Genomic DNA, 288,358 nt, shown 5'->3' with positions numbered 1-288,358 from the left:
GATATACAATAGTGGGATCAGAAGACAGTGTACAATAGCTGATGGGATCTTGAAGTAAGCGGTGAGATTCCTTGATATAGTCCTCTCTATTGAGTAAGACTATTCCTCCTCCCTTATCTGCGGGTTTGATGACCAAGTTTGTATTGTTTTTAAGGTTATTGAGGGCAATTTTTTCAGATTGTGTCAAGTTGGAGGGGAATTTTAAGTTATCCTGACTTAATTTTTGTAGGTCCTCCAGTGCCAATGCATAAAATGTTTCTATAAAATTCCCCTTGGAGGCTGTGGGATAAAACCTGGAGCGGCCTTTTAGAGAGGTTACTATACATTTTTCCAATTGTATTTCCTGTTCATTTACCGTGATTGTTGGTGTAGTGTTATCTTGAGTCAAGATTGGCATTGTGGTTTTGTCTATTTTCTTTAATGCAAAATGTCTTTTCAAAGTGAGTTTTCGGACAAAAGTGTTAAGATCTGTATATAGTTCACTCAGTTGGGCCATGTTGGTAGGACAAAAAGACAGTCCCTTGCTCAGCAATTTTGTCTCATTTTCTTTGAGTATATAGCTGGATAAATTAAAGATGGATTTGGTGCTACTACCCGTGGATATAGCTAGGTTCTGTTCCTTTTTTCTTCCGCCCCTACCCCTTGACCCTCGTTTCCTGCGTCCTGGTATGAGCGTTTGCGCATGCTTTTGGGTTGAAGGAACATACGTATTGGTTTCGGACTGGGGAGTTGTTTGTGTAATGAGTCTGGCGGGTGGGTGGTGAGGGTGGGTGGAAGATCTAAAAAAGATTCTGAGTGTTCATTTGGGCTTTCTGGTGCTAGATTGTTGGGATTGGGTGATGATGGCTCTTGTGTGGGTGTGTTGTGGATGTTATCTTGGAATGATGAAGAGGTGCTATCCTGAGTGCTGTAGGTGCTAAATTGTGTAAGGTTCTCTTCCACTATTGCTTGATTAATATTGGTGAAGGAGTTTTGGGTTATTGTGATTAAGGTATTCCCTGCATCATGGTTTGGATCTGGTAGGCTAGCCTCTACGTTAATATTAATATTGTCCGATGAGGTCGATTCTGTTTTGGTGATGGCCTCCGCTCTAGGTTCCGAAGGATCGCCTGATGGGCCCGAGGTGTGAGTAAATTCAATATCATAATGGCCAACTACTTTGACTGGTGGGTTGGCTGTGTGTCTAAACAGAGTGGGGGGTGGTGGTCCTTTTGTGAAAGTAAATTTAGGTGAGTTCAGAAGTTCCACAATAGACTGCGTTTTTTGTTTATCCAGTGAGTTGTGAGTCACCGTTTTCTTTATTTTCCTTATTTTTGGACCATTTAGGCTGGGTCGTGATCCCACCGAACCACTAAAGAGTGGAAGGTTTTATTTAGCACCTACAGCACTCAGGATAGCACCTCTTCATCATTCCAAGATAACATCCACAACACACCCACACAAGAGCCATCATCACCCAATCCCAACAATCTAGCACCAGAAAGCCCAAATGAACACTCAGAATCTTTTTTAGATCTTCCACCCACCCTCACCACCCACCCGCCAGACTCATTACACAAACAACTCCCCGGTCCGAAACCAATACGTATGTTCCTTCAACCCAAAAGCATGCGCAAACGCTCATACCAGGACGCAGGAAACGAGGGTCAAGGGGTAGGGGCGGAAGAAAAAAGGAACAGAACCTAGCTATATCCACGGGTAGTAGCACCAAATCCATCTTTAATTTATCCAGCTATATACTCAAAGAAAATGAGACAAAATTGCTGAGCAAGGGACTGTCTTTTTGTCCTACCAACATGGCCCAACTGAGTGAACTATATACAGATCTTAACACTTTTGTCCGAAAACTCACTTTGAAAAGACATTTTGCATTAAAGAAAATAGACAAAACCACAATGCCAATCTTGACTCAAGATAACACTACACCAACAATCACGGTAAATGAACAGGAAATACAATTGGAAAAATGTATAGTAACCTCTCTAAAAGGCCGCTCCAGGTTTTATCCCACAGCCTCCAAGGGGAATTTTATAGAAACATTTTATGCATTGGCACTGGAGGACCTACAAAAATTAAGTCAGGATAACTTAAAATTCCCCTCCAACTTGACACAATCTGAAAAAATTGCCCTCAATAACCTTAAAAACAATACAAACTTGGTCATCAAACCCGCAGATAAGGGAGGAGGAATAGTCTTACTCAATAGAGAGGACTATATCAAGGAATCTCACCGCTTACTTCAAGATCCCATCAGCTATTGTACACTGTCTTCTGATCCCACTATTGTATATCATACGGCACTGAAAACCTTCATTAACACGGCTATGATGGATGGCTTGATCACTAAAAATGAGAAGAATTTCATTATGATTGAGAACCCCACTACCCCCTTCTTTTACCAATTACCAAAAATACATAAGAATTTGCAAAACCCCCCAGGAAGACCCATAATATCCGGCATTAATTCTATCACCAGTAATTTATCAAAGTATGTTGATCAGCACCTACAGAAATATGTGCGCAAACTAGACTCCTACACAAGAGATTCTCAACACCTTATAGACCTACTTAAGGATCACGACTGGAAATCCGACTATACATGGCTGACATGTGACGTAACAGCCCTGTACACCAACATCACGCATGAGTTTGGGACTGAAGCCACACAATACTTTTTGCAGTCAGACCCAGACATGCCACAGAAACAAAAAAGCTTCTTGTTACAATGTGTTGAATTCATATTAACACATAATTATTTCTCCTTTATGGACACCATCTACCAGCAAATAGGGGGTACAGCTATGGGCAGCAGCTTTGCGCCCAGTTATGCTAACCTGGCCATGGGATTACTTGAAATCATCTATATCCATAATAACAACCCATTTCGTGATCACATTGTACTATACAAACGGTACATTGATGATCTAGTGTTCATCTGGCAGGGCGACACAACATTGATTCCGCAATTTCTCAATTACCTTAATTCAAACAGAGCCAAGCTTTCTTTCACCTCCCAGCATAGCAACATAGCTCTGGAGTTTTTGGATCTAGTCTTGTTCCATAACGAGGGGAAAATCAAAACCAAAACTTTTTTTAAACAGGTTGATTCAAATAGCTATATTCACTTTGACAGTTTCCACTACAAACCATGGACCACCAACACCCCGTATAACCAATTCAAACGCATCTATAAAAACTGTACGGATATACAAGATTATGAAACCCAATCCAAAACTCTGGTTAATAAATTTAAGGAAAGAAAATACCCGAAAAAACTCATACAAAATGCCAAATTCAAAGCTAGGTATCCCCACACATCCTCGAAAACCGACAGTAACACATCATATAATAATTCAGAAACCACACTACGATTTATCACCAAATATAATGCACAACATACAAACATAAAAAATATTTTAACCCATAGGTGGGAAATCCTGCAACAGGACCCATACTTACGAGACTGTATCCCAAAAAAACCAATAATGACATTCCGCAGAGCACCCAACCTTCGCAACCTACTGGCACCAAGCAAAATCAGGACATTTTTAAAAACACCTTCCCGACCAGTAGGGTCCTTTCCATGTAACAAGACACGTTGTTTAGCGTGTTCCTTCATAACGAATGTAGATCATCTGGTAGCAACAGTCAACGAGATCTCCTACCCCATCAAAAAACATATAGACTGTGACTCAAAAATGGTCATTTACGTGGCGACCTGTCCCTGTGATGTACAATATGTGGGACGCACCAGCCAACAACTACGGGACAGAATTGGACAACACAGGCGTAACATCCTTAAAGGCCTGGCCACGCACAGTCTATCCAGACATTTTGACCAAATTCATAGTAGAAATGTATCATTGCTTTCATTCGTAGCCCTAGAACAAATTAATCCGCTGATACCAAATGCGATCCAGACCCTAAAAAATAGGGAGATGTTCTGGATCCAAACCCTAAAAACTCTAGTGCCCTTGGGGCTGAATGAACAATTGGAGAAAACCTTTTAGAAGTACCATACAACAACACAATATACAACAACATAATAGCTAGGCGGGTTTAGTGCAACAGATAGGGACCCCTAGCTATACGTCATATTTTATACTTTATAATTTTTTATGATCATCATTGTGACTGTGTGCTATCATTGAAACAAATATACAACAAATACTCTTAGAGGCACGGATGGGTATATATATGACTAACACATAGTATCAGTATACTATGGTTGTTGGTATCTATCTTATATGGCCCGACGCTATAGGGTTTTATTTTATTTTATTTTATTTCCCTTTTCCCCCTTTTTATATATATATAGTTTTTAAAAAAATTTTTTATATATTTTTACAATTTACCATTTATTTTTAATTTTTATCCCAGAACAGTCGCTCTCCTCTTTCATTTTTATATAAAATTCATAGTTATATTATGTTTTAAATTCACAATCTATAATTGTATACATCACATTTCATGTGATCATTGTATTCTTCCTTATGATTAACCTTTTACTTGGTCTTATTATTATGTTTATTATCATTATTATCATCGTCATGACTATTACTTCTACTCCCAATAAGGTGGGCAATATTATCTTGTTCAGCGCTCTATCTAGAGAAATCACCATACCATACCCCTGGGTCCAGTATAACACATAGCATATTGGCTACTATGCTCCCAGTCTAATAAGCTATAGACACCTCCCAATATGTCCCAATTACTGCAATCTGCGTTTTAACCACTAGATGGGGCAAGGGTACAATATACAATATTTACTACTATGAGACAGCTCCGTTCTCGTAATTCTCGTAATTCTTCTACTTTTCAATACCTCAAAGATTTTGTTACTTACTTTATTATACAGATGGGCACTATTATCTTTAGGTACCCCTTATTAAAGCTTGGCCCTTTGTCGGCCCCTATATATTGGAAGCACCAGAGGCGCTCATCCTCCAGCACCTAACATGGCGTCTATGGCTTCTAGCCCACACATGACGCACTTCCGCCCCCTGAAGATCCAGCATCAGCCTAAGCAAACATGGCCATACTGAACTCATGCCCTCATCTGACGCAATTCCGCCGGGGACGTGTAACCAAATGTGGTGTGACGGTTAGCGTCCACTTCCGCGCACGGCTGACCCTGAGCCACGCCCACTACAAGCTAGTATCGAGCGTGGGGTATATAGCAGCAGCCATGGCACCCAGCGAGCACAGAGGTGCCAAGCCAGTTCAGACCATTGCTGGGGTAAGTTCGCTGAACCTATGTTTATGTTTCTATCACTGCTTATTACCTCATCTACTACTCTCACCACGGGCTGTATACACTAGGGTTCAAACACCTACAGCCGTACATTTAGTCCAGATAGACTGACGCAAGACCATTTAGTATGCATAAGGGAACGTTTTTAGAGCTCCTGTTTAGTTCAGATGTTTTTTTGTCTGTTAGTTAGTTTATTTATTAATCAGGGGACATGTGCAATACTGACCTACCAACTCTAAAGCTTTATGTCAGGTTCTCCCTATATATTTGTGTATTAAGGAACATGCGCTACATTTACCTATCAACTCTAAAATGTTATGTCACTTTATGTCGTTTTTTTTCCCCTATATCTGGGTGTATATACATTTCACCCAATGAAAACAGAGACATATGATGACATTATATTGTTCTTGTCGTGTATATACCGTATTTCGCGCCGTATAAGACGCTCCGGAATATAAGACGCACCCAGGTTTAGAGGGCAAAAACCAGGGAAAAAAAAAATATAAACTAAACCTGGTGCATCCATGTTCCAGGAGCGTCTTGTACATGACCTCCCCCAAATGGTGCCCTCCTGTGTCCCCATGTCTCTCCCAGGTGTCCCTCTGTCACCCCCAGGTGTCCCTCTGTCACCCCCAGGTGTCCCTCTGTCACCCCCAAGTGTCAGCAGCCTGTCAGCCCCCCAAGTGTCAGCAGCCTGTCAGCCCCCCAAGTGTCAGCAGCCTGTCAGCCCCCTAAGTGTCAGCAGCCTGTCAGCCCCCTAAGTGTCAGCAGCCTGTCAGCCCTCTAAGTGTCAGCAGCCTGTCAGCCCCCTAAGTGTCAGCAGCCTGTCAGCCCCCTAAGTGTCAGCAGCCTGTCAGCCCCCTAAGTGTCAGCAGCCTGTCAGCCCCCCAAGTGTCAGCAGCCTGTCAGCCCCCTAAGTGTCAGCAGCCTGTCAGCCCCCTAAGTGTCAGCAGCCTGTCAGCCCTATGTGTCCTCCTCCATTCTGTGTCCCGCTGTGAGGTGTCCTGCTGTGAGGTGTCCCGCTGTGAGGTGTCCCGCTGTGAGGTGTCCCCACGCCCCCCCGTCTATCCTGCCCTCCTGTGTCGCCGGGTCCCCCCCATGTAAGAAGCGGCAGAAGCTTACCTCCTCCATCTTGCCCGCGGCGATTGAAGACATCCGGTTCCTGTGTGCGGCTTCCTCTAGTGCCGGCTTGTAATGACGCGTCATCAATGACGCGTCATTACAAGCCGGCACTAGAGGAAACCGAACACAGCCGGATGTCTTCAATCGCCGCGGGCAAGATGGAGGAGGTAAGCTTCTGCCGCTTCTTACATGGGGGGGACCCGGCGACACAGGAGGGGGGAATAGACAAGCGGGGGCAAGGGGGAACGCAGACACAGGCAAGGCAGGGAATCCCCGATGACGGCGGGTCGGCGGTTCGTATCGGCGGGCGTCCATAAGTCGGGGATTCCCTGCCTTTGCCGTATAAGACGCAGGGACTTTTTCTCCCCATTTTTTGGGGAGAAAAAGTGCGTCTTATACGGCGGAAAATACGGTAGATATCATCAATTGTGGAAACTTATAAATTATAAATTTAAGTTTATTTTTCTGGCCCAGAGAGATATATGAATCACTTTTTGAGAGCCATAATTATGATGAATTACAGTTTTAATGAGGCGCTTTTCATGTATATTATAATTATGAACATATAAATTAAAGTTAAGGTTTTATATTGCTGACAGGGACTACAAGATAATTGTCTTTAGGACAAAAATTACAATCATCTTTGTGCAGTTAATTTTTCATGTGGGCGTAATCATGCACAATCAGTTTATTCATGACCAATTTTATAATCAATTTTTGATCAGAGTTGTATTATTGGCTTTTTATGGCTTTTGTTTGTCCTTTTATTGATTGTTTCGTGTATATATGTCTTTTTTATTTTGCAGTTGCTCCTGCTTGTAATTGCTTTTGCCTGAGGAAGCGGGCTTGTGTCCCGTGAAACGCGTTGCAAACTGTTTTGTTATTAGGAGTACTAAATTGATTAAAATTGTTTTACCATACAAATTGGTCTTCATTGTTTGTAGGGTGGGCAACTCCACCATTGCCACCCACAAATTTTATGGTTTTAATATTGGCACTATTTTTTATCCTATTGGCGCCTCTGGATCTGCTTTTAAGTTTATTTAAAACATTTTTTTTTTTTTTCTCACCCCGATGTTCCTTGAGAGGCGCTATCTACGGCACGCACTGTGGACTTTGGTCTACTGGAGCCTGATCCAGCATCATCCTTATGTGCTCTGTGAGATACAAGCAATAATTTAATTGCTTCCAATAGATTTGATATATACATATATATACATATATTAAATTTTTTTTTTTTTTTTATAAGGCCCCTTTAAAACATTAAAACCTTACCCTGATGGACCAGGATCAATATTGTCGGCGGGATTCACTGTGGGGAATATTAGAAACACCTAATTACTTCCAGTCCAACAAGGCAACTATTACTATAACATGCAGAAAGTTTTGTGTATGCTGCAATCTGAGTAGTGTAAGAAAACTTTGGATGCTCACTTACTGATTCATACAAGCTGCAGCCTCTTTCCACCAAAAAAAGAATGTAGTTGGAGAACTCTCAGAGCAGCAGTAACCCACTCCTCTCTCTCTGAGGAGCGGGTCTTACTGCCCTTAAATACACCGCCTAGCGCGCTTATTGTGCGTGCAGCCGTAGCCGCAAGAAGAGGGCACGTTTGCCCACACGCAACATGTCCGCCGCTAGACTCTCCCGAGTCTCTACCATGCGCGGCATGACGCACACGCGCAGATGCGTACTTCCGGACGCCTAGGACGCGCACCCGGAAGTGAAGAAGCGCCGCCGCCATAGCAATCTCCTAAGTCAGCGCGACCCAAGAGCCCGACCAAGGAGCCATATTAAAAGATACACGCACAGGAGCCCACAGGTAGGCTAAAGCGCACCCAAAACGGGCACACAGGAATCCCCACAAGCCTTTAGCCTGTATAAACGCCTTCTATGATCCTTAAGAGGTCCTATACAGGCACATTTAGTAGCCAAAGGCCCTCTTATTTACCAGGAAAAAACATTTGAAAAAAAAAACCTGGCATGGGGTAAGGTGCTCAATGAGCAATAGGTAAACAATCGTTAAAGAGTAATGAAAGTATAGCAGATAGAAAATTGTACAACATATCTACCAAACCACGGATCCTATAGTGTCTGAGGACAAAAAAGAGAATGAGGGTAGTGGGATCATATCCTTTATTTATAGCTTTGTACGGGTCCTATAGGGGTTAGAGGGGAGGAGCTAACCCAGGAAGTATGGAGACGTGGAGGTATCAGGAAAGCAGTTTCAGGACTGGAGCCATTTTTAAAAGGGTGGAGCCGGTTTTCTAAGGCAGACAGCGGACGAATCGGACCAGGGCGGAACAAGACAGGATACGGGAATGATTCTACTGCAGGTAAGGATTTAGAAAACGTTTATTTCACAGTTTTTTGTTTTTTAATTCAGGCGCTTTAAGGTAGCCATCATTGATACAGTCTTACCTAAACTTGCCTAAACTATGCATACCTTCCAAGTTTTTGAGATAAGAAAGAGGGACACATAAGCCACACCCCTGATCACGCCCCTGACACACCCCTAGTCATGCATACCATAAAGATTTCATAAGAAAAATATGTTGTTTTAGAATTCAAACCACACTGGTCCTTTTTTATCTTGGTTCATTTTCCTTCATATTAACATTTGAAAATTAAAAAATATATCAATGTTAAGGAAGAGAATAAAGTTTAGAGTCAATTAAACACATTTTTCAGTTAAAAAAAACCCATATATTAATAAAGATCTAAACATGAGTCCTGGAAGAGGGACAAATGAGGAGGAAAGAGGGACAGAGGGACAGGGCTCCCAAAGAGGGACTGTCCCTCCAAAAGAAGCACAGTTGGGAGCTATGACTTGGTAGCAGAAGGGTAACTGAGTTAAAATACTTTGGGTAGTCCTTATATTACACAGAGGATATTCTGTAAGGCTGCTTTCACAGTGGGACGTTACAGGCGCACGTTAGTGCAGCCTGTAACGCTCCCCCAACGCACAGCAATGTAACACAAGTGGGCTGTTCACAGTGCCCACATTGCGTTACATGTAACGCTGCACGTTGCAGTGAAAGTGCAGCATGCTGTGCGTTCTATGCAGCTTTAGCCGCGTTAGACTGTTTGCACATGCTCAGTGGGAGGCGGGGAGATGCCGCTTCAGTAGCCGCGCACATGGCTACTTAATATGCACTGCACTGGCGGCCGCTGATTGGCCGGCAGGACCACGTGATACGGAGTGTCTCGCTCCGCATCACGTGGTCCCGCCGGCCAATCAGCACCACTCTGGGAGACCTTATGCGGATAGAGCCGCCTGACGCGGCTCACTTTAACGTCCTAACCCGTACCAGCAGGCGTTGCGTTAGGGGCACGTTATGCGACCATAACGTCCTCTAAAACGCAACGTCTTAGTGTGTAAGTAGCCTAAAAGCACATTTAAAGCAAACCTGTAACATTAGGAAAACAGAAAATTTTTATTCAGCGCCAGTGGGGATCGTCTGATGTCAGATACATGTGCTTGCCGGTTGTTTGAGCAACTGGCCGAACAAACACAAACCTCCTAGTCGGGAGGTCTCAGAATGGCGGTCCCAGAGCTGGATTGAAGTGACAGGGACAGAAAAGCCTCTGGATTATTCCTCTACTGAGGTATCTAAATGTTGTTTTCCCTACAGGTACACTTTAACCACTTCACCACTAAGGGTTTTCCCCCCTTATGGACTACAGCAATTTTCACCTGTTAGCGCTCCACCCTTTCAATTGCCAATCACTTTATCATCACTTATCAGACCTAGGGGGCTCAGACACACTATAAGCGCTTTTCTGAGTGCTTTTTGGCCTCCAGAGCTTTCTGAGAGCTTTTTAAAAAATGCTCCCATTGACTTTCATTAAAATCACTGTAAAATTGCGGTAAAATCACGATTAAAATCACGCAATTTTACCGTGATCAAAATTTTACCTCGATTTTCCGGTAATTTTAATGAAAGTCAATGGGAGCGGTTTTAAAAAAAAGCTCTCAGAAACCTCTGGAGGCCAAAAAGCGCTCAGAAAAGCGCTTATAGTGTGTCTGAGCCCTATCTTGTTTTTTTCTGCCACAAATTGAGCTTTTTGTCGGTGATATTTGTTTCAGTAATTACTTTATTTTCTAGGCATTTTAAAGGAAAGAACAAGAAAAAAATGGAAAAAAAAGAAATACACCATTTCTAATTATATCTCCTATAGTTAAAACATATAGTTAATAAACAATGCTACTATAGACAAAACCCACACATTGTATTTGCCTATTTGTCCCGGTTATCACAACTTTAAATTTAAATCATGTTCCTAATACAGGGTTTGGCACCAATATATTATTTGGAAATAAAAGTGTATGTTTTTTGTTTTCTCATCATACTTTATCAATAATTACAATCCCTTATTTGCTAAAATAACAGTAATATACCCTCATGACATACATATGAAGAAAAACTAAGCCCCTAAGGTAACCGTTCATGTATTTTTTAAAATGCTCTCATTTTTTGTATTATATTATGGTAACTATGGGGGGAGGAGGGATTAATGTATTTTAATTTAATATATGTAGTGTAAATTGTGTATTTTTATGTAATTGTTGTTTTTTTTTTACCTCTAGATGTCCCCATATTCTATATTCTGTGTACTCTGAACTTTTTTTTGTGTTCAGAGCACACAGGCAGTGTTTGTTTACTTTGTTACAGTAAAGACAATTAGCTTCTCATTGAAGCCACGATCTTTCCCTTACGGGCACTTTGATTGACCCAAGGAACCAATCACAGATATGTCAACCTCGGCTGGTGCGAGTGGCGGTGTTGCCATTGAGAGGGGCAAACAGGACATTTAAATGCGTCCACTTTACATTAAGTGGTTAAAGTGCACCTGTAGGGAATGTAAGTGCCCCTATAGGGCAGTGGCGTAGCTAGGGTGCTAAATACCCAGTGCGGATAATTTACGACCCCCCCCCCAAAAAAAGCGGCAAAAAAATGGGTGTGGACATGACATCACATGGGTGGAGGGAACTGTAATAGTAAGGCAGTGGGCTAATATAGGTAGCTAGAATAGTTGCCCCCAGCATAGGTTAGATAGGTAGGTGCCCCCAGTATAGGTTAGTTAGGTAGGTGCCTCCAATATAGGTAGCCAGTATAGTTGCCACCAGTATAGGCTAGCTAGGTAGGTGCCTCCAATACAGGTTAGATAGGTAGGTGCCCCAGTATCGATTATATAGGTAGTTGCCCCCAGTATAGGTTAGATTGGTAGGTGCCTCCAGTGTAGGTTAGATAGGTAGCTGCCCCCCAGTATAGGTTAGATAGGTAGCTGCCCCCTAGTATAGGTTAGATAGGTAGCTGCCCCCCAGTATAGGTTAGATAGGTAGGTGCCCCCCAGTGTAGGTTAGATAGGTAGCTGTCCCCTAGTATAGGTTAGATAGGTAGCTGCCCCCCAGTATAGGTTAGATAGGTAGCTGCCCTCCAGTATAGGTTAGATAGGTAGCTGCCCCCTAGTATAGGTTAGATAGGTAGCTGCCCCCCTAGTATAGGTTAGATAGGTAGCTGCCCCCCAGTATAGGTTAGATAGGTAGCTGCCCCCCAGTATAGGTTAGATAGGTAGCTGCCCCCCAGTATAGGTTAGATAGGTAGCTGCATAGCTGCTGCCCAGTATAGGTTAGATTAGGTAGGTGCCCTCAGTATAGGTTAGATTAGGTAGGTCCCCCCAGTATAGGTTAGATTAGGTAGGTCCCCCCAGTATAGGTTAGATTAGGTAGGTGCCCCCCATTATAGGTTAGATTAGGTAGGTGCCCCCCATTATAGGTTAGATTAGGTAGTTCCCCTCTCTGCATACGCTGATATATATGCTGCTTCCTATTTAGCCTAAACAGGAAGCAGCATGTATATCAGCGTATGCAGAGAGGAGACCGGCTAAACAGGAAGCAGCATGTATATCAGCGTATGCAGAGAGGAGACCGGCTAAACAGGAAGCAGCATGTATATCAGCGTATGCAGAGAGGAGACCGGCTAAACAGGAAGCAGCATGTATATCAGCGTATGCAGAGAGGAGACCGGCGGCTAGTGAGCAGCGATTGGAACCAGGTAGGTGAATAGCTTAGTACAGGCTTCTCTGCACATTGCTGTCTGCAGTCTGGAGGGGGGAGCACGGAGGGTAGTCCTGGGAGAGGAAGGAAGAGAGAGGTCGGGCTGCCCTCCGTGCGGCTGCGGCTCCCCCCTCAATTACAGAGCATACCCCCTCTAGGGCGGCTGGGGGCAACCCACCTGGTGCGGGTCGCACCCCCCGCACCCCCGTCACGACGCTAGTGCTATAGGGTACACACACCTCATGAGGGAATAGCCTCTGTATCCTGAATCTTTTTCTACCAGCACAGGGGCCACCGAAAATGCTACTTGCTGCTTGTCGATGGCTCGTGCATGCGCACTAACACGGACCTGCTCCGGATCTGCTTTTTCTGCCAGAGCCCGAGCGAGTCCGTGCTACAGCGGCCGCACCTCAGGGGTGAAGAGCCAGATGCCGGTAAGCGTGGATGGACGGTAAGATGACGCTCCTCTCCGCTGCGCACACTGTACTCTGCAAACAGGGGTGGCACATTCCAAAGGAGGGAGGGAGAAATGTGATGCCAGGCATCCTGTATCCCACATCGGCCTGGCTGGCGCCTCGATCATTATTTTTTCCTTTCTCTCCAGTGGCACCCACCTCCCCAACCACGGGCACCATCATCCTGCCCCCCCCCCCCCCACGGGAAGGGTATATGAGGGAATAATAATTAAAAAACATGGGATATTAATAAAAAAAAAAATCTTCAAAAATCATTATGGTAGGCGTGATTAGGGTGTGTGTTGGGGGTGTGGTTAGGGGTGTGACCTAAGTGTCCTGATTTCTAATTTAAAAATGTTGGGGAGGTATGGAATGATAGCTGAGTGAGTTGTGCGCCCCCTCCTACACTGCGCCCTGAGGCTGGAGCCTCTCTCGCCTCTGCCTTGGCCCAGCTGTGCCCCCTCCTACACTGCGCCCTGAGGCTGGAGCCTCTCTCCCCTCTGCCTCGGCCTGGCCCTGGGTGATGGTCACCTAGCTTTTTCCCTAAGGTTTGGTGGGGCCTAGCATCCACTAGGCCCCTTTCTCCAGGCCCTAGGCAACTGCTTAGGTTTGCCTTGGTGGATAATCCGGCTCTGCCTGAACGTAGACTTGGTTGATGTTCCGCAGGCTAAAAGAGTTGGGCACCAGTAGCGTCACTAGGGGGGTGCAGTAGGTGCGGACCGCACCAGGTGTCACCAGCAGAGGGGGTGACACCAAGCTCCAGGCTAAGGGAGAATGGAGAAGGCTATGTAAATACTGACCAGGCTACTGTCTGATAGACTTCTCTCTCCTGCTCTACTCCCTTTTGGCTGCTCCTTGTTGAGCTTATAACAGAGTTCAGAGGCTAACAGGGCCACATGGTGATCATTTTAACACCCCTCTATAATAAGCAACGTTACTACCTGGTGAAGTTTGGAGGTTCATGGGGTAGTAGGGGGTGACACCATGAGTTTCCGCACCGGGTGACAACAACCCTAGTGACGCCTCTGTTGGGCACTCTGAACTTTCCTTCACTTTCTAAACCTACTGTTCTGTTACTGTTTGAAATGATCGATACTTTGAAGCCATGTTTACTTGTCAGCTCTGGTTGTCGTGGAAACGATGATGACATCATCATTCGTCTTTTTTAGCTCTGGTCACGATCCCCCCTCGATGGTCGCACTTGAAAGCAGTTCTGTGTTTCATCTGGAAGGATAGAAAGCAATAGCAGCTGTTGGAATATATTATTTGTGGTATTAGATGTCTGGCGTGGCAGAGGCGCCGCTGGGGAGCCAATCGCAGATCACCGGAGCGCGCCGAGGACGCCGCGAACCAGCACAGACAATGGGATGAGGACGTATAATTACCTTTATCTCGTCGCAGGCGGCCCAGCTTTGCTTTGTGGAGATCTGTCACCTGTGAGGGGTTTATATCAGGACAAGCTGCGTCAGGGGGAAATAAAATATTAATAAAGCTTCAAGATTTTAGATTTAAAGGGGAAATCTGTTTTCTTTATAAAATGAACCTAAACATGTCTGTAGAGATGGGTAGTGACATGCAAATTATTATGGCTTCCATGCAAATCTAATGTGGAGCATGGCCCCCTGTATTGCAGGAAGGGTAGTTTCACACATAAATCTGTACATTTCTGGTCCAGTTCTGTCCTGTCAATTTTGCATCAGTCTTATATGAGTTTTACCTGACTGGATTGGAACTCAGGGCCGGTTCTAGCTACAATAAGGGCCCTGGGGCAAAAGTAACTTGGAGGGGTCCCCTGGCGCCCCCTTCCAACCATATTACCCCAAGGGGGCCCTGAGCCCACTGCCAGACCTGATATAATCCCCCCCTCCCCCACAAAATCATTAGGCGTCCATCATATGTCCCCCCCCCCCCAAAAAAAGAATTTTTGGGGTCCCCATCAGGGCCGGCCCTAGACTTTTTGATGCCTGAGGCAAATTTAGAAAAAATTGCCGCCGAGCCGGAGGGGTAGCGGGCAGGACGGGGGTATTGGGCCTAGCGGTGGGGAGGGGGGTCAGACCCCCCTTGCCTGGGTCCCCCGATCTGCGCTCCCCTCCAGCTGTAAATAGTTAGGAAGCAGCCGATAGTAAGAGGCACGGGCGGGGAGGACTCACCTCTTCCGCGTTCCAGCGTGCGCTCCACTGACGTCACTTCCTGCAACGCCGCCCACTGTATTGTAAGTGGACGGCGTTACAGGAAGTGACGTCAGTGGAGCGCACGCTGGAACGCGGAAAAGGTGATTCCTCCCCGCCCGTGCCTCTTACTATCGGCTGCTTCCTAACTATTTACAGCTGGAGGGGAGCGCAGATCGGGGGACCCAGGCGAGGGAGGAGGGGGGGTCCGACCCCCCTCCCCACCGCTATGCCCAATACCCCCGTCCTGCCCGCTACCCCTCTGGCTTGGCGGCCGGCCCCCCGCACCCACGGACGGGCGGGTGCCGCCCCTAGAAGTTTGTCGCCTGAGGCAAAAGTTTCACCCTGCCTCATGAGCGGGCCGGCCCTGGTCTTCACCTCCTCCTTTTTCTGTACAGAGTAAACACACAGCATCCCCGCTCTCATGGGTCACCATAGCTGGAGGGGAAGAGGGGCACCTTGGGGGGCCCACAGGCTCAATTGCCCCCTTTGCCTCTATGGAAGAGCCGGGCCTGCTGGAACTGAATACTTTGAGTATAGAACTGTATAGTATGGAACTGTGTACTTATAGTCCACCAGGAGAAAATGGCAATTTAAATGTTATTTGTCCTGTCTTATCTTGTCTACCTTTTATGTGTGAACACGCCCATAAAAAAACTGATACAAAACTGACTGGACCGGAAATGTACACCTTTTATGTGTGAACCAAGCTATAGAAAATGCCAAAACTGATGCAAAGCTGACAGAACTGGAAATGTACAGATTTATATGTAAACCAAGCCATAGAAACGCATAGAAAACTGATGCCAACTGGTAAAGGAGCACTACCGCCAAAAAAGTAGCGAGTTAAAATGTGACAGAACAGACAGGTTTTGGTTTTCCATCTCCTCACGGGGGATTCTCCGGGTTTTCTTTGTTTTCAACAGCATTTCCTGAAAAGCAGTTTAACTGCCAAAATAGTAGGACACCAGCCGGCCTCCCTAATGACTTGCACACTATTTTGTCAGTTAGACTTTGCAACTGCTGTTCAGGAGATGCTGTTGAAAACCCTGAGGCCCCGTTTACACTTAATCAGTTGGTACGCGTTTTTTTTTCTTCTCCATAGCAGTGCATTGTGAAAAAGATTTAAGTTAAAACGCGTGAAGTGTGAAAGATGCCATAGGAAAACATGGGACTTACTTTGAAAATTAGTTGTCCTTTCAGTTATAACAGAGCAACTGATTAAAGGATACCCGAAGTGACATGTGACATAATGAGATAGACATGTGTATGTACAGTGCCTAGCACACAAGTAACTATGCTGTGTTCCTTTTTTTATTTCTCTGCCTGAAAGAGTTAAATATCAGGTATGTAAGTGGCTGATTAAGTCCTGACTCAGACAGGAAGTGACTACAGTGTGACCCTCACTGATAAGAAATTCCCCTTTTTACCTCTTTCTTGCTCTCAGAAGCCATTTTCTGCTTGGAAAGTGTTTTATAGTTGGAATTTCTCATCAGTGAGGGTCACACTGTAGTCACTTCCTGTCTGAGTCATGACTGAGCCAGCCACTTACATACCTGATATTTAACTCTTTCCGACAGAGAAAGAAAAAAAGGGACACAGCATAGGTATTTGTGTGCTAGGCACTGTACATACACATGTCTATCTCATCATGTCACATGTCAATTCGGGTATCCTTTAAGTGTAAATGGGGCCTGAGAATCCCCCATGAAGAGATGGACTTGCTCAAAACTTGTCAGTTCTGTCAGATTTTAACTGCTGACTTCTTTCACGATAGTGGTCCTTTAAGCGTTGGCGATTTTAAAAATCGCCCTAGAAGCGATTGTGCAATATTTTCCTATGACAGTGCTCACATGATAGCGTTTTGATTTTCTTTGAAATCGCAAACGCGCTACATGTACCATGTACCAGCACTTTGGCTCAATGGAAGGTATAGGGAAATCGCAAAGCGCTTGAAAAAGCGCTTTGTATAGCAATTTCCTGAACACTTTTATGAAAAAATACATTGTATTTATTCATTTCTGGGTCAAAGAGTCCCCTTCCTGACTGACGTCATGAAGTGAAAAAACTAATCTCTCAGTAAAAAAATTGATAAGAAATTCCAAATATAAAACACTTTCCTAGCAGAAAATGGCTTCTGAGAGCAAGAAAGAAAAAGGGGAATTTCTTATCAGTGAGGGTCACACTGTAGTCACTTCCTGTCAGGAGTGAGTCAGCCACTTACATACCTGATATTTAACTATTTCAGGCAGAGAAAGAAAAAAAAGGAACACAGCCTAGTTATTTGTGTGCTAGGCACTGTACATACCCATGTCTATCTCATCATGTCACTTCGGGTATCCTTTAAAGCAGAGGTCAGGAACCTTTTTGGCTGAGAGAGCCATAAACCCCACATATTTTACAATGTAATTCTGTGAGAGCTATACTATATGTTTCAAACTGGGACAGTAGGGCTCACGTCCCTGTTGCCATGGTGATGTGTATACAGTTGATCATGCGGGCAGCGGAAGTGTCAGACACGTCTTCAGCTTCTCTTGGGATTCAGAAACATCAGCAATTTCCCCGAGAGCCAGACAGGAGAAATACCGACTAACAGCTTGTACAATTAGCTAGCTGACTTGGGGGTTGATTCACTTTGTAGGATGATATGCCCGCACCTTGGCCCAATAGGCTGCCTGCACAGGCAGCCTATTTGGCCAAAGTGCGGGGATATTGTCCTACAAAGTCACAAGACCTGATATGGTCCAGAGTGGGACAACTGGAACAGCCGTTCATTTTGGGGTAGTGTGAGTAAGTTAGTAGTGCGTGCTACAGCAGTAGCGTGCCTTCTTTGAAAATGTTACTTGTGCTGCCACACTAAGCTGTGCTGCTTGAGCAGTGTAGCTTAGTGAAACAACCCCTAGTGATTTGTATGTGAGCCAGATGCAGCTATCAAAAGAGCTACATCTGGCTCCCAAGCCATAGGTTCCCTACCCCTGCTTTAAAGTATACCTGACAAGAGGGGAAAAAGTTATATTTTCCCTCCATTTCAGGTATATGTTAAAGGACAACTGAAGTGAGAGGGATATGTAGGCTGCCATATTTATTTCCTTTTAATCAATACCAGTTGCTGGGCTGTCCTGCTAATCCTCTGCCTCTAATACTTTTAGCCACAGACCCTGAACAAGCATGCAGCAGATCAGGTGTTTCTGACATTATTGTCAGATCTGACAAGATTAGCTGCATGCTTGTTTCTGGTGTAATTGAGACACTACTGCAGCCAAATAAATCTGTAGCACAGCCAGGCAACTGGTATCGTTTAACAGGAAATAAATATGGCAGCCTCCGTATTCTTCTCACTTTAGATGGCTTTTAAAGTTGACTTGAACTCTTATACATGATTGAAGGAGAACAGAGAGAAATGTACCCTGTATGTATTTAGAGAATTTAGCCTGTCTAATTCCACCTCATCTGTGACTAATCACAACTGTAATTTGATCTCTCAGCTGTGTCAGTTGACTGCCTTGGCAGAGCTGCTAATTTTAAACACAGGATGCTAATCCTATGTCTGCTTCTATGAAAGTAGGAAGTAGACACACTGCAGATTTATTGCAGGATTTGTATCAGCTGTAACAAAGACATGTTTTTCCTTTAAGGCCCCATTCACACTTAGAAGCGCAAAACGCTGGCGATCTTTGCCGGCATTTTGCGGGAGTGATTTTTCCGCAATTTCACCCAGAAAAAAAAAATCACTGGACAGTGCAGCGATTTCTCCGCGATCGCGTTTAGCGCTTCTATAGCACTGAAACGCAATTGCCGGGAAATCGCCTGAAAATGGTGCAGGCTACACGTTTGTGTTTCGCGATTTTGGGCGATTTGCAGTGATTAGCGCAAATCGCCCAAGTAAGAACGGCCCATAGGGATTTATTACACTAGCGTTTGAGCGTTTTGCCGAAATCGCCGGCAAAACGCTCAAGTGTGAATGGGGCCTAAGGGCTGGAACCCACAATAGCGGTTTTGTGAGCATTTCTGGAGCGATTCAAAACGCAAGCGTTTTGCCAAAACGCTCAGCTAATGTTAATGGATGGGGCAACTTCCACTGGAGCGATTGCGCTTCCTGAAATCGCAAGCGCAGGACATGCAGCATTTTGAGAGCGTTAGAGCTTCAATGTTAAGTATATCATCGCTGGCGTAATCGCGCATCAAAACCTGCAGGAGCGATTTTGCTAGCGTTTTAAAGTTACTGCACACTGTAACAAAATTAAAATGAATTGAACGGACCAATCAGACTTTAAAACGCTAATCGCTACACAACCGCTGGCAAATTGATACACTTTTTAAAAACGGTCCCTAAAATGCTCATGAAATCACTTACAAACTGCTCATACAAAACGCTAGCGCTTGCGATTAGCGATTGCGTTTTGCAGTGGGTTCCAGGCCTAATGCTACGTACACACATGCGACAACGATCGTTCGTTGAGGACGACGAACGAACTTTTAATTGATAAAAGAACGACCTAAGTAAAGTTAGTTTTAAAAGGTGTGTAACGATCTGATCGTTAGAACGAACGTTACATCACGTAAAGCAACTATTGCGCCTGCGCATAAAAATGAGAAGTTTCACGGAGAAATTGGGAAATGCGCATGTCAAGCCTAGTACGAACGACCGTTTCCAACGATGTACTACTTTTGCAAACGATCGTCGTTGGTTAAAATCCGCCGAGACAGAACTTTTTTTTTGTAGCGATTTGGCTCGTTCGTCGTTTGCCTTAATAGTCGGTGGTTCGTTTTTTGTAACGATCGTCGTTGGTAAAGATCGGGGAACGATCGTTACAAACGACTATAGTCGCATGTGTGTACGCACCTTAAGGCTGCTTTCACACTGCAAACTGGCAGAAGCAATCAGGTTCAGGTGTTGCTTCTCACAGTGAAGACTTGCTGCAGGTCTCTATTAGTAATGATAACACAGGGTTTCTGCTGCTTGGCCAGCAGGTGGATTTCCTCAGTTTTTCCACCTCCCAGTCTGACACTGGCTGTATGAACGCATTGCACCAGTGTGAAAGGGCCTTAAAGGTTATTATGCTGTTGCTTATCTTTTTGGCCCAGTGCACACCAAAAACCGCTAGCAGATCCGCAATACGCTAGCGGTTTTTGAAGCAGATTTCAGAGCGATTCTAGGCATGTTTAGAGTGATTTTCTAAACATGCCTAGTGGTTTTGGCTGTATTTCTGTGTAGCAGATTACTAATATTGTTACAGTAAAGCTGTTACTGAACAGCTACTGTAACAAAAACGCCTGGAAAACCGCTCTGATCTAATGTTTTCCACAGCGGTTTGAGCTTTTCCTATACTTTACATTGAGGACGAAACGCTTCTGAAAACCTCAAACATGCAGCAGGAGGCACGTTTGCGGTTTGCTAAAAACCTCAAACCGCTGGTGTGCACCATCCCATTGAAATACATTAGCCAAGCGTTTTCACTGGCAGATGCGGCTGGCGGATCGCTGCTAAAACCGCTCGGTGTACACTGGGCCTCAGAGTGGTTTTGAACATTCCTATACTTTAAGATTGAGGCAGAAACGCCTCAGAAATCTAAAAAATGCTGCAGCCCCCGAGTTTGCGTTTGTGGAAAAAACGACCCGCTCTGGTGTTCACCATCCCATTCACTTTCATTAGCCAAGCGGTTTTCCCCCTGCAAACATTTTAAAAAACGCTCCAGAACCGCTCTGGTGTGCACCAGCCCTTAGAGCAGAGAGGGAATTCAGCTCTGCTTTAACCTCCTGAGCGATAATCCCGAGCTGAGCTCGGGGTATATCGCGCAGGAGGATTTCTCAGGCCCTGGTGGGCCGATTTGCATAATTTTTTTTTTTGTTACACGCAGCTAGCACTTTGCTAGCTGCGTGTAACTTCCGATCGCCGCCGCTCGCCGCCGATCCGCCACCGCTCGCTGTGCCGTGCAGTCCCCCCCCTCCCCGACCCCTTGCGCAGCCTGGCCAATCAGTGCCAGGCAGCGCTGAGGGGTTTATCTGGACTCCCTCCGACGTCACGACGTCCATGACGTCGGTGATGTCATCCCGCCCCGTCGCCATGGCGACCGGGGAAGCCCAGCAGGAAATCCCGTTCTGAACGGGATTTCCTGCTTACTCTGATCGCCGAAGGCGATCGGAGTGGGTGGGGGGATGGAGCTGCGCTGCGGCTATCATGTAGCGAGCCCTGGGCTCGCTACATGATTTAAAAAATAAAAAAAAATTAAAAAAATAGTGCTGCGCCACCTCCTGGGCGATATAATTGTATCGCCCAGAGGGTTAAAGGACAACTGCAGTGAGAGGTATACAGATGCTGCCATATTTATTTCTTTTTAAACAATACCAGTTGCCTGTCTGTGTCCTGCTGATCCTCTGTCTCTAATACTTTTAGGCACAGACCCTCAACAAGCAAGCAGATCAGGTGTCTCTGACATTATTGTCAGAGATTAGCTGCATGCTTGTTTCTGGTGTGATTCAGACCCCACTGCAGGCAAAAAGATCAGCAGGGCTGCCAGGCAACTGGTATTGTTTAAAAGAAAATAAATATGGCAGCCTCCATTTACCGTTCGCTGCTGTTTCGTAAAACAAACTGCTATTAGAAAAAGAACCAGCAGAGGTCGCTGTTGTACAGCTTGCCTGCAGCAGGTCCCTAGCTGTGCTGGAGAATGGTGGGAGAATTCTGTGGGTTTTGAAGAAAACACATAAGGTTGTGTATGCTGCTATTTATGGACTGCTTTTGCTAGGCGCTATAACTATATTTAACTTTCACTTGGAAAAAAAAAAAACACAGAAAAAAGGTTTCTTCGGAAATAATTAAGCCCTTGCCTGGCTGGGCCTGATTCCAAATTAAAAATTCTGTGTTATATATAGCAGACAGAGCTCACAGTGTCAGTTCAGTGAGGGCATTGTGCTGCAGTCATGTCACATGCGTTTCCTCCTCGGAAAATTTAAAGTGAGAAAAAAAGTTTCCCAAATAAACATGGCGGCATACTACTGGGTTAGGCTCCACCCCCTGACCCCATAGGACAGACCACTCTATAAGACCTCTGGTCCCGCCCCCCCCCCCGCCTTTCTCCTTTTTTCTGTCCTCGATGGACAGTCACTCTTTTTCTTTTTCATTTTTTCTTTTTTGTTACGGGTTCAGTCTCTCCCGTGTAGCCGCGGCATAGTCGTCCTAAATCGGACTTCAGCCACCGCACTGCCTCCCGCATATGTCTCCGGCAAATCCCCTCTGGCAACCTCCGAACACGGAGCAAGTCTCGCGAGATCGGTGACGTCATTGATGGCGTATAAGGAAGTAGCCTTGCGGAGGACGCTGCTGCTCTGCTCAGGAAGCGTGGGGACACTCTATTGAGGGGAGACGGTGTACGCTGCTTCTTCGCCACTCCGGGGACCTGGATGTCGGATACACTGGTCGCCTACACGTCGTCTGACTCAGGTCTGATAAAATATCTTTTCCTTGCTTGCCATTGTTTTGTGGAAACTGCAAAACGTCCAGCTCACTTATCGAAGTTAAATACTTCTTTTTAAGGTGAAATGGATGATGCTGGACAGGGGGATTCTGCTGGGAGACCCAGGTAAAGGATGCTAAAAGCATCCAGAAAACACTGATATTTCACAGGGTGCACCTTTTTAATACTATTCACGGGTGCTGGGCAGTCTTATAAAAGAGCATGCTCTCTCTCTTATCTTTTTATATACGGACATTATTAAGTGAAAACGCTATTTTTTCTCTCTTTTGTGTATTCACAGTCCGTATGAGAGAGAAGCGGGGCAAAAGGTTCCTAAAAGCAACCAGCCACAGTCATCTAGGGATGTGCAACATCCTAGGGAAGATTTCCAGAAATCCAAAAGATCTAATTCAGCAAGAGGGAGTTCCCCACAAAGATTCTATGAAGATAGGCCTAATACTTCATGGAGACCTTATGACTATAGGAGGAGATCACCTGATCATACTTCAGGAAATCCTCAGTTCCGTTATTTTGATTATAGATCTCCTAGGAGACAAAGACCGGAGGATTATCAATATAGAAGAGCCTCAAGGAGGACCTCTCCAGATTATTATTATGACTCAGACAGATTCTCTCCTATGAGACATTATTCTGATAGATCTCCAAAAAGAAACTATAGATCTAGGTCACACTCATCAGAACATGGGGAGTTTACGCACCAGGGGCAACCGGGCTTAAACACATGCTGGTCCTGCTCGGAGCCATCCCTGCCTAATAAGAAGTTATGCCAATCATGTCTATCTGAAGTTGCTAGAGATAAGGAAGCCGACAATCAGCAGGTTCTGTCATATATACAGCAGGCGGTGCAAGATACTTTTCAGAAAATGAATTCCAGTCAAATAAATCCATCACAGGGTGCACAGCCTCAGATGGAAGAATCGGGTTCCCAAAGTGACTTGCCTCCTCTAGGGTTCGACTTTGCGCTAGTCCCAGCGTTTCTGTCAGCTATCAAGTCGGCAATTGACTGGCAGGAGGAAGAAGGTCCATCCCAAGAGCCAGATAAATACTACCCTCCTTTACAAGCACAGCAGAAGGCCTTTCCTTTTATGAGAGTTATCAAAGAAATTATGTTTAAGGAATGGAGTAAGGTTGATCATAAGCCCTCTCTGACCAATAGATTTAACAAATTGTATCCGCTTAAAGAGGAAGATGCAAAGTTGCTAGATGTGGCTCCTATCATAGACGCATCCATAACAAGATTGGCAAAACACGTCACCCTACCAATGGATGACGCAGTATTATTTAAAGATCCATTAGATAGAAAAATCGATATGGACATTAGGAAAGCTTTCTTAGCAGCAGGGGCGGCCTGCAGGCCCGCTGTGGCCCTTACCTCCCTGGCAAAGGCGATAAAAGTTTGGGTGGATAATGTGGAGACAGCCATAAATAATGACACAGATAAACAAGACATCATAAAGGCGCTTGATGAACTCAAGCTAGCCGGTGATTACGTTGGAGAGGCGGCGATAGACACAATTCGCTCATCGGCAAGGTCGATGCTACATTCTGTTACGGCTAAGAGAGCTCTTTGGCTCAAGCCATGGTCGGCCAACCAAGCCTCACGCAACAACTGGTGTAAAATTCCATTCGACGGAACCCATTTGTTTGGTCCAGTAATGGATAAAGCCATCTCAGTAGTTACTGGAGGCAAGACAGGTCTAATTCCGCAGGACTTCAAACGGAAAGAATTTAGACAACAAAGTTCTAAACGTTTCTATACAAACAGATTCCAGCAGGCTAGGTCTTACAGACCAGGTAGGCAGTTCAGCAGGAACTGGAAAGGTACACAATCCTCATTTTTGAAGAATAAAGGGAAATCAACCACTTCTTCTCAGCAAAACCAGAAGTCCTTTTGAGGAAACGCCCATCCAGGATTATCCAGTAGGGGCCAGACTTCGCCTCTTCTGGGAATCCTGGATGGAAAAGATAAAGGATCCTTGGGTATTGAATACCATAAAGAACGGGCACAGATGGAGATTGCTGAAGAGCCCTCCAAGGTCGCATTACGTTGTCACAAAAATTCCGGAAAACAAGCAGAAGTTCAAAACTCTAATGGACTATGTAAATACCTTATTGCAGGGGAAAGCTATAACCGAAGTGCCAATACATCAACATTACGCAGGAATTTATTCTCAGCTATTCTTGGTTCCAAAATCAACAGGAGGATGGAGGCCGGTGTTAGACTTAAAATTTTTAAATCGTCACATAAAAGTATCCCATTTCAGAATGGAGTCACTTCAATCCATAATCCCTATGATACAAATAGGAGACTGGATGACTTCGGTGGACCTGGCAGACGCTTACCTGCATGTACCCATACACAAGGATTTCCAAAAGTTTCTACGTTTCTCAATTCAAGGTCGACACTTTCAGTTCCGGGCTCTACCATTTGGGATTTCAACAGCCCCAAGAACTTTTACAAAAATTATTCTTCCAGTAATAGCGTTGCTAAGAACTTTGGGGCTAAGAACGTACCACTATCTGGACGATATATTGATCCTACACCAGAACAAAGACAGTCTGTTGCTCCATCAGGGCCAACTCCTGAGCACATTGAGAGAGTTAGGTTGGTTAATAAATCACAAAAAAAGCCAATTATTACCATCACAGGATGTAATATTCCTGGGAGCCAGATTCCTCACAACAGTAAACAAAGTGTGTCTTCCAGAGCAGAAAGTTTCGATGATTCAGGAGAAAGTTTCTCAAGTCCTGTGGTCTCGACAAATAAGGGCAAGGAGTTGCATGAGCCTTCTAGGCTCCATGTCATCAACCATTCCTATGGTAAAGTGGGCCCACTGGCACCTTCGTCCTCTACAGTATGTGTTTCTGAAGGTTTGGAACAGGCGGAGTCTGAGTCAAGTAATACCTCTACCGCAGGAGGTGAAGGAATCCTTACAATGGTGGCTGTGCAGGAAAAACCTACTCAACTGTCATCAGTTTCAACCATCCATTCCGATTGTCATAACTACGGATGCGAGCATATCCGGTTGGGGCGCCCATTGCAACGGAATATGTATGCAGGGGAAATGGAATACTCCACAGAGATATGTTCCGTCAAACGTATTGGAGCTGAGAGCAGCGTTCATGGCATTAAAGACGTTTCACTTTCTGATATACGGCAAGTCAGTCCTCCTGAAAATAGACAATGTTACGGCAGTAACGTACATAAAGAGACAGGGCGGATCGAGAAGTTTAAACCTTCTTCAAGAGACTGGCCAAATAATGAATTGGGCACAGAAGAATCTGAGCAACATAACAGCGACCTATCTTCCGGGAAGCGAAAATGTATTAGCGGATCGTTTAAGCAGATCGTTTGGGGACCCCCACGAGTGGCAACTGAACCACAAGGTATACGAGGATATAACTCGGAAATGGGGGCTTCCTCAGATAGACTTATGGGCGTCTCCTCAGAATACCAAGGTACGAAACTTCTTTGCTCGCAGGCCTCATCCTCTGTCAGCAGGGACGGACTGTCTAACCCAGAAATGGGTCTTCAAATTGGGGTACGCTTTTCCCCCATTTCCGATGATCTCCAGATTCCTACAGAGGCTTGCAAAAGAATCTTGCACGATCATAACTATTCTGCCCTTTTGGCCAAGAAGGCCCTGGTTTGCCCTGGCAATGGACCTCAGCCTGGAAATGCCGATAGCACTGCCACAAAGACACGATTTGTTATTTCAGGGACATCTGCTATACCCGAATGTGAAAGCATTACACTTAGCGGCTTGGAAGTTGAAAGGGAAAATTACCTAAAGCAGGGGTGCTCTCTGTCTGTAGTAGAGACTCTTCTAAAGGCTAGGAAAGCTTCAACAAATACAACTTATAGGAAAATAGGGGAAAAATGTACGTCCTTTGCAAAAATACTAGGAAAATTTGTACTTACCTTCGGTAATTTTCCTTTCCTGATACAACTCCATGTCGGCATACTCTGGGTTAGGCTCCGCCCCCTTAACCCCTATAGGACCCAATAAAATTATAAAAGGGGCTGAACACCCCCTCCCTGCATTCTAGTATAGTACTCAGACCTATGGACCCTTGATGGGTGGGTCGCATGCCGACATGGAGTTGTATCAGGAAAGGAAAATTACCGAAGGTAAGTACAAATTTTCCTAGTTTCCTGATACCTCCATGTCGGCATACTCTGGGATTTAACTAGTAGAATAAAAGACAAGACGGGTGGGATATAATGCAATAATTACTTATTTATCAACCGCCGATAACACTTTTCTCCCAAAGTTTACAGTCGACAGTGCACCCGGATCCACTCGGTAGTGATTAATGAAGGTATTCGTGGAAGTCCAATTCGCCGCCTTGCAAATGGTGGTCAATGAAACTCCTGAATACGCTGCCCAAGAAGAGGCTATGCTTCTTGTAGAATGTGCCGAAGTAGAAGGAGACTCAGTCCCCCTGGCTCTATATGCTGCTTTAATAAGTCTGACGATCCATGTGGCAATTGTCCTTGACGTCACCTCCTTTCCTTTCCGCGGACCTGAGGGACAGATGAACAAATGCTCCGTCGTCCTAAAGGATTCTGTGTCCAGCAGATACTTCCGTACAATCCTGGCCACGTCCAAAGGATGATCCTGTTCCGGAAACGTTGGCAAGTTCCACTCTTGATTTAGATGCCTTTCTGACACCACTTTCGGCAGGAAGTGTAGCAGTGGTCTTAGTACTATCCTATCTGGGAAGAACATCAGATAAGGATCCTTATAGCCCAAAGCCTGAATCTCTGAGACCCGCCTTCCTGAAGAGATTGCAATGAGAAAGGTTGCTTTCAGAGTTAGATTCCAAATTGTGCATTGCTCCAAAGGCTCGAATGGCGGACCTGACAGATATGACAGGACCAATGGTAAGTCCCAACTTGGCATCGTTTTGCGGATAGGAGGCCTAATTTTTAACAAGGCTTGGAAAAACTGTTGCATAGCCCTTTCTGAAGCTAGTCTGTATCCAGTTAATGCCGAGATAGCTGACACGTGTCCCCTTAATGTGCTGACACTTAATCCTAGCTCTACTCCCGACTGGATAAAATCCAGTACTTCCGGAATAGACGGATTCAGATAGTCTATGTTATTTTGCATTGCAAAGTCAATAAACTTTCTCCAAATCCTGTGATAGGTTTTGTTTGTAGATTTTTTCCTTGCCTTTAGCAAGGTTTCAATTACTGGCTCTGAGAATCCAGATCTCCTTAAGATCCCCCTCTCAACCTCCACGCAGTCAGCTCTAGTCTCTGCGGGTTCTTGTGAAGGCACAAATTCTGGGATATGATGTCCGGAATCTTCGGTAATCTCATCGGTGGACATAAGGACATATGTAACAACAGAGGGAACCACGGCCTCTTGGGCCAGTATGGGGCAATTACAATTGCCTCTATCTTTTCTGATAACAGTCTCTTTAGAAACCTCAGGAGGAGCGGAACCGGCGGATAAGCATACACTAGAGCCGCTTTCCACGGGAGAGTTAACGCATCTGTCCCCATTGCCTTCGGACAAGCTGTCCTGGAGAAGAAACTGGGTAGTTGACTGTTTGTTGATGACGCGAAGAGGTCGATTTGTGGCAACCCCCACTGGTGCACCAGGCTCATAAACACTGACCTCTTTAGTTGCCACTCGTTGTTCTTCATGGTTCGTCTGGACAACAAGTCTGCTTGGATGTTCTGCACTCCTGGAATATATATAGCTCTCATTGCCATCCAATTCTTCTCTGCCCATTCCATCAGCGGAGCCATTTCCTTCATCAGATTGGCACTTCTGGTTCCCCCTTGCTTCTGTATGTAGGCTACCGCTGCCTTGTTGTCCAACTGGAAGCATACCGCCTTGTTCTGTAGAAGGTGGGCAAATCTTTGAGAGGCCTTTACTGCTGCTCTCAACTCTAGTACATTCGACACTACCCCAAGTTGGGGAGGAACCCATATATCCTGGACCCATTGATCTTGACAGTGTGCTCCCCAACCCAATTGGCTGGCATCCGACGTAAGGATGGTCCAGGTATATGGAATTAATGAGTGTCCCAGTAGTAAATTGGAATCCTCCATCCACCACTGCATCAACTTCTTTGTCCCTTCCGACAACCAGATTTTCTGATGCATTGATATTTGATTCCACTGTTCCAGGAATTCCCACTGCAATCTTCTCATATGCCACCGACTCCATCTGATCATCGGTATGCAGGAGGACATTACTCCTAGTAATTGTAGACACCTCCTTGCACTGCTCCATGGCCTCTGTATTGCCTGTGAGCACATATTCTTGATTTTGTCGGTCTTCTCTACCGGAAGTGATACTGTGTTCTCCCTGGTGTCGAAGAGAGCCCCTAGGTAAACTAGGTGTCTTGATGGGCACAACTGGCTCTTCTGTATATTTATTACCCAGCCTAATTGAGTCAGAAAACTCATAGTTAGATCTCGATGACAAATCAACTTCTCCTCCGTCTCTGCCAGTATCAGGATGTCGTCCAGGTAGTGATGTATTCTTATCCCCTGGACTCTCAGCATCGCAATTACTGCAATTAAGACTTTTGAGAATGTCCTTGGTGACGTTGATAGTCCGAAAGGAAGAGAAGTGAACTGGAAGTGCAGATCCAGTAGTGCAAACCTCAAGAACCTTTGGAAGTCGTGATGAATCGGTATGTGTAGATAGGCGTCCTGCAGATCTATTGACACCATCCAATCGTTTGGGCCTATTGACAGTATGATCGACTGAAGTGATTCCATCTTGAATTTTGCCAGGGCGACTGATTTGTTCAGATACTTCAAGTCTATAACTGGTCTGAAGGTGCCGTTTTTTTTCTGTACCAGGAAGATAGGCGAGTAAACCCCCTGAAATCTTTCCTGCTGAGGCACTGGAATCACTGCCTTTTGTTGAACCAAGGATTGCACATAATCTTTTAATGTTGATCTTTTCTGCACCCCCCTTGGCAGGCGGGTAGGCACAAATCTGTCCTGTGGCTTTGACTTGAATTTCCATTTGTGCCCTTTTGAAATTGTAGATATCACCCAAGGATCCTGAATCTTTCCCACCCAGACTTCCCTGAAGGTTCTGAGCCTGGAACCTATCGGGAATGACTGGGTGGGCGCACCTTCAAAAGGACTGCTTAGAAGTCCCTGGATTCTGTGCTGCCTTGAGATTCCTAGCCAGCGATGCTTGCGAGCTCCTCCAGTTCTTTCTGAATTGTCTTGCTGGCTTGTAACTCTTGCTGTCCTTAAATCTATTGTAGGTTTGTCTTTTTCCCGTCGCTGCTGGTTTTGATTGTGGCCTATCCTGCGGTATCAATCCAGACTTTCCGCCTGTGACCCTTGAAATAGCTTTATCCATTTCACTACCAAACAGGGTTTGACCATCAAAGGGAATCTTAATCCAGTTCTGCTTCGAACTCTGGTCGGCCTTCCATGGCTTCAGCCATAACGCCCTCTTCGCAGTCACTGCACTCAACATAATGCGTGATGACGATCTCAGCAAGTCTAATGAAGCTTCTGCGATAAAATCCGCCGTAATCTTCAAATCCTCCAGAGCAGTTAGAATTTCCGTTTTTTCCATATCCATTAGGATGGCCTCTTCTACATTAGATACCCACACCTTCATGGCCTTTGCCACTGATGTTAGTGCAATGGATGGTTTGCACGCCGTACCTGCTGCCAGGTAAATCTTCTTTAGATCATTATCAATACGCCTATCCAAGACGTCAATAAACATCACTGAATTTTCCATTGGTAATGTCACATTCTTAATCAGTCTTGATAGTGACGCGTCCACTGTTGGTGGGTTTAGTAGAAATGGTACTTCTTCATCCTTCAGTGGGTACAACTTTTGAAATCTGTTTTGTATGGAGGGTTTGTTTTCCACCTTCTTCCACTCCTCCAAAATCACATTCCTTATTTCCTTCATTAATGGAAAAGTTGAGGCCTTTTTCACTAAATGGGTATAGTATTCCTTGTTCTGCTCTGGCTCTTCCTCCTGCTCTGTCCAATCCAGTGCTTCCTTCACTGCGGCTATAAATGGAGCCGTTAGACTGAAGCTGAATAAACCTGGTATATCTTCTTCTCCAGTGTTTTCTGTGGAGTTGTCATTGTCTTCTCCCAATACCTGAGACGACGTAGAGGCGTGAGCGGAAACCTCCTCCCTTACCACTCTCCTGATGACGTCCACTATTTCTTCTGACTTATCCTCATTACCTTTTGACAATTGTCCAAAACATGATCCACAGACTGTTTTATCCTGCAGAGCTGGATTTGGGCAAGCCCAACACTGCCCTTTATCTGGAATGCGCCTGGAAGGTGGCGATCTTGACCTTTCTCTAAAGTGATAATTATCATAGCTATGATGGTGACGGTATCTGTAATATGAATCACTCCTCCGTCTTGGTGACCTTGACCTGGACCTTGAACGTCTTGAATCCTTATGACTTTTTTTGGATTTATGTTTTTTCGGCTTTGACGGTGACCGAGATCTTACTGGCACCACACTCGATCTTCTTTCTTCTTCTTTAGAGCTGGAAGACACAAACAACAATTTATGTTGTTTAGCGATGTCCCCACAAAACTCTTTTTTCCTTTTTTTTTTTTTTTTTTTTTTAAACACTGTCCCTTTAAATTCAGAATGGACCTTACCCAGAGGGACTATCATGCTCTGATTCATCGGCACCTGCAGGATCCACTGTGAGAATAACCAGAAACAAAAGGAACCAATTAGACCTCATAAAAAACCAAAGACTTTTTTTTTTTTTTTTTTTAAAACTGAATCCACTTACTTCTAGCAATCTAAAACACATGAGCCACCAGAACACAGCAAGCGTTGAGTCCTGCAGCAGCAGCGCTAGCTCCAACCTCCTTCCAGGATGACAGCCAGCCTGCTACTGCCTCTTATGCTCTTTAAATAGAGCGCTGTCGGAACGTGCCCAGCGCAACTCCGCCGAATTGGCACGTTCCCTGAACCAAAATGGCCGCCGCCGCTGCCCAGAGCCTCCCACCACATGCCGCGCATGCGCAGAAGCAATTTCCGGACGCCGCCGACGGCTCTCGCCCGCCTCCATGACCAGCATGGCTCCTCATACTCCATCCAGCACCAGGGACGCACGGAACAGACCACCCAACGGGTACACAGTGGATCCTGTCATTTAGACGGCAGGCACCGCAGAGCATGATAAGCTCACACCCAGGACGCACATTTAGAAGCAGTGGTGTGTGAGCCAGGCAGGAAAAGAAGTTTTATAAAGAAAAACCTGCCTCAGGTAAGGCGCTCAATGAGCTTTATTTTCCTCTTCTTTCTGAGTATCCAGAAATATCAAAAACATACCTGCAATGCTTCTACCTACAGCCAATACCTAATGGGTCCCATAGAGGCTGAGGACAAAAAAAAGAATGCAGGGAGGGGGTGTTCAGCCCCTTTTATAATTTTATTGGGTCCTATAGGGGTTAAGGGGGCGGAGCCTAACCCAGAGTATGCCGACATGGAGGTATCAGGAAACATACGTTTGACTATCTTAACCCTTCCTTGTCTCAGATATTAGATTTTCTGCAAACCGGGGTGGAAAAAGGGCTAAGTTTGTCCGCAATCAAGGTCCAAATATCTGCTTTATCAGCGCTAACTAACGTAAGATGGGCACAGCATCCTTTGATGATACAGTTTGTGAATGCAGTGTTAAAAATGAGACCGCCTAGAAAACCATTTTTTCCTAAATGGGACTTGTGCATAGTGCTTGATGTTCTCGCCTCTCCTCCCTTTCATCCGGTGGAGACAGCATCATTACTAGACGTCACTCTTAAAACAGTATTTCTAACGGCAATTTCTTCAGGGAAAAGAGTTTCCGACTTACAGTCCTTAGGCTGTACGGATAATTTATTGGAATTCTTTCCAGACAGAGTGGTAATCAGGCCAGTCTTGAGCTACATTCCAAAGGTGGCCTCAAGTTTTCATATTAATCAGGAACTCACTTTACCTACCTTTTCCTTGGACGACGATACACACCCTTTGGATGTCGGAAGGAGCATTAGGGCCTACTTGTCCAAAACATCTTCCTTCAGACAGTCCGAGCATTTGTTCGTCAACTCACAAGGTCCCAATAAAGGGAAGAAAGTCTGAACTAGGACTTTGTCAGCTTGGTTAGTAAAGGTTATTCAGAAAAGTTACCAGTCAAAAGGGTTGTCAGTACCAAAGGAAATAAGAGCCCATACAACCAGGGGCATGGCAGCCTCATGGGCCTCCTTTTCAAAAGTTCCATTAGAAACAGTGTGTAGAGCAGCCTCCTGGTCTTCTGTACATACCTTTATATCTCATTATTGTGTTGATCCTGCTGCTTTGTCAACGTTGGAATTTGGGAAAGCAATAATGTCTATCAGTTATAAATAAAGTGTGTGATATTTCTGCATTATACCCTCCCTCGTTGGTGATTTGTTACATCCCAGTAGTATGCCGCCATGTTTATTTGGGAAAGCTGAAAATTGAATACTTACCTTCCGTAATTTTCCTTTCCCGAATAAACAATGGCGGCATACGTCTCCCTCCCTCCTGTCCATTCAAGGACTAATTTTTACCGAGAATGGCGGGGGGGGCGGGACCAGAGGTCTTATAGAGTGGTCTGTCCTATGGGGTCAGGGGGTGGAGCCTAACCCAGTAGTATGCCGCCATTGTTTATTCGGGAAAGGAAAATTACGGAAGGTAAGTATTCAATTTTCAGCTTTGATACTTGCCTTAGCCATCACTCCAATGCAGGACACAAACGCACTGGGCATGTGTAAATAGTCCGCGCATGCCCAGTAGACATACCTCCCAACTTTTTGAGATAAGAAAGAGGGACACTTAAGCCACGCCTCTGCCTCACCCTTAATCAAGCCCCCGTCACACCCCTAGTCATGCATACCATAAAGATTTCATAACAAAAACATGTTGTTTTATAATTCAAACCACACTGGTCCTTTCTATACTGGTCCATTTTTCTTCAAGTTAATAATTTAAAATGAGTAATATATCAATTTAAAGGATGGGAATAAAGTTTAAAGTCAATCAAACACATTTTTTAGTAGAGAAATATATATATCTACATAGAAAGAGAGACAAAGTCCTGAAAGAGGGACAAATGAGGAAGAAAGACGGACAGAGGGACAGGGCTCCCAAAGAGGGACTGTCCCTCCGAAAGAGGGACAGTTGGGAGCTATGCCAGTAGAACAAAGCACTTCACTTGTGTACTTCACTAGAGATGTTGCAAACATCAAATTTTCGAACTTCCGCAAATGTTTGCGAACAGGCGAATCTGGCGAATCTCCATAGACTTCAATGGGCATTCGAATTTAGAATCCTACAAAGACTGTTTCTGGCCACAAAAGTGATGGGAAGCTTGTTTTAAAGGGGTCTAACACCTGGACAAGGTCATGGCGGAGGAGGATCCACGCCAAACGTCCTACCAAAAATTACCGACAAATAACTAGCCTGTGTTCTTTTTTTTCTTTCTCTGCCTAAAAAGGTTAACATCAGGTATGCAAGTGACAGTCTCTGTCCGGGTCAGGACCGGGTCAGACTATAGCATAACCCTCACTTATAAGTAATTACAGCTATAAAACACTTTCCTGTCAGTAAATGGATTCTGAGAACAGGAAAGAGATAAAAAGGGTAAAAAAATTCATAGAGTTGAGCTCTGGCATACTTCAATGAAGGAGTCATTGAGCAGAGACAACGAAACAGTTAAAACCTAAAAACTGGATTCAAATATAAAATAAAACCGTGGGATATCTAAAAAAAAAGGTCATTTTTAGGAGAAGGAGGATAGATACAATTGCTTTTCTCATCGGTTTATTTTCACCTCGGACTTCCTTTAAAGGGAACCTAAACTGAGAGGGATATGGATGTTTCCTTTTAAACAATACCAGTTGCCTGGCGGTCCTGCTGATCTCTTTGCTGCAGTAGTGGCTGAATCACACACCTGAAACAAGCATGCAGCTAATCCAGTCTGACTTCAGTCAGAGCACCTGATCTGCATGCTTGTTCAGGGGCTGTGGCTGAAAGTATTAGAGACACAGGATCAGTAGGAGAGTCAGGCAACTGGTATTATTTTAAAAGGAAAAATTCATTTCCTTCTCAGTTTAGGTTCCCTTTAAAGCTAAGAGTCGAGGCTGCCATACTATGGCGCCACCAATGTGTGTGTTTCAGGTGTGTGATTCAGACCCTACTGACCAGAAAGCTCAGCAAGGCTGCCAGGCAACTGGTAATGTTTAAAAGGAAATAAATATGGCAGCTGCCATAGGTCTCACAACTCAGCCTACTTTTAAATGCGCTATACATTATGCAGGAAGGAAGGGGTGGGTAGAGATGGGCCGAACCTACAATTGTAGGTTCGCGAACCGGGTTCGCGAACTTCCGCAGAAGGTTCGGTTCGCGTTAAAGTTCGCGAACCGCAATAGACTTCAATGGGGATGCGAACTTTGAAAAAAAAAAAATAATTATGCTGGCCACAAAAGTGATGGAAAAGATGTTTCAAGGGGTCTAACACCTGGGCATGGCGGAGTGGGATACACGCCAAAAATCCCCAGGAAAAATTTAAATTTGACGCAAAGCAGCGTTTTAAGGGCAGAAATCATATTGAATGCTAAATGACAGGCCTAAAGTGCTTTAAAACATCTTGCATGTGTATACATCAAACAGGGAGTGTAATTAAGGTACTGCTTCACACTGACACACCAAACTGTTCACTGAACAGAACAGGTATGCAGTGGCGGGTTCACTGAACAGAACAGGTATACAGTGGCGGGTTCACTGAACAGAACAGGTATGCAGTGGCGGGTTCACTGAACAGAACAGGTATGTAGTGGCGGGTTCACTAAACAGGTATACAGTGGCGGGTCCACTGAACAGAACAGGTATGCAGTGGCGGGTTCACTGAACAGAACAGGTATGCAGTGGTGGGTTCACAGAACAGGTATGCAGTGGTGGGTTCACAGAACAGGTATGCAGTGGCAGGATCACTGAACAGGTATGCAGTGGTGAGTGGGTTCACAGAACAGGTATGCAGTGGCAGGATCACTGAACAGGTATGCAGTGGTGGGTGGGTTCACAGAACAGGTATGCAGTGGCAGGATCACTGAACAGGTATGCAGTGGCAGGATCACTGAACAGGTATGCAGTGGTGGGTGGGTTCACAGAACAGGTATGCAGTGGCAGGATCACTGAACAGGTATGCAGTGGTGGGTGGGTTCACAGAACAGGTATGCAGTGGCAGGATCACTGAACAGGTATGCAGTGGTGGGTGGGTTCACAGAACAGGTATGCAGTGGCAGGATCACTGAACAGGTATGCAGTGGTGGGTGGGTTCACAGAACAGGTATGCAGTGGCAGGATCACTGAACAGGTATGCAGTGGTAGGTGGGTTCACAGAACAGGTATGCAGTGGCAGGATCACTGAACAGGTATGCAGTGGTGGGTGGGTTCACAGAACAGGTATGCAGTGGCAGGATCACTGAACAGGTATGCAGTGGCAGGATCACTGAACAGGTATGCAGTGGTGGGTGGGTTCACAGAACAGGTATGCAGTGGCAGGATCACTGAACAGGTATGCAGTGGTGGGTGGGTTCACAGAACAGGTATGCAGTGGCAGGATCACTGAACAGGTATGCAGTGGTGGGTGGGTTCACAGAACAGGTATGCAGTGGCAGGATCACTGAACAGGTATGCAGTGGTGGGTGGGTTCACAGAACAGGTATGCATTGGCAGGATCACTAAGCCTAACTAATCTTTCCCTATGAGAGACAGACAGGCTGTCTGTCAGCAGCTCGCCCTACTCTCTGTAATGCAGGCACACGAGTGGCCGTAATGGCCGCCGCTGCCTGCCTTATATAAAGGGGGTGGGGCTCCAGGGGCTAGTGTAGCCTAATTGGCTACACTGGGCCTGCTGACTGTGATGTAGAGGGTCAAAGTTGACCCTCATAGTGCATTGTGGGGCGAACCGAACTTCCGGAAACGTTCGCCTGCGGGAGGCGAACGCGAACCACCGAAGTTCGCCGGGAACCGTTCCCCGGCGAACCGTTCGGCCCATCTCTAGGGGTGGGATCAGTCCTCTATATACTTGATGAGATCGGTCCTCTATATATCTTCCCCCCCCCCCCCCTGCCTCCATCGAGCAAGGCTGCAAATCACAAGCACGTGTCCGCAGCGGCAGGACGACAGTGAGCGTCTCAGAACACATTGCTTTCTGGATGATTATAAGACTGTGGAGTGCCAGGCCTCAGAAACAAAGAATCAGATACACAAGGCTAATTTTTGGCATTCTGCGGTAAACAAAACAGCTCGCTGCCTCCAAACCTCCAGGCGACCAGGATCTGCTCAGCGTTGCCTTCTCAAGGCCCTCTCCACGGTCACCCATTACAATGTGAGAAACAAACACAAGACAGACTGACGGCTGCAGCGGAGAGCGGTCCTGGGAGGATATCTGTGATGTGAGCGCTCAAGGATGGAACTTCTGATAGACAACAGGTGGAAGCAGAGCTAGAGGCACAGCGCCGGATCTGTAATGCAGAAGGGTGGCCTGCAGGGGGCAGCAGGTCAATGAGGATAACACTCAACTCCCTGGGGCTTATTAGCATGGTGATCTGTGCACAGATATTTATTTATTTTCTGAACTGTTAAAGCGGATCTGAACTCAGAACTTCCTCTCTGCTCTAAAAGATAAGCAACAGCATAATAACCTTTATAGACAAAAACATTTCGGTACTATTCCGTTAGCCGGGCACAACCTCTAGGTGGCGTTAATTACTATTCCCCCTCCAGGCCGCCATGGATAGTAGGGAAAGATGTAACTCTGCTGGAGTTTTATCGCCACCTAGTGGTTGCGCCCGGCTAATGGAAAGGAACCAACATTTATTTGTTACAGCTGATACAAATCATGCAAAAAATCTGCAGTGTGTTTACTTCCTGCTTTCATGGAAGCAGACGTATTGTTAACATCCTGTGTTTACAAATTAGCTGCTCTGCCATGGCAGCCATCTGACACAGCTGAGAGATCAAATTACAACTTGTGATCAGTCACAGATGAGGGGGAATTAGACAGGCTAAACTCTCTAAATACATATAGGGGGCATTTCTCTATGTTTTCCTTCTGTCCTGTGCAAGAGTTCAGGTCCACTTTAAATTAATCGCATTTTAAAGTTACTCCCAGAGAATAGTCAGACAATTATCCTAAAGGTGCCCGTTAACTGTACAATTTTTTTCATCAGATTTAATTTTTCAATGTGATTTTTATCATCAAATTGTACAGAAAACTGTGCAGTGTGCGGCAAAAATCGATGTAAAAATATTCTATGGTGGATTGGGACAGAAACTTGAATCGATGGATTGGAGTTTACCATTGAATTGGAAGAGAGAAAATGACCTAAATGACCCTTTTATGGGAACAATCAATAATTACCTTCCGATTACTTTTGCATCTGGTGAGAAATGTTTACCTTTAAAGTGTAACTGGCAGGCATAAAATCAAAAATCAATTCTTTATTTTTATCTGGTAAACAAGTAATAAGGATGCTAACCAGGCAATCCAAACGTTAAAATCACTATTACTTTTCTTGTTGATAAATGATCATTCCCCAGTTTGCCTGACTCTTATTTGGTGCACACATAATTTGGTACACAAAAAGGAAGTTGCAGGGAATGCTGGGTTGTCCTTTTTTGCTTCTCTACTTCCCCTCAGCCTCAACTAATGCAGGCTGATTGGCTGAAGCCTCTTTCCCTCCTGTTTTCCCCTCCCACACTTCTGTTCCTCTCTGATTGGCCAATATTTCTCATGCTGAGACAATGCACTTTCTATAGTGAAGGGCAGGCAAATCAGGCAAAGGAGAGCTTGGCTTCAAAATAGCCACACTTAAAATGGGAAATGCTTTTCTCTTTTTTTTACTGTAGCAAAAATCACTAAAATCAAAACGTGGACAGTGCAAGACATATGTTATGTAAGTAGAGCAAGCATTTATCTACTTATATATGTGTTTTTTTCTGAGATAATATGGCTGATAGCAGCTTTATAGTGTTAGTGTAGGAAGTTCTGAGCAGGGCAGCTCTTAGTCATGTGATTCAGGCTGAGGGGGAGGGGTGGTGTGACGTCATGTGTGCGCTGCCTTATCTCTTCCCCTCTTTGTCATATGGAATCACAAGGAACCATTAAGAGGCCATTTCACCCTTCATTAGCTAAATACAGAGATAACAATAAATAGCTTTCGCAGTGATCGGCCAGCGGAGCTGCAGTGAGGGAGAGACAGACTTCTGCCACTGAGACTGTGTATGAAGGAGATGGGAGAACAGGAAGCGTGCTATGCATTTCCTGAATGTATAGATAAGCACATGGCTCTGCTCCTCCTCCTCACATACAGATAGCAGCTGTAGCCTTACATACACTACTTTTTTCAAGGGTATGCTAAAGTGAGAGGAAAATGGAGACTGCCATTACTGATATCCATGTAAAGAACAGCTATCGTGAAAAATGTAAAATACATACATATAAAATTTAGATTCCTACAGAGTGAAATGCACCATAAATTACTTTATCCTGTGTTGCTGTTAACAGTAGGTAGTGAAAATCTGACAGGTTTCGGACTAGTTCATGTCCTCATGGAGAATTTTCTCTATTTCCTTTACTTTGCAAAAGCACTTAAAGAGTACCCATGTTATAAATTACAGTTTGCCTTAAATCTAATAAGTTGCCAAAATATATACCGTATTTTTCAGACTATAAGATGCTCCTGACCATAAGACGCACCTAGGTTTAGAGGAGAAAGCCCAGGGGGAATATATATATATATTATACCTGGTGCATCCATGGTGAAAGGGCATCTTGTGGATTATGCCCCTTTGTACCTCTTGTGTCTCCCTGTGTCCTCCTCTATGCCCCTTTGTGTCCTCCTCTATGCCCCTTGTGTCGTCCTCTATGCCCCTTTGTGTCCGCCTTGTGTCCTCTATGCCCCTTTGTGTCCTCCGTTTGTCCCCCTGTGTCCTCCTCTGCATGGGCACAGTACAGGGAGTCCCCGACATTGCGGCGGGTTGGAGGTACGTATTGGCGGCGTTCACAAGTCAGGAACTCCCTGCATTTGGACTATAAGACGCAGTGACTTGAAATCCATGCCCCTAGTGTGAAATTGGGCCCAGGTATTTTTTTTTCCTTTCCAAACCATAGGTGCAAAGCATGCTGGGGGATTGATGTCATAACTCCACCCCCACGTCCTTCTCCTTGCCTACAACCACTGTGAATAGAGATGTTATTTAATCCAGGCAGACAGACAGACATCTGAAATAAGAATTATAGCAAACAGACATGATAAGACAGGCTGCAGCAGCTCTCCTGTCTCTCCTCTCTCTTACACACTGAGAAAAGAGATGTAATTTGAGGCAGGCAGGCAGAGAGCAGGGGAGGGAGGGGCAGGGGAGGGAACCAGGCTGGAGGGGAGGACACAGTGCTGCTTGCAAGACTTCAGCATGAGGAGAAAGAAAGAAGTGCTACTAAAGATATAAATGTAAGTCTGTTTTATCCACTATGATGTACCAGATGTAAACTTTATATATTTATTTAGCTGTACACAGTGCAAAGACTACAAATATGTATTGCCATTCAAACCTCATGGAGGTGCTCTAATGAATGGCAGTGGCTCAGCCCAATTGCCAAAATAGTGTACATATGAGAAGGTGGGCTTGCTGTCATCTCTGTATAGATCCATTTCAGGGGTGCTTTTGTAAAGAATAAAGGAAATATTGAGAATCCTCCGTGAGTAGATAGCCTAGTCCAAAACAGATTTGCACTACCTACTGTAAATGTCGGCAACATAGGGAAAAAGTTATTTATAGTGCATTTTACTTTTTAGGGTAAATGTACCTTTTATATCTACCTCTGTTACAGTAAGTTTTGGGATTTAACAAATGATTATTCACACACAGTATAAATAATGCTTGATGAATATATTTTATTAATTAATTAAAAACATACACCAATGTTTGAAAAGCAGTGATACAGATATTGAATGCTCCTAACACATTTATAGGTGTCAGGGGGGACTTGCGACCAAGGCAGTTTTTAGGCATAGGCAAACCAGGCAGATGCCTGGGGTGACACCTGCAGAAGGAGGCACCACAAAGCTATTCTTGGCACACTGCACTTTATGGAATTCTTACACAAAACTCCTTGTTATGGAGGGTAATTTTAAAGTCTAAAAGCAGTCTGATAGACCTGTTATGAGATAACACAACCACTTCTGTATATAGTCTATCAATCTGTCAGTGGTGTTCGCAAAACTAATTAATGTAGGCTTCCTACTCACAGTTTTTTTCCTTTTTTTTTGGGGGGGGGGGGGGGGGTGCAGGGGATCTAAAACAAAGCTAAACATACATATATACAAAAAGAGAAATGCTCCAAGTGAATGCATCAATTGAACAACATTAAATTGTATATTTATCTTAGCGAGTACCCTTAAAAACTTCATGAAAAATGTGGTCACATGATTCTTAACGCACAGATGACTTGAGTCAAGGCTACCTAACCACATAGGTATGTTCATGCTGTTTCTGTTCCTCCTTCTTCCCTCCACTCCCCATAATCACTCCATGAAAAATGTGACTTTTGGTTAAAGCAAATTTTCAAACAGGAAGAGGCGGTCTTGCTGTGATGTTCCCTCCCATCAACTTCCCATTTCCGCCTCTTCCACACTCTCATTAAGATGACGGATTGTAAGGGGCAGAAAATGTCTGGCCATATGCTCATGTGAAAGAGTGATCTCTGCAAACAGTAAGGGCTCTTTTCCACTATGAAATGCGATCGCAATCGCGTTTCAATTTCCACCATGCGATTGCAATTGAGCTACTATACTCATTATAGTACAGCTCAATCGCATACAAAACGCAGCAGGACGACGATTGCGCTTTGACCAAAATCGCATCGCAATCTGATCGCAATAATGGAAATTGCTGCTGCAGTTTCCGTTAGTTTAGGGCTTTTTTCCACTAGCCTGCGGTTTGCGATTTGATTCTGATCGCAAATCGCAAGGTACATTAAACTAATGGAAACTGCAGCAGCAATTTCCATTAGTGCGATCCGATTGCGATGCGATTTTGGTCAAAGCGCAATTGTCTTCCTGCCGCGTTTTGTATGCGATTGAGCTGTACTATAATGAGTATAGTAGCTCAATCGCAATCGCATGGTGGAAATTGAAACGCGATTGCGATCGCGATCGGAATCGCGATCCCAATCGCGATCGCATTTCATAGTGGAAAAGAGCCCTGAATATACCTTGCGATTTGCGATCAGAATCAAATCGCAAATCGCAGGGTAGTGGAAAAAGGCCCGAAGCCATACTTTACTTTCTACTGGTCTGTGCAGTTTAGGGTTAATATGTCGGCTCCGTGACCAATGGGAAGGCTGAACATCTGCCCACGGACCCGCCTATTGCTTTCTCAGCCAACATTTAGTGCTATTTTAAACCCTTCACTTCATGCGAATCTGGTCATTTGAGGTGAAAAATTAGACAGCGTTCTTGCCCATCACTGGCGCAGCTGCTCATTAACAAGAAACAGGACTAAAAAAAGGCACTCGGACACGCCACCAATAGCGGGGGGTGGGCCGATGCGTTTCCGCTCTCCTTTCACGCAATGGTCGGGTTGTGGCAGGGAAATATTTATAACAGAGGACGAGCTAAAAATACCCAGTGCTGGTGGCAAGAGGTGGCGGCACTGATGGTGGGCATCTCAAGGTGGCATTAAATGAGGTGACGCAGGACATGTGACTTGTAGGGCGGCCACATGCCACAATTTTCAGTTTGTCTATTAATTTATTTAGGCTGATGCTCAGATATATGCAATGGTTAAAGGAGGGAAAAAAATCCACAAAATCGGATGTACAGTATGTGTATATGTGTGTAACTCAAATCCGCATAGAAAATCCACTTGCGAATTTGCATGTGTATGCGAATTCACATGCGTTTTTTTCATGCATTTTTTTCCATTCATCAGTATTGACATCCGCATGCAAAAACGTGTACGTGTGCCCGCCAAAACGCGTAAACCACATGGAAAATTGTTACAAAATTGTTACAGAGGCAGCCGGTTTTTTTTGCCTGCGGGGGAAGCAAATTTCGCCTGTTGCTAATGCACGCAAATAGTGGACACGGGCACTTACTACCTGGAATGATTTATTCTGGGGGTCTCGCGGCCCCCCTGCACACGTGGGCGGAACCACAAACAGCCAATCAGATTTCACCTATTCACGTCAATCGAAAAAATGTAAAAGACTGCAATTCTCACAGTTATCAGGCCAGAATCCCCAAACTTGGCACAGTTGGACACTTGGTGACCGAAGTGGAAAATTCTGGGAAAGTGGGCGGAGCATAAGACAGCCAATAAAATGTCAGTAATTCATTTTCAATGGGAAAATGTAAATTGCAGCGATTCTTACACTGTTAATGGCAGGGTTGTCAAACTTGCCACAGTTGGTCACTGGGTGACTGGGATTAATATTCAGGGAAGTGGGTGGAGCCTACAACAGCTAAGCAAAATTCACCTATTGATTTTCAAGAGGAATATTTAAACTGATGCCATTCTTACACTGTTAATGGCAGAGGCCTCAAACCTGCTACAGTCGGTCATGTGGTTACTGGGGTTCAAATTCTGAAAAAGGGGTGGGCCACAAAGAGGCAAGCAGATTTGTTTCATTTCAATGGTAAAATGCAAATTATTGATGCCAAGGACTCCAAAGCTCATAAACATGGTCATTGAGTAACTGTATGTCAAGGTTAGAAATAGTGGGCGGAGCCAAAAACAACTAACTTTTTACATGGGAAAATATAAACTGCAGCCATTCTTACACTGTTAATGGCAGGGTTCTCAAACTTGACACAGTTGGCCACTGGATGACTAGGATTAATATTCAGAAAAGCCAATCAAAATTCACCTATTGATTTTCAATGGGAATTTTTAAATTGCTGGCATTCTTACACTGTTAATGGCAGAGGCCTCAAACCTGGTACAGTTGGTCATTGGGTCACTGGGGATCAAATTCAGAAAAGGGGGTGGAGTCACAAACAGTCAATCAAATTTCTTTATTTTCAAAGGGAAAATTTAAATTATTGATGCCAAGGACCACGAAGCTCACAAACTTGATTATTGAGTGACTGTGTGCCAAGGTTAGAAAAAGTGGGTGGAGCCAACAACAACCAAATGCATACCCGGGCAACGCCAGGTCATCAGCTAGTTGGTAATAAAGTATAGCTGAAACTTTTGAAAATAAAAGCTTTGAGAGCTCGTTCACACTAGGGGCGTTTTTGAGATTTTTTAAGCGCTGAAAATGTTCAAAATCGCCCTGTAAGTGCTTGTGCAATAGTTATCTATGACAAAGTTCACATCTGAGCGATTCCTTTCCAATCTGCTTAGCAAAGCGCTGCCTGTACCATTTTTGAGGAAGGTATAGGTAAAACGCAAAATGCTCACAAAATCGCTTTGTGCAGCGATTGTGTTTGCATTTGTAAGAATGAATACATTGTATTTATTCTTTTCCGGGTCAAAGAGTTCACTTCCTGACTTGCATCTAAAAAGACCCTCGGGAAAAGCAAATTGCCTCTAAAAAAGCCCAACGCGGATAGACACGCAAGCGAAACGAAGCCTGAGTGAGTTTCTGTCAAAAAGACAATTCCATGCCTTCCTTTTGTATGCCCATTTCATACGGTTTCCAGGAGATAATTACTTTTATTGCTGTCATTACAGTGTACCTGCAGTCATATAGTATAAATAATAGATACCTCAGTAGAGGGAAGCTTTTGGATAGTCCAGAGACTTCCCCAGTCTTCTTGTATCCCTGTTCCAGTGCTGGGTCCCTCTAAACATATTGGAAAATGTGTTGCTTGTGGCTGTACTCCTCTCCATGTACGAGTGTGACCGTACTGCACATGTGCGAGTACCGGCCATGTGTGCACAGTATCAGGAAGCCGCCGGTGCATGGAAAGCACGGCCGCAAAAAAGAGGTCCTGGCCAGAGGCTTGCCCCGCCCTCCTCACCTCCACTGATCCAGCACTGGGACTCCCAAACCTCCCCTACAAGTGCATGAAAAGCAAGCATGCGCACCCCTCCATGAGCGCGGCCGCAATGCGCAGTAACAAGGACCGGCTCAGGCCCGGGCAGGCATGGAATCAGGTAAAGTATATACCCTCCTGTCTGTCACTTACCTCTGGGAACAGTTTGGAGGGAGCTGGGGACAAACCTTTGTGGGGAGGGGGCTCCCCATCTTAAAGGAAACATCCAAGCTAATTAAATAAAAAAAGATCCACTTACCTGGGGCTTCCTCCAGCCCGTGGCAGCCATCCTGTGCCCTCGCCGCAGCTCCGGTGGCTCCCAGTCCTCTCCGCTGGTGCAGCCGACCTCGCCAGGTCGGGTTCCGGGTCGGCTTCTTCTGTGTTCCACCGCACGGGTCACGTGGTCCATCCGACGTCATCAGGACGGTACTGCACCAGCAGCAGAGAAGACCGGGAGCCTCTGGAGCTGCGGCAAGGGCACAGGACGGCTGCCATGGGCTGGAGGAAGCCCCAGGTAAGTGGAACTTGTTTTTTTTATTAGCTTGGACCATTACTTTAGGTTTAAAGCGGATCCGAGATGAAAAACTAACTAGAACAAGTAACTTGTCTATATATCTTATCTAAAGTTTAGATAGTTTACACAGCAAATCTAGCTGCAAACAGCTTTAATAGAAAATGATTATGTCTTCCTGTGATACAATGACAGCAGCCATGTTGTTTGTAAACATTACACAGAGGCAAGCTTATCTGCATCCTAATCCCCCCTCCTCCTCCCCTCTGCTTCTGAAATCAATGGCTAGTAACACCTCCCCCTCCTCCTGCCCAGACTGAGCTCCCATGGGCCCTTGCTACTGCCAAGGCTCTCTGGAGAAGCAGTGGGTGCGGCTTGTTTAGTTTATAGGGAATTAGAGTATTAAAACAAATACAAAAAAGTATTTGGCTTGAGGAATGCCCTATAAACAATAGGAAAGGAACACAATTATGCAATGAGTAAAAGTTCACCTCTGATCCACTAACTTTAAGGGCCTATTAAACCGGCCCTGCACACCACTCTAATGCTAGGTACACACGTTACGTTTTTTCGTTCGATAGATATGTTCGATTGATAATTTCCGTCATTTCCGATATTACTCTTGTTTTACCGCTTGATTTCTCATGAATGGAAATTGATAAGAAAAGATAAGAGAATTGAGCGGAAAAAACGAATCGTAAATCGTTCGAACGGGAAATCGACTGAAAAAATGCATCGTGTGTACCCAGCATAAGGTTAATAAGTTGGGGGTAGGATAGTGTTATTTTAACTCTGGTTGCTTGACTTCTCAATCTTCCAATACGGCACCAGTCAATCCCCACCTGTGCCAGATAAATGAGACTCTACTGCAGGGGTCCCCAAACATTTTGGGTCGAGGGCCGGGTCAACATACTTTAGAATGCTGGGGGGCGGAGTATACATAGAAGTCTTTGCGGGCCAGCCAGTGATGCATACTAAGGTGACAACCTTCAGTACAATTGGACAGCAGTGTCACCTGATGTGGAATTTGATTGGAAACCAGCAAATGACTGCTTTCTGGCTTCATTATATATGCAGACCACCAATATTTAAAGATGTAGCATCTATAATACATATTGTTTGTGGGGGGGGGGGTCGGTAAAAAAGCCTTAGGGGGCCACATTCGGCCCACGGGCCTTAGTTTGAGGACCACTCACTGCTCTACTGTATATACAATGCATAAGTGTGTGTATATATAGTATATCTCCCAGTACAGTTTATCTCTGGCAGCCTCCTCTTCCCTTGCCTGCCTGCTTTGCATTGCAAATTCTGGGCTTACTCGTTCTCTCCTACCGATAGTCAGACTGCAGTCTGTGCTGCTGGGAGACAGATTGGAGCTTCTCCAGGCTGCTCTGAGCGAAAGGAAGGTTACAAAAATCCTACGGACTCCTCTCGCTTCTGCACATGTCAGTTTTAAAGCACCCTTGAAGTGAGAGGGATATGGAGGCTGACATATTTATTTCCTTTTAAACTATGCACATTGCCTGGCTGTTCTGCTGATCCTCTGCCCCTAATGTTTTTAGGTTGGTTTCCCATTTGTGTGGTGCAACCTCCTGGGACATTAGAGCCTGGGGGTAGGGCGATTGTGCTGCACTAGTACTACTTCCCCATGTACATTACTCTGCGGCCAGCAGCGTATTTAGGGTATTTGACACCCAGTGCGGGTCATTTACAGACACCCCCCCCAAAAAAAGGAAAGGAGTGAGTGCAATGCATAAAGCACACCACAGCGAAAAATGGGAATGGCATACTCATCAAACAGCACCTCTGACACATGCAATGCACGTACTTACCCCACTTATATGAAATGCAGTAAATTTTACCTCAGACAAAAAATCCATCAAATCCCCCCCCCCCCCCCCAACTGGATGCTGGTGGGTGGAATTGAGTTGCTGGGTGGGAGGGGGACACTGGGTGGGAGGAGGGTGACATTGAGTGGGAAGGGTGGCACTGGGTGGGAGGTGGGTGACACTTGGTGAGAGGAGGGTGACACTTAGTGAGAGGAAGGTGACACTAGGTGGGAGGTGGGTGACACCGAGTGGGTGGAAGGTGACACTGAGTGTGGAAGGTGACACTAGATGGGAGGAGGGTGACACTGGCTGGTAGGTGGGTGACAATGAGTGGGAGGAGGGTGATACTGGGTGGGAAGGATGACACTGGGTGGGAGGTTGGTGACACTGAGTGGGGAAAGGGACACTGGGTGGGGAGGGTGACACTAGGTGGGAGGAGGGTGACACTGGGTGGGGAGGGATGTTGAGTGGGAGAAGGGTGACACTGAGTGGGAGGAGGGTGACACTGCATGGGGAGGGTGACACTGTGTGAGGAAGGTGGCACTGGGTGGGGAGGGTGACATTGGGTGTCAGTATAGGTAGCTTGATGACCTCCCATTACAGTTAGCCAGATGACCCCTCCTCCAGTCCCAGTATAGGTAATCAGACGGCCCCTCCCCCCAGTATAGCTAGCCAGGTGACCCCCACCAAGTATAGAAGGTGCCCCCAACCCAAGAGTTTGCATCAGAGGGAGAATTCATCTCTCCAGGCTCTCCTATACCATCTGCATCATCCACAGGAAGTAGATCCTGGAGAAGTGACTTCCCCCTAAGATGTGCACGCTGCACAAAGACCCTCCCTGCCATTGCTCTGCCTCTTTGTCGGCTGGCCATTGCACCCACCTGTGGCTCCGCCCCCTCTCCCTCCGCTCCGCATCTTTCCCCGCGGCTCCGACCCCTGTCACTCTGCTGGTTGAGGTTAATGTATGACGCGGATGCTGCTCTGCTCTCCACCTTCTTGTTACCAGACCAAGCTCGCTTAGCCCCTCCCATCCACTCTGGCGGGGTCTTGGTGGGGGGCATGGGAAGACACTCATGCACTGCGATCTTGGGAGGGAGGGGGGTAAATCAGAGTTTTGCTGCGGGGTCCGCCAAGATAATGGTACGCTCCTGTCCTATGTGTACCAGGCCTAAGTGTGGACAGAAGACCTGATCTGCACAATGGTTCTAGGCGATTCAAATGCGTTTTCGGGTCATATTGTGTGGTATGGCAGATATATAGATGACCTGCTGGTCGTCTGGGACGGCACGCGCGACGAGGCTCTACACTTTGTGGAGTTTTTGAACGCAAATTCTCTTAATTTAGTGTTTACCTCCCAGTGGACCCCCTCGGAGGTCAATTACCTTGATCTCACACTGAGAGGTGACCCCTCTTCTGCCTCTGTGGTTTCTGGCACCTACCGCAAGCCCTGCAGTGGCAACTCCACCCTGAGGGCTAACAGTTGCCATCCGTCTCACACTATCCGTGCGGTTCCCGTGGGCGAGTCGATCCGGGTACGCCGCAACTGTTCAGATGGCTCGGCCCTTGGTTCAGAGTTGGATGCTGTGGGTTCTCGTCTTGCGGAGCGTGGCTATCCTAGTTGGATGATAGAGAGAGGGAGGAGGCGGGCCCTGATGAAAACTAGAGAGGAACTATTAACTTCTAGTCCCTGCCGTACATTGTCACGATCCAATACAGATACGACTTTTGTGACTACCTACAATCAAGAATACAAACAAATCACGCAGATTGTGAGGAAGTCCTTGCCCGTGTTGCAGGCGGACGAAACTCTTAACCAGATAATCAAACAAGGAGTTAGATTTGCGAGTAGAAGGGCTCCCACACTTGGGAGCATTCTATCACCCAGTCTCTTTCCCTCCAGTACGCAACGGCCGTGCTGGCTGACCACCCTTGGTTCCTACCAATGTAATTTCTCCACCTGCCATTACTGCACTGTACATAAGTCCACTCGCTCTGTTATTTCCCTGTTTAATGGCAAAACTTTTCCCATAAAACAATATATAAATTGTGACACGAAGTACACGATTTATTTAATTTCGTGTTCTCTATGCCGTCTTCAATATATAGGGTGTACTACTAGGCATCTCAGACAACGTATAGCAGAACACTACAGGGGAGCTGGTTGGCTAACTTTGGAGGTGTCAAATGTAGCGAAGCATTTTAGATTGGTCCATTCAGGGAATATGTCCTCCTTTTCATTTCAAGGTATCGAGCGTGTCCTGAGACCTCCGAGAGGAGGTGACGTTTACAAACGTCTCCTCACCCGGGAGGCATATTGGATTTTCCAGTTAGGGACACGCTCGCCGGGAGGGCTTAATGCAAAATGGGACCTCAACGCAGTCACTTGATGTGACTGGTTGTGTATTTATTTTTGCCGGTTGTCATTATGTAGCTATTTGAATCTAATCTTGAATCTTTGATCTAATTGTAAACTTTTGATCACATTCATTGCTGTGTATTGCCATGGTGAGTGTAATCATATGCATTTACATTTTTACTTTTGCATCATGTTTTTATGTATTAGACTACACCAATTGAAGGATTTCTGCCCTTGTTTTTTTTTTATATGCACTTTTCTTTGTGGGTGGGGTCATTTGAGCATGTGATTTTGGGTGTAACCTTACTCTATATAAGAGTTACCCTTTGTTGCTTGTGCCTATGCTATGATTAAGGGCGTGTAACGCCCGAAACATGTCAGCATGTGGTGCTGGTTTTAGCCTGTCGTGTATAATGATTTAATAAAGACATACAGATCCTACCGACATCGTGCGGATTTCACTTTTGCACGGTTCTAGGCCTAGAGATGAGCGTAATGACTTAATTACAATTTCGCAAAATTTGCGCGTAATTAGTGTAATTATGATTATAGCCGTAAGTACAGAATCGTAATGAAGAAGGATTTCGCGAAATTCCGCGTAAGCGTAATTTTCGCATAATTTTCGCATTACAGTGGGTATCGCGAAATTACGTTTGCCTTGCATGCAACCGTTTGTAAGCGTAGTTACATAACGTAATTTCGCGATAGTTCATATTACTGTAAGCGTTAATTTTCGCGTCGTTTTCGCGTTACGGAATGCTATTTCGCATATAAAATTCGCCATGTAGTGATATTTCGCATATAAAATTCGCCATGCAGACTAAAATGCCTTTGTCGAAAATTCGCGAGCAACCTTGCTAACAAGCAATTACGAAATTCGCGAAATTACGAAGAAATGCGAAATTACGTTATGGTTTAACGCGAAATTACGTTATGGTTTAACGCGAAATTACGGTATGAACGAAACGCGAAATTACGCGTTGAAAATTACGCTTACGGTATTTTCAATTACGATTTTAATAGCAATTACGCTACCGTAATTTCGCATCGTAATAGCAAATTTCGCATGCGTAATTATAGTAACGTGAAATTTCGTAAATTTCGGCTCAACACTATCTAGGCCTTAACCTCCTTGCCGGTTCAATTCCTCCGGCAAGGAGGCAGCGCAGGAGTTTTTTTTTTTTTTTTTTTTAAATCATGTAGCGAGCCGAGGGCTCGCTACATGATAGCCGCTGAGCAGCGGCATCCCCCCACCCACTCCGATCGCCTTCGGCGATCAGAGTATGCAGGAAATCCCGTTGAGAACGGGATTTCCTGCAGGGCTTCCCCGGTCGCCATGGCGACGGGGCGGGATGACATCATCGACGTCATGGACGTCGGGACGTCATAGGGAATCCCGATCCGCCCCTCAACGCTGCCTGGCACTGATTGGCCAGGCAGCGCAGGGGTCTGGGGTGGGGGGGAGCGGCTCGGCGCGGCGGATTGCGGCGGATCGGCGGCGAGTAGCGGCGATCGGAAGTTACAAGCAGCTAGCAAAGTGCTAGCTGCTTGTAACAAAAAAAAAATTATGCAAATCGGCCCAGCGGGGCCTGAGCAATCCTCCTGCGCAGGTTACCCCGAACTGAACTCTTTCAGGCAGAGAAAGAAAAAAAGGAACACAGCATAGTTATTTGTGTGCTTGGCACTGTACATACCTATGTCTATCTCATGTCACATGTCACCTTGGGTATCCTGTTAATGGTTCTAGGCCTCAATGGTTCTCTGTCAGTGACTCAGAAGATCAGCATGATAAGCAGCCATAGGAAGTTTCTGGCATTTAACGGAAACACGCAGTGAAAATAAACTGATGAGATAAACAGTTGTATCTATCCTCCTTCTCCTAAAAATGACCTTTTTTTAGATATACATTGATATTTGGAACAGAGGTACCAATACAGAATAAAATGTGTTCAAAGCCATTTAAAAGAAGAGGTAGTGGTGGACTTACCTCCTCAAAGTATAAGTGTATTGCTAAGTCCACCCTTGGTGGAGGGGTGTTACCACTTTGTTTCCGATCTACAAAGAGCGACTTCTTAAAGAGAACCTGTAACAAAACAAAAAGTTCCCTGGGGGTACTCACCTCGGGAAGGGGAAGCCTCAGGGTCCCGATGAGGCTTCCTCCTCCCCTGTAGCTGCAGGCAGTCCAGCGCTGGCTCCCCCGAAGTGTCCCGGAATCCTCCCTCGACTGACAAGCGCTGATAAACGCTGATTTATTTACCTTCCCAGCTCCAGCGGGGGCGCTATTGCGGCTCTTCCCATGGAGATAGGCGGAAATAGCCGATCGCTGTCGGGCCGCTCTACTGCACAGCAGAGCGGGCCAACAGCGATCGGCTATTTCCGCCTATCTCCGAGCGGAGAGCCAATACTGCGCCTGCGCTGGAGCTGGGAAGGTAAATATTTACATCCCCGCTGTTCGGGGAGCTTTATCGCCCCCGCCGTGGGCCCGAGGAGGACGGGGGAAGCCTCAATAGGATCCGGAGGCTTCCCCCACCCGAGGTGAGTACCCCCCATCGGAGGTTTTTTTTGCTACAGGTTTTCTTTAACTTGAGTTGGGTCAGGTCTAATGTCCCCATGAATCTCAACATACTACACTATATTGGCTCTCGGGGTCCCCTTTTGTTTTGTTTTGTATACCCCAGTTTTATTTTATTTTCAAATCTACTTTTTAAGCTTTTGCTGTTTCATTGTCTCTGCTCAATGACACATGCATTGACGTACGCCAGAGCTGAAATCTATGAACTGTTAATTCTTTTTATCGCTTTCCTGCTCTCAGATGCCATTTTTTGGCTGGAAAGTGTTTTATGGCTGTAATTTCTTATCATTGAGGGTTACACAATAGTCCGACCCGGACAGAAACTGTCACTTGCATACCTAATTTTTAACTCTTTCAGACAGAGAAAGAAAAAAAAAAGGAACACAGCATAGTTATTTGTGTGCTTGGCACTGTACATACACATGTCTATTGTAAAGGTACTGTGTAGCGACTCAAATGTCCGATTATATGGTGATCTGCAGAATCACCAATAATGCAGACTCTATACCAGATTATGTGGTGACCTGCAGAATCACCAATAATACTAGTATAGCAGAGAGGTACAATAATGTAGTGCTTTGTGCAACAGTAGTACTGATAGGCTTGGCTGTACCTCTCCAGAGGAGCTGAAGGGCCCTAACAGTACAGAGCCCCTCACCAGAGACAAGGGCCCTCTGGTGAGAGTAGAGGGGTCAGACTAATCGAGTTGGCAACAGAGAGGTAAGTATTGGTACAAAATCATAAGGCAAGAGAGTAATCGGTAATCAGGCAAAAGGTTCAGCGACAGGTAAGGCAGATGAGCAGAAGTACAGCGTCAGAAAGCAGGATCAGTGTCAGGGTTTCAGCCAAGAGTCATACACAGGAAATCAAATACAATATAAGCAATGTCCTAGTCTTGGTGTGAAGTTCTTAGCATCAACACCAGGGATCTAGTCTAAGGTCTGAGCGCTAGCACACAAAGTATTCACGACAGCAGACAACCTGCAACTGACAGGCTGTCCGTATATGTAGCGAGAGTGCTGTGCAGCCCCGCCCCAGCCACTCAGCCAATCCAGAGACCCCCTGGAGTCAGCTGATCGGCGAGATCAGCTGACTCCCCTTCTATCAGCATAAAGATCCTGTCTCCTAGCGCGCGCGCGCGTGTAGCCCTCCACCTGTGCAAGGAGGAAGGACCAGACGAGACACCATGCTGCAGCCGCCGGCTGACACGTGGACACCGCCGCCATGCCGCTCGTCTCCGCGGCGGTGTCTCCGCGATTCCTTACATCTATCTTATCATGTCACATGTCACCTTGTGTATCCTTTAAAACAGAAGCAAAACTAAATACAAAATGGCCCCCATCACAGCGTTCTCTGTGGTAGAAACTGAAGCGTTCTCCGAAGATAGTTACAAATTCCTTTCCCGATTGGCCTCAATTACCCTGATTGGCACTTTCGTTAATCACAGCTTTTTCCCCCCTCGTTCCATTCTCGGCGGCCGCGGCGTTGCTCAGCGCTGTCACGTTCCCGCTGCTGGAGAGGATAATACCTGGCTATGCCATTTTCTCGGGCGTTATTTTAAGCAGGCTGTTATTTCTCCGAGGTGAGCCGTGTCAATAGACAGGCGGCAGAACAATGGGAATGTTTTGTGCTGGAACCACAGATTTAAATTAGTCACAAAGGAATTCGCTTTCTACACAAGTCCATCTGGAGATAGCGGCCGGCGTTGCAAAGATGTTTTCTCTTCTGCCGGGAAGAAAGGGACGCATTATGTGCGATTTTCATCTTGTCGCTTCTGTGTAATAATAGTAGCATGAATGTACAGACATAATAATAACTTAGCACGATGATATTCTGTGATTTACACACACAACACAAACACGCGCACACGCTGTATATACACACATGCACACACAATGTACATATATACACTCACAGCATAGTGTATGGGTACAGCATACCTGCCAACTTTTTGAGATAAGAAAAAGGGACACTTAACCACTTCCCTACTAAGGGGTTTTTCCCCTTCTGGACCAGAGCAATTTTCACCTTTCAGAGCTCCTCCCATTCATTCGTCAATAACTTTATCACTACTTATCACAATTAAATTATCTATAGCTAGATTTTTTTTCCCACCAATTAGGCTTTCCTTGGGGTGTGCATTTTTCTAAGAATTATTGTATTCTAAATGCGTTTTAATGGGAATAGTAAAAAAAAAAAAAAAAAAAAAAAAAATCATTATTTTTCAGTTTTCACCCATTATTGTTTTAACAAAACACATGCGTCTGCATTAAAACCCACATATTTTATTTGCCCCGTTTTTCCCGGTTATGAAAACTTTTAAATTATGTACCTAGCACAATGTATGGCGACAATATTTTATTTGGAAATTAGGTGTATTTTTTCAGCTTTGCATCCGTCACTAATTACAAGCCCTTAATTGCAAAAATAATATTAATATACCCCCATGACATACATGACAAGTTGAGTCCCTAAGGTAACAATTCATGTATTTTTTTAAATATGTTTTATATATATATAGATAGATAGATAGATAGATAGATAGATAGATAGATAGATAGATAGATAGATAGATATCGATATATCTATCTATCTATCTATATATACTATTTGTTTTTTTTGGGGGGGGGAGGGGGGTAACTATGGGAGAGTGGGGGAGGTAAGGGGTTAATTTTAATGGGAATTCAGGTATCATGTGCAATTTAATGTATATAGGGTGTATGTTTACTATATATATATGTTTACTATATATACCCACTAAATCATCCTGTGCGTACTGTTAGTATGCTAACAGGAAGTTGTGTGTGTGTATGTTTTTACTTTCTTTTTTGTCAGTGAGCACGACATCTCATTGATGCCGATGCTCATTGATCACAGGCACTTAGATCAGTAATTGTCATCCACTGATGTCCTGGCTAACGGGTGCTGGCGAGAAGGAGCACGGGTGCGCACGCGGGACAGTAAGCGGGAGCGTAAACAGCTGTAGTTGCGCAGGGAGGCGTATATCTATGCCCCTGTGTGGGAACTGAAGTTCTACTAGGCATAGATATACTGCCTGTACGATAAAAAATGACAAAACTGTGCCTGCCCTCCTATCACCATTCATTAGGGCGGAGCTAGGTGCGTCTGACGTCACCAGGTTGCGGAAGTGCTCGCCGGCTAGCCAGGATCTGTGAGGTGCAATAGCGGAGACGCCGCGGTGGAGGAGCGGGACGCCGACGCCACCAGAGGGGGTGCAACCGTTGGGCTAAACAGCCCGATAGGCGCTTTATTCACCAGAACTACGTAAGTGCGCTGGATAGCGCAGGCATTGTATCATTGTTCTTACTTTGTTACGCTATGAGTTTTATTGTTTTTACATGGCAATTGGATTAAACTTTTACCATTCATAACGGAAGTGGCTGCAGACTGGTCAGTGAGTGACAAACGCGCTAGACCCACCTGGATCTAAGGTGGTGTTGATCTGGTGAGCGGATAGTGTGGTGGGAGAGTCTGCTGTGCTTACACTCTAAGTTTAAATCACGTGTGCATCACCCTGTTCACCTGGGGAGTGTGACCTCTGACATTAGCTACAGTAACGCACTATGTGCAGTTTGTTTATCTCTATATTTTAGATGTAATGCAACGGAGGAAGAGGAGCGCTGTCTTCATTTGTGCATAGATATACTGCCGCGAATGGCAAAATTGTTTAAGCCACGCCCCATCCACACCCCTAGTCACTCATAGCATAACGATTTCATGAGAAAAATATGTTATTTTATAATTCAAATCACACTGGTCCTTTCTGTCCTGGTTCATTGTCCTTCATATTAACTTATGGAAATAAGAATATATATCTTTAAAGGATGGGAATAAAGTTTCAAGTCAGTTAAACACATTTCTCAGTAGAAAAATACATGAATTTACTCAGATCTGTACATCAGTCCTGAAAGAGGGGCAGATGAGGAAGAAAGAGGAACAGGGACAGAGGGACTGGGCTCCCTAAGAGGGACTGTCCCTCCAAAGTTGGGAGCTATGGTTTTGGCCTCCTCTGATGGCCACACGGCGCGGACGGCTTCAGTGTTCTCTGTAAAGAGCCGAAAGGTCAGACGTCTATAAATGATTAATATAAATACCGTGTCCCTCCTGTCGGAAGGCTGGGAGACGGTTTCTGCGGCGAGGGAGACGGGTTCTCAGGCATATGGTGTCTCCGCCATAAACAGAGTGTGTGTTTATATAAAAGGTTACATTAACATGACAATGGCGTGTTAAATTTCCGCTCTCAGTACGGTGGCGGAGTTCAACGAGGGACAAGGCGAGGTCTGAGCCGCTCACGGATCGGGTTTATCAACATTTCATCTCCACCTTATTTTTAGAGCGACCATGAAGTTCATTCACAACACTTATCCCATGAATTTCTGTGCATGAAATCTTACTGCTCAAATCTTAAAGTGAACCTCCAGGCTAAAAATCTACTCAGCAGCACTGAAAAGGCTTGGTGTTTCTTTAACAGATTCACAGCATCAGAGCTTTGTTTTTCTTACCCAAGCCTCAATTTTAGCTGCACAGAAGGAAACTGCCCGGGCACTTTTCCCCTGAGGCTGTGCAAAGCATGGTGGGATTTCTGATGTTGTTGTTCTCCTTCTGCTGTTTTGGTGCAAATTTGTTTTTTTAAATTTTGAATTTAAAATTTGAAGCCTAGCGTGTGCAGCTGGGAGGGGTGATCAGGACACATTTGTCTCATGATCCCTGTCTTCTCCTTTCAACCAAAAAGATGGCTGCCCCCATGAAAAAGATGGCTGCCCCCATGAAATCACAAACATTTTCTTTTAAAACAGGGTGGGTAAGAGATTATATTACCTATCTATTTTAATTAACATAACTAATGTAACTTAATGACAGTATGTTTGTTTAGGCTGAAGTTCCCCTTTAAAGAGTACCTAAGACGGGGTGGGATAAAAAATATATACATACTTGGGGCATGTACAAAGTGTTTATGGAACTGATGATATGTGACATCTAGCAGCAAGTTGGCCTGTTTTGTACATGCAGAGACTGTCTTTCACCACCCTTGGTGTACAGGCCCAGATTTACCTCAGGGAAGCCTATAGGCACAGATGTCCTGGCACCTTAGACTTTGCCCTCTAGGAATCTGCAAACCCCGCCAAACTGCACCACAATTGTGCTGGCTGTCCCAGCTGTAACTTCTCCCTTACTTCCCTTGCACATCATAGGTAGAAACAGGTTCCCTTTAGTATTAGGTAGCCAGACGTACCCGCAACTTTAAGTAGCTAGAGTGGCCCAGAGTATTAAGTAGCTAAAGAAACCTCAATATTAAGTAGCTTAAGGTGTCCCCAAGTACTAGTTAGCTAGAGGGGCCCCTGACTGAAGGGATAACTCATCAGTTGAAGGTCATCAGGACTCTGCATAGAGAGGGAGGCACTCAGGGAGGGGAGTGAGACGCCTTTCTCCATCATCAGGCGCCTGTAGGCACATGCCTGCAGTGCCTTATGGTAAATCCGGCCCTTTTGGTGTATAAACATTTGCTGAGATTTGATTGGATACTAAATTGCGTATTGTGATGGAATTATTGTTTGATGTGTGCTTAATCTATACTATATTGTTTGAGGTTTTCCATATCGAGTGATAGCACACCCAATCCTTATAATACTGTAGTGCCTTTTTCGTAAAAAAAAAAATTCTGTATTACAAAAATAATTTCTAATGGCATTTTTACTCGGAAGTCAACTTTTAATTTTTTTCCACAAAAATTAATTCAAAAAAGAATATCGGTATTTGTGGTCATCTTTGGCGGGATATTATACACTTAGGCCTGGAACCCACTGAAAACCGCAAAACGCAACCGCTAGCGTTTTGTCTGAGCGGTTTGCAAGCGGATTCATGCGCGTTTTTGGTCGTGTTTTGCAACATTGTATTTTTTTCCCCAGCGGGTGCCTAGCGTTTTGCGTTTTTATCCTGATTGGTCCTGTGAATTATTTTTCATTTTGTTACAGTGTGCTGAACCGCAAAACGCTAGCAAAACCGCTCAGTTTAGGTTTTGCTGAGCGTTTCTGCTAGCGTTTCAATACTTTACATTGAAGTGCTAACGCTCCCAAAATGCTGCAGGTCCTGCGTTTGCGTTTCTGGGAAACGCAAACGCTCCTGTGGAAGTTGCCCCATCCATTAACATTAGCCCAGCGTTTTGGCAAACTGCTAGCATATCGCAGTGCTGCCAAAACGCTGCCAAAAGCGCTCCTGTGGGTTCCAGCCCTTAAAGGGGAACTGAAGAGAGAGGGATATGGAGGCTGCCATATTTATTTCCTTTTAAGCAATACCAGTTGCCTGGCAGCCCTGCTCATCCGCTGCCTCTAATACTTTTAGCCATAGCCCCTGAACAAGCATGCAGCAGATCAGGTATTTCAGACTTTAACCACTTAAGCCCACAGGGTTGAAATTTTTTTGCATCTGAGCAACTTTCACCTCCCATTCATTTGCTAATAACTTTATCACTACTCGGCACAATGAATGGATCTATATCTTGTTTTTTTCGCCACCAATTAGGCTTTCTGAGGGTGATACATTTTGCTGAGAATTAATTTATTGTAAATCCATTTTAACAGGAATATTAAGAAAGAAATGGAAAAAAATCATTATTCCTCAGCTTTTGGCCATTATAGTTTGAAATTCATACATGCTACCATAATTAAAACCCATGTACTTTATTTACCAATTTGTCCCGCTTATTACACCATTTAAATTATGCCCCTATCACAATGTATGGCGCCGATATTCAATTTGGAAATAAAGGTGCATTTTTTCAATTTGCATCCATCACTATTTAGAAGCCCATAATTTAATAAATCATATTGATATACTCCTTTGACATGCATATTTAAAAAGTTCAGACCCTTAGGTAACTATTTATGTTTTTTTTTTTTATTTAAACTTGTATGTGGGTATTTTTTGGTGTGGGAGGTAAACAGGGGTTTTTTAATGTATTAAAATGTATTTATTTAACACAAAGTGTGATTTTGGTGTAATTTGCTATTTGGCCACAAGATGGCCAAAGTCAAAAAGTCCTGGGAGCGATCGATCTCGCTCCCAGGCAGAAGAAAGGAGACCAGAGCTCAGAAAAGCCGCAGCGTCTGAAGAGACGCTGTCGGCTTTTCTCCGGGGGGGTCCGATCAGCGAAAGGGATTTATAATCCCTTTCACTGATCGGTGGGCTACTGGCCAGCAGCTGGGGGCGCGCACGGAGGGGCCCGCGGGAGTGCGTGCGACCCGCGGGAGTGCGCGCAGCCTAACTGGACGAAAATTTTCGTCCAGTTAGGCTGAAGTGGTTAAAGTCAGATCTGACAAGATTAGCTGCATGCTTGTTTCTGGTGTTATTCAGATACTACTGCAGAGAAATAGACCAGCAGGGCTGCCAGGCAACTGGTATTGATTAAAGGAAATAAATATGGCAGCCTCCGTATACCTCGTACTTCAGTTCCCCTTTTAAGGGCTCTGCGTCTGACACAGGAGACCAGGGTTCAAATCCCGGCTCTTCCTGTTCAGTAAGCAAACACCTATTTAGTAAAGAATCCTTGGACTAGATTCCCTAACACTGTTACTGCCTATAGAGCTTCCCCTAGTGGCTGCAGCTCATCAAGTTCTTTGATTCCACCAGGAGAAAAAGCGCAATATAAAAGTTATTTGCCTTGTCTAGTGAATGTGACTGCAATGCTACAAACTGTCTTTTACAAGTTCTGATATTACTCAACCGAGGGTTGCAAACTCATCCCATATAACAGCAAAAAAGAAAAAAAGAATTCAACCCACGTTTGCTTGACTACTTGGGTAAATTAACCTCTTTTTTTTTTTAAAGAACACCCGAAGCGAAAATGAACGAATTAAATAAACTATTGTATCTATCTTCCTTTTCCTAAAAATGAATTTTTAAGATATACCACAGTTTTATTTTATGTTTAAATCTACTTTTTAAGTTTTGACTGTTTTATCATTTTTGCTCAATGACACATTCATTGAAGTATGTCAGAGCTAAAATCTATGAACTATTGACACCTTTTTATCTCTTTCCTGCTCTCAGATGCCATTTTTTGCTAGGAAAGTGTTTTATACTTGGAATTTCTTATCAGTGAGGTTCACACTGAAGTCAGGACTGAGTCAGCCACTTACAGTGGTTTGCAAAAGTATTCGGCCCCCTTGAAGTTTTCCACATTTTGTCATATTACTGCCACAAACATGAATCAATTTTATTGGAATTCCACGTGAAAGACCAATACAAAGTGGTGTACAAGTGAGAATACTTTTGCAAACCACTGTACATACCTACTATTTAACTCTTTCAGGCAGAGAAAGTAAAAAAGGAACATAGCATAGTTATTTGTGTGCTAGGCACTGTACATGCACATGTCTATCTCATCATGTCACATGTCACTTCCGGTATCCTTTAATCTGTAATTTTTTTTACTTTCATGTTTGAAATCACTGACCTCTGTGGCTGGTCGGAGGAAGTGTGCCTCTGCATCTGAGTTCCTCAGGAAACATGAGAATGGCTTTTAAAGTTCCCCTGGGTCTTCTGTCTGGAGTCCAACTGTTATTTGTATTATATTGCCGTTTTGAAAATGAAATTGACAGTAATGACTGCTGCTTGATACTTACCACAAGAACATATATTTTCCGCACAGAAAGTCCGAGTTGGAGGCGAAGAACAATTTTTTCTCTCTGTCAGCAACCGCTGCTGTATATCAGGTTAATGGAAAGCTATTCTAACCTGTTATTTTATGCACCATGTGCTGCATTCACCTCTCCGTAGGTCTTGGCCGCTAATGTAGTGTTTATTTGTTTAATGTCGCTGCTACACTGTTCCTGCTACACAAACATATAACAGCAGAATGTCAAGCATTCCAAAAATTCACTGGAAAGTTAACAGCTGTCCTCGCATAGAATGAGGCGCTCAGAACTTACAGGGGGACGCATGCCACCCCACTGCCCATGCAAAGTTACGCAGAAGAGGATTACCAAGAAATGGGGCCCGAAGGAAGGTACTAGACTCTGCTTCCTCCTACTGTGTTTTTGGTAAGTTGAGATGGAAGAGTTGTCAGAGAAAGTGGCAGCTGGGCCACAAACACATCTATCTATTGTGTTTCCCTGAAAATAAGACAGTGGCTTATATTTATTTTTGCTCCAAAAGATGTGCTAGGGCTTATTTTCAGGGGGTGTCTTATATTTCTATGAACACCTGTGCTGTGTGTCCTCCTGCCTTCCCCAGGCTATGGGGAAGACGGAAGGTAACTTATGTTTCTACTGGAGCTGATGGTTTTGCGGGTGGGACCACTGCTCTGTTACTGGGGCAATCACTGCGCTTGCTGAGTAGCAGCGAGTGCAGTGATTGGCCCAATGATGAAGCCATGGTCCCACCCGCGAGGTCATCGGCTCCAGTAATAACACAAGTTGCCATATTTTTTTTCCTTACTGCCACTAGGGCTTACTTTTGGGGTAGGGCTTATATTTGGAGGATGCTTGGAATTCCTGCTAGGGATTACTTTCGGGGATGTCTTAATTTTGGGGACATGGTATCTAATATCAGACGTGTGTACGGACCTTTAGCCATAAACCCTGAACAAGCATGCAGCAGATCAGGTGTTTCTGGCATTATTGTCAGATCTGAAAGATTAGCTTCATGCTTGTTTTGTTTCTGAAATTCAGACACTACTGCAGCCAAATAGACCAACAGGGCTGCCAGGCAACTGGTATTGTATAAAAAGAAATAAATATGACAGCCTCCATGGGCTTGATTCACAAAAGAAATTTTGCGTTTGCGCGCGAAAACAATAAAGAATTTGCGTGAAAATTCGCGTTTGCACGAGAAAGCGTTTAATTGCACGCAAAAATTCGCGATCGTGCACAAACGCGAAAATTCGCGTGAAAGCGGCCGTGCTAACAGTTAGCACTCTTTTGTGAATCAAGCCCCATATATTTCTTATTCAGATGTCCTTTAAGTGTAAATGCATAGGGGTTGATTCACTAAACCGTCCTATGACAAATAGCACGCCTTATCAGAGATAACACGCCTTAGCAAAGTTTACATGCCATCCAGAGTAGCATATCGAGCACTACAAACTTATGCTTGCTAATTGGCAATGGCACTTGTCCTGCCCTGAGCCCCTGCCGGTTCGTAGCGTTCGCTATACTACTCTGATAAGGCGTATTAACTTTGATAAGGCGTGCTTCCTCTGATTAGGCGTGCTATTTGTCATAGCACGGTTTAGTGAATCAACCCCATAGAGTGAGCTTGTATTTAGTGCTGCTCATATACTTGTCTATATACTTTTGTACACTTGTAATGTCTGTCACGTCTGCCTGTGTATCTGTTTGCCTGTCTTTGAACTTGCCTATGCCATGTGAACCACAAATAATTCCGAGTACGACTTCCGTCGCACTTGGCGAATAAAACTGATTCTGATTCTGATTCATAGCAAGTCCATAACAAATTTCAAGTGATATACTCTTGGCTTGTAGCATGTTTAGGAGGGATCTGTCTGTCTGTCTGTCTGTCTGTCTGTCTGTCTGTCTGTCTGTCTGTCTGTCTGTCTGTCTGTCTGTCTGCCTGCCTGCCTGCCTGTCTGTCTGTCTGTCTGTCTGTCTAGCTATCTATCTGTCTATCTTTATACTTAAGCTAAGTACACACTTGCAATAACTGTCGCCCGTTGGGAATCGGAAAAAGATCCATCAGGCGGCAATTTGGGGACCTAAGCTGTACAGACCTATCGCTAGTTTTCAGGCTAGTGATGCGTTCTGTTGCTATGGTGAGGGGCGATAATCAGCATATGATAGAGCGGATTACTGCGGGTGGGGGAGCAAATATAGCAATGCAATTAGTCCTGCTCTGGGGTCCTTAATGACTTCCGACACTTGAGCAGGATCGATTGGTGACCACTGTACACACAGAACAATTGTCGGCTGAAACAGTTGTTATCAGCCATTTCGGCTTGACAGTTATCACACGTACCCCCCATTTTATTCAACACACACTACTTTTTGAGATGAGAAAGAGGGACACTTTACGACATGCCCCATGCCACACCTCTAATCACACCCATGCCACGCCCCTAGCCATGCATACTGCTAAAAATTCGTAAGCAAAAGATGTAATTTTAGAATTCAAACCACGCTGGTGCTCTCTATCATCATTAGTTTTTCTTCATATTAACATTTGAGATTAGGAAACATCAATTTAAAGGGGAGGTCCAAGGAACAAAACAAAAAGAGATCCACTTACCTGGGGCTTCCTCCAGCCCCTGTCAGCTGTCCTGTTCCCTCGCCGCAGCTCCCGTGGTTCCCGGTCCCCTCCGGTGCAGATGCCAACCTCGCTAAGTTGGCATCGTCCTCCATCTTCTTGTGTTCCACTGTGCGGCTCATTGAGTCGCACTGACGTCATCCGAGCTGGTCTATGCAGGTGCAGAGCTACTGTGCATGTGCAGTACAGTCCGGGTGTTGTCAGCGCAACTCTGAGAGCCGCTCTCGCAGGCGCAGTTGGCATCTTGCGCCAGAGGGAACCCCAGACCACCAGCGTGGAAGGGCACAGAATGGCTGACAGGGGCTGGAGGAAGCCCCAGGTAAGTGCATTTTTTTTTTAATTTATTAACTCTTTGGATGTGTCCTTTAAAGGATGAGAATAAAGTTTAGATTCAATTAAACACATTTTTCAGTAGAAAAATATAACATTTTGTACAGGGTGTCCAATCAGAAGATCTCATTAATACCAAAGCAGGATCATCCACCAGGCAACCTAGGCAGTTGCTTGGGGTCCAGTGAGCCACCTGCCACCTTCTCTGACCCCTCTCCACTTCCGGTTACCAAAATGACCACAACGAGGCCCCAAATCTACGGCCTTGTCTAGGGCCGATTTACATCAGAATCCATCTCTGATCAGTACACCAGTAGCGGATTCTCTCCCTGCTGGGGGGTAGGGGGCCCCCGCATCCTTGACTTGTGAGTATATGTCTACAATCTCCGCCCCTCCTCCAAATATCTAAATCAGACCACGGCACTCAGTGGCTCCCAATGTCATGTTTGTCGTTTTTTCTTTTCTCTCCTTAGGTGACCACTTTATTTTCACAGTTTTAAAACCGGTGTAATGAAAAATATTTCAACATGTAATATTTTGCAACTTGAATGGACGATGCTTAACTGCACATGCCCCGCCTCCTTTCACATTTCCTGGCGGTCATTTGCATCTGCCGGTGTTTAGTTCCCTGTAGGGGGGTTATTAGTTGCCCACCGGGGGGGGAGGGGTTATTGTTTCCCTCCAGGAAGGGGGGGGGGGTTATTAGTTGCCCACCAGGGGGTTCTTATTCCCTCCAGGGGGGGGGGTTTATTAGTTGCCCAGTAGAGGAGGGTTCTGTCTGAGAATAGGGTTAGGTTGGGTTGCATTTTCTGATACAAATACATTGAAATCAATGGTTAGGTTGCACTTTCTGATAGCTATAAGTATAAATTATTGCAACCGGTTGCAAAATATTACAACGTTGCAAACATTTTCACCATACCATATTTTTTGCTAGAATACCCTCTTAAAAAATGTAAAATCTGTACGCTGTGCTGATTGAGCTGTCAGATGGTGCGTGCAGATCGTTGACTGGAACTGAGCTCTGCAGTGGAACTCCAGACGCGGGACTAAATCTACCATCTGACAGCCTAATAAACGCAGGACCCAAACGTTACCCTTCATTTGGACTTTGTGATGAGTCTTCAGCAGCTAAAAAAATAACTGTATAAATCTGATTTTACGTAATCTGAAGCAGCCCAACCAAAGGTGTTAATAACAGATTCAGTGCTCCTGACACGGCATCATCGCCCTGTCCAAGGCAGGGGATGTCTGAGCACTGTAGCCTGCATCCCATTAGGTCTCTACTGGGATTGGTGGAGAAACTTGTACACATAAAAAACGCAGACTATTCTGATGTGTGCTGCAAGAGAAGCATTTGTGCATGGAGTTAGAAGCTAATTTATTTAGAGGCATGGAAGTGCTTCAAGCCAATTAATTCTAGCACATTTTTTACTTCTTACTTGTTACATTTCCCTGCTTCTAATTAGTACTGCTGTAATGTGTGTTTTTGGACATTTGTCACTAGGGGGCAGTGTGAGGCAATAACAGAGAACTTCTGCTTTCAGATTCTATATTTTCTGCTAGTAGAGAGAGATCAAAGCATTCCAAGAATTTACAGCACAACGAGTTCTGTCGACTAAGGCCAAAAGCAGTGCACTTATCTTAAACGAGATAACTCTATTGAAGCTGCTAATGTGTTAAGTGTACCCGGGGTGACATGTGACTTAATGAGATAATCATGTGTACATACCATGCTAAGCACACAAATCACAGTGCTGAGTTCCTTTTTTTTTCCTGCCTGATAGAGTTAACATTCAGGTATACAAGTTACAGTTTCTCGCCAATTGTACATAGTCCAACTAATCCTCACTGATAAGGAATTGCAGCCATAAAATACTTTCCTGGCAGAGAACAGCTTCTGAGTGCAGGGTAAAGATAAAAAGGTCAATATTATTATTATTTTTTTTATTATTACTTAGTATTTATATAGCGCTGACATCTTCATCAGTCAGTGTCTTGTCACTAGCTGTCCTTCAGAGGGGCTCACAATCTAGTCCAGTGATGGCTAACTTTGGCACTGCAGTTGTGGTGGAACTACAAGTCCCATGAGGCATTGCAATACTCTGACAGATCTAAGCATAACTCGGGGAGGCAGAGGCATGATGGGAGTTGCAGTTTTGTCACAGCTGAAGTGCCAAGGTTAGCCATCACTGTCTGGTCAATTAACTTATCTGTATGTTTTTGGGATGTGGGAGGAAAGTAAAGTGCCCAGAGAAAACCCATGCAAACACAGAGAACATACAAACTCCATGCAGATAGTACCCTGGCTGGGATTCCAACCAGGGACTTAGTGCTGTGCTGCAAGGCAAGAATGATAACCACTAAACCACCATGCATGCTTGTTCAGGGCAGAGGATCAGCAGACCAGTCAGCAATCTACGACTGGAGTGCTGATGATCTGTGCGTGTATATCTCCATTATAAGAGATCTCCTTCCGAAGAGCTCAGAACCATCTCCGCTCGCTGTGACTGCTTCCTCCAGACCGCAGAATGTATCTCAGCGTCAGAACTGCATTTGGCATGTAGGCCCCAACAGATACGGGCAGATTTTCTATTCCCAGAGTCGCAGCCAGAGCTCGGCAGCCCCTTTCCTCGGACAGATTTTGTGGGGTGTCAGCATGGCAGCCTCCCAGACTGTACTTCTCCATACCGTTATTGAGCTACCCCGTCCAACACATTGCCGTAGCCATTCACTGCTCTTGCCATCCAATAGGAAAGCAGCTCAGACTCCGAATCTGTCCTTTGTCGTATTCTGAAGCTAAATAAAAGTGAGCAGGGAAACGGGATGTGTGTGTGCATTTATCTGGCCGTTGATCGATCCCCCCTTTTAAGTAATCAAATAAGTGAGCCATATCCTCAGAATATGAACTCCCTTTTTTTAACGGGAAACCTGAACTGGAGGCTGCCATATTTATTTCCTTTTAATATATACCAGTTGCCTGGCAGTCCTGCTGATCTCTTTGGCTGCAGTAGTGTCTTAATCACACCTGAAACAAGCATGCAGCTAATCCAGTCACAATTTAGACAGAAACACCTGATCTGCTGCATGCTGGTTCAGGGTCTATGACTAAGGGCATTAGTTGCAAAGGATCAGCAGGACAGCCAGGCAACTGGTATTGTTTAAAAGGAAATACATATGGCAGCCTCCACATCCCTCTCAGTTCAGGTGTAGTTTAATAGCACTTTTTGACTCAATGGGGCAGATTTATCAGAACCAGGGCAAGAAAATTGGAGCAAAAACTTGTAGAAAAGTGTAGTAGTTGGTCAGAGTGACCCCTTGCACTGGTTTTGCTAAATCTGCCCCATCGTGGCAAAAAGAGGACTTGTGAAAAAACCCCAAAACAAACAAACAAGCAGCATTCCCCCTTCCTGATCCCTATTTTACCCTGTATCCGCCAAGCAGGCTGATTGTGTTACTCAGGGCCGCCATCAGAAATTTTGGGGCCCCTCACACATCATCAGGCCTAGGCCCAGAGGCGGGACAAGGTCCTCCAGCACCCAAGGCTGAGACACCAAAGTGTGCCCCTCCATCCTTGCCAACCCAGCCGTCACGCACTGATTGCTATTAGACTAAGAGGCGCCACAGGGCCCACAACCTCCCCTTAAACACCTTAAAATCTAGTTATCTGGCTTGCAGTCACTGCTATGTATCCCCTTTTCTTATTTATTTCTGCTTCAAACACAATTAGGAATGACAGCTGAATGAATTGTGCTCCCCCTCCTACACTGCGCCCTGAGGCTGGAGCCTCTCCAGCCTCTGCCTCGGCCCGGGCCCTGCCTGGGCCCCCCTCCCTGGGCCACCCACTAGTTGCTGTGCCCACCCACTAGCAAGATACAGGTGCCTCAGTATAGGTATTCAACTATAGGTGGTACCCTGGTATAGGTAACCTGGTATAGTTGACCCCAGTATAGGTAGCCAGGTATGGGAGGTGCACCAGTATAGGTTACCCAGGTACAGGTTCCCCCAGAATAGGTAGCAAGCTATAGGCGCCCTAGTATAAGTAGCCAAGTATAGGTGGCGGCCCCAGTATAGTATTAAGGTTAATTTAGAATAATAAAGGACTTTTCTCGTTGTTGTGTTTTTATTTCATTTAACCCTTTGTGGAAATAATACTATATACCCCTATACTTATTTATGCTAGGGAGGGGGTAGACATCTAGGGATCATGTATGCTGGTATAGCTCAGAGTGCAAAGCCCCTGCCCCACATGGCTGGGGCACTGGATTCTGGCTATCCCCGCCTGCATGGGGAAAAAGGGGTTAAAGAGGCTTGTGAGGGGGGATCCCTCATCATTTTTTTTATATTTCCCACACTCTGAACATATATATATATAAAACAATTAATGATAGTGTAATGGTTAAGGGCTCTGCCTCTGACACAGGAGACCAGGGTTCGAATTTCAGCTCTGCCTGTTCAGTAAGCTAGCACCTATTCAGTAGGAGACCTTGGGCAAGACTCCCTAACACTGCTACTGCCTATAGAGCGCGTCCTAGTGGCTGCTGCTCTGGCGCTTTGAGTCCGCCAGGAGAAAAGCGAGATATAAATGTTCTGTGTTTGTTTGTTGTTTGTTTATATACATGTTAATACATTATCTGTCGTTTTAGCGCATTTACTTTGCTACTTTTTTCCACTAACTTTAATATTGACTCAAAAACTATAAGGTCTTTTTAAAAAAATGTTTTCCCCTTGTTCCCACTGTCCTTCTTAACATATCATGCAAATTTGCTGTTTCTAGCATGTACAGTGGTGTGAAAAACTATTTGCCCCCTTCCTGATTTCTTATTCTTTTGAATGTTTGTCACACTTAAATGTTTCTGCTCATCAAAAACCGTTAACTATTAGTCAAAGATAACATAATTGAACACAAAATGCAGTTTTAAATGATGGTTTTTATTATTTAGTGAGGAAAAAAAACTCAAAATCTACATGGCCCTGTGTGAAAAAGTGATTGCCCCCCTTGTTAAAAAATAACTTAACTGTGGTTTATCACACCTGAGTTCAATTTATGTAGCCACCCCCAGGCCTGATTACTGCCACACCTGTTTCAATCAAGACACAGAATAGGATCTATCTGACACAGAGAAGTAGACCAAAAGCACCTCAAAAGCTAGACATCATGCCAAGATCCAAAGAAATTCAGAAACAAATGAGAACAAAAGTACTGTAATTGAGATCTATCAGTCTGGTAAAGGTTATAAAGCCATTTCTAAAGCTTTGGGACTCCAGCGAACCACAGTGAGAGCCATTATCCACAAATGGCAAAAACATAGAACAGTGATGAACCTTCCCAGGAGTGGCTGGCCGACCAAAATTACCCCAAGAGCGCAGAGAAAACTCATCCGAGAGGCCACAAAAGACCCCAGGACAACATCTAAAGAACTGCAGGCCTCACTTGCCTCAATTAAGGTCAGTGTTCACAATTCCACCATAAGAAAGAGACTGGGCAAAAATGGCCTGCATGGCAGATATCCAAGGCGCAAACCACTTTTAAGCAAAAAGAACATTAAGGCTCGTCTCAATTTTGCTAAAAAAACATCTCAATGATTGCCAAGACTTGTGGGAAAACACCTTGTGGACCGCCGAGACAAAAGTTGAACTTTTTGGAAGGTGTGTGTCCTGTTAAATCTGTCGTAGAAGTAACCCAGCATTTCAGCAAAAGAACATCATACCAACAGTAAAATATGGTGGTGGTAGTGTGATGGTCTGGGGTTGTTTTGCTGCTTCAGGACCTGGAAGGCTTGCTGTGATAGATGGAACCATGAATTCTACTGTCTCTACCAAAAAAATCCTGAAGGAGAATGTCCGGCCATCTGTTCGTCAACTCAAGCTGAAGCGATCTTGGGTGCTGCAGCAGGACAATGACCCAAAAGACACCAGCAAATCCACCTCTGAATGGCTGAAGAAAAACAAAATGAAGACTTTGGAGTGGCCTAGTCAAAGCCCTGACCTGAATCCTATTGAGATGTTGTGGCATGACCTTAAAAAGGCAGTTCATGCTAGAAAACCCTCAAATAAAGCTGAATTACAACAATTCTGCAACAACGAGTGGGCCAAAATTCCTCCAGAGCGCTGTAAAAGACTTGTTGCAAGTTATCGCAAACGCTTGATTGCAGTTATTGCTGCTAAGGGTGGCCCAACCAGTTATTAGGTTCAGGGGGCAATTTCTTTTTCACACAGGGCCATGTAGATTGAGTTTTTTTTCTCACTAAATAATAAAAACCATCATTTAAAACTGCATTTTGTGTTCAATTATGTTATCTTTAACTAATGGTTAACGGTTTTTGATGAGCAGAAACATTTAAGTGTGAGAAACATGCAAAAGAATAAGAAATCAGGAAGGGGGCAAATAGTTTTTCACACCACTGTAAGTGGGCCTTGCTATTTACTGCTACAGTCGCCAGTCTTTAAAACATTTCCTACACTCAGCCCAAGAACTTTAAAATTGATTTTCTCAAAAACTATAGAGCCTTTTTGAAAAAAAAGTCCTCTTATTCCAACTGTCATCCATAACATACTATGCAAACTAAGTGTTTCTAGCACTTTCGGGGGCTTTTTCTATTAACCGGCGACCATTAAAACATTTCCCACACTCAGCCCAAATTTAAAATCAGATTTTCTCAAAAACTACAGTATAAGATCTTTCTGAATTTTTTGTTTCCTCTTGTTCCCACTGTCCTCCTTAAAGGAGAACTGTAGAGAGAGGTGTATGGAGGCTGCCATATTTATTTCCATTTAAGCAACACCAGTTACCTGGCTGTCCGGCTGCTCCTCTGCCTCTAATACTTTCAGCCATAGACCCTGAACAAGCATGCAGCAGATCAGGTGTTTCTGACAATTTTGACAGATATGACAAGATTAGCTGCATGCTTGTTTCTGGTGTGATTCAGCCACTACTTCAGCCAAACAGATCAGTAGGGCTGCCAGGCAACTGGTATTGCTTAAAAGGAAATAAATATGGCAGCCTCCGTATAACTCTCACTTCAGTTCTCCTTTAATATACTGTAACCTGCAAATTTGGTGTTTCTAGCATGTAGAAGTTTTTCTATTAACCGTTAAAGAGAAACTTTTTTAACAAAAAGTTTGCATTAAATGCAAATGCCAAACAGCCCAAGTTCGCCAGGAACTGTAAGCCGGTGAACAGTTTGGGTCATCTCTAGTTGTTACATTAGTAGGTACTGTGTAAGAAATGGCAGAAAATCCTCTTCCCCTGCAAAACATCCTTGATCCTTGTTTAGTGTAGAGGACAATGGCCTCAATCCCAATCCCAGTGTCCAGGAGGCGTGGATGTAATATGGGCTCCAGGGAGATTCGGGCACCAGAGATAGGGCTTGATTCACAAAAGGATGCTAATGTAGTTAGCACGCCTAAAAGCCCGCTTAGCACGCCTAAAGCCCTTTAGGTTTAGCTTGCTAACGTTTAGCTTGCTAAGTTAGCGCGTTGCAAAGTTTAGCGCTGTGAGGGGCGTGTGAAACGTTGCACCGGGTGCGATCAAACAGTCGCACCGATTGCGCCTAAAACGTTGCACCAGGTGCACCCAAAACGACGCACGATGTGACATTTCGGGCGCACGTTTTAGGCGCACCCGGTGCGGCGTTTCGCACGCACGGCACAGTGCTAAACTTTGCGCGCGGTCAATAAAAGTTTTGGGTGTGCTAACTGCTTAGTACCGTAGTTAGCTTTTAGGCGTGCTAACTGAGTTAGCACCCTTTTGTGAATTGAGCCCATAAAGACTAGTTGAATACTGGTAAAATGACTGATATTCTACTATTGTGTAATGCTAATTCCAATAGTAAATATGTTTTTTTACCAATATTTTACTATCCCTAAACCTTCCCCAATCTTATCTAGAACCCTCCCTCTACCGTTGCCTAACCAACCCCAGGCTGATAGTGTATTACAGACAGACAGATACCACAGGATCAGGGCCTGTTTAAGCAACAATGGGGCCCCAGGGCAAAATAAACCTGGGGGGGGCCCCCCAACATATACCCCGGAACAAAAATCGGCATTAGGGGACCTTTTTTGCAGCTGGTATAGTCAGGGTGTGAAGTCCCAATCTCTCGGAGCTCCACATTCTGGCTATCCCAGCCTGCATGGGGGACAAGGGGTTAAAAAGTTTCAGGATGGGGGACCCACATAATTTAAAAAAAATTTTTTTCCACACTCTAAACATAAAAAAAAATTGGGAAAATAGGAAAAAATGCCAGGGATCTTCATACAGCCATATTGCGGCTGTATAGCGATCCCTGGCCAAAGCGCTGCGGCTGCGTATAGACCCCCTGGAAACCCCGACAGGAAATTTATTGTGCTTTCGTTTGATGCATGTAAAATTACACTACCCTTAGGTTTGCTACTAAAAGTGACATTTACCACATTTAAAACTATACGTTTTTCCTTCTAAACTTTAAAATCGATTTTCTCAAAAACTATAAGGTCTTTTTGAAAAATTGTTTTTTCCTCTTATTCCTAATGATCTCCTTAACATATCCTGCAAATTTAGGGTTTCTAGCTTTTAAGGTGGATTTGCTATTAACCATTAAAGTCGGCAGGTTTTTAATTGTTTTTTTTTTTTTCCTTTGAAACTTTAAAATCGATTTTCTCAAAAACTATAAGGCCGATTTGAAATTTTTTTTTCCTCTTGTAGCCACTGGGGGCCCCTACAAGCTCTGGGGCCCTGAGGCAGCTGCCTCCTTTGCCTTAATGGTAGCACCGGCCCTGCACAGGATACCTTTACAGGGCTTGTGAAGTCCAGGCCTGACCACTAGGGGAGTTGTACTATATTATAGGTTGTGTGTTGTACAGTATGTATTATAGAAGAATACCTAAGCAGCTCATGGTGACCCAGAACTACACTAGTCCCCGGTTAAAGAACGAGATAGGGACTGTAGATTTGTTCTTAACTTGAATCCGTTCTTAAGCTCGATTATCGCAAATACCTTCTGTTTTAAGAAGGCAAATTACAAAGACCGTTGCTTTTTAGTAGGAGGGCTTTTTGGTCTTTTTAGTCCCCTATACATTCCTAGTTCAAGGAATCCCTCCGGTTTTTCAGACGCCCGACTTACAAACGACCCGCCAATATGAACGGGCCGATCCCATCGCGATGATGTCATTTCTGTGGGGGAAGTTTAAAGATGTTTGAAACCGCTTCTTTAAACTTCCCCCACAGAAATGACATCATCGCGATGGGATCGGCCCGTTCATATTGGCGGGTCGTTTGTAAGTCGGGTGTCTGTAAACCGGGGGGATTCCTTGAACTAGGAATGTATAGGGGACTAAAAAGACCAAAAAGCCCTCCTACTAAAAAAGCAACAGTCTTTGTAATTTACCTTCTTAAAACAGAAGGTATTTGCGCTAATCGAGCTTTAAGTGAGCAAATGTGGCGGGCGGGGGTGTAACTAGAGGGGAGCAGTACCTGCGATCGCCAGGGGGGCCCAGAGCTGTGGAGGGCCCCAACTACTAACCTTCCCTTCCTCTGATACTCCAGATCAGGCGTTTGTGGCTACACTTGTTATGGGTGTGGCTACACTTGTTATGGGTGTGGCTACACTTGTTATGGGTGTGGCTACACTTGTTATGGGTGTGGAGATCACGATGGCCACACTTGTTTTATGACTGTTTTGAGATGGGCCCAGGGCCGGTTCTCTCATGAAGCAAGGTGAAACACTTGCATCAGGCACAGAGATTACAGGGGCAGCATTTGTACTGTGTTTACACTAACAGCATGCAGTCAGAGTAGGAGGAGAGCGAGGTGAAGAGGTCATCATTGGGGAAAAGCAGCTTGTTGTGCTTTGTGAGGAGTCTGACAGTGAGTGAGGAGGGGGGAGGCAGGAGAGTATCATTGGGGAAAAGCAGCTTGTTGTGCTGTGTGAGGAGTCTGACAGTGAGTGAGGAGGGGGAGGCCGGAGAGCAGCATTGGGGAAAAGCAGCTTGTTGTGCTGTGTGAGGAGTCTGATGGTGAGTGAGGAGGGGGGTGGGGAGCCAGGAGAGTAGCATGTTTCATTTGACTTGCACAGCAGAAGGGAGGAGGGGGCACTGCTGTCCTGACTGAGGAGGAGTGGAGTGGCTGAGGGTGAGCAGTGTGTTTGTCACAGACTCCATCAGACAGTGTATTGTTGTGTTGAGCTGCAGCATGTCATGTGAGAACATTAAATGAAGCAGAGTAAATTGTCGGGTGCTGTGCGATCATTCCAAATCGGGAAGGGGGAGGGACATCCTCACAAGTTTGCCTCAGGCAGTAAGAAGTCTAGAACTGGCCCTGGTTGGGCCCCGTGGCTTTGAAGGGCACCAAGGGAAGGCAAGGGAAGGAGTGTGAATACCTGGGGCTCTATCAAAGTTTAGCTGGTGGACCCCATGAATTGTAATTACGCCGCCGTGTGGGGGCTGCAGTATGCGCACGCCCGGTTCGAGCACGTGCGAGGCCGTGGGCGCGCATGCGCGATGTGGCAGTGGCACATCTTGCGCTTGGTAAAGGAGCGGGCTTAATGACTGGTATATATTCATTTAGTACAGGGCACCTTCACAGTTCTTGCGGAGTCCAGGCGTCACCGGGGCACAGGCTAGGACTAGGACTGCACAATATTAGGCAGGGGGTTGTATTATTTTGGCCGATCAGTATGTTCTTCACAGTGACTCAGCCTTAGTAAATTGACCTCTGTGCTTCTCATTGAGCCTCATACTCCTCTAATCTCCCAGATACTCCTCTGGTCATGGTCTGTCTGATTGTAAGCAACGGACTCCGTGCTCTGCCTGCAGCGTCTACAGATGTGAAGCAATCTCCGCTCTCCTGCTAGCCGCGGAGGACGTGATTTTACCCAACTTACTGGAGGAATGGAAGAACCATTTATTTATTAGTTTTTAGCAGGAAAGAGGTCCTGTATTAATAATAACTACCCGACCCGCGGCATAGCATACGCCAAGCTGGAGGGGGTAGCGGGCAGGAAGGGGGTATTGGGCACAGCGGCAGGGAGGGGGGTCGGGCCCCCCCCCCTCCCTCACCTGGGTCCCCCATCTGCGTTCCCCCTCCAGCTTAAGCTCAGCAGCAGCCGCCGCTATTAGTAAGAGGCATGACTCCCCTCTTCCGCTTTCCTGCGTGCATTCCACTGTCGTCATTTTCTACAATGCTGCCTACTGTATTGTAAGTGGATGGCATTGCAGGAAGTGACAGTAAAAAGTGAGTCATCCCCGCCCACTGCCTCCTACTAATAGCGGCATCTGCTGCTGAACTTAAGCTAGAGGGGGAGTGCAGATACAGGACTCAGGTGAGGGGGGGTCTGACCCCCCTCCCCGCCGCTGTGCCCAATACCCCCTTCCTGCTCGCTACCCCCTCCAGCTCGGCGGCAAGTGTAGGACCGCCCCTGGGGGCAGGGCGCTACTTCTTCTTCTTGCTTGAACCGGCCCCTTCTTCTTGCTTGGACTGACCCTGGGGGCAGGGCGCTACTTTTTCTTCTTGGTTGGACTGGCCCTGGGGGCAAGGAGCTACTTCTTATTCTTGCTTGAACCGGCCCCTTCTTCTTGCTTGGACTGACCCTGGGGGCAGGACGCTACTTCTTCTTCTTGGTTGGACTGGCCCTGGGGGCAAGGAGCTACTTCTTATTCTTGCTTGAACCGGCCCCTTCTTCTTGCTTGGACTGGCCCTGGGGGCAGGGCGCTACTTCTTCTTCTTGCTTGGACCGGCCCTGGGGGCAGGGCGCTACTTCTTCTTCTTGCTTGGCCCGGCCCCTTCTTCTTGCTTGGACTGGCTGGCCCTGGGGGCAGGGCGCTACTTCTTCTTCTTGCTTGGCCCGGCCCCTTCTTCTTGCTTGGACCGGCCCTGGGGGCAGGGCGCTACTTCTTCTTCTTGCTTGAAGGTTGAGGCACTTACTCTATTATATATATACAGTGGAGGAAATAATTATTTGACCCCTCACTGATTTTGTAAGTTTGTCCAATGACAAAGAAATGAAAAGTCTCAGAACAGTATCATGTCAATGGTAGGTTTATTTTAACAGTGGCAGATAGCACATCAAAAGGAAAATCGAAAAAATAACCTTAAAGAGAACCCGAGGTGGGAATTACTAATACTATTGGGGCACAGAGGCTGGTTGCGCACACTAAGACCAGCCTCTGTTGCCCCATCGTGTGCCTCCATGTCCCCCCTGCTCGCCGCTATACCCCCCGCATTGCTGGCGACACGCAGCGTGTCGCCAGCACAATGTTTACCTTAGCGCTGTCTGTCAGCGCCGCTCCCCCGCCTCCTCCGCATCGGCGCACCCGCCCGTGTCCCTTCCCTCCCGCTGATAGGAGGGAAGTGACGCGGGCGGGTAGCGGCGATGCGGAGGAGGCGGGGGAGCGGCGCTGACTGACAGCGCAAGGTAAACATTGTGCTGGCGACACGCTGCGTGTCGCCAGCAATGCGGGGGGTATAGCGGCGAGCAGGGGGGACATGGAGGCACACGATGGGGCAACAGAGGCTGGTCTTAGTGTGCGCAACCAGCCTCTGTGCCCCAATAGTATTAGTAATTCCCACCTCGGGTTCTCTTTAAATAAAAGATAGCAACTGATTTGCATTTCATTGAGTGAAATAAATTTTTGAACCCTCTAACAATAAAAGACTTAATAATTAGTGGAAAAACCCTTGTTTGCAAGCACAGAGGTCAAACGTTTCTTGTAATTGATGACCAAGTTTGCACACATTTTAGGAGGAATGTTGGTCCACTCCTCTTTGCAGATCATCTCTAAATCCCTAAGGTTTCGAGGCTGTCTCTGTGCAACTCTGAACTTGAGCTCCCTCCATAGGTTTTCTATTGGATTAAGGTCCGGAGACTGACTGGGCCACTCCATGACCTTAATGTGCTTCTTCTTGAGCCACTCCTTTGTTGCCTTTGCTGTATGTTTTGGGTCATTGTCTTGCTGGAACACCCATCCACGACCCATTTTCAGTTTCCTGGCAGAGGGAAGGAGGTTGTCGTTCAGGATTTCACGATACATGGCTCCGTCCATTTTCCCGTTAATGCGATTAAGTTGTCCTGTGCCCTTAGCAGAAAAACACCCCCAAAGCAAAATGTTTCCACCCCCATGCTTGGCGGTGGGGACGGTGTTTTGGGGGTCATAGGCAGCATTTTTCTTCCTCCAAACACAGCGAGTTGAGTTAATGCCATAGAGCTCTATTTTGGTCTCATTAGACCACAGCATCTTCTCCCAGTCACTCACAGAATCATTCAGGTGTTCATTGGCAAACTTCAGACGGGCCTGCACATGTGCCTTCTTGAGCAGGGGGACCTTGCGAGCCCTGCAGGATTTTAATCCATTGCGGTGTAATGTGTTTCCAATGGTTTTCTTGGTGACTGTGGTCCCTGCTAATTTGAGGTCATTCACTAACTCCTCCCGTGTAGTTCTAGGATGCTTTTTCACCTTTCTCAGAACCATTGACACCCCACGAGGTGAGATCTTGCGTGAAGCCCCAGAGCGAGGTCGATTGATGGTCATTTTGTGCTCTTTCCATTTTCGAACAATCGCACCAACAGTTGTCACCTTCTCTCCCAGCTTCTTGCTAATGGTTTTGTAGCCCATTCCAGCCTTGTGCAGGTCTACAGTTTTGTCTCTGACATCCTTGGACAGCTCTTTGGTCTTTCCCATGTTGGAGAGTTTGGAGTCTGCTTGATTGATTCTGTGGACAGGTGTCTTTTATACAGGTGACTAGTTAAGACAGGTGTCCTTAATGAGGGTGACTAATTGAGTAGAAGTGTCTAACCACTCTGTTGGAGCCAGAACTCTTAATGGTTGGTAGGGGTTCAAAAACGTATTTCACTCAATGAAATGCAAATCAGTTGCTATCTTTTATTTAAGGTTATTTTTTCGATTTTCCTTTTGATGTGCTATCTGCAACTGGTAAAATAAACCTACCATTGAAATGATACTGTTCTGAGACTTTTCATTTCTTTGTCATTGGACAAACTTTCAAAATCAGTGAGGGGTCAAATAATTATTTCCTCCACTGTATATATAGAGATAATCATTAATAATATTGATTCATTGCATAAATCTTTAGTGGAGATGGTCGGAAAATTTCAGCAGTTTCCGAGTTTCTGATCAGGATTTTTTTTTCAACAGCTACAGACGGAAATCAGAATTCTGCTGAAATACTTTATTACCGAGACACTGAAATTTTAGACCAATCACAAGGCATGGAGTTTTTGAACCAATCAGAGAACGGCGTTGTTTACCTCGCAATTTGGAATACCACAGAAATGTTAGACCAATCATGAGAAAACTTTTTCCGAGTCCTGTGATTGGACTAAAATTTCCGGGGTATTCAGGACTTTTACATTTTCTGATTGGTCCAATACTACTGAGTATTTCTGAATTTTAAGTCTTGTGATTGGTGTAAATTTGGAAATTTTAGGGCAATCACAAGACTTGGAAAATACTCGGAAGTATTGAACCAATCAGAGGAGAGGATGCAAAAGTTTACTGCAAAAATCGGAACACAGTACAAAGTTCAGGCCAATCACAGAACTAGTATCCAAGTCTTGGGATTGGTCTAAAATTTCGGCGTTATTCTGATTTCTGCTGTAAACTTTTGCACTCTCTGATTGGTTCCGACTCAGAATTATTTGGCCAATCTGAGAATTTGGAAGTGTACTGCGGATGTCCGCATAATAGCTCACATCCGCAAAATAGAGAGGATTCTGCAAAAACAACCTTTTTTTTAATTACCTAACTTTATTTAAAAAAATTGCATAAAAAAACCCCCAAAAAACAAAACTTGGAAATTAGAATTGTAAATTCTGATTTTTTTTTCCGGAAATCTGCATAATCGGAAACCAGCATTTGCTGAAATCAGAAATCGGCAATTCCGACCATTACAATGCTACATACACACTTGAGATAAAAGTCTTTGCAAAAGGCAAGATTACAGACCAATGTTACCCCCTTCCATGTAGTATGAGAGCCATACCTACACAGTCTATTCTATGGAGCTGAACTCCCCATCAGATAGAAATCTTTGCAAGATGCTGCACACAAAGATGCTGTACACATGCAACAGATCAGTATCTGCAAAAGATCTGTTCCTGCAAAAGATCCATTCCCGTAAAATGCATTTATAATTTATGAAGTTTATGAATCCAACTGTTGGATTGACTTCTTATCAGTCTTATCAGCTCTTTGAGCAATAACAAAATACTTTTTTTTTAGGTGTTTCAACTTGTTTCACAACAAAAGTTGTGAAAGCAAAAAAGACCGCTGTTGAGTTTGTGTACGGGGCTTATGAATGCATTTTGCAGGAACAGATCTTTTGCAGATACTGATCTGTTGCATGTGTACAGCATCTTTGTGTGCAGCATCTTGCAAAGATTTTTATCTGATGGGGAGCTTAGCTCCATAGAACAGACTGTGTAGGTATGGCTCTCATACTACATGGAAGGGGGTAGAATTGGTCTGAGATCTTTCATTTTCCAAAGACTTTTATCTCAAGTGTGTATATAACATTAAGCCGCATCTACACGCGTAGATGCGGCGGCGATGTGGCTTATCAATCGAGCCGCTCATGCGGCTCGATTGATAAGATCCGACAGGACAAATCTCCCCAAAGCCGATTCCCTGCTCGTTCCCCGCGAAGGGACAATGGCAGGGAATCAAGCGGAAGATAAGCAGCGCCGGCGGGGACGAGCAGGGAATCGAATCCGGCGCACGCGCGGCAAGCGGGGACGCGGCGGGCACACGCGGGGACGCGGAAGAGGCGATCCGGCGGCTAATCGAGCCGCCGGATCGCAGCCTCATCTACCCGTGTAGATGAGGCTTCAGTCTTGACAGTCTGCTCTGATCAGTGTGGAGCAGCTTAACATTTGAATTCAAAAAGACAAGTTAAAAGTGGAACTGAACTCACAGGACACAAGGAAAGCATAGAGCAATGCACCCTGTATGCATTTAGAGAGTTTAGCCTGTCTAATTCCCCCTCACCTGTGACTAATCACAAGTGTGATTTGATCTCTCAGCTGTGTCTGGTCACGAATCACCTCTTCCACGACAGCAGCTAATTTGTAAACACACATTGCAGATTTATCGCAGGATTTGTATCAGGTGTAACAAGGAACAAGGATATGTTTTTCTTTAAAGGTTATTATGCTGTTGCTTATCTTTTAGTGCAGAGAGGAAGTTCTGAGTTCAGGTCCGCTTTAGGCACTTTGAAATCATGCCTAGTTAATTGAGGCGAATACTGTTTCCGAGTTAGCTCCTTGCATTTTCCTACAGAATTTCCTTGGCTGACATCGGTCTTTTAAACACGAAATGTTCCTATAGATTGACATGACTGTGAAGCCTTCGCCCCTACCCTATAATCATCGCCAGGAATCGCAGGTCTAGCGGCGGATCAATTTAACCTATATCTTAATTGCTCTGTATTTAAGTTCGAGTATAATGGGATCGTCTCCCCTCTGATGTTTGCATTATCCCCAGCCCCCGGCTAGTGCTGAAAGAACCCACGAATGGGGCCGACGTCATAAGAAAGGTGATGAAAAAACCCCCGGAATAACGATGGGATGAGAACACGCGGAGGGTCGTTCTGACATGCCTCACGCGTGTAATTATACCGCAATGCCATCCACATGATTTCGCACCCCGGAAATCATTTGTATCATTTCATCTTACAGAGTTCCACCTAAATGAACAAGGAGAGATGTTACTGTAAAAATAAACCATTGAAATGACTAATTATAACTGTATATAATACAGGAAGCCATGGGAATTTTAAGGGATAAGTGTAACTTGTAACATAAATGCACTTAATTCAAAATTGCCCCGCAAAAAGGGAAAAAAAATCAATTTAAAGGACCACTATCTCGAAAAATGTAAAATGTAACATACATAAAAAAACATACAACTAAGAAGTACATTTCTTCCTGAGTAAAATGAGCCATAAATTACTTTTCTTGTATCTTGCTGTCACTTACAGTAGGTAGTAGGAAATCTGACAGAACCAACAGATTTTGGAGTAGCCAATCTCCTCATGGGGGATTCTCGGGTAAAGCACCTAGCGAATGGCAGTTGCTCTGTCCAAGTGCCAAAAAAGTGAAGCGACCAGGGAAGCTGGCCAGCATCTTTGTATAAATTCTTCTCAGGGAATGTCTTTATAAAGAACTAGCTGATGACCCGGTGTTTTCCCAGGTATGTATTTTGCTGGTGTTAGCTCCACCCACTTTTTGTAACCCTACCACACAAACACTCAATGACCAAGTTTGTGAGCTTTGGGGTCTTTGGCATCAATAATTTGTATATTCCCATAGAAATTAAACAAATCAGATTGGCTGTTTGTGGCTCCGCCCCTTTCTGGCATATTAACTCCAGTCACCCAATGACCTACTGTAGCAGGTTTGAAGCATCTGCTATTAACAGTGTAAAAATGGCAGCAATTTAAATATTCCCCTTGAAAATCAACAGGTGAATTTTGATTGGCTGTTGTAGGTTCCTCCCAGTTTCCTGAATATTAATCCCAGTCACCCAGTGACCATCTGGGCAAAGTTTGAGAACCCTGCCATTAACAGTGTAAGAATGGCTGCAGTTTATATCAGCGCTGCGTAATATGTTGGCGCTTTATAAATACAATAAATAAATAAATTTTTTCCCAGTGAAATTTATTTTTGGCTCCACCCACTTTTTGAAACCTTGATGCACAGTCACTCAATGACCAAGTTTGTGAGCTTCCAGGTTCCTGGCATCAAAAATGTGTGAATGGAAGCAGTTTATCCACCAAAGTAAATCTGATTGGCTGTTTGTGGCCCCGCCCCTTTAATAATTTTGAACCCCAATCACCCAATGACCGACTGTAGCAAGTTTAAATTCTCTGACATTCACAGTATAAGAATGACAGCAGTTTAAATATTCCCGTTGAAAATCAATAGGTTAATTTTGATTGACTGTTGTAGGCTCCACCCACTGAATACTAATCCCAGTCACCCAGTGACCAAGTGTGGCAAGTTTGAGAACCCTGCGATTAACAGTCTAAGAATGGCTGCAGTTTACAGTTTTCCATTTAAAATAAACGGCTGAAATTTGATTAGCTGATTTATGATCCACCCACTTTTTCTGGATTTGTAACCTCGGCCACCAAGTGACCAACTGTGCCATGTGTGGAGACTCTGGCTTGATTACTGTGAGAATGGCAGCCTTTTACATTTTTTCCATTGATATGAATGGGTGGAATCTGATTTGCTGTTTGTAGCTCCGCCCAGGTGTGCAGGGGGGCCGCGAGACCCCCAGAATATATCATCCCAGGTAGTAAGGAATCTGTATACCAAGTTTCGTTCAAATCAAGGTGTTTTTGAGTGATCGTACATACACACATACACACATACATCCGATTTTATATATATAGATTACTAAGCTGATGACCCGGTGTTGCCTGGGAATGTATTTGGCTCCGCCCACTTTTTCTAACCCTAACACACAATTACTCAATGACCAAGTTTGTGAGCTTTGGCATCAATAATTTGTATATTCCTATAGAAATTAAACAAATCAGATTGGCTGTTTGTGACTCCACCCCTCTCCAGCATTTGAACCCCAATCACCCAATGACCAACTGTAGCAGGTTTGAAAAATCTGCTTTTAACAGTGTAAAAATGGCAGCAATTTAAATAATCCCCTCGAAAATCAACAGGTGAATTTTGATTGGCTATTATAGGCTCCATCCACTTCCCTGACTACTAATCTCAGTCACCCAGTGACCATCTGGGTAAAGTTTAGGAATTGGAGAAGAGAAGTACACAGGGTGGCACTAGATGCCCTGATCGGCAGCTCCAAGGGGGTAGCAAGGCTTGAAGGCTGTGCCACCAGATCGAGTGAGTGATGATTATGGTAACCAGAGAAGAGGCCTCTACAATCATTCTGTCAGGGATCTTGGGGGTGGAATAAAAGGTGTTTGCAGCATATCCTGCTGGCTGGTGCCCGGATTTCTATGTACTTCTCTGGTTACCGTAAAGTTTAGGAACCCTGCCATTAACAGTGTTAGAAGGCCTGCAGTTTATATTTTCCCAGTGAAATTTGTTTTTGGCTCTGCCCACTTTTTGTAACCTTGACACACAGTCACTCAATGACCAAGTTTGTGAGCTTTGCGTTTCTTAGCATTAATAATTTGTATTTTTGCAGTAAAAAACAAAACAAATCTGATTGGTTGTTTGTAGCTCCGCCCCATTTTCTGAATTTGAACCCCAGTGACCCAGTAACCAACTGTACCAAGTTTGAGGCTTGTGCCATTAACAGTGCAAGAATGGCAGCAAATTAAATATTCCCCTTGAAAATCAACAGGCGAATTTTGATTGACTTTTTTAGGCTCCACCCACTTTTCTGAATATTAATCCCAATCATCCAGTGACCAACTGTGTCAAGTTTGACACTTTGTGACAAAAAAACAATAAAAATCAATTTCCGCTAATTTGCGACAAAATATAAAATCTTCTATGAACTCAGAGTAGTCTGGAAACCAGATGCCTCAAAATGACCTGTGAAATCCTAAAGGTACTCATAGGACTTTGGGCCCCTCAGCAGTGGCGTAGCTAAGGAGCTCTGGGCCCCGATGCAAGTTTTACAATGGGGCCCCCCAAGCACTCTATACATAATAATTGATACGACGCACCAAACCCTGCCAATGGCAACTACAGTGTCAGAGGTGCAAGAAGGGGATGGGGAACAGTTTGTTAATGATTACCACTATTCAAAGTATCTATAGAAGTGATTATTATGAGCACAGGACCAATAGAGGGCAAACACTGTAGTTGAGGGAGGGCCCTGATGCGGTCGCTACCTCTGCACCCCCTATTGCTACTCCCCTTCCCCTTAGCGCACCTAGGCTGCAAAAAAGTGTCACACATGTGGTATTGCCGTACTCAGGAGAAGTAGTATAATGTGTTTTGTGGTGTATTTTTACACATACCCATGCTGGGTGGGAGAAATATCTTTGTAAATGGACAATTGTGTGTATAAAAAAAAATCAAAAAATTGTCATTTACAGAGATATTTCTCCCACCCAGCATGGGTATGTGTAAAAATACACCACAAAACACATTATACTACTTCTCCTGAGTACGGCAATACCACATGTGTGACACTTTTTTGCAGCCTAGGTGCGCTAAGGGGCCTAAAGTCCTATGAGCACCTTTAGGCTTTACAGGGGTGCTTACAATTTAGCATCCCTAAAATGCCAGGACAGTAAACACCCAACAAATGACCCCATTTTGGAAAGTAGACATCCCAAAGTATTCAGAGAGGGGCATAGTGAGTCCGTGGCAGATTTCATTTTTTGTCACAAGTTAGCAGAAATGGAAACTTGTCACAAAGTGTCATTTTCCGCTAACTTGTGACAAAAAATAAAACCTTCTATGAACTCACCATGATGTCTTCTTTCCAAAATGGGGTCATTTGGGGGATATTTATACTATCCTGGAATTCTAGCACCTCATGAAACCTGACAGGTGCTCAGAAAAGTCAGAGATGCTTCAAAATGGGAAAATTCACTTTTTGCACCATAGTTTGTAAACGCTATAACTTTTACCCAAACCAATATACACTTTGGATTTTTTTTAATCAAAGACATGTAGCACAATAAATTTGGACAAAATTTTATATCGAAATTTTACTGTATTTGAAAAATGTCAGCACAGAAAGTAAAAAAAAAAGAATCATTTTTTTGACAAAATTCATGTCTTTTTTGATGAATATAATTCATTTAGGTGGTAGGTTGTATGACTGAGCAATAAACCGTTAAAGCTGAAGTGGTGTGAATGGAAAAAAAAGTGTCTGGTCCTTAACCACTTCGCCACGCGGGTACAGTATATCTACGCTCCTTTGGACTTCACTTCCCCACCCGGAGCGTAGATATACGCACCCCCGCCGCTACCGTCGCTGCCGCCGCTGTCCGCGCTCCCGCTCGCACGTGCGCGCACTCCCGCGATTGTGCACGCCGCTCACCCGGAGATCAATGAACGGGAAAATCCATTCCCGTTCGTTGATCTCTGCCCCCGCAATGATCGGCATGCTTCTACGAGAAGCAGCGCGATCATTGTGAAAAAACTCAGTTTCCCAGTCTCCCTTCCTGCAAGCGTCCTTCCGACGCTTGCAGGACGCCTAAAAAATAATGTGGCCATCTTGTGGCCAAAAAGTAATACTACACCCAAACATTTTTTCACATACAAATACATTATTTTCACCATTCATTTTAACTAATTAACTCCCACACTCCCCAATTGTTACCAATATTTTTTTTTTTTAAATATTAAAATAAATTAAAAAAAAATTACAATAAAAAAAAAAAACTTAAATAGTTACCTTAGGGATTGAAATCTTTGAATATTTATATCAAGAGGGTATAACACTGTTACGTTATAAATTATGGGCTTCTAATTAGGGATAGACACAAAACTGAAAAAAAGGCACCTTTATTTGCAAATAAAATATTGGCGCCAAACATTGTGATAGGGACATAATTTAAACGGTGTAATAACTGGGACAAATGGGCATATAAGTTACATGGATTTTAATTATAGTAGCATGCATTATTTAAAAACTATAATGGCGGAAAACTGAAAAATAATGTTTTTTTTTCCAAATGTTTTCCTATTTTCCCATTAAAACACATTTAGAATAAAATAATTCTTGGCATAGTGTCCAACCTAAAGAAAGCCTAATTGGTGGTGAAAAAAACAAGATATAGTTCATTTTATTGTGATAAGTAATGATAAAGTTATAGGCGAATGAATGTAAGGAGCGCTGAAAGGAGAAAATTGCTCGGATGCTGAAGGGGTAAAACCTTAAGGCTGAATAAAAAAATGACTTTTACTCACCCGAGGCTCCTCTCAGCCTCCTGCAGCTGAACGGTGCCTTCGGCGTGTCCCTTCGATACATCTGGACTCGCCGGCGGCCACTTCCGGTTTGGCCGTCACCGGCCGACAGGCTGGGAACGCGGCTAATTAGCCACGTCCCCAGCCGCAATAGCGCCCTCTATAATGCTATTGCGGCCGGGGACGCGGATAATCAGCCGCGTTCCCAGCCTGTCGGCCGGTGACGGCCAAACCGGAAGTGGCCGCTGGCGAGTCCAGGTGTATTAGAGGGACACGCCGAGGGCACCGTTCAGCTGCAGGAGGCTGAGGGAAGCCTCGGGTGAGTAAAAGTCATTTTTTTTATCAGACTTAAAGAGAGTCTGAAGCGAGAGTAAATCTCGCTTCAGACCTCATAAATAGCAGGGGCATGTGTGCCCCTGCTAAACCGCCGCTATAGCGCGGCTTAACGGGGGTCCCTTCACCCCCAAATCCCCCTCGATACACCCGGGGAGCGCTTCCTGGTTGGGGCAGGGCTAGCCGCCGCATCCCTGCCCCACGCGCGTCTGTCAGCGCGTATCTCCGCCTCTCCCCCGCCCCTCTCAGTCTTCCTTCACTGAGAGGGGCGGGGGAGAGGCGGCGATGCGCCGCTGACAGAAGCGACTGGAGGCAGGGCTGCAGCTGTTAGAGCCCTGCCTCTAGGAAGCCATAAATCACGACCAAATCTGCGACGAAGTGTTGCAGTGGTCGCTTTGGGGGTGAAGGGACCCCCATTAAGCCGCGCTATAGCGGCGTTTTAGCAGGGGCACGCGTGCCCCTGCTATTTATGAGCTCTGAAGCGAGATTTATTCTCGCTTCAGAGTCTCTTTAAGTATCCCTTTAAAGGGTTTTAAGTCTGCAATCCTTAAGTGGTTAAAGTGGTGTTACTAGAGACTGTTAGTGTGCAAAAGCCTTCCACACACAATGACATCGTGCTAAGAGAAGCTACTGCTGATAAGACGTACATTGCAGGTTAAGGCCTAGCTGCTGCTGATAGACATTTGTGAGCTTCCCTAAAGTACCCACACAGCTGATGCAGCCCCCGCCAGCATTAGGGTCTGGTGTATCAAGAGACATTGTTCCTGTCAAGTCCGTTTCAAGTCAGAAGTTAAGTTACAAGTTACAAGTTCTTCAGTTGATGTGTTCTGCAGAATTAACCAGAGTTTGATACTTAAAGTGAACCTGTCAGCATTACAGTGGAAGAGTGGAGGAGGAGTCACATTGCATCTTGTGATATTAAAGTGTGCTGCAGGAGCAACCAGGAGATACCTGATCAAGCTACAGAGTAACAGATTTGGATTACAAGTTTTGCATCAACTCTAATTCAGAGTTCATTCAGCTTTAACAACAAAGTGCACTTAAACAAAGATCTATTGTAGTGGGAAGGTGTTGATGGTATAGAGGGGTGCGTCGGTCACTTTATATTTTGTTTTGTTTATCTTTGTTTTAAAGGAGAACTGTAGTGAAAGGTATATGGAGGCTACCATATTGATTTCCTTTTAAGCAATACCAGTTACCTGGCTATCCTGCAGATCCTCTGCCTCCAATACTTTTAGCCCTAGACCCTGAACAAGCATGCAGCAGATCAGATGTTTCTGACATTTTTGTAAGATCTGACAAGATTAGCTGCATGCTTGTTTCTGGGGTGATTCACACTACTGCAGCCAAATAGATCAGCAGGGCTGCCAGGCAACTGGTATAGCTTAAAAGGAAATCAATATGGCAGCCTCCTTATACCTCTCACTACAGTTCTCCTTTAACCCTTTTTGATTATTTGCTTTACCTTTTATTTTGTTTGTTGTTTTGGGAAGCCCAATGGAGAGGGGAGGTATTTAGAGTACAACCTAAAGAGTCTACAACATCTTGGAGCAAGGTGAATGTCCAGACTGGACCAACCAACGAACTGTCATCTATTTAATACCATGTTGCGAACTGTCACGGGTTTCCCCCAAGGTTTTGCTGAGCAATATAGCTTGGACTTGGTGGCAAGGGACTGAGAAGAACTTATTAGGTACTGGATTGAATTGCTCAGTAGACCAGTCCTATCCCCGGCTCACACCCAACATCGGTACTGTGATCTGTATATGCTGTAAAGTAATTGATTGTTGTACAAGAAGACCTTTTGTAGCTCACTATAATTTCTGTGTAACTAACCGTTTCCTTCCGCAGCTTTTACCGGTGCACCGGCAGAGAAGACCAGAAGATTGTGTTATTTGACCTTTGATGTGCAAGGAAAGTGTATTTTGACATTGAAGTGTACTTGATTGACTCTTTTCTACAGTGACCACTGTTAGGTCACGAATAAATCTTTGATCATTTCATCGGAGTCAGTGTCTGGTAGATTCCACTCAGCCGAGTGCCTGGTGCAAGCTGATAAAGCGGGGTACAGAGGGAGGAAAAGAAGGAAGAGAGAGGAGGGTGTGTGTGTGTGCAAAGGCATAACTACAGGGGGGGGGGGGGGGAGGGGGCAGAGCTGTAAGGGGGCCCCAACTACCACTGCACTTACTCTGATAAATGGGTCCATCCTTCAGATCAGGTGTTTTTGTGGCTAGGTTCAATGTAGAAGGACCTGATGATGTGCCACAGTCTTTGACGGCGCGATACGGCTGTAGACCGCTCTCATATGCCTGTACCTCTCTCCATCTTTTAATATGCATGATGTCGTTATGCCTTTTAATGGATTGAAATAAATGTAATGTTTTATCTGGAAGTGCACCACTGCTTGCTTCTTCTACATTGAACTGGTGACTGGGATTGGTGAGTTGCACTCCATGGTGCAGAGCCCGCTGCCTGTGCAGAAGCATTTTGCTCTACTGTCCACTGTTTTTGTGGCTATACTTGTTATTGGTGTGCAGACAATGATGGCCACACTTGTCTTTTGACCCTTGCGAGATGGGCCCCCGGGTGCAAGCGCCACAAGGGGAGGCAAGGGCAGGGCTGGGCAGAGGCAAGAGAGGCTCCAGCCTCAGGGTGCAGTGTAGGAGGGGGCACACAACTCACAGCTATCATTCCCCTATTGTGTTTGAAGCAGAGAGAAATAAAAAAAGGGGATACATGGCAGTGACTGCAAGCCAGATAACTAGAGATTAAGGTGTTAGGGGGGTTGGGGGCATTGGTGCACCTCTAAGTCTAATAGAAATCAGTGTGTGACGGCTGGGGTGGGAGGGATGGAGGGGCGCACTTTGGTGGCTCAGCCTTGGGTGCTGGAGGACCTTGTCCCGGCTCTGGGCAAGGGAAAGGGGTGTGAATATTGGGCGTGGCATCAAACATTTGCTGGGGGCCTTATAAGTTATAGCTATGCCGGTGGAGGGAACGGGGTGGAGATATGGTAAGACAAGAGGGGGGGGGGGGGGGGGGGGAGGGGGGAGTGAGAGAAGAAGAAAACAAGAAAGAAAGGAGGTTGGACATGCAGCAGGGGAGGGAAGGTAAGAAGGAAGGAAGATAGGGAGAGAAAGGAAGAGGGGTAGGGAAGGAAGGATGGAAGGGAGAGGGGCAAAGGCATGGGAAACAAGGGATGTAGGAAAGCAAGAGAGTGAGGTAAGGGGAGGAAAGGAGGGATGGTGATATAAAATAAAAGAGGGAAGGGTGACATAGAGGAAGGAAGGGAGGAAGGAGGAAAAGGAGGGAGAGAGGAAAAGAATAATGAAATAAAAGGTGAAGGAAGAGAAGAAAGAGGGAGGTATGCAGGGAGGAAATACATGAAGGAGGGAGAGAAAGAGGACAGCAGGTCAGGAGGAAGGAACTGAACTGGGAAAAGGAGGAAAAGGGGAAGGAGGAAAAGGGTGAAAGAAAGGAATGAAGAGAGCAAAGTGAAGAGGAATTGGAGGGGGATAAATACTAGAGGGGAAGAAAAGAGGAAGGAAGTACTCTTGCTGTGCAGTTTTGGGCTGTTTCTCTTCCTCTTGGTTCTGCACCCTTCACATGCTGGTTGGCTTCTTGTCTTCTTCTAAATATCCAATCCCTGCCCTGTGACTCCTCACAGCTCCAGAAGAGGGACAGTCAGTGACATGAGTCATGTTCACAGCATAAACTGTGTCAGCAGCAATATATAACCTATATACAGCAGCCACACACATAAGCTGTACACAGCTAGCAGCCTGAAACCCCCAGACACCCTCAGCTGTATTCTGGCTTATCCATACATGAGCTCCACCCAGGCAGTGTCTGCACATAGGCACAGTCTATAAATAAAGTGTTCCATTTAAGTGGTGACATAGATATACTGTATATATGCCATTGTATGGTACTATATAACTAAGGGGAGGGGCTTCACTGGGAACTATGAGGACCAGGTAATCAGAGAGAGGAGTGGGGAGATTGGGGTGAGGATAAATCGGGGGGCTGTCAGTCCCTCCCCCCCATCACTGACCCAGAATCACCCCCCAGAGCCCTGGGCTGTAGCACCTCCCCTGCTGGTGGTGGCAGGCAGGGGGCGCCCCGGTATGATGAGAATGCAGCAGCAGCTCCCTCTGTCTGTACAGATCGCACACAGGCTGCTCTCATAGCAGCAGCAGCTTCTCTCACTCCCTCCATCCATCCATTCAGCAGCTTCACTGCCTCTCCCGGAGCTACAGCAAGAGCAGCAGCCCGACAGCCACAGGAGCCTCAGCCAGGAAGCCCCCCTCCAGCCAGGTAAGAGCAACCCCCCCTCTGCATGCCCTCTCCCCCCAACATACTCTCACCCCTCTGCATGCCCTCTCCCCCAACATACTCTCACCCCTCTGCCCACAGCAAGCCCCCTTTCCCCCGGCAGAACTACAAGTCCCACCAGGGATGGAGACCCCCAGCCTGCAGGAGCAGCGCTTATTCACATTATTCTCAGCTTATCTCTCACTCTCAGCTCCTCTCTTACTCTCAGCTGACTCACAAGGAAGGAAATAAGAGTTACAAATGAGAAGTGATGTAGCGAGAGCTGCGGAGGGGTCAGGCTGGGGGGGGGGGGGGGGGGGAAAGGTTGGCTACACAGAGTAAAGCTAGGAGGTCAGAGGGATGAGGAACTGCGGGGCGCCCAACTTTACCTGCGCCCTACAGAGTGAGCTGTCATTCCTCCTTGCCTTGCATAAGCAGCAGTCAGACTAGTTAGTGACTAGTTAGTTACAGGTATTGGAACCTGGGGAACTAATAGTTAGTTATGGCTATAGTGTATTGGAACCAGGAACATTAGATGATGGCTGATATTAGTCTTTTAAACGCCAAGTCGTACTTTTATTAATCACAGTAGTTCGGTACAGTGACTTATACCCTACTGCAATATGCAATCTTACCTCTAGAGGGAGACATAGTCCTGATTGTGCTTGCATGAGCAGAGCCCTCTATAGGAATGTATTAAAAGAGGGTAATTGGGAAGGGGTATATTTTTTGTTGAGATGGTCCGCAAGATGCTAGTAGTCGCAGCTTGCATGCAAATTTTCTGCAGCATGGACTTTGGTCAATCAAACGCATTTCCGGCCAGTTCCAATTGGCGAAAGCGGCACATGTCGTGAATTACATTTACGTGATTTGCATCGCATTGACTATCCCTATCGGTAACAGCAGGGTTGCCATTTTACTTTTAAAGGGACACTTGAAGTGTGATCACTTCTATACAAAATTGATCGGACATCAGATCTACCTGCTGGAAATTAATTGATTTGACCTGTCTGTCTGATAGTAAATTGCATGGTGTGTACCAGGCATTAAGACAGAGGCGCTTGGTTCTTCTACTGACCCTATATGCTATTACTCTGTTGCTATTGCCCGATGAAGCGGGATTAAACCTGCGAAACGCGTTGCACTTTTGAAGTATTGTGAATAAATTGTTGTTTACTATAAACCAAAAATTTTTGGTGTCTTCTTGGAGGAGGTAAGTCCACCACTACCTCCTCTTTTTAAACTGTATAACAGAGAGGCGTTGGCGCCGCTGTTATACATCCTAGTATATTGTCTCGTCCACCCTTGATGGAGGGGTGTTGCCCCATCTTTCCGATCTACAGAGAGCGACTTCTTAACCTGGCTGGGTCAGGTCTAATCTCCCCACCTGCCATTGCAGTGGTTGCCTTTGTGATAACTGGTTTGTGAGAATTACTTCTTCGTAATTACCTATAATCTGGTGTCAAGACTTACTTCACTAAATTGGGCTCTCTGTGTCCTTTTCTTTATTTTGTCGTTTTCCATTTTGACAAAAGTTTTTTGAAACACCCGACAGACTATAGATTTTGCTGTATTGGTCGACAGTTGTGTGGAAAACTGTAAGCAAACAACAATTATGAACGTCCAATCTGGCGTATCAACTCAGATGACTGTTGGGCAGATATTGTGCAGTCAGCTGTATGTGTACAATATTGTTTAGCCTCCCTGTCGGTAATCCCGAGCTACCCTTGGGCTAGCCACCGGGAGTTCAATGCAGAGTATAGCGTGCAGCGGGCGTTTTTGCTCACCTCCTGGGGAATCCAAATGTCGGTAGCCGTTCTCCTTCCTGTCCTCTGAGACTCTGAATCACTCTGGGGAGATCGCCCTCATTGATCTCACCACAGAGTTACAGCGCCACCGGAGGATGGAGGGAAAATTGCAGCGCTGGAGACCAGGGAGGTTAGTGAGAGCAGGGGCTGCTGTAGAGACTCTGGCAGCATGATTATTTCCTGATTTAGGGTCTGAAACGTTTTTTAAAAATCCTAAAGTCCAGAAGTAATCATACCACCAGGTGTGTTAAACTACATTGTTCTACTGAATGCCCGTATGGTCGCTTCCACTTTTGCGCCAAATTATTATTTTATTATTTAGTATTTTATATAGCGCCGACATTTTCCACAGCGCTGTACATAGTATATTGTCTTGTCACTAACTATCCCTCAGAGGAGCTCACAATCTAATCCCTACCATGGTCATATGTCTATGCATGTATCATGTAGTGTATGTATCATAGTCTAGGGCCAATTTAGGGGGAAGCCAATTAACTTATCTGTATGTTTTTGGGATGTGGGAGGAAACCGGAGTACCCGGGGGAAACCGACACAGACACGGGGAGAACATACAAACTCCTTGCAGATGTTGACCTAACTGGGATATGAACCAGGGACCCAGCGCTGCAAGGCAAGAGCGCTAACCACTACACCACCGTGCTGCCCCTGCACATTGAAATGAGTTGGCCGCTTCCAATATTGGTGTGTGGAAAAAAATGTCGTCGGAAAGACTCATTGTTTGTTTCGGTCGCCAGTTAAAGCGGACCTGAACTCAGAACTTTCTCTCTGCGCTAAAAGATACGCAACAGCATAATTGTCTTTAAAGAAAAACATTTCTTTGTTACAGCTGATACAAATCCTGCAATAAATCTGCAGTGTGTCTACTTCCTGCTTTCATGGAAGCAGACATAGGGTTAACATCCCGTGTTTGCAAATTAGCTACTCTGCTGAGGCAGCCACCTGACACAGCTGAGAGATCAAATTACAACTTGTGCTTAGTCACAGATGAGGGGGAAGTAGACAGGCTAAACTCTCTAAATAAGAGTTCAGATCCTCTTTAAGTCATTTCTGCAACGTTGTTTTGTTTTATTGGGGCAACTTTTGTAGAGCGTGTGTAGGAACCTTTATAAACGTGCATCATGCATTTCTTTGTATATCTTCTGCCTCGTTTTACGTCTTAAAGGGGAACTGAAGTAAGAGGTATACGGAGGCTGCCCTATTTATTTTCTTTTAATCAATACCAGTTGCCTGGCAGCCCTGCTGGTCTATTTCTCTGCAGTAGTATCTGAATAACACCAGAAACAAGCATGCAGCTAGTCTTGTCAGATCTGACTTTAAAGTCTGAAACACCTGATCTGCTGCATGCTTGTTCAGGGGCTATGACTAATGGCATTAGAGGCAGAGGATCAGCAGGGCTGTCAGGCAACTGGTATTGCTTAAAAGGAAATAAACATGGCAGCCTCCATATACCTCTCTCTTCAGTTCCCCTTTAAGACTTGTATTATTATACTGATGTACTGTATTTATGATTGTGTTTAGAATATACTTCCTCATTCATCAGTGTACACTTTAGCAGCAGATAATTGCGGATGTCACATGGTCGTTTGCAGCATTTCATAATGGTTTTAGGCATTTTGCATTGAAGCACAATATGTAATCCTGCAGATTATGAAAGCGAAGCGATTGAGCTCTGGGAATGGGCAGAGATGGACGGCCAGATCTTGAATGGGGCAGCTGTAAGATTCTATGAGATGTGTCAAGTTAGGTTGAGGACCCTTTTTACACTTGCAGGATAAACCTGCGTTGCGTTACCCTAATTTACCACAAGGGGCAGCAAAAGCGATGAATGTTTACGGAGACTTTCACATCTATTGTGGTCCATTGCGGTGCGCCGGAAGTATCTGATCCGATGCAAGGGTGAAGCGCGTTACTGCAAGCACCGCGCTTAATGCACCTTGCTTAGGGTAATGGAAGTCAGGGGGCGATGTAGCTAGCGTAACCACCTGAGCGTGGTGCGTCGTGGCATGCATGCACGGACTGATGGGAATCCCAGTGACGTATTTCCTGTCCAGCAGGGAGTACGTCACTGAATGGGGGCGGCACTATGCAAATGACCCTGTCGACGCACTCTGCTGCAGGCTCGTAAGATTGTCGTTTTTTGCGTTGCGGTGGGATAAGGCAAAAGCAATGCATCGCACCGCATCACAAAAATCAAGTGTAAAACTGGCCTGAACATGTCAGAGTGCAACCACCCCACATGCACAGTAGAGGGCGAACTGATCTGCATAAACATGAACGCTTTGTTGAGCCCAGTGCTCAGGTTTATGCCTACAGAGAGGCATAAACCAGTCTAGCCCAGTTCCAAACCGCTTACTATCTGCATTATAGTTGCACGCAAGTCAGAATTGCTTGCATCTCATTCACCATTTCTGCAGGCCACACGTGTTAAAGAGAACCAGAGACGAAGCACCCCCATGTATTTTATTACATTTATCAGTGGGAACATGACAGTAAACACCTACCCTGCTTTTAGTTTTATTCTTATCTGCTTAATTAGTCTATTAGCAGCTGTGATAAGAATCCCCGACTGGCTCAGTCTAGGTTTGACCTGGAATCATTAGAGCTGAGTCACTCTTCTGTGGAGTCTTTTCAAGCCCAAGCCTGCCACCTCCTGGCTCAGATTTCCTGCTTTGCATACTGAGAGCTGTGATGACATGGGAGGGGCTGCTCCTGCTGAGAGAGAATCTCTGAAACTGACACGTGTGGCAATATGATCTGTGTGCTCTGTGTGCACTCTATCTGCATAGATACTGATGATGACTGCAGTTTTATTCCTATGAGAGACCCTTCCTACAGGCAGTTGCACATCATACCAAAATGAAAGCACACATATGAAAGGCTGCATCCTTTCTCATATAGCCTAGATAGCAGCCTAGTCTCATATAGCCTAGACAGCACATCCAGAACAACTCATAACCCGGAAGCAGAAGGGATTTGAGCCGGCGGCCATATTTGATTTTTCCTGGAGCAATAATGGATAAAAAACACTAAAAAAGGCACACCAGAGCGGCGAAATTATCAGGTAGAGCATTTATTCTTTACAAGCTATCGACTGATATGTTTATTTTGTGTGAAACGTTCATCTCTGGTTCCCTTTAAGCAATGTTCTCCCCAGAATTTTTTTCCAGCCGGGTGGCATGAAAAAACAGCCGGGTGGGTGACACAGGAGAATACAGGGCCAGTGCTTTTCTGCTTACTGCACAGGAGGAGGCAAGCTGATGACAGCCGGGTGCTCACCAAAACTAGCCAGGCGGAGCACCCGGCTAAAAAAGCCCGGGGAGAACACTTTGTTAAGATTTCGATCATAAGGACGGAAAGGCAATAAAACAATTTCATGTAGGCAAAATAAAAATTTGAAACTGTAAAGCTACAATGACAAAATTCATCAACTAACAACCAACTTCTGCCAACGTTGCTTTCATATATGAATTCCACAATGAGACCCCCAGGTTAATTTTACTCTGGCGCCCCAGTGTGAGTGGAACCGGCTCTGCCTACAAGATGGGTTGCAACGGCAGAGAGGTTTTGTAAGCAAATTTTGCTGTTTTTGGAAGTTTTGTTGGAGTGACTTTGAATTTAAAGCAAGTGATTTGTACAACGATGGTGATTTCCATTGCAGTTTGAGATTTCTGTATGTTTGGTTGTAAGAGAAAATTCGCTTTGTACATCAATTGAAAGCAATTTTGCAATGAAACTATACTTTTAATTGCAGAGCAAATACTTCAAAATACTGCAGGATCTGCAATAGCGACTTTGGGAAATACGCAAGCGCTACTGTGGGTTCAGGGCCAGTTCTAGACTTTTTGCTGCATGAGGAGGCAAACTTGTGAGGATGCCCCCCCCCCCCCGAATTGGAATGATTGCACAGCACCCCACAATTTTCACTGCACGTTATAGCTGTGGTGAGTCCCTCAAAAAACTCCCTCAGTATAGGTAGGTATCCAGGTATAGGTGCCCCCAGTATTGGTAGCTAGGTACAGTTGCCCCCAGTATAGGTTGGCCAAGTACAGTTGCCCCTAGTATAGGTTAGCCAGGTACGGTTGCCCCCAGTATAGGTTAGCCAGGTACAGTTGCCCCCAGTATAGGTTGGCCAGGTACAGTTGCCCCCAGTATAGGTTGGCCAGGTACAGTTGCCCCCAGTATAGGTTGGCCAGGTACAGTTGCCCCCAGTATAGGTTAGCAAGGTACAGTTGCCCCCAGTATAGGTTGGCCAGGTACACTTGCCCCCAGTATAGGTTGGCCAGGTACACTTGCCCCCAGTATATGTTAGCCAGGTACGGTTGCCCCCAGTATAGGTTAGCAAGGTACAGTTGCCCCCAGTATAGGATAGCCAGGTACATTTGCCCCCAGTATAGGTTGGCCAGGTACAGTTGCCCCCAGTATAGGTTGGCCAGGTACAGTTGCCCCCAGTATAGGTTGGCCAGGTACAGTTGCCCCCAGTATAGGTTGGCCAGGTACAGTTGCACCAGTATAGGTTAGCCAGCCAGGTACAGTTGCCCCAGTATAGATTAGCCAGCTAGGTGCCCCCAGTATAGGTTAGCCAGGTACAGTTGCAGCCAGTATAGGTTGGCTAGGCACTCTCTTCACTTCCTGTTCATGCCTAGTGCTGTCCCCCTCAGACTACCATCATTCGGAATCGCCAGAGAATCCAAAACATTGCTGAAAGCTCTTTATTGGGTCCCAGGCCTCAAAAACTAGGACCATCTTCATTGATTTTTGATTGGTATGTTGATCGAACATTAAAAAAGGACTGCTGGGTGGGGAGGAGAGGCCAGAGGCGGACCGACCATGAAGGCACCTGAATGATAGGGGGTGGAGTTTGGACAAACAGTTTGGGCCACCTGGCGCCTGCCTCCTCTCCGCTCTCCTGCCCACCTCCTTGGCACACATGCTACCCTCCTGATCCACACATCCTTGAATCCCCGTCCTCATTGGACCGCTGGCACCTGCTGCCCTTCCCTATGACATCATAAGCAGGTGAGGTGTGGATATATGCTGCTTATCGACGTATGCTACGGTAAAACTCCATCACCGGCAAGAGATCACTACGGCCAGTCAGAGGGGAAGCTTTGGGTTGCAACCAATCAAGCATGGGTGCTGGCACCAGACCGGCCAATCACAGCTACCCGCTGCTCCTTTTGCTGACTTGGTGCCGATGGTCTTGCGGGCAGGACCACACCACTGTCATTGGGCCAATCACTGCACTCGATCAGTAGCAGTGACATCTGACAGGTCACTGCTAATGATCTGGTGCGGTGATTAGCCCAGTTAAGGTGCCATGGTCCCGCCCGCGAGACAATCGACATCAATTAGCAAAACATGCAGCAGGCAGCTGTGATTGGCCAGTCTGGTGCCAGCAATTCTGCCTGATTGGTCACTAGCCAAAGCAGGGCCGTTTCTTGGGCAGTGCGGACAGGGCGACCGACCTGGGCGTAGACCGGCAAGAAGAAGAAGGTGGGCACAGGCAGAAGGACATAACCACTAGGGAGCGGATGACGTGCGGGGCAGCCAAATGGAAGAAGAAAAAGGTTTACTAGCGTGATCACCTTCCTTGACTCCTCCTGGTCTGCCTCAGACGTCAAGTCATCATCACGTCACCACCGCGTGATGACACCTGATGTCCTGTAGCGGTACTGCAGGCTGTCAGTGCGCGGCACCCATGGAGGAGTCGGCTTTCTGTGCTCTCTTCACCTGTGTGTTCTCCTGGTCCCTGCTTCCTCCTGGCTGAGCGGCTGGTCACTAGTAAGTAGGCAGATCTACTTGTGACCTGTGGCTGTGTGACTGTCCCTAAAGAGTAAGGGTTTGTGAGTCCACAGGGGTGGGGGGGAAGGGGACGCAATTTTTACACCCTCGCCCTGGGTGTAATTTAGCCTAGAAACTGCCCTGAGCCAAAGCTTCCCCTGGCCATGGTGTTCTCTTACAGGTGATGGGATTTATATGGGGGATATATATGATATGAGGTATATATGATGGGAGGAATATGTGTGTGTGTGTTGGGGGGGGGGGAGGGGGTGTTCCAACTGGATTTCCTTTAGAATTGTCCTGAAATTGGACCAGCATTGTGTGGGGATTGGCAGTAAAACTGGAAGCATTCCCTCAATCTGTCAGGCTTCATTTATAAACTGCATTCACTTTTTATCCAATGGCACAGTGTCACTTTAAACGTTCTTTTTTTGCATTCACGTTTTCTGGTGCTTACCTTGCACACTCCTACAGGTGAAAATGCACTAATGACACTTTCGAATGCAAAAATAAGCTCAGTGCGTGGAAAAAAGCATGCAGCTCCAGGTTTTTTCTTCTCCATCAGATGTGAATAAGTGAATCGATTAACGGAATACCCAGAACCACCTGGAAAGTATAAAGGGCTAAAAGAGACCAAAAAGCCCTCCTACTCAAAAGCAAAGCTTCAAAAGCAAAGCTGAATGTAATTTAACTTACTGAAGGAAACCTGAAGCGATTATGAAATAAAAAAGATACTTACCTAATGTTTCTCTCGTTCCAGTGCCATCTCCCCCATTCAAATCTGCGGCCGCGGGAGGCTTCGGAAGTCATCAGGAGTCCAAGTGCTCCTGAAAAAAGGCGGTTTGGCACTGAGTGAGAGAGAGCATGGTCGTGCATGTGGAGTATGGAGCCAACCATCTTCAGGAGCACTCAGGCTCCCGAAGACTTCCAAAGTCTTCTGTGGTGGCAGATTTTAATGGGGGAGATGGTGCTGGAACGAGAGGACCAGTGGCGTAGCTATGGAGCTATGGGCCCCGGTGCGAGTTTTACACTGCCCCCCCCCCCCCCCCCAAGCACTCTGTACGTAACACTTGATACGGCGCACCAAAACCTACCAAGGTCAACCACAGTGTTAGAGGTGCAAGAAGGGGATGGATTGTTAATGATTACCACCATTCAAAGCACCTATAGAAGTGATTACTTGCACCACAGGACCAATAAAAAAAGCTAATACTTTGGTTGAGGAAGGGCCCCATGGGGCCACTCTGGCCCAAAGTCCCCGATGCGGTCGCTACCTCTGCAATCCCTATTGCTACGCCACTGGAGAGGACTGTGAGAGGAACGGGAATGGTCAACCCATCGGTCGGAGACTACTAACGAGGGTGACAGCGTTGGAACAAGGGGTGCAGAGGTGGTACAAAGGGACACAGTGGAGGCAGAGGTGGCACAGAGGGGGGCACTGAGGGAACAGGGGACAGAGGTGACTCTGTGGGGGGGGGGCAGAGATGGCACTTGACCATTGTCGACCTCCGGAATATATCCGGCTAGAGCTCGTCACATATGTTATTGTGGCCCTGCTCTCCAACATGTATGTGTCGGTCATGCTCCTGTGCATGTATGACTGCGAATGCGCAGTATGCCGGAGCCGGTTGTCCACAAGGAAGAGGACAATGGACGCAAACTGTCAGAGGATCCCAGGCAGCAGCGGTGGTCTGGAGGGCCCAGGGGCTTTCCTCATACTGCACCTGCACAGGACGCCTTCGCTGACGTGAATGTGTACGAGGATGCGCATGGCAAGGGCCATGCAGGCGCAGTGGATTGAAACTCTTGCATTTTTTTCAGTTAAGGTTCACTTTAAAGGAACCCTGAACAGACCTCAAAAACAGTGGTGCTCATCCAGATTCCGGGTTTATCCGGGTAACCCGGATATCCGACCTTTTTTCAGCTATCCAATTCGGATTCGGATTCCGGATTTCTGTGCAAATCCAAATTGCACTATGCGGATATTTGGTCGCATACCCGGATATCCACGGATATACGGATCCGAATACTGTAACTAAGGAGATGACATAATTGAGCCAATCAGAGGGCTCCCAGCAGCAGCCCAAGCAGCCAATCACAGAAGGGAACCCTGGCCAGCCCCACCTGATCTCATTGAGCCAATCAGAGGGCTCCCAGCAGCAGCCCTAGCAGCCAATCACAGAAGGGAACCCTGGCCAGCCCCACCTGATCTCATTGAGCCAATCAGAGGGCTCCCAGCCTAAGCCCTGGCACCCAATCACAGAAAGGAACCCTGGCCAGGCCCCCTGTATAAAAAGGAGGGCTGTCATGATGAGAAATCTTGTCCTTGCTTGTAAATGCTCACTGAGAGACATGCTCCAGTGCTGCTGGCCTAGCAAGTGCTGTACACAGTGATAAACCTAAAGCTGTTCAGTGATTAACCCCTTCACTATCACTACACTATTGTTATATTATTAAATAAGGTAGCAGCTAGCTTGGTTTCATTCAGTGAGTGACAGTCAGAGTGTGTGCTGTAGGCTTGCAGCAGCTGCTATGTGTCTGTGTGTGTGCTGTGCACAGACCAGGCCAGCTGCTGGCCTGCTATTAGCCTTAGCTACAGTATAGGTTAGGGAATAGGATTACCGTGTTATTATGTAGTTAGTACTGTAGTACTGCAGTCAGTGCTAGTAGTTGTTAGAGTAGTAGTACTACTATGTTAGCTTACTACAGAACTGCTGTGCTGTGAGCAGTGCCAGTTTGACAGTTAGTGTGCACCAGTGTCTTCTCCTCTGCTGTCTGACTGTCACTTGGCACTTTGCATTTGGCACTTTGCACTTTGCACGTGGCACGTGGCACTTTGCACGTGGCACTTTGCACTTTACACTTGGCACTTTGTACGTGGCACTTGGCAGTGGTACGTGGCATTTTGCACTTGGCTGTGGCACGTGGCACTTTGCACATGGCACTTTGCACTTGGCATGTGGCACTTTGCACGTGACACGCGCCACGTGCAAAGTGCCATGTGCCAAGTGCCACGTGCCACTGCCAAGTGCCACGTCCGGCATGCTCCTGGCAGACTTTACACCTGCTGCTGCTGCATTGCCCTGCTCCTGCTGCCTGTGCTGCTGCTCACACCGCCGGGGTGCCACAGGCCACGGCTGCTGTGCTGATACTACCTATATTTAACCCAAAACACAATTGCTGCATAATTTTTTTTAGTGCAGCTAACAGAGCCACCAGCGGGAAAACAGAGGGGACCCAGAGGACGCCGAGGGCTACAAAGGGCTCGAGGAAGCCCCAGGTAAGTTCAGTTTTCCATTTTTGAGGTCTGTTCGGGGTCCCTTTAAGAACCCTGCAAACTGTATTTATAAATAAAGTGACTCCAGTCGGGGAGTATCGGGGGTGCAGGGAGATATAAGCGTGCTGCGCGGAGTGCATTACATGTTCCGTATGGCGCGGGATTGTTGCTACACCCGCTGTCACATGATGTCTGGGGTTTGACGCAGGAAGACGAGTGAAGAATGACAGCTGGAATGAGGCTCTATCTGTGATTTTCTATAGAGCATTCCTGACTTTATTGGGGGTGCGATTGCTGTGGAATCGCAGATGCGGCCGGTTAATAATAAGGCTTTGCATTCTATAGAATGGGAGAGGAAACTGTCGCTCACCAGCCAGTCAGATTCCAGCTGTCAATCCGCATTACTAAACAATGCTTTTATGCTTTCTAATGGCTCGCCTGCTCACTTGTCTAAATATAAGCTGTCGGAAAATACTTTACTGCCAAGTTTCTGAAAGCGGAGGGGAGGGGCTGCTAATATGCAAATTCGCTGATCTCCTACACCAGACGCCCAGAATAGTCTGCTGCTGAGGCTTAAAGCGTGGTTCCGCCCTCAGAAAGCTGAAAGTGACATAAATACTCACTGTATAGATGTGTGATGGATGCACCAGACATTTAATAGTTTGTTGTTATTAAGACCCATCTACACCTTACAATTTTTTGTCCGATTCGATTAATTGATTCCATTCAATTCAATCCGAAATGTCCAATCGGGATTCGATTCGAATTGAATCGAATCCCGATCAGACATGTCGGATTGAATCGAATCAATGAATCAAATCGGACAAAAAATTGTATAGTGGGCGCTGGGCTCGTCCTTTTGAGAATTAGAGTTTTGAAAAATATTGTTTTAAAATTAGTTTTACCATTTCAACTTTCCAGACATTGACTGGAGTATTGAGGCTACCCATTCTGGTAAAAGCAGCAGATTTCTGGCAGCACTACAGGACAATTACTTGACTCAAATGGTAACTGAACCAACTAGGGGGAATGCGTTACTGGATCTGATCATTTCTAATAGACCAGATAATGTATCAAATGTGCAGGTTCAAGAACATTTGGGAAATAGTGATCACAACATGATAACGTTTGAGCTGGTGACTGATAGGCCACGGGGCAGCGGGACCACTAAAACTATGAATTTTAGAAAAGCAAAGTTCAATCAAATTAGGCAGGCACTAAGTTTGGTGAACTGGGATAATGTACTACAAGGGGAAGACACTGAAGGGAAATGGAAAGCTTTTAAACTTATACTCAATCAATACTGTAGTATGTATATCCCATATGGAAACAAAATGTCTAGGAATAAAAAAAGGCCTCTATGGATGAATAGAAAGGTTAAAGATAAAATGAAGAGGAAAAAGAATGCCTATAAGGTCTTAAAACAGGAGGGGACCGAGGCTGCACTCAGCAATTATAAGGAGTGCAATAAAAATTGTAAAAAAAAAAATTAGGCAGGCAAAGATTGAAGCTGAAAAACAAATCGCTAAGGATATCAAATCTAACCCAAAAAAGTTTTACAAGTACATTAACTCTAAAAAAAGAAAGGTTGACTGTATAGGACTCCTAAAGGATGAGGATGGGAACTCAATGGTGGATGACCAAGGTAAGGCAGAGTTATTAAATGCTTTCTTTGCTTCTGTCTTCACAAAAGAAACAGCACTGTTGCAAACTACAGAGGCGGAAGAGTCTCAATCTTCTAACTGTAATATTAAATACTTAACGCAGGAAGAAGTGAAGGCAAGACTAAATAAATTAAAAATAGACAAGGCACCTGGCCCGGATGGCATGCATCCTCGGGTCCTAAGGGAATTAAGTTCAGTTATAGATAAACCCCTTTATCTTATCTTTTGTGACTCTCTTGCAACTGGCAGAGTCCCAGTGGATTGGCGTACAGCCCACGTTTTCCCATTATTTAAGAAGGGCAAAAAATCTGATCCAGGAAATTATAGACCTGTAAGTTTAACATCAGTTGTATGCAAACTATTTGAGGGGTTACTAAGAGATACTATACATGACTTCATAGTAGAAAATAATCTTATTTCTCAGCATCAACATGGGTTTACTAAAGACAGGTCCTGTTTGACTAACATGCTCAGCTTTTATGAGGTAGTGAATGCTAATATGGATATTGGGAATGCTGTAGATGTGATATACTTGGACTTTGCAAAGGCCTTCGACACTGTTCCCCACAAAAGTCTGGTGCAAAAGTTGAGGATGCAAGGACTGGGGAAGAGTCTGTGTTCATGGATAGGGAACTGGCTAATGGACAGAAAACAAAGAGTTGTGGTCAATGGATCGTACTCAAAATGGGAGACTGTTAGCAGTGGGGTCCCACAGGGGTCTGTTCTGGGTCCAGTGCTCTTCAATTTATTTATTAATGACCTAGTAGATGCAGTAGTGAGCAATGTTGCTATTTTTGCAGATGATACAAAATTGTGCAGAATCATCAACTCTCAGGAAGATAGTGTCATATTGCAACAGGATCTGGATAGGATGGCTATATGGGCACATACATGGCAGATGAAATTCAATGTTGACAAATGTAAGGTCATGCATTTTGGACGTACTAATGGTCTAGCACCATACAAAATAAATGGGATACAGTTGGGGACATCAAACTTGGAAAAGGACTTAGGAGTACTCATTGACAACAAGTTAAATAATCATACTCAATGCCAAGCAGCTGCAGCTAAAGCTAACAAAATTTTGGGATGCAATAAAAGGGAAATAAAAACTCGAGATGCTAGCATAATATTGCCCCTGTTTAACTCTCTAGTAAGGCCACATCTGGAATATGGAATTCAGTTCTGGGCACCACATTACAAAAAAGATATTGCAGTTTTAGAGCAGGTGCAGAGACGAGCAACAAAATTGATGCGTGGGATGGAAGGTCTCACTTATCGAGAAAGGTTAGATAAACTGGGTTTATTTAGTCTAGAGAAAAGACGCCTTAGAGGGGATCTAATTAACATGTATAAATACATCAGAGGGCAATATAATACCTTGGCGGATGAGCTTTTTGTCCCTAGGCCTTCTCAAAGGACTAGAGGACATGATCTGCGCATGGAGGAAAAACGTTTTAGCCATTTATTTAGGAAAGGGTTCTTTACAGTTAGAGTGATTAAGATGTGGAATGCATTGCCACAGGAAGTCGTTATGGCAAACTCTATACCTGCATTTAAAGGGGGCTTAGATGCTTTCCTTGCGTTGAAAGACATCCATGGCTACAATTGCTAGGTAATGCCTAATGATGTTGATCCAGGGATTTTATCTGATTGCCATCTGGAGTCGGGAAGGAATTTTTCCCTTTAGGGCCTAATTGGACCATGCCTTGTAAGGGTTTTTTCGCCTTCCTCTGGATCAACAGGGATATGTGAGGGAGCAGGCTGGTGTTGTACTTTATACTGGTTGAACTCGATGGACGTATGTCTTTTTTCAACCAAAATAACTATGTAACTATGTAACTAATTTATCATTTTTGTAAATTATTGTTTGAACTTTTTTTTTAATTGTTTTGAAATTCGTTTTGAGAGCTATAAATTCGTAAATTATCGTTTTGAAACCTATTATCTTAAAAATGTATCACTTTTCTGTATTAACGTTACTTGCAGTGGAGAAAGGGGGTCTTAGGGTTAGGCACCGCCAGGGGGAATTAGGCTCTTAAAGGACCTACCATTGCCCAAAATTGTAAAATACATGGAAACACATACAGTTGAGAAGTTTTTTTTCTTCCAGAGTAAAATGAGCTAAAAATTACTTTTCTCCTATGTTGCTGTCACTTACAGTCATTATAAATCTTATGGAACTGACAGGTTTTTGACTAGTTCATCTCTTCATGGGGGATAGTATATAATTTATTCTTTACAAAAGCACTCCCTGGAAACGATTTATACAAAAGATGCAGGCTGCCCCTCTTACCTTTTTGCACACTATTCTGGCAGTTGGACTGAGTGTGTTTGAAAATAAATAAAACCCTGAAAATCCCCCATGAGGAGATGGGCTGGTCCAAAACATGTCAGTTCTGTCAGATTTCTACTACCTACTGTAAGTGACCGCAACATAGGAGAAGTAATTTATAACTCATTTTAATTTGGGAGAGATTTACTTTTTATTTACGCGTATTTTAAATGTTAATATTTTTTGCAATAGTGGTCCTTTAATTGTTACGATAGAATCATTCCATGGTATGGGGGTGGGGTGGGAGGGGGATATTTGAGTAACCAATCAGGGAGGGGGCTGGTGTTTGGATGGGGATATTTGAATAACTAGTTATGCTGCACTATTTTTTTGTGTGTATTTTCTAATTGGATTTTGTTTTCTGCACTGGAGCTTGTCATATCTTAATCTGGGGCTCTGTGTACCCAGTCTGCTATCTTCCTTGAAAACCTTTGCTCTTCTTACCAACATCCATCCAGGGCGAGAAGGAAGGCAGAAGGGGGCGTGTCTGTGTAAATTCAGTCACTACCAGTCAGTAAAGGGTTAAACAATTTACAGTTAGGAGGACTATTTATAAAAGAGAGAAGTCACCAGCCCTCTGCTGTCACTTTCCTGTGAATTCACAGCTTCACACTCTCTGTTCATGAGACTTCCTCCTCCTTGTCATCCATTCTTCTGTGTCACTTTATGATTTAAAGGAATACTGTAAGGGGTCGGGGGAAAATGAGATGAACTTACCCGGGGCTTCTAATGGTCCCCCGCAGACATCCTGTGCTCCGGCCCCGCCTCCGGTTCACTTCTGGAATTTCAGACTTTAAAGTCTGAAAACCACTGCGCCTGTATTGTTGATACTGGTGATGTCAGCGGGAGCGAGGACACAACAATACAGGTACAGTGGTTTTCAGACTTTAAAGTCTGATATTCTAGAAGTGAACCGGAGGCGGGGCCGGAGCATTGGGGAGTGGCTGCGCGGGTACAGGATGCCTGCGGGGGACCATTAGAAGCCCCGGGTAAGTTAATCTCATTTTCCCCCGACCCCCTACAGTATCCCTTTAAGCTCTTTCACCATTTTATCTTAAAGGAAGCATCCGAGGTAGAAAAAAAATTAGATCTACTTACCCGGGTCATGGACAAGGCTGTTTTTGGGCATAGGCAAACCAGGCTAATGCCTAGTGTGACTCCTGCAGGCACCAGAGAGTTATTCTAAGCACACTGTGCTTTATGGAATTCTTATACACGACTGTTAGTTCCATTAAGAAAGGGTTGTATGGCAGTTTTAACACCTACAGTGAATGAGTAATACTGATTAACATCACAAAGGAGGCCTGTATAGCATAACAATCATATGACCGCTGCTTTTAATGTGCTACTGCTAACTAGTTTGTTATTATTTTAGATCTGATCTGTATTGATTGTTGCCACGCTTCTGGATTTTCAGACCCGTTGTTTAATGCGAGTATGTAAATATGTAAATGCTGGCTCTTCTAGGTGTTGAAGGAAACATGGAGGTGGCCAGAAGACCCATCCTCGTTGCCAGTTTGTTGTGTTCAGTAGTCACAGAGACAGGATAACTAAAACTAGGTTTATCAGCAATATTCACCAGCTCTCTATATGAAGCAGAATTTACACTCCATGTTCTTAGCTAGCCAAAGATAGGAACCAATGAACCACAACAGTACAGATAATCATATCAGTTTTACAAGTAGCACTATGCCATCTATAGGCCAGATGTTTGAACACCACAATTACACCCGCCAGAGGAGGCGACAAGGGCTGTTTTTTTGTGATGGGGAACCCAGGGCCAGTTCTGTCATTAAGCAAGGTGAAACATTTGCATCAGGCGGCAGAGATTACAGGGGCAGCATGTTTGTACTGTGTTTACACTAACAGCTTGCAGTAAAAGTAGGAGGAGAAGCGATAGGAGAGCAAGGAAGGTGAAGAGGTCATCATTGGGGAAAGCAGCTTGTTGGTCTGTGTGAGGAGTCTGACAGTGAGTGAGGAGGAAGGAGGCAGGAGAGCATCATTAGGGAAAAGCAGCTTGTTGTGCTGTGTGAGGAGTCTGACAGTAAGTGAGGAGGGGGGAGGCAGGGCAGCAGCATTGGGGAAAAGCAGCTTGTTGTGCTGTGTGAGGAGTCTGACAGTGAGTGAGGAGGGGGGAGGCAGGAGAGCATCATTGGGGGAAAGCAGCTTGTTGTGCTGTGTGAGGAGTCTGACAGTGAGTGAGGAGGGGGGAGGCAGGGGAGCAGCATTGGGTAAAAGCAGCTTGTTGTGCTGTGTGAGGAGTCTGACAGTGAGTGAGGAGGGGGAAGGCAGTAGAGCGTCATTGGGGGAAAGCAGCTTGTTGTGCTGTGTGAGGAGTCTGACAGTGAGTGAGGAGGAAGGAGGCAGGAGAACCAGCAGTGCTTCATTTGGCTACCTATACTGGGGACACCTATAACTGGCTTCCTTTACAGGGGGTACCTACACCTGGCCATCTACCTACCTATACTGTTTGTGTTTTTGTTTGGTTGCACTACAGCTATAACGTGTGGTGCAAATTGTCGGGTGCTGTGCGATCATTCCAAATCTGGGTGGTGTGTGTGTGTGTGTGTGTGGAGGGGGTCGCACCCTCACAAGTTTCCCTTAGGCAGCAAATAGTTTAGGGCCGGCCCTGGCTCAGGGCCCCATACATGCTTGCTATACTTCTGTCTCTTGAATTGGGTCTGTGCCCCCATGGCTGCACTCTGATGTGACATGAGGCATCAGCTGGTTTAAATTGCAGCTGGGAGGCGCTCAGTGGGCAGCAGATGGGAGATTGAACTGCCTGGAAGACGTGAGACTCAGCCCTTCGTGTGAAAGAGGCACTATGTAGCAAAGTAATAGAATGTCTGGCTGATAGGAAGTAGTTATCACTGTTGGGGGTATAAAAACACCTTCTGAAAATCATTTTGCAATTTACCTGCACATAGCTTCTCCATTGCTACCAAAACCTGTTTTATAGTTTCCCTTCCCCCCACATACCTAACGTCACACAAAACATCACAAGAAATCCCTCTGTTACCCTGCTGAGTGTTTTATAGAAGGTGATATCTCCACAGTCCGCTACAGACAGGTGCACTTTAACGAGATTGACTGCAATAACGTTTGTTGTCGTGGCATTTACTTCCAGTTTACAGACGCAGATTTGAGGGAGAATTGGACACAATAGCGTTTTCTCTAAGTGGCCGATGACAATGACACGCCAGTGAGTTCTGCATATGAATAGGGTCTCGCATTGATGTAAAATGCCATCTCTCGCGGCGAGCGTCACAGTTGGTGGCCGCATCACCTCCGCTCCGCTCCAACATTTATTCCCCAGGCGAACAGCTTTATGTGCAATTGCAGCTGGTTTCCCCACTCCTGACATGACTCTGCTGCCTTCCTATTAAACTTGCTGTCTGTTACCAACCGTTTCTTACCTCTAAAGGCCAAGCTATCCCCCCCCCCCCCTCACAGCACAGCACAGATTTAAAAGGCAAATATTCCTCTCTAGCGATGGAACGTGCTTCCCTCCTCTCTGCGCTCTGCCAGCTCTGACACTCGCCGGGGTGCTAGTTCTGTTCATTTTCCCGCGCTGTCTCCTTTTCTGCATACCCGATGATTCCCCAATCTGTCCACTTCCCTGTGTTCTGAGCAGGGCTTTTGGGTACCTGGAGTCGGAGTCTGTGGTTTCATCAGTGGCGTACCTACCACTTTTATGCTCACAGCACTGGGTGTGGCCATGACTAGGGGTGCCGCTGTGGTGCTCAGTCACTGTATTCTTCCACCTGGGACCTTTTCTCATAGTTTGGGCAACATTTGGGAAACTAGCAGCAGGCAGTGCAGGGGACTGTACTACTTCCTGCACTAGATGTAGCACCCCGCCCCCTTCCTGTCCCATGGGCAATGTGTCTCCTCGCTCGCTACACACAGCCTGCAGTGAGTGAATGTGCAGAGCAGCAGGGTCAGTAGAGAGAATGATTGCTGTGCTGCAGGTGGGACATTAGCAGGGAGATGTGGCAGCCTGGCTGTCTCTCTCTCTTCCCACCGCTCTCTGTCTCTCTCTTTCCATTGCTCTCTGTCTCTCTCTCCCTCTTTCGCTGTCTCTCTCTTCCTATCACTAAAGGTCTCTCTCTTTCCATCACTCTCTGTCTCTCTCGCTTCCAATCGCTCTCTGTCTCTCTTCCCATCACTCTCTGTCTTTTTCTTCCCATCGCTCTCTCTCTCTCTTACCATCACTCTCTGTCTCTCTCTTCCCATAGCTCTATCTCTCTTCCCATCCCTCTCTGTCTCTCCCTCTCTTCCCATCCCTCTCTGTCTCACTCTCTTCCCATCCCTCTCTGTCTCACTCTCTTCCTATCCCTCTCTGTTTCTCTCTCTTCCCATCGCTCTCTGTCTCTCTATTCCCATCGCTCTCTGTCTCTCTATTCCCATCGCTCTCTGTCTCTCTATTCCCATCGCTCTCTGTCTCTCTCTCTTCCCATCCCTCTCTGTCTCTCTCTCTTCCCATCCCTCTCTGTCTCACTCTCTTCCCATCGCTCTCTGTCTCACTCTCTTCCCATCCCTCTCTGTCTCACTCTCTTCCTATCCCTCTCTGTCTCTCTCTCTTCCCATCGCTCTCTGTCTCTCTATTCCCATCGCTCTCTGTCTCTCTCTTCCCATCACTCTCTGTCTCTCTCTTCCCATCACTCTCTGTCTCACTCTCTTCCCATCCCTCTCTGTCTCACTCTCTTCCCATCCCTCTTTGTCTCACTCTCTTCCCATCGCTCTCTGTCTCACTTTCTTCCCATCCCTCTCTGTCTCACTCTCTTCCCATTGTTCTCTGTCTCTCTTCCCATCACTCTCTGTCTCCCTCTCTTCCCATCACTCTCTGTCTCCCTCTCTTCCCATCCCTCTTTGTCTCTCTCTCTTCCCATCGCTCTCTGTCTCACTCTCTTCCCATAGCTCTCTGTCTTACTCTCTTCCCATCGCTCTCTGTCTCACTTTCTTCCCATCGCTCTCTGTCTCACTCTCTTCCCATCCCTCTCTGTCTCACTCTCTTCCCATCCCTCTCTGTCTCACTCTCTTCCCATCACTCTCTGTCTCTCTCTTCCGATCACTCTCTGTCTCACTCTCTTCCCATCACTCTCTGTCTCTCTCTCTCTTCCCAACACTCTCTGTCTCACTCTCTTCTCATCGATCTCTGTCTCTCCCCATCACTTTCTGTCTCTCTCTCTTCCCATCCATCTCTGTCTCACTCTCTTCCCATCGCTCTCTGTCTCACTCTCTTCCCATCTCTCTCTGTCTTACTCTCTTCCCATCCCTCTCTGTCTCACTCTCTTCCCATCCCTCTCTGTCTCACTCTCTTCCCATCACTCTCTGTCTCACTCTCTTCCCATCACTCTCTGTCTCTCTCTTCCCATCACTCTCTGTCTCACTCTCTTCCCATCACTCTCTGTCTCACTCTCTTCCCATCCCTCTCTGTCTCACTCTCTTCCCATCCCTCTTTGTCTCACTCTCTTCCCATCGCTCTCTGTCTCACTCTCTTCCCATCCCTCTCTGTCTCATTCTCTTCCCATCCCTCTCTGTCTCACTCTCTTCCCATCGCTCTCTGTCTCTCTCTCTTCCCATCGCTCTCTGTCTCTCTCTCCTCCCATCGCTCTCTGTCTCTCTCTCTCTCTCTTTTCCCATCCCTCTCTGTCTGTCTCTCTGTTTCCATCGCTCTCTGTCTCTCTCTCTTCCCATCACTGTCTGTCTCTCTCTCCCTCGTTCTCTGACTCTCTCCCCATTGCTTTCTGTCTCTCTCCCCATCTCTCTTTGTCTCTCTCCCCATCGCTCTCTGTCTTTCTCCCCATCGCTCTCTGTCTTTCTCCCCATCGCTCTCTGTCTCTCTATTCCCATCATTCTCTGTCTCTTTCTTCCCATCGCTCTCTGTCTCTCTCCCCATCGCTCTCTGTCTCACTCTCTTCCCATCCCTCTCTGTCTCACTCTCTTCCCATCCCTCTCTGTCTCACTCTCTTCCCATCGCTCTCTGTCTCACTCTCTTCCCATCGCTCTCTGTCTCACTCTCTTCCCATCGCTCTCTGTCTCACTCTCTTCCCATCACTCTCTGTCTCTCTCTCTTCCCATCCCTCTCTGTCTCACTCTCTTCCCATCCCTCTCTGTCTCACTCTCTTCCCATCGCTCTCTGTCTCACTCTCTTCCCATCGCTCTCTGTCTCACTCTCTTCCCATCGCTCTCTGTCTCACTCTCTTCCCATCGCTCTCTGTCTCACTTTCTTCCCATCCCTCTCTGTCTCACTCTCTTCCCATTGTTCTCTGTCTCTCTTCCCATCACTCTCTGTCTCCCTCTCTTCCCATCACTCTCTGTCTCCCTCTCTTCCCATCACTCTCTGTCTCCCTCTCTTCCCATCCCTCTCTGTCTCCCTCTCTTCCCATCCCTCTCTGTCTCTCTCTCTTCCCATCGCTCTCTGTCTCACTCTCTTCCCATCGCTCTCTGTCTCACTCTCTTCCCATCGCTCTCTGTCTCCCTCTCTTCCCATCACTCTCTGTCTCCCTCTCTTCCCATCCCTCTCTGTCTCTCTCTCTTCCCATCGCTCTCTGTCTCACTCTCTTCCCATCGCTCTCTGTCTCACTCTCTTCCCATTGCTCTCTGTCTCACTCTCTTCCCATCGCTCTCTGTCTCACTCTCTTCCCATCACTCTCTGTCTCACTCTCTTCCCATCCCTCTCTGTCTCACTCTCTTCCCATCCCTCTCTGTCTCACTCTCTTCCCATCACTCTCTGTCTCTCTCTTTCCATCACTCTCTGTCTCACTCTCTTCCCATCACTCTTTGTCTCTCTCTCTTCCCATCACTCTCTGTCTCACTCTCTTACCATCGATCTCTGTCTCTCCCCATCACTTTCTGTCTCTCTCTCTTCCCATCCATCTCTGTCTCACTCTCTTCCCATCGCTCTCTGTCTCACTCTCTTCCCATCGCTCTCTGTCTCACTCTCTTCCCATCGCTCTCTGTCTCACTCTCTTCCCATCCCTCTCTGTCTCACTCTCTTCCCATCCCTCTCTGTCTCACTCTCTTCCCATCGCTCTCTGTCTCACTCTCTTCCCATCGCTCTCTGTCTCACTCTCTTCCCATCGCTCTCTGTCTCACTCTCTTCCCATCCCTCTCTGTCTCACTCTCTTCCCATCCCTCTCTGTCTCACTCTCTTCCCTTCGCTCTCTGTCTCTCTCTCTTCCCATCACTCTCTGTCTCTCTCTCTTCCCATCACTCTCTGTCTCTCTCTCTTCCCATCGCTCTCTGTCTCTCTCTTCCCATCGCTCTCTGTCTCTCTCTCTTCCCATCGCTCTCTGTCTCTCTCTCTCTCTCTCTCTTTTCCCATCCCTCTCTGTCTCTCTCTCTTCCCATCACTGTCTGTCTCTCTCTCCCTCGTTTTGTGACTCTCTCCCCATTGCTCTCTGTCTCTCTCCCCATCTCTTTGTCTCTCTCCCCATCGCTCTCTGTCTTTCTCCCCATCGCTCTCTGTCTTTCTTCCCATCGCTCTCTGTCTCTCTATTCCCATCGCTCTCTGTCTCTTTCTTCCCATCGTTCTCTGTCTCTCTCCCCATCGCTCTCTGTCTCTCTCTCTCTTCCCATCGCTCTCTGTCTCTTTCTTTCCCCATCGCTCTCTGTCTCTCCCTCGTTCTCTGTCTCTCTTCCCATCGCTCTCTGTCTCTTTCTTTCCCCATCGCTCTCTGTCTCTCCCTCGTTCTCTGTCTCTCTTCCCATCACTCTCTCACTCTCTCTCTTCCCATCACTCTCTGTCTCTCTTCCCATCGCTTTCTGACTCTCTCTCTTCCTATCACTCTCTATCACTCTCTATCTGTCTCTCTTCCCATCACTCTCTCACTCTCTCTCTTCCCATCACTCTCTCACTCTCTCTCTCCCCCCATCACTCTCTGTCTCTCTCTGTTCCTCGCTCTCCCACTCCCCGGATCTGTGCCGCTATTTGCCATGTTCTCGCCTCATTCTGTACTGAAATGATAAATAAGGATACTCTGAACATGCAGCACAATCCATCCTGATCTTGCAGCCGTGTGGATGCAGAGAGGGGAGCGTGTGGGCGTTGGAATTTGAAGGGATTCACCTTTTGTGCTAATAAAATGTTGCCTTTCCCTCACGTGGCCGGCTCGGCGTCAGTTACCAATATAGAAAATAGGACAGGCTGGATCTAGGCTCACAGCGCAAATTTACCTGCTCGTCCTCCTGCCGCCTAGTCGCATGTTTCCAGAATCCAGAGTAGTCACCGTGAATCCTCTGACCGATCCCGCCTCTCGTAGATATAGGTTGGCTGTACTGAGCTGAACATGGAGTCGGAGGAAGCGTAGATTGCAGCATACCCAGAATTCCCAGAATCGTGTTACAGATGTGTCGTTATACAGAAATATTATTATTTCAGCGTTTAATTAATACAGAAGCCGAAATATGCTTTTTATACGAGGGAATAATCACTTCTGGTCTTAAAGGATACCTGAAGTGACATGTGACATGATGAGATAGACATGTGTACGTACAGTGCCAAGCTAACTAATAACTAGGCTGTGTTCCTTTTTTTCTTTCTTTGCCTGAAAGAGTTAAATATCAGGTATGTAAGTGGCTGACTCAGTCCTGACTCAGACAGGAAGTGACTACTGTGTGACGCTCACTGATAAGAAATTCCAACTATAAAACACTTTCCTAGCAGAAAATGGCTTCTGAAGGCAGGAAAGATAAAAAGGGTCAATAGTTCATACATTTTAGCTCTGGCATACTTCAACAAATGTGTCATTGAGCAAAAACAATAAAACAGTCAAAACTTAAAAAGTAGATTTAACCCTCTGGGCGATACAATTATATCGCCCAGGAGCGGGCACAGCACTATTTTTTAAACATTTTTTATTTTTTAAATCATGTAGCGAGCCCAGGGCTCGCTACATGATAGCCACATCGCAGCGGCATCCCCCCACCCACTCCGATCGCCTTCGGTGATCAGAGTAAGCAGCAAATCCCGTTCAGAACGGGATTTCCTGCTGGGCTTCCCCGGTCGCCATGGCGACGGGGCGGGATGACGTCACTACTGTCATGGACGTCATGACGTCAGAGGGAGTTCCGATCCACCCCTCAGCGCTGCCTGGCACTGATTGGCCAGGCTGCGCAAGGGGTCGGGGAGTGGGGGGGGGGGGCTGCGTGGCACGGCGGGTAGCGGCGGATTGGCGGCGATCGAAAGTTACACGCAGCTAGCAGCAAAGTGCTAGCTGCGTGTAACAAAAAAAAATTATGCAAATCGGCCCACCAGGGCCTGAGAACTCCTCCTGCGCAACATACCCCGAGCTCAGCTCGAGATTATCGCCCAGGAGGTTAAACAAAATAAAACTGTGGAATGTCGTAAAAAGTAATTTTTAGGAGAAGGAAGATAGGTACAATAATTTATTTAATTAGTTTATTTTTGCCTCGGGTGTCCTTTAAAGAATACCTGAGCTGAAACATACAGTGAAAAGAGGGGGGTAGGCATGTATATGAAGTAGTCCTCATGCCCACCGCACCCCCGTTCTCCTCCGCCCCCTCTTTTCTTGCGCAAATGCCTGCTACAGCTACTGCTTGGTTGGCCGGGTGTTAGTGTGCAGGCATTGGCCCGGCTGCATGTGTCCTGGTTCGTGCGCCTGCAGCCTGGATGGTGCTCTGCACACGCACACGACGTAGTTGTGACATCATGCACATGCACGTTCTGTTAACGGCCGCGCGCTCCTGTGCACGGGAGTGCTCTGCACTGCAGGATACCTTTCGGCTCTGGTATCCTTTAAGCTGGCCTGATAATTCTATCGAATCGGATGAAAATCTCTGCCACAACAAGCATGCCCAATTGACCATTCAACCGATTTTACACCAAAATGGGTCGAATGTATTAATCGTGCATGCTGGAAAATCTTGGGCCGATGTCAATTATGTGCATGGCAGTCACGGTGTGCAAAACTGGGATGAGCGACAATTGTGTCTGTACCCCCGCCTGCTCTTCCCCCAAATGTTATAGTGCCCCTCCCCGGTGCCTGTGCATTAAGATCTCCCACCTATCCGGCCGCCACGAGTGTCCAGCTCCTCCTTCTCCCTCCATTTGCATTCCACGTGACGTCACACACGTGCTACGAGCTATGCGGGCAAATGAGGAAGTAGCATCTGGAAGCTTGTGGCGGTCCGACACATGAGAGATCTTGATGCATGGGGGGCACATTACCATTTGGGGATGACAGTGGAGGCAGCGGATGCAACGTCTAAAGGGCGATTCCCTGAGAAATTTCATGCTGAAATCTACTTGGACTTGTATACTTGGGGCGACACCCACTGGGGGACCGTAGGGTCTTTCACACATGACGATAATGGCCACCATTACCGCCGTGCAGCTGATCAAGCCCTTGCGAGCAAGATTTTCCGCCCTTCCTGATCGATCCATTCGACTGATTTGGGGCAGAAATCACTTGTAAGATCCATTGGGTAGTCATGTTAAGGAACCAATTCTCTCTCAATTCGAAAACATTATCAAATCAGAAGGTACATCAGGCTGCAATATCGAATAATGTATAGGCAACATGAGAGTTTTGTGTTTGGATTTCTACTTGGATCTCGTTTTCTTATTCCATTTTTCGTGTTCTTTCCGTTCATTGGTTCACTACAATTTAAAAGGGAACTTTAGCGAAAAGGGGGGGAAAATGAATCAATACATTGCAAAGTGAGGAAAGAGATCAAGAAAGATTGATATTCATCATGTAATTCCTTTATGTTGTTTGATCCACAATGAGCATGCAAATCATCATCTTTACTACTGGCAGACATGAAAAAAAAAACAGACAGCAGCACCAACTGCTGTTATCTATGACCACACCCCCTAACAATGCAAATAGGCCAACATTTTTTTTGTTAAATACATATACATATGCACAGAGTGAGGCCTGGAACCCACTAGATCGATTTTTTGGAGTGTTTAGGGAGCGATTCAAAACGCTAACGATTTCCCTAAATGCTCAGCTAATGTTAATGAAGGGGCCAAATTCCACTGGAGCGATCGCGATTACCAAAATCCCAAACGCAGGACATGCAGCATTTTCGAGCGTTAGCGTTTTGCATTAGCGTTTCTGCAATGTAAAGTATATAAACGCTGGCATAATCGCTTATGAATCGCTATACAGAGCATTATGCTAGCGTTTTTAAATTACTGCACACTGTAAAAAAATTAAAATTAATTGAAAAGACCAATCAGAATTAAAAACGCTAATCGCAAATCGCTACACAATCGCTGGCAAAACTCTTACAATTTTTTAAATCGCTACCAAAATTGCCAGAAAACGCTAATGAAATCACTTACAAAAAGCTCATTAAAAACGCTTGCGATTAGTGATAGCGCTTTGTAGTGGGTTCCAGGCCGGATATACTGGTTGCTTGGCAGTTGGAAAAAGCTGTTATTTCCCACAATGCAATGAGGTTCACAGACAGGAAACTGTCAGGACCATGGTCATGACATCACACAGTGGTAGGGGTTTCACTTCAATATCAGCCACACAGTCCCCCCCAATTTGAAAAAAGGTAAAGATTTCTCATGGGAAAGGGATATCAGCTACTGATTGGAATGAAGTTCAATCCTTGGTTACAGATCCTCTTTAAAGTTTTCAGTGAAATGTAACCCGTGTGAAATATTCTGCAGATTGCCTTTAATTTTGGACTCGGGCAGCATGACTGGCATCTCCCTGCTCAGGGCCTTGCGTGCCAGCATTTTGTCAGAGTAATGTAATATTAATGGATCCCATCTTATCTCAGAAGTTACAGCTCCGAAAGCGTCTCATTTGCAGAGAGTGGTTACCGGCTGCTTGGGAAGTGCTGTGATAAGGCTGTATATATATCGAGGCGCGACGGCATCTATCGGTGAGAGCCAGGCGAGCGCGCGCTTCAAGGTGTGAAATAAATGCAGTAGGAAAAATATAATTCCTTATTTACCTCAATCCCATATAGGTTCCCATCACCTTCTCCTCGGCTCATTTTTAGATGTAAATCAGCCATTTTATTTTTACTACTCCATTTGAGATATAGGTTTTTCCTAGTCTCGATAAGGCACTTAGCTGAATAGTTGTTTGTGTATTTGGAAGCTCCTTGAATTGCTGATGTCAAATAAAGGGCTTGATTCACTAAGCCGTGATATAACTCAAATATCACACCTTATGAAAAGATATCACACTTTATAAAAGTTAACACACTTTATCAGAGTAGCATAGCAAGCGTTACGAACTTATGCCTGCTAATTGGCAATGGCACTCGTCCTGCCCTGACCCCCTGCAGGTTAGTAGTGCTCGCTATGCTACTCTGATAAGGCGTGTTAATTTTGATAAGGTGGGATATTTTTGATACGGTGTGATATTTGAGTTATCACGGTTTAGAGAATCAAGCCCCATGAGCGCTTTGAGATTTTTTTGAAATGCTGGTGATTTTGTAAAGTGCTTTAAGGGCGTTTTCGCTATTTTTTCAGTGCTGGCGATCGCCCTAAAAGCACTTGTGCAATGATTCCTTATGGAACTACTCATATCTGCTCATTTCATCTGCTTTCCGCTGACCAAAGTGCTGCCTGCACCATTTTTGGGGCAATATTGCTATAATGAAAGGTATGGGAAAAGCGCAAAACGCTTTCAAAATCGCTTTATGCAGCGATTGCGTTAGCGCTTTCGGGAATAAATACATTGTATTTATTCATTTCCGGGTGAAAGAGTTCACTTCCTGACTTGCGCCAGGAAGTGATAAACAAATCGCTCTGCAAAGCACTTAGAACAGCGCTTTATACAAAATAAAGTGCGCAGGTGAGCGCCGGGAGGGAACAAAATTGTGCAAAAAATAAAAAATTTATGGCGTCAGCGATTTCGATTTTAGATGTGAACAAAGTCTAAAAGCGATTGAACAATGATGTTCAACGTGAGTGATCTCACATGAGCGAAGAGCTTTCTTTCCAATCACAAACGCGGCTCATGCACCATTTACAAAGCGTTCGCACTTCAATGGAAAGTATAGGAAAATCGCCAGGCGCTTTAAAAAGCGCTTAGCTAAGCAATTTTGAAAGCGCTTTTCAACAAAAAGTGCATTAAAGAGATTCAGTTCCAGGTCAAATAGTTCACTTCCTGATTGTCTGTTGAAACATAGCGCTAAGCACCAAACAAAAGCGCTTACAACATCGCTTTGCAAAATTGCAAATCGTTTAAAAATAGCGGACAAAATAGCTTTTAAAAGCACTCACAAAAGCGCTCAGCGATTGCGATTTATAATGTGAACAAAGCCTGAACGGACCACTCTGCTGCCGTCATTCCATCGCTATTCAGCGATTGGTAAAGCTGTGTGTCGCTCGCTCGAGTGGACCCGCCCTCCCCGCTCATTAACCACAATACATATTCACTGCTTCTGGCGGCTCTGGCCAATCGGCGCACAGCGGTGCAGCCAGACAAGCGTGCAGGCAGCGGGCGGGCACTCAGTAAAAACCGAGGATACTGACGACCACCAGATCGTCTTGGCACGAACCACGGTTTCGGTTTTGAACCGAAAAACCGTGCAACCCTAATATGCGTATTTGATTACTTACTGCCAGCGTTCCGAGGGGCGAATCCCGGTCACCTTCATCACAGTCCCCCCATTCAGTGATCAGTGAATGGGAAACAACTCTTCCCAAAGCCAATCACAGTGCCTGTGAGTGAAAGCCAGTGTCAGCGAGATACCACCATTCATTTATAAAGTAAAAGTAAAGTAGTTACAAATAATACTTCCATGTATGAACAGTACACAAGAATTAAGTGTGGTGCCATCTTGTGCCCAAAACTAAAAATACCCCCACATACACTATTATGTATAAAAATAAATAAACGTTTCACCCCTACCCCATAGTTACCAAAATAAAACACTTGGGGAAAATATATATTCTTTTAAAAAACACAAATAGTTACCTTAGGCGGTTTTTTAATACGTATGTCATGATGGTATATTACTGTTATTTTTGTAAATAAAGGCTTGTAGTAATAGATATAGTACAGTATATAAAAAAACACTAAACAGAAAAAAAATGAACCTTTTCCAAATAAAATATTATCGCCATACAGTACATTGTACTATGGACATCATTTAAGGCTGCTTACACACCAAGACGTTACAGGCGCACGTTAGTGCGCCTGTAACGCTCCCCCAACGCACAGCAATGTAACACAAGTGGGCTGTTCACACAGCCCACGTTGCGTTACATGTAACGCTGCACGTTCTCCGCAAAGTGCAGCATGCTACGGCGTTGGAGCGGCTATAGCCGCGTTAGACTGTTTGCACATGCGCAGTGGGGGGCGGAGAGGAGGCGGGGAGAGCCAGCTACAGTAGCCGCGCACATGGCTACTTAACCAGCTGAGCGGTCTGGACGAGCTCAGCTCGTCCAACACCGCCAGCGGCTGCCGCTCAGGCCCTGCTGGGCCGATTTTAATGAAATAAAAAGCAGCACACGCAGCCGGCACTTTGCCAGCCGCGTGTGCTGCCTGATCGCCGCCGCTCTGCGGCGATTCGCCGCGAGCAGCGGCGAAAGAGGGTCCCCCCAGCCGCCTGAGCCCAGCGTAGCCGGAACAAAAAGTTCCGGCCAGCGCTAAGGGCTGGATCGGAGGCGGCTGACGTCAGGACGTCGGCTGACGTCGATGACGTCACTCCGCTCGTCGCTATGGCGACGATATAAGCAAAACAAGGAAGGCCGCTCATTGCGGCCTTCCTTGTTTATTCTGGGCGCCGGAGGCGATCAGAAGATCGCCTACGGAGCGCCCTCTAGTGGGCTTTCATGCAGCCAACTTTCAGTTGGCTGCATGAAATAGTTTTTTTTTTATTTAAAAAAAACCCTCCCGCAGCCACCCTGGCGATTTAATCAGAACGCCAGGGTGGTTAATATTCACTGCACTGGCGGGCGCTGATTGGCCAGCGGGACCACGTGATGCGGAGTGTCTCGCTCCGCATCACGTGGTCCCGCTGGCCAATCAGCGCCACTCTGGGAGACATTATAGGAATCGAGCCGCCTAACGCGGCTCACTCTACCGTCGGCTCTTGCAGCACCATACGTTAAACAAAAACATTTTTTCTTCTTCTTCCCTGTAAAATGCCTATAAAATAAAATAATTCTTAGCAAAAAAGTACTGCCCAAAGAAAGCCTAGTTTATCCCACAAAAAATAATATATAGATCATTTCAGTGTAATAAGTAGCGATGAAGTGATTGGTGAATGAATGGGAGGAGCGTGATGTAAAAATGCTGTGGTTTTTAAGGGGGAAAAAAACTGTGCTTGGGAAGTGATTAATGTAAAAGTGGATATCCTGAATAATATACAACATTCTATTATATGTTCTTAGAGTTCCTTTTCAGGCTATATAATATAAAATGATGCTGTAACAAATGCATATAAAAAGTTGTGACTGATCTGCATCCATATGTAATTCTATACATAAATAGCATCACATACGGACAACCCCAGAGAGCGCACGATGGGTTCTCTTTGTGTGAAGTCACCAGTGTATAATTCCTCTGTGCTGTACACATCAGATAGCTGTAGCCCATTGCTGAGATCAGTCCTATTATGTTCTTGGTTGGGTTAAGTTTGGCTTATTGTCCCAAGGCGGGTGGGGAGGAAGCGTCTTGATGCGCTCAGTCTGATAATACGTACTTTGAAAACGGAAGAATTTCTTTATACACAGCAGCGGGTGCAATCACGACTCACAGCTGAAGGAGGCACTTTAGGCCTCAGCTTATAGGAAATGTTTATCCTGGCTTCTCCGCGCTTCTCGACTTCTCGCTCGTTTGTACTTTACTTAATGTACAAGATGGCCGCCGTTCCGCTACTTCCTGTCTTACCACAGTACCCTGTGTGAAGAAGGGGTATAACTTGCATTCTTCCTTCTGTTGTCCTCCAGAGACCTCCACTTTAGAAGAATCTTTAAAAAAAATGTACGGTAGTCTTTATTCTACTATCTTTGATGGCTGTGTAACGATCTGCTAGTGTGTGTGGGCACTAGCAGTCAGACAGATAATAGACTTTCCCTGTACGGGTAAAGTCTTACATACAGTGATAGTAGAAGGCAGTACAAACTGATATATAGAATGGTTAGGCTAATCGAGTCGGCAACAGATCAGATTGGTCAGGTACAAAATCGACAGGCAATATCAAAGTGAGTAAACAGGCCGAGGTCGGCAACTGGTCAGATAGGCAGAGGTACAGAATCGGCAGGCTTAATGTAAGTGAGTAATCAGACAGAGGTCGGCAACAGATCAGATTGGCAAGGTACAAAATCAGCAGGCAGAGAGTAGTCAGAAAAACAGGCAGAAGTCAATACACAGGTAATACAATATAAATAGCTGAGCTAGTATGGAATCCCCGGGGTTCTGCCGGTTCAAGCCACACACGGAGCTGACTAAGGTCTGAAGCCTTCTCTGCGAAGTGTTAGCTAGAGCAGACAGTGAGCAAGTGTCAGAACAGAGCTTAAAGAGGAACTCCAGTGAAAATAATGTAGTAAAAAAAGTGCTTCATTTTTACCATAATTATGTATAAATGATTTAGTCAGTGTTTGCTCATTGTAAAATCTCTCCTCTCCCCGATTTACATTCTGACATTTATTACATGGTGACATTTTTACTGTGGGCAGGTTATGTAGCTGCTCCTAGCTGTTTTGGCTGTTAGAGACAGCTGTAAACAGCCATTTCGTGTCTGTGAACCTTGTTACATTGTAACCAACTGCCAAAAGTACCGGTCCCAGAGCTTCTTGTGGGAGGGGTTTCAGCACAAAATCAGTCATACAGCGCCCCCTGATGGTCTGTTTGTGAAAAGCATTATATTTCTCATGTAAAAGTGGGTATCAGCTACTGATTGGAATAAAGTTCAATTCTAGGTTGGAGTTTCTCTTTAAATAGCCCGGGTAAGCAGGAGAACACGCCCCCAGCCGCTTGGCCAATCAGAAACCAGAGGTGGACTCCTGCGTGTCAGCTGACAGCTGACACGCTTGCTTAGAGCATAAGAGGAGCGACGATGCCAGCGGATGCGTCCGCCCTCATTTACAGTCTGAGTATCATGTGGCCGGATCCCCGCAGGAACGTTGCTGACACCATCCCTGCCACTGCGGCCAGTCGCACCGGAAGTCCCAGATGCACCGTCAGTGGTGGCAGCCGCAACTGAGTTGGTAAGCACAGGATTTCTGACAGGCTGCAAGACAGAGGTGCCAAACCCGCTCCCTGACGAGACAAGTTACTCCCAGTTCTTTTTATGTGCCTGAGGAAGCGGGCGTTAGACCCGTGAAACGCGTTGCAAACATTGTTGTGGAGTAAGAATAAAGCTGGTTTTCTTTTATGTAAATCAGTGCGATTTGTCGTTACTGGGGAGGTGTATCATCCAGCACCACCCATTTTAAAAACATTCTAGAAAATAATATTTTAACCTTTGGGCGCCTCTGTATTTCTGCACGAATGAGATTGTATCCACCAGTTGGATGGGTGTGAACACCTTCTTTCTATGGAGAGCGACCTTTTAACCTGAGCGGAGACAGGTTTAAACTCCCCGCCTGCAACAATAGTGGTTGCCTAGTTCGGCAACCCACACTTGTGAGTATAATTCCTTTTTGTTCAATTTCCAATCAACAACAACAGTAATACACTATTGGGGCTCTCGTTTTTCCCATCTGTTTTACAGGCTGCATTATTTGTTCGCTGTGCGGGTTTCAGGTGACACTTCTTCAAACTTGGTCAATAAATAAGCAGATTGGATCGTAGACAGTGTAGAACATACACGTCAAACTCTATCTCGCAGACCAAATCTGGCCCTCAGAGCCATTAAATTTGGCCTTCAAGTGGTTTCCCCATTTTGCATTATGCTTGGCCCACTCTAGACCACCAGGCAGGGCCGGCCTTAGGTTTCACAGCGCCCTGAGCGAAACCTGATTTTTGTGCCCCCCCCCCCCCCCTTCGTCCTCTTCCCGCGTGAGTGCGCACACACACGCACACATACACAGGCCCATATGCAATTCACCATTTCTCCTGAGATATCTCCTAGGACAGCGGTTCCCAACCTTTTTTGATGTTGTGACACATCACGCAACACGCTCAGATCTCCGTGACACGTCACATATGTATAATATAAATACTATTAATAACCACGAATGGAAGGAAAGAGTGCATTATCCTGAATACTCTTAAATGAAGGCTAGAACCTTTCAGGAATATTAATAAAAACAATCAGTGGGACAGTTACCCGCCCCCCTCCCCCCATTTAGAATAATAGCACAGCACCGACAATTTGCACCACGCATTATAGCTGCAGTGCGCCCCTCCAAAAAAATTCCCTCAGACTCAGTATAGGTAGGTAGCCAGGTATAGGTGCCCCCAGTATAGGATCTCGTGGAGGTGCCCTCAATATAGGTTGCCAAGCATAGGTGCCCCCAGTATAGGAAGTCAGTTAAAGGTCTCCATCACCCCCATAGGTAGCCAGGCATAGGTGCCTCCAGTATAGGTAGCCAGATGTTGGTGCCCTCAGTAAAGGTAGCCAGCTATAGGTGCCCCTAGTATAGGAAATTAGGTGTAGGTGCCCTCAGTATAAGCAACCAGCTATTGGCGCGCCCTTGGAAGCCGGCGCTCCGGTTGCTCAGGTCAAAGGCTAGCTATGCCACCAGGGAAGCTATATTGGAGGTGAAGCTCTAAACACCAGGGAAGCCATATTGGGGAGGTAGGGAGAAAGCACTAGATAGAAGGGAACTGTATGGGGGGGCCTCTAGACATCAGGGAACTGTGTAGGGGAGGGGGGTCACCAGGGAACTGTATAGGGGTTGGAGTGGGGCCATTAGACACCTAGGAAATTAATAAGGGAGGAAGGTGGCCAGTAGACATTGAGGTCGGCCCGCGGCTGCGTCCCAGTGTACATTTTCAGCCCCCTTTGTATTTGTGTTTGACATCCCTGGTGTAGAAGGAGGATAAGGACCTCTTTCCGGTTTTTATTTTTGTCTGTGTCCGAGTCTGGGAGAATGAGAGCCCTTTCACACCTGCTGCGTTCCGATTTTCCAAACACAAGTACAGTCAAGTTACAATGGGAATCGTGGGAATGCATTCATACTGAGGCCTGGAACCCACTAGAGCGTTTTTTGAGCATTTAGGAAGCACTTTTCAAGCACTCCACAACTTTTTAAGAAGTCCTTAATGTATAAAGTATACCAGACCTTCCCCAGCTTACAGGGTATGTAGGGAAAGTTAAGACAAATATTTCAACTGCATAAATTAGGATTGTGACTCTCGTATGAGTATTTCTCAATTCACCAATCCAGAGTGCGGTATACAATCTCTGCTAAAATGCGAAACCCCGAGGGGGGTAAACGCACAAGAAACAATGAAAAATTTGTCGGAGTATGAGGTAGCAGGAAGAGAAATACTTAAGAAGCCATCAGTATTACCAATTATAGGAAGGATCGGAGCAGGGCTGGCTGTATTCAGGCATTTGAGGGGTTACTGCCAGCCAAATAACAACACCACCCGTGCCAGGAGAAGCTGGCATGACGGAGATCTTACAGCGGGCTCTGGGATCACCCGGCAGACCTCCCAACTGTCCAGCTATTGTATCCAAATCTCTCTTTCCTCTACGGTTGTGTCCAATCCATCTCTTCATCTTTTAAAGAGGAACTCTACACTTGACATCTCCTGTACATGTTCCAGGCCCTGCTTACTTTAAAGCAAACCTAATGGTGGCCATACATGGTACAATTTTTTCATACAATCTTACCATTTCTATGTAGTATAAGGGTAAATTAAGTGAATATTCTAAAGGCTAATGTAGGCAGTTCCCTTATATTACATAGAAATGGTAAGATTGAATGAAAAAATTGTACCATGTATGGCCACCATAAGGTGTATTAAATATAAAAAAAACAGATACCTAAGGAGGGTAATAATTAAACATGTCAGCCTCCATATCCCGCTCACTTCATATACATACATATATATATATATATATATATATATATATATATATATATATATATATATATATATATATATATATATATATATATATATATATATATATATATATATATATATAATGTGACTCAATAGTTCATTAAAAACATCAAGAAATGTTGGAATGCATTTAAGAACCATGATGTCCAAGAAATATGCATTCATTAAAGGGAACCAACACTGAGAAGGATATGGATTTTTCCTTTTAAAATAATACCAGTTGCCTGACTCTCCTGCTGATCCTGTGTCTCTAATACTTTTAGCCACAGCCCCGAACAAGCATGCAGATCAGGTGCTCTGACTGAAGACAGACTGGATTAGCTGCATGCTTGTTTCAGGTCTGTGATTCAGCCACTACTGCAACCAAAGAGATCAGCAGGACTGCCAGGCAACTGGTATTGTTTAAAAGGAAACATACATATCCCGCTCAGTTTAGGTTCACTTTAGGGAGGAGAAGTATTTGAGATCATGAAAGGGGGGGGGGGGAGGGGATTGTACTTGGCCAACGCAGTCAATAGTAACTGGATACCACATCTCCTTAATTTTTGCACAATCACAGAAATTGGAAGCATTGGACCAATCGGAGGATGCAAAAATTCGCCCCTATCGACCATCCCTATGGCCAGCCCTCCTCGCTCCTGCCACCGCTTGCTGAGACCCTCCTTAACATAGTGGCCACGCCCCTCTTCTGTCACTCCCATGAATAGGGTTTCAGATGAGCGACAAGCCCTTGTTGCAAATCTGAAAGGGTTAATGTAGTACTACAGTACTGTAGAGGGTAAAGGTTATAGGTTTGTACGTTGTGGAAATCCTAATTTAGTTATGGGGTATGCGGTGGGTGCATCAAGCAATGTTGGAGTGGGCGGTTTATTTATGGCCTTAAAGGGAATCTGAAGTGAAAATATACGTATGAAGTAATGAATTGTATGTTTAGTACAGCTATGAAATAGAACATTAGTTACTAAGGAAAAAGTCTCATATTGTTTCCAGTACAGGAAGCGTTAAGAAACCTCAGTTGTTATCCATGCTAAAGAGCTTCTCTGAGTTCTCTGACCCAATTTGGGTTGGAGACAGTCCTATTTTCTGAAGCACTTATACATCAAAGAAACAGTCAGAGACAGGTTGAGATAAGGTTTTGCTGCAGAGGAGTTCAAATCGTTATTAGCTCTGCTCTATGTCATAGTTTAAAATACAGAGTATGATTTGTAATGGCAAATATGAGAGAATGATGCAATGCTATAAAAAAAGCTATAGAACTGAAAATAAAAATATAAGCCCCTTTTCTTTGCTACTAATGTTCTATTAATTATCCGTACTACACATACAATTCATTATCTCATACGTTTTTTTCGCTTCAGTGTCACTTCAAAGGACAACTGATGTGAGAGCTGTATGGAGGCTGCCATATTTTTTTCCAGTTAAGAATAACAGTTGCCTGGCAGCCCTGCTGAACCTGTGCCTCTAATACTTTTAGTCACATACCCTGAACAAGCCGGAGCAGTGCTTTTCAGCGCTGCTAGATTTGGGCGCAGCCGGCGCTTCCATAGACTACAATGGGAATCATTCCTATTGCGGCGCTCAGTGAGTAACGTCGGCTCCGTCAGAAAACGGAGCCGAAGTTGCTTAAAAACATAATAATTCGGCCTCCAGCAATCGCTGGAAGCCAAATTATATCATTCCCCACCATCCATGGCGGCCTGGAGGGGGAATAGTAATTAAATCGGCCCGGACTTGTGCAGAAGCAGGATCAGCCATATAGCACTATGTCCTGCGCCCAAGTCTACCAGCGCCGATTTCAAATGTACTCGAACAAGCATGCAGCAGATCAGGTGACACTATTGTCAGATCTGACAAGATTAGCTGCATGCTTGTTTCTGGTGTGATTCAGACACTGCTGCAGCCAAATAGACCAGCAGGCCTGCCAGGCAACTGGTATTGCTTAACCACCTTGGCGGTATGGACGAGCTCAGCTCGTCCATGTGCGCCAAGGAGGATTGCTCAGCCCCTGGAGGGTCTTTTTACTTACTTTTTATTTCCAGAACATGTAGGTAGCACTTTGCTAGCTACATGTTCTGTCCGATCGCCGCCGCTACCCACTAATCCGCCGCGATGCACCGCTAAAGGGGCTGTCCCCCCCCCCCCCAGAAACGCCTAGCGCAGCCTGGCGAATCACCGCCAGGCTGCGCAATGGGAAGGATCGGAGCTCCCTATGATGTCATGATGTAGATGACGTCATGTCTGATCATCACCATGGCGACGGGAGAAGCGACGATAGGAAGTCACTCTTCTCGCAGGATCTCGGAAGCGTAAGTATGGCCGGCGGGGATTTGGGAGGGTGGATGCAGACGTGGACGGCGTGGCGTACTGCTGTAGCTAGCAATACGCTAGCTACAACAAGCGGAAAGTTTTTTTTTTTACAAAAAGGGTAATGCGTACTTATGTAAGAATTACCCAGAACGCCAGGGTGGTTAAAAGGAAATAGATATGGCAGCCTCCATATCCCTCTCACTTCAGTTGTCCTTTAAATACAAGAGACTGTACACAGGTCTGATATCCTGTCCTGAGACCCCAAAACCAGATCGCCCAGGTCCCATGTCTCACCCTGCGGTGCCCAAACAGTTAACAGTACCCAGCGACACATCCGCAGAGTTAGCAAACAGATTATAATTTCATGTTCGGAGAGAGAAGGGTTTGCCACATCCTATGAATAGATCGCTGTTTGTTCTGCGGGTGTGAGCTGAGCTTTTTCCCCTAAGGTTTCCGTGTGCCAAAAAGGAGTTTGCAAAAAATACAGACTTCATCTGTGACAAGGACGGCCGGCGAGATATTTTTTCTCTGTGCGGCGAAGGAAGGGGGCTGGTGGGGTTTATTTTAGTAAACTGGGAGGGTAAGAAAATCATCACCTCGAAAGGTTAATACAGCCAAAATCAGCAAAGATCTGAAACTGAGAGGACATTTATATAAAAAAAAAATGTATACTTTATGGCAGTGGCGTAGCTTTGGAGCTATAGGCCCCGGTGCGAGTTTTACATGGGGTCCCTCCCAGCACTCTATATATAACACTTGATACGGCGCAACAAAATCTGCCTTGGTCATCTTCTATCTTCTATATATATAATAGAGTAAGTGCCTCAACCTTCGAGCAAGAAGAAGAAGTAGCGCCCTGCCCCCAGGGCGTGCCTCAACCTTCAAGCAAGAAGAAGTACTTTGCATGAGAAAATTTATGCGTGCTCAAACACCAAGTTTAAGGCTTATTTTCCACGGACTGTTGAGCTGTGTGCTCAGCAAGCAGTTACCAGGCAGCAGCAAGCAGTTACCAGGCAGCAGCAAGCAGTTACCAGGCAGCAGCAAGCAGTTACCAGGCAGCAGCAAGCAGTTACCAGGCAGCAGCAAGCAGTTACCAGGCAGCAGCAAGCTGTTACCAGGCAGTAGTGAGCAGTTGTAAGAGTTTGAGAGGCATTTTACTGCCTATCAACTGTCTGTGGAAAAGAGGCCTACCCTAGCAAGTCTGGCTTTGCAAATCTGGCCTAATTGGCTATTCATGAGGCAATGCTCATGCAAATTTGCTTTTGCATGCCAAACTATGCAGGGTCAAAAAACCAATACCGCAAAGTGGTCGCCCTGCTACATGCCAGTGATGAGCGAAAAATGCAAACATTTGTTTTGACAAATTTTTACCGATTTTTCGCCTAATTTCGTTTTGGCAGGCAAATTTTCCATCTAATTTTTTCGCGTTAATTTTCGCCTAATGCCAGTCATTTTCGCGTTACTTGCGTATTATTGCGGACATTTTCCGCATAAGGGCATTAGCGTCCGCATTCAGAGAAGTTTCTTGCGCATTATTGCGGACATTTTTCCGTATAAACGTCCGCATAGACTGAATTTCCATTGCGTTCTGCTACATGTGCATTAACTTGGGGGCACCACATGAGAAAGGAGTGAAGCATGGGTCACCCCGAGCTTTAGAGCTCAGGGCTGGCTCACATACAACAATCCCGGGGGAGGGGGGGGGGGGGAAGGACAAGCGCAGACAACTAACTCCAGGGCTCACACCACCGTAGCAAGCCATCCATCACCTGCCTCCAAAGGATACAAACTGCGGGGGATGCCACTGTGGTTCCCAGGCAGTGAGAGAGCCTGGGACCCCGTGGTTCCCCCGGGTTGTATAAAAAGTGGATATTGGGAAGCCTCACCGTGGCGCTGTACACACATCAGATAAAAGTCTTTGGAAAATGAAAGATCACAGACCAATGTTACCCCCTTCCATGTAGTATGAGAGCCATACCTACACAGTCTATTCTATTGAGCTGAACTCCCCATCAGATAAAAAGATGCTGCACACAAAGATGCTGTACACATGCAACAGATCAGTATCTGCAAAAGATCTGTTCCTGCAAAAAAATCAGTTTCTGCAAAATGCATTCATAGTCTATGATATCTGCAGATCTCATGCTGGGCATTCACGGTATGTTTTCTACCATGTAATCGAGCCGCTGATGGCTCGATTGATAATTTCCGACGTGTCCGATACCCCGCCGGATCGAATTTGCGCTCGATACCGGCGGGCAGGACAAAAGAAGAAACGAGTGGAAAATAAGAAAGCGCTCGCGGGGACGAGCGGGAATCGATCCGGGCGCCAGCGGCTCGATTACACGGTAGAAAACGTACCATGTATGCCCAGCATTATACACACCTTGTTTGGCGGACATTCATCTGCAGATCAGGCAATCATCTGCAGATCCAAAAATCCATCCTGGTTGATCTGATCTGCAGATGATTGTCCGTTAAACAAGGTGTGTATGAGATCTGAAGATATAGACTATGAATGTATTTTGTAGGTACTGATCTTTTGAATGTGTGCAGCATCTGTGTGTGCAGTATCTTGCAAAGATTTCTGTCTGATGGGGAGTTCAGCTCCATAGAATAGACTGTGTAGGTATGGATCTCATACTTCATGGAAGGGGGTAAAATTGGTCTGTGATCTTTCATTTTCCAAAGACTTTTATCTGATGTGTGTACCCACCTTTATTCTTCTTGCTTCAAGGTTGAGGCACGTACTCTATTAGATAGATAGAAGATGCGGCGTATGCTACGACGCGGGTCGGCTAGTACATAGTATTAGAGGTGCAAGAATCGGATGGGGAACAGTTTGTTAATGATTACTACGATTCAAAGCATCTATAGAGGTGATTATTACCACCACAGAACCAATAAACAGCTAATGCTTTGGTTGAGGAAGGGCTCCATGGGGCCCCTCTGGCCCAAGGGCCCCGATGCGGTCGCTACCTCTGCAACCCCTATTGCTACGCCCCTGCTTTATGTTAATACCTTAAAGAAGAACTATAACCCAGGATTGAGCTGCATTCCAATCAGTAGCTGTGATAGCAATAGCTCCCTCTGTGCATAGAACTTTCAGTAACGAACATTCTGTACAGATCACCTGACAGGACAAAAGATGTCACCACCAGTGATACATTTCAGAATGTAAATCAGGGAGAGGAAAGGTTTTACATTGGGAAACCACTGACTAAATAATGTATAAATGAATATTGTACATCTGAGATGGGGACTTGTATAGTAAATATACATACCTGGGCCTTCCTCCAGCCCCTCCAGGCATATAGCTCTCATGCCACCCTCCTCTGCCTCCTCATTTGTCCGCAACTGGCCCGGAAAGTCCTCTGGTCCGGAGAAAACTGCGCATGCACGGCATGGCTGCGCACACTCCCCTGTCTCGCCCCTGTCGCCCACAGCATTCTGTACCTGAACAGAACTACTGCACAGGCGCAGAACGTTCCCAGAGGCGACAGCAAGACAGGGCTGGCCGAATTGCCCCGACTGGACCACTTACCGGGGTCAGTTTTGGGCAAAAGAGGAGGTAGAGGAGGGCAGCTAGGGAGCGATATGCCTGGAAGGGGCTGGAGGAAGGCCCAGATATGTATATTTTAGATATAAGTGCCCATCTCAGGTACACTTAAAGCAATTTTATTTATTATGTTATTTTCATTACAGTTATTTTCATCCCCAGTTTAGGTAGTGACAGGTGTCCGCTAGTTTAGGTATTGAATTTGACAAGTGCCCCCCCCCCCCCCCCCAGTTTAGGTAGTGACAGGTGCTCCACACGTTAGGTAGTGACAGGTGCACCCCCAGTTTAGGTAGTGACAGGTGCCCCCAGTGTAGGTAGTGACAGATGCTCCACACGTTAGGTAGTGACAGGTGCCCCTCCAGTTTAGGTAGTGACAGATGCTCCACACGTTAAGTAGTGACAGGTGCCCCCCCAGTTTAGGTAGTGACAGGTGCCCCCAGTTTAGGTAGTGACAGGTGCCCCGCCCCCCCAGTTTAGGTAGTGACAGGTGTGCACCAGTTTTGGTAGTGACAGGTGCCCCCCAGTTTAGGAAGTAACAGGTGCCCCCTAATTTAGGTAGTGACAGGTGCCCCCCAGTTTAGCTAGTATCAGGTGCCCCGCCCCTCCAGTTTAGGTAGGGACAGGTGCGCACCAGTTTAGGTAGTGACAGGTGCCCCCCAGCGAAGGTAGTGACAGGAGCTCCCCAGTGTAGGTAGTGACAGGTGTCCCCAGTTTAGGTAGTGACAGGTGCCCCCTAGTTTAGGTAGTGACAGGTGCCCCCTAATTTAGGTAGTGACAGGTGCCCCCTAGTTTAGGTAGTAACAGGTGCCCCCTAATTTAGGTAGTGACAGGTGCCCCCCCAGTTTAGGGAGTGACAGGTGCCCCCCCAGTTTAGGTAGTGACAGGTGCACACCAGTTTAGGTAGTGACCGGTGCCCCCCCCCCCCTCCCGTTTAGGTAGTGACCGGTGCCCCCCCCCCTCCCGTTTAGGTAGTGACCGGTGCCCCCCCAGTTTAGGTAGTGACAGGTTCCCCACAGTTTAGGTAGTGACCGGTGCCCCCCCAGTTTAGGTAGTGACAGGTTCCCCACAGTTTAGGTAGTGACAGGTGCCCCCCCGTTTAGGTAGTGACATGTGCTCCCCAGTGTACTTAATTACAGGTCCCCCACTCACAGTCAGTCGTCCCAGCAGCCAGCGTCAGACCTCTGAATCAGCCAATACCCCCGTGGACACCACGTTGCATATGCATGCTGCTTATATGCATAAGGGATGTCACTTACACATATTAGTACGGTGTCGGCCAGGGGTAGGGGGGAGGCGTCGGCCCCATTTTGCCCCATGTTCAGACGCCCATGATCTGTACTGCTATCCCACGACATTGTTTAGGCAATTGTCATTAGGGAGGAGCACAAAATTCATTTTCTGCCTTGCAGCAAATCGGTTCCAATCTTGCTTAGCGAGTTTCTCATGAGATTGGCAGCCAGTTTCACTTTGAAGCCCTGTTGGCCGAAAACAACGATTTTCCTTAAAATCAGAAGTAGAAGTAAATGTCAGCATGACCATCCGATCGATTTTTAGCCCTTAAAGTGGACCTGAACTTATGCACAGGACACAAGGAAAACACAGATTAATCCACCCTGTTTGGGTTTAGAGTAAAGAGCCTGTCTAATTCTTTCTCAGCTGTAACTAATCACAAGTGTAATTTGATCTCTCAGCTGTGTCAGCAAAGAAATTTGTCAGCCTCTGCTAATTTGTAAACACAGGATGTTAACATTTTCGTGAAAGCAGGAAGTAGACACACTGCATATTTATTGCAGGATTTGAATCAGCTGTAACAAATCATTTTTTTTCTTTAAAAGTTATTATGCTGTTGCTTATCTTTTAGAGCAGAAGGGAAGTTCTGAGTTCAGGTCCACTTTAACAGTGATCCAAGGATTTCTGGCGGATTTTGTAGTAAACTGCACACTTAATATTGAAGTCAATGGCGCCGACTTCTGCGGTTTAAAGCAAACCCCCCCCCCCCCATACATCAGTATTGCAGCTACGCATACAGTATAACTCCGGCAAAAAGTACGTTTGTCGCTGGGGTTTCCTTTCGCTTCAGTGACTGACAGGAAACCCCGGGCAAATGTCAATGCTTCTGCCAGGAATTACTTTACAGTATTACTTTTATTGCATACAAACATTTACAGCTCTCAGCTGGGTCCTATCAGAACATCATGGAGGTTGCCAGGGCCGGATTTGGACATTTTACCGCCCAAGGTCCACTGTCACTAACCCCGCCCCATCCTGTGCACTACCCGTCCTGCGTGCTCCCGCTGTCCTGTTAGTTCCCCTGGTTCTGTGCTCTTGTCTTGTGCTCCCCCATTCTGTGTACTCCCTTTGTCCTGTGGTCCCCCCATTATGTGCTGTGCTTGGTGGGGGGGAGGAGCACAGAATGGGGTGGAGCACAGGACCAGTGCTCCACTGCTCGCCCTTTTGGAAGCAGTACGCCCGCGGCCTGGGTTTGTGATTGCTGTAGTTTACATTTTTGACAGTTTAACTGCCTTTGCGCCCTTTTACACGTAATGCGTTCTAATGCGTTGCATTGCGTTTTGACATCCACTTTTTTTGCGGATGCTGCAAGAAGATAAAATGCATTAAGTGTAGAAGGGCCCTTAGTGTACCAGCCTGCCTCCCGCCCCTTGTTTCCTGGTACCCTAGGCCATGGCCTTTGTAGCCTTGCCTCAAATCCGGCCATGGGGGTTGCTGAAAGGTTAGTAAATGAGCAGCCGTAAGCTTCAGCCGATAGTATTTGGTAAATGGCTCCATCCGCCGGCCAGCCTGCTGTTGGTATTGTAAAGCTCTGGTTTGGGTCGGCTGACCCTTTAAAAACGGCCTCCTCCGACTCCTCCGTCTCCAGGATCTGAGCAATGAATAATGCAAGCTGTTGTGACTTCCCCTTCCCCTGCCCTGTGCAATTAGCCATGTTTTCTGTTGCTCAGAATAACGGCATCATCTGGTGGGACACAAATACAAGACGGATCTTTTACTGCTTTCATTGCCGAGCCCGGAACACCTACGTGTGATTTTTCCATCTCTCCGGACTCCTCTCCGCCTTTTATAGCATTCTTACAGAAGAGCTGAGATGGTGGCAAACAGTGACTCTACAGCCGCAAGACTGGGGTGGTCCAATATCTGTGCCTAGTTACCCCCATTGTGTGTATGAAGGGGCCAGTGAGGTCTGTTCCCCAAGGCCTAAATCCTACCTGTGTCTACAGTATAATACAGCATGATGGTGTAGTGGTTAGCACTATTACCTTGCAGTGCTGGGTCCCTGGTTTGAATCCCAGCCAGAGCACTATCTGCATGGAGTTTGAAGGTAAGCCTCTGCACCGGCAGGGAGCTGTGTCGTGGGATATGTTACCTGCAAGGGGCTGAAGGAAGCCCTGGGTAAGTAGATTTTTTTTTTCCGCTTGTCTGGACACTCCCTTTTAAAGGGAACCAGAGTTGAAGGAACCTGAAAAATGAAAAAAAGATTTTATACATACCTGGGGCTTCCTCCCATCCGCATGGATCGCTCCCACGCCGCCGTCCTCCGCTGCCTCTATCGCCGGTACTGGGTCCCGTCATATCCGGCGTACAAGGCCAGTTGTACACATCTACAGGGGCTCCCTCTGCATGCTTTACGCATGCGCCTGCGCAGTACGGAGGGAGTGCACTGTGCTTGCATCGACTGATGCAAGCTGACTGGTCGAAGAGACGGTACAGATAGAGGCAGCGGAGGATGGCGGCGTGGGAGCGATGGGGCTGGAGGAAGCCCCAGGTGTGTATAAAATCTTTTTTCATTTTTCAGGTTCCTTCGTCTCTGGTTCCCTTTAAAGGGAATGTCCAGGCAAGCGAAAAAGTAGGCCCATACAACTACCAATTTTATAGCACGATCGAGCATCTGATTTGATGACTTAATCGGTGCTGCAACATGCATGCCTGATCGATGTTTTGAACGATGTTGGGCCGAAATTGGTTGAATATAGTTGAGCATGCTGTAAAATCTCAGTCCAACGTGGTTGATTGGGTGCGTGGCGGTGAAGGTATTCGAGATCATGAAGACCGACAAATGGGACCCGACTTCCCAGCCGCTGTCCCCCCAAGTGTAAAGTGTTCCCCCTCAGTTTTGCAGCAGAAGCCCTTGTACGCAAGGAGTTAAATCTCTTAGGAAGGAACACTTAAAATACAACATAAGAAGTCAGCCCAGGGCTTTCAGGTCTTGCCGGTGCTATGCTGGAAATTCCGAGTCTTATGCAAGACACCTTTCTTACCTCCAGCCCTCAAATAACTTCTCAGCGGCTTCTGACTACTGTTGTGCTACAGAAGATACCTGAGGTCAACTTAGGAAAGAACAAGGCTCTAAGATAATATCTCACAATTTCTGAGATCATGTTAGAGAGTTGTGTGGTGCTGAGCTTCATGTATGGAACTTTCGGAACCCGTGTGGTGCTGAGCCTCATGTGTGGAACTTTCGGAACCCGTGTGGTGCTGAGCCTCATGTATAGAACTTTCGGAACCCGTGTGGTGCTGAGCTTCATGTGTGGAACTTTCGGAACCCGTATGGTGCTGAGCTTCATGTATGGAACTTTCGGAACCCGTGTGGTGCTGAGCCTCATGTGTGGAACTTTCGGAACCTGTGTGGTGCTGAGTCTCATGTGTGGAACTTTCGGAACCCGTGTGGTGCTGAGCCTCGTGTGTGGCACTTTCGGGTCTTCAGATTCAGATACCTGAAGGACGGGTTGTAGGACACTTATCAATGGCATGGCAGGGCCGGATTTGTACTCTTTACCGCCCAAGGCCACTATCACTAACCGCCCCGTTTCAGTATAGGTAGAGAGATGATCCCTCCCCCTTCCCTCTAGTATAGGTAGCCAGATGACCCCCCCCCCCCCTCCAGTATAGGTAGCAAGATTACCCCTCCCCCTTTCCCTCTAGTATATGTAGCCTGATGACCCCCCCCCCCTTCAGTATAGGTAGCCAGGTGACTCCCTTAATCCCTCCTTTTCCCACCCTCCTTTCAGTACAGGCAGCCAGCTCGCCTTCACACCGCAGCAGTCAGCAGTGTAACTCACTTCTCCGCTCATCTCCAGTGCAGAAGCTTCATCTTTCTTTCCATCTCCATTGCTGCCCAAGTCCATAGCCGCTGGCCACAATGCAAACATGCACAGGGAGCACGGTGGCCTCTGGCAGCAGAGTACCGCGGTCAGGCGCTCACCTGATCTTACTGCATTGCAGCATTTGCAAGCTTGCACCAGTTTAGCCTGCTGCTTTGGTGCCCTTGCTCCTGTGGTGCCCTAGGCCATGGCCTATGTGGCCTTGCCCTAAATCCGGCCCTGGGCAGGGCCCCACCACCAGACCGTGGTTACTGTACTCGAGCAGAGAGGCTCCTGCCTAAAATATACAGTACGTTCACACTTAGATTTTCCTTTTGCTGGCCTTCCTCACACAAGCTGAATGTTGGCTTCTGGTTTGCACAGGAATGTCCACTGATGGTCAGGAGAAAGACATTCTTCAGATAGGGCTGATTTTCATCATTATGCCCTTGGCCCTCCACTGCCAACATATTGGACCTCTGTCTGAGCTGTATAGATTACTTGGCATCTCCCCTCCACGGATAGTCTACACATACGGCTTTATCTAGATGAGCTGTGTATAGCTAAGGTTGGCCACAGAAAGGCCTCTTGCACACTGCAAGCAATTCAGATTCAGATTCCGCTTTTTAATCTGTTTTTACTTCCGATTCAGATTCAGATTTGCAGTTTGCTCCTTGCACACTGCAAATCTGAATCTGAATCGGAGGTAAAAACTGATTAAAAAGCGGAATCTGAATCTGAATTGCTTGCAGTGTGCAAGAGGCCAAATATCTGTTCAATTCAAGAATAGCAATCAATTTTTCTGACTGATTGTAATAATTCAGAAATGTACCCAGTGTACCACACTCCTATGTTTATTTTTTCCCCAATCATGAATAAAGGGGCGCATACACCTAACGATTTTCCCGCCGATATACAGCAGATTCGATCACTGTGATCGAATCTGCTGTGAAATCGTTGCGCAACCGCTGACAGAACGATCGATTTCTGTCCAAAATCAATCGTTCCCGTCGATCCGTTTGTGCGGAAAATTTCGCACGACCGCCGGCGGGTCGGGAGTGCTGCGATAGCGGCGTTTGAAGACCGACGCTAGCGGCAATACGTTACCTGCTCCGGCCAGCGCGTATCTCCGCTGTCCCTTCTCCGTGCTCGGCTCCTCCAGCTTCACTGAACTTCCTGTCCCGGCAGGAAGTTTAAACAGTAGAGCGCCCTCTACTGTTCAAACGTCCCCGGCAGGAAGTTCAGTGAAGCTGGAGCAGCGGCAGCAGCAGCAGCTCCACAGACTGTGATCGGTGTCATGCTGAAATCGATTCACAATCTGTTTGGCGTAAAGGCAGCCATACAATCCCTCTCTGATCAGATTCGATCAGAGAGGGATCTATCTGTTGCTCGGATCTGATGGCAAATCGACCAGTGTATGGCCACCTTTAAATAATTGAAAGATCAGAAAAAAATGATTGGAACTGTAGATCAAGTAATTGACAAACCATCACACACCATACAATTCCTGATAAAGTTGGTCTGAAATTCCCAACATGTCCAATCTCCAAAAAACGGGAAATTCGATCGGATGTATCAATCTAAAACAAAGAAAATGTCTACATTTTTCAGGACAACCGATCGAAGTTATCGAATCGATAAAAAATTGGATCTTTTAATTGTATGGTGTGTGGCCACCATAAAGTGAACCAGAGACAAAGCACCCTCATGTATTTTCCCATAAATATCAGTGGGAACATTAGAGAAAACACCTATCCTGCCCTCTGTTTCATCCTTCACTGCTCAGCCTACTTGTTATCAGCCCTGATAAAATTCCCGACTGAGCATTCAGTCTGGCTTTGCTCAAGAATCATTGTAGCTGAGCCAGAAGGGGGCAGGCTTGGGCTTGAAAAGACATCAGAGAAGACAGACTCAGCTATAATGATTCCTGAGCAAAGCCAGACTGAATGCTCAGTCTGGGATTTTAACAGGGCTGATAACAAGCAGGCTGAGCAGTGAAGAATGAAACAGAGAGCAGGGTAGGTGTTTTCTTTAATGTTCCCACTGATATATATGGTAAAATACATGAGGGTGCTTTGTCCCTGGTTCACTTTAAAGGAATAGTGTAGGGGGGTAGGGGAAAAAAGAGTTGTAATTACCTGGGGCTTCTAATGGTCCCCCGCAGACATCCTGTCATGTGCCCACGCCGGTTCAGTGCTGGAATTTCCGACTTTAAAGTCGGAAAAACACTGCGTCTGCGCGGCCAAGCCCTCGCTCACATTACCAGGAGTGTATTGTGCAAGCCCAGACGCAGTGGTTTTCTGACTTTAAAGTCAGAAATTCCAGAAGTGAACCGGAGGCGGAGCCGGAGCATTGGTGAGTGGCTGTGCGGGCACAGGACGTCTGTGGGGAAATATTAGAAGCCCCGGGTAAGTTCAAATCATTTTCCCCCGACCCCCTTACAGTATTCCTTTAAGGCTGGGACCACACTTGCCAGTGTAGAAAACTTGCACACCAGTCCCTGACTTACATTCATAAATGTATCCTAGGTGGCGACATCTTTACTGCTGGCAAGGTGCATCACTGTAAATGTCTGTCTGCTGTCTGTTCCAAAGTGACCAGAAATAAAACCTTGTCTCCCAGAGCGCACTGAGAGGAGAAGGCTTCATGACATCAAGGCCTAGGCGAAACATCACTGGGAGGGCGGAGTGTTATACCAATATATACTTTAGCAATATATAGATATAGGAAGTGTTTCTGATGCTCAAACCAGGATAATTAATGCAAAATTGGGTACCCGGAATAATGTATTACATTGTACTATGTTGTTGCAGTGCCTCTTTAATTAATCCTATACAATAAAATGCAAGTGTCCCTGCGTCATCAACTGAATGGTTGTGTCCCTGGCTTTTTTGTACTGAGCATGTGCACAGCCAGGGCAGTTAGGACACAGGGCCAGTGTAATGTCTGATTGTGCTGCCCGGAAGCTCCCTTCCACACTGAGTAGCACGCATGCTCAGTGTGAAGTTAATGATGCTGCTGGAAATAAAATACGAAATATCTCCGCTCCCACACCTCTTACACTCCCCAAATTTTCAGGGTAGGGAGGGGAACCCCCGAACGACCTCTATGCCAAATTGCAGCCCCCGAGACCCGCTGGTTCAGGAGATAGATTAGAGAAATCTATCTCGGGAACCAGCGGGTCTCGGGGGCTGCAATTTGGCATAGAGGTCGTTCTGGGGGTTCCCTACCTACCCTGAAAATTTGGGGAGTGTAAGAGGTGTGGGAGCGGAGATATTTAGTATTTTACCATCAGCAGCATCATTCTATAGGAAATGTGACCGCACAGTCACCTACTGCGCATGCGGGGCAGCGCAAATCCACAGGCAGCGTAATCAGACACAACACCGGATCTGACAGTCTGCTGTCTGTGGTTCTCAGAGGTACTCATTGCATTGTGGGAAATAACAGCTTTTTCCAACTGGGGAATGAGCAAGCAGGACGCGTATGGGCGTGCATTGCGGGGGGGGGAGGGCGGGGTTGTTGAGGTGGGTTGGTAGTAGCGACTGTGATCTAGCGCCCGTTTCTTAATGGGGGGGGGGAGGGCGGGGTTGTTGGGGTGGGTTGGTAGTTGCGGCTGTGACCTAGCGCCCGTTTCTTAATGGGGGGGGGGAGGGCGGGGTTGTTGGGGTGGGTTGGTAGTAGCGGCTGTGACCTAGCGCCCGTTTCTTAATGGGGGGGGGGAGGGCGGGGTTGTTGGGGTGGGTTGGTAGTAGCGGCTGTGACCTAGCGCCCGTTTCTTAATGGGGGGGGGGAGGGCGGGGTTGTTGGGGTGGGTTGGTAGTAGCGGCTGTGACCTAGCGCCCGTTTCTTAATGGGGGGGGGGAGGGCGGGGTTGTTGGGGTGGGTTGGTAGTAGCGGCTGTGACCTAGCGCCCGTTTCTTAATGGGGGGGGGAGGGCGGGGTTGTTGGGGTGGGTTGGTAGTAGGGGCTGTGACCTAGCGCCCGTTTCTTAATGGGGGGGGGGGAGGGCGGGGTTGTTGGGGTGGGTTGGTAGTAGCGGCTGTGACCTAGCGCCCGTTTCTTAATGGGGGGGGGGAGGGCGGGGTTGTTGGGGTGGGTTGGTAGTAGCGGCTGTGACCTAGCGCCCGTTTCTTAATGGGGGGGGGGAGGGCGGGGTTGTTGGGGTGGGTTGGTAGTAGCGGCTGTGACCTAGCGCCCGTTTCTTAATGGGGGGGGGGAGGGCGGGGTTGTTGGGGTGGGTTGGTAGTAGCGGCTGTGACCTAGCGCCCGTTTCTTAATGGGGGGGGGGAGGGCGGGGTTGTTGGGGTGGGTTGGTAGTAGCGGCTGTGACCTAGCGCCCGTTTCTTAATGGGGGGGGGGAGGGCGGGGTTGTTGGGGTGGGTTGGTAGTAGCGGCTGTGACCTAGCGCCCGTTTCTTAATGGGGGGGGGGAGGGCGGGGTTGTTGGGGTGGGTTGGTAGTAGCGGCTGTGACCTAGCGCCCGTTTCTTAATGGGGGGGGGAGGGCGGGGTTGCTGGGGTGGGTTGGTAGTAGCGGCTGTGACCTAGCGCCCGTTTCTTAATGGGCAGGCCTTTTTACTAGTTAATAATAAAAATTAATCTGAGACAGCTTATTTTCACAGATTTTTTTCGTTGTTTGTTGATTGCTAAAAGTTCTGCTATAAAGAAGGTGAGAGGCAGATAACAAACGAGAATTCCTGACATATGTTTGTGTTTTCAGAGTTCGCACCATTGTCACAAGTTACAAGGTGACACCGTGACATTTGCTTGTACCTTTGTCATACTTTTGTGTTGTTGCTGTATAAACACAAAAATATGCTACATTTTTAGCATTACACACTGTTATAGTACAAACACCAGCAAGGTTGTTCGCTAACACGAGGGGGGCTCTTTGTATCAGCTGGGCAAACTCTATAAAACAACTTAATAGATAGACATAATGGTCAACAGAGGCGTCAATAAAGGTTAAAATACACTAAAAACTGGTTAAAAGGTAGTGGTGGATTTACCTCCAAGCAGTTAAATTGAACAGGTCCAGATTGAAAACAATGTTTATTTCCACATTTGAGAAAAGCATTGCAACGTGTTTCATGGGCAAATACCTGCTTCATCAGGCAAATTAATGGAGTAATTATGGAGTGTTGTGTCCTGTCCAAATGTTTGAGCTTGGCGTCTCCCCTTTTTCCACACTACAGAGAGTGACTTCTTAACTTGTGTGGGGTCGGGTCTAATCTCCTCATCTGCTCCCACAGTGGTTGTCTTGGAGGTAACCTATGTATGTGAGTATTACTCTATTCAAGCTTTGATAGGCATCTCGCTCGCTCGGTCCACACTTGTCAGGTTGCAGATCGGATCACGTTTCAAACAGATAAGTTTTTGTAAAAATAAAAATAAAAAAAATACCCTCCGTTCTGCAAAAAGTGTCCTTTTTGCAGCATACGTTTCCAGTCCGTGGAAACGGATCCCCAGCCCTTTCCGTGGATGCGGGGGGTTGGGGGGGCCGCCATGCTGGAGGGGGTAGCAGGCAAGAAGGGAGGCAGCGGGTACAGCGGTGGGGTAGGGGGTCGGACCCCCCCCCCCCCCTCACCTGGCATCCCCCCTCACCTGGCATCCCCCTTCCCTGCTCCCCCTGCAGCTAGTTTCTTTTAAAATGTATCCATCAGCGAGCGGCCAGCAGGGAACTCACTCACTTCCTTGCGTTCCACCTCTCGCCGCATCACTTCCTGCCTGCTACCCCCTCCAGCACAGCGGCCCCCTCCCCACCCACAGACAGGGCTGGGACACTGGAAACGGATTCATTTCTGTGTCCAAGGCTGTCTGTGTGGAGGGAGATCCGTTTTTACATTGATTTCCACTACCCCTGCGTGTATCTGGGGTCCGCAAAGACCCTGCAAATACGGACCATCCGTTTAATTTTTAAAAGCAGTTTCCCCGATCAGTTTTTGAAGTGGGTGAAAACGGCCGCTATTTTTAACATATGTATCCGTGGCTCCGGTTTTGGTCCGGGCCCCAAAATGGAGCCACAGATACGTTTTTAAATGAAATGTGAACCGGGTCTAACAAGACGTACTGCGCTATATCGGGCTCTCGGTTTCTCTCCCTTCAACTTGAGTAGATAGTGTTGGGCGCTTAGCAAGCTGTTAGTAATATATAATTACAAATATTCTACCTATTGACAATTCCCGATACCGGACGTGATACGCAGTTATTTGGAATAGACACCTTTGAGGGGGGCCTAAGTTGAATCTTGCACTGGGGCCCTCTGCTCCATCTTAGCTATGTCACTGTCAGATAAACTGTTCGCATCAGGGCCCCCATGACCCATGCTGTCTTGGGAGGACCTGGGGACTAAGGGGGCCCGGTTCTGTGGAGCAGAGTAGCACATCAGTGAAGCTTCATACTTTACCTCGTTCGGTGTGTGACAGGTCCTCTTTACTCCCTCTTCAGTGTAACTGTGTGTCCTATGTGGCCATGGCTCAGCTACAGTGAAGAGGAAGTGAAGAGGACCTGTCCCACCATGAACGAGGTAGAGTATGTACATAGGGGGGAGGGAATGGCTGGCCATCTCTCCTGACCTCACTTTGCAGCTCCGCTGGAGTCACGTGGCGGCGAATGTGCCGCTAATGGCTTTGTGGGATAATATCAGGTTCTTGCATTGCTTCCGCCGGGAAGATGTATCGCTGTTCTCCAGACGCCGATTTCCTGTGATGGATTCCTGTGATATGAGACCATAATTATTGTGACAGAGCATCAGAGAAGCAGCCCACATGATCCCAGGAATAATGTAGCTCCTGCCTGATGGGAGACGCTTTTACTGCGAGAATATTCTCCGGGGGAAGAGTTCTCTGCATCTCCTTCTTCTTAAAGGGGCCCAGGTGGAGGCCACCATGGATGACTTAGGTTTACAATGAATCTCCAGGGATGGCCAGGAGGAGGTAAGGTGCACATTCATCAATCAATATTGCGTCCCAATCGACCTGCCAAGTTGATATTATCAAATCAGAAGAGAATCGGTGCTGCAACATGACTGCCTGATCAACCCTACAATCAATTTCCAGCTGAAATCAGTCAAATGGGTTGATCGGAAATGCTGGAAGATCGTAGTCAGATTGTGTACGCGGCGGTAGTGGCATTTGATATCGCGACCATGAGCGACGGATCCCAGCCAATGTCCCACCAAGTGTTAACGTGAACCAGAGACGAAGCACCCTCATGTATTTTACCATATAGATCAGTGGGAACATTAGAGAAAACACCTACCCTGCTTTCTGTTTCATTCTGCCCTCCACAGCCTGCTGCTTATCAGACCTGATAAAATCCCTGACTGAGCATTCAGTCTGGCTTTTCTATAAGACTCAGCTATAATGATTCCCGAGCAGAGCCAGCAGGGTGCAGGCTTGGACTTGAAAAGACATGAGAGAACACAGACTGAGCTATAAATATTCCTGAGCAAAGCCAGACTGAATGTTCAGTCGGGGATTTTATCAGGGCTGATAGGAAGCAGGCTGTGCAGTGCAGAATGAAACAGAAAGCATGGTAGGTGTTTTCTCTAATGTTCCCACTGATATATATGGTAAAATACATGAGGGTGCTTCGTCTCTGGTTCCCTTTAAGTACCCTCCCATGACCATGCTCAGTGGTTTAAAGTCTAAACTATCAGCTGGCATCACTCCTGGCTTCCTTCCTTCTGTCACATCAAGCGCCGCTACCATGTGACACTGCCGAGCAACATGGTACGGGTGCTCTCGATGACGCCAAACACCAAAGGTGATACTCTAACCGTTAAAGCCTTTTGGAAGTAGCTGCTATGTCCAAAAGGCTGCCGCCGCGCTGCTGCGCACTACCGCAGCCGATTGCGTGTGCTCCCACCCCGCTGCCCGTTAGCCCGGAAATCAATGAATGGGAACGCATCCCATCTTTGTCCCCGTTAGAAAGACTGACGGCTTCTATGAGAAGCCACGATCATTTTAAGTTCTACGCCCCCTCTGCACTTCCTGTAAGGGTACATGTTATGCTTGCAGGACTCCTGAAAAAATGACAGGCCATCTTGTGGCTAAATAGTCAAACTGCATCTACATACATTTTTTTTGTAATAAACAGACACACAATTACATTTAAAATGAACAGTTTACCTCCCACACCCTACAGAAAATACCCAAATAAAATTTTGAATTAAAAAACAAAAATTACAATTACCTAAGGGTCTGACCTTTTTTTAATATGCATGTCAAGAGGGTTAATTACTATTAATTTAATAAAATAATAAGCTTGTAAATAGTGATGGACGCAAAACTGAAAGGTGGGGGAGAGCAGGAAGGAAGCACTTTACATTTGGGTGGCCAGGCAGGCAGCGGCAGCCAGCAGGACAAGTTGCAATAGATTGCAAGCTGAAGGGCAGGCAATTTATCCTCTCTGATCAGATTCTATCAGAGAGGCATCTACCGTACATGATGGTTGATTACATCTAGTGATGTATGCCCATCCTTGCTGTTAATGCATGCAATTTTCAGCAAGCACAATTCTGCGTTTGTGATTTTTGTAGTCTTTTTTTTTTTTTGTATTATTCTGCAAATTTTCAATTTTTTTTTTTTTTTTTTTTGCAATTAGGTGAGTTTGCAATTATTCTATGCATTTGTATGTGAAAGTTTGCATTGCTATTTTTCCATCAATACCAATGCAGTTATATCTGATTAACTTACAAATCGCAGGGTGTACAAGTATGAAAAATTGCTTCTGTTTTGCAGTTTTTTGGAATGCGGTCGCCGTACATGTACTGTATTGCAATATTTCAGTGGCATCACATCCTATTTTGTATATCGTATACGAGTTTGCAATTTGTCTGCATTTTTTTTAATTCAAACGGCAGGTTTGCCTTTATTTGGTGTCTGATAGGAATGCAAAACAGTGAGTTTTGCACAGAAAATGGCATGCAGTGCGGAGGTTACGGATGGGATAATATATGGAAACTTTTGAGGAGATAAATGGTGGACACAGATTGTGAAGGACTTTTTAGGTCTTTTGTTAGTTTGTTTTTGCTTTAAAAAAAATATGTGCTAATAGAACTTAAAGGGAACCAGAGACGAAGCACCCTCAGGTATTTTACCATATATATCGGTGGGAACATTAGAGAAAACACCTACCCTGCTCTCTGTTTCATCCTTCACTGCTCAGCCTGCTTGTTATCAGCTCTGATAAAATCCCTGACTTAGCATTCAGTCTGGCTTTGCTCAGGAATCATTATAGCAGAGCCAGCAGGGGGCAGGCTAGGGCTTGAAAATACATCATAGAAGACAGACTCAACTATAATGATTCCTGAGCAAAGCCAGACTGAATGCTCAGTCAGGGATTTTAACCGGGCTGATAACAAGCAGGCTGAGCAGTGAAGGATGAAGCAGAGAGCAGGGGTAGGTGTTTTCTCTAATGTTCCCACTGATATGTATGGTAAAATACATGAGGGTGCTTCGTCTCTGGTTCACTTTAAATTTTGAACTTTAAAATGAACCTGAGGTGAAAATAAACTGAAGAGATAAACAATTGTATCTGGACCTTACTCTCTCTGCCTGTACCTCTCTCCATGGTGGTGATGTATCTGGAATTTTAAACCTTATGGAATAAAGGCTATGTTTTACCTGATGTGCACAACCGCTTAATCTTGGAATGTATCTATCCTCCTGTTTCTTAAAATAACTTTTTTTTTAGAATCCCTGTGTTGTTTTTTGTTTTAAACCTGTTATTGTCTGTGCTCAATGACACAGTCTTTCAAATGTCCCAAAGCTATAATATATGAACTGTTGACCTCTTTTTTTTTATCTATCCTCTGCACTCAGAAGCTGTTCTCTCTCTCCCATAAAACTGTTTCTCTTGCCAGGAAAGAGTTTTATGGCTGTAATTTCTTATCATTGAGGGTTACCCTATACTCTGACTAGCTCTTGACCGGAGAGAAATTGTTAATTGCATACCTGAGTGTTTAACCCTTGCAGGCAGAAAAAGAAACAAAGGAACACATCCTAGTTATTTGTGTGCTTGGCATTTTACATACACATGTCTGTCGCTCACCATGTCACCTTAGGTACAGTTTCACCCGGGTCATATCAGAATACGGTGGGGACTGCTGAAAGGACAGTGGATAAGCTGTTGTCTGCAGCATGCACACCACAAACGGTTTATTGTTAGAAATACAGGCCAGGGATCGCAGGGCCGCTCGCGACCTCCAGTCAGCGATATCTCACTGAACCGGTCCTGACGATACTGTAACATGAAGCAGCTATGTCTATGTGAAATCATAATGAGGGAAGAGCGTTCTATTTTAAGCTCTCCTGCGCTACAATTGATTTAGCATGAAAAGTGTGACTACAATTTTAAATGTCACTTTTAAAGGTCATTGCTTTGTGTGCGCCATGCGGGCCACACCTGCTGACACCTTCGGAGCTCCGCCTCTGCACTTTTAACCTGATGTCTTCTTCTGTCTAGTCTTCTTGTCTTGTATTCCTTCAGGCCCACTTTCCTCTGAGTGCTGTCTCGATCTTCTCTCAGCTGGTGCGTCAACCAGTGGTTGGAGTTGTTAAAGAAGTAAAAGTACTTTTTAGTCCTCACACTTCTCTGGTTACTCCAGTTCCAATTGTTTCTTCTGCAGCTATTTTCAGATCAGAGCTTCTTATAGCATAGCCTCATTCAATGTCTTGTCTTCATGTTGATATCTTTGCATAGTCTTCTAGCATGGAGCTTTCATCGCTTGTCTTAGCGGGTTTCTTCTGGGTGCCTGCAAGGAATGCTTGTTTGGAGTTTTCTTTGGTTCCCTTAGCATCTTAAAGATGAACTTTAACCAAGGATTGAATGTCCTCCCAATCAGTAGCTGATCCCCCCTTTCCCACAGGAAATCTTTCTTTCCTCTAATAGATCATCAGGGGGGTCTCTATGGCTGAAATTGTTGTTAAACCCCTCCCACAGTGTGATGTCATGACCATGGTCCTGACAGTTTACTATATGTGAACCTTATTGCATTGTAGGTAATAATGGCTTTTTCCAGCTGCCAAGCAACCAGTATCTCCCTCTGTGCATAGCACTCTCAGTAAAAAACATTCCGTACAGATCACCTGGCAGAACTAACAATGTCACCACCTGTGATACATTTCAGAATGTAAATCAGGGAGAGGAAAGTGTTTACAATGGGAAAACACTGACTAAATAATCTATAAATGTATATTGTAAACGATAAGCAACTTTACCCTTCATGTTATTTTCACTACAGTTCCTTTTTAAATACTAGACCAACAGTCCAGGCAGTTCAGGTCTCTCGCCTCCGTCCCCCATCCAATGTATAACGTCCCCCTAAACCCTGGAAAGTTTGTCACCTGTAGGCTTGTGTACAAATGAGCTAGAGTTATCATTCTGAACTCAGGATTGCTTATTACATTACAGGGTACCTGGGGGGGGGGGGGGGGGGGGTGTGTGTTGCAACATGATGAGATAAATGTGAATATATACAGTAGTACCAATCCTACCTTGAACTTGCTTCTGTTACCTTTTTTTTCATAAAAAGCAGGGCCGGATTTACCATAAGCCAAAGTAGGCACATGCCGAAAGGCGCCTGATGATGGAAAGGTGGCTTACTCCCCTCACCAGTTCCTCCCTCCTTCCCTATGCAGAGTCCCAAGCGCAGTGTAAATGAGAGGTAACTCACTCGGGTCTCAGCATTCCAATGATTCCACAGATCTCCCTTCAGTAAGGTGCACCACTAGCTACTTAAAGTGAACCTCCGGACTAAAAATCGACTCAGCCACACTGAAAAGGCTTGGTGTTTCTTTAACAGTTTCACAGCATCAGAACTTTTTTTCTCTTATACAAGCCTCATTTTTAGCTGCACAGAAGAAAACTGCCCGGGCTTTTTACCCCTGATGCTGTGCAAAGCATGATGGGATTTCTGATGTTGTTGTTCTTGTTCTGCTGTTTTGGTGCAATTTTTTTTTTTACATTTTGAATTTGACATTTGAAGCCTAGCGTGTGCCGCTGGGAGGGGTTATCAGAACACAGGACAGTTGGAACTGTGTCTCCTGCTCCCTGTCACCTCCTTTCAACCAAAAAGATGGCTGCCCCCATGACAAAGATGGCAGCCCCCATGAAATCACAAACATTTGCCAGTTCTTTTAAAACAGGGTGGGTAAGAGATTATATTACCTATCTATTCTAATTAACATAACTAATGTAACTTGATGACAGTATGTTTGTTTAGGCTGAAGTTCCCCTTTAATACTGATGTTCCTCTAGCTACCTAATACTTGGGTTCACCTCTAGCTACTTATTATTGAGGGGACTTCTGGCTACCTAATACTAAGGGTGACCTGTAGCTACCTATGACAGGCAAGGGAAGTAAGGGACAGCTGGTGCAGTTTGGTGGGGGTTTGTGGTTTCATGGAGGGCGGAGCCTAAGGTGCCAGGACATCTGTGCCTATAGGCTCTTGTGAGTTAAATCTGGGCCTGATAGAAAGGGTTCAGAAATCAGAAACCAGTGCTTGATCTTTGCAGTTGGACATCAGTGGCAGCGTTGCTCATAACTAAGCAGAGGTCATAAAACTGCTGGGTGACACTTAGGACAGCAGGATAGTGATGTAAACTTCAATAGGTCATCAAAATGTGATGTTTAATCTGGATGAAACTTCTGTTCCTATTAGGAACAGAGAAGGATTGAGTTGAAATGGGGCCCTAGGTACGATGACAAATTTGTGTCCCTTTGCTGCTTAGGGGGGCCCTAGGCACCTGCCAAGGTTGCTTTGTGGATAATAAGGCTCTGATTAGGAACAAGACGAACTGGATGCGTTTATTATGCATATAACTGTGGAGTTGAATGGATTGTGTTTTTCAGTAACAATAGCTCCCTTTTAACTAGTTGTCATTCTAGAGGAGGCAGTATATTTATGCCCTGCAGGACTTCACTTATCGTCCCAGGGGCGTAGATATACAAATAAAAAATACCTTTATTTCCAAATAAAATATTGTCGCCATACATTGTACTAGTGGCATATTTTAAACGTTGCAATAACCTGGACAAATGGGCAAATAAAATGTGTGGGTTTTATCCACAGTAGCATGTCTTATTTTAAAACTATAATGGCTGAAAACTGAGAAATGATTTTTTTTCTCTTTTTTTCTTATTATTCCTGTTAAAATGCATTTGGCATAAAACAATTCTTAGCAAAATGTACAACCCAAAGAGACCCTAATTGGTGGCGAAAAAAAATCATGGTGTAGATCATTTCGTTGTGATAAGTAGCTATAAACATATTGGTGAATGAAAGGGAGGAGCTCTGAAAGCTGAACATTGCTCTGGTACAGAAGGGGAAAAAAAACCCTCAGTGGTGAAGTGGTTAAAGTTGCTATTTTGTGTCTTGTGATTTGGAGCAGTAGCTGTGATGGAACTCCCCGGCTGATAGAATAGTAATGTGACGGTGTCTGGAGCGGCATGTGGCTTGCGTGGGTTCCTGGCAACGCGTTCTGTTCAGCGGAGGCTTCCTGCTACGATGGACAATCGCACTGTAACATTTGGCAGCCTGCAAACTACGCGGATAACGTCTCAGAGTGGTGGAGAGGAAGTTCCCCGGCAGGGATGGTCGTAGTCAGCCAACTTTGCTACGCTGGAAATACGCGTAGTTTTACGCAATTACGCTTCGCCAAACTACGGCTTCGAAAACAAATATTCGCTTCGTATGCATTTCGTAGAATACGCATTAAAATACGCAATTACGCGTAATGCGAATCATAGTGTATGTGGATACTTATGCCCGTATGCAGAAAATTGTACGCATTAATTTCTTTATAAATGTATATACTGGGAACCCTTCTATGCGTACATTCCCCTTTCCAATGCGTAAATTTGTATGCATACAATCGCATGCGGAAAATTAGACGCAAGTAAAGCATTCGTAGTTCACTACGCAATACACATGTTAACTACGCATAGTGGGCGTAAGCTATGCGTAGCGGTACTTCGCTATGCGTAAATTCGTAAGCGAAGTTTTGAAACTTCGCCTATGAACTATGATGCGTAAAGGCGAACTACGATGCGTAAAGGCGAACTACGATGCGTAAATTCGCACTGGCGTAGTTTCTGCTCATCCCTGTTCCCTGGTCTGCCATCCGCAGTTCCCTTCTCTGCCATCCGCAGTTCCCTTCTCTGCCATCCGCAGTTCCCGTCTCTACCATCCACCACACTGGCCTGTCCTGCCAAAGGCAAAGCGGAATCGTCCCCGGTCTGACTTTTGCATCCAAGCCGGAGGAATCTGCATGGATCAGCCCTCTGCTGTTGTAGACAAAATGCCTGGCACGTTTTGTTTTTAGAGGGAAGGTTGTAGTTAATTTTGTTGTCAGGCTTCAGCTGTTACGGCGGAGTCCTGGTATCTTGAAGGCTGCTAGGAACACACTTAGCAGAAACGCTAGCGTTGTGGAAAGCACAGCATTTTTGGTAGTCAATGAGCCGCATAAAAAAACGCATATAAAAAACGCACGTGCGTTTTGGATGCGTTTTAAAACATGCGTTTTTAAAAATGCTGGTTTTGTTGCATAATTTTCAAAAACGCATCAAAAACACACGTAATAAAAGTTGATGCTAATACAATGTAATGCGTTTTGGATGTGTTTTTCTATGTGCGTGTTTTTTTATTGTTTTTTTGATGTATTTCCGCATCCTGTTGTCTTCCTTGTGATTTGCATAAAGAGCAATAGAAAAACGCATGTAAAATGCATACAAAAGGCATATGCGGATTTTATATGCGAACCACAAACGCGAGAAAATGCACATGCGGAAAAAAAATGCAAACGCACTAAAAACGCACATGACAGAAAACGCACAGCCATGTGTGCACTCAGCCGAACTCACCTAACCATCAGTCTCAACCAACCAGCACAAATCACCGGCAGCGGTCACAGTGGTGAAGACCAACTTCTTAGGCTGTTTGTTGTCTCTGCTGTGCTTAAAGCAGATCCGAGATGAAAAACTAACTATAACAAGTAACTTGTCTATATGATCTTATCTAAAGTTTAGATAGTTTACCCAGCAAATCTAGCTGCAAACAGCTTCAACAGTTTATGTTTATTTATTCCTGTAATACAATGAGGGCAGCCATGTTCTGTTTGTCACATTACACACAGGCAAGCTGATCTGCATCTCCAGCCCTCTGCCTATGAAAACATCACTCCCCCTATCCTTCTCCCTCCTCCCCTCTGCCTCTGAAATCTCTGGCTAGTAACACCTCCTCCTCCTGCCCAGACTAATCTCCCATAAGCCCTTGCTACATGGGTCTCAGAGTGTCTAGGCGCTGGAGGAGCTGTGGGCGAGGCTTGTTTAGTTTATAGATAATTACAGTATTAACCTCCTTGCCGGTTATCCCGAGCTCAGCTCGGGGTAACCTGCGCAGGAGGATTTCTCAGGCCCCGCTGGGCTGACTTTCACATTTTTTTTATTGCACGCAGCTAGCACTTTGCTAGCTACGTGCATATCTTGATCTCCGCCGCTCGCCGGCGATTCGCCGCTACGCGCCGCCCCCCCCCCCTCCAGACCCCTTGCGCAGTCTGGCCAATCAGTGCCAGGCAGCGCTGAGGGGGTGGATCGGGATTCCCTTCGACGTCCCGACCATGGACGTCGGGGACGTCATCACGCCCCATCGTTCTGAACGGAATTTCCTGCTTGCAAAGAGCGCCGGCGGCGATCGGAGTAGGTAGGGGGATGCCGCTTGTCAGCGGCTATCATGTAGCTAGCGCTAGGCTAGCTACATGAATTAAAAAAAAATTTTTTTTAAAGTGCTGCGCCGCCCCCTTGCCGACATAATTGGAACGGCAAGGGGGTTAAAACAAAACAAAATAAGTATTTGGCTTGAGGAATACCCTATAAACTATATGAAAGGGACACAATTATGCAATGAGTAAAAGTTTCTCGGATCCACTTTAAAGTTAACCTGGAAATAAAAGGCTCCCCTAGGGGTACTCATCTGTTGTTACCTCTGATGAAGCCTGTATAACCCGCAAAACAGCTGTTTGCTATGTACTATGTTTTGTCAGCTGGATTGAGGATGAATTGAAGGTGACCCACTGGGAACTGCGTATTGGTGCACAGATTATTTTCTACTTGATTTTGAGCTGTCAGATACTGGAATGCAACCTACAACGGCGCACCTATTCATACAGGCTGAAGGCTTTTCCTGCTAGGCTACTTTTCTGTTAGCAGACTGAGGTCTTACATTAGCCTGCTATCCTACTTCCTGTGAGCCACAAGTCCCGCCTCCTCCAGGGCCAGTTCTAGACTTTTTGCTGCCTGAGGCAAACTTGTGAGAATGTGCTCCCCCCCCCCCCCCCCCCCAATTTTGAATGATCGCACAGCACCAGACAATTTACCCTGCTTCATTTAATGTTCTCACATGACATGCTGCAGTTCAGCACAATAGCACGCTGGCTGGCTGTGAGTCTGTGACAAGCAAACTGCTCACCCTTAGCCACTCCACTCCTCCTCAGTCAGGACATCAGACTCCTCACACAGCACAATAAGCTGCTGTTCCCCAATGATGCTCTCCTGCCTCCCCCTCCTCACTCACTGTCAGACTCCTCACACAGCACAACAAGCTGCTTTTCCCCAATGCTGCTCTCCTGCCTCGTGCCTCCTCACTCACTGTCAGACTCCTCACACAGCACAACAAGCTGCTTTTCCCTAATGATGCTCTTCTGCCTTCCCCCTCCTCACTCACTGTCAAACTCCTCACACAGACCAAAAAGCTGCTTTTCCTCAATGATGACCTCTTCACCTCGCTCTCCTCTTACTTCTCCTCCTACTCTGACTGCATGCTGTTAGTGTAAACACAGTACAAGCATGCTGTCCCTGTAATCTCCGCGCCTGATGCAAGTGTTTCACCTTGCCTCATACAAGAACCCGCCCTGGCCTCCTCATGTAGACACTTTATTTCTATTGTAATGCTGGGATTCTGGGAGATGTAGTCTGGCATCTATTGTTTTTCCTATTGGGATGTCACATGGTCAGTCCTGACTGACCCGCCCACCAGCTGAATCCAGAGCAGACAGGAAGTATTGTTTATTAATAAATACAACGCACAGCTGTATGCCATCTTTTCACACCTCCCTCGTTTTTGTGGCACATGAATAATAATAATAATAATGGCAGTATTTGTATAGCGCCTTTCTCCTGTCGGACTCAAAGTGCTTGTGAAGTTGTGAGGCAGCCACTAGAGCGCACTCAGTAGCAGTGTTAGGTAGACTTGCCCAAGAAACTCTTTACTGAATAGGTGGTGGCTTACTGAACAGGCAGAGCGGAGATTTGAACCCAGGTCTCCTGTGTCAGAGGCAGAGCCCTTAACCATTACACTATCCAGCCACTGCATCATGGTAACAGTGCGGCGATGCTGCGCAAAATGTGATCTTATATTGCTATTTACCAATAGAGCTTTGCCCTGAGTCACAGAACATGTGGGGATATTATAATTACTGTGACTCCAACATACGGCAGAACAATGATGCACCGTGTGGGCTGACACTCTGGAAATACCTACAGCTATACATGTTTATCCTCTGCATTACTCAGCTCTATTTGTCTCTGTTTAGGGATAAAAATAGCTTGTTTATCTCTATAAACCGTACATACTGCTCTATATATTTTTAAAGGTGTCCATACACAGGGGAGTTTTTAGGCATAGGCAATTTAGGCCACTGCCTGGAGTGCCACTGGTCCTGGGGGGCAACATGCCCCATGCACTAAGCCCCACCCCAGAAAGAAGCCATGCCTCCCACAGGTGTTTGTACCTCCTTCTGTCCCCCTGTGCCTCCTTCTGTCTCTTTTGCCTCCTTCAGTACCCCTGTGATCCTCTGTCCCATTGTGCCGCCTTCTGTCTCTCTTTGTGCCTCCTTCTGTCTCCCTTTGTGCCTCCTTCTGTCTTCTTCCCTGCATTATGCATCCACCCTACACAGCAGATGGCTTATATTCTTGACACAGAACTTCTTGCCTGGAGTGACGAAAAGGCTAGAAACACCCTTGTCCATAAATCAGAAGACTTGGTGGCCAATCAACCAAATGAAAATCAGTGTCGCCAAGAGCATGCCCGATCGACGATGCAAACGATGTCTAGCCACTGCAAGATGTGGGGCCGCCGTGGTCTGTCAGATGTGCGAAGGTATCGGCGAGCGATATCGCGATGAGCGATGAATGCAACAAAACCCCAACGCTGTCCCCCCTAATGGTCAATGTACTCCCCCTGGTGCCTACTGCACTATACATTACCTGTCCGTGGCCACCGCTGGCTCCGGGCTGCCTCCGGGCACTGTAATCCGTTCATACACATGCCCCAGGTGGTTGCCGGCGTCCAACTGGGCGCGTGCGTGGCATCACACATTAGCACACGTTACTCCGGCAACCACGTAGGGCGTGCGTATGGACAGAGGAGCCTGGAACCTGTGGAGGACAAGTGGTGGACATGGACAGGCAATGTATATTGCACTGGGCAGGGGGGGCACATTGATCATTAGGGGAGGCAGCAGATGGGCCGGTGAGGCAGCAGATGCGGCGTCACAAGGCCGATTAATTTCAGCATGAATAGATCAGGAATCGGCCTGCAGTGTATGGGCAAGCAACAGATCTCTCTATCCGATCAGATTGTGAGTGAGATCTGTTTCTTGGTTGATGTGCTCATACATTGGGGTAGATTCGCGATAACAAATAGCGTGCCTTATCAGGGTTAACATGCCTTATCATAGTTAACATGCCTTATCAGGGTTAACATGCCTTATCATAGTTAACATGCCTTATCAGGGTTAACATGCCTTAACAGGGTTAACATGCCTTATCAGGGTTGACATGCCTTATCAGGGTTGACATGCCTTATGAGAGTAGCATAGCGAGCGCTACAAACTTATGACTGCTGATTGGCAATGATGAGAGCTCCACTCGTCCTGCCCTGAGCCCCTGCGGGTCCAATCACTTTAAAGGACATGATCGCGTCAAAACGGCAAACCACGCGAGGACGGCGTGGGACTCAGACGTGCTTATGGGGCTGGAGGAAGACCCGGGTAAGTATCAAATCCTTCTATATGGAGGTCTCTGGTTTCCTTTAACCCCCTTGCCGTTCCAATTCTGACGGCAAGGGGGCAGCGCAGCACTTTTTACATTTTTTTTTAACCATGTAGCGAGCCTCGCTACATGATAGCCGCTGGCGACGGGGCGGGATGAAGTCACCCGATCCGCCCCTAAGCGCTGCCTGGCACTGATTGGCCAGGCTGCGCAAGGGGTCTGGGGGGGGGGGTCGGCGCGGCGCGGCGTGGCGGGTAGCGGTGAATCGGCAGCGATCGGGATATGCACGCAGCTAGCAAAGTGCTAGCTGCGTGCAGTAAAAAAACAAATGGTGAAAATCGGCCCAGTGGGGCCGGAGAAATCCTTCTGCGCAGGTTACCCCGAGCTGAGCTCGAGATAACCGGCAAGAAGGTTAAATACCCATTCTTTTTTTTTCTGAGCTTTTAGTAATTTTTTTTCATAATTGGGGAAAAAAATTGAACACAGTTGTGTGATGCATTGGTCAGATTTTTGAAATTACAATTACAATTAATCTGAAAAATGTGTTGTAGTACATTGAAAAAAAAATAAAATAAAAAACTGGTTGGTGTATGGCCACCTTTAACCATTCGCGGGACCAAAATTTTGTGCATAAGTTAACATAAAAGTATTTATTGTATTTATTGCTTGCTCGCTAATTTTATGCCCGGTTAGCAGGTCCTTCCTCAGGTCAAATAATACTATTGACCTGGGAAAGCGGGTAGGACCTGGGAAATGCATATTCCCACTCCTCATTCTGAGGTCAGACTATTCAATTCATTTAGTTTTTAATTGTTTTACATCCCTGGGACAACTCCTGTCCTGTTGCTGTCTGTTTTACCCTGCGTCCTTTTGGCCCATTGGCTTCGATTTTGGCCCATTGATGCGATTAAAAAAATTAGGTTGTTAAAACACGGCATTCTGTATTTTAGACTTTTGTTTGCTAATTCATACAAATGTTCACAGGTGCAGTAGAAGTTCGGTAATTTGCTAAAAAAATGGGCTTCAATTGACAAAAATCTGTTCAGTGGGCTCTTTCACACCAGAGCCATTTTTCAGCGTTTTAACGCAAAGTCTATACTTTGCGTTAACCAAGGTAAAAGGAAAGTCCATAGACTTTCATTTTACCTTTCACACCCGACACTGTGTTTCGATGCGTTGCGGTACAAGGCATCCTGGTCCAATTTATCGTCGGGTATCGGCGTTACCCCGTCAGGTTAATTGATACTACCGCCGTTACTCAGCGTCGCACTGCAGATACCCGACGACACGCCGCAACGCGTGCAGGAGCCGTTCTCCTAACAGCAGAAGAGTGTGGAGCTGTCTGTGTGTTGTTACATGCTGTTCCCTGCAGGGAGGGCAATACAATAGTAAGAGGCATCCCCGACATCCCTTTGGATTGTACATGTTTGTTATACTGCCTCTGCTCCCCCTCAATCTGTCCATTAATCTTTGTTAACATTTTATTTTATTGCCGCATCTTAGATGAACTATAAGAGACATTTCACATGTCACGCTTAGGTGATTTCCCCACTAGCTCCTGCACATCTTCAAACAGGAACCTAAAGGGTTACAAGTCTGAAGGGCTGCAGGGGAAACCTCTTTTGTTCCGTTTTATCTCCTCTGCTGCCTGGGAGGGGGAGGATTGGGCTTGACCATCCTGAGAAGGCATTGCATCCTATCAGCGGGACTTGCAAGAGACAGGGGCGGTTTCTATTGGCTTTCTGCTCCTGTCAGTCATATGCAATCCCTCTCTGCTTTTGTGAGTCACGGCTCCACACAGTCTCCGCACTGTTTATGCCACATCAGAGCTGCCGGCAATCACCACATATGTTTCTGGGCTTTACCGCCTGCTCCAATCTTCATGAATTGACATTTACTGACATGTGTTGAGGTAATTACAGCACAAGTCAGTAATTTACCTCACTGATCGGTAATTTCAGCTTTCCATGCGGTAACAGCCTTCATGAATTGACATTTTCTTAAGTGCTCGGTAAAGTCAACTGTTTTCTGCATTACCTCACGCGGTAATGCTTTGTGGTGAAATCTGCCCGATATGTGGTCTTTCCATTGTGGGTGAAGTTGCTTATTCCTCACCTGTGTGTGTCCATTCATCTAGCTGTAAAGCTCAGGGTCTTGCGTTCTTCTGCGGGTAAAAGCACAAATGCACTGTATTTTTTTTATAATTGTTGGGATATCAATGGTTGGCGATGTCAGTGTGGCATTGAGAAAATAAAGAGTTTTTGGGGGGAATCTGATCCATGACTTTGAACAAAGACTGATACATTGGCCTCGATTCATCAACGCTTAGCAAATTTGTTAACAACAGTTTGGTAAAATACCGAATTTGTTAACTTCATTTCAGGATTAATCAAAGTTATCTACAGCTGTTAGCAAACATTCGGTAACGATTCGGTAACGATTCGCTAAAACGGAAGAAAGTGCAATTCATGAAAAAGAAAGTGGGCGTGGTTTAGCGTTACATTTAGGATTAGTGATCTCCTTCACTGCTCTGTCGTTATTCCTGTCAGATCATTGCTGACAGAGAAGATGGAGCCATTTGAAGTGGTTATGTATCAGCTGAGAGTGATTCAAAGGCACAGAAGGGCAAGAATAAGGTCTGCAACCATATAAATTTGTAAGAGAATAGATTTATTTGCTATAACACGACATCTGCATTTCTCTTGAATCATCTTGTAAGAGAACACAGGCAGTGTCAGGGTTAACTAATTTGCTAGCTGCACTATAATTTTTTAGAAAAGGCTCCTATCAAATTGTGGGATTGTCCCAACCACTTCCAGAATCCTGGTCCAGGTGTTAAGCCCTATTCAGAATGTTGCTACGTAGTGCTTAAAGGACTGCCTTTTACCCACAATTCCATGGGAATCTTATGGCCTTGTGTTAAAGTACCACTGTAAAATGGAAATCTCGACACGTTACCGAATGGTTACTGAATTGTTATCGAATTCACACCGAATGAGGAAAAACCTTGATGAATACAACTAGAAATCGCTAAACTTCGAATTCGGTAATTTAACAAACTGGAAAAAGTTATCTCAAAGAGAATGATGAATCGAGGCCAATGCCGGCAGCGTGGTGATGGTGAATGGCGTTACTAAGTGCTTCTGGCAGACTTCATGATCTATGATCTATTGAAATCCTGCATGAGATCTGTAGATTTTGGTGTCCAAATAAGGCAACTCATTGAGTGCCAACCTGCGGTTCATTTTATTTTTGTTGCATTTATTTATAATTTTAAAGCCAATAAATGTAAATAATTCTGGCTTGCATGCAAATGTAACACCTGACCTGAGGCAAGCACAGACAGAGGTGTTTTGATGTCACATACCTGCGTTTTCCGTTCCTCTCTTGGTTCCTGGTTTTTAGACAGTAAGAGGAAGGGTCAGGAAGAGACAGGATGTTCCCTTCTATCACCCTCCCATTTCCTCCTTCCCTGCCCCATTCACTCTTAAAGGATACCCGAGCCGAAAATAAACGAATGAAATAAATAATGGTATCTATCTTCCTTTTCCTAAAAATTACTTTTTAAGATATCCCACTGTTTTAAGTTTAAATCTACTTTTTAAGTTTTAACTGTTTTATTGTTTTTGCTCAATGACATGTTCATTGAAGTAGGTCAGAGCTAAAATCTATGAACTATTGACCCTTTTTATCTCTTTCCTGCTCTCAGAAGCCATTTTCTGCTAGAAAAGTATTTTATATCTGGAATTTCCTATTTGTGAGGGTCACACTGTAGTCACTTCCTGTCTGAGTCAGGACTGAGTCAGCCACTTACATACCTGATATTTAACTCTTTAAGGCAATGAAAGAAAAAAAGGAACACAGCACAGTTATTTGTGTGCTAGGCACAGTACATACATATGTCTATCTCATCATGTCACATGTCCCCTCGGGTATCCTTTAAAGAAAAAAACAAGATCTACTTCCCCGGGGCTTCCTCCAGCCCCTGGCAGTCTATCTGTCCCTCGCGTACTGTCCGGTGTCCCAGGGTCCCCTCCGTTGCAGATGCCGACCTCGCCAGGTTGGCATCTTCTGAGCCTGAGTGAGCACTTCCGTGGCTGGGAGTGTTCTGCGCAGGCGCAGACTTAGAGAAACTAGTGGGGGGCACAGTGGAGGTCGCGGGGGGCAGAGCGGACACACAGGGGACAGAAGGGTGGACACCTAGGAATACCAATTGGGCAGAACACTATATTCGCTCCTGGAATATGGATGCACCAGGCATAGTATATATATTATTTTTCCCTGGATTTTTCACTCTAAAGTTAAACCTAGGTGTATATATACTGTATATATATAATTTTTTTTTAGCAAGCTGTGTGTTAAAGAGCAAGTGACACCCATGCTAACATAGAAATAAAAACACATATAAAAGTAGATAAATACTAGTTCTACTTACATAACAGATGTATTGCACTATCTATGTTATGATTCCTGTGAATTTTATAAAGGAAAAGCAGAGAATCCTATTCTAGGTAGTTTCCATCTTTGTTACAGCGCTCTAACACCACAAATGACAAGCACAGGTAGACACAAGTTTAAAGTCCCAAATCAAATTATGGTAAAATAACTTCCTTTCACAGTCCACTAGGTGCGCTTCTGTAGTCAGGATAACTCAGTAACTTGTCTCAAAGCCAAACACTAGGCAAAAAGACTGGCAGTGTTTCCTAAGTTGTTCAGCTTGCTAGGAGACACCTCCACCAGCTTCACCTGAATGAGTCACAGTGTGACGAAACCGATAGGGAGGAACTCAATGTGGAAGCTTAGAGTCACGCGAGGAATTGCGGCAGCGTTACGTCAGGGAACGAGGATGTTTTTACCCTGAACAACGATGGTCAGCCTGGCCGGGACAAGGTCCTCCAGCACCCAAGGCTGAGACACCAAAGTGCCCCCCCCCCCCCCCCCATTCATCACACACTGATTACTATTAGAATAATAGGCATCCCAGGGCCCTCAACACCCAATTCTCTAGTTATCTGGATTGCAGTCATTGCCATGTATCCCCTATTCTTATTTCTCTCTGCTACAAACACAATAGGGGAATGCTAGCTGAGTGAGTTGTTCGCCCCCTCCTACACAGCGCCCTGAGGCTGGAGCCTCTCCTGCCTCTGCCTCGGCCCAGCCCTGCCTGGGAGACTGTGTGGGGTGCAACCCTTTGCAAAATTACACAAGCCCTGTTGTTACCGCCTAAATCGGAAAAAGGCGAGAGAAGAGAGCACCTCTGTGGTGCAATACCTGTAATTCAGTTTGCAAATTGCAAAAGAAATGCTTGTACAAGATCACATAAATTTGCAAGCATAGGTCTGGAGTCCAGGCAAACTCCGTGTGCCAGGTGATAATGACGATGCGTTTCGACATACCTCTGTGTCTTTGTCAAGTCAGGAGCTCCTAACTTGACACGGTTGACATCCGAGAAATGGAACATTGAGCATGTGAGATATGCTTGCAAATTTATGCGATCCTGTATGTGCATTTATTTTGCAATTTGCAAACTGAATTAAAGGTATTGCACCATAGAGGCGCTCTCTTCTCTCTCCTTTTTCTGGTACAGACACTTGTCAAATCCCACCGCTGAGAGAGCTGCACTGGATGCCGCCTTTCCTCCTTTCATTGTATGACACTGGCATTGGAGAACTGATTCACTTTGGACATAATATCCTTTAGTGCTGGTTGTAACATGCAGTGCACATATATTTGTCTATTGTGCTGTTACCACCTAAATGTAAGAGCAATCTTTTAATATTACAGTTTTTAATAGCCAGGGCCGGATTTGTACTCTTTACCGCCCAAGGCCATTGTCACCAGCCGCCCCCTTCAGTATAGGTAGCGAGATGACCCCTCCCCTTCCCTCTAGTATAGGTAGCCAGATGACTCCTCCCCTTCCCTCTAGTATATGTATCCAGATGACTCCTCCCCTTTCGCTCCAGTATAGGTAGACAGCTGACTCTATTAATCCCTCCCCCCTTTCAGTATAGATAGCCAGCTCGCCTTCACACCGCAGCAGCCATCAGTGTCACTCATTCCTCCGCTCGTCTCCAATGCAGAAGCTTCCTCTTCCTTTCCATCTCCAATGCTGCCCAAGTTCATAGCCACCAGCCACATGTGCACAGAGAGCAAGGTGACTGCTGCACAGGCGGCTAGCAGTAGAGAACCGCAGTCAGGCGTTCGCCTGATCTCCCTGCATTGCAGCATTTACAAGCTTGCAAATGCTGCACCAGTTTAGCCTGATGCTTTGGTGCCCTTCGTCCTGTGGTGCCCTAGGCCATGGCCTAGGTGGCATTGTCCTAAATCCGGCCCTGTTAATAGCTCTGCACAATGAAGGCGGTTTAATTACTGTTGAGGTAGACACGAGTGGAGGTGCATTAGTGCGGCAATAGAGAAGGCAGTGATCGCTGATGCGCTATGTGGCTGTTGTAATCGTAGCCAGTGTCGCTTGTGAGTTTTCACCAGTCATTTTCACATCGAAAATTTTTCAATTTTCAATTTTGAGAATTTTTCGTGAAAAATAGCTTGTATTTTCGCGTGTTTATGGTTTTTACCACAAAAAAAATAATATTTTTACAGCACAAAATCATGAAAAGCACAACAAAGCAGAAAAACAATATTTTTTACCGCGAAAATGCAAAAACAAATGTATTTTTACCACAAAAAACGCAAAAATAATTTTCACTGGAATTGTTGCTCGAAAATCAAATTTATCATTATTTTGGTGAAAATTCATGTGAAAAGAATATTGGCATTTTCGCACTTCTATTAAAGGGGCACTATGGCAAAAAATTGTAAAATTTAAAATCAGTGCAAACAGACAAATAAGAAGTATGTTTTTTCCAGAGTAAAATTAGATATAAATTCCTTTTCTCCTATGTTGCTGTCACTTACAGTAAGTAGTAGAAATCTGACAGGTTTTAGACTAGTCCATCTCTTCATGGGGGATTCTCAGCAAGGCCTTTATTCTTTATAAAGATATTCCCGAAAAAGTATTTAAACAATTAAACAATGATGCTGGCTGGCTTCTCTGCTCGCTACACAGTTTTTTGACAGTTGGACGAAGCAACTGCCATTCACCAAGTGCTTTTGAAAATAAATTAATCCCTGAGAATCCCCCCATGAAGAGATGGACTAATCCAAAACCTGCTGCTTCTGTCAGATTTCTACTACCTACTGTAAGTGACAGCAACATAGGAGAAAAGTAATTTATGGCTCATTTTACTCTGGAAAAAATTTACTTTTTATTTGTTTATGTTTGCACATATTTTACATTTTACAATTTTTCGCCATAGTGCCCCTTTAAGGCAAGGGGGCAATTGCCTCTGGGCTGCCAACCTCCCGCGTGACTGTTCTGTGCTCCCCAGGGGCCCTGCAGCACAATAACAACATTGGTATCTCACCTTTCCTGGCGTCCGGCGGGCTGTTCCATTCCTTCGTGCTTCAGATCTGCTGTCTGCTTCTTGTGACCGCCGCACGTCATTTGGCTTATGATTACATGCGCAGGCCACAAGAGGCAGACAGCAGGAAGAAGACAAGAGCAGTGCGGACAGGTGAGTTACGATGCTGGTATTGTACAGGGGCCCCGGGGAGCACATAGGAGTGAGGCCTTGTTCACATTGCGTTCCGTTCGCGTGTTCATCCGCGTTGGGCTTTTTTTGAGGCATCTTTTTTTTTTTCTGATTCCCGGCGCTTGGGTGGGCGATTTGTTTTTGTGCTCAGAGGTTTTCTAAGCATTTTTTCCGAGCGTTTTTTTTAATTCACTCCCTGACGTAAGTCAGGAAGTGAACTCTTTGACCCAGAAAAGAATAAATACAATGTATTTATTCTTAAAAACGTGAATGTAATCGATGTACAAAGCGATTTTGTGAGCGTTTTGCGTTTCTCCTATACTATCCATTGAGGCGTAACGCCGCAAAAATGGTCCATGCACCGCTTTGCTAGCTGCACAGTGCACGACCCGCGCTGATATAAAGCTTCTCATAGACATTGTCCACGCGGTCGGGGGGTGTTAAAAACGAAAAAAAAACCCCCAAAAAAACCTGCAGTGTGAACAAGCCCTTAAGGGGGGAGATCGGAGGATAGCAGGTGGTTTTGGGGGGCCGTGGAAGCTGAATTGCATGGGAGGCCCCAGGTTACCTTTGCCCCGAGGGCCCCATCGTACCGTGAACCAGCCCTGTTGTATGGTGTACAGCCAGGTTATTGGTATGCTTGGCACTGTGCATACACATGTTTATCTCAACTGTATATTTTCACCTCAGTATTCCTTTAAAATACGAATGCACCCAACTAATTGAGTGCAGTGATGAGCTGTCAGTGAAAAAAATAAATCAATTTTCTAGCTGGGGCTGAGGCCGGCGTGGCGAAGGGCTGAGCTGGATTAACTGTGCGCTTCGCTCCCAAACGCCTTAAAGAAGATTGATCCCGCCATTGATTGAGATGTTGCTGAGTGTCCCCTGATTATGGCAGGAGAGCTATTCTATAGACTGGAGGCGGATCTCGGAGTCTGTGCTGAGGATCGCGTCCACAGTGACCGCTTCTCCTGCGTATTGCCTCTAAAGCTCTTTATTCTCCCGTATCCGTGTGCAAAGCGTTCAGCGCAACTTCTGCAGGCAACGCCTAATGAAACCTGTGCTGAGGGGATCATGTGGGCTGCCGGTGCTGAGACCTTACCAAACAAGATTTCAGTGACTCGGTCGTCATGCTGAGCTAACCGTCTACCTCTAAAGCCAACCTGAAGGGAAACTAAACTAAACTTAGTAGTCATTGTATCTGTAGACCTCAAACTAAATACATCTTTCCTGGAGTACATAATTCTTAATGGGCACCCAAGGTGAAAATAAACTAATGAAATAAACAATTCTATCTATCCTCCTTCTCCTAAAAATGACTTTTTAAAGAGAGTCTGAAGCGAGAATAAATCTCGCTTCAGCTCTTATATATAGCAGGGGCATGTGTGCCCCTGCTAAAACGCCGCTATCCCACGGCTAAACGGGGGTCCCTTACCCCCCAAATCCCCTCGAGAAGTCCCAGGGATCACTTCCTGATTGAGGCAGGGCTAATGGCCGCAGCCCTGCCTGATGCGCGTCTGTCAGCGCATATCTCCGCCTCTCCCCCGTCCCTCTCAGTCTTCCTTTGCTGAAATGGGCAGGGGAGAGGCGGCGATGCGCCGCTGATAGACGGCGCCGAGAGGCAGGGCTGCAACTGTTAGCCCTGCCTCAACAGCAGCAAAATCTACGACCAAGTTGGTCGTAGATTTTGCAGGGGGTTGGGGGGGGGGTTGGGGGGTAAGGGACCCCCATTTAGCCGCGGGATAGCGGCGTTTTAGCAGGGGCTGAATATAAGCACTGAAGCGAGATTTATTCTCGCTTCAGTGTCTCTTTAAGATATTCCGCAGTTTAAATCTACTTTTTAAGTTTTTACTGTTTTATTGTTTTTGCTCAAGGACACATTCGTTGAAGTATGCCAGAGCTAAAATGTATGAACTTTTGACCCTTTTTATCTCTTTCCTGCTCTCAGAAGCCATTTTATGCTAGGAATGTGTTTTATAGATGTAATTTCTTATCATTGAGGGTCTCACTGTAGTCTGACCCAGTCCTGACTCAGACAGGAACTGCCACTTACATACCTGATGTTTAACTCTTTCAGGCAGAGAAAGAAAAAAAGGAACACAGCATAGTTATTTGTGTGCTTGGCACTGTACATACACATGTCTATCTCATGTCACCTCGGGACGGGTATCCTTTAAAGGGAACCTAAAGTAGGAGGGATATAGAAGTAGCCATATTAATTTCCATTTAAACAATACCAGTTGGCTTTCAGTCCTGCTGATCCTGTGTCTTTATTACTTTTAGCCATAGACCCTGAACAAGCATGCAGATCAGGTGCTCTGACTGCTGTGTGACAGGATTAGCTGCATGCTTGTTTCAGGTGTGTGATTCAGACACTACTGCAGCCAAAGTGGTCAGCAGGACTGCCAGGCAACTGGTATTGCTTGAAAGGAAATAAATAAGAAAGCCTCGCTGTGGGTTCCCTTTAATTTTGATTTTAAAGGATATCCGAACTGGGGAAAAAAAGTTAAGCTTTACTTACCTTCCAGCCCCTAGAAGCCTACCTGGTCCAGTGCTGCAGTTCCGCTGCTCTCCAGGGTGCCGCTGTCCCCTCCATAAGATCGCAGACAGCAGCTGGGTTGAGGGCTTCGGCGCATGCACGGACGCTGTTCACCTCTTGCGATGCCGCCCCTTTGGCCAGGCCTGCAAAGATAGCCATGAAGCTATGATGCAGTTTTTGTTATTTTTCTCACATTTATATTGTATAGCACAGTATGCACCTATGTACATTGATTTCCCCGACGAAGCCATCATTTTTTTTAGGGGGGAGCGAAACATGTTGGATTGTGGTGGGTTGATCTATTAGTATAGCACATAGTTCATTCCGGGTCAGAGGGCAGACTCTAGGTGGATACAAACTGATACAGCCGTCTGATTAGCCTGCAAACTATAATTTTGCCTTTGCCAGATAAGGCTAAAGCTGCTTTATTAAGGGAACACTATCCCAAAAATCATAAAATTTAAAATACATGTAAACACCTACAAATAGGAAGTTCATTTCTTCCAGAGTTCTTCCAAAAGTAAATTACTTTTCTCCTATATTCCTGTCACGTACAGTAGGTAGTAGAAATCTGACAGAACCGACAGGTTTTGGACTAGTCCATCAGCTTGTGGGGGGTTCTCAGGGTTTTGTTTATTTTCAAAAGCACTTAGTGAATGGCAGTTGCTTTGTCCAACTACCAAAAAAAGTGTTCAGTGAGCAGGGAGGCTGGACAGCATCATTGTATACATCCTTTTCAGGGAATGTCTTTATAAAGAATAAAAGCCTTGCTGAGAATCCCCCATGAAGAGATGGACTAGTCCAAAACCTGTCAGATCTTTCAGATTTAAACTACCTACTGTAAGTGACAGCAACATAGGGAAAGGCAATTTATGGCTCATTTTACTCTGGAAGAAACATACTTCTTATTTGTATATGTTTACACCTATTTATTTTAAAATTTTTAAAGAGACACTGAAGTCTTGTTTTTTATTCTTCAGCCTTATTCAGCATTAAATTCTAAGCTGAATCACCGCACCACATCCCCGCGGCAGAATTAGTTATTTATAGCCCTGAAATTGACCTGCAAAATTCCACAGGTCGCATCATTCTGCTTCCTGGTAGAGGCAGAGCTTTGTGCAGTATCTCTGCCTCTGCTCCAGTCAATCTCCGTCTCTCCCCACCCCTCATAGTCTTCTTTCACTGTGAGGGGCGGGGAGAGGCGGAGATTGGATAAGAGGCAGAGCTACTGGGCAAAGCTCTGCCTCTACCTGGCAGCAAAATCTACGACCTGCAAAGTCGTGGAATTTTGCAGGTCAATTTCAGGGCTATAAATAACTCGTTCTGCCACGGAGATGCAGCGATTCAGCTTAGAATTTAATGCTGAAGAATGCTGAGGAAGAAAATTAGGTAAAAAATAAGACTTCAGTGTCTCTTTAAGTATCTTTATCATTGAAGGCACCGTGCACGATGGAATGGGCAGGGTGAATAGGAGGACAATGCTCTAGTCCAGGGGTCTCAAACTCGCGGCCCGCGGGCCATTTGCGGCCCTCAATACAATATTTTGTGGACCTCACTGGCAAATGCTTCCTTATAGTTCACTTCAGTGCTCCCAAGTAATCCGCCGCATCCCCGCCGCTAAACGAGGGCTGCAGAGCCCCCAAATCGCCCGGGAGACAATCCGCCGGCAGTTCCTGGAAGGGGCAGACCTTTCAGCTTCAGCTCTGCCCCTCCTGACGTCAATCGCCGCACGGATCGCCGTCTTTCTCCGCCCCTCTCTGTGAAGGAAGAGTGAGAGGGGCGGGCAGAGGCGGTGATGCGCCGCGATTGTGAAATTCCTTTTGCGGCCCAGCCTCATCCTGACTTTGCCTCCTGTGGCCCCCAGGTAAATTGAGTTTGAGACCCGGTCTAGTCTGAGGCTGATCTCCAGCTCACTCATTGAGGGAGATTAAAGGCCACTGTACATAGGTTAGATTCTCAGCATCTGAGGCCTTTAAAGAGGAACTCCAGTGAAAATAATGTAATAAAAAAAGTGCTTAATTTTTACAACAATTATGTATAAATGATTTAGTCAGTGTTTGCCCATTGTAAAATGTTTTAAATCCTTGATTTACATTCTGACATTTACTGTTGGCAGGTGGTGTAGCTGCTGCATGCTTTTTTGGCAGTCGGAAACAGCTGTAAACAGCTATTTCCCACAATGCAACAAGGTTCACAGACAGGAAACTACCAGGAGTACCACGGTCCTCAGAGTTTCTTGTGGGAGGGGTTTCACCACAATATCAGTCATACAGCGCCCCCTGATGGACTGTTTGTGAAAAGGAATAGATTTCTCATGTAAAAGGGGGTATCAGCTACTGATTGGGATAAAGTTCAATTCTTGGTCGGAGTTTCACTTTAAAGAGAACCTGTACTGAGTAAAAATATTTAAAATAAACACATGAGGTAACTTCAAATGAACATTACATAGTTACCTTGCCATCAGTTCCTCTCAGAAGCTCACCATTTCCTTCTGACAATAATCCCTTCCAGTTCTGACAATATTTTGTCAGATCTGAAATATATCAGTTGCTGTCAGTAAAATATCAGTTTCTGTTAGTTACAGCTGAGAGGAAAACTGATGTACCAGGTAATGTCCATGTTTCCCTATGGCTCAAATGGGCGATGTTACAGTTTAACTGTGTGCTGACCAGAAAGCTGTTATGGGGTAATGACCATTTTCAAAATGAAGGACAGAAAATTCCCTTGATCACAGTGGACAAACAGGACGCGGGACAGGAGAAAGACACTAAGGAGTACACTACATGGAAGGTAAGTATGACTTGTGTATGTTTATTTTGACTTTTAATTTTCAGTACAGGTTTTCTTTAAAGACCAGCTCAGCCAAGAACCATCTAACAGGTGTACCCGGCTTCATTTGGTTTTAACTGACACACTTGACAAGAGAAAGCAGGGAAGAAATGTTTGTTAAGGTAACAAGACACCTGATAAGGTTCTTGGGAAAACAGATTGATCTGTTTTGAAAACAGCAGGGAAAGTAACAGAAATGTGCTGCTTCAGAAATTTTAAAAGTCTGGCCACATTCCAGTCATTCCTTTGTAAACCGGTCCTGTTTTTCCCAAAACTCTGTGAAGAAATAGTTATGGAGGGTGTGTGTTTTTCTGGTACATCTGTCATGTCCAGCCATCCTATTTTCTCATGAAGTTTTGGTAATTGAGAAGTAAATAAACCAGCAGCAGAGCTAATTGGCTGAGATGGATCCTAAATTAGTTATTAGATGAGGGGAGATTCGCGCGGTGTCAGGCGCGGCGGCAGTGGCGTAGCTAAGGAGCTATGGGCCCTGGTGCAAGTTTTACATGGGGCCCCCCAAGCACTCTATACATAGCAATTGATACGGCGCACCAAAACCTGCTAATGGCAACTACAGTGTCAGAGGTGCAAGAAGGGGATGGGGAACAGTTTGTTAATGATTACCACTATTCAATGTATCTATAGAAGTGATTATTATGAGCACACTACCAATAGAGAGCTAATACTGTGGTTGAGGAAGGGCCCTTCGGGGCCCCTCTGGCCCAAGGGCCCCGATGCGGTCGCTACCTCTGCACCCCCTATTGCTACGCCCCTGCGCGGCGGGTCTGCGCGGGCTGACGATGACCTATATACATTCTAAAATAATCCTGAGGAGAGCCCTCTTCATACGACAGCGCGGCTCGTAGCGCGGCTCTGCAGGAGCACTTTATACACGGACGGAATGAGACAGAGGTGAACGCGGCTTATATTTAATTAGAGAATCTCGCTCCGCCGTGATTACATTTATTAGATGAGAGGTTGTAAGTGGAGCCGTCAGAGCGGGAAGAGGAGAAAGAGCAAAGCCAGAGAATCCACCACTTATCTGAGAATACGCCTGGGCTTAGGGGCCATTTATAAAGAGGGACATTCGCTAACAGTGTGTGTTTTCCTGTTTATTGCTTGTGAAATGGCGGATGGATAACGGGATGATGGATAAAAATGAGGCAGCTTACCTCATTCACAACACTACTTATGGCACAGTAAGGGAAATAGTTTATTTAGCGCAAGGCAACACGTTTCATGAGATCCAACTGACTTCATCAGGCCGATAACTGTGGCGGGAAAATATAACCATCTAGCATCGGTTGTCTTTCTTATCCGAGAATATTTCCGGATTTAGGAACAATTTACAAAGGGGGACATTCGCTAACTGTATAAGTGCGTGCTTTCCTGTTTATTGCGTGTGAAATGGCTGATGGATAATGGGATGATAGATAGATAGATAGATAGATAGATAGATAGATAGATAGATAGATAGAAAGAGTGGCGGCACTGTCCTCCCGCCCTGCAAATCACTATGCCCCTCTAAGTGCCCCCCCACTGAGTAACATACAGTTAAAGGACACCCGAAGTGAAAATAAACTAATGAAAAACGATTGTATCTATCTTCCTTCACCTAAAAATGACTTTTAAAGATATTCCACAGTTTTATTTTATGTTTAAATCTACTTTTTAAAGGAATACTATCGATTCACATATTTTTTTCAATTGACACAGGAATTGTTTGGGAAGTGCTGCTAAGTACTGGTGTATACATTTTAGTAGCAACCTCTTTGTTTACTGTTTGCAAAATACTTTCAGGCTAAGTTCACAGTGGGACGTTAAAGTCGCGCGTTAAAACAGCATTTAACGCAGAATAACTCACTGCAATGAAAAATCAATGCCCTGTTCACAGTGCACACGTTACGTTAGTGACTAACGCTGCACGTTAAGTAAAAGTACTGCATGCAGTGCATTATACACGTTATTAGCTGCGTTGGACTGTTTGCACATGCTCAGTAATGACTTGGAAGCATACTTTTCATTGCTTGTAGTTTTTACTGTATCTGCTGTATGCGACGGTAACGCTGCGTTGCCACTTTTTGGGCGCGGTGCGTTGTAAGCTTGCGGTGCAACTTTAACGTGGCATCAAAACGCAACGTCCCACTGTGAATCTAGCCTCAAACTTTACTGACGACAAAACTGAAGGAAATTCCCCTCACACTTCATCAGTTAACTCTATGGCCTCGATTCATAAAGCATTCCCGCATGCGAATATGCTGAAAACGGCTCACTTTACCGACCACACAGCAAAATCTGTATTCATAAAGGCTTTTTCCGCATGAAAAGCCGACATTCGCAAGCAGAGTGATCAATCACCGCCTTGCGCGGTGATTATCATAACAAAAGTAACAAGTAGTCAATTCATAAAGATTAGAGTTAGCGGTATGCGGACGGGTATTACCGCTACCTCTGATGTGGCGAGAAGCGTGCGGAATACATTGCAGTGAATGGGACAGACCTCCCAAGCAGCTGCAGAGAGAACACCGCACGGAGGGATTCCGCCTGCTTCTCCTGTTTCCGCATGTCTCCCGACAGCCTAATGCCTGCCTACAGCGGAATATCTCCGCACGCCTGTCACAACTAGCAACATTTTTATGAATTACCACCCTGAAGGCTGAAATACCGACAGCGGCGTTTCCCCGCTCGACGTTACCTTACCGACAGAACTTTTATGAATCGAGGCCTATGTGTAGCTCTGTGTGTGACAGAGAAGAGAGCTCCCAACAGCTGCAGCTGCTGTGTCCTGTGTTTCTGACTGACCTGTCTGAAGAGAGCAGAGGAAATGTAACTAATTGTCACAGATTTTCATACTGTTTTTGCTTTCAGAGTTTGATATGTTTGATATATGCTTTCTGTAATCTGATTCTGCAACTCTGGCTGCGCATTGAAGCAGACCCCTTTTCTGCAATTGATTTGTCCCAATATAGCTAAATCCTACACACAATGAATTACAGCTTTTGCCTCTGATATTTAACATGAAAAGTAGGAAAATGTTTACACAGCTACTTAGACATTATTTGTACATTGTCATTTTAGAAAACTTGGGTATTGATAGTATTCCTGTAAGTTTTAACTGTTTTTTTGTTTTTGCTCAATGACACTAAAACCTATGAACGGTTGCCCCTTTTTATCGCTTTCTTGCTCTCAGAAACCATTCTCTGCCAGGAAAGTGTTTTATAGTTTGAATTTCTTTTCAGTGAGGGTCACACTGTAGTCACTTCCTGTCTGAGTCAGGACTGAGTCAGCCACTTACATACACGATATTTAACTCTTTCAAGCAGAGAATGAAAAAAAGGAACACAGCATAGTTATTAGTGTGCTTGGCACTACATACACATGTCTATCTCATCATGTCACATGTCACTTCGAGTATCCTTTAACTGTTTCCAGGCTTCAGCAGTATACTCTGAACAGGATAGGGTCTGTTAAAGGCTCTCCATGTCAGCCGAAGTCTATGTAGGCATTAAGTAAACCAAGGGTCTTATCTATTTGCCATAAATACCTCACAATCCTTCCAAGATCCCTTGTAATAAATATAACTGGATGACACTTACTTTTGAAAAAAAAATATCTCTAACGTCTTCTGATTGTGTGTTTTAACATTGTCAGTCAACAGGAGTGGAGTATGAAGAATGCTTACTAGTTGAAAGCTTACTGTTTTTCTTTTAAATGAGCTAAAAATTGTTATATCCTGATTCAAATCTTCCTGTCTGTAAAATACAAGCTCTGTTCTGCAGGAATGCTTAGCTACTAAGATAAGGAATTGCACACACAGTTTTTCTCTCCCTCCTGCCTTTTCCCCCTCCCCTTGCCTGTAGAGTGGTCAGACACAGGCTGGGGGCTGGAATGATTTGTCTGTGATCTGTCCACACAGGAGCAGCTTACTAGCAAGTAAGGATTAAAGCATGCCAGCCAACTTGCTAAATACATCTTTAGGTTATTTTTCCATGCTAGCACCATCATTTGGACAATCCACTCTCCTCAAAAAGCCTGTTAGTTCTGATATTTACATTTGGTTACTCTCATTGGTATCAATCAGTTCTGTGTTTTGTACCAATTCTGTATTTTGTAAATTGGTGTATACTATTGTCTGTATTGTCGGTATTATTGTGTACCCCATGTTTGCTTCTTACTTTGTACAGTACCATGGAATATGTATCTTTATAAATCAATAATAATAAAAACACAGTTTTATTACCACCTATGCACCTCATAGTTATTTGGGCTGAAAAAAAAGACATACGTCCATCGAGTTCCCACATGTTCATCATGGTTGATGGTCCGGTTCTGTTCTGGGACTTGGTGCAGCTCTCTGCCAACAATGGGGTACATGGGGGTTGGGTAGGAAGATTGTGGGGGGTGCTTCTGGCCTACTAGAAGAATTAAATCCCTCATTATTCTCCACAGGATGACTGAGGTGATGAACACGTGTGAGTCCTCCACCATGGGAGAATATACGCTCAGCGCAGGGGCCGCGGCAGAAGGACACGCCGTCCAGGTAGGTCTCTTCTTTTTTAATGCCTCTACCTAAAGACAGCCTTTGCCACCCTGAAGAAGGGGTCTGTTGTGGTCTCCCAAAAGTTGGTGGATTTCAGCCTATCGTGGATAATTTCTAAAACTTGCAAAGATGGGTCAACTATAGCTATCTATGTAAAGAGGACCTGTCACACTCAGATGAAAGACCAGTGTCAGACAGGAAGTAGAATTTTAAAAATTAAAATTCCCCTGCGCTGTTCGCCCCGACAATGGAACACCCAGACGTCAAGGGCTATGACATCAATAATTCTCAATTTAAACTTAGCATGTTTGCTGATGATATTCTCATGACCCGTCAACAGCCCTGCACCTCCGTCCCTGTTCTCCTAGACTTACCTCAAAGGTTCAGTAGTGTTTCTGGCCTTAAAATTAATGTTGAGTCCATCTTCTGAAACACTGCCTCAGAACAAGACATATAACATTCACCTTTGGATTCCAGATTCAGACTCACTTTCTGAGATACTTAAGGTACTAGACATTTGTAAAAAGAATGAGGACCTCTATAAATGGAACACTCCTACACCCTCTCCTGACTGGGCCGCATTTCTGCGGTAAAAATTACTCTCCTGACTTACATTTTTAGGGTGCTACCCATTCTTCCTGCCCCCAGGAAGGACCTGGAAGTTTTACAAGAGGAAATATTTTTATTTATCTGGGCTCTCAAGTGCTATAGAATGCATGTCCTAGAGCAACACAGCAGGAGGCCTCTCTGTACATAACCTTGTTAAGTATTATGTAGCCTCTCAACTGGCCCAAATCCCTCTGACCTACACCGTGGCCCAGTCCCCTGTGCGGGTTTCCATCCAAAATCAAATACTGACCTCTTTTTCATGGAAAGGCCTCCTGTGGGTATCTGCCAGAGCTCGTAGGACTGTTCGTTTGACCTCATCAATTTCTTTCCATTCACTGAGTCTGTGGAACAAAGCCAGACGAACATTTCCAGTCTGCCGTCCCTCCCGTTGACTCAGGTAACCCAGATTTTCCCAGTAGTGTGGACCCTTTAGCCTTTCAAGTTGGGCCATTAATAACAAGATGCAGGATGTTCTAGTGGGCGGGAAGATTCCCACCTGGCTTTGCGTAGTTTCATGTACCAAGAGGTGGGGTCTTTCTGGCTATGCAGATCAACCACCTCATCTGGCCTCTAGCTCCAAGGCCAACTAAGGTTCAGGACACCGCGTTCGAATCCATATGCTCTCATGATCCGCTTCATAAAGTGTTGATATCTATCTTATACTCTAATCAAAACCAACCTTTCTCTGACCCTAAACTCCTGTTTGATTCGAAATGGAAATCATCTGACCTGAATTTTGAACCTGATCAAGAAAAATGGGCAAGTGGTTTTAACACACTAGCCAAGGGAAGCTTATACAGCACGCATATTGAGGTCTCACTTCGACCCTTGCATTGGACATATCTGACCCCTCACAGGCTCCATATTATGGCCCCCTCTGTCTCTGGAAGGTGCTTTAGGAGGTGTACCAGCAAAGGAACACTTGTCCACATTTCGTGGTTGTGTCGAAGAGTTTCTAATTTCTGGAATAAAGTTACACAGTTGATCAGTTACACAGTTGATATAGTTCTCCATCGTACTTTCACTAAAGACTTCTGGTATCTTCTCCAGGGCCACAAATCTGCAGTCTTCTGACACCCAGAGCACCGGGGCTATGCAACTTAATGTTATAAAAACTCACATTGCTGCTAATTGGTGAACTAGAACTCTATCACTTACTACTGTTATTAATAGGGTTGACTCGACCGTGGTGTCCAAGAAGATTAATGCCTGGTTTGTTAACTCATGTTACGGGGTCTTAAGTTGAGACCAAGTGACGAGCCATAGGTCCAAATTATACGTTTATTTTACACTAGCTGATGGCCCGGCGTTGCCCGGGTATGTATTTGGCTGGTGTTGGCTCCGCCCACCTTTTCTGACCCTAACACACAATTACTCAATGATCAAGTTTGTGCGCTTTGCGGTATTTGGCTTCAATAATTTGCATTGAAATGAAACAAATTTAATTGCCTGTGGCTCTACCCTCCTTTCTAAATTTGAACCCCAGTCACCCAATGACCAACTGTACTAGGTTTCAGGCTTGTGCCATTATCAGTGCAAGAATGGCAGCAATTAAATATTCCCCTTGAAAATCAATAGGTGAATTTTGATTGGCTTTTGTAGGCTCCACCCACATTTTTTAATATTAATTCCAGTCACCCACCGACCAACTGCGCAAAGTTTGAGAAGCCTACCATAAACAATGGTTGCAGTTTACATTTTCCCAGTGAAATTTATATTTCTCTCCTCCCACTTTTTGGTTAGGGGGATAAAAAGTATCCTACATATTTTTCCAGGTAATGTACTATGTGTGTGCCAAATTTCATTCATATCCGCTCAGCCATCATTGCGTGATTGAGTAACAAACATCCAATCTTCCAAACTTTCACATCTCATCTCAATTATGCACACACATAGTGCATTACCTGGAATAACATATAGGATACTTTTTATCCCCATAACCAAAAAGTGGGCGGAGACAAATACAAATTTCACTGGGAAAATATAAACTGCAGCCATTCTTACACTGTTTATGGCAGGGTTCTCAAACTTTGCACAGTTGGTTATTGCGAGCCCTTCTAAGGGACAGTTAAAGAGACACTGAAGCGAAAAAAAAATTATAATATTATGATTTGTATGTGTAGTACAGCTAAGAAATAAAACATTAAGATCAGATACATCAGTCTAATTGTTTCCAGTACAGGAAGAGTTAAGAAACTCCAGTTGTTATCTCTATACAAAAAAGCCATTAATCTCTACGACTTTCAAAGTCGTGGAGAGGGCTGTTTTCTGACTTTTATTATCTCAACTGTTAGTTAACTATTTACTTTTTCTCTCCGGAGGAGAGGTCATCAGTTCACAGACTGCTCTGAAAGAATCATTTTGAATGCTGAGTGTTGTGTAAACTGCACATATTAGAGAATGATGCAATGTTAGAAAAAACACTATATACCTGAAAATAAAAATATGAGAATATTTTCTTTGCTGCTAATCTTCTAGTAATTATTCATAGTACACAACCAATTCATTATATCATATATATTTTTTCGCTTCAGTGCCTCTTTAAGTGACAAGACAATAAACTCTGTACAGCGCTGCGGAAGATGTCGGCAGTATATAAATACTAGTAAATAATAATAATACACCTCATGATTCGAGAGGGTCAATAAGATGCTAATAATTCTGGCTTTCATACAAATGTCTGTTTTTTGCCCAATTTCAAGTTGCACACATTAACATAAATATGTACTGACGTCAGAATTATTAGCATCGCATAGATCATCTCTGTTCAAGATATCCCTCCCGAGCTCTCCATCCCCCGACCCACGAAAGTAAATCAAATTCAAAACCTTTGTACTCTAAACCCCCCCCCCCCCCGCCCCGCCCACAGAGCTGCCCATTTTCCGCACCATGCTGATAAATGTCCTCTGCAGGGTGCTCATGCGCGTTTGCAAGCCCTTTTTTGGGGCAATTACATCATCAAGGAGTCAAACAAAAGTTATTTTGCTGTTTTTTTTTTTTTTGTAACATTAGTGGGGAGATAAGCCCTTTGTCCCCAACCTAGAATAAGAGACAAAGGATTTACCATCCCCTTTTGCAGAGTTTCCCCCTCCCAGTCTTGTAATCCATGTAGGTTGGTATTGTTCAGGATTGGGAGACCCACACTTCCATGTTCTCCAAGTTGGATTCCCTAGTGAATACCAGCATGCTTGGGGAACGAACGGTTAATGCTGTAGTGTTTGAGAGGGGCAAATAAAACTATATTTTGATAACTTGTTTTTAAATGTGTACTATCACCTTACATCAAAGGTCAGCGCAGGTTTAGAAAGTCATTGTATGTAGGGAATGGTAAATTCTTCACCACAATATATTAAATGCTCAGAGGTAGGTATCCGCCAAACATCAAAACTAGAAAAGGCTTCCCAGCTCCCAACAACCCACATTATAAGGTTGTGAAATGGCTAATGTCACAGATAACGTCCAGGGAACATAAGACGTCGTGAAGATCCAGTGGACATCCGTGTGGAGGTAAAGTTTCAGGAATTTATATAGGAAAACAAAAACGGCAATATCTAAGCGTAACCCGTTTATTTAGATAAAATTTCTTTAAAAGGCAGTAGACATAAAAACGATAACTCACATACGGGGCCCATAAACAGGGAACCCCAGAAGATTAGCGTGCATGTAATGGTCAATCGAAGATCAATAGACAATGGTGCCGCCTGTTACCTTCCCGACCGGTTTCGCAGTCTTGCGTCATCAGGGGAGAAAAGGCGAACAGGCGGCAGGCACCAAATTTATAGCTTTTAGTCTGGGAAAAGAGGGTGGGGTGAAAGAAAACTTCCTCAGAAGGGCATCACTAATCAAAGTAGGAAAGAGTCACCCAAATGTGTAAATAAAGTGAAAAACAGAACAATATGTAAATAGCATATTAATAGCAAATAATGGTGTAAAAAAATATAATGATATCAATAGTAAAAACAAAATTACAAACAAAAAACACCTAGACTTTTGAAGATCAATAGGCAGCTTGATTACTCTAGTCTGCACAGGAAGCAGAGCAAGGGAGGGGAAAAAAAAAAAAAAGGGAATATTGGAACATACACTTCCTCTCTACACACAATAAGGAAATGTCTATTGGGACATACAGGCACCCCTGCATATCAGCAGAAGAGGCATGGAGAACACACAAAAAAAGATTCATTTCCACACAGTGGACTACGACACAGGAGACCCGGGTTCAACTCCCGGCTCCTCCAGCCCAAAAAAACACACCCATCAAGCAAGGGACTCTTGAAGACAAGGGGAGAGTCACATGGGGCACAAAAAGAGCCCCCAATTTTAAGGGGGGGGGGGAAATAAAAAAATAAAGTAAAAGCGCTATGTGCTAACTAATATTGATTTATATTAAAAAAAAAAAAAAAATGTTGACATTCTAAACCTCATAAACAAAGTGTGTATGAGGTATAGATGTGACTAGAGCTACGCACGTCACAAAGAGTGAAAAGTGCTAATACAATGAAATGCGACATAAACATCGCAAAGGAAAAACAAGTGTTTCTATCTGGATAGCTCTAGGGAGCAAGCTAGTGACAACAAGGCAAGTAGGATGAAGTAAAGAGTACATGTGATAATGAGAATGGTGTAAAATAACCCACATATTAAATAGCCAGGGTGACTCGGGAGATTAAAATTATGTATATAATAAATTTAGCATAAAAATCTGTACGTAGCGATGATTCGACCAGTACATGAGCACCATTACAGATAATAACAATAGATACATAAATAAAGAATAAAAAATAAAAATAAAAAGTTGTTAAGAATCATTAACCACCCTGGCGTTCTGATTAAATCGCCAGGGTGGCAGCGGGAGGGTTTTTTTTAAATAAAAAAAAAACTATTTCATGCAGCCAACTGAAAGTTGGCTGCATGAAAGCCCACTAGAGGGCGCTCCGGAGGCGATCTTCCGATCGCCTCCGGCGCCCAGAATAAACAAGGAAGGCCGCAATGAGCGGCCTTCCTTGTTTTGCTTATATCGTCGCCATAGCGACGAGCGGAGTGACGTCATCGACGTCAGCCGACGTCCTGACGTCAGCCGCCTCCGATCCAGCCCTTAGCGCTGGCCAGAACTTTTTGTTCCGGCTGCGCAGGGCTCAGGCGGCTAGGGGGGCCCTCTTTCGCCGCTGCTCGCGGCGAATCGCCGCAGAGCGGCGGCGATCAGGCAGCACACGCGGCTGGCAAAGTGCCGGCTGCGTGTGCTGCTTTTTATTTGACAAAAATCGGCCCAGCAGGGCCTGAGCGGCAGCCTCTGGCGGTGTTGGACGAGCTGAGCTCGTCCAGACCGCTCAGCAGGTTAATAAAACAATTAACGTCTAATTCAATATTCAACCCTGCAGGGCATGATGTGCGAAGTTTAAAAATCCATTCCGTTTCAAGTCTGGAGACCTCCCTCTCTAGGTTTTGACCTCTCCAATTAATCCGAATACCGTCAATGACGCAGTATTTCAAAAGTGCAGGATTTCTGTCGTGTTGTGCTGCAAAGTGTTTGGAGACGGAATGTCCCCCAAAACCTTTACCAATCAGATATATATGTTCCCCTAGTCTTTCTTTAAAAGGTCTGGTAGTTCTACCAACATATTTTAACCCGCAAGGGCATTCCAGTAAATAAACTACAAAGGTGCTATCGCAAGTAAAAAGACGCTTGATCTGAAATGTAGGGGAATAGGGGTCCCCACCTGAAAAGGAGGACATTTTTCTTGGCATACTTTTGCATGCTTTACATCCCTTACATTTCCCACACCTGTAAAAACCTTTTAATGGCACTATACCGGAGGCTGTCCTAGAAGGTGGGTCAATATAGCTATGTACAAGTCGGTCCCGCAGGTTTGGAGCTCTCCGAAAGATGACCCCAGGATTGTCGGCAAGCATAGGACCAATCACTGGGTCACTTCTCAGGAGATGCCAATGCCTGGAGAGAAGCTCTTGTACTCTTTACTTCATCCTACTTGCCTTGTTGTCACTAGCTTGCTCCCTAGAGCTATCCAGATAGAAACACTTGTTTTTCCTTTGCGATGTTTATGTCGCATTTCATTGTATTTGCACTTTTCACTCTTTGTGACGTGCGTAGCTCTAGTCACATCTATACCTCATACACACTTTGTTTATGAGGTTTAGAATGTCAACATTTTTTTTTTTTAATATAAATCAATATTAGTTAGCACATAGCGCTTTTTGCGCTTTTACTTTATTTTTTTATTTTCCCCCCCCCTTAAAATTGGGGGCTCTTTTTGTGCCCCATGTGACTCTCCCCTTGTCTTCAAGAGTCCCTTGCTTGATGGGTGTGTTTTTTTGGGCTGGAGGAGCCGGGAGTTGAACCCGGGTCTCCTGTGTCGTAGTCTGAGCCCTTGACCATTGTACTATTTTACCACTGTGTGGAAAAGAATCTTTTTTTGTGTGTTCTCTATGCCTCTTCTGCTGATATGCAGGGGTGCCTGTATGTCCCAATAGACACTTCCTTATTGTGTGTAGAGAGGAAGTGTATGTTCCAATATTCCCTTTTTTTTTTTTTTTTTTTCCCTCCCTTGCTCTGCTTCCTGTGCAGACTAGAGTAATTAAGCTGCCTATTGATCTTCAAAAGTCTAGGTGTTTTTTGTTTGTAATCTTGTTTTTACTATTGATATCATTATATTTTTTTACTCCATTATTTGCTATTAATATGCTATTTACATATTGTTCTGTTTTTCACTTTATTTACACATTTGGGTGACCCTTTCCTACTTTGATTAGTGATGCCCTTCTGAGGAAGTTTTCTTTCACCCCACCCTCTTTTCCCAGACTAAAAGCTATAAATTTGGTGCCTGCCGCCTGTTCGCCTTTTCTCCCCTGATGACGCAAGACTGCGAAACCGATCGGGAAGGTAACAGGCGGCACCATTGTCTATTGATCTTCGATTGACCATTACATGCGCGCTAATTTTCTGGGGTTCCCTGTTTATGGGCCCCGTATGTGAGTTATCGTTTTTATGTCTACTGCCTTTTAAAGAAATTTTATCTAAATAAACCGGTTACGCTTAGATATTGCCGTTTTTGTTTTCCTATATAAATTCCTGAAACTTTACCCCCATACGGATGTCCACTGGATCTTCACGACGTCTGATGTTCCCTGGACGTTATCTGTGACATGAGCCATTTCACAACCTTATAATGTGGGTTGTTGGGAGCTGGTAAGCCTTTTCTAGTTTTGATGTTTGGCGGATACCTACCTCTGAGCATTTGATATATTGTGGTGAAGAATTTACCATTCCCTACATACAATGACTTTCTAAACCTGCGCTGACCTTTGATGTATGCCTGACTTCTGAACTTTTGGACATTGTTCTTCTCAGCGGCGGTTCCATTGTCCCTTGGCGCCGATATATTTGCTACTATGTACTATCACCTTAGTCCACATTCACAGTGGCTATTGCGTTCCAGTATTGTGATGCAAGGAATGCAACGCAATGGATCAGGAGGACAGCGGTGCCTTACATTATGTTTGCGTTGTGTCAGGTACAGTGAAGCATACAGTCAATAAAAAGCATGCTTCACTCCTACTGTTAATGCCCACGTTAACCAGTAACGCACTGCATGCCACGCGTTACCATACCTTAACCCCCTTGCCGTTCCAATTCTGACGGCAAGGGGGCGGCGCAGCACTTTTAAAAAAAAAGTTTTAAATCATGTAGCGAGCCCAGGGCTCGCTACATGATAGCCGCTGACAAGCGGCATCCCCCTACCTACTTTGATCGCCGCCGGTGATCTTTGCAAGCAGGAAATCCTGTTCAGAACGGGATTTCCTGCTGGGCTTCCCCCGTCATGGACGTCGGGATGTCATAGGGAATCCCGATCCACCCCTCAGCGCTGCCTGGCACTGATTGGCCAGGCTGCGCAAGGGGTCTGGAAGGGGGGGGGGGGGCGCGGCAGGTAGCGGAAAATCGGCGGCGACGGCGGCGATTGGGATATGCACGCAGCTAGCAAAGTGCTAGCTGCGTGCAGTAAAAAAAATTGTGCAAATCGGCCCAGCGGGGCCGGAGAAACCCTCCTGCGCAGGTTACCCCGAGCTGAGCTCGGGATAACCGGCAAGAAGGTTAACCTGTTATGCTGAAACGCACTTACTGCACTGGGAAAGTTGCACGGGGTGCATTGCAGTGCGGTAAGCTGCATTACAGAGTGGCTTTTATAGTGCAACGCAGCGCACCGAACGTGGCCTGAAAGAGCTATTGCAGATTGAAGCATGGGGGTGCTAAAGTCCACACATACACAGTCGCCCCCGCCCCCCAGGATTTTATTGACAGTGATGAGCACAAATTTTGCATAATCATAATTTCGAAATCATGATGCAAAATCGTAATGCAAAATTTTAATTTTGTTTATAAACGTAATCAGGAACTGTGATTTTGCAATTTCGCGTAATTTGGTGCTGCTTTTAGCAGTTAATAGCATGCACCCATACATGCCATTGTCACCAAAATTGCTCTGTATGTTAAAGGGGAACTTCAGCCTAAACAAACATACTGTCATCAAGTTACATTAGTTATGTTAATTAGAATAGATGGGTAATATAATCTCTTACCCACCCTGTTTTAAAAGAACAGGCAAATGTTTGTGATTCATGGGGGCTGCCATCTTTGTCATGGGGGCAGCCATCTTTTTGGTTGAAAGGAGGTGACAAGGAGCAGGAGACAGTTCCAACTATCCTGTGTCCTGATTACCCCTCCCAGCTGCACACACTAGGCTTTAAATGTCAAATTCAAAATGTAAAAAATAAAAATTGCACCAAAACAGCAGAACGAGAACAAAACCAGAAATCCCATCATGCTTTGCACAGCATCAGGGGAAAAAAGCCCGGGCAGTTTTCTTCTGTGCAGCTAAAAATGAGACTTGTATAAAAGAAACAAAGTTCGGATGCTGTGAAACTGTTAAAGAAACACAAAGCCTTTTCAGTGATGCTGAGTCGATTTTTAGTCTGGAGGTTCACTTTAAGGAGAGGCGTGGAAACAACGCAAAAACAAGTACATTTTTCAAAAAGACCTTGTAGTTTTTTCAGAAAATCAATTTTAAGAATGCAAAGGTAAAAAATGTTTTTTAAACTCAGAATACTGACAATTTAAAAACCAATTTTATTCTCATGCATTTTTAAAACAATAACATGCATGGGGCCTTGCTATTAACCGCTAAAGCTGGTAAGAAATTACGTGAAAATTACGCAACATTAGGAATGGATTACACAAAATCAGTTGAATATCCGAATTACAATTACTTATGGCCATAACTGCGAACATTTACGCAAAATTTTGCGTAATCATAATTAGCAGATTAAATGTTGATTATTTTCCACACTTGTTTTTTTCTGACAAAAAAAAAAAATATGGGGAAGTGTTTTCCAAATTGTCTCCATGTAAGAAATTTGATGATGATTAGCGTGTGAATTTGGAAACACCATAAACTACAATTTAAAAGGTTAAAATTCCAAACCGAAATTGGGTTGTCTTAATGGAATGTAATTCAGCTATTTGGCAATAATCAGAAGTACTCCAACACTTTAAAGGGAAGGTCCAAGCAAAATAAAAAAATGAGTTTCACTTACCTGGGGCTTCTACCAGCCCCATGCAGCCATCCTGTGCCCTCTTAGTCACTCACCGCTGCTCCAGTCCCCCGCTGGCAGCTTGCCGACCTCTGAGGTTGGCGGGATGCATTGCATACATTTTTACGCATTCCCGCTAGTGCAGGAACATTAACACATACATTTTTACACGTTACTGGTTACTGGTTTAATGGCCAATCGCCGCACACAGAGCGGCCGCTCCAGGAAGTAAACACTGCACGTCACATCGTGCAGTGAATATTAATTAGCCATGTGCCTGGCCACTCTCCACTCCTCCCCAACATGACTGAGCATGTGTGCACAGTCTAACGCGGCTTAGCCGCGCATAATGCACAGCATGCAGCACTCTCAACGGATGTGCTGCGTTACAATGTAACGCAACGTGGGCACTGTGAACAGCCCATTGATTTTTCATTACTGTGCGGTGGGGCTGCGTTACAGGCTGCTCTAACGTGCGCCTGTAACGTCTTAGGGCCCGTTCACACTGCACGCGTTTCCAGCCGCGTTTTGGAAACGCGTGCAGGTGGCCAAAACGCACGACATCAGACATTGCATAGAGTGCAATGTCTGATGTTCACACTGCATGCGTTCCGGACCTGTGCGGTCCGGGAACGCATGCTGCACGCAGATTTTGCAAAAACGCATGGCTGTCCCATTCACTTTTCAGTGATGGGATCAGCCACGCAACGCACACAAACGCGGATGGCCATGCGTTCGTACGCGTTGCGGTCCGCACGCGTTCCGCACGCATAGCCATCCGCATTTCTGATCTGAACGGGCCCTTAATGTGAAAGCAGCCTAAGCCCATTAATGGAATCTATGCTATTTTTATGTTAAATGATATACAAATATTTTTTGGCAAGTTTTCCTTGTTTCTTCACAAACGCATGTGGCTTTAATCATTTGGGTTAAATTTGTTTTACAAATAGATGTTTGATGAATATTTGTACTTATAAGGTAAACCATTCAAAGTAAACCGCACCTTACCCTTAAAACGACCCCCAGTAGCTCCTCCCACCTGTCCCTGCCCACAGGTATCTGTTGCCTATTAGCTTGTAATAGTTGCTGTAGAGTTTTAAATTGATGTACTAGAGGCGCCAACAAGGGTAAAATACATTTAAAAGCTGGTTAAAAAGTAGGTAGTGGTAGACTTACATCCCATTTGAAGATACAAATGGTCAGTTTTAAGAGGCGTCAAGTGTTTAACTGCTCTGCGACCACCCCAATTGGCGGCTGCAGAGTGGCTTCCCCAGGACCACCTAACGCCGATTGGCGTCATGTTCTGGGGGCAGAGATTAGCAGGGAACGCATGCGCGATCATTCCCTGCCGAGACATGGAGCAGAGCTCCGTGATCAGCCTGCCAGGATGCTATCGTTTGTAAAAAAAAAAGCTGGTATTTACATTGTACAGTGCTGCGATCTAGCGCAGCGCTGTACAGGGGACAGCTCTGTCACTCAGCTGTCCCCAGAAGTGGCTCAGAAACAGATGCCTATGAGAGGCGATTATTGGGATTAGATCATGGGGGGAGAAAAAAATAGACATTTTATTTAAAAAGAAAAAACCAAAACAATAAAAATAATACAAATAAAAAAACTGCAGCAGCAATCAGATCCCACCAACACAATGGGCAGCACATTGAACACATTTTATAAGTGGTCAGAAACTTGTAAATAACTCATAAAAGAATAAAGCTACATTAAAACCAAGCACACCATTGTTTTTCTTGTGAAATTCCCAATAGGTTTGATGTGTCACATGACCCTCTTTCTATTGAAAAAACAAAAGTTGGATTCAAAATGGCCGACTTCAAAATGGCTGCCATGGTCACCGCCCATCTTGAAAAGTTTCCCCCCTCACATATTCTAATGTGCCACAAACAGGAAGTTAACATCACCAACCACTCCCATTTTATTAAGGTGTATCCATATAAATGGCCCACCCTGTATTTTACCCTTGATTTTGGACTGGTAATAAATATTAAGGGGCGGTGCTTAATTGCTCATGGGAGGAGTTTAGTATCAGCAGGGGTGAGGATTAAATGGTTGCATGGAAAATTAAACCAACATGCTTTAAGGGCCCAAAATTAATTTTAGGTTAACAAGGCACGGTAAGATACCCGTACTCTATCAGGATTGTTGATAGTTTGGTTGCATTTGCCATAAGTCATGATTGATTTCAGGTCATCTTGTACAATAGTTTTATCTTTCATTGGTTTTTGGCCACTAGATTACTACAGTTGTTGTGACATTGTAATGTTTTAGCCCGGCAACCACACAAAGGCCCATATGCAATGAACTGTTTTATTTTCATTCATTTTGTTTCTCTGCAGATCTTTCCCGACTCCCATGATAAGCACCCGAAGCTGACCAAGCGGTTACCGTCCATCGTGGTGGAGCCCACAGAGTCTGGAGACGTGGAGAGCGGGGAGCTGCGCTGGCCTCCAGAGGACATCTCACCAACAGATGACAAGCGAGATGTGAAGCCCCGCCCAGGATTCTCAGATGTGGAAGGTGGGCGGAGCAATAGTTAGCAGAGTTACCCACAGCAGGCTTTTGTCTTCACAGAGCCGACTCTTTGTGATGGAACGCTCTCTGGTCCTCCGGTAGAGCTGGATCACTCACAAGGCAACCTAGGTGGAGGCCTGGGGCCTGGTGTATGTAGAAGGGTCTGACTGAAATTTCTCTTGAGTCCCTTTCCCAATACCCCCCCACCTCCCCCCAAAAAAACAAAAGGGAAATCCAACTGGATTTCTTGCTCAATTTAAAAAAAAAAAACTTTAGATTTTTCAGGAAATCCAATAGTTTTTAATCGAATTGACATAAAATTGAACCATTTCATTGTATTGTGTGTGGCTACCTTTAGGCTAATATTCCATTTGTGTTTTTTTTTTTTTTTTTTGCCATTCGCATTACTATGCAAACCAATAATTGTGAATGAGCTAGTTTCCATTTAATGCGATTTTTTTCGTGTATGCAACTGTATGCGGCGGAAAAAAACCTGCTGCAATTTATTGCATACGATGCAGTTTTTCCTTATTTTTTTTCTACGTGTCATGTTGTCAATAAACAAAATATGGGCCTTGCGATAAATCTCATTTGAAAATTTGCATTAAAAGAAGGTGTATACATTACAATGCATTTTTTTTTGCTTCTCAGAACAGCGTTTTGCAAGCCATTTTGGGAGCGCTTTCCCTGCTCCTATACAATTCATTAGATTGGAAATGCTCCCAAAATTCTGCATGTTCTGCGATTTCCTTAATCGCAATCACTCTAGTGGAATCTGTCCCATCCATTTACATTGGCAGAGCGTTTAGGGAAATCGCTAGCGATTGAAAGCGATCCCTATTCCCTAAACGCTCTAGTGGGTTCCAGGCCTAAAGCTACGTACACACATACGACAACGATCGTTCGTTGTGAACGACGAACAAACTTTTAATTGACGAAAGCACGACCTAAGTAAAGTTAGTTTTTAAAGGTGTGTAACGATCTGATCGTTAGAACGAACGTTACATCACGTAAAGCAACTATTGCGCCTGCGCATAAAAATGAGAAGTTCCATGGAGAAATAGCGAATGCGCATGTCAAGCCTAGTACGAACGACCGTTTTCCAACGATGTACTACTTTTGCAAACGATCGTCGTTGGAAAAAATCCGCCAAGCTCGATCATTCGTTTTTAACGATCTAGCTTGTCTGTCGTTAGACTTAATGGTCGTTGGCTGCTTTTTTTTTAAACGATCGTTGTTTAAAACGGTCGGGGAACTATCGTTTCAAATGACTATAGTCGCATGTGTTTACGCACCTTAAGACTTACTGGCCCACATGCAATTAACTTTTTCTCTTGAGTTTTCTCCTAGGAGAAAAAGTACTATCAAAATTATTTTGAGTATTTTCTCCCTTTGCTGGTGGTTAAAAAGGCATCTTATTGAAGGTGTGAAAATATCAACGAGGAGAAAACTCGGGAGAAAAAGCTAATTGCATATGGGCCACTAATAATGTTGCTGTCAGGCCATGCAGATATTAGCTGGTTGAGTATTATTTTTTTTAATTCTTAAAGGGATACTGTAGGGGGGTCGGGGGAAAATGAGTTGAAGTTACCCGGGGCTTCTAATGGTCCCCCACAGAGATCCTGTGCCTGCTCAGCCACTCACCGATGCTCCGGCCCCGCCTCCACTTCACTTCTGGAATTTCAGACTTTAAAGACAGAAAACCACTGCGCCTGCGTTGCCAAGTCCTCACTCCTGCTGTCATCACCAGGAGCGTACTGGGCAGGCACAGACCATACTGGGACTGCATAATACACTCCTGGTGACCTCAGCAGGAGCGAGGACACGGCAACGCAGGCGCAGAGGCTTCCCGACTTTAAAGTCTGAAACTCCAGAAGTGAACCTGGAGGCGGGGCCGGAGCATTGGTGAGTGGCTGCGTGGGCACAGGATGTCTGCGGGGGACCATTAGAAGCCCCGGGTAAGTTCGGCTCATTTTCCCCCATTTCGGCTCATTTTCCTACAGTGTCCCTTTAACAAATATGAATGCTTGATTAATATAATTTATTATTAAAGGATCGCTATCACAAACATTTAAAATGTAAAACAGATGTAAACACATACATATAAGATGTACATTTCCCTCTGAGTAAAATGCACTATACATTACTTTTTTTCCTATGTTGCAGTTGCTTATAGAAAGCAGTAAAAATCTGACATATCTGACCAGTTTTGGACTAGTCCATATCCTTATGAAGGATTCTCAGCATTCCCTCTATTATTCACAAAAGTAGTATCTGTAATGGATCTATTGAAAAAATAGCAGCCACCCACCCTAATCACTTGCACACTATTGTGGTAATTGGACTGAGCAACTTCCATTTAGTAAGTGCCAGTGTTCTCCCCAGGCTCATTTAGCCGGGTGCTCCACCCGGCCAGTTTTGTTGACCACCCGGCTGTCATCGGCTCACCTCCTAGGCTGTAAGCAGAGTTGTTCACAGAAGCACAGGCCCTGCATTCTCATCTCGCCCCACCCGGCTACTTTTTCATGCCACCCGGTTACTATTTCATGCCACCCGGCTGGAAAAAAATTCTGGGGAGAACACTGAGTCCTTTTAAAAATAAAGAAAACCCAGTGAATTCCCTATAAGGAGATGGATTAGTCATAAACCTGTCAGATCTGTTATATTTTAACCACCTACTGTAAGTGACAGAGACATAGGCAAAAACACATTTAGGCCCGGTGCACACCAAAAACCGCTAGCAGATCCGCAAAATGCTAGCAGATTTTAAAACGCTTTTTGTTATTTTTCTGTAGCGTTTCAGCTAGCGTTTTGCGGTTTTGTGTAGCGGTTTTGGTGTAGTAGATTTCCTATATTGTTACAGTAAAGCTCTTACTGAACAGCTACTGTAACAAAAAACTCCTGACAAACCGCTCTGAAGTGCCGTTTTTCAGAGCGGTTTGCGTTTTTCCTATACTTAACATTGAGGCAGAAACGCATCTGCAATCCAAAATCTGCAGCAGCCCGGGAGTATGCGTTTCTGCAAAACGCCTCCCGCTCTGGTGTGCACCAGCCCATTGAAATACATTACCCTAGCGGATCCGCACCCGCAGGCGGATCGCAAACCGCAGCGGAAACGCTCTGGTGTGCACTAGGCCTAATAGTGCATTTTATTCTGGAACAAATTTACATTTTATACAGATGAATAAAAAAAGTTACTATTTTTCACGATAGTGACCCTTTAAAGGACAATTGTAACGAGAGTCCCCTGACCAGACGTCTTGTTTTACCTGGGACACGTCCCAGGTTCAGGGTCCCCTGTCCCAGGCTGCAATGTGTCCCAGGTTATGTCCCACTTTTGGCCGCCGGGTGTCCCAGCCCTGGGACTCTGTGGCCGTATGAGATAATGTTCACCTCATTTACCATTTGCGGAGTCGGAGTAATCGTTTTATGCTGCATTTCATTTGTCAGAGGTACCGGTTATTGCAATTCATGTGTCAGAGGTAACGGTTGCTGCAGTTATTATTTGATGGTTATAGAGACTGCATTTGCTATTTTGGGGTTATTGGTGCAGCATTTGGCATTTTGGGGGCTCATGATTATTAAATAGTATGCTAATACTCTCGCATCAGAAGATTCTGGAGATTTTTGGGGAGGAAACTCTGGCTCACTGCCTCCGAGTTACATTACAGTTTGCTCCGACAACACGATGTCATGAACTCACCCATTTTTCCACCACAGTCATGGACACGCCCATTTTTTGGCGCCGCACCTACCCCCCCTTCCCCATCCCAGGTTGAGGCAAGAAAAATCTGGTCACTGTAAGTGAGAGGGATATGAAGGCTGCCATATTTATTTCCTTTTAAGCGATACCAGTTGCCTGGCTGTCCTGCTGATCTTAGAGCCTCTAATACTTTTAGCCATAGATCAGGGGTTTCTGACATTATTGTCAGATCTGACAAGACTAGCTGCATGCTTGTTTCTGGTGTGATTCAGACACTATTACAGCCCAATAGACCAGCAGGGCTGCCAGGCAACTGGTATTGTTTAAGAGGAAATAAATATGGCAGCCTCCATATTCTTTTCACTGCAGTTGTCCTTTAACCACTTGAGGACCCACCCTTTACCCCCCCTTAAGGACCAGCGCTGTTGTAGCTGATCTGTGCTGGGTGGGCTCTGCAGCCCCCAGCACAGATCAGCGTGCAGGCAGAGCGACCAGATCGCCCCCCTTTTTTCCCCACTAGGGGGATGATGTGCTGGGGGGGTCTGATCGCTCCTGCCTGCCAGGTGTTGCGGGGGGGGGGGGGGGCACCTCAAAGCCCCCCTCCGCGGCGAAATCCTCCCCCTCCCTCTCCTACCTGGCCCCCCCTGGAGATCCGGGCTGCACAGGACGCTATCCGTCCTGTGCAGCCAGTGACGGGACGTCCCCTGTCACATGGCGGCGATCCCCGGCCGCTGATTGGCCGGGGATCGCCGATCTGCCTTACGGCGCTGCTGCGCAGCAGCGCCGTACAAATGTAAACAAAGCGGATTATTTCCGCTTGTGTTTACATTTAGCCTGCGAGCCGCCATCGGCGGCCCGCAGGCTATTCACGGAGCCCCCCGCCGTGATTTGACAGGAAGCAGCCGCTCGCACGAGCGGCTGCTTCCTGATTAATCAGCCTGCAGCTAGCGACGCAATACTGCGTCGCTGGTCCTGCAGCTGCCACTTTGCCGACGCGCGTTATGAGTGCGCGGTCGGCAAGTGGTTAAAGCAATTCCGAGCCCAAGAATAAAGGTAAAAAAATAACATACTTCCTGATCTGGGGGGCTAACAGCATCAGGTAGAGCCTCTTTCCACCGCTCCTGTGGCCTCAATCAGTCAGTCAGTTTTATTTTTAGTGACCCACGACGCTGCAGCTCGCCTCTCTGCTTCTCCTCACAGAGCAGGGAAGTAGGGGAGAGCTGCGGAGGGGCGGGATTCAGGCAGGGGAGAGGCTTGGATGGGAGGGATAAAGGCGGGAAGAGGCACACAGAGGCGGGGAAAGGGCGTTTCGCAGGAATGCCTCTCCTGCTAGGGACGCCCCTTCCCCTAGTTATCTAGCGACAATCCCATTGTTGGCATTTAAGGGGGTCCATATCAGAGAGAAGGGGGGACAGAGAGTGGCACACAGAGGATACAGAGGCATGGTATTAAGCAAAGAACATGCCTCTGTGTCTTATTTGTATTTAAAAAAAAAACGCCTCAGGTACACTTTAAATGCATATATAAGTAAATACTGGGGCATTGCAGCTGGGCCGTGTGTAACGCGCTCTCAGGCTGGAGCGGCAGGACTGCGTGACGTGAGAGAGCTCCGCTCTTTGCTTAGATTAAGAACTATGAACAGATTGCGGTCAGAAGGGAAGCTCAGAGCACACAAATGATTACAGGATTTAGCTATGTCAGAAATGCGGAGTGACTTGAAAAACAGAGTTGGCTTCTTGGCCTGAAAAGAGGCCACGAGAGGATTTTAAGATACAGATAATGAAGGAAGGGAGCGTTCAGACTGGAAAAACAGGCCAGCCCTATGAAGGGACCGCTTGTGCGGCCGCCGGCGTAGCTAAACGGCAGAACACATCGCTATTCAGACGTGACAAATGCAAGACTATAGCTAAAATAGCAACGCAACCAATAATAGAGCCACACAGCTAAAAACGCACCACAATTATTCTGAAGGCGTTACTTAAAGAGGACCTGTAGTGAAAATAATGTAATGGATATAATTGCTTTTTTTTTTTTTTTTTTTACAAAATTAATTTTTTTTAATTATTTATAGTCAGTGTTTGCCCATTTTTAAATATTTCCTCACCCTGATTTACATTCTTAAAGGGACTCCGAGCAGTGCAGAAACTATGGAAAGATGCATATCATTTTAAAGCTCTCTTTCTCCTCTTTCCAATGATATATAAACCGCCGCCCTACGCCTTTTAGTTTTCGCTATTTTCGCGATTGAAATTGCTGCAATCGCGAAAATAGAGAAAACCAAAAGGTGTAGGGCGACGATTTAGGTGTCGCCAGAAAGAGAGCTTTAAAATGATATCCATCTTTCCATAGTTACTTGTATTACACAGGACGACACTTCAACAGAATGGAGCTACTGACTTTAGGAAAAAGTCGCCCTGTGTAATACAATGTAACTATGGAAAGATGGATATCATTTTAAAGCTCTCTTTCTCCTCTTTCTAGGGACACCTAAATCGTCACCCTACGCCTTTTAGTTTTCTTTATTGTCGCGATTGAAATCGCGGCCGCGGCGATTTTAATTGCGAAAATAGCGAAAACTAAAAGGCGTAGGGCGGCGGTTTATATATCATTGGAAAGAGGAGAGAGAGCTTTAAATGATATGCATCTTTCCATAGTTTCTGCACTGCTCGGAGTCCCTTTAAATTTATCACAAGTGGCAACATTTAGTTTTAGACCTGTCAGATGATCTCTACCGAATGTTTGTGTACTGTGAGTTCTAAAGCCAGTAGAAAATATACCTGATCTTCCAGAATGCTCTGTGGGGGAGATTTCAGTATAGCAGTATAAGCATTATGTGGGGAAGGTTTGTGAGTAAGAGCAGGAGCAATGTGTGGGGGAAGACAGCAGCTAGGAGCGGTGTGCAAGGGAGGGCTGCGGATAGAAGCAGTGTGCGGGGGAGCCTTGTGAGTAAGAGCAGGAGCAATGTGCGGGGGAGCACTGCAGGTAGGAGCGGTGGGGAGGTGTCTGTGAATAGGAGCAGTGTGCAGGAGAAGTCTGTGAGTAGTAGTGGTGTGCGGGGGAGGCTTGTGGGAAGAGCAGGAGCAATGTGCGGGGGAGCACTGTAGGTAGGAGCAGTGGGGGGGCTCTGAATAGGAGCAGAGCGGGATCAATGTGTGGGGGAGCACTGCAGGTAGGAGCGGTGTACGGGGGAGAACTGCAGGTAGGAGCGGTGTGCGGGGAAGGGCTGCAGGTAGGAGCGGAGGGGAGGTGTCTGTGAATAGGAGCAGTGTGCAGGAGAAGTTTATGAGTAGGAGTGGTGTGCGGGGGAGCCTTGTGAGTAAGAGCAGGAGCGATGGGCGGGGGAGCACTGCAGATAGGAGCAGTGTGCGGGGGAGCACTGTAGGTAGGAGCAGTGGGGGGGGGGGCTCTGAATAGGAGCAGAGCGGGAGCAATGTGTGGGGGAGCACTGCAGGTAGGAGCGGTGTGCAGGGGAGGGCTGCAGATAGGAGCAGTGTGCAGGGGAGGGCTGCAGGTAGGAGCGGTGTGCAGGGGAGGGCTGCAGGTAGGAGAGGTGTGCAGGGGAGGGCTGTGAGTAGTAGCAAAGTAGCAATGTGCTGGGGAGGGCAGCAGGTAGGCAGGGGTGTGGCCAACGGCTGCATAGCTTTGTGCTGCGTTGAGCAGTATAAAGCTTTCACTGGTGCATTTGATCTAAGATCAGATTCTTTCTGGAATCTGAATTATTATTGTCTGGTACAAGAGGGAGCATCGGTTAGCGATCAATACATACGATCGTGTGCCTTCTCGGACAGCCCTTACGGCAGCCCCCGCTGGTACAACCTCTCATCTGGCTGTACAGAGAAGCTGTCTGCAGCCCAGGCTCGTGATACAAAGTGAATACAAAGTGAATTTAGCATTTATTACAAATGCACTAGACTTTGAAAATAAAGGATGCTCAGGAGACCAGAAGCTAAATCACATTAAAACTGGGAAATCACAGATAATCCCTTAATGCTATTTTCTGCCGGTAACAAGCTGTCATCTTCCTGGGCCGAGAGCCTGTGATGCGTCTGTAGCTCAAAACTTTTACAAGAGGAAAATGGGCCCATATATATCCCGGGAGGAAGAGGGGACCGAATCGATACAGCATACAGAAGCTGCAATGGCACAGTTCCACACTACGCAATTTTTCCGGCGATTTTATTGTCAACCGGCGTGTTTTTGAGCGATGAGTTGAGTTTCCGCAATGTGATTACGCGAATGACGTTTTGAGCCCCAACGACTCTGTGAAAAAGTACTGCGATCGATTGACTTCCTCTTTGCGCCCATCGGGCTTGATTCAATAAACCGTGATAACTCAAATATCACACCTTACTAATGATATTACACCTTATCAAAGTTAAAGGGAGGGTCCGCACTGGAAATATAAAACAAACTGCACTTACCTGGGGCTTCTTCCAGCTCCTAGCAGTCAATCTGTGCCCTCGGTGCAGCTCCTCTCCCTCCGGGCGTCCAGCGGTGAAAAAGCCGACCACGCCAGGTCGGCTTCTGTGCGCTCCACGGCGGGGGGGGGGGGGGGGGGGGGGTCACGTGGTGTAGGGACGTCATTGGGTCTCTACTGCACAGGTGCAGAACTACTGCGTCTGCGCAGTAGAGACCCGATGACCACCACGTGACCCGTGCCGTGGAGAGCACAGGAAGCCGACCCGGAAGCTGACCTGGCGAGGTCGGCTTCTTCAGCCCAGGACGCCAGGAGGGAGAGGAGCTGCGAGGGCACAGATCGACTGCAAGAAGCCCCAGGTAAGTGCAGTTTGTTTTATATTTCCAGTGCGGACCCTCCCTTCAACTTTGATAAGGTGTGATATCATTGATAGGTCTGATATCTTTGACAAGGTGTGATATCTTTGACAAGGTGTGATATCTTTGATAAGGTGTGATATCATTGATAAGGTGTGATATCATTGATAAGGTGTGATATCTTTGATAAGGTGTGATATCTTTGATAAGGTGTGATATCATTGATAAGGTGTGATATCTTTGATAAGGTGTGATATCTTTGATAAGGTGTGATATCTTTGATAAGGTGTGATATCTTTGATAAGGTGTGATATCTTTGATAAGGTGTGATATCTTTGATAAGGTGTGATATCATTGATAAGGTGTGATATCATTGATAAGGTGTGATATCTTTGATAAGGTGTGATATCTTTGATAAGGTGTGATATCGTTGATAAGGTGTGATATCTTTGATAAGGTGTGATATCGTTGATAAGGTGTGATATCTTTGATAAGGTGTGATATCTTTGATAAGGTGTGATATCTTTGATAAGGTGTGATATTTGAGTTATAACCGGTTTAGTGAATCAAGCCCATCGTGTGCTGTGGCGTGACGTCTCCAGCAGGGGAATGGATCGGGCAACTCTTGTCGTCGGGGGCGTTGCTGGAATCCATCTTCCTGGGTCAGCAGGTGAGTAATCAGCTTTAGAAAGGTATCCTGATGGCGGAGACTATAAAATAACTCATCCATAACCCCAGGGGCCTAACTAAAAACCTTAGGGCCCCTACAGCAATACTTTGATGGGGCCCCCTTAATGTCCACAATGTTTCTCTTTTTTTCTCCTTGGTGCCCTTTACGGCCTTGGGGCCCATCTCACAAGGGACATAAAACAAGTGCGGCCATCATGATCTTCACACGCATAACAAGTGTAGCCACAAACACACCTGATCTGGAGTATGGGAGGAAGAGAAGTTTAGTATATGGGGCCCTCCACAGCTCTGGGCCCCCCTCCAGTCGCGAGGCTGCTCCCCCCTAGTTACACCCCTGCTTAACCCTCGGATTACCGATTTAGGCAATGCTATAGGTGCTAATGCAAATATCAGCTGTTAGGTGCCGAAAGCAGAAATTTATCGTTATCGTCATGAAATTTAGAATGTTATATCTTTTGAAGTTTTTATCGTTTCGAAAATTATAGAGTTATAGATATTGACTTTTTTTTTTTTTTTTTTTTTGTATTAAACAGTTTTTTAATTTTTGATGTATGCGATTTTAGGATTAGGCGTCAGGAAGAAAGGGGGGGGGAGGGGTTAGAGTTAGGTAGAGGTGGCTCGAACTTCAGATTTTGGGTCCGTGGCCGCGAGCTTCCGAAAAAGTTTGAGTTTGCGCGAATCGGGCGGACAGCCATAGACTTCAATGGGCAGGGGTATTTTAAAATCTACAAAGACTGTTTCTGGCCGCAAAAGTGATGGAAAAGATGTTTCAAGGGGTCTAACACCTGTCCCTGTCTCTCTGTGGGCTGTATGCAGTGTGTCATCCACAAAGAGAGCTATGCTTTAGTAAGTTCAATCATACAAATACAGTGGAAAAATATGCACTGGTCTAATATAGTGTGCAGTCACACAGATGCAGTGGAAAGATATGCCCTGGTCTGGTAAGGATTTTTTCGCCTTCCTCTGGATCAACAGGGATATGTGAGGGAGTAGGCTGGTGTTGTACTTTGTTCTCTGGTTGAACTCGATGGACGTATGTCTTTTTTTCAACCAAAATAACTATGTAACTATGGTCTAATACAGTGTGTAGTCACACAGATGCAGTGGAAATATATGCACTGTGGAACCATAAGCAACAAAGGATGCCTGGTGAACAGCTGTACAGGTCAGTGAGTACCTGTGTATCTGCCGGTGCTTCGTCTCAGCTGGATTGCTCTACAGCTTCAGTAATATCCAAACAGAAATGAAGAGACGACACACTACTGCACTGTGTAATACAGTGTGCTGTCAGACAGTGGGACTACAAATACCAAGCAGGCAGCAATTGTCTGTGGGCTGTATCTATGCAGTGTCACCCACAAAGAGAGCTATGCATTAGTAAGTTAAATCACACAAATAGAGTGGGAAGAAATGCACTGATTTAAAGAGACTCAGAGCTCATAGTTAGCAGGGGCACTTGTGCCCCTGCTAAACCGCCACAATAGCGCCGCTAAACGGGGGTCCCTTGACCCCCAAACCCCCCACTGCGACACTTGGTCGCAGACTTGGTCGCTCCTGGAGGCAGGGCTAACGGCTGCAGCCCTGCCTCCAGTCGTGTCTATCAGCGGCGCATCGCCGCCTCTCCCCCGCCCCTCTCAGTGAAGGAAGACTGGGAGGGGTGGGGGAGAGGCGGAGATACGCGCTGACAGACGCGCCTGGGGCAGGGCTGCGGCGGTTAGCCCTGCCCCAACCAGGAAGCGCTCCCCCGCATTACGGAGAGGATTTGGGGGATCAGGGACCCCCACATGCCCCTGCTAACTCTGAGGTCTGAAGCGAGATTTATTCTCGCTTCAGACTCTCTTTAATACAGTGTGTCAGCAAGCAAGGGCATAGCTGTGACAGGGCTATATCTATGCTGTGTCAAGTGTCACACACACACACACACACACACACACAGACACACACACACACACTGTACACACACTACACACACACACACACTGTACACACACTGTACACACACTGTACACACACACTGTACACACACACACACACACACACACACTGTACACACACACTGTACACACACACACACACACACACACACACACACACACACACACACACACACACACACACACACACACACACACATCAGAAGAACATTAGCCCTCAAAAGTGCTGTTTTGGAATTCTTTCAGTAAAAAATTTCAGCAAGGAGCAAGCTAACAAGAGCCTAACTAACGCTTTCCCTAGCTCTCCAGCAACCTCTCCCTTCCTCTCACTACTAGCAGCATCAGCAGACTGAGAACGCTGCGGCCTTTTTATAGGGGGGGGCGAAGGTCCAGGAGGGAGTGCAGCCTGGTTGGCTGCCATGTGTCTGCTGACTGTGATGTAGAGGGTCAAAGTTTAGCCCAATGCCGAGGTATAGGGGGCGGGTCGAATGCGCCATATGTTCGGTAGCTGATATCCGCGCGAACTACCAGGGTGGACTGTTCGGGCCATCTATAGTGTTAGGAAGGGGGGTTTTAGGGTTAGACATCAGGAAGGGGCATTTAGGGTTAGGCGTCAGGAAGGGGGGGTTTTAGGGTTAGGCATCAGGAAGGGGAGCTTGGGGCTTAGGGTTAGGCCTCACAAAGGGGGGTTTTAGAGTTAGGCGGCAGGAAGGGGAGTTTTAGGGTTAGGCGGCAGGAAGGTGAGTGTTAGGGTTAGGCGTCAGGAAGGTGGGTGTTAGGGTTAGGCGTCTGGAAGGGGGGTGTTAGGGTAGGCGTCAGGGAGGGGAGTTTTAGGGTTAGGCGGCAAGAAGGTGGGTTTTAGGGTTAGACGTCAGGAAGGTGGGTGTTAGGGTTAGGCGTCAGGAAGGTGGGTGTTAGGGTTAGGCGTCAGGAAGGTGGGTGTTAGGGTTAGGCGTCAGGAAGGTGGGTGTTAGGGTTAGGAGTCAGGAAGGTGGGTGTTAGGGTTAGGAGTCAGGAAGGTGGGTGTTAGGGTTAGGCGTCAGGAAGGTGGGTGTTAGGGTTAGGCGTCAGGAAGGTGGGTGTTAGGGTTAGGCGTCAGGAAGGTGGGTGTTAGGGTTAGGCGTCAGGAAGGTGGGTGTTAGGGTTAGGCGTCAGGAAGGTGGGTGTTAGGGTTAGGCGTCAGGAAGGTGGGTGTTAGGGTTAGGCGTCAGGAAGGTGGATGTTAGGTTAGGCGTCAGGAAGGTGGGTGTTAGGGTTAGGCGTCAGGAAGGTGGGTGTTAGGGTTAGGCGTCAGGAAGGTGGGTGTTAGGGTTAGGCGTCGGTAGAGGGAGAGTTATGTGTGAGAGTTCGGTTACGTTTAATTGTAGTAAAATATCGATAACATTTACCAGTGTTATACTATTGTCATTACCATTGTCATTACCATGCCATTACCATTTACACTTATTTCAGCTTAACCCCCGCTCTTGTAATACCGTTATTTTACAATATTTATTAGTCTAATGGAGAAATTCATGAAAAAACTATAAAAAACCATTGTTATATACACTATCTTGCAATTTTTGGCTTCATCCCACACCCTTTTTCCTAGTGCCCTTATTTCATGTATGGCTCGGGGACCCATAGTAGCTGTGCGGTCTCCTCTCCCCGTAGTTATGCACAGTGCGTCCTGTGTCACACGGCTGAGGTAAGCCACATCCTGGCCGCGTCCTTCTGGCGAGGCTCGCTTCGTGAAAGATCAGCGATAACACAGGGATTTTATATGTACACAGATTCGTGCCGCATGCCTTGCAGGAGGAATAGAGACATTATTTGCATGATCATTATTTGCACAGATTAAACCTTGACTGCTCTGTGTGGGGGAGGTTGTGTGTTTTGTGTGTTTTGCTTAAGCAGAGCTGAATCATCTGTAATCCAAAAATATGTCTAGAAACACGTTTCTTCTGCCCGGACTGCATCTGCAAAAGACACAAACAAGCGGAGGGCTGGATGATGGGAGGGATGGTGCGCTGGCTGCCTGCACCTGTCCGGGGAGAAATGTGGAGGCCGCCATTGCTGCTGACCTCCTCCTGAAAAGGATTTTTTTTTTGTTAGGAAAAAAGCTGTTATTTCCCAGAATGCTTTTAGGTTCACAGAGAGAAAACTGTCAGGACCATGGTTATGACATCACACTGTGGGAGGGGTTTTACCACAATATCAGCCATTCAGACCTCCTGATGATCAATCAGAGAAAAGGAAAATGTTTCTTATGGGAAAGGGGGTAGCAGCTACTAATTGGGATGGAGTTCGATCCTTGGTTAAGTTCCTCTTTAAGCTTGGTACACACTTTCAATTATGATTGGACAATCATCGATCAATCTTACCACTTCCCTGTAGCATGTGGGTCAACAGATAATGACAACTATGAGCAGATTGTGCAGGCAAACTTTCATACCCAAATGTACCCACGTGATATTTAAATTACATGGTGCAGTGACAGGAGACTATGTCCGACATTGGGCCTATACTGGAAAAGCCCAATGAGACTCATTCACAAAGCTTTTTCACCTGTTTTCCTCTGTTTTCACGTTATCTATGTGACATTTTTAAGCTCCCAAAGAGCAAAAATATAATATAATTAAAGTGGTCTGAAATCAGCATTTCTACTTTGCTCTAAAAGATTCCTTACAGCTTTAAAGCTACTATGACAGAAAAGAAATGTAGCAGAACATCACTGAAATGGTTAAACACAGCACTTTGTCCTGCTATGGAAGGGTTATTCAGCTTCAAATCCGCATCCAGACTGGAGATAACAATCTTTGTTTACATTCCAATGTTGAAACATTTGTGTGTAACAAGTAAAAAGCCCCATACATAGAGTTGAGCTGAAATTTTCGTAATTTCGCATTACTATAATTACGCATGCGAAATTTGCGATTACGATGCGAAATTAGCGTAGCGAAAGTGCCATTAAAATCGTAATTGAAAATACCGTAAGCGTAATTTTCAACGCGAAATTTCGCGTTTCGTTCATGCCGTAATTTCGCATTAAACGCTACCGTAATTTCGCGTTAAACCGTAACGCTCCGTATAATATAAAAAAGCCGCCGACTTTAAGGGTTAATAGCAAAGCCCCCTTAAATGCTAAGAGCCTCAAATTTGGAGAATATATTAAGGAGATCAGGAGGAATAAGAGGAAAATTTTTTTTTTCAAAAAGACCTTATAGTTTTTGAGAAAATCGATGTTAAAGTTTCAAAGTAAAAATGTATACATTTAAAAACCCGCCGACTTTAACGGTTAATAGCAAAGCCTGCTTAAAGTTTAGGAACACCAAATTCCTAGGGTATATTAAGGGGGTCAGTGGGAATAAGAGGAAAAATTTTTTTTTCAAAAAGACCTTATAGTTTTTGAGAAAATCGATTTTTAAGTTTCAAGGGCAAAAATGTCTTTTAAATGCGGAAAATGTCAGTTTTTTTTGCACAGGTAACAATAGTATATTATTTTCATAGATTCCCCCAAGTGGGAAGAGTTTTACTTACTTCGTTCTGAGTGTGGGATATATAAAAAAAAAACGATGTGGGGTCCCCCCTCCCAGACCTCTTTAACCCCTTGTCCCCCATGCAGGCTGGGATAGCCAGAATGCGGAGCACCGGCCGCGTGGGGCTCCGCACCCTGACTATACCAGCCCGCATGGTCCATGGATTGGGGGGTCTCGGAAGGGGAGGGGCAGCCAAGCTTTCCCCTCCCCCTCCGAGCCCTTGTCCAATCCAAGGACAAGGGGCTCTTCTCCACCTCCGATGGGCGGTGGAGGTGGAGGCCGCGATTTCCTGGGTGGGGGGTTCATGGTGGAATCTGGGAGTCCCCTTTAAAAAGGGGTCCCCCAGATGCCCACCCCCCCTCCCAGGAGAAATGAGTATAGAGGTACTTGTACCCCTTACCCATTTCCTTTAAGAGTTAAAAGTAAATAAACACACAAACACTTAGAAAAAGTATTTTAATTGAACAAAAAACATAACCACGAAAAAAGTCCTTTAATATTCTTAATTAACCATTAATACTTACCTGTCCCTTTAAATAAATGATCCCACGCATTATCCTCGGAAATGTTCTATCAGTTACAATGTTACAAAGTTATTACAATGTAACAACTTTGTTACATTGTAACTACGCCGCACCCGACGTCACTCACCGCCGCCGCCGCGTCTGTGCTGCAGGACCCGACTGATTTGAAGGAACCCCATTGGTCTGCTAAGGACCAATGGGGCTCCTTGGAGCCCAAATACAAAGATGCTTCTCAGAGCTCTGAGCTATATAGCTCAGAGCTCTGTCGGGTCCTTGCAGGACGCTAAGTCCCCGCAGCTCCCGCTGCCCTCCCCGCCTCTCCCACATGTCACCCACATGTCACCCACATGTGGGTGACATGTGGGTGACAGATGTGGGCGGGGTGGACAGCGGGAGCTGCGGGGACTTAGCGTCCTGCAAGGACCCGACAGAGCTCTGAGCTATATAGCTCAGAGCTCTGAGAAGCATCTTTGTATTTGGGCTCCAAGGAGCCCCATTGGTCCTTAGCAGACCAATGGGGTTCCTTCAAATCAGAAGGAACCCCATTGGTCTGCTAAGGACCAATGGGGCTCCTTGGAGCCCAAATACAAAGATGCTTTCGAGAGCTCTGAGCTATAGCTCAGAGCTCTGTCGGGTCCTGCAGCACAGACGCGGCAGCGGCGGCGGCGGTGAGTGACGTCGGGTGCGGCGTAGTTACAATGTAACAAAGTTGTTATATTGTAATAACTTTGTTACATTGTAACTGATAGAACATTTCCGAGGATATTGCGTGGGATCATTTATTTAAAGGGACAGGTAAGTATTAATGGTTAATTAAGAATATTAAAGGACTTTTTTCGTGGTTATGTTTTTTGTTCAATTAAAATACTTTTTCTATGTGTTTGTGTGTTTATTTACTTTTAACTCTTAAAGGAAATGGGTAAGGGGTACAAGTACCTCTATACTCATTTCTCCTGGGAGGGGGGGTGGGCATCTGGGGGACCCCTTTTTAAAGGGGACTCCCAGATTCCACCATGAACCCCCCACCCAGGAAATCGCGGCCTCCACCTCCACCGCCCATCGGAGGTGGAGAAGAGCCCCTTGTCCTTGGATTGGACAAGGGCTCAGAGGGGGAGGGGAAAGCTTGGCTGCCCCTCCCCTTCCGAGACCCCCCAATCCATGGACCATGCGGGCTGGTATAGTCAGGGTGCGGAGCCCCACGCGGCCGGTGCTCCGCATTCTGGCTATCCCAGCCTGCATGGGGGACAAGGGGTTAAAGAGGTCTGGGAGGGGGGACCCCACATCGTTTTTTTTTTATATTTCCCACACTCAGAACGAAGTAAGTAAAACTCTTCCCACTTGGGGGAATCTATGAAAATAATACACTATTGTTACCTGTGCAAAAAAAACTGACATTTTCCGCATTTAAAAGCCATTTTTGCCCTTGAAACTTAAAAATCGATTTTCTCAAAAACTATAAGGTCTTTTTGAAAAAAAATGTTTTCCTCTTATTCCCACTGATCCCCTTAATATACCCTGGGAATTTGGTGTTCCTAAACTTTAAGCAGGCTTTGCTATTAACCGTTAAAGTCGGCGGGTTTTTAAATGTATACATTTTTACTTTGAAACTTTAACATCGATTTTCTCAAAAACTATAAGGTCTTTTTGAAAAAAAAATTTTTCCTCTTATTCCTCCTGATCTCCTTAATATATTCTCCAAATTTGAGGCTCTTAGCAATTAAGGGGGCTTTGCTATTAACCCTTAAAGTCGGCGGCTTTTTTATATTATACGGAGCGTTACGGTTTAACGCGAAATTACGGTAGCGTTTAATGCGAAATTACGGCATGAACAAATAACCATTGTAATGCGAAAATTACGCGAAAATTACGCGAAAATTACGCTTACGCGAAATTTCGCGAAATCCTTCTTCATCACGTTACTGGGAGTGATCAGGCAGCTGTAGGTCACTGAGGAGGAGATAAGGCCTCATTAACTTTGTGTTCCGATCGCATTAGCGTTTGCGTTGGACTTTTTTTGAGGCAATTTTTTTTCCCTTCCCGGCGATTTCTGTTTGTTGAAAGTTTTGGGTAAGCATTTTTGTAGACGTTTTCGCAGAGCGATTACATTTTTGCAATTCCTGACCTCAGTCAGGAAATGAACTCTTTGAGTGAACCAGAGACGGAGCACCCTGTATTTTACCACATATATCAGAGGGAACATTAGAGAAAACACCTGCCCTGCTCTCTGTTTCATCCTTCACTGCTCAGCCTGCTTGTTATCAGCCCTGATAAAATCCCCGACTGAGCATTCAGTCTGGCTTTGCTCAGGAATCATTATAGCTGAGTCTGTCTTCTCTGATGTCTTTTCAAGCCCAAGCCTGCCCCCTTCTGGCTCTGCTATAATGACTCAGCTATAATGATTCCTTAGCAAAGTCAGACTGAATGCTCAGTCGGGGCTGATTTAGCAGAGTAGAATGAAACAAAGAGCAGAGTAGGTGTTTACTGTCATGTTCCCATTGATATATATGGTCAAATACATGAGGGTACTTCGTCTCTGGTTCACTTTAAAAACGCTCACGCAATCACCACACAAAGCGATTTTGTGAGCGTTTTGCACTTTTCCTATACCTTCCATTGTAGCGAAATCACCCCGAAAATGGTCCATGCAGCGCTTCTCTGAGCGGAAAGCGGACGGATCGCCCCAATTTGAACTAGCGCATAGGATTGCATGGTGTAAGCGATTTCAGGGCGATTTTGAAAAATTGCAAGCGCTTAAACAAATCCAAAAACGCCTCCAGTGAGAACGAGACCTAAATCTGTATAAATTGGAGCTATCAGTATTTAGTTTCTTTAAAAAAAAAAAAAAAAAAAAACCAAAACTTTGTTTTTCATAAAATGTTATGCATGATTTATTTAAATGAATATTCTGAGAAATGCAAATGACCAAACGCACCTGAACGTCAGGTTTAAGAAACATTCAAATTGCTTTAGAAAATCAGAAATGTCTCTCTAAGAAGCACTTGTAGCCGCCCAGCCTAAATAAGGGTATGTGGGAATTACGGTCGCATGCAGGAGAATTTGCCTAGTTTCAGGAGAAGGTCGGGGAGCAGCTTCTGCCGCTCTCTAGAGACGGAGGTGCTTTAAATAGCCGTTCCTGGCTATAGGCAAGCGTGGCGGTTTCCTGCAAATATCTGCCAATAAGTGGTCTCTAGCCGAATCCCCTCAGATTTTCCTTACGCTTTGGCTGCAGAGCTCAGTCAGTACGAAATCCATTTTTGGCTTTGCTTCAAGCAAAACTGGAGTCTGACTCCCTGAGGCACCCCTGTTCATGCATACGGTATATAGGTATATATAGCGACAGACAGGAAGAAGAGGGGGACAATACAACACTGTGACACCCGCACAGACCGTTAGGGGCCTCTGTACACAAATGTTTATTTTTATACTTCATCTGCTTCTCTGAATCGATCGCAAAGCTGCTTTTGTATTTAAAGAGGCATTTAAAACAACATACTTTTTAATAAACTGTGCATACTGCATACAAAAGTTTTGAAAGAAAGTAAAAGTTGTACTTTTTGCACATTAACAAGAGTATAATTCCTCCTGCACAAAATCATAGCTCCTCCTCTCCAGCCTGGTGACCCTCCAGCTGTGTGCACTGCAGACACTCAGGCAGTCTGAACCACTCCTCCTGTGGTCACATGAGTATATGAGGTGGGGAAGTCCGCTGCAGTCATGCCTCCCCAGTGGGCGGTAGCCTATCTGCAGAAGGGAGGTGTGGCTTCAAGCTGAATGGGAGGAGTCAATCAGCGGGCAGCTGAAGTTTTATGAGTTGCGCTCTGAATTGGTCCAGGAGGAAATGTATCATAGTAGTTAAAGGACAACTAAGGGCCCTTTTCCACGAGCAGCTGATAGGCAGTGAAAAGACTCAAATTCTCACAACTGCTTGCTGCTGCTTGGTAACTGCTCACTAGAGTTGGGCCGAACCTCCGATTTTAGGTTCGCGAACTTCCGCGGAAGGTTCGGTTCGCGTTAAAGTTCGCGAACCGCAATAGACTTCAATGGGGATGCGAACTTTGAAAAAAAAAAAATAATTATGCTGGCCACAAAAGTGATGGAAAAGATGTTTCAAGGGGTCTAACACCTGGAGGGGGGCATGGCGGAGTGGGATACATGCCAAAAGTCCCCGGGAAAAATCTGGATTTGACGCAAAGCAGCGTTTTAAGGGCAGAAATCACATTGAATGCTAAATGACAGGCCTAAAGTGCTTTCAAACATCTTGCATGTGTATACATCAATCAGGTAGTGTAATTAAGGTACTGCTTCACACTGACACACCAAACTCACCGTGTAACGCACCGCAAACAGCTGTTTGTGTAGTGACGGCCGTGCTGGACTGGTGCGCACCATGGCGAGAGTGCAGGCTTTGGTGGCTTTACAGCCCATATAATCGCCTGGCTGATGTAGCTGAATGATGTAGCTGAATGACAGAACAGTGACTGTCCAGCTGATCAAATTTGGTCTGACCACAATGAGGCAACGACCTTATTATCGTGGGTGTGTCCCCCGAGACACTCATCTAGGCGCCGGTCATTGCTTCATTGTGATACGCAAGCCCCTTCACCACGGCAAGGTAATGATCACGAAGGGGAATGGGGAATGTAAACAGAACAGGTATACAGTGGCGGGTTCACTAAACAGAACAGGTATACAGTGGCGGGTTCACAGAACAGGTATGCAGTGGCAGGTTCACTGAACACAACAGGTATGCAGTGGCGGGTTCACTGAACAGGTATACAGTGGCGGGTCCATTGAACAGAACAGGTATGCAGTGGCGGGTTCACTAAACAGAACAGGTATACAGTGGCGGGTTCACAGAACAGGTATGCAGTGGCAGGTTCACTGAACACAACAGGTATGCAGTGGCGGGTTCACTGAACAGGTATACAGTGGCGGGTCCACTGAACAGAACAGGTATGCAGTGGCAGGTTCACTGAACAGGTATACAGTGGCGGGTCCACTGAACAGAACAGGTATGCAGTGGCGGGTTCACTGAACAGGTATACAGTGGCGGGTCCACTGAACAGAACAGGTATGCAGTGGCGGTTTCACTGAACAGGTATGCAGTGGTGGGTTCACAGAACAGGTATGCAGTGGTGGGTTCACAGCACAGGTATGCAGTGGTGGGTTCAATGAACAGGTATACAGTGGCGGGTCCACTGAACAGAACAAGTATGCAGTGGCAGGTTCACTGAACAGGTATGCAGTGGTGGGTTCACAGCACAGGTATGCAGTGGTGGGTTCACAGAACAGGTATGCAGTGGTGGGTTCACAGCACAGGTATGCAGTGGTGGGTTCAATGAACAGGTATACAGTGGCGGGTCCACTGAACAGAACAGGTATGCAGTGGCAGGTTCACTGAACAGGTATGCAGTGGTGGGTTCACAGAACAGGTATGCAGTGGTGGGTTCACAGCACAGGTATGCAGTGGTGGGTTCAATGAACAGGTATACAGTGGCGGGTCCACTGAACAGAACAGGTATGCAGTGACAGGTTCACTTAACAGGTATGCAGTGGTGGGTTCACAGCACAGGTATGCAGTGGTGGGTTCACAGAACAGGTATGCAGTGGTGGGTTCACAGCACAGGTATGCAGTGGTGGGTTCAATGAACAGGTATACAGTGGCGGATCCACTGAACAGAACAGGTATGCAGTGGCAGGATCACTGAACAGGTATGCAGTGGTGGGTTCACAGCACAGGTATGCAGTGGTGGGTTCACTGAACAGGTATGCAGTGGTGGGTTCACAGCACAGGTATGCAGTGGTGGGTTCACAGCACAGGTATGCAGTGGTGGGTTCACAGCACAGGTATGCAGTGGTGGGTTCACAGCACAGGTATGCAGTGGTGGGTTCACAGCACAGGTATGCAGTGGTGGGTTCACAGCACAGGAATGCAGCCAGACAGGAACAAGTTAAGCCTAACTAATCTTTCCCTGAGAGACAGTCTGCAGCAGCTCGCCCTACTCTCACTAACGCAGGCAGCACACGAGTGACCGTAATGGCCGCCGCTGCCTGCCTTATATAAGGGGGGGTGGGGCTCCAGGGGCTAGTGTAGCCTAATTGGCTACACTGGGCCTGCTGACTGTGATGTAGAGGGTCAAAGTTGACCCTCCATGTGCATTATGGGGCGAACCGAACTTCCGCAAAGGTTCGCCTGCGGGACGCGAACGCGAACCACCGAAGTTCGCGTGGAACCGTTCGCAGGCGAACCGTTCGGCCCAACTCTACTGCTCACTGCTGCCTGGTAACTGCTCACTGCTGCTGCTTGGTAACCGCTCACCTAGTGAGCAGTCAGCCAGCTGTGGAGAGGAAGAGGGATATGGAGGCTGCAATATTTATTTCCTTTTAAAGGACATCCGTGGTGAAAATAAACGAATGAAATAAACAATTGTATCTATCCTCTTTCTTCTAAAAAATACTTTTTAAGATATTGCACTGTTTTATTTTATATCTACTTTTTAAGTTTTTACTGTTATTGTTTTTGCTCAATGACACAGTCATTTAAGTATGCCAGAGCAAAAATCTATGAACTACTTTTCCTTTTTATCTCTTTCCTGCTCTCACAAGTCATTTTCTGCAAAAAATGTGTTTTATAGTCGTAATTTCTTATCAGCGAGGGTCACACTGCAGTCGGACCCAGTCCTGACTCAGGCAGGAACTGCCACTTACATACCTGATGTTTAACTCTTTCAGACAGAGAAAGAAAAAAAGGAACACAGCATAGTTATTTGTGTGTTAGGCACTGTACATACCCATGTCTATCTCATCATGTCACTTATCACCTCGGGTATCCTTTAGGGCTGGTTCAGACGGACGCTTGCGGAGCGTTTACCGCAAGCGCTCGGACCGTCGCGGTAAACGCTCCAATTCAAGTGAATGGGAGCGTTTACACCGAGCTTTTGGGCGATTTTACCCGAACGCGGCGTTCGGGTCCCGATTTCGCGAGCGTTCGGGCTGCCCCTGGAAGCAACATGTAGCTTCCAGGGAGCGGCCAACCGCGACGGCTAATGTTCCCCTACGGGGAAAAAAAACGCGACCGCATCACAACGCGACCGAAGGCTACTGAAAGCCTGACCGCGCAGCCGCTGCAACGCCCCCAGACGCGACGCCACGCAGACGTCCGTCTGAACCAGCCCTTAAGCATGCCTCCCAACATTTGAGATAAGAAAGAGGGACACTCTAAGACACGCCCCTGCGCCACATCCAACCACTCCCCCACCACACCCCTCATCATGCATATCACAAAAAAATCAGAAGCAAAAGATTTTGAAATTTGAATATAAGAAATATATCAATTTAAATGATGGGAATTAAGTTTAGAGTCAAACACGTTTTTAGCAGAAAAATACATCTATTTACGCATATCTGTACACGAGTCCTGAAAGAGGGACAGATGAGAAAGAAAGAGGGACAGAGGGATTTGGGTCCCAAAGAGGGATTGTCCCTCTCATAAAAGGGAAACTTGGGATGCTTTAACCACCCTGGCGTTCTATTAAGATCGCCAGGGCAGCTGCATGAGGGTTTTTTTTAAATAAAAAAAAAACTATTTCATGCAGCCAACTGAAAGTTGGCTGCATGAAAGCCCACTAGATGGCGCTCCGGAGGCGTTCTTCTGATCGCCTCCGGCGGCCAAAAGTAACACGGAAGGCCGCAATGAGCGGCCTTCCGTGTTTTGTTTACTTCGTCGCCATGGCGACGAGCGGAGTGACGTCATGGACGTCAGCCGACGTCCTGACGTCTGCCGCCTCCGATCCAGCCCTTAGCGCTGGCCGGAACTATTTGTTCCGGCTGCGCAGGGCTCAGGCGGCTGGGGGGACCCTCTTTCGCCGCTGCTCGCGGCGGATCGCCGCAGAGCGGCGGCGATCGGGCAGCACACGCGGCTGGCAAAGTGCCGGCTGCGTGTGCTGCTCTTTATTTGATCAAAATCGGCCCAGCAGGGCCTGAGCGGCACCCTCTGGCGGTAATGGACGAGCTGAGCTCGTCCATACCGCTAAGGTGGTTAAGCAATACCAGTTGCCTGACTACCCTGCTGATCCTCTGCCTCTAATACTTTCAGCCATAGACTCTGAACAAGCATGCAGCAGATCAGGTGTTTCTGACATTATTGTCAGATCTGACAAGATTAGCTGCTTGCTTGTTTCAGGTGTTATTCAGACACTACTGCAGCCAAATAGATCAGCAGGGATGCCAGGCAACTGGCATTGTTTATTAACAGGAAATAAATATGGCAGCCTCCATATACTTCTCACTTCAGTTGTCCTTCAAAGGGTGTGAATGGATGCAGTGAAGTTTGCTCCGTGCAGACTGATGAACCAATCAGACAAAGAGACAGAGGTGCATTCTGGGTATCTTTTATATTAATCCTCACTCTGTTGCCATGGCTTTCCAGCAAGTTTAATAATAAACAGCCGCAGACTAAAGCTGAAACATAATCTAATGGCATTCAGTTATTACAGGACTACTACTGTGAAAATCTCAACATTTAAAATGCATGTAAGCACATACAATAAGAAGTACGTTTCTTCCAGAGTAAAATGAGCCATAAATGTATTTTCTCCTATGTTGCTGTCACTACAGTCACTACACTACAGTAGGTAGTAGAAATATGACAGAATCGACAGGTTTTAGACTAGCCCATCTCCTCATGGGGGATTCTCAGGGTGTTGATTAGTTTCAAAAGCACTTAGGGCCCGTTTCCACTAGCTGCGAGACGCGCGGTGGCACTACCGGGTGTGCGGGATCGCAGGCGAATCCCAGAAGCCGTGCCATGCATGGCTATGGGATTCATAGCCTCCCACGCGGAAACTGTGGCCAGTGTCGGCCGAATCGCTAGGGTAAGCGATTCTGCCGGCGGCACCATAGTTGCCTATGGGAGAGTTTCCCCTCGCGATTTGCCTGCGGGGAAACTCTCCGAATTCGGCCATGTTTCCGCGCTAGTGGAAACGGGCCCTTAGAGACTTGCAGTTGCTCTTTCCAACTGCCAAAAATGTGTGCAGTGAGCAGGAAAGCTGGCCAGCATCATTTTATAAATCCTTTTCAGGGAATGTCTTTATAAAGAATAAAAGATGAGAATCCCCCATGAAGAAATGGACTAGTTCAAAACCTCTCGGTTCTGTCACATGTCTACTACCTACTTTAAGTGATGGTAACATAGGAGAAAAGTAATTTATGGATTATTTTACTCTGGAAGAAACATACTTCTTATCAGTATATATTTACATGTATTTTACATTTTACAATTTTTTGGCGATGGTGGTCCTTTAAGTTGCAGTGATGACATTTGTTATGTGAAAAGCATGATGATGCTGAGCCAACCAGATGTGCAGATCCACAAAACTGAGCTTGCTGTTATTTCCTTCCACTGGGCTCCTTCAGTTCCCATCACCAAATCATTGATCAATATGAGATTGTGAGCTGTAGAAGCTGATCTTGCAGGTTGCGTAGTGTCTGAGTCTTGCCTCTGGAACAAGCATGCTGCCGGAGGAGTCAGAACACCATCAAAGACTCCGATTTAGGGCCCATTTCCATATAGCGAATCTGCATGTGTTTTCTGCTTTCAGATTCGCATAGCCTATGATAGTCAATGGGCCTGTTCCCACTTGTCAGGAAATCTGTGCGGTTTACTGTGCAGGAAAAATCTGCACAGCAGAGCCAAGAATTGCGGTGTGCAATTCGCATGCAATGTAATTAAGAGCCCGTTTCCACTATTGCGGTGCGAATTCGTTGCGGAAAACGCATGAGCGAATTCGCATGTGGATGCGAATTTGTATGCGAATTTTCATGCGAATTTGCATGTGTTTTTGCGTAGTTCTGTAAGTAAGCGATTTTAACCATGTCAATGCCGGTGTGCTTTTACATTGTCTTTTATGCAAAAACGTACGCAAATTCGCATGGAAATTCGCATGGCAAAAACGCATGCAAAGTTCCTATTAAAAATGTTACAGGTGAATCGTACGCGGTGTGTGCGGCAGGGGAATTCTGATGGCTCTGCCGTGCAGATTTTTTTCTGCACAGCAAAACGCTTAGAATTCCGGAGAAGTTGAAATAGGCCCATTTAGTTGTATTGGCTATGCGAATCTGCCTGCAGAAAACGCACACAGATTCTCTGTAGTGGAAATGGGCCAAAATGTGAATTCGCGAATGTTTTCGCCTAAAATGAATGTAAAAGCACTGACATGGTTAAATTCGCATACTTACAAAAATATGCAAAAAACGTACATGAATTGGTGTTAAAATTTGCATACAAACACGTGTGAATTCAAATCCGCATGCAAATTCGTTTTCGCGTTTTCCGCAAGGGAATCGCACCGCACTAGTGGAAACAGGCCCTGAGGTTAGTTTGAATACCATAGAAAGATATTCAGATCCCAGTTTTATTTGTTTTGCTATTACGGCTGTTTTTGTTTTCTTGGGGAGATATTTCCTCACTTCCTGCCTCTGAGACCTCCGCGGCTTCAACAAGCACTCTGGTGGTCCACAGAACAGGAAATGATGGACAACGATGATAAAAAAAAAAAGTGGATGAGAGTTTAACCTCTAACCTCTAAAAAGGAACTACAGTGAAAATAATGTAATAAAAAAGTGCTTCATTTTTACAATAATTATGTATAAATGATTTTGTCAGTGTTTGCTCATTGTAAAATCATTCCTCTCCCTGATTTACATTCTGACATTTAACACATGGTGACATTTTTACTGCTGGCAGGTGATGTCATTGGAAGGAGATGCTGCTTGCTTTTTTGGCAATTGGAAACAGCTGTTATATCTCACAATGCAACAAGGCTCACACAGTGTGATGTCAGGACCTCAGAGCTGTGAGGCGCTGACATCACACTGTGGGAGGGGTTTCACCACAATATCAGCCATACAGAGCCCCCTGGTGATCCGTTTGAGAAAAGGAAAAGATTTCTCATGGGAAAGGGGGTATCAGCTACTGATTGGGATGAAGTTAAATCTCTGTTTTTGTTGAAGACATTTAGGAAAGTGGAGGAAAATAGCAATTCTTCTAGATGGGGACACAGACAGCAATAAAAGCCCAGAAGAGATTCTCACACGTTTTCATACTGTTCACAACTAACAAAATGGTTTCCTGGAGTTAAAACTTTCCCCTCTATGATGGGGGAGTGGGTAGCGCCGCTGGGCTCTGGGCATCAGCTCGAATAGAAACAAAGATGCGATAAGGGGCCCCTTTTTGCCTAAAAAAAATGTTGGTTTCATTATTATTATTTTGTATTTATATAGCACCAACAGCTTCCATAGCGCTTTACAGAGTACATAGTCTTGTCACTAACTGTCCTCAGAGCTCATAATCAAATCCTACCACAGTAATAGTCTAATGTCCTACCATATTATTATAATGTACTAGTTGACCCAAGCCCGTTTAAAAACGGGCTCTAGGTCTGTCATTGTGCAGTGCAGATGCACCCGTCCACCTGCGCAAACGCCCGCCCAGCTCACTGGCCCTGTCCGCAAGTCCCAACGGCTGTCTGGGTCCATGCTGCGCACATGCGCAGTAGCTAAAAGCACGGACCCAACGACACAAAGACAGGTGTACACAGGGACACCTGTCTCTTATTATATAGGATTTATAAAGCACTGTCATCTTCTGCACAGGGACGGATCAAGACCAAGTTGCGCCTGGGGCAAGGTCAGGTTTTGTCGCCTAAAGGTCAGGTTTTGGCGCCTAAACTGCCATTCATTTTGCCGCCTTTTTAAAGAGAACCCGAGGTGGGTTTGAAGAATATTATCTGCATACAGAGGCTGGATCTGCCTATACAGCCCAGCCTCTGTTGCTATCCCAAACCCCCCTAAGGTCCCCCTGCACTCTGCAATCCCTCATAAATCACAGCCACGCTGCTGACAAACAGCTTGTCAGAGCTGGCTGTGTTTATCTCTATAGTGTCAGTCTGCTGCTCTCCCCGCCTCCTGCAGAACTCCAGTCCCCGCCTGCATCCCTTCCCTCCCTGCTGATTGGAGGGAAGAGACGGGGGCAGGGACCGGAGCTATGCAGGAGGCGTGGGAGCAGCTGAGACTGACACTACAGATGTAAACACAGCCTCACAGCACGGCTGTGATTTATGAGGGATTGCAGAGTGCAGGGGGACCTTAGTGAGGTTTGGGATAGCAACAGAGGCTGGGCTGTATAGGCAGATCCAGCCTCTGTATGAAGATAACATTCTTTAAACACACCTCGGGTTCTCTTTAAGAATTCAAGAAACTGCGCCTGGGGCAAGATACCCGCTTGCCCCCCCCCCCCCCCCCCGATCCGCCCCTGCTTCTGCAGCACTTTACAGAGCACATAGTCATGTAATTGATTGTCCTCAGAGGAGCTCACAATCTAATCCCTGCCATAGTCATAGTGTAATGTCCTACCATATCATTATTATGTATTTATATAGCACTGACATCTTCTGCAGCACATTACATAGTACATAGTCATGTCACTGACTGTCCTCAGAGGAGCTCAGTCTAATCCTACCATAGTCATATGTCTAATGTCCATATATATTATTATTATGTATTTATACAGCACTGACATCTTCTGCAGCACATTACAGAGTACATAGTCATATCACTGACTGTCCTCAGGGGATCTCACAATCTAATCCTACCATAGTCATATGTCTAATGTCCTACCATATTATTATTATGTATTTATACAGCACTGACATCTTCTGCAGCACTTTACAGAGTACATAGTCATGTCACTGACTGTCCTCAGAGGAGCTCACACTCTAATCCTACCATAGTCATATGTCCTTTGTAGTCTTATGCCTGGTACACTTTCAATTATGACTAGCCAATCACTGGCCACTTTTACCACCTCCATCAGGGGTGTAGCAATAAGGGCCCTCCCTCAACTACAGTATTAGCTCTCTATTGGTCCTGTCCTCATAATAATCACTGCTATAGATACTTAGAACAGTGATAATGATTAACAAACTGTTCTCCATCCCCTTCTTGCACCTCTGACACTGTAGTTGCCATTGGCAGGTTTTGGTGCGCCGTATCAATTGTTATGTGTAGAGTGCTTGGGGGGCCCCATTGTAAAACTTGCATCGCCCACAGCTCCTTAGCTACGCCTCTGACCTCCAGGTAGTATCATGATCAACAGATATTGAATACTATGAGCAGATAGTGTGCTGGTAGGTGGTAAAATTAGTCAGCAATTGGCCAATTTTAATTGACAGTGTGTACCAGGCTTTAGGGGGAAGCCAATTAACTTATCTGTATGTGGGAGGAAACTGGAGTGCCCAGAGGAAACCCACACAGACATGGGGAGAACATACAAACTTCATGCAGATAGTGCCCTGGCTTGAATTCCAACTGGGGACCCAGCGCTGCAAGGCGAGATTGCAACCCGCTACGCCACCACGCTGGTTTGCGTTCAAGTTTATACTGGCATGGAAGATCAGTATACACTTGGCATAGAAGATAGTGTTTCCCAAACCTGTCCTCAAGTCCCACCAACAGCACATGAATTATGGATAGCCTTCACATAGTTAATCCACATCACCGAAACACTAAAATCTTCCCCTGCGCTTAGATGAGCTTCTAAACTCACTGCTAAAGATATACACGTTCATCTCATCATGATAATGCCTCACTTAAGGGTCACGACAAATGCTTAAAAAAAGTCATTTGCATGAGATTGCTTCCTTAAAATAACGCAGGTTCTAATCCCGCTAATAAAACGCTCTCTTGTCTTGCAGGTGCAACGCCTCACGAAGCTTATGCCGGCTGCAGAGGGGGAGGAAGCTCCGCTAACTAAAGGCTGGAAATAAAATCCATTTTACTTTTTTAGTTCTCCTTAACGTGAGAGAAAAATTAAAGCTGTGTTGGGCAGAAATAGACCAGAGATTCAGTCGTTTAATATCAGTGGCGTAGATAGCGCTTGTACGCAACAGCTGGGACTACAGAACAGCCTCCTACAGGTTCTCAAGGATCTTGTCCAAGGTCTTTTTGGCCGAACGTGTTGTACTTGTGCCCCTCCTGGTTCAGGATCGGAGCTCAGTGTGTGTGATCTAGCTGCCACACGTTCCCCGTTCTTGTGATCTCGGCCAAATCCCGGCGACGATGCGCTGAAGAATACTTTCGAGGCTTTACGGAGTTATTTTTATGTTTTATTCCCGCAAAAATGATAATAATAATTTTGCAAAAATGATGGCATTCCTTAAAAAAAAAAAAAAAATGTCCGCAAATTCGACTTTTGAATCGTCTGTTTGTCGTCTTATATTGTAATCTAGTAGATTTCAGAATTTGAAAAATTCTGACTCTGTTTGTATATAGATTTTAATTTGCAAAAATTTGTTGATCTCTCTGTACAATAAAGTTTCTTGTAACATGTGATCCTAGATGTTATTGCTGAAGGCAAACAGTTCACACCCTGCACTGTATGTAATGTATACCTCTGACGAAGCCCGCCTTGGGTGAAACATGTTGGGTTGGGCAAACGCATAGCCTGCACCATTTTCCGGCGATTTCCCGGAGATCGCGTTTCGGTGCTATAGAAGTGCTAAACGCGATCGCGGAGAAATCGCTACACTGTCCAGTGAAATTGCAGAAAAATCACTCCCGCAAAACGCCGGCAAAAATCGTCGGCATTTTGCCCTTTCAAGTGTGAATGGGGCCTAAGGTATAAAGTTTGACAACTTGTGTTTTACTGGAGCTGATGGTCTCACGGGCAGGACCAAGGCTACATCATTGGGCCAATCACTGCACTTGCAGCTACTCAGTGAGTGCAGTGATCTGCCATGGTCCTGCCTACGAGATCATTGGCTCCAATAGAAACTCAAGCTGCTTTACTTCTTCCCCATAGGTTGAAGATCAGGGACACACCAGCAAGGAGCTGGGGGAAGAAGAGGATTAGGGGGACATCGCAGGACACGGGGACCGGCGCGATATGGAGCTAGGGGTAAGAGAAGGTTGCAGGGGGACATCGGAGCACACAGCGGACACCAGGAGGACATAGGGTTACAATTCAAAACAGTGTAGAAAGGCAGCAAAGTGGTCGGCACTACCCAGAGAGATTGTCCACTAGAAAAGACAGGATGGACTCATATGACACCCATTCTCTTAGCTGCGTGCTCAGGATGACACAACACACCAGTAGATTCTATGTCACAAGGAAGATACAGAAAACATCCGGCACTGTAGCAATAGAGACTTCATTTATTCCGGGCTGTGCTCAAACAATGGAATGCATACAGCAAACAGTTCAGTAACAAGAACAATACAGTCCTACCATGGGTGTAGTGGACAAGCCTTAGAAGAAGCACCGCCGTGCGAAACGGCCGTCAGGCTGCCCTATCACACCCTGCGCCCACTGCCAACTCTACACCCATGGTAGGACTGTATTGTTCTTGTTACTGAACTGTTTGCTGTATGCATTCCATTGTTTGAGCACAGCCCAGAATAAATGAAGTCTCTATTGCTACAGTGCCGGATGTTTTCTGTATCTTCCTTGTGACATAGGACATAGGGTTAGATGGGACACAGGAGGACAGGGGATAGAGGACACAGGGACAGAGGGGGACACCAGGAGGACATAGGGTTAGATGGGACACAGGAGGACAGGGGATAGAGGACACAGGGACAGAGGGGGACACCAGAAGCCCCCCAAAAGTACAAGGGAGACACAGGGGCACACAAGAGGCGGATCCAGCAGAGGAAGAGGCGGGCACAGTGGGGAAGGCAGGAGGACGCACAGCACAGGAACGTGGATGTTCACAAAAATATAAGACATACCTGAAAATAAACCCTAGCACAACATTTGGAGCAAAAAAATAATATAAGACACCAGTGGCGTAGCTAAGGAGCTGTGGGCCCCGAGGCAAGTTTTACAATGGGGCCTCCCAAGCACTCTATACATAGCAATTGATATAGCGCACCAAAACCTGCCAATGGCAACTACAGTGTCAGAGGTGCAAGAAGGCGATGGGGAACACTTTGTTATTGATTACCACTATTCAAAGTATCTATAGAAGTGATTATTATGAGCACAGGACCAATAGAGAGCTAATTCTGCAGTTGAGGAAGGAGGGGACCCTCTGGACCAAGGGCCCCGATGCGGTCGCAACCTCTGCAACCCCTATTGCTATGCCCCTGAAAGACACTGTCTTATTTTCAGGGAAACACAGAAAAGAGTTTACTATACTGGGTAGGAAAGTTTTTTTGGTGGAGAATGGTTACATTAGTGGGCTTTGCGGTACATATAGGAGGGAAACTGTCTCTTATATTAGTGGGAAGTGACACTGGTGGGACTTGTACGGCAGACTGCGAAGGGAACAGCATTTAGCATTAGGACGGGGGCGGGGAATTAATTGTTGGATTTCACCGGCAGTACGCTGCACTCTGTTGTGCGCTGACAGCTCCAGTTCTCAACAAATGGGAACCAAGCTGTCCAAAACAAAAAAGGCAGAAAGATTTTTAAAACAACCCCAATCAGCAGCATAAGAACTATGAGAACAGAAGACGATGTTACAGTATAAAACTGAACGATTGACAGACAACCTATACAGTTGTTACCGTTGAAGGGTTTTTAATGGTCGATTGTAACAATGGTCACTTTTGCGACAACAACAAAACATTTGCAAATTGCTTTTCTCAAATAGGACTCCAAGCTACAAAACGAGTAAACCAAAATAGCACATATACATGGCTGGATTTGAAGCGAGGCCACAAAAGGCCATGGCCTAGGGCGCCAGGAAACAAGGGGCGGGTAGCGGGCAGGCACACTCAGGCAGTCAAACTGCCAAACATGTGAACTGCAGCAGTCAGGCAAGTGTCTGGGACTCAGGGCATGAAGGAGCAGTAAGCGAGGTAAGCTTACTGTCTGTGACCTGAGCTGTCACTTACCATCACTGTCAGCCACTCTTTGAGTCTGACTCCGCCCTCCACCTAGCTCCAACCTATCAGAGGTGTGTGTGTGTGTGTGTGTAGGGGGGGGGGGGGTATATAGTACATCACATCATACATGGCTCAGTGATGGCTGGGTAGTAAGAGAAACCTTAGGGCACAGGCGCAGAGAGGGTGACCGCCCCAGTGAAGAATATAAACTAGGATTGGAGCTGCAGCAGGGCAGGAGAGGAGAGATTAGAAGTTATGCAAATTGTGTGGTATGTAATTTAAATATATCACCACCAAAGTCTTAAAGCATACCCGAGGTGACATGTGACATGATGAGATAGACATGTGTATGTACAGTGCCTAGCACACAAATACCTATACTGTGTTCCTTTTTTTCTTTCTCTACCTGAAAGAGTTAAATATCAGGTATGTAAGTGGCTGAATCAGTCCTGACTCAGACAGGAAGTGACTACAGTGTGACCCTCACTGATAAGAAATACCAACTATAATACACTTTCCGAGCAGAAAATGCCTTCTGAGAGCAGGAAAGATATAAAAAGCGTCAATAGTTCATAGATTTTAGCTCTGGCATACTTCAATGACTGTGTCATTGAGCAAAAACAATAAAACAGTAAAAACTTAAAAAGTAGATTTAAATATAAATTGAAATTGGAATATGTTAAAAAGTCATTTTTCGGAGAAGGAAGATAGATCCAATCGTTTATTTCATTAGTTTATTTTCGCCTCGGGTGTCCTTTAAGGTGCCCATTAACCATGCAATTTTACCGAACGATCAACCTTCAAATACATTTATTGTGATCAGAAGGAACCGATCAAAAAAGCATCAATTTTGCCCATAAATGGAATAAAAATTATAACCATCATTTCAGATGGAATCATTCCACAAAACAGATTTATAAAATTATAGACAAATTGATTGTTTGTAGTCGATTGGCACCATCAACACTGTCCAAGCCAATCAATCGGAAGATTGATTGTTCAGTAAAATTGCATCGTGTGTATGGGGTGAGGGGTTTGCTGCTTGTCAGAGGGCGTCTGATGATAGTGGCCTTGGGCGGTAAAAAGCACAAATCCAGCCCAGATCTTATATCGCAAAAACCGGCCCAACACAAGCTGGCGTAGTCGTGCGTGGAAGTGCCCAGAACCTTTAGAATCTCGCTGCGATGAGAAAACAGGGTTAAATCCTTTAACAAACAATATGGTGAGCACGGGGCAAGCCTTGAAAGGGCTGACAGACTTCTCACCAGCTGCACTGGGTTTTTCTCATGAATATTTGAAAATGAAGGCTTTTCCGGAGTGTGGGTGGAGATGAAACAGCTTAAATTAGGTTTTCTTTGCATGAAAAAAAAAAAAACCTCTTGCCCTGCTTGAGAGAGCTGCTCACGATACGCCACATCTTGTACAGCAATTAATTTATAATAAAGAGACACGTCTTTGTGCTGCTCGTTAGAAGCCTGCAGATACGGAAGGGAGAGAGAGGAGTACACAAGTGGATAAACAAGCTCAGATTTATTACGTTTTATATATCCGAGCTTCCCCCAGCCCGCCTATAGGCACAAATGCCTTCTCTGTCCCGACTACAGAGGGTCAATAATATGCTAATAATGTGGATTGCATGCATTTTTTTTTTTGCTACAGTAACAAGCTAATCTCGGCATGCAAATAACAGAAAGCTTCCTATTTCGGATAAGATGAGGACACTATGACCAGAAGGGAACTGAATCTCCCCTCCCTTTGACGAGGTTACACAGTGATGTAAAACGGTTGTCTGGGTGATGTTTGCTGTGGGAGGGACAGTAAGCTGTGCAGTAAGGAGGGGAAAAAGGCAGAATTAATGTATCTGGTCAGGAGCCCTGTCCTCCAGCCACTTCCTGTGGCACAGACCTTGTAAACTGCAGGCTCTCATCTTCTCAGATAAAATTGTCTGTGCTCCGCCCTCTCAACAGTATGATGATATTCAGCCAATCAGAAGTACAATCCCCGCCCACAGACACTGGTGCAACGCCCAACCTGAAGCCCTGCTCCAAATAAATCCAGTATTGAACATTTGTTCGTGTGACTCAAGGCAGCTGAGCTGAAGGAGTTAACAGTGGGCTACATTATTTTCGTATCACCGAGCACAGAAATATTTACAGAATCCACCTTTTTACGTGTTATCAGCCTGAAGTCACCCAATCCAGTCATGTATGTTCAGATTTGGCAGATACCTAGGCCCCTAGTCAATTAACTTTTCTCCTGAGTTTTTTTAATTTTCTATCTTCTCTACAAAGCAACTTTTCATCAGTTTGTAATTGAAAAAGTACTAAAAAAAATAGGTAAAAGTGAAATATCTAACTCAGTTTAGCATGTATTTTATGGATGACGAGTTGCAAAATAATCTACCAGGAAAAAATCAGGAGGAAAGTTTATTGAATAGAGCTCCTATTGTCTGAAAAAGAGTATTCTGTAAACAGCCATTTTGAAATTGTGTGCATTACATTTGGAATTGAAATTTTCAAGTTCAAAAATCCATTCTGTAGCAGTGTTTGGCTGGATCTATGCAGGTTTAAAGGGCAACTGAAGTGAGAGGAACATGGAGGCTGCCATACTGATTTCCTTTAAAACAATATGAATTGCCTAGCTGTCCTGCTGATCCTCTGCCTCTAATACTTTTAGCCATAGACACTGAACAAGCATACGGATCTGATGATCTGACTAAAGTCTGACAAGTTTAGCTGCATTCTTGTTTTAGATGTGTGATTCAGACACTACTGCAACCAAAGAGATCAGCAGGACTGCCAGGTAACTGGTATTGTTTAAGGTGGACCTGAACTCTTTGCACAGGACAGAATGAAAACATAGAGAAACCCACCCTGTATGTTTTTAGAGAGTTTAGCCTGTCTAATTCCCCCTCATCTGTGACTAATCAGCACTGTAATTTTATCTCTCAGCTTTGTCAGCTGGATGCCACGCCAGAGCAGCTAATTTGTAAACACAAATCCTATGTCTGCTTCCATGAAAGCAGGAAGTAGACACACTGCAGTTTTATTGCAGGATTTGTATCAGCTGTAACAAAGACATTTTTCTTTAGACTTGGTGTACACATAACAGAGCGTGAATGGCTGCGTTTTCTGTCATGTGCGTTTTTTTTTTGTGTGCGCGTCTTACCGCGTTTGCGATTTTTTTCTGCAGATGCGTTTTTCAAGCATTTTGCGTGCGGTTTTATGCGTTTCTATTTCGCATATACTAAATGCATGTGTTTTCCATGCGTTTTTCAATTGCGTTTTATGCTAATCACTAGGAAGACAACAGGAAGCGGAAGTACATCACAAAATAATTTTTAAAATAAAAAAAAAAAACGTATATCAAAATGCATGAAAACCCATTGCGTTCCCATTGACTTTCAATGTGTGCGTTTTTTATGCTTTTTGAATATTATGCAACAAAACCTGCATTTTCCATGTTTGAAAACGCATACAAAAAGCATATGCGTTTTTTTCCTGTGACCCATAGACTTCCATTAGCGGTAAAAACGCAGCGTTTTCTACAATGCTAGCGTTTCTGCTAAGTGTGCACCTAGCCTTCAAGGTTATTATGCTGTTGCTTATCTTTTACAGCAGAGAGGAAGTTCTGAGCAGAGGCGTATCTAGAGGGGTACAGGCATGGCACATGCCATGGGCGCCACAGTACCATGGGCGCCATAGCTGTCCCTGTGCTGCACCCCCATGCCTGCCCCTGTGCTGCACCCCTATGCCTGCTCCATGCCTGCACATCACTCAGACCTTTGGGGAACATGGCTACTTAATTTATGTATGTAGGGCTCATTTGGCTTTGTTAGAAAACAGGACAGAGTGGTAATAAGAAGACAGATATTTTCAAAAAAGTAATTTCATCGATATCCCAAGCCGAAAAACACAGGACAACCATAACACATGTATGCAAGAAAGGACGTTGTTTTTAGAGGGGAAGGGTACTCTAATCGGGGGGAGGGGGCGCAATTTCAGTGTTTGCCATAGGCTCTATATGACCCAGATACGCCGTGGTTCTGAGTTCAGGTCCGCTTTAAAACGGCCCCAGAAGTTGTTCTCGGATTAGGCGGGGATCATTTTCATGTTTGGCATAAAACATTAAGCTGACACAAGGGGGATGTGGCGGGAAGCCTGCGCTTACCATTCATCTCCTATCCATGTAGCAATCAAGCCTTTCATTCCAGCCGCGACTGTACTGTGGGATTTGAGGCGTTTTACATCTTCTTCCTCTCCCATATGCATTAGAGTTTTATTACAGCGCCCCTAAGTCACTCTGCCATTTATAGTCAGGGGTTTTATGTATGAGCGGAGTCCCTCAATTCTAGGAGTTCCTCCATAGCCTCCTGATCTGAGCCCGCTGCGCTCTCTGTCACATTATGTAAGAGCGGAGTTCCTCAATCCTAGGAGTTCCTCCATAGCCTCCTTATCTGAGCCCGCTGCGCTCTCTGTCACATTATGTAAGAGCGGAGTCCCTCAATTCTATGAGTTCCTCCATAGCCTCCTGATCTGAGCCCGCTGCGCTCTCTGTCACATTATGTAAGAGCGGAGTTCCTCAATTCTAGGAGTTCCCCCATAGCCTCTTGATCTGAGCCCGCTGCGCTCTCTGTCACATTATGTAAGAGCGGAGTTCCTCTATTCTAGGAGTTCCTCCATAGCATCCTGATCTGAGCCCGCTGCGCTCTCTGTCACATTATGTAAGAGCGGAGTTCCTCTATTCTAGGAGTTCCTCCATAGCCTCCTGATCTCAGCCCGCTGCGCTCTCTGTCACATTATGTAAGAGCGGAGTTCCTCAATTCTATGAGTTCCTCCATAGCCTCCTGATCTGAGCCCGCTGCGCTCTCTGTCACATTATGTAAGAGCAGAGTTCCTCAATTCTATGAGTTCCTCCATAGCCTCCTGATCTGAGCCCGCTGCGCTCTCTGTCACATTATGTAAGAGCGGAGCTCCTCAATTCTAGGAGTTCCTCCATAGCGTCCTTATCTGAGCCCGCTGCGCTCTCTGTCACATTATGTAAGAGCGGAGTTCCTCAATTCTATGAGTTCTCCCATAGCCTCCTGATCTCAGCCCGCTGCGCTCTCTGTCACATTATGTAAGAGCGGAGTTCCTCAATTCTATGAGTTCCTCCATAGCCTCCTGATCTGAGCCCGCTGCGCTCTCTGTCACATTATGTAACAGCGGAGTTCCTCAATTCTAGGAGTTCCTCCATAGCCTCCTGATCTCAGCCCGCTGCGCTCTCTGTCACATTATGTAAGAGCGGAGTTCCTCAATTCTATGAGTTCCCCCATAGCCTCCTGATCTGAGCCCGCTGCGCTCTCTGTCACATTATGAAAGAGCGGAGTTCCTCAATTCTATGAGTTCCCCCATAGCTCCCTGATCTCAGCCCGCTGCGCTCTGTCACATTATGTAAGAGCGGAGTTCCTCAATTCTATGAGTTCCCCCATAGCCTCCTGATCTCAGCCCGCTGCGCTCTGTCACATTATGTAAGAGCGGAGTTCCTCAATTCTATGAGTTCCTCCATAGCCTCCTGATCTGTGCCCGCTGCGCTCTCTGTCACATTATGTAAGAGCGGAGTTCCTCAATTCTATGAGTTCCCCCATAGCCTCCTGATCTCAGCCCGCTGCGCTCTGTCACATTATGTAAGAGCAGAGTTCCTCAATTCTATGAGTTCCTCCATAGCCTCCTGATCTGAGCCCGCTGCGCTCTCTGTCACATTATGTACACTACTAATAAAGAGGAACTGTAGTGGAAAATAACAAAATTAATAAAATTGCTTAATTTGTTTTGTACATCATTCATTTATAAACTATTTAGTCAGTGTGTGCCCAGTTATTATTATCATTATTATTTAGTATTTATATAGCGCCGACATATTACGCAGCGCTGTACAGTGTATATATATATCTTGTCACTAACTGTCCCTCAAAGGAGCTCACAATCTAATCCCTACCATTGCCATATGTCTATATTATGTAGTGTAAGTACTGTAGTAGTCTAGGGCCAATTTTAGGGGGAGCCAATTAACTTATCTGTATGTTTTAAAGTTGTAAAATCTTTCCTCACCCTTATTTACATTCTGAAATTCAGCACAAGTGGCGACATCTTTAGTCCTGTCAGGTGCTGCTCTGTGGAATGTTTGTTTCTGAGGATTCCGAAGCCAGTAAAAATAACGCCTGGTCTCCCAGAATGCTCTGGGAAGAGGATTCCGCATGGCTAAACAGCCTAGGGTAAGCATCACTGGGAGGGCGGGGCTACATACCTATGTAATAAAAAGTCAGACACTCTCTTATGGAGAGGGAAGGCTCCCCCAGATTTGCCACCCCTGGGAGTCCACAGGTGGCTCGGTACTGCTTATGGGCACTCGCACGTGTGCAGTACATAGACCCCAGTCTATGGAAGCACTAGCTTCAATGGGGGGGAGGGGGTGTCACCTTCAATGGAGGGGGCGGGGTGTGGCAGCAGTGGACCAAGGACATGGAGAGAGGACTAGGAGGGCTCTATAAAGGGTTCCAGGACACTTCAGTGTTACTTTAAAGGACACCCGAAGCGAAAATAAACGAATGAAATAAGCAGTTGTATCTGTCTTCCTTCCCCTAAAAATTACTTTTTAAAATAGTCCACATTTTATTTTATGTTTAAATCTACTTTTTACGTTTTTACTGTTTTATTGTTTTTGCTCAATGACACATTCATTAAAGTATGCCAGAGCTAAAATCTATGAATTATTGACCCTTTTTATCTCTTTCCTGCTCTCAGAAGTCATTTTCTGCTAGGAAAGTATTTTATAGTTGGAATTTCTTATCAGTGAGGGTCACACTGTAGTCACTTCTTGTCTGAGTCAGGACTGAGTCAGCCACTTACATACCTGGTATTTAACTCTTACAGGCAGAGAAAGAAAAAAAGGAACACAGCCTAGTTATTTGTGTGCTAGGCACTGTACATACACATGTCTATCTCATCATGTCACTTCGGGTATCCTTTAATACTATTATTTTTGGGCAAAGGGGGGAAGATGGGAGGAGCGCAACCGAAATTTTCTAGCCACATGGCTGGACATTGCCATTGCTTATAGCTGACTGGACTGGCAGTAAAGCTGGAGGATGACATCACTATTATTTGTAACTGATTGGAGAGACAGTGACACCTCAGGTGAGGGAGGGGGGAGTCGGACTCGGGTCCCCTCCCCGCCGCTGTGTGCCTGCTGCTCCCCCTTCCTGCATTGCTACCCGCTCCTGCTCGTGGCTCGGGGCCTGGGGCGACTGCCCCCCTCCCCCCAAAGGCCGGCACTGCACCCCAGCTGTGGTCTATATGGTCTATGCAGAAAAACAGTTGTGGAGTTAGCATGGGGAAGGGGGAGGCAGTTGATAATGGAGGAGTGCATGTTTGCAGAAGCGCTTCCACCTTCCATCCTACGAGAAAACAGTCGGCAGGCGCAAGTCCCTTAAACAGCCTCCGCGCTCCACGCTGCATCGCGGAGAAGCCAATATTCGCCAGGAAGGCTGAATTAGTAAACAGGAAAAGATTTCTTGCTTTTTGCATTGGCAGCTCCTTTGTGCAAGTCTGAAGGTTGCATTTCATAATGTGTCATTAGAAAGGGAAAAAATTCAATGTAAAAATGAACGGCGAGGGAACACGCCGTGCAGAACCCGCTATCAGAATGCTAAGAGAAAGAAGAGAGATGCAGTTCCAGAAACAGAACAATTAACACTATCAAACGAAAAACAAAACAAGAATAAAACCAATTTGTTTCAATCCAGAAGAGTCACATTTCAACGGGAAAGGCAATTAGTGTCATTGTTTTTATTTTCCTGTCTTGATGATTTTTGTTTTGCCTTTTGTTACGAATCTGTAAGAAAGTAGTGCAAGAAAGCAGAGCAGGGTGGGGGGAGGAAGAAGGCCAGGGCACTTCTTAAAGGGAACCTAAACTGAGAGGGATATGGATGTTTCCACTTTAAGGCCCAGTGCACACCGAGCGGTTTTTGGAGCGATCCGCCGGCCGCATCCGCCTGTAAAAAAGCTCGGCTAATGTATTGAAATGGGATGGTGCACACTGGCGGTTTGAGGTTTTTGCCAAGCCGCAAACGCGCCTCCTGCTGCACGTTTGCGGTTTTCGGAAGCGTTTCGTCCTCAATGTAAAGTATAGGAAAAATGCAAACCGCTCTGAAAAACGCTACTTCAGAGCGGTTTTCCTGGTGTTTTTGTTACAGAAGCTGTTCAGTAACAGCTTTTACTGTAACAATATGTGTAATCTGCTACACAAAAACGCACCCAAAACCGCTAGGTATGTTTAGAAAACCTCTCTAAACATGCCTAGAATCGCTCTGAAATCAGCTCCAAAAACCGCTAGCGTTTTGTGGATCTGCTAGTGGTTTTGGTGTGCACTGGGCCATAGGCCTGGTGCAAACCAGAGGAGTTTTGTGTGCACCAGGCCTAAGTATTGGTATTTAATACCGATATTTTAAAATCCTTTTTTACATTTTTATAGTAGAATACCAACATAGGCGCGTATGTAATAAAATTGCGCCTAGAAATGTCGGTGCCTGGGAAAGCCCATAGTAGAATATTGGTAAATTGACTGATATTCTACTGTCGGCTTCCCTGAGCGCCTAAATTTCCAGGCGCTCTTTTATTGCGTACGCCATAGCTCCCAACTGTCCCTCTTTTGGAGGGACAGTCCCTCTTTGGGAGACCTGTCCCTCTGTCCCTGTTTCCTCCTCATTTGTCCCTCTTACAGGACTTTGTCCCTATTTCTATGTAAATATATACTGTATATTTCTCTAGTAAAAAATGTGTTTGATTGACTCTAAACTTTATTCCCATCCTTTAAATTTATATATTACTAATTTTAAAATGTTAATATGAAGGAAAATGAACCAGGATAGGAAGGACCAGTGTGGTTTGAATTATAAAACAGCATATTTTTCTTATGAGATCTTTATGGTATGCATGACTAGGGGTGTGTCGGGGCGTGATCAGGGGTGTGGCAGGGGTGTGGCTTAAGTGTCCCTCTTTCTCATCTCAAAAAGTTGGGAGGTATGGAGTACGTGTCTACGCTAGCGATGAGCACATATATGCAAATTATTCCAAGTTGATGCAGGTTTATGCAATTTTTTATGCAAATATATGCAGTTTGAAAATGGACCAATCAATTTAAACCTCGGTTTAAATTGATTGGTCCATTTTCAAACTGCATACATTTGCATAAAAATTTGATCTCATTGATCAGCCCTAAGCTACGTACACACATGCGACAACGATCGTTCGTTGTCAATGACGAACGAACTTTTAATTGACGAAAGAACGACCTAAGTAAAGTTAGCTTTTAAAGGTGTGTAACGATCAGAGCGAACGTTACATCACGTAAAGCAACTATTGCGCTTGCGCATAAAAATGATAAGTTCCATGGAGAAATAGCGAAATGCGCATGTCAAGCCTAGTACGAACGACCGTTTCCAACGATATACTACTTTTGCAAACGATCGTCGTTGGAAAAAATCCGCCAAGCTAGATAGTTCGTTTTGAATGATCTAGCTCGTCCCTTGTTAGACTTAATGGTCGTTGCCTGCTTTTTTGTAAACGATCGTCGTTTGAAAGATGGGTGAACGATCGTTTCAAACGACTATAGTCGCATGTGTGTACGCAACTCTAGTCTACGCCTATCTTGAGAGAATATTTGGGAGGTTGCTATTCCTCACCCGTGTAGAAGTTATGCTGGTTCTTGGAGTTCATCCGGAAGAAATATGCAGGTCGAATGTTTTGAGAGATGCAGAAAATAACACAGCCAGCGTTGCAGAATGACAGCATACAAATGGCATTTTTGCAGAAGATCCGCAATGGCCGCCTCCACGATTATCCTGACAGTGAACGGTTAGTGACCCTTGAAAAATCCTCTTGCGAGAAGACAATGGCGCAGTCTATCTGCTTCCGAATTTCTATTTGTTGTATTATCCGCATGAGTAATCACATCCTGAGCCAGTTTGCAGAGGGATCCTGGCTACACCTTCAGCAAATATAGAAAGTTCTGGGAAATCAAATGGATGAAGTCCATCAGCGGCACGTCCGCCATCCGCCAGCGATCTCCGAGCTCCGAGGAAATAAGTCTATTTCCAGTAAGACAACTTTTACCGTCTTATAATAAAGTTTACCTTCCGTGTCATTATTTATACTAAACACCTGCTGCAAATCCGCAAAGCACACTACAAGCCACCTGGAGAGCGAGACGTTAAAGGGAACCTGAACTAAGTAAAATTATGTAAAATAAACACACAATGTACCTGCAAATGAATATTACATACTCACCTCACCATCAGTTCCTTTCAGAAGCTCAACATTTGCTTCTAACAACGATTCCTTCCCGTTCTGACAGGAATTTGTCAGAACTGAAATATATCAGTTGCTGTCAGTTATATATCAGTTGCTGTCTGTTATAACTGAAAGGACAACTGATGTGCAAGGTTATTTCCATGTTTCCCTATGGCTCAAGTGGGCGATAATACAGTTTAAAGAGAAACTCTGACCAAGAACTTTATCCCAATCAGTAGCTGATACCTCCTTTTACATGACAAATCTATTCCTTTTCACAAACAGACCATCAGGGGGCGCTGAATGGCTGATATTGTGGTGAAACCCCTCCCACAAGAAACTCTGAGGACCGTGGTACTCCTGGCAGTTTCCTGTCTGTGAACCCTGTTGCATTGTGGGAAATAGCTGTTTACAGCTGTTTCCAACTGCCAAAACAGCAAGCAGCAGCTACATCACCTGCCAGCAGTAAAAATCTCACTATGTAATAAATGTCAGAATGTAAATCAGGGATTTAAAATATTTTACAATGGGCAAACACTGACTAAATCATTTATACATAATTATTGTAAAAACGAAGCACTTTTTTTATTACATTATTTTCACTGGAGTTCCTCTTTAAGGACTTGTTCACACTTAGGGCGTTTTCGCCTTTTTTTAAGCACTGGCGATTTGCTAAATCACCCTTAAAGCGCCTGTGCAATGATTCCCTATGAGAGTGTTCAAAAATGAGCGGTTCGATTCCGATCCGCTCACCAAAGAGCGTCTATACCATTTTGGGGTGATTTGCCTCAATGGAAGGTATAGGGAAATCGCAAAGCAATTGAAAAAAAGCTTTGTATATCGATTTCCCCAGCGCTTTTATGAATAAATACATTTCCGGGTGAAAGAGTTCACTTCCTGACTCACGTCAGGAAGTGAAAAAACAGAATTGCTCTGCAAAAGCACTTTATAAAAAAAATCGCAGTGTGCAGGTAAGTGCCAGGAGGCGCTAAAAAAAGCATGCGACAAATGGAAAAACGCGGGGTCAGATGGCGTTTTAGATGTGAACAAACCTAAAAGTGTGCTGACTAGTGTTGGGCGAACATCTAGATGTTCGGGTTCGGGCCGAACATGGCCGCGATGTTCGGGTGTTCGACCCGAACTCCGAACATAATGGAAGTCAATAGGGACCCGAACTTTTGTGGTTTGTAAAGCCTCCTTACATGCTACATACCCCAAATTTACAGGGTATGTGCACCTTGGGAGTGGGTACAAGAGGGAAAATTTTTTTAGCAAAAAGAGCTTATAGTTTTTGAGAAAATCGATTTTAAAGTTTCAAAGGGAAAACTGTCTTTTAAATGCGGGAAATGTCTGTTTTCTTTGCACAGGTAACATGCTTTTTGTCGGCATGCAGTCATAAATGTAATACATATAAGAGGTTCCAGGAAAAGGGACCGGTAACGCTAACCCAGCAGCAGCACACGTGATGGAACAGGAGGAGGCGCAGGAGGAGAAGGCCACGCTTTGTGAGACAACAACCCAGGCCTTGCATGAGGACAAGAAGCGTGCGGATAGCATGCTTTGTACCGCCATGCAGTCATAAATGTAATAAAGATAAGTGGTTCAATAAACAGGGACCACGCGGCAACGCTAACCCAGCAGCAGCACACGTGATGGAACAGGAGGAGGCGCAGGAGGAGAAGGCCACGCTTTGTGAGACACAACAACCCAGGCCTTGCATGAGGGCAAGAAGCGTGCGGATAGCATGCTTTGTACCGCCATGCAGTCATAAATGTAATAAAGATAAGTGGTTCAATAAACAGGGACCACGCGGCAACGCTAACCCAGCAGCAGCAGACGTGATGGAACAGGAGGAGGCGCAGGAGGAGAAGGCCACGCTTTGTGAGACACAACAACCCAGGCCTTGCATGAGGGCAAGAAGCGTGCGGATAGCATGCTTTGTACCGCCATGCAGTCATAAATGTAATAAAGATAAGTGGTTCAATAAACAGGGACCACGCGGCAACGCTAACCCAGCAGCAGCACACGTGATGGAACAGGAGGAGGCGCAGGAGGAGAAGGCCACGCTTTGTGAGACACAACAACCCAGGCCTTGCATGAGGGCAAGAAGCGTGCGGATAGCATGCTTTGTACCGCCATGCAGTCATAAATGTAATAAAGATAAGTGGTTCAATAAACAGGGACCACGCGGCAACGCTAACCCAGCAGCAGCACACGTGATGGAACAGGAGGAGGCGCAGGAGGAGAAGGCCACGCTTTGTGAGACACAACAACCCAGGCCTTGCATGAGGGCAAGAAGCGTGTGGATAGCATGCTTTGTACCGCCATGCAGTCATAAATGTAATAAAGATAAGTGGTTCAATAAACAGGGACCACGCGGCAACGCTAACCCAGCAGCAGCAGACGTGATGGAACAGGAGGAGGCGCAGGAGGAGAAGGCCACGCTTTGTGAGACACAACAACCCAGGCCTTGCATGAGGGCAAGAAGCGTGCGGATAGCATGCTTTGTACCGCCATGCAGTCATAAATGTAATAAAGATAAGTGGTTCAATAAACAGGGACCACGCGGCAACGCTAACCCAGCAGCAGCAGACGTGATGGAACAGGAGCAGGCGCAGGAGGAGAAGGCCACGGTTTTTGAGACACAACAACCCAGGCCTTGCATGAGGACAAAAAGCGTGCGGATATAGCAGCAATGCTTTTTGCCGCCATGCAGTCATAAATGTAATACAGATGAGAGGTTCAATAAACAGGGACCGGAAACGCTACACCATCCCAGATGTTCATTGGTCATGTTACTTGGTTGGGGTCCTGGAGTGTTGCGTAGTCATTTCCAATCCAGGATTGATTCATTTTAATTTGAGTCAGACGGTCTGCATTTTCTGTAGAGAGGCGGATACGCCGATCTGTGACGATGCCTCCGGCAGCACTGAAACAGCGTTCCGACATAACGCTGGCTGCCGGGCAAGCCAGCACCTCTATTGCGTACATTGCCAGTTCGTGCCAGGTGTCTAGCTTCGATACCCAATAGTTGAAGGGTGCAGATGGATTGTTCGACACAGCTACGTCATCTGACATGTAGTCCTTGACCATCTTCTCCAGGCGATCGGTGTTGGAGGTGGATCTGCACGCTTGCTGTTCAGTGGGCTGCTGCTGCATGGGTGTCAGAAAATTTTCCCACTCCAAGGACACTGCCGATACCGTTCCCTTTTGGGTACTAGCTGCGGCTTGCGTTGTTTGCTGCCCTCCTGGTCGTCCTGGGTTTGCGGAAGTCAGTCTGTCTGCGTACAACTGGCTAGAGGAGGGGGAGGATGTCAATCTCCTCTCTAAAGTCTCCACAAGGGCCTGCTGGTATTCTTCCATTTTGACCTGTCTGACTCTTTCTTCAAGCAGTTTTGGAACATTGTGTTTGTACCGTGGATCCAGAAGGGTATAAACCCAGTAATTGGTGTTGTCCAGAATGCGCACAATGCGTGGGTCACGTTCAATGCAGTCTAGCATGAATTGAGCCATGTGTGCCAGAGTCCTACCAGAATCCTCATCATCCTCTTGTGAGCGTTGTGATAGTTGTTGTGATGCATCATAGTCGTCACCTTCCTCCTGGTCTGCTTCTGCTGACCATTCGCGTTGAATTGTGGAAGTCCAACGTGCACCGCTCTGGCCCTCGTCAGTGGTGGCATGAAATTCCTGCTCCAACTCCAGCTGTTCCTCCTCCTCTTCTTCGTCATAGCTGCTGGGGCCAGCGTTCCCTGAGGCGGATGGCCTGATGTTGGTACCATCACGCTGATCGTTTTCTCCTTCAGATTCCCCCAGTTGCATCATGACAGCTGTTTCCTTGATTTTTAACATCGACCTCTTCAGTAAACACAGCAGTGGTATGGTAATGCTGACTGAAGAGTTGTCACTGCTCACAAGCAACGTGGATTGCTCAAAATTTTGGAGGACTTGGCAGAGGTCCAACATGTTGGCCCAATCGGATCCACAGAAGCTTGGCAGCTGTCCGGATGCGCCTCGGTACTGCGCCGTCATGTACTGGACCACTGCACTCTTCTGCTCACAAAAGCGTGCTAGCATGTGCAGCAAAGAATTCCAGCGCGTAGGGACATCACACAGCAAGCGATGGTGGGGGAGATTGAAGCGCTCCTGCATCTTGGCGAGTGCCCCCGAAGCAGTACTGGAATTTCTACAATGTTTGGCCACTCGACGCACCTTCAACAGAAGATCGGCCACGCCTGGGTATGTCCTCAGGAACCGCTGAACTACTAGGTTCATCACGTGCGCCAGGCAAGGGATGTGTGTCAGCTTAGCCAACCTTAAAGCGCGAATGAGATTACTCCCATTATCACACACAACCATGCCCGGTTTCAGGTCCAGCGGTGCCAGCCACAAATCCGTCTGTTCCTTTATTCCCCTCCAAATTTCCTCCCCTGTGTGCTGCTTATCCCCAAGGCAGATCAGCTTCAGCAACGCTTGCTGACGCATGCCAACAGCTGTGCTGCACTGCTTCCACGATCCTACTGCTGCTGGGTTAGCGTTTCCGGATGAGGTACAGCTTTGAGATGCGTTGGAGGAGAAGGAGTCAGAGAGGTAGGTGCTGCTGTTGTTATCCAGTGGGAGGGACGGCGGTGCAGCTGTTTGCGGCGTGGGCAACACCCGCGCCGTAGCAGGTGAGGAATCGCTGCCAGGCTCCACAAGGTTCACCCAGTGCGCGGTAAGGGAGATGTATCGACCCTGGCCGAACGCACTCGTCCAGGTGTCAGTGGTGAGGTGAACCTTGCAGGCAACGGCATTCTTCAAGCTTCGGGTTATTTTGCTGACCACGTGCTCATGCAACTCAGGCACTGCAGAGCGCGCAAAGTGGTAGCGGCTGGGAACCACGTAACGTGGGATGGCCACTGACATCATGCCCTTGAAGCTGTTTGTCTCCACCACTCGATATGGCAGCATTTCGCAGGCCAGAAGCTTGGCTATGCTGGCTGTTACTGCCACGGCCCGGGGGTCATTTGCTGGCAATTTCCTCTTGCGCTCAAACATCTCCGACACAGACAACTGAACCGTAGCGCTGCACACGGAAGGGCTGTTGGTTGTTGTGTTTGATGAACACTGGGAGACCTCAAGAGCACTACTCCGGAAAGTGACAGTGTCAGCGTCGTCTGATGTTTGTGAATGTTGTGAACCACGCAATGGCTGGGCTACTGCTGCTGCTGAGGCGGGTCTGGTGGTGAGTCTGGTGAACCCAAGGGAGGCAGTGTTGCTGGTACCCTGACCTGCCGCGTTTGCCCACAGAGTGGGATGTTTGGATAGCATGTGGCGGCTCATGCTGGTGGTGGAGAGGTTGTTAATACTTTTCCCCCTGCTCAGGCGAGTCTTGCACACCTTGCAAATCGCCATGGTAACATCCTCAGTGCAGTCTTCAAAGAAAGCCCAGACTTTGGAGCACCTGCCTCCTTGCTGGCGATTTCTGTTTCCTCCTCTTTTGCCTCTCACTCTAACTTCCACGCTTGTGGTGCCTGAAATTGCGCGCCGCCTACCTTGTGGCACAAGGCGAACTCGTGCAGCAGTGGGTTCTTCAACAGACTCATCTGTGCTGCTGCTACGACGGCGATGTTCTCGTTCACAAATAAAATCTGGGTCTCTGTCCACATTGTCCATACCCTCCTCTTCCATCTCCTCAAACTCGTCATATGTCATTGTGGGGGGCCGCCGCCGTGGAGTAGAGCTCCCCAGAACAACCTCTGCGCAGCTCACTCCAACGTCGTCTTCCAGATCTTGTCGGCCGACCTCCTGCAATTGCAACCCCTCCTGCCCAACTTGCTCTGGGATTTGGGTTTCCGAGTCCTCCTCGGACTCGCCTTGTATTTCAGTGCGCGGTGCATTTCCCACAGTTAATGGTTGTGAATCCGGGCACAACATTTCTGGCTGTTCCTCCATTGACCTTTCATAGGTGGAAGTTTGTTGGGCTGGGAATAGCTCCTGCGAATACCCCATTGTGTCCTGAGGTAATTCATAGGACTGGTTATCTGGCAGTTGTGTGCGTGGTGTCGCTGCCGGTTGTGTCAGCTTTGTGCCCACTGGCTCCTTGTAACTGGCTGAGGACTCGGACCTCGTGCGTGATGTGCTGGTGCTGCTTAACCCACTGCTGGACGCTTGAGAGGTCATCCAAGTAATTATCTGGTCCTGTTCTTTTGGATTTGTGAGGGTTGTTGTCCTGGACAACATGGGCGGTATTGAGTGGGTTTTCTTGGGTGCTCCCCTGTGGCCTGTACGTGAACCGTCAGGGGAAACACCTCTTCCCTTGCCCCTTCCTCTTTCACCGGATTTCTTCCTCATTTCACTTATCCTTACAGTACACGCTGACTGGCAGCAGTACAGTGGCAGTACAGAAATGCTATACAGTACCACTATTCCCAGCAGCAACACAGAGCACAATGCTATACAGTGGCGGGTGAGCGGTGTACTACTGTTCCCAGGCCCAGCAGACACAGAGTGGAAGTAAACACAATGCTATATAGTCTGGCTGAGCGGTGTACACAGAGTGGCAGTACACACAATGCTATATAGTCTGGCTAAGCCGTGTACACAGAGTGTCAGAAAACACAATGCTATATATAGCGTGGCTGAGCGAGGTGCACAGTGGCAGTACACACAATGCTATATTAGTCAGGCTAAGCCATGTACACAGAGTGTCAGAAAGCACAATGCTATATATAGCGTGGCTGAGCGAGGTGCACAGTGGCAGTACACACAATGCTATATAGTCAGGCTAAGCCGTGTACACAGAGTGTCAGAAAACACAATGCTATATATAGCGTGGCTGAGCGAGGTGCACAGTGGCAGTACACACAATGCTTTATAGTCAGGCTGAGCCGTGTACACAGAGTGTCAGTAAACAATGGTATATAGTCTGGCTGAGCGGTGTACACAGAGTGTCAGTAAACAACGGTATATAGTCTGGCTGAGCGGTGTACACAGAGTGGCAGTAAACACAATGCTATATATAGCGTGGCTGAGCGAGGTGCACAGTGGCAGTACACACAATGCTATATAGTCAGGCTAAGCCGTGTACACAGAGTGTCAGAAAACACAATGCTATATATAGCGTGGCTGAGCGAGGTGCACAGTGGCAGTACACACAATGCTTTATAGTCAGGCTGAGCCGTGTACACAGAGTGTCAGTAAACAATGGTATATAGTCTGGCTGAGCGGTGTACACAGAGTGTCAGTAAACAACGGTATATAGTCTGGCTGAGCGGTGTACACAGAGTGGCAGTAAACACAATGCTATATATAGCGTGGCTGAGCGAGGTGCACAGTGGCAGTACACACAATGCTATATAGTCAGGCTAAGCCGTGTACACAGAGTGTCAGAAAACACAATGCTATATATAGCGTGGCTGAGCGAGGTGCACAGTGGCAGTACACACAATGCTTTATAGTCAGGCTGAGCCGTGTACACAGAGTGTCAGTAAACAATGGTATATAGTCTGGCTGAGCGGTGTACACAGAGTGTCAGTAAACAACGGTATATAGTCTGGCTGAGCGGTGTACACAGAGTGGCAGTAAACACAATGCTATATATAGCGTGGCTGAGCGAGGTGCACAGTGGCAGTACACACAATGCTATATTAGTCAGGCTAAGCCGTGTACACAGAGTGTCAGAAAACACAATGCTATATTTAGCGTGGCTGAGCGAGGTGCACAGTGGCAGTACACACAATGCTATATACAGCGTGGCTGAGCGAGGTGCACAGTGGCAGTACACACAATGCTATATATAGCGTGGCTGAGCGAGGTGCACAGTGGCAGTACACACAATGCTATATTAGTCAGGCTAAGCCGTGTACACAGAGTGTCAGAAAACACAATGCTATATATATAGCGTGGCTGAGCGAGGTGCACAGTGGCAGTACACACAATGCTATATATATAGCGTGGCTGAGCGAGGTGCACAGTGGCAGTACACACAATGCTATATATAGCGTGGCTGAGCGAGGTGCACCGTGGCAGTACACACAATGCTATATATAGCGTGGCTGAGCGAGGTGCACAGTGGCAGTACACACAATGCTATATTAGTCAGGCTAAGCCGTGTACACAGAGTGTCAGAAAACACAATGCTATATATATAGCGTGGCTGAGCGAGGTGCACAGTGGCAGTACACACAATGCTATATATAGCGTGGCTGAGCGAGGTGCACAGTGGCAGTACACACAATGCTATATATAGCGTGGCTGAGCGAGGTGCACAGTGGCAGTACACACAATGCTATATATAGCGTGGCTGAGCGGTGCACAGTGGCAGTACACACAATGCTATATTAGTCAGGCTAAGCCGTGTACACAGAGTGTCAGAAAACACAATGCTATATATATAGCGTGGCTGAGCGAGGTGCACAGTGGCAGTACACACAATGCTATATATAGCGTGGCTGAGCGAGGTGCACAGTGGCAGTACACACAATGCTATATATAGCGTGGCTGAGCGAGGTGCACAGTGGCAGTACACACAATGCTATATATAGCGTGGCTGAGCGAGGTGCACAGTGGCAGTACACACAATGCTATATTAGTCAGGCTAAGCCGTGTACACAGAGTGTCAGAAAACACAATGCTATATATATAGCGTGGCTAAGCGAGGTGCACAGTGGCAGTACACACAATGCTATATATAGCGTGGCTGAGCGAGGTGCACAGTGGCAGTACACACAATGCTATATATAGCGTGGCTGAGCGAGGTGCACAGTGGCAGTACACACAATGCTATATTAGTCAGGCTAAGCCGTGTACACAGAGTGTCAGAAAACACAATGCTATATATATAGCGTGGCTAAGCGAGGTGCACAGTGGCAGTACACACAATGCTATATATAGCGTGGCTGAGCGAGGTGCACAGTGGCAGTACACACAATGCTATATATAGCGTGGCTGAGCGAGGTGCACAGTGGCAGTACACACAATGCTATATTAGTCAGGCTAAGCCGTGTACACAGAGTGTCAGAAAACACAATGCTATATATATAGCGTGGCTGAGCGAGGTACACAGTGGCAGTAAACAATGCTATATATAGTGTGGCTGAGCGAGCGGTGTACTACTGTTCCCAGCAGCGACACACAATGACTGGGGGGGACCCTGGCTAGCGTGGCTGGAGAGCGAACTACCCTGCCTGCCTACCCAAAGCTAAACCCACAGACAAATGGCGGAGATATGACGTGGTTCGGGTATTTATTTACCCGAACCACGTGACCGTTCGGCCAATCAGAGCGCGTTCGGGCCCGAACCACGTGACCCGTTCGGGCCAATCACAGCGCTAGCCGAACGTTCGGGGAACGTTCGGCCATGCGCTCTTAGTTCGGCCATGAGGCCGAACGGTTTGGCCGAGCACCGTCAGGTGTTCGGCCGAACTCGAACATCACCCGAACAGGGTGATGTTCTGCAGAACCCGAACAGTGGCGAACACTGTTCGCCCAACACTAGTGCTGACCCAGAAGCTGTTATGGGGTAATGGCCATTTGGACTGAGGTTAACCTATTTTGGTTCCTGGACGTAGAAACTACGTCCAGGAACCATGCGCGCTCCCGCGGCCAATCGCACACGTGCACGCGCGCTCCCGGCCCGCGGTTCGGTAGCCAGGCAATCAAGGTATCGGGCTATGGTGCCTGTTCACTGATTCCTCTCCCCCGCTGAAAAAGCGACAGCTTCTCTCGGAAGCTGCGCCTTTTCTGGCTGTTCCCTCCCCGATGCGTCACTCTAAGCGTGTGTTACGCTTAGAGTGACGTCATGTAAACAAACTCATGGCCGCCATCTTGTGGCCAATAAGTAAAACTACAACAAAAAGTGAAAACATTTTAAATCAACACACAATTACATTAAAAAAATATGGTTTACATCCCACCCTCACAAAAATACCCAAATAAAATGTTTAATATAAAAAAAAAAAAACCATTACAATAAAAAAAAAAGTAAATATTTACCTAAGGGTCTAAACTTTTTAAATATCAATGTAAAGATGAAATATTTCTATATTTTTTTTTTATTTTAAACTTGTAAATAGTGATAGATGCAAAACGGAAAAAATGCACCTTTATTTCCAAATAAAATATTGTCGCTATACATTGTGATAGGGACATAATTTTAACGGTGTAATAACCGGGACATATGGGCAAATACAATACGTGAGTTTTAATTATGGAGGCATGTATTATTTTAAAACTATAATGGCTGAAAACTGAGAAATAATGCATTTTTTCCGTTTTTTCTTATTCTTCTTGTTAAAATGCATTTACAGTAAAGTGGCTCTTAGCAAAATGTACCCCCCAAAGAAAGCCTAATTGGTGGCGGAAAAAACAAGATATAGATCAGTTCATTGTGATAAGTAGTGATAAAGTTATAGGCTAATGAATGGGAGGTGAACATTGCTCAAGTGAAAACGACGGAACGCAAATGGGTTAAAGGAAAAGATTTTTTATTTATGCCGATTATTATTTTGTTCCAATCACATAATTAAAACTGTCAGCAGCAAGTCCAGTTTCCAGGCTCCATTTTCATCAAGAATTCATAATTGCAAAATATTTTGGAGAGATATAATTGGTAGGGATGGTCGCTGGACGGAATTGCCGAGTTCCAAATCCCCTGAAATTCTGAAACTTTGTATTCCAAATTCCACAGATTTCCAGTTTGCATTGTGAAATCGCAAATTTTTATTTTTTTTGCACATTTTAAATGAGGGTGGCCAACATCATCGCTTGTCCTGATACCACCGCAAATCTGATCGACAACGACGTCCCAACATCTTCCAGCATGTCCAATAAGTACATGCGATGAAATAGATCGCATTGTGAATCGGGCGTGCTCTTGGCGGTACCGATTTTCATCCAGTTCGATCATTATTGAATCGGATAGCCCATCGGCCGCCAAGTCTATAGAGGTATGGCCTCCTTTAGGCCGGGTGCACACATGGCAGAAACGCTTGCGGAGCGGGAAACGCTGCGTTTTATGCAGCAGTGTTAGTCTATGGGACGCAGAAGGGTCAGGGTTGCACTTCCTGATTTACAGTAAGTGTTCTGCAGACGCTGGTAGTGTTACATATTATGCAGGCTGGCTGCAAAACGCACATAATGAAAGTCTATGGTAATGCATATACATTGCATTTTTCATGCGTTTTTAATTAAAAAGTAAAGATCTCTGATGTGTTTCCACTTCCTGTTGTCTTTCTAGTGATTTGCAAATAAAAAAAAAACGCATACAACACGCATATGCGTTTTCCATTACGGTACCGAACCACAAACGCATTAAAACGCACGCAAAACGCATGAAAAATGCATCTGCGTAAAAAAAATGCAAAAGCACAACGCACCAAAAACACAGTAAAACGCAAAAGAAAATTGCACCTGCGAAAAACGCCAGAGTTTCACGTTATGTCATATGTGAACCCAGCTTTACAGTCTTAGGGATCAGGATTGGCTGGACCCTGCAGACGGGGAGGGCAAACCCATTTTGCTGTTGGCAGGTGCCTCCCCAGGCAAATATGCCTGGCTGTTGAAGATGGTAGCTATGAGGACATCTTGTGTTCAAGTAGCATATTGCAATTCACACCCCCCTACTACATACTGTTTTGTAGATATTGTTCATAAATAGGTGGGGGAACATGCTTAGTGCAGTGATTGTGCGCAGATGGGTGACCGTTGCCTTGTAAGGCCACTGGTCTTGATGTAAGAGATTCCTAGGAGTCACAGAACTCTATATAGGGCATGTTAATAGAAGATTAAAGAGGACCTGTAGTGAAAATAATGAATACAATTGCTTTTTTTTTTTTCTTTTAATAATATTCATTTATAAATTATTTTGTCAGTGTTTGCCCATTGTAAAACCTTTCCACTGTGTGATTTACATTCGGAAATTTATTATCACAGGTGGTGACATCTTTAGTCCTGTCAGGTGCAGCTCTGCGGAATGTTTGTTTCTGAGAGTTTCAAAGCCAGTGAAAATAATGCCTGTTCTCCCAGAGTGCTCTGAGAAGAGAATTCCGCATAGCTAAACAGCCTAGGTTAAGCATCACTGGGAGGGCGGGACTACATACCAATATACAGCAATATATAGATATAAAAAGTGTTTCTGATGCTTAAACCAGGATAATTGACCTAAAAGTGGGTATCCTGAATACTTTACAGCATTCCACTATATGTCATTACAGGGCCTCTTTAACTGTTTGCTGTACAATGTAATTTGCAGTATATAGTTCAGCTGTAAAGCGTGTCTTTAATAGTTGCAGGCTGAATCGATAGCAGTTACATGAGTTAGATGAATCTGTCATGTATTGCTGCTATTATTAGCCCAGGATACTCCACTTTCTTGGGCATTGTAGGATCTATAATAGGGCTCACATGGCAGCCTAATCAGCAAATGGTTACCGGAAAGAACCTATAAACGGATTTACACGGTAGCAGGTGATACAATGTTTCATTTACAGTGTCTGGATACTTTCCATGATACCTCAGTGCACCTCCCCCACTGCACAAGCCAGAGTATCTGACATAAGTCATATAGATATCAGAATCATCAAACAGGATTCCTGCCCAGAATTGGATTGGACACTCACCGTATTTTTTGGAATATAAGGCGCAAAAAATGGGGAGAAAAAGTCCGTGCGTCTTATATTCCGAAGACAGGGAAACCCCGACTTATGCCTGCCAATATGAACCGCCGACCCGCCGCAACATCGGGTATGTTCCTTAACCCCCTCCCTACTGGTCTCCTCCGCACCCTGTGTAACATTAAATAGCGGAGGGGGGCTCACCTTCCTAGAAATTCCAGCGCTGGGTGGTCCCCGGCTGGCCTCCTCTGCTCCCGACTGTCAGTGTGTGACGGCTGGGGTGGGAGGGATGGAGGGGCGCAGCCTTGGGTCCTGGAGAACCTTGTCCCGCCTCTGGTGGGACACACTGGGGACAGCAGAAGGGGACGCAAAGGAAGACAGAAGGGGACACAGGAGGACACGGATTGGGGAGAAAATCTAAAAGACGCTCAAGAAACATGGATGCACCAGGTTTAGTATTTTTTTTTTCTCTTGGTTTTTGCCCTCTAAACCGAGGTGTGTCTTATATGCCAGAGCGTTTTATACAGTATTCCGAAAAATACTGTACATGGCTCAGAGTAGCAACAGGAACATAGATAGTATAACAAAGCACAGTGGACAACATGTTACATTACGAAAAACAGTGTTTCACAAGGTAGTCCATTGGTCTAGTGGTCGCAATCTTGGGGGGAGTGAGGGGGTGGATGCTAGAGTTTGTAGGGTATGAAGGGAGAGTTCAAGAGGTTGACAGCAGAGGGTAAAAAGGAGTTCTTATGACTTGAGGTTCTGGTGGAGATGACCGAAAACCTTCAGCCTGATGGTAGCCAACTGAAGTAGGTGGGACAGGTCATTATCAATTCTCACCGCTCAGGAGGATGAGGAAAGGGGTCCTCTCCGCCGATCTGATGACCCTCTGCAGTTTGTATCTGTCAGCATACCAGACCAGGGTGGAGGAACAGAGGACAGATTCAACGGTGGCAGCGTAGAAGCTCGTCAGCAGCTCCTGGGCCTTTCCAAACTTCTTCAGTTGGCGGAGGAACAATAGTCTCTGCTTGGCCTTCCTCTGGGTGGAGGAGGGGAGGTGTTTTCCATCTAGCTGTAAAATATGTTTGGGTACCCCCAGCTGTACCCCAAAATTACAACTGCATGAGATCAAATGTGAGCTAATTTCAGAAATCCTCTGTGTGGGAGTGTACTCTCACCCTCTCCCATTGGCTGCTCCTTTATTTTGCAAGCTTTTAGTTCTCACAGCTGATAGCATAAAAAAATCTGTTTAGATCAGAGTGAATCTAGTCTCCTTCTAGCTGATTTGTTTTTGTTTTTTTGTTTTTTAAAGGGAACTTGTAGTGAGATGGGTATGGATGGATATGGATGAATATGCCTGGCTGTCCTGCTGATCATTCTGGCATCAGTACTAGTGGCTGAATCACACACCTGAAACAAGCATGCAGCTAATCCAGTCAGATTTCAGTCAGAGCACCTGATCTGCATGCTGGTTCAGAGTCTATGGCTAAACTTATTAGAGGCAGAGGATCGGCAGGACTGCCAGGCAACGGGTATTGTTTAGGCTAGTTTCACACTTATTTTTTGTGTTTGCGGTGAGGATGCAATGCTCCTACTGCATCCCACCGCAACGCAAAAAATGACAATTTTATTAACCTTCGGCAGAGTGCAGTCATATGCATAGCTCCGCCCCCCCCCTCTCAGTGACGTACTCCCTGCTGGACAAAATGTATGTCACTGGGATTCCCGCACTTCCGGCGATTATATTCCTGCATCGCCCATTGACTCCAAGGAGTTTCACCGCCACTGTGACATGAGAAAAACTCATGAGAAGAAATGGGAGGGAGGGGGAGCGCCAACTGCACCCTAAGCAGCAACTGTATGGGAGGGTTCAGATCACTGCAGACAGCCCTCCTCCAGACTTGGCCCCACCCAGGGGTAACTATCTATGTTGGTAAGAAGATTGGGGCCGCACTGCTCTTCTTCAGACACATGCGAGTACGGTCGCGCCTGCGCAGTAAGCCAAAGCCGCTCAAGCTTGCGTAGCCCCCTGCTACTGCGCAGATGGGAATGTGCTTGGGCAAGTGCAGCAAGGCTTCCCGCTTCTTCGCTAAGTCTTATTCAGACTGTAGTCTTTCCTCTCCCTGATTTACATCCTGAGATTTATCACTGGTGGTGACCTCTTTAGTCCTGTCAGGTGATCTGTAGGGAATGATTGTTACTGAGAGTTCTATGCACAGATGGAGATATTGCCTGGCAGTTGGAAAAAGCTGTTATTTCCCACAATGCAACAAGGTTCATAGACAGCAAACTGTCAGGACCATGGTCATGACATCACACTGTGGGGGTGGGGGTTTCCCCACAATATTAGCCATACAGAGCCCCCTGATTTTTTTTATAAAGTTACATTTGCACAGAGGGAGATACTGGTCGCTCAGCAGTTGGATACAGCCATCATTCACACAATGCAACAAGGATCACAGGAGACTTTCAGGACCATGGCCCTGACATCACACAATGGGAGGGGTTTCCCCACAATATCAGCCATACAGACCCTCCTGATGATCTATTTGAGAAAAGGAAAAGATTTCTTGTGGGAAAGGGGCAGGGCAGTCTCCAGGCTAAATTGCGGGCAGGGCGAGGATGTAAATATTGCCCCCCCCCCCCACCACCATCCCCGTGGTCTTGTGAACCCTTATTCTATAGGGACAGTCGCACAGCCACAGGTCACAAGTAGATCTGCCTACTTACTAGTGACTAGACACTCAACCAGGAGGAAGCAGGGACCAGGAACACACACAGGCGAAGAGAGCCTGGAAAGCTGACTTCTCCATTGGCGCCGCGCACTGACAGCCTGCAGTACCGCTACAGGACAACAGGTGTCATCACGTGGTGGTGACGTGATGATGATTTGGCAACTGACGCAGGCAGCCCAGCAGGAGTCAAGGAAGGTGATTGCACTGGTAATCTTTCTTCTTCTTCCATTTGGCTGCACCACGCTTCACCCGCCGCCTAGCGGTTATGTCCTTCTGCCTGCGCCTCCGTCTTCTACTTGCCAGTCTGCGCCCAGTGCGGTCGCCCTGTCCGCACTGCCCAAGAAACTGCTCTGGAAAGGGGGTATCAGCTACTGATTGGGATGAAGTTCAATCCTTAGTTACAGCTCTTCTTTACATTGCAAGGTCTCTATCTTACACTGGAAGTAGTCTTTAACCCAGGGCCGGGCCGAGGCATAGGCTGGAGAGGCTCCAGCCTCAGGGCGCAGTGTAGGAGGGGGCGCACAATTCATTCAGCTGTCATTCCTAATTGTGTATGAAGCAGAAAGAAATAAGAAAAGGGGATGCATGGCAGTGACTGCAAGCCAGATAGCTAGATATTAAGGTGTTGGGGAGTTTGTGGGCCCTGTGGCCCTCTTAGTCTAACAGCAATCAGTGTGTGACGGCTGGGGTGGGAGGGATGGAGGGGCACACTTTGGTGTCTCAGCCTTGGGTGCTGGAGGACCTTGTCCCTGCTCTGCTTTAACCTCCTTAGCAGTATGCCCGACACTGTGTAACCTTTACCTAGCACTAGGCTTGCTAGTACAAGTGTCCAGCTCCCCCTGATTGCTGCTGATCCCCCCCGATCCCCCTGTTGATACATTACCCAGCCTGGATCCAGCGATCGTGCAGACTCCCCACACAGCTCCGGTCTCTCTATTAGGAGGATCGGGTTTGCGCATGACATCATGACCTCCCCATAGTGAAGACCGGAGCTGTGCGGGAGTCTGCGCCGATCGCTGGATCCAGGCTGGGTAATGTATAAACGGGGGGATCGCAGGGGATCGGGAGGTGCCGGACACTTGAGCTAGCACGCCTAGTGCTAGATAATGGTTTTACAGGCATGGGATCACATTAATTTTACATGGGGACACAAACTGGCAAAACCTCCTGAGCGGCGTAATGCTCAGGAGGTTAAAGCACAATCAATTTGAATTGATGTTAATGTGTTAATGTGTATAAACCCTCCAGAATACTGTATTTGAATGGCGGCTTTCAGGTTGTTTGGACCCGAGCAGGACTCCAGTGAGGGATTGCAGTCACCTGCTGTCGGAGTCGCTCTTTAACGTACACATACAAATGCATTACCTGAGGTTAGTGGCACAGAGCGGCGGAGCAATCAGCCGGGTGGAGCGGTAATGAATGTTGAAGGCACCTGCGTTTCCCTTTCCGCCGTGACTGGCATCGTAAAATCAAACGCGGACCCCTCCGGAGAGCTGGAATCAAAGGGACGCAGCCATTAATATGATTGACAAGCCACTCAGCCTGAGTCTCCGCTCTCTATCATCAGCCAGCATCGCGCTTCATCAACAGTTCCTCCCCGGTTTATGGAAGCAGCGCTCTGCGCGTTCCGTGAGCGGAGGGTCGGAGAGCGAAATTAAGGCGCGATCGCACAACAGCGCGCCGCACATGAAAAGCCTCATCTAAAGCTCATTCTGCGCTTATCAGGAAGAGAAGCCATAGGTGGTCCGTCAGAGACGGGATGAAGGAGAAGAATTTACATAGAGGGTTTGCCGGGCCCTTGTTCTGCTGTCTAGTATTAAAGTACTTAAAGAGAACCTGTAACAAAAAACTCACTCACCTCACCTCAGGAGGGGGAAGCCTCAGGGTCCCAATAAGGCTTCCCCCTCCCCTGTAGCTGCAGGCAATCCAGCGCTGGCTCCCCCGAAGTGTCTCGCAATCCTGGCTCGACAAGCCAACAAGGTTAGATATACCTACCCTCCCTGGCTCCAGCGGGGGCGCTGTTGCAGCTCTCAGCATGGAGATAGGCGAAAATAGCCGATCTCTGTTGGGGCCACTTTACTACGCAGATGAAGGAGACTTCCGCCTGCGCAGTAGAGCGGACCGACAGCGATCGTATATTTCCGCATATCTCCGAGCGGAGAGCCGATACTGCGCCTGTGCTGGAGCCGGGAAGGTAAATATTTACATCCCCGCTGTTCAGGGAGCTTTATTGCCGCCGCCGTGGGACCGAGGAGGACGGGGGAAAACTTTACTAGGATCCGGAAGCTTCCCCCACCTGAGGTGAGTACCCCCCAGGGGAGGTTTTTCTCATTCCAGATTTTCTTTAAGAGGAACTTTAGGGGGGAAAAAAGAAATCAATCCATTGCAAAGAGAGAGATTAAAGTGAACCTCCGGACTAAAAATCTACTCAGCAGAACTGAAAAGGCTTGGTGTTTCTTTAACAGTTTCACAGCATCAGAACTTTGTTTTTGCATCATTTTTAACTGCATTTTTAACTAAGCTCCACCCATCAAAGAAAAAAAGCCCGGGCTTTTTTCCCCTGATGCTGTGCAGAGCATGATGGGATTTCCTATGTTGTTATTCACGTAGCCTAGCAACTGGGAGGGGTGATCAGGACACAGGACAGTTGGAACTGTGTCTCATGCTCGTCACCTCCTTTCAACCAAAAAGATGGCTGCCATCATGAAATGACAAACATTTGCCTGTTCTTTTAAAACAGTGTGGGTAAGAGATTATATTACCTATCTATTTTAATTAACATAACTAATGTAATTTAATGACAGTATGGGCCTGATTCACAAAGCGGTGATAACTCAGTTATCACACCTAAAAGACTTTAGGCATGATAACCTTTGCACCACACTGGTGAAAAGCCAGTTTAGGCGTGATAAGTTTAGGTGTGATAAGTTTAGGTGTGATAAGTTTAGGCATGCTAAGTTTAGATAAGTGTAGATAGCGTGCAAAGTCCCGCATGCAAAGCAGCGCCATTAAACTCTATACGAAGTGCACCAGACTTTGCTAGCACAAAACTTTTGATCAGCTGTGCACTGCGGTGCTAACGCAGTTGGTGCTTAAACTTATCATGCCTAAACTTATCACACCTAAACTTATCATGCCTAAACTGAGTTTAGGCGTGATAAAGGGCTTTTCACCAGCGTGCTAACTGTTAGCACCACTTTGTGAATCAGGCCCAATGTTTGTTTAGGCTGGAGTTCCTCTTTAAGGGCCGGTGCACACCAAAACCCGCTAGCAGATCCGCAAAATGCTAGCAGATTTTGAAACGCTTTTTCTTCTTTTTCTGTAGCGTTTCAGCTAGCGTTTTGCGGTTTTGTCTAGCGGTTTTGGTGTAGTAGATTTCCTGTATTGTTACAGTAAAGCTCTTACTGAACAGCTACTGTAACAAAAACGCCTGGCAAACCGCTCTGAAGTGCCGTTTTTCAGAGCGGTTTGCGTTTTTCCTATACTTAACATTGAGGCAGAAACGCATCCACAATCCAAAAAATGCCTCACCCAGGCATTTTTCGTTTCTGCAAAATGCCTCCCGCTCTGGTGTGCACCACCCCATTGAGATACATTGACCAAGCAGATCCGCAGCCGCAAGCGGATCTGAAAACGCCCAAAAAGCCGCTCGGTGTGCACCAGCCCTAAGAAATGATTGCTATTCGCCATGTAATTTGTTGGTGTTGTTTGATCCACAATGAGTCTACGGGTTATCATCTTTACTACTGGCAGATAAGAAAAAAAACAGCAACTGCCATTATCTATAACCACACCCTCTAACAATGCAATCGGCTAAAAGGTTGTTTTTTTAATAGATATTCATATGCACAGAGGGAGATACTGGTTGCTCAGCAGTTGGAAGCAGCCATCATTTCACACAATGCAACAAGGCTCACAGATAGGAGACTTTCAGGACCATGGCCATGACATCACACTGTGGGAGGGGTTTCACCACAATATCAGCCCTACAGAGCCTCCTGATGATCTATTTGAGAAAAGGTAAAGATTTCTCATGGAAAAGGGGGTATCAGCTACTGATTGGGAGGAAGTTCAATCCTTGGTTACAGTTCCTCTTTTTCCCATTCCCTTTAAAGCACACCTGAAGTGAGAGGGATATGGAGGCTGCCATATTTATTTCCTTTTAAACAATACCCGTTGCCTGGCAGTCCTGCTGATCTATTTGGCTGCAGTAGTGTCTGAATCACTCCAGACACAAACATGCAGCGAATCTTGTCAGATTTGGCAATAATGTCAGAAACACCTGATCTGCTGCATGCTTGTTCAGGGGCTATGGTTAAAAGTATTAGAGGCTGAGGATCAGCAGGACAGTCAGGCAACTGGTATTTTTTAAAATGAAATAAATATGGCTGCCTCCATATACCACTCGCTTCAGTTGTCCATTCAGTCAGAGCACCTGATCTGCATGCTTGTTTAGAGGCTATGGCTCAAAGTGCATACACACATGCGACTATAGTCGTTTGAAACGATCGTTCCTCGATCATTTCAAACGACGATCGTTTAAAAAAAACCTCCAATGATCATTAAGTCAAACGATTGAACAAAGGAGATCGTTAAAAATGAAAGATCTACCTTGGCGGATTTTTTTAAACGATGATCGTTTGCAAAAGTAGTACATCGTTAGAAAACAGTCATTCGTACTAGGCTTGACATGCGCATTTCATTATATCTCCATAGAACCTTTAATTTTTATTCGCAGGCGCAACACTTGCTTTTCGTTATGTAACGTTCGTTCTATGAATGTGTCTTGTGACACGTTAATTGCTACATGATTATACCATGATTGTCAGTTTAACAGGACAGAGTATATTTTTGTATGTTTTGTCAACGCTATATTATCTAAATGCCCTACCTACAGTATGAGTTCTTGTACTGTAATGTAATGTACGTAACGTTAGTTTTACAGTGAAACGTACGTTTTAAATCGTTCGGAACGTGCAGGCGGAACTTCCTATGATGTCACTTCCAGGAACAGTATGTGACATCTCACTGTACAGAAGATATAATAATGGCTAGACGTGAGCCCTTCGCAGAAAACACGCATTTTCCTGTGTTCTACTGTGACGTTGTTCCGGATCGTTTGTTAACAAACGATCAGATCGTTACACACTTTTAAAAACTGCTTAAAAGGAAAGGTTAAAGCAAAATAAAAAAATTAGTTTCACTTACCTGGGGCTTCTACCAGCCCCATGCAGCCATCCTGTGCCCTCGTAGTCACTCACTGGCTGCTGCTCCAGTCCCCCGCTGGCAGCTTCCCGACCTCGGAGGTCGGCGGGCCGCATTGCGTACATTTTTACGCATTCCTGCTAGTGCAGGAACATCAACACATACATTTTTACGCGTTAGTGGTTCAACGAGTAAAAATGTATGTGTTAATGTTTCTGCACTAGCGGGAATGCGTAAAAATGTACGCGATGCGGCCCGCCGACCTCCGAGGTCGGCAAGCTGCCGGTGGGGGACTGGAGCAGCAGTGAGTGACTACGAGGGCACAGGATGGCTGCATGTGGCTGGTAGAAGCCCCAGGTAAGTTAAACTAATTTTTCTATTTTGCTTGGACCTTCCCTTTAAGTCGTTCTCTCATCAATTAAAAGATCGTTCGTCGTTCACAACCAACGATCGTTGTCGTATGTGTGTACGTAGCTTAAGAGTTCAAGCTCCCTTTCAGCAGGATATTGTGCAAGGTGGCAGCAGCTATCTCATGACTGCTTAAGCCGGAGTACTGCTTTAAACCATGCAGAAACTCCATCCCAGCCTGCATTTATCACATTTGAAGCTTTGCAAATATATACCATGACTAAAGAGAAATAAATCAGTATAAAGAGCTGCTGTCTGTCTCCGGGGCGGAGATGCTGATTCGCCAGACTCTGCGGGATTATAAAGTGATGGCACAAGCCGCCCGCGATGCCCCTGCAGTCAGCAGGATGAGACTGGCATCGATCGCAGGAGTCCTGGTACCTACTGAGCAAGCTGTCTCCCTGCAGATAATGGGCAGCAGGCTCAGCAGTTATCTCTGTCAGGTGTCCATCGCTTCCTACAGCTTCCAGCCAAGACCAGAGAGGCATCAGTGAATCTGCCATAATAAATGAAGGGGCTCAGAAATACACGAAACAGACCAACATCAGGCCACGGGCGGCACTGAACTGCAGAGGCAGACTGCAGCGGGGATGAATGGAGTCTCTCGCAGGTGACTTCCTCCCAAAGAGGAACTTTATCCTCACTCCAACTGACCCGCTCATATGCTCACTCCAACCTGAATAATTGCAATGTTATTAAAGGGGAACTGAAGTAAGATGTATATGGAGGCTGCCATATTTATTTCCTATTAATCAATACCAGTTGCCTGGCAGCCCTGCTGGTCTATTTCTCTGCAGTAGTATCTGAATAACACCAGAAACAAGCATGAAGGTAGTCTTGTCAGATCTGACTTTACAGTCTGAAACACCTGATCTCTCTGCTGCATGCTTGTTCAGGGTCCATGGCTAATAATATTAGAGGCAGAGAATCAGCAGGGCTGCCAGGCAACTGGTATTGCTTAAAAGGAAATAAACATGGCAGCCTCCATATACCTCTCTCTTTAGTTGTCCTTTAAGAAAGCAAACTCCTATTTTGCATAGCGTTGTAGTAAGAGGGCTTTTTGGTCTATTTCAGCCCCTCCTAGGAGTTCTGGTTTACCATGAGCTTGCTGGGCCGTCTGTTAGACCTCGTTCACATTATAAATCACCAGCTGAATCACAAGCGCTTTTGTAAGCGCTTCTCCCTGCGCTTTCAGAGTAATTTGCGCTTTGTTAAGTGCTTTTCTAAGCGTTTTTGTATGGCGATTTTTTTACTTCCTGACGACAATCAGGAAGTGAACTCTTTGACCTGGAACTGAATAATTACAATGTATTTATTTAGAAAAGCACTAACCAAATCGCTTTTCAAAGCGCTTTGCGCTTTCCCTACACTTTGCATTGAAGCGCAAACACTCAGGAAATGGTGCAGGAGCCGCGTTTGCGCTCGGTAAGAAAGCTCATCGATCATGTGAGAAGTAAACACTCACATAGAGCAACATTGCTCAAGTGCTTTTAAAGAGATTTTTAAAATCGTCAGCGCTTTAAAAAACCCCGAAAACGCTCTTAGTGTGAACAAGCCCTTACTCTGGGAGTTTCAAGTCCTACCCCAAAGAGCCACATTACTCCATGCCATGCACTGACGAGGATCAACCAGTATAGGTTAGATAGGTAGGTTTCCCAGTATAGGTTAGATAGGTAGGTGCCCCCAGTATAGGTTAGATAGGTAGGTGCCCGAGTATAGGCTAGATAGGCAGGTGCCTGGAGTATCGGTTAGATAGGTACGTTCCCCCAGTATAGGTTAGATAGGTAGGTTCCTCTAGTATAGGTTAGATAGGTAGAATCCCCCAGTATAGGTTAAATAGTTAAGTGCCTCCAGTATAGGTTAGATAGGTAGGTGCCCCCAGTATAGGTTAAATAGTTAGGTGCCTCCAGTATAGGTTAGATAGGTAGGTGCCCCCAGTATAGGTTAAATAGGTAGGTGATCCGAGTATAGGTTAGATAGGTAGGTGCCCCAAGTATAGGTTAGATAGGTAGGTGCCCCAGTATAGGTTAGATAGGTAGGTTCCCTACAGTATAGGTTAGATAGGTAGGTTCCCCCAGTATAGGCTAGATAGGTAGGTTCCCCCAGTATAGGTTGGATAGGAAGGTGCCCCCAGTATAGGTTAGATAGGTAGGTTCCCCACAGTATAGGTTAGATAGGTAGGTGCCCCCAGTATAGGTTAGATAGGTAGGTGCTCCGAGTATAGGTTAGATAGGTAGGTGCTCCGAGTATAGGTTAGATAGGTAGGTGCCTCCTGGGACGGGGGGAGCGAGCATAGCGTAGTTATAATTCACTTCACTCACGCGATCCCTCCCCCCCTGCTGTGATGATATGCAGTCACATCATCACAGGGGGCGCTGTTTCCAACGCGACGGATACCTGGAACAGGAAGAAGAAAGAGACTGCGGAGATCGCATAAGCGAGGTGAGTTGTAACTAAGCTATGCCTGCTCCCCCCGCCGATGCACCCCCCTCCTGCCGCTCAATCCGTGGCCCGGGGCGATTGCACTGTTTGAACGCCTGTAGAAACGGCCTTGAGCATTACATTAGCAAGAGCTTTTCAAATCACAAGCGCTTAGTAATGACTCAGGGCCAGTGCACACCAAAAATCGCTAGTATAATCGCAAACGCCAAGCATTTTTTGAAGCTATTTTTCAGAGCGATCTCAGGCATGTGCCTAGTGATTTTCTAGGTATGCCTAACGATTTTTTATGCTTTTTGTGGTGTAGAAATTTTTTTTTTACAGTTTGAGCTGCAAGTGAACAGCTTTTTAAAAAAAAATGCTTTGAAAATCGCTCCGTTCAACTGTTTTATAGAGCAAGCTTCCATTTTTCCTATCACTGAGGCTTAATCGCCTCCTTTGCCTTTGGGAAAGAAATCACATCGCTCTGGTGTGATCCATGTCATACAAATACATTAGCCAAGCGTTTTTTGAACCGCTAGGCTAGCGTTTAAAAAAGTGCTCAGAAATGCTCTTGGTGTGCAGTGTGCACCAACCCTCATGTACTGCTAGTGGGTTCCAGGCCTTACTATATGGCCCTTTACTGTCTCTCTCCACTACCCTACGCTCTCTCTCCCCTACACTTTGCTGTCTCTCTTCCCACCCTTACACTCTCTCTCCCCTACACTTTGCTGTCTCTCTCCCCACCCTTACACTCTCTCTCCCCTACACTTTGCTGTCTCTCTCCCCACCCTTACACTCTCTCTTCCCTACACTTTGCTGTCTCTCTCCCCACCCTTACACTCTCTCTTCCCTACACGTTGCTGTCTCTCTTCCCACCCTTACACTCTCTCTTCCCTACACTTTGCTGTCTCTCTTCCCACCCTTACACTCTCTCTCCCCTACACTTTGCTGTCTCTCTCCCCACCCTTACACTCTCTCTTCCCTACACTTTGCTGTCTCTCTTCCCACCCTTACACTCTCTCTCCCCTACACTTTGCTGTCTCTCTCCACTCGCTTACGTTCTCTCTCCCTACACTTTGCTGTCTCTTTCCACTACCCTACGCTCTCTCTCCCCTACACTTTGCTGTCTCTCTCCACTACCCTACACTCTCTCTCTCCTACACTTTGCTGTCTCTCTCCCCACCCTTACACTCTCTCTCCCCTACACTTTGCTGTCTCTCTTCCCACCGTTACACTCTCTCTCCCCTACACTTTGCTGTCTCTCTCCACCCGCTTACATTCTCTCTCCCTACACTTTGCTGTCTCTTTCCACTATCCTACACTCTCTCTCCCCTACACTTTGCTGTCTCTCTCCACTACCCTACACTCTCTCTCTCCTACACTTTGCTGTCTCTCTCCCCACCCTTACACTCTCTCTCCCCTACACTTTGCTGTCTCTCTTCCCACCGTTACACTCTCTCTCCCCTACACTTTGCTGTCTCTCTCCACCCGCTTACATTCTCTCTCCCTACACTTTGCTGTCTCTTTCCACTATCCTACACTCTCTCTCCCCTACACTTTGCTGTCTCTTTCCACTACCCTACGCTCTCTCTCCCCTACACTTTGCTGTCTCTTTCCACTATCCTACACTCTCTCTCCCCTACACTCTGTCTCTGCTGTCTCTCTCCACTATCCTACACTCTCTCTCCCCTACACTTTGCTGTCTCTCTCCCCACCCTTACGCTTTCTCTCCCGTACACTTTGCTCTCTCTCTCCCCACCCTTACGCTCTCTCTCGCCTACACTTTGCTGTCCCTCCCCCCCACCCTTACGCTCTCCCTCCCCTACACTTTGCTGTCTCTCCCCCCACCCTTACGCTCTCTCTCCCGTACACTTTGCTGTCTCTCTCCACTATCCTACACTCTCTCTCCCCTACACTTTGCTGTCTCTCTCCCCACCCTTACGCTCTCTCTCCCGTACACTTTGCTGTCTCTCTCCACTACCCACTCTCTCTCTCCCCTGCACTTTGCTGTCTTCTTCAACCCCCTTAGCCTCTCTCTCCCCTACACTTTGCTGTCTCTCCACTACCCCCCTACGCTCTCTCTCCCCCCCCCCCTACACTTTGCTGTCTCCCCACTACACTACACTCTCTTTCCCCTACACTTTTGTGTCTCTCAACCCCCTTATGCTCTCTCTCCCCTACACTTTGCTGTCTCTCTCCACCCCCTTACGCTCTCTCTCCCCTACACTTTGCTTTCTCTCTCCACCCCCTTACGCTCTCTCTCCCTTACACTTGGCTGTCTCTCTCCACCCCCTTACGCTCTCTCTCCCCTACACTTTGCTTTCTCTCTCCACCTCCTTACGCTCTCTCTCCCTTACACTTGGCTGTCTCTCTCCACCCCCTTACGCTCTCTCTCCCCTACACTTTGCTGTCTTTCTCCACCCCCTTCCGTTCTCATTCCCCTACACTTTGCTATCTCTCTCTACCTCCTTACACTCTCTCTCCCCTACACTTTGCAGCCTTTGCTCTCTCCTGGTAGTTTTCCCCTCCCTTCCCTTCTCTGCACCTTCTACACTTCATAAACCTACAGCGCAGTTTCCGCACTTTTGCTCGTAATAAATAAAAAAATACATTAAAAAAAAAACCTACAAAATTCCCATTAACCGTCACAGTATTGGCGCACTAAGGCACAAGCAGGGTTATGTGAAAACTCCTTTGTTCAAGAAGAAAAAAAAATGAACGAGTTTTCTTCGCCTCATGCGCAATAAGCTTCCAGTTGTTCTGAGATAAAAGCCCCCCTGGCCTGGCACTTTCCAATCTCTGGGGGAGGCGGGGGGGAACAAAGCGGAAAAGAAAGCGCGTTCTATAGCTCCATTCTATAGTCTGTCCTCCAGCGTCGAGTGTTGCTGTAGGAATGGCGTATTCAGAGCGACAATGCGAAGTGTGTGAGGGGGAGTCAGCGCGCTGCACACAGCTGAAATGGATATTCTGTACGCTAATAGCTGCAACCGATGAAGAATCATTAATATCATGCCCTGCGGGACTCTCAGGCACCACAAAAGAACCTTAAAGGGCCAGCAAGTTAATTCATGCAGAAGAGTAAACAATATCCACTTCCTTGACTTCTTTGCACGCAGAAAGATACTCACCTAGCCGCAGTCCAGCACCGCTCCACTGGAGACTCCCGCCTCCTCCGTCTTCCGATTTCCCTCCCGCTATGGGCAGCATTGTTGGTTGCCGGGCAACCGGCCCAGGCTTGTAGGCGTGACACTGCCTGTGAAGGTAGGAGCTGAGATACTTCCCTTTTTACGCAAATGACTCATGCAGCATGTGGAGAACAGAGCAGTGGGATACCTGAAACCGAAATCCTGCGCAGGCGCAAACCAGTGCAGGACGTTTGCTGTGCTATACTGTGCCTTAAACTCAAAGCAGTGCTCCAGCATGTGTCACAGCAAAGCTTTAGCTAATGCATCCATCAAATAAATGTAAGGTTATGATTTGCATCTTGAAGTAACACACATGCTTATCACAGATAGGAGTAAATGCTATAAACTTCCTTAAAGGACCTCTGTCGCGAAAATCTTAAAATTTAAAATGCATGTAAACATGGACAAATAAGATGTAAGTTTCTTCCAGAGTAAAATGAGCCATGAATTACTTTTCTCCTATGTTGCTGTCACTTTCAATAAATAGTAGAAATCTGACAGAAGCGACAGATTTTGGACTAACCCACCTTCTCATGGGGGGTTTTCAGGGTTTTCCTTATTTTTATAAGCACTGAGGCCTGGTGCACACCAAAAACCGCTAGCAGATCCGCAAAATGCTAGCAGATTTTGATACGCTTTTTCTTCTTTTTCTGTAGCATTTCAGCTAGCATTTTGCGGTTTTGTGAAGCGTTTTTGGTGTAGTAGATTTCATGTATTGTTACAGTAAAGCTGTTACTGAACAGCTACTGTAACAAAAAACACCTGGCAAACCTCTCTGAAGTGCCGTTTTTCAGAGCAGTTTGCGTTTTTCCTATACTTAACATTGAGGCAGAAACGCCTCCGCAATCCAAAATCTGCAGCAGCCCGGGAGTATGCGTTTCTGCAAAACGCCTCCCGCTCTGGTGTGCACCAGCCCATTGAAATACATTACCCTAGCGGATCCGCACCCGCAAGCGGATCGCAAACCGCAGCCGAACCGCTCTGGTGTGCACTAGGCCTTAGGGAATGGCAGTTGCTCCGTACAACTGCCAAAAAAGTGTACGGTGAGCAGGGAGGCTGGCCAGCATCTTTGTACAAATCTTTTTTCAGTGAATATCTTTATAAAGAATAAAGGCCATGCTGAGAATCCCCCATAAAGAGACGGACTAGCCCAAAACCTGTCGGTAATGTCAGATTTCTACTACCTGCTGTAAGTGACCGCAACATAGGAGAAAAGTAATTTATGGCTCATTTTACTCTGGAAGAAACGTACTTCTTATTTGTATGTGTTTTAAATTTTAAGATTTTCGCGACACTTCCTCTTTAACAATCCACACCTGAACTCAGAGTCAGAACTTCCTCTCTGCTCTAAAAGATAAGCAACAGCATAATAACCTTTAAAGAAAATACATTTCCTTGTCACAGCTGATACAAATCCTGCAATAAATCTGCAGCATGTCTACTTCCTGCTTTCATGGAAGCAGATATAGGGTTACCAACGTGTGTTTATAAATTAACTGCTCTGCCATGGCAGAGGATATTCCTGAGCTGACGCAGCTGAGAGATCAAATTACGCTGATGATAAGTCACAGATGAGGGGGAATTAGAGAGGCTTATCTCTCTAAATACATACAGGGTGCATTTCTCTATGTTTTCCTTCTGTCTCGTGCATGAGTTCAGGTCCACTTTAAAGAGACACTGTAGTGATATATAGCACAATGCAGTAAATTAGGGTTAAGCACAACCGGGAAGGGGGGGGGTCTTAGGGTTGGGCACCACCAGGGGAAATTTAGGGTTAGCAAATCACAAGGGAGGTTAGAATTAAGCATCACCAGGGGGGTCTTAGGGTTAGGTGCCACGGGGGGGTCTTAGGGTTAGGCACCACCAGGGGGGGTGTCAGGGTTTGGTGCCACCGGGGGGGGGGGTCTTAGGGTTAGGCAACACCAGGGGGGTTAGAATTAGATACCACCAGGAAGGTTCTTAGGGTTAGGCACCAAAAGGGGGGGGGGGGTCTTAGGATTATACAGTAGACGCCACCAGAGGGGTCTTAGGGTTAGGCAACACTGGTGGGTCTTAGGGTTAGGCACCACCAGGGGGTCTTAGGGATAGGCACCATGGGGAGGGGGGGGGGTCTTAGTGTTAGGCACCACCGGGGGGAGGGTCTTAGGGTTAGGCAACACCAGGGGGGCTCTTAGGGTTTGGCACCACCGGGGGGCTTTTAGGGTTAGGCACCACAAGGGGGTCTTAAGGTTAGGCAACCCCAGGGGATCTTAGGGATAGGCACCGCGGGGGGATGGGGGGTCTTAGTGTTAGGCACCACCAGGGGGGTCTTAGTGTTAGGCACCACCAGGGGGGTCTTAGTGTTATGCACCATCAGGGGGGCTCTTAGGGTTAGGCTAGGCACCACCAGGGGGGTCTTAGTGTTAGGCACCACCAGGGGGGTCTTAGTGTTATGCACCATCAGGGGGGCTCTTAGGGTTAGGCTAGGCACCACCAGGGGGGCTCTTAGGGTTAGGCACCATGAGGGGAGGTCTTAGGGTTAGGCATCGGTAGAGGGAGGGTTCTGTGTGAGAGTAGGATTAGGTTTAGTAGTAGTAAAATATTGGTAATATTTTTCGACTACATGTAAGATGTACATATGATTACACCTAAAATATATGGCTTTGGCATACTTACAATCATTAAAAATCACTTTAGAATTGCTAATTTTAAACCATATTTCTTTGTAAACCGATATTTTAGTACTCCTTACCAAAAAATAATGATTTCGGATTTATCCTGCGCCCTTTTTTTTCACAGCGCCTCTTTTTCCTGTATGCATCTGCCTGGCTGCGTCCAGCTGCCATGTTACCTTGTCAAGCAGAGAAAATATTTCTCCTGTCAAGGAAATGACCAATATTTAGAGTCAGCGGATGCATTCTCCCCCACAGAGCGGTTTATTGGCGTTGTTGTGATATGTTATCGTGGCAATCTGTATAGTGTGTGACGCTGAGGTGGGCTCTTCCTGGCAAAGAAAAAACACATTTCCATAAAAGTAATCATAATATTAATTCATAATCAGGCAGCAGATGGCCGGAGTCGCCTCACAATGCGAAGCGTCCACCGTATAGCGCCAGGAATAGAAAAGACCCAGAAAATAGCAGCGCTCTGCAGGGGGATGAATGAAGGGTGCTGCAGGAAGCTACAACTGGGGATTAACTGTGAAAAATAAACCAGTAATATCTGACATACACTGACCCAATGTGTACATACTGACCTCATGGACGCACACCGACCCCAATGTATATAACATGACCAAATGTATGTACACCAAGCTATATAAACTAACCTCATGTATATACTATACTGCCCTCAATGTATATACCTGATGTATATATACTGACCCCAATGTATATAAACTTACCTCATGTATATACTATACTGCCCTCAATGTATATACCTGATGTATATATACTGACCCCAATGTATATAAACTTACCTCATGTATATACTATACTGCCCTCAATGTATATACCTGACCTGATGTATATATACTGACCCCAATATATATAACATGACCAAATGTATGTACACCAAGCTATATAAACTAACCTCATGTATATACTATACTGCCCTCAATGTATATACCTGATGTATATACACTGACCCCAATGTATATAAACTTACCTCATGTATATACTGTACACTGCCCTTATTGTATATACCTGATGTAGATATACTGACCCCAGTGTATATAAACTTACCACCAAACGTATGTACTCCAATCTATATATAACTTACCTGATGTATATATACTGACCCCAATGTATATAAACTTACCTCATGTATATACTGCACACTACCCTCAATGTATGTATATATACTGACCCCAATGTATATACACTTACCACCAAATGTATGTACACCAAGCTATATAAACTTAACTCATGTATATACTATACTGCCCTCAATGTATATACATGATCTATATATACTGACACCAATGTATATAAACTTACCTCATGTATATACTGTACACTGCCCTCAATGTATATACCTGATCTATATATACTGACCCCAATGTATATAAACTTACCTCATGTATATACTGTACACTGCCCTAAATGTATTTAAACATACCTTATGTATAATATATATTGACCCCAATGTATATAAACTTAGCACCAAATGTATGTACTCCAATCTATATAAAACTTACCTCATGTATATAAACCAGTGGCGGCTCCAGGATTTTTTTTTGGGGGGGGGGGGGGTGCTATGCAGGTGCTGGACCAACTTCTGGGCTAGCTGATAACCCGTGGCGCGTGAAGTGCGCCGCGGCGAAAAATGGGTGTGGCTAAAATGGCCATGGCCAGATGAGGGCGGAGCTAACTCTAATTTAAAGTGAACACGAGGTGAGAGTGATATGGAGGGCTTGATTCACAAAGCGGTGCTAACAGTTAGCACACTGGTGAAAAGCCCTTTATCTCGCCTAAACTCAGTTTAGGCATGATAAGTTTAGGCGAGATAAGTTTAGGGCTTGATTCACAAAGCAGTGCTAACCTACTTAGCACGTCTAAAGTCTTTAGACGTGCTAACCAGGGTGCTAGGTAGGTTAGCACCAGATTTCTCAATCAGATTGCGCGCAAAGTTTTGTGCGCAAAGTTTTACGCACAAAAGTCCTATGCGCGCGCTAAGTCCCATAGGCTTTAATGGGCACTTCGCGTGGAGCGCCCTGCGCTCTGAGCAGTGCGCACGGAAAATTTTACGCGCATAAAGTTTTGCGCGCGAAAAGCTGGTTTAGACGTGCTAAGGGGGTTTTCACAGGCGTGCGAACAGTTAGCACCGCTTTGTGAATCAAGCCCATAGTGTGCAAGCAAGTAGGGAGGCTGGTCATCAACTTTATATAGATCCTTACCAATAAAGATAATACCTTACAGGAAGTCTGCTCACAGGCCTGACTGAAGCCTGTGTGGATTGGTGCACTGCTAGAATCAAACAATGGATTCTTGAACTTCAAAAGCTTAATTCTAAAGGCAATCAAGTATCATTTACACTAATGAATATAACTGATCTACGAGTTTGCCTTGTTTGATTATAGGTTCAGTTGGGATTAAAACATACCTGAGAAAGCCCTGAGGATTTGGCCAGAAATGCCTGTTTAAGATAATACTGTCTCTAAACATTTGCTTGTGTTATTTGCTGCTGGCAAAAGATACACAAAGACAAGTTTGTGTGTGTTGTACATACCTCCCAACTTTTTGAGATCAGAAAGAGGGACACTTAAGCCACACCCCTGCCACACCCTAACCACGCCCCCAACACACCCCTAGTCACGCATACTATAACAAGTTCATAAGAAAAATATGTTGTTTCATAATTTAATGCACACTGGTCCTTTCTATCCTGGTTCATTTCCCTTCATATTAAAATTTGAAAATAAGAAGTATATCGATTTAAGGGATGGGAATAAAGTTTAGAGTGAATTAAACACATTTTCAGTAGAAAAAAACATATTTTGACCCAGATCTGTACATCAGTCATAAAAGAGGGACAAATGAGGGAGAAAGAGGGACAGAGGGACAGGGTCCGTAAAGAGGGACTGTCCCTCAAAAAATGGACAGTTGAGAGCTATGGTTGTGTGTGTGTGTACAGTGTGTGTGTGTGTGTGTGTGTGTGTGTGTTTTGTGTGTGTTTTGTGTTGTGTGCGTGTGTGTGTGTTGTGTGTGTTGTGTGTGTGTGTGTTGTGTGTGTTGTGTGTGTGTGTTTTGTGTTGTGTGCGTGTGTGTGTGTTGTGTGTGTGTTGTGTGTGTGCGTGTGTTGTGTGTGTGTGTATGTGTGTGTATGTGTTGTGTGTGTGTTGTGTGTGTGTGTGTTGTGTGTGTGTTGTGTGTGTGTGTGTTGTGTGTGTGTTGTGTGTTTTGTGTGTGTGTGTGTGTGTGTGTATGTTTGTGTATGTGTTGTGTGTGTTGTGTGTGTGTTGTGTGTGTGTGTGTGCGTGTGTTTTGTGTTGTGTGTGTGTGTTTTGTGTGTGTGTGTGTGTTTTGTGTGTGTGTTTTGTGTTGTGTGTGTGTGTGTGTTTTGTGTGTGTGTGTGTGCGCGTGTGTGTGTGTGTGTGTTGTGTTGTGTGTGTGTGTGTTGTGTGTGTGTTTTGTGTTGTGTGTGTGTGTGTGTTTTGTGTGTGTGTGTGTGTGCGCGTGTGTGTGTGTTGTGTGTGTGTTTTGTGTTGTGTGTGTGTGTGTGTGTGTGTGTTGTGTGTGTGTTTTGTGTTGTGTGTGTGTGTGTGTGTGTGTGTGTGCGCGCGTGTGTTTTGTGGTGTGTGTGTGTGTGTGTGCGCGTGCGTGCGTGCGTGTGTGTGCAAACCATACAGGGGTGTAATAGGAATTGAAAAGCCCTGCACTGCCATCTCTGCTTTGAGGCAACACTGAAAGACTGCATTTGGTCTCTTCTATTAGGGTGGAGGCAGAGTGGTACATTCCTCCTCTGTGAGTCAGTCTGTAGTGTTCATAATCAGATCTCAAGGATGCCTGTTGAGGAACTGTCATACAACTGTCATATTAAAAAAAAAAGAAAGAAAAGAAAGAAATCATGTCCATGCCAATAATCTATTTTTACCTGCTGATAATGGTGCAAAAAGTATTTTAGAACAAATCCTAACAAATAATAAAAAAAAAAAAAAAAAAAATGAATAAATAAACAGTTCACCTAAAGAACATCAAAAGTCAAGCAGGTCCCTTTGACAGTATATACACTGCATGTAGCCCCCCGAGACAGTCTCGTAGAATTTAGGTCTTGCGTATCCCACGAACGGTGGACTGTTGCCATGGTGACAAGGATGCATAAGTTGAATCATTTGCCATGATGTCAAGGCATTTACAGCTCACGGCTGATTGGAGTGGAAAAGTAATGTTTAATCATCATAAAATAAGGTCATCTGAATATTCAAAGTTACTCAGAAGGATCTTCAAGCTTTCATTCTCGGAATATGTCACTCGTCAGAACATCAGTCGTGTGTGTGGAAGAGGGTGGTGTTGCTCTTTAACATGCGAATGGCGTGTTTATCAATGATTTACAACAACAACTATATGGAAGCGGACCTGAACTCAGAATTTCCTCTCTGCTCTAAAACATAAGCAACAGCATTTTAAGCTTTAAATAAAAGCATTTTTTGTTGTAGCTGACACAAATCCTGCAACAAATCTGCAGTGTGCCTACTTCCTGCTTTCATGGAAGCAGCCATAGGGTTACCATCCTGTGTTTACAAATTAGCTACTCTGCCGCAGCAGCCAGCTGATATGGCTGAGAGAACAAATCAAAGTTGTGATTAATATCAGATAGTGGCAGATGAGGGGGGGGAATAGGACAGGCTAAACTCTCTAAATACATAGAGGGTGCATTTCTTTATGTTTTCATTCTGTCCTGTGCAAGAGTTCAGGTCCACTTTAACCGGAAAAACTTACACTGCACATCCCTCTGAACACACCATCCCCACTGTCAAATATGGTGGTGGCAGCATCATGCTCTGGGGGTTCTTCTCTTCAGTAGGGACAGGGAAGCTGGTCAGAGTTGATGGGAAGATGGATGGAGCCAAATACAGGGCAATCTTGGAAGAAAACCTCTTGGAGACTGCAAAAGACTTGAGACTGGGGCGGAGGTTCACCTTCCAGCAGGACAACGACCCTAAACATAAAGCCAGGGCAACAATGGAATGATTTAAAACAAAATATATCCATGTGTTAGAATGGACCAGTCAAAGTCCAGATCTAAATCCAATCGAGAATCTGTGGCAAGATCTGAAAACTGCTGTTCACAAACGCTGTCCATCTAATCTGACTGAGCTGGAGCTGTTTTGCAAAGAAGAATGGGCAAGAGATTTCAGTTTCTATATGGGCTATCCTATACTGGAGGCACCTACGTAGCTAACCTATACTGCGGGCACCTATACCTGGCTCCATGGGGGGGGGGGGTATTTTTTACACCCTTGCCCTGGGTGCAATTTAACTTAGAAAGTGCTCTGCCTAGCTATCTGTACAGGGGCACCTGGCTGGTGGTGAGCTCTGTGCGCCGAAACCACCTGCTTCAGCACATATACCTGGGGAGGGGGGGGGGGGGGGGTTGCTATCCAGATTTTTGCAGGTAGGCACAGTGATTTCTAGTTATGCCCCTGAGTATGAGGATAAATATAATTGTTTTATCTCATTAGTTTATTTTCACCTCGGGTTGACTTTAAGAATGGGGGTTCCAATTTAATATACAGATTCTGAGCACAGCCGCTCATCTCAATCTTCACCTGGTAGAAATATTTGACAAGTGTCATCATCCACACGTCAAACGCAATGAGATCCTAGCAGAGCCTCCGCCAGATGTTGCGGCTAATCCCGTCTCTCGTTATTGACGAATGCCGCGCTGTTCTTCGCTATGCTTGTCACATGTAATCACACCCTGAGACGTCGGAGGCTGACCCCCGCGGTGGAAGAACAGCGGCGTGTGCAATCACTCCGGTATTACAAGGAATTGCTCTATTTGCACAGCTGGCCCTCCAGAATGAAATTGCTTCTCGAGTCTGCAGGCGGGGGCGATAATACCCGCAATGGTGGGCTCAGCTTTGGGGTCTTCTTAAAGGAGACTTGACGAACAAATGCATTTTTTTTCTACCAAACTGAACCTCTGTTAGGCGTGGGACCTGCTACAGATCGCTGATCGAGGTTGTAGTCGCTCAGCGTTTTCGTTAGCATTTTGTAAAGTGAATTCAGCAGTGAATCCCGTCGGTTTTTGCAGCAATATTATTGTAGTGCTAACGATTGCAAAAGCAATGACGATCAGCGATTTCAGTTTTTAAAGGGGAACTGAAGAGAGAGGTATATGGAGGCTGCCATGTTTATTTCTTTTTAAGCAATACCAGTTGCCTGGCAGCCCTGCTGATCCTTTGCCTCTAATACTATTAGCCATAGCCCCTGAACAAGCATGCAGCAGATCAGGTGTTTCAGACGTTAAAGTCAGATCTGACAAGACTAGCTGCATGCTTGTTTCTGGTGTTATTCAGATACTACTGCAGAGAAATAGATCAGCGGGGCTGCCAGGCAACTGGTATTGCTTAAAAGGAAATAAACATGGCAGTCTCCATATACCTCTCTCTTCAGTTCCCCTTTAAGTTCTGCAAGGGATTTGGGGTAAGCAGGTGTTTACTGGGTGGTACAAGAGCTGCAAAATCGCTTTGAAATCACTATATATATCGACTGATAAGCGGTCCTATACTTAAAGGGAATCCATATTTCTTTACTTTTTAAGTAATACCAGTTGCTTGGCTGTCCTGCTGTCTCTTTGGCTGCAGTAATGTCTGATTCACACACCTGAAAAAAAGCATGCGGCTAATCCAGTCACACTTCAGTCAAAAATATCTGATCTGCTGCATGCTTGTTCAGGGGCTGTGGCTCAGCTTGACTGCCAGGTAATGTGCATTGTTTAAAAGGAAATAAATATGGCAGCCTCCATATCCCTCTCACTTTAGGTTCCCTTTAACATTAAAAGTTACAATCGTTAGCAGAATGGTGCTGTCTGGTATAGCGAGGATAGGTGCATGGTGAGGGCCGGATTCAAGCCAAGGCCACATAGGCCATGGCCTAGGGCACCACAGGATCAAGGGCGGGTGGCAAGCAGGCTATCCTGGGGAGGGTCACCTGGCTATCTATCTATACAAAAGGGTTATCTGGCTTCTTATACTAGAGGGAAGGGGGGAGGGGACATCAGGCTACCTATACTGGGGGGGGGGGGCATAAGGCCATCTAAACTAGAGGGAAGTTTTTTTTTATCTGGCTACCTATGCTCTAGAGGGAAGGGTCATCTGGCTACCTATACTGGAGGGGGAAGGGTCATCTGGCTACCTATGCTCTAGAGGGAAGGGTCATCTGGCTACCTATACTGGAGGGGGAAGGGTCATCTGGCTACCTATGCTCTAGAGGGAAGGGTCATCTGGCTACCTATACTGGAGGGGGAAGGGTCATCTGGCTACCTATGCTCTAGAGGGAAGGGTCATCTGGCTACCTATACTGGAGGGGGAAGGGTCATCTGGCTACCTATGCTCTAGAGGGAAGGGTCATCTGTCTACCTATACTGAAGGTGGGCAGCTGCTGACAGTGGCCTTGGGCGGTAAAGAGTACAAATCCGGCCCTGTGCATGGTAAGTGATATGGGGGGGCTCTATAAGAGAGGGACAGCAAAGCCTCCCCATCCCCTAAGTCCTGTCTATATCAATGACAAGGGGCTCATCTCCACCTCTGTGCATTCGAGGAGGGGTAACTAACTACCCCCATGCATGTGGGGATAGGCAATGGGGGGGGGATTATGGAGGTATCTGAAGGCTCGTACCCACCTTGCGATTCTTTGCGCTAGTCTCATGATGACCAGTGATTTTTGAGCGACAAGTGATCGTTTCCACAATCTCGCGAGTGCGTGATTAAGCAAATAACGCTTTGCGTCACGCGGGGACCAGGACTATCATGGCGGTTCAGATCTTTGAGATCCTCAATGACTTCAAAGTGACGTGATCGTTTGAGCTCTCGTTCGCGCCCTTTGTGTGACATCCGGTGTTACCCCGAGCAGGAGGATGGATCGGGAAACCTTGTTTGTCGCTGTTAGGTTCCCTGATCTATCATTAGGTGAGTATTCCGGATCAGTGAATAATGGCGCACAGCACCTATGCATAAAAATGGCGTCGCATTAAAAAGATACGCTTATCGCTATTTATCGTTAGTATTGCATAATAATGACGCACATGGAAAAAAGAAGAAAAACGGCACACAGGAACGTTATTTATCAATAGCGCCCTACATAAGCCAAACTGCAGACGTTATTTAACTGCAAAACGGTGAATGGATTTAATTGAACACTGTCAAGGTTAGGGTTAGGCACCACCAGGGGGGTGGTTAGGGTTAGGCACCACCAGGGGGGTGGTTAGGGTTAGGCACCACCAGGGGGGTGGTTAGGGTTAGGCACCACCAGGGGGTGGTTAGGGTTAGGCACCACCAGGGAAGTGGTTAGGGTTAGGCACCAGGGGGGGGGGGGGGTCTAGGGGTTAGGGATAGGTACAGAGAGGGTTCTGTGTGTTAACGCTAAATAACGATAAGGTTTTAACGTTAAATAGCAATTAGCGACGGATTAGTGGCAACACATTGCACCATTATTCGCAGGTGCCATTTTCAGATGGATCCGAGTATTCAGCTTTAGAGTCTCCTCTAATAAGTTGCCGGACTTTTACCATCTACATTGATTAAGAGGGTCATGTTTTGGCGCCCCTACCTACTTAAGTAGCGTTGCAGGGGTGTGGAGCAAAGGGGGGTGGGGGTTTGTCCATAAAAGTATCTATGATAGGGGCGAGCCGTGGTGGTAGTATGGCTGGGACCATCTGCCAGGAGGAAACATTTCAAGCAATACTAAAAGAGAATCAAGAAGAAGAGAAAAGTCCCAGAAGGAAAAAATTAAAAAATAAAGTGGAAAATGACTCCCATTACCTATTTAAAAGACTGGCATGTGGGGTCTCCTTGGTAAAGGAGGCTCTCGGATGTAAGCTTCAGCCAGCAGTTCTAAGCAGGAAAAGAGATCTCGCTCATTTGCCTACATGTTTGATGCAAAGCATTGCTTCCTGCCAGCATGACAGTGGGAATTAGGGGGAAGGGGGGGACAGACACTCACTGTGTGATTAAATCCCACAAGCGAGTTTTTTTCCCAAACGTCCGGGTCTTACTGACCATTCATTCGGGTGACGGTCCAGGATCTCGGGTGGGTGCCAGGGAGCCTGCTGTCCAGGGCTGCATTTACCATAGGGCACAGTAGGCACTGTGGCTGCATGTCCCAGAGGGAGAGAGACAGAAGGGCTGTGGTGCTGAAGGACAGCTCCACGGCACAAATCCCTCGCTCCCCATCACTTGTCATTTTGGGATGCCGTTATGCTCTTTTAAAGGGAATATAATAACAGTGTAACTTAGAGTTTCTACCAGCCCCCTGCAGCCATCCTGTACCCGTGCTGTGATTCTGCGATTTTTACACCCTCGCCCTGAGTGCAATTTAGCCTAGAAACTGCCCTGGTAGGCGGCTACTGCGAATGTGCGGCTCTGGCCTTGAGCGTCCTCGATGTTGCACCTGTTGCCAGGAGTGTTCTGCACATGCGCAGTAGAGATGTTTACATATTGTGCATGCACAGAGCTTCCGAGCAGCACTGCTATTGCATTTCCCTGTGTATGACACTCCACAGCCCACTGACACCCAGAGCTGTGCATAATGTGATTTCTGCCCTTTAGGGAATAAAAGTTAAACCCGACTTTGCGGCAAATCTGTAATTTTTGGTGAGAAACAACTTTTCCATCACTTTTGTGGCTAGAAATAGTCTTTGTAGGTTTTTAAATTCGCCTGCCCATTGAAGTCTATGGCGGTTTGCCAGATTCGCAAACATCTGCGGAAGTCCGCGTTCGCAAACTTAAAATTCTATGTTCGTGACATCTCTACTTCTTATCTCCTGGAATTGCGTATGGCCCCATGCAGGGGTGTAACTCAAAATCATGGGGCCCTTTGATGGGACCCTCATCGATTACCCCCTTTCCCTTGCCTACCCTTGCTCTGAAGGACGGCCCACTTTACTGGAGGAAGGGAAGGTTAGTAGTCGGGAGTCCAGTGTTTTCATATCGAAAATGGCATTTTCAATTTAGAGGAAATGTTCACAAAAAATGCATTGTATTTTTCCAATATGGCGAAAAATTCATGAAAAAAACGTATTTTTACAGCAAAAACACAAAAAAACTTTATTTTAACTGCGAAAACTACTTATTTTACTGCGAAAACGTGAAAAAAAACAATTGTTTTACCACAAAAATGTGAAAAAAAATATTTTATTTTTAGTACAAAAAATCCCAAACTTATTACAAAATTGTTTTCAATGGTATTTTTCGCTCAAAAGTCGAATTTAAAGAGACTGTGTAACAAAATGTTGAGCCTTATTTCTTCTATCCTATAAGTTCCTATACCTGTTCTAATGTGGTCTGGCATACTGCAGCCTTTTCTAGTTGCACTGTCTCTTTAACAAATCTTATCTTCTTTTCTCTGTCGTCTCTGTCAGGCTCAGGCTGGAATGTGTGGAATGTGCAGCACTGCTTGTGATAGGCAGAAGCTTTACACACCCTCTCCATGCTCTCCTCTCAGCCTATCACACTCTGGTTAGGCCCCGTTCACACTTGCGGTTTTGTCAAAACCGCACCGGATGTCCGGACCGCACCGTATCCGGACCGGACCTGATCCGTACGGTTCCTATCCGGATCCGGTCCGGATCCGGTCCGTTTGCATCCGGTTTCCGTGCGGTGTGAACACGGTTGCGGTCCGGATCCGGTTTCTTAAGGAGATAACAACCTGTAAATACCTGGGGTCTGGGAGGTCAGCAGAAGGGTCTGGGGTCATTGTTGGAGACAGGTGGACGTGTGGAGACCATCCGTGGATACAGAGACTGCTGTTGGGACCATGGATCCAGGCATTTTTCGTATACCTGGGAATTCTCTGTTGTTCGCCTCCTCGTTATCAGACTTATATCAGACATGTTGCTGCCTAGAGCTCCAGCATGAAATCGCTGCTGCCCCACTCTGTGAACTCCATGTGGTCCCCATCCAAAATGCATAGGAAGTGGGGTAGAACGTCCGGTTTTTGTAGCCAGTGTGTTGTGCGCTCTCCGGTTCTCATTACTTTGTATTGGCCGGATGGTGCAGTCCGGCTCCGCCCCGGATACGGCTGCCGGAGGAGCCGGACCAAAAAACAGCGCATGTTGGAACGGACGCCGGAGTCCGGATCCGGTCCGGAGTCCGGATCCGCTCCGGTCCGGCAGAACGGACGCATGTGAACGGACGCATAGGCTTTCATTGCTATTGCCGTGCGTCCGTTCCGTCCGTTCTGCAAGCGGTCCGGCTCCGGCACGGCGATTCCGGACGGCCACCGCTAATGTGAACCGGGCCTTAGCAGCCATGTCTTTTAATTGTAAACACTGCCTAAAAATGGCAATTACAAGCCAGGATTGCAGCAGGGAGTGGCAGAAACAACACAGAGGGGCCCAGGAGAACATAATGAATAGAATGATATGCTTTTTATTGTAAGAATTTCAGAGTACAGATTCTCTTTAACATTTTTTTTTCATGAATATAAATACGAAAAGAACATCCGCATCTTTGCTCATCACTGGTTGGGACCCCACTCACAGCTCAGTGGGCCTCCTCGCAGTAGCTGCTCCCCTGTAGTTATGCCCCTTGTCCCATGTCTCTCTCTTCCTCTCTTTCCTCCTCTTCTGTCTGCCTCTCCATGTCACCCCCCCCCCCCCCTCTCTCTCTGGCTGGTGCCAAGCACACGCTATTTACATGCGATTGTTAGTATTCCCCACACATAGCTTTGCCTTCACACTCCAGTTTCCAGCTTGCTGCTCATTCATTTTCACTTACGTCCCCCAGAGAATTTCCAACAGGTCTTTTACATTCATGATGCTGCTCAGGTCAGTAAATGGTCTCACGACAGACTCACAATCTCTAAGTTGTTGTAGGAATGCGGACCAGTTCCATCTCAGACAAGGCCTCATGTAGGAGAGCATCTAACAAGGAAGGGCGGCATGGTGCAGTGCCGGGTCCCTGGTTCAAATCCCAGCCAGGACATTATCTGCCAGTCCAGAGCCAGCTTTGGTGCATTTCACATGGTCTGTGATGTGCATGGACATACAAAACTCATCAACATGCATTTCTATCCTCTGCGTTACAACTAGTGTTGGGCGAACACCTGGATGTTCAGGTTCGCGAACGTTCGCCGAACATGGCCGCGATGTTCGGGTGTTCGCGCCGAACTCCGAACATAATGGAAGTAAATGGGGACCCGAACTTTCGTGCTTTGTAAAGCCTCCTTACATGCTACATACCCCAAATTTACAGGGTATGTGCACCTTGGGAGTGGGTACTAGTGTTGGGCGAACATCTAGATGTTCGGGTTCGGGCCGAACAGGCCGAACATGGCCGCGATGTTCGGGTGTTCGACCCGAACTCCGAACATAATGGAAGTCAATGGGGACCCGAACTTTTGTGGTTTGTAAAGCCTCCTTACATGCTACATACCCCAAATTTACAGGGTATGTGAACCTTGGGAGTGGGTACAAGAGGAAAAAAAAATTAGCAAAAAGAGCTTATAGTTTTTGAGAAAATCGATTTTAAAGTTTCAAAGGGAAAACTGTCTTTTAAATGCGGGAAATGTCTGTTTTCTTTGCACAGGTAACATGCTTTTTGTCGGCATGCAGTCATAAATGTAATACATATAAGAGGTTCCAGGAAAAGGGACAGGTAATGCTAACCCAGCAGCAGCACACGTGATGGAACAGGAGGAGGGTGGCGCAGGAGGAGAAGGCCACGCTTTGTGAGACACAACAACCCAGGCCTTGCATGAGGACAAAAAGCGTGCGGATAGCATGCTTTGTACCGCCATGTAGTCATAAATGTAATAAAGATAAGAGGTTCCATAAACAGGGACCGGCAACGGTAACCCAGCAGCAGCAGCAGCAGCACACGTGATGGAACAGGAGGAGGCGCAGGAGGAGAAGGCCACGCTTTGTGAGACACAACAACCCAGGCCTTGCATGAGGACAAAAAGCGTGCGGATAGCATGCTTTGTACCGCCATGTAGTCATAAATGTAATAAAGATAAGAGGTTCCATAAACAGGGACCGGCAACGGTAACCCAGCAGCAGCAGCAGCAGCAGCAGCACACGTGATGGAACAGGAGGAGGCGCAGGAGGAGAAGGCCACGCTTTGTGAGACACAACAACCCAGGCCTTGCATGAGGACAAAAAGCGTGCGGATATAGCAGCAATGCTTTTTGCCGCCATGCAGTCATAAATGTAATACAGATGAGAGGTTCAATAAACAGGGACCGGAAACGCTAAACCATCCCAGATGTTCATCGGTCATGTTACTTGGTTGGGGTCCAGGAGTGTTGCGTAGTCGTTTCCAATCCAGGATTGATTCATTTTAATTTGAGTCAGACGGTCTGCATTTTCTGTGGAGAGGCGGATACGCCGATCTGTGATGATGCCTCCGGCAGCACTGAAACAGCGTTCCGACATAACGCTGGCTGCCGGGCAAGCCAGCACCTCTATTGCGTACATTGCCAGTTCGTGCCAGGTGTCTAGCTTCATGCCCGGTTTCAGGTCCAGCGGTGCCAGCCACAAATCCGTCTGTTCCTTTATTCCCCTCCAAATTTCCTCCCCTGTGTGCTGCTTATCCCCAAGGCAGATCAGCTTCAGCAACGCTTGCTGACGCATGTCAACAGCTGTGCTGCACTGCTTCCACGATCCTACTGCTGCTGGTGCTGGGTTAGCATTTCCGGATGAGGTACAGCTTTGAGATGCGTTGGAGGAGAAGGAGTCAGAGAGGTAGGTGCTGCTGTTGTTATCCAGCTGTTTGCGGCGTGGGCAACACCCGCGCCGTAGCAGGTGAGGAATCGCTGCCAGGCTCCACAAGGTTCACCCAGTGCGCGGTAAGGGAGATGTATCGACCCTGGCCGAACGCACTCGTCCAGGTGTCAGTGGTGAGGTGAACCTTGCAGGCAACGGCATTCTTCAAGCTTCGGGTTATTTAGCTGACCACGTGCTCATGCAACTCAGGCACTGCAGAGCGCGCAAAGTGGTAGCGGCTGGGAACCACGTAACGTGGGATGGCCACTGACATCATGCCCTTGAAGCTGTTTGTCTCCACCACTCGATATGGCAGCATTTCGCAGGCCAGAAGCTTGGCTATGCTGGCTGGCTGTTACTGCCACGGCCCGGGGGTCATTTGCTGGCAATTTCCTCTTGTGCTCAAACATCTCAGAGACAGACAACTCAACCGTAGCGCTGCACACCGAAGGGCTGTTGGTTGTTGTGTTTGATGAACACTGGGAGACCTCAAGAGCACTAGTCCGGAAAGTGACAGTGTCAGCATCGTCTGATGTTTGTGAATGTTGTGAACCACGCAATGGCTGGGCTACTGCTGCTGCTGAGGCGGGTCTGGTGGTGAGTCTGGTGAACCCAAGGGAGGCAGTGTTGCTGGTGGTACCCTGTCCTGCCGCGTTTGCCCACAGAGTGGGATGTTTGGATAGAACGTGGCGGCTCATGCTGGTGGTGGAGAGGTTGTTAATACTTTTCCCCCTGCTCAGGCGGGTCTTGCACACCTTGCAAATCGCCATGGTAACATCCTCAGTGCAGTCTTCAAAGAAAGCCCAGACTTTAACTGGCTGAGGACTCGGACCTCGTGCGTGATGTGCTGGTGCTGCTTAACCCACTGCTGGACGCTTGAGAGGTCATCCAAGTAATTATCTGGTCCTGTTCTTTTGGATCTGTGAGGGTTGTTGTCCTGGACAACATGGGCAGTATTGAGTGGGTATTCTTGGGTGCTCCCCTGTGGCCTGTACGTGAACCGTCAGGGGAAACACCTCTTCCCTTGCCCCTCCCTCTTTCACCGGATTTCTTCCTCATTTCACTTATCCTTAAAGTACACGCTGACTGGCAGCAGTACAGTGGCAGTACAGAAATGCTATACAGTGGTGGGTGAGCGGTGTACCACTATTGTCAGCAGTGACACAGAGCACAATGCTATACAGTGGCGGGTGAGCGGTGTACTACTGTTCCCAGCAGACACAGAGTGGAAGTAAACACAATGCTATATAGTGTGGCTGAGCCGTGTACACAGAGTGGCATTAAACACAATGCTATATAGTCTGCTATATAGTCACCCCGAACAGGGTGATGTTCTGCAGAACCCAAACAGTGGCAAACACTGTTCGCCCAACACTACTGGGAGGGAACGCAGATTTTAGTACCTAAACACACGATACAACATGTTTTCCGGGGTCGGACTCTGAGGCACATACAGATGGTCCCGATCATCATCCTCATCATACAACTCTTCTCCTGAGTCTGACCCACCCACCACCTCTGCCACCCCAACATCCCCAGACACAGACCCCTCATCGTCCTCAACATTAACTTGGGATGCTGGCCTGAGCCAGACCTCCTCCTCCACATCAGGCCCCATCATCTCCTCAATGGCAGCCCTCATTAATCGCTCTGGCGACGGACTGATGGACACAACGTTCTCCTCCGGGGAGGGCTGCTGCTGACCACTGGCTGCTGGGGTGGATGTTATAGCTTGCGTGGGGCGTTGGCTGTTGCTGTTGTTGGGAGTGCTGCTCACAGCGGAGGTCTCTGGGGAACTCATGTTGAGCTCATATAGTGGTTGACGGTGAGTGGAGTATTACTGATCCCAGCAATATACACACTGACTGGCAGAGTACGCAATGCTATATAGTGTGGCTGAGCGGTGTACACAGAGTGGCAGTAAACACAATGCTATATAGTCTGGCTGAGCGAGCGGTGTACTACTGTTCCCAGCAGAATCAGAGTGGCAGTAAACAATGGTATATAGTCTGGCTGAGCGGTGTACACAGAGTGTCAGTAAACAATGGTATATAGTCTGGCTGAGCGAGCGGTGTACTACTGTTCCCAGCAGAATCAGAGTGGCAGTAAACAATGGTATATAGTCTGGCTGAGCGAGCGGTGTACTACTGTTCCCAGCAGAATCAGAGTGGCAGTAAACAATGGTATATAGTCTGGCTGAGCGGTGTACACAGAGTGTCAGTAAACAATGGTATATAGTCTGGCTGAGCGAGCGGTGTACTACTGTTCCCAGCAGAATCAGAGTGGCAGTAAACAATGGTATATAGTCTGGCTGAGCGGTGTACACAGAGTGTCAGTAAACAATGGTATATAGTCTGGCTGAGCGGTGTACACACAATGCTATATAGTCTGCTATATAGTGTCAGTAAACAATGGTATATAGTCTGGCTGAGCGAGCGGTGTACTACTGTTCCCAGCAGAATCAGAGTGGCAGTAAACAATGGTATATAGTCTGGCTGAGCGGTGTACACAGAGTTTCAGTAAACAATGGTATATAGTCTGGCTGAGCGGTGTACACAGAGTGTCAGTAAACAATGGTATATAGTCTGGCTGAGCGGTGTACACAGAGTGGCAGTAAACACAATGCTATATAGTCTGGCTGAGCGAGCGGTGTACTACTGTTCCCAGCAGAATCAGAGTGGCAGTAAACAATGGTATATAGTCTGGCTGAGCGGTGTACACAGAGTGTCAGTAAACAATGGTATATAGTCTGGCTGAGCGGTGTACACAGAGTGTCAGTAAACAATGGTATATAGTCTGGCTGAGCGGTGTACACAGAGTGGCAGTAAACACAATGCTATATACTCTGGCTGAGCGAGCGGTGTACTACTGTTCCCAGCAGACACAGAACAGTAAACAGAATGCTATATAGTGTGGCTGAGCGAGCGGTGTACCACTATTCCCAGCAGACACAGAACAGTAAACAGAATGCTATATAGTGTGGCTGAGCGAGCGGTGTACCACTATTCCCAGCAGACACAGAACAGTAAACAGAATGCTATATAGTGTGGCTGAGCGAGCGGTGTACCACTATTCCAAACAGACACAGAACAGTGAACAGAATGCTATATAGTGTGGCTGAGCGAGCGGTGTACCACTATTCCCAGCAGACACAGAGTGGCAGTAAACAGAATGCTATATAGTGTGGCTGAGCGAGGTACACAGAGTGGCAGTAAACAGAATGCTATATAGTGTGGCTGAGCAAGCGGTGTACTACTATTCCCAGCAGACACAGAGTGGCAGTAAACAGAATGCTATATAGTGTGGCTGAGCGAGGTACACAGAGTGGCAGTAAACAGAATGCTATATAGTGTGGCTGAGCAAGCGGTGTACTACTGTTCCCAGCAGTGACACAATGACAGGGGGGACCCTGGCTAGCGTGGCTGGAGCGCGAACTACCCTGCCTGCCTACCCAAAGCTAAACCCACAGACAAATGGCGGAGATATGACGTGGTTCGGGTATTTATTTACCCGAACCACGTGACCGTTCGGCCAATCAGAGCGCGTTCGGGTCCGAACCACGTGACCCGTTCGGCCAATCACAGCGCTAGCCGAACGTTCGGGGAACGTTCGGTCATGCGCTCTTAGTTCGGCCATGTGGCCGAACGGTTTGGCCGAGCACCGTCAGGTGTTCGGCCGAACTCGAACATCACCCGAACAGGGTGATGTTCTGCAGAACCCGAACAGTGGCGAACACTGTTCGCCCAACACTAGTGGGTACAAGAGGAAAAAAATTTAGCAAAAAGAGCTTATAGTTTTTGAGAAAATTGATTTTAATGTTTCAAAGGTTAAAACTGTCTTTTAAATGCGGGAAATGTCTGTTTTCTTTGCACAGGTAAGAATGCTTTTTGTCGGCATGCAGTCATAAATGTAATACAGATGAGAGGTTCCAGGAAAAGGGACCGGTAACGCTAACCCAGCAGCAGCACACGTGATGGAACAGGAGGAGGGCGGCGCAGGAGGAGAAGGCCACGCTTTGAGACACAACAACCCAGGCCTTGCATGAGGACAAGAAGCGTGCGGATAGCATGCATTTTGCCGCCATGCAGTCATAAATGTAATAAAGATAAGAGGTTCCATAAACAGGGACCGGCAACGCTAACCCAGCAGCAGCACACGTGATGGAACAGGAGGAGGCGCAGGAGGAGAAGGCCACGCTTTGAGACACAACAACCCAGGCCTTGCATGAGGACAAGAAGCGTGCGGATAGCATGCATTTTGCCGCCATGCAGTCATAAATGTAATAAAGATAAGAGGTTCCATAAACAGGGACCGGCAACGCTAACCCAGCAGCAGCACACGTGATGGAACAGGAGGAGGCGCAGGAGGAGAAGGCCACGCTTTCAGACACAACAACCCAGGCCTTGCATGTGGACAAGAAGCGTGCGGATAGCATGCATTTTGCCGCCATGCAGTCATAAATGTAATAAAGATAAGAGGTTCCATAAACAGGGACCGGCAACGCTAACCCAGCAGCAGCACACGTGATGGAACAGAAGGAGGCGCAGGAGGAGAAGGCCACGCTTTCAGACACAACAACCCAGGCCTTGCATGAGGACAAGAAGCGTGCGGATAGCATGCTTTTTACCGCCATGCAGTCATAAATGTAATACAGATAAGAGGTTCAATAAACAGGGACCGGAAACGCTAACCCATCACAGATGGTAATTGTTCATGTTACTTGGTTGGGGTCCAGGAGTGTTGCATAGTCGTTTACAATCCAGTATTGATTCATTTTAATTTGAGTCAGACGGTCTGCATTTTCTGTGGAGAGGCGGATACGCCGATCTGTGACGATGCCTCCGGCAGCACTGAAACAGCGTTCTGACATAACGCTGGCTGCCGGGCAAGCCAGCACCTCTATTGCGTACATTGCCAGTTCGTGCCAGGTGTCTAGCTTCGATACCCAATAGTTGAAGGGTGCAGATGGATTGTTCAACACAGCTACGCCATCTGACATGTAGTCCTTGACCATCTTCTCCAGGCGATCGGTGTTGGAGGTGGATCTGCACGCTTGCTGTTCTGTGGGCTGCTGCATGGGTGTCAGAAAATTTTCCCACTCCAAGCACACTGCCGATACCATTCCCTTTTGGGCACTAGCTGCGGCTTGTGTTGTTTGCTGCCCTCCTGGTCATCCTGGGTTTGCGGAAGTCAGTCTGTCGGCGTACAACTGGCTAGAGGAGGGGGAGGATGTCAATCTCCTCTCTAAAGTCTCCACAAGGGCATGCTGGTATTCTTCCATTTTGACCTGTCTGACTCTTTCTTCAAGCAGTTTTGGAACATTGTGTTTGTACCGTGGATCCAGAAGGGTATAAACCCAGTAATTGGTGTTGTCCAGAATGCGCACAATGCGTGGGTCGCGTTCAATGCAGTCTAGCATGAATTGAGCCATGTGTGCCAGAGTCCTGCCAGAATCCTCATCATCCTCTTGTGAGCGTTGTGATAGTTGTTGTGATGCATCATAGTCGTTACCTTCTTCCTGGTCTGCTTCTGCTGACCATTTGCGCTGAATTGTGGAAGTCCAACGTGCACCACTCTGGCCCTCGTCAGTGGTGGCATGAAATTCCTGCTCCAACTCCAGCTGTTCCTCCTCCTCTTCTTCGTCATAGCTGCTGGGGCCAGCGTTTCCTGAGGCGGATGGCCTGATGTTGGTACCATCACGCTGATCGTTTTCTCCTTCAGATTCCCCCAGTTGCATCATGACAGCTGTTTCCTTGATTTTCAACATTAACTTCTTCAGTAAACACAGCAGTGGTATGGTAATGCTGACTGAAGAGTTGTCACTGCTCACAAGCAACGTGGATTGCTCAAAATTTTGGAGGACTTGGCAGAGGTCCAACATGTTGGCCCAATCGGATCCACAGAAGCTTGGCAGCTGTCCGGATGCGCCTTGGTATTGCGCCGTCATGTACTGGACCACTGCACTCTTCTGCTCGCAAAAGCGGGCTAGCATGTGCAGCGTAGAATTCCAGCGCGTAGGGACATCACACAGCAAGCGATGGTGGGGGAGATTGAAGCGCTCCTGCATCTTGGCGAGTGCCCCCGAAGCAGTACTGGAATTTCTACAATGTTTGGCCACTCGTCGCACCTTCAACAGAAGATCGGCCACGCCTGGGTATGTCCTCAGGAACCGCTGAACTACTAGGTTCATCACGTGCGCCAGGCAAGGGATGTGTGTCAGCTTAGCCAACCTTAAAGCGCGAATGAGATTACTCCCATTATCACACACAACCATGCCCGGTTTCAGGTCCAGCGGTGCCAGCCACAAATCCGTCTGTTCCTTTATTCCCCTCCAAATTTCCTCCCCTGTGTGCTGCTTATCCCCAAGGCAGATCAGCTTCAGCAACGCTTGCTGACGCATGCCAACAGCTGTGCTGCACTGCTTCCACGATCCTACTGCTGCTGGGTTAGCGTTTCCGCATGAGGTACAGCTTTGAGATGCGTTGGAGGAGAAGGAGTCAGAGAGGTAGGTGCTGCTGTTGTTATCCAGTGGGAGGGACGGCGGTGCAGCTGTTTGCGGCGTGGGCAACACACGCGCCGTAGCAGGTGAGGAATCGCTGCCAGGCTCCACAAGGTTCACCCAGTGCACGGTAAGGGAGATGTATCGACCCTGGCCGAACGCACTCGTCCAGGTGTCAGTGGTGAGGTGAACCTTGCAGGCAACGGCATTCTTCAAGCTTCGGGTTATTTTGCTGACCACGTGCTCATGCAACTCAGGCACTGCAGAGCGCGCAAAGTGGTAGCGGCTGGGAACCACGTAACGTGGGATGGCCACTGACATCATGCCCTTGAAGCTGTTTGTCTCCACCACTCGATATGGCAGCATTTCGCAGGCCAGAAGCTTGGCTATGCTGGCCCGGGGGTCATTTGCTGGCAATTTCCTCTTGCGCTCAAGCATCTCCGAGACAGACAACTGAACCGTAGGGCTGCACACTGAACGGCTGTTGGTTGTTGTGTTTGATGAACACTGGGAGACCTCAAGACTCAGAGCACTATTCCGGAAAGTGACAGTGTCAGCGTCGTCTGATGTTTGTGAATGTTGTTGTGAACCACGCAATGGCTGGGCTACTGCTGCTGCTGAGGAGGGTCTGGTGGTGAGTCTGGTGACCCCAAGGGAGGCAGTGTTGCTGGTACCCTGTCCTGGCGGCCACAGAGTGGGATGTTTGGATACCATGTGGCGGGTCATGCTGGTGGTGGAGAGGTTGTTAATATGTTTCCCCCTGCTCAGGCGGGTCTTGCACACCTTGCAAATCACCATGGTACCATCCTCACTGCAGTCTTCAAAGAAAGGCCAGACTTTGGAGCACCTGCCTTGCTGGCGATTTCTGTTTGCGCCTCTTTTGCGTCTCACTTGAACTTCCACGCTTGTGGTGCCTGAAATTTCGCGCCGCCTACCTTGTGGCACAAGGCGAACTCGTGCAGCAGTGGGTTCTTCAACAGACTCATCTGTGCTGCTACGACGGCGATGTTCTCCTTCACATACAAAATCTGGGTCTCCGTCAACATTGTCCATACCCTCCTCCTCTTCCATCTCCTCAAACTCGTCATATGTGATTGTGGGCCGCCGCCGTGGAGTAGAGCTCCCCACAACAACCTCTGCTCAGCACACTCCAACGTCGTCTTCAAGATCTTCTCGCCCGACATCCTGCAATTGAAACCCCTCCTGCCCAACTTGCTCTGGGATTTGGGTTTCAAAGTCCTCGGACTCGCCTTGCATTTCAGCGCGCGGTGCATTTCCCACAGTCAATGGTTGTGAATCCGGGCACAAAATTTCTGGCTGTTCCATTGACCTTTGAAAGGTGGAAGTTTGTTGGGCTGGGAATAGCTCCTGCGAATACCCCATTGTGTCCTGGAGAAATTCTTCGGACTGGTTATTTGGCAGTTGTGTGCGTGGTGTCGCTGCCGGTTGTGTCAGCTTTGTGCCCACTGGCTCCTTGTAACTGGCTGAGGACTCGGACCTCGTGCGTGATGTGCTGGTGCTGCTTAACCCACTGCTGGACGCTTGAGAGGTCATCCAATTAATTATCTGGTCCTGTTCTTTTGGATTTGTGAGGGTTGATTTCCTGGACAACATGGGCGGTATTGAGTGGGTTTTCTTCGGTGCTCCACTGTGGCCTGTACGTGAACCGTCAGGGGGAACACCTCTTCCCTTGCCCCTCCCTCTTTCACAGGATTTCTTCTTCATTTCACTTATCCTTAAAGTACACGCTGACTGGGAGCAGTACAGTGGCAGTACAGAAATGCTATACAGTGGCGGGTGAGCGGTGTACTACTGTTCCCAGCAGAGACACAGAGTGGCAGTAAACACAATGCTATATAGTGTGGGTGAGCGGTATACTACTGTTCCCAGCAGCGACACAGAGCACAATGCTATACAGGGTGAGCGGTGTACTACTGTTCCCAGCAGACACACAGAGTGGCAGTAAACACAATTCTATATTGTGTGGGTGAGCGGTGTACTACTGTTCCCAGCAGCGACACAGAGCACAATGCTATACAGGGTGAGCGGTGTACTACTGTTCCCAACAGAGACACAGAGTGGCAGTAAACACAATGCTATAGTGTGGGTGAGCGGTGTACTACTATTCCCAGCAGCGACACAAAGCACAATGCTATACAGGGTGAGCGGTGTACTACTGTTCCCAGCAGACACACAGAGTGGCAGTAAACACAATGCTATATAGTGTGGGTGAGCGGTGTACTACTATTCCCAGCAGCGACACAATGACCGGGGGACCCTGGCTAGCCTGGCTGGAGAGAGAACTACCCTGCCTACCTACCCAAAGCTAAACCACAGACAAATGGCGGAGAAATGACGTGGATCGGGTATTTATTTACCCGAACCACGTGACCCGTTCGGCCAATCACAGCGCTAGCCGAACGTTCGCGTAACGTTCGGCCATGCGCTCTTAGTTCGGCCATATGGCCGAACAGTTTGGCTGAACACCATCAGGTGTTCGGCCGAACTCGAACATCACCCGAACAGGGTGATGTTCTGCAGAACCCGAACAGTGGCGAACACTGTTCGCCCAACACTAGTTACAACATGACAGGATGAATTTTTACAGATGACATCTTGTGTTTCTGGGCTGTTCTCAACTGAAAATGAGTTTAATTTCAAGAGTACAAAGGCGCATGGAGAGCCTCAAAAGGCCTGAGGGACAATGCTTTCGCATGTGCATTATATATGTGCATTAGCACTCAGATCCAAAAACAGAAAAGCCATCTGTACATACTGTATAGAGCACACAAAATGCAAACACACATACTCCATACATATGCATACATCACACACAGATTGCATCCCTTTCTCTGCTCTAGCTTGGACCCCATTGTCAACATGTCAACATCTACACGCTAGTAGAATCACATGTAAACATGTGAACAGGCGTTACAAGCCAATAAGTTACCCTCTGCCAACAGTTTCAGCATTGCATGTGGGGAGGAGAAGTGACTGAAGTGAATCATGATGATAAGGGGAGGAGGTGTCAGGAGGTCTGTGTGAGACAGCAAACTGGTGCTACTATGGAATGACATTCGGAATCTATATTGTACCAGCAAGCACCCCCCCCCCCCCACCTCAGAACTTGCAGCTCTGGTCAAGTGTATGATAAGAGCCTTCATGTACTTTATGTTAGGATCCCCCCTGGTTGGGACCCAGAATCCCTCGGGCCCCATACACTTCTATCTCCTGTGATGGTCTATAGGTGGCCCTGGCCGGAGACCAAGTATGCTATCTGGGGGGCATCTAATACCACTATATTGGGAAGGTCAGGAGTGCTGTATGTTGATCATTGCCCTGAGCCCCATTTTATCTACAACAGGCCCTGATTCCACTGCCAAGAACATCATCCACTTAGGCTCGGTCCACACTTGTCCAGTTTCAGATCGGATCGATTTCAAACGGATCAGTTTTTCTAAAAACTCATGCAAAACTGATCAGTTTTTCAAAATGTTGTCCTTTTGTAGCATACGTTTCCAGTTAGTTTAAACCATAGCCCCCAACCGTCCCGTTTTCGTCGGGACTGTCCCGATTTGGGGGGGGGAGTCTCTCCCGCTGTCCTGTTATGACCCCCCCAGTGTCCCGAGCAGCTGAGGGGTCAGATGTGCAAAAAAAATGATCGAGGCCCCAGCCGGCGGATGCGGTGTGTGGGATGCGATGTGTGGGATAATATTGTCCCTCCCTCCCTCCGAATGTGCCCCCCAGTGTCCCCTGTACGCAGAGTTTAAGAGCGCAGCGGAGTGGGCAGGCTTACCATTCATTCTCGCGTACCGGGCATCTCTGGCTTCCATCTACTTCCTGTGACGTCACAGGAAGCAGGAAGCGGAGAAGAGCCTGAGCTGCCCGGTACGCGAGAATGAATGGTAAGACTGCCCACTCCGCTGCGCTCTTAAACTCTGCATACAGGGGACACTGGGGGGCACATTCGGAGGGAGGGAGGGACAATATTATTCCACACACACGCATCCCACACATCGTATCCGCCGGCTGGGGCCTCGATAATTTTTTCGTCTCCTCACCCATGGGCACCCTCACCCTTCTCCCCACCCACAATTATTTTTTAAATGTAAAGGACCATTGCAGGTTTATATAAAAAAAAAAAATTACATATATATATATATATATATATATATATGTAAGGTTCCCTGAAGAGAGAGCTGCGGGGACTTCCGCAGCTGCCTCGTTTTCCGTGGTGGGTGGTTCACCCATTCCTCCGGCGTGTAGCACGCCGAGGACGGGATTGTCTGTTGCTCATAGCATAGGGTTGCTGTATTGTGCGGGCGCGCGCACAGACAGGACCTTTATGCTGGGAGAAGGCGCGTCAGCTGACCGGCCGGTCGGCTGACGTCAGAGGAGACTCACGGCGCTCCTAATTGGAGTGGGCGCGGCCGTGGGGTCTCCTCTGCTTCTTAAGCCTTTGGGAATCTTTTGCAACTTGTCTGCTGTTGCGAATACTCTGTGTGAGCGCTCAGACCTTAGACAGTATCCGGTGTGTTTTGATCTAGGAGGAAACCAGGGATTTCACACAAGACTAGGATTATTGTACTATTGTTATTACTTGATATTCTGTGTATGACTCTGGCTCACCTCTGACCTCTGCTCCTGCTTATCGATTCTGTACTTCTGCCCATTAGATTCTGTTGCTGACTCTGCCTGTATCTTACTACTCTCTTCCCTGCCGATTTTGTACTGTCTATGCCCGCCTGTTACCGATCCTAGCCTGTCTGACCTCTCTACTCACCAGTGAGCTCTTGTCACTGGTGAGGTGCTTCTGATAGTACCCACCAGCTCCTCTGGTGAGGTCTTGTAAAACTATTCAGTACTGTTGCACCAAGCACTACACATTAGTAACTCTCCTGTTGATTGCTATTAGCCATCTCATCAGATAACTTACACAGGTGTCACTCTCTACGACTGAAGCCTACTAAGAGCAGGACAAGATTTATGGCAAGGCCACATAGGCCATGGCCTAGGGCGCCAGATAAAATACCTAAATGAGGGGCACCAAAGGAGCAGTAAGCAAGTAGTGCTGTGAAAAAAATTAAACTGAACTGGACGCATTGGTCATTGGAGGAACAGCAGCCGCCTGTCACTCACCTCTTCACTTGCCTCCTCCGCTGAAGCTTCCTTTTCTGCTCTCTTTGCATCAGCCTCCGCTGTGCAAGTGTCTACCTGGCTGGCAGGAGGGGGAAATTGGTAAAGCATCTGGCTACCTATACAGTGTGTGTGTGTGTGTGTGTGGGGGGGGGTCATCTGCCTACCTATACTGGAAGGGGGGGGAAGTGTTGTTTGAAGTGGCGGCTGGTGGCAGTTGGCCTTGAGCCCTATAAAGTACAAATCCGGCCCTGACTAAGAGTCTACGAGTCCACCATTAGAAACAACCAACACAATTTACACATACAGGAAAGACATTCTGAGACGACTCCTTTGGTCTCCAGAAAGAACTCTTGATAGTAAGACTAAACTATGGTCATGAAGACTTGGGCAAAGGCCTGGACTTCTGGCGCAAAAATAATGCTAAACTGGAGACGATGTCAAAATCGAGAATTGTGATTTATCTCTTTTTGCAACTGCTCCATTTTTGCTCCAAATTTCCTTGCACTACTTTTTCTAAAGGTCCCTACTCACATCCAGTTTTGATTGGCCAATTTGACCTCTTCTGTGTAGTATGAGGGCCTACAGATTTTGAATACTACACAGATACTCCAAATATTTATGGACATAACTGTACGTACCCTGCAGGGCGCCCCATGATCATTATGTTTGTTGGGGGGCCTGGGGAGCATTGTTAAAGTGTACCTGAGAGGGGGCCACAGGAATAAAATGTACATACCTGGGGCTTCCTTCAGGCCCCTCTCTGGCCTGATGGCTGCGACGCTGTCCTCTTCTGACTACCTGTTCACCCGCTACTGGCCCTGGAAAATCCATCAGTCGGGGCCAGTTGGCGCATGTGCAGTCCGGCCACCCCATCTCGCTCCCATTGTCAGGAGCATTTTGCGTCTGCGCAGTAATATAGCGCAGAGCACTCCCGGTGATGTGAGTGTGGCGGGAATGCGTGCGCGGCTGGGCCGCACATGCGTAGTTGGCCTCGGACCGAAAATAAGACACTTTTTCCTCCAAAAGATGTGCTAGGACTAATTTTAGGGGATGTCTTATATTTTTGAGGGATATAGAAAATCTGACGCTATGTTAGCGTATGGCGAGGTGTGCAGTCTCTTACCGCACCTCCCTTGTGGCTGCTTCCCCCTCTGTTCGCCTGTAAACGTCTCCAGTATCCAAAGATGGTCGGTGCCCTTTGATCCATTCGGCCCACATGCGCTGTATGCGCGCATATTGACCATATTGGGAAGCGCAGTCAAAAAGGAACCGATCCAGCATACAGCACGTGTGTGGCGACCGGGTCAAAGGGCGACAACCATCTTAGGATCAGGGCCGGATTTGTACTCTTTACCGCTCTAGGCCACTGTCACCAGCAGCCCTCCTTCAGTATAGGTAGCGAGACGACCCTTCCCCCTTCCCTCTAGTATAGGTAGCCTGATGACCCCTCCCCCCCAGTATAGGTAGCCAGATGACCCCTCCCCCTTCTCTCCAGTATAGGTAGCCTGATGTCCCCCCCCCCCAGTATAGGTAGCCAAATGACTCATCCCCCCTTTCCCTCTAGTTTAGGTAGCCAGATGACTTCTCCTCTTCCCTCTAGTATATGTAGCCAGGTGACCCCTCCCCCCTTTCCCTCCAGTATAGGTAGCCAGATGACTCCCTTAATCCCTCCTTTTCCCACCCTCCCAAAATTTCAGTATAGGTAGCCAGCTCGCCTTTATACCGCAGCAGCCATCAGTGTCCCTCATTTCTCCACTTGTCTCCTGTGCAGAAGCTACTTTTTCCTCTCCTCTCCAGAGTACAACCGTGGTACTCTGCTGCTAGCCGCCTGTGCAGCAGCCACCTTGCTCTCTGTGCATGTTTGCATTGTGGCGGCTATGGATTTGGGCAGCCCAAGTCCATAGCCGCTGGCCACAATGCAAACGTGCACAGAGAGCAAGGTGTCTGCTGCACAGGCGGCTAGCAGCAGAGTACTGCGGTCAGGTGCTCACCTGACCACCCTGCATTGCAGAATTTGCAAGCTTGCAAATGCAGCACCAGTTTAGCCTGGTGATTTGATGCTCTTCCTCCTGTGGTGCCCTAGGCCATGGCCTAGGTGGCCTTGGCCTAAATCCAGCCCTGCTTAGGATACTGGAGCCGTTTACAAGTGAACTGAGAGGGACGCAGCCACAAGGGGGGTTCGGTAACAGACTGCACACCTCCCCATACACTAACTTAGCGTTCGATTTTCTTAACAACTGTTTTCGGGGAGCGGAGTGTGGCTTTAACAGTGTATAATGCTTAGCCATCTCTCTGGCCTTTTCTGAGTCATTTCTGCTTCTCACTGTTTTGTTCAGAAGTATTTTTGAATGACTAATGATGCGAAGATGCTTGTGCGATTCCTCTCTGTCCCCGCTGCCTCTCCACCTCCTCTGCTTTACCTTGACTGCGGCCTCTGCTTCTCGCCGCCCGCTCGTACGCTTTGCGTATTACCATCAATTTCCTGCATTAACTGTGAAAGGATTCTGACATGTTCTTTGGTGAATGGCTGAATCACAACACAAACCTGCTTCTATTGTTCACTTGTTCACGGCGAGGAACGTACATTACTGCACTCAGCGCTCTCCCTCGCATGTTCTCAAACCGCCGTTCATGGTAACGGTACATTTAAAGTGACACTGAAGCAAAAATAAACTTTTGAGATAAGAAATTGTATGTGTAGTACAGATAATGGATAGAACATTAGTCGCAAAGAAAAGAGTCTCATATTTATTTTCAGTTATATATCGCTTTATTTATAACATTACATCAGACTGGCACAGTTACAGTTTTACAACCACTCCCAGTGACGCTATTCCCCTGCCAATCCCAATGCTCGCATCGCTCCCCCACCCACCGTGTGATGTTACGCACCCGCCACTCGCCATTTCTCTGTTCCTCCCCCCCCGCATAGCAACACACCACGTTGTCAGCTACATAGCTGACACGTGTGTATACAGCCTGGACCACCGACGTCACCCAAGGGGATCAGGTCTTGATCCCCAATGTACGACATTCTTCAAAGATGTGTGCACACCTTAACAGCTAATACTGTACATACTGGAGGCAGGGCTGGTTTAAGCAACAATGGGGCCCCAGGGCAAAATAAACCTGGGGGCCCCCCCAACAGATACCCCAGAGCAAAAATTGGCATTAAGGGACCTTTTTTGCAGCTGGTATAGTCAGGGTTTGAAGCCCCAATCGGTCAGAGCTCCACATTCTGGCTAGGGGTTAAAAAGTTTCAGGAGGGGGGGCCCCACATAATTAAAAAAAAAATTTCCACACTCTAAACATAAAAAAAAAATTGGGAAAATAGGAGAAAAATGCCAGGGATCTTCATACAGCCATATTGCGGCTGTATAGCGATCCCTGGCCAAACCGCTGCGGCTGCGTATGGACCCCCTGGAAACCCCATCAGGAAATGTATTGCTCTTTCTTTTGATACATGTAAAATTACACTACCTTTAGGTACTAAAAGTGACATTTACCGCATTTAAAAGTGTACTTTTTTCCTTCAAAACTTTCGATTTTCTCAAAAACTATAAGGTCTTTTTGAAAAATTGTTTTTTCCTCTTATTCCCAATGATCTCCTTAACATATCCTGCAAATTTAGGGTTTCTAGAATTTAAGGTGGATTTGCTATTAACCATAAAAGTCGGCTGGTTTTTAAATGTGTATTTTTTTTCCTTTGAAACTTTAAAATCGATTTTCTCAAAAACTATAAGGCCGATTTGAATTTTTTTTCCTCTTGTAGCCACTTGGGGCCCCTACAAGCTCTGGGGCCCTGGGGCAGCTGCCTCCTTTGCCTCTATGGTAGCGCCGGCCCTGACTGGAGGTAGCAGAGATCAGCACACACTGCAGCTAGTTTCCTACCAGTAGAGGCACAGAGTAACAGAGTATGGGCTCGATTCACAAAAGGGTGCTAAGCAGTTAGCATGCCCAAAGCTTTTATTGATCGCGCGCAAAGTTTAGCGGTGCGCGGTGTGTGCGAAACGGCACACCGGGTGCGCCCGAAACGTCGCATGGTGCGCCGTTTTGGGCGCACCCCACCCAGTGCGACGGTTTAGGCGCACCAGGTGCGACTTTTTGATCACACCCGGTGCAACGTTTGGTGCGCAGCGCTAAACTTTGTGCGCGATCAATAAAAGCTTTAGGTGTGGTGTGGTTTACCGCAACTCTGTAATTTTAGCCCAATCACAGTGCTGGGAAGCATTGGACCAATCAGAGACTGCAGAATTGTTCTGCACAAATTGGATCATCGCGGTCATTTTAGACCAATCACAAGACCGATTTTCCTTTTTTACGATTTTTGTTTTTCCAGGTTCCGTTTTTATGATTTTTTTTCTTCATTTTTTTTGCATTCTCTGATGCAAAATATAACTAAAAAATACATGCTACACAAGAGAAAGGGATGTGTGCTCTGACCAGTCAACATCTGACTTATACTCTATAGTATACTGGCTGCCTCAAGCTAATTGACTAATGAAAATGGCAAAGCATTTGCATGTTGCATTCGCCTACCAGAATATGCAGCATCTAAAACTATCCATCTGCTCCTCCTGCAGGAATTGGCCCACGCAATATACATTGAATCTCAACAGGGGTGCCGTGTGTAGGCCTTCTTGTACCCCCAAGAAATGAAGGGCAGTGCAGACACCCCCACAAGGCATGCATTGCCTGGGAGCGCCGCAACTGCCCCTCAGGAAGGGGGGAGTGAGAGAACATGGCTGGTACACCCCCCCAGATGTGGACCACCCATGCTGCCCCCCTAAAGGATAGATTCCCTACCTTTGCGAATTTTACTTACCTGTTGGTGCAAATTGCACGTCCTGGGAGCAAACACACCGCAGGCAAGCCTCCAGGCGCCTACACCGCTGGGAAAACCACCCCCAAGAAGGAAGAGACATAACTAATAAAATACTCCTTGAAAATCGGAAAACAGAAAATCGCAAAATCAGAAATGGGAAAAATGGAAAATCCAAAATTGGAAAAACGGAATCTCTGAAAATAAAAAATAAAAAAAATGGAAATTGGCATTGATGGAAATTGGAGTTTTGGCAGAACCATTTCGGACCATCCCTACCTTTGACTGGCAGAGGAAGAACTGCAGATGGGATTGAAGAATTTGCAGAGGACAGCTAAGACATGATAAGTAGAGATAGCTCAAAGTTCGAACCTCCGATTTTCGGTGCGTGAACCTCGAACGTGAACTTCCGCAAAAGTTTGGTTTCTTGCGAACCTTCGCGAACCGCAATAGACTTCAATGGGGAGGCGAACTTTGAAAACTATAAACATTTATGCTGGCCACAAAAGTGATGGAAAAGATGTTTCAAGGGGTCTAACACCTGAAAGGGGGTTTATATGAAAAGGGCGCCTGTGAAAAAGTGCGCCTGGTGGAAAAACCGGGGAAAAATCAGGATTTGACGCACAGCAGCGTTTTAAGGGCAGAAATCACATTGCATGCTAAATTGGAGGCCTAAAGTGCTTTAAAACATTTTTCATGTGTATACATCAATCAGGTAGTGTAATTAGTGTAATTAGTGTACTGCTTCACACTGACACCAAACTCACTGTATAACACACCGGAAACAGCTGTTTGCATAGTGACGGCCATGCTGGACTGGTGCGCACCATGGCAAAAGTGCAGGCGATAGCAGTTTTCAAGCCCATATGGTCGCCGGGCTGAGGTAACTCAATGACAGAACAACAGTGACTGTCCAGCTGATTGAATTTGGTGAATTTGGTCTGTCCACAATGAAGCAACGACCTTATTATCTTGGGTGTGCCCCCCCCCCCCCCGAGACACTCATATAGCCGGCGGTCATTGCTTCATTGTGATAAGCAAGCCCCTTCACCGCGGCAAGGTAACGATCACGAAGGGGAATTGACACATGTACATAACATGCCTTTTGTTTTGGGAAAGTTGAGCAGCACAAGCCCTCTGCGACGCCTGCTGTGGTTGTTCTTCCGCCTCCTCCTCCAACAAAAAAAAAAAAAACACCTTCCTCATCATTTGACTCCTCTTCCCCATACGACTTCCTCCTCCTCCCCCCTCTTCTATGCTGCCGCAGGTGTTGAGGAAACTTCTGGTTCTGAGAATTGATCCCACAACTCTTCCTCCTGTTCCTGTTTACGCTCCTCCACAGCTTGATCCACCACTCTACGCACGGCATGCTCCAGGAAGAAAGCATATGGGATCAAGTCGCTGATGGCACCTGCACTCTGACTCACCAGGTTTGTCTCCTCCTCAAACGGCCGCATGAGCCTGCAGGCATTTCGCATAAGTGTCCAGTACTTCGACCAGAACATCCCCATCT

At 46.1% G+C, this 288,358-nt stretch overlaps 1 protein-coding gene across 1 annotated transcript; it reads left to right on the top strand.

Moving 5' to 3' along the window:
* The first annotated feature begins 60,726 nt into the window (after nt 1-60,726).
* Nucleotides 60,727-214,519, top strand: LBHD2 (LBH domain containing 2). Its single transcript, XM_068252281.1, has 4 exons — nt 60,727-60,908; nt 172,246-172,336; nt 184,900-185,080; nt 213,968-214,519. Exons 1-4 carry the CDS (start codon nt 60,778-60,780, stop codon nt 214,024-214,026), a joined length of 462 nt encoding a protein of 153 aa, XP_068108382.1. The 5' UTR covers nt 60,727-60,777; the 3' UTR covers nt 214,027-214,519.
* The last annotated feature ends 73,839 nt before the right edge of the window (nt 214,520-288,358 follow it).

The sequence above is a fragment of the Hyperolius riggenbachi genome, chromosome 9 (genome assembly GCF_040937935.1).
Source record: "Hyperolius riggenbachi isolate aHypRig1 chromosome 9, aHypRig1.pri, whole genome shotgun sequence".
In the NCBI taxonomy this organism is placed as follows: domain Eukaryota; kingdom Metazoa; phylum Chordata; class Amphibia; order Anura; family Hyperoliidae; genus Hyperolius; species Hyperolius riggenbachi.
Note: the sequence above shows the minus strand (reverse complement) of the source record. Positions and strands in the feature narration are given on the sequence as shown.

Bases quoted from the DNA above. Each gene is read 5' to 3' on its own strand.
- LBHD2 (XM_068252281.1), top strand. From the start codon at position 60,778: ATGAGGCGCTCAGAACTTACAGGGGGACGCATGCCACCCCACTGCCCA. The intron at 172,337-184,899 runs GTAGGTCTCTTC...GTTTCTCTGCAG, and splicing joins CAGAAGGACACGCCGTCCAG to ATCTTTCCCGACTCCCATGA. The intron at 185,081-213,967 runs GTGGGCGGAGCA...CTTGTCTTGCAG, and splicing joins AGGATTCTCAGATGTGGAAG to GTGCAACGCCTCACGAAGCT.